General features: G+C 37.7%; 18 protein-coding genes and 1 long non-coding RNA gene across 45 annotated transcripts; 11 read left to right on the top strand and 8 right to left on the bottom strand.

Moving 5' to 3' along the window:
- The first annotated feature begins 7,656 nt into the window (after positions 1–7,656).
- Positions 7,657–10,680, top strand: LOC135679176 (nuclear pore complex protein NUP62-like). Of its 2 annotated transcripts, none has more exons than XM_065192650.1 (3): positions 7,657–9,217; positions 9,512–9,574; positions 9,651–10,680. In XM_065192650.1, exons 1-2 carry the CDS (start codon positions 7,975–7,977, stop codon positions 9,517–9,519), a joined length of 1,251 nt encoding a protein of 416 aa, XP_065048722.1. In that variant the 5' UTR covers positions 7,657–7,974; the 3' UTR covers positions 9,520–9,574; positions 9,651–10,680. The 2 variants fall into 2 exon arrangements, with proteins under 2 accessions (XP_065048722.1, XP_065048721.1); XM_065192649.1 differs by having other exon boundaries at positions 9,480–9,574.
- Positions 10,681–17,614: 6,934 nt separating this feature from the next.
- Positions 17,615–18,205, top strand: LOC135679719 (uncharacterized). The gene has a single exon (XM_065193699.1). It carries the CDS (start codon positions 17,615–17,617, stop codon positions 18,203–18,205), a length of 591 nt encoding a protein of 196 aa, XP_065049771.1.
- Positions 18,206–21,652: 3,447 nt separating this feature from the next.
- On the top strand, positions 21,653–33,267 carry LOC135679175 (ubiquitin carboxyl-terminal hydrolase 4-like). Its single transcript, XM_065192648.1, has 6 exons — positions 21,653–22,053; positions 23,388–23,504; positions 31,066–31,164; positions 31,854–32,042; positions 32,154–32,335; positions 32,737–33,267. The coding sequence occupies exons 1-6, from the start codon at positions 21,931–21,933 to the stop codon at positions 33,134–33,136; spliced, it is 1,110 nt and encodes a 369-aa protein (XP_065048720.1). The 5' UTR covers positions 21,653–21,930; the 3' UTR covers positions 33,137–33,267.
- Positions 33,268–37,275: 4,008 nt separating this feature from the next.
- Positions 37,276–40,911, top strand: LOC103992237 (uncharacterized). 5 transcript variants are annotated; one of them, XM_065192646.1, is made up of 9 exons: positions 37,276–37,539; positions 37,928–38,058; positions 38,139–38,187; positions 38,276–38,522; positions 38,935–39,072; positions 39,168–39,273; positions 39,362–39,476; positions 39,639–39,707; positions 40,586–40,911. In XM_065192646.1, exons 2-8 carry the CDS (start codon positions 37,994–37,996, stop codon positions 39,672–39,674), a joined length of 756 nt encoding a protein of 251 aa, XP_065048718.1. In that variant the 5' UTR covers positions 37,276–37,539; positions 37,928–37,993; the 3' UTR covers positions 39,675–39,707; positions 40,586–40,911. The 5 variants fall into 5 exon arrangements, with proteins under 5 accessions (XP_065048718.1, XP_065048717.1, XP_018684137.2 ...); XM_065192645.1 differs by lacking the exon at positions 40,586–40,911 and adding an exon at positions 39,800–39,992 and having other exon boundaries at positions 37,278–37,539; positions 38,935–39,087; XM_018828592.2 differs by having other exon boundaries at positions 37,279–37,539; positions 38,935–39,087.
- Positions 40,912–41,432: 521 nt separating this feature from the next.
- LOC135585558 (uncharacterized) lies at positions 41,433–47,752 on the bottom strand. 4 transcript variants are annotated; one of them, XM_065192642.1, is made up of 6 exons: positions 47,376–47,752; positions 46,373–47,218; positions 44,981–45,122; positions 44,781–44,906; positions 43,060–44,697; positions 41,433–42,090 (listed from the first exon to the last, which is right to left on the bottom strand). In XM_065192642.1, exons 2-6 carry the CDS (start codon positions 47,197–47,199, stop codon positions 41,725–41,727), a joined length of 3,099 nt encoding a protein of 1,032 aa, XP_065048714.1. In that variant the 5' UTR covers positions 47,200–47,218; positions 47,376–47,752; the 3' UTR covers positions 41,433–41,724. The 4 variants fall into 4 exon arrangements, with proteins under 4 accessions (XP_065048714.1, XP_065048713.1, XP_065048715.1 ...); XM_065192641.1 differs by lacking the exon at positions 47,376–47,752 and having other exon boundaries at positions 46,373–47,310; XM_065192643.1 differs by lacking the exon at positions 47,376–47,752 and having other exon boundaries at positions 41,433–42,087; positions 46,373–47,310.
- Positions 47,753–48,816: 1,064 nt separating this feature from the next.
- On the bottom strand, positions 48,817–69,595 carry LOC135679173 (multisite-specific tRNA:(cytosine-C(5))-methyltransferase-like). 3 transcript variants are annotated; one of them, XM_065192638.1, is made up of 16 exons: positions 69,332–69,595; positions 65,836–65,924; positions 63,925–63,991; positions 63,711–63,826; positions 61,266–61,332; positions 61,124–61,172; positions 60,417–60,502; positions 60,039–60,298; positions 59,908–59,963; positions 53,460–53,545; positions 52,254–52,346; positions 51,379–51,550; positions 51,109–51,303; positions 50,422–50,969; positions 49,455–49,686; positions 48,851–49,353 (listed from the first exon to the last, which is right to left on the bottom strand). In XM_065192638.1, the coding sequence occupies exons 1-16, from the start codon at positions 69,509–69,511 to the stop codon at positions 49,091–49,093; spliced, it is 2,559 nt and encodes an 852-aa protein (XP_065048710.1). In that variant the 5' UTR covers positions 69,512–69,595; the 3' UTR covers positions 48,851–49,090. The 3 variants fall into 3 exon arrangements, with proteins under 3 accessions (XP_065048709.1, XP_065048710.1, XP_065048712.1); XM_065192637.1 differs by having other exon boundaries at positions 48,817–49,353; positions 51,109–51,550; XM_065192640.1 differs by lacking the exon at positions 65,836–65,924 and having other exon boundaries at positions 51,109–51,550; positions 69,332–69,551.
- Positions 69,596–70,425: 830 nt separating this feature from the next.
- LOC135679172 (14-3-3-like protein 16R) lies at positions 70,426–73,475 on the top strand. The gene is made up of 4 exons (XM_065192636.1): positions 70,426–70,975; positions 71,161–71,283; positions 72,908–73,024; positions 73,130–73,475. Exons 1-4 carry the CDS (start codon positions 70,496–70,498, stop codon positions 73,187–73,189), a joined length of 780 nt encoding a protein of 259 aa, XP_065048708.1. The 5' UTR covers positions 70,426–70,495; the 3' UTR covers positions 73,190–73,475.
- A 1,689-nt stretch (positions 73,476–75,164) lies between these two features.
- LOC135680004 (uncharacterized) lies at positions 75,165–78,379 on the bottom strand. Its single transcript, XR_010515392.1, has 5 exons — positions 78,219–78,379; positions 76,070–76,141; positions 75,897–75,974; positions 75,704–75,794; positions 75,165–75,596 (listed from the first exon to the last, which is right to left on the bottom strand). It is a non-coding gene; the product is annotated as an uncharacterized LOC135680004 (long non-coding RNA).
- Positions 78,380–84,275: 5,896 nt separating this feature from the next.
- On the top strand, positions 84,276–85,649 carry LOC135679170 (RING-H2 finger protein ATL52-like). Its single transcript, XM_065192635.1, has one exon. It carries the CDS (start codon positions 84,310–84,312, stop codon positions 85,453–85,455), a length of 1,146 nt encoding a protein of 381 aa, XP_065048707.1. The 5' UTR covers positions 84,276–84,309; the 3' UTR covers positions 85,456–85,649.
- Positions 85,650–88,748: 3,099 nt separating this feature from the next.
- Positions 88,749–94,646, top strand: LOC135584434 (probable glucan 1,3-beta-glucosidase A). Of its 8 annotated transcripts, none has more exons than XM_065192634.1 (11): positions 88,749–88,954; positions 89,080–89,227; positions 89,309–89,415; positions 89,526–89,645; positions 90,556–90,738; positions 90,864–91,022; positions 91,209–91,378; positions 91,495–91,647; positions 93,093–93,190; positions 93,613–93,792; positions 94,290–94,646. In XM_065192634.1, exons 1-11 carry the CDS (start codon positions 88,868–88,870, stop codon positions 94,370–94,372), a joined length of 1,488 nt encoding a protein of 495 aa, XP_065048706.1. In that variant the 5' UTR covers positions 88,749–88,867; the 3' UTR covers positions 94,373–94,646. The 8 variants fall into 8 exon arrangements, with proteins under 8 accessions (XP_065048706.1, XP_065048699.1, XP_065048704.1 ...); XM_065192627.1 differs by having other exon boundaries at positions 92,838–93,190; XM_065192632.1 differs by having other exon boundaries at positions 88,749–89,038; positions 89,120–89,227; positions 92,838–93,190.
- A 3,599-nt stretch (positions 94,647–98,245) lies between these two features.
- LOC135679169 (phosphoribosylaminoimidazole-succinocarboxamide synthase, chloroplastic-like) lies at positions 98,246–105,867 on the bottom strand. Its single transcript, XM_065192626.1, has 12 exons — positions 105,566–105,867; positions 105,380–105,481; positions 103,339–103,468; positions 102,877–102,969; positions 102,715–102,803; positions 101,951–102,031; positions 101,489–101,578; positions 99,607–99,696; positions 99,377–99,427; positions 99,259–99,305; positions 98,604–98,661; positions 98,246–98,535 (listed from the first exon to the last, which is right to left on the bottom strand). The coding sequence occupies exons 1-12, from the start codon at positions 105,848–105,850 to the stop codon at positions 98,479–98,481; spliced, it is 1,173 nt and encodes a 390-aa protein (XP_065048698.1). The 5' UTR covers positions 105,851–105,867; the 3' UTR covers positions 98,246–98,478.
- An 8,913-nt stretch (positions 105,868–114,780) lies between these two features.
- LOC135680003 (zinc-finger homeodomain protein 2-like) lies at positions 114,781–116,077 on the top strand. The gene has a single exon (XM_065193985.1). The coding sequence runs from the start codon at positions 115,079–115,081 to the stop codon at positions 115,892–115,894; it is 816 nt and encodes a 271-aa protein (XP_065050057.1). The 5' UTR covers positions 114,781–115,078; the 3' UTR covers positions 115,895–116,077.
- A 4,975-nt stretch (positions 116,078–121,052) lies between these two features.
- Positions 121,053–122,792, bottom strand: LOC135680002 (serine/threonine-protein kinase-like protein At1g28390). The gene has a single exon (XM_065193984.1). The coding sequence runs from the start codon at positions 122,474–122,476 to the stop codon at positions 121,424–121,426; it is 1,053 nt and encodes a 350-aa protein (XP_065050056.1). The 5' UTR covers positions 122,477–122,792; the 3' UTR covers positions 121,053–121,423.
- Positions 122,793–123,873: 1,081 nt separating this feature from the next.
- LOC135679168 (cyclin-D3-1-like) lies at positions 123,874–126,555 on the bottom strand. The gene is made up of 6 exons (XM_065192625.1): positions 125,996–126,555; positions 125,374–125,460; positions 125,152–125,250; positions 124,866–125,067; positions 124,645–124,766; positions 123,874–124,486 (listed from the first exon to the last, which is right to left on the bottom strand). Exons 1-6 carry the CDS (start codon positions 126,296–126,298, stop codon positions 124,265–124,267), a joined length of 1,035 nt encoding a protein of 344 aa, XP_065048697.1. The 5' UTR covers positions 126,299–126,555; the 3' UTR covers positions 123,874–124,264.
- A 4,523-nt stretch (positions 126,556–131,078) lies between these two features.
- On the bottom strand, positions 131,079–135,744 carry LOC135679167 (uncharacterized). 3 transcript variants are annotated; one of them, XM_065192623.1, is made up of 7 exons: positions 135,310–135,744; positions 134,015–134,105; positions 133,697–133,872; positions 132,927–132,954; positions 132,679–132,787; positions 132,037–132,222; positions 131,377–131,935 (listed from the first exon to the last, which is right to left on the bottom strand). In XM_065192623.1, exons 1-6 carry the CDS (start codon positions 135,529–135,531, stop codon positions 132,045–132,047), a joined length of 804 nt encoding a protein of 267 aa, XP_065048695.1. In that variant the 5' UTR covers positions 135,532–135,744; the 3' UTR covers positions 131,377–131,935; positions 132,037–132,044. The 3 variants fall into 3 exon arrangements, with proteins under 3 accessions (XP_065048696.1, XP_065048695.1, XP_065048694.1); XM_065192624.1 differs by lacking the exon at positions 132,037–132,222 and having other exon boundaries at positions 131,079–131,441; positions 135,310–135,737; XM_065192622.1 differs by having other exon boundaries at positions 131,377–132,222.
- A 20,499-nt stretch (positions 135,745–156,243) lies between these two features.
- Positions 156,244–176,200, top strand: LOC135679166 (ubiquitin carboxyl-terminal hydrolase 17-like). Its single transcript, XM_065192621.1, has 11 exons — positions 156,244–156,859; positions 159,589–160,705; positions 160,847–160,935; positions 161,819–161,904; positions 161,988–162,150; positions 172,650–172,770; positions 172,893–173,050; positions 174,338–174,422; positions 174,582–174,791; positions 175,274–175,335; positions 175,410–176,200. Exons 1-11 carry the CDS (start codon positions 156,528–156,530, stop codon positions 176,107–176,109), a joined length of 3,123 nt encoding a protein of 1,040 aa, XP_065048693.1. The 5' UTR covers positions 156,244–156,527; the 3' UTR covers positions 176,110–176,200.
- A 4,259-nt stretch (positions 176,201–180,459) lies between these two features.
- LOC135679165 (AT-hook motif nuclear-localized protein 28-like) lies at positions 180,460–181,987 on the top strand. Its single transcript, XM_065192620.1, has one exon. It carries the CDS (start codon positions 180,789–180,791, stop codon positions 181,722–181,724), a length of 936 nt encoding a protein of 311 aa, XP_065048692.1. The 5' UTR covers positions 180,460–180,788; the 3' UTR covers positions 181,725–181,987.
- A 5,307-nt stretch (positions 181,988–187,294) lies between these two features.
- LOC135679164 (GPI ethanolamine phosphate transferase 2-like) lies at positions 187,295–200,618 on the bottom strand. 8 transcript variants are annotated; one of them, XM_065192612.1, is made up of 17 exons: positions 200,364–200,617; positions 200,161–200,254; positions 198,840–198,884; positions 198,561–198,728; positions 198,408–198,492; positions 198,211–198,317; positions 197,161–197,241; positions 195,152–195,204; positions 194,954–195,056; positions 194,462–194,605; positions 192,096–192,192; positions 190,662–190,887; positions 190,483–190,576; positions 189,231–190,370; positions 188,994–189,086; positions 188,613–188,893; positions 187,295–187,977 (listed from the first exon to the last, which is right to left on the bottom strand). In XM_065192612.1, the coding sequence occupies exons 1-17, from the start codon at positions 200,492–200,494 to the stop codon at positions 187,842–187,844; spliced, it is 3,078 nt and encodes a 1,025-aa protein (XP_065048684.1). In that variant the 5' UTR covers positions 200,495–200,617; the 3' UTR covers positions 187,295–187,841. The 8 variants fall into 8 exon arrangements, with proteins under 8 accessions (XP_065048684.1, XP_065048685.1, XP_065048687.1 ...); XM_065192613.1 differs by lacking the exon at positions 188,613–188,893 and having other exon boundaries at positions 188,931–189,086; positions 200,364–200,618; XM_065192615.1 differs by lacking the exon at positions 200,364–200,617 and having other exon boundaries at positions 198,561–198,733; positions 200,161–200,255.
- Positions 200,619–205,602: 4,984 nt separating this feature from the next.
- Positions 205,603–207,574, top strand: LOC135679163 (patatin-like protein 2). The gene is made up of 6 exons (XM_065192611.1): positions 205,603–205,934; positions 206,037–206,215; positions 206,298–206,487; positions 206,575–206,736; positions 206,824–207,126; positions 207,197–207,574. Exons 1-6 carry the CDS (start codon positions 205,764–205,766, stop codon positions 207,431–207,433), a joined length of 1,242 nt encoding a protein of 413 aa, XP_065048683.1. The 5' UTR covers positions 205,603–205,763; the 3' UTR covers positions 207,434–207,574.
- The last annotated feature ends 8,392 nt before the right edge of the window (positions 207,575–215,966 follow it).

The following is a 215,966-nucleotide window of genomic DNA, read 5'->3' as shown; positions in this document are numbered from 1 at the left end:
ACATAAAAAAAACTAGTTTTCTCTGAGAAGAACACAGATGCAATAATCTCTCACCAAAGAGATGTCAGAAAGTTCAGAACACAGAATAAGTGGAAGCTTCAACTCCCCACTTCAAAACTCTGTGTGTTCTACAAGAAAGATTAGACAATTTGTGTGCCAAATGATTCTTCTCACGAGAAAAATAGCTGCCACCTTTCATGCCTTCAGTTGGACTCAAGTGCTCATTGTAATCACTGGTAATAGCTACAACTTTAAGCCAAATAGAGGATGATTTTATCAGCTGGATGCGAAAAATGGAGTTGTTTCTATTGAGTCAAGAAACCACAAAGAATTAGTTATCTAGTCTCCAAGCATTCTTCCTGCTTTGAAGACTTTCCCCTCTTCTAAAATATGATCAAATGCCCAGCTAAGTTTACTTTGGATAAAATTTCAGTAATCCTTACCAAAGGAATACTCAAGAAAAAAAGAAAAAAACATGCTTGGCAGAATTGATGGAACTTGAGCGTACGGAGATCCAGCAAACCAAGAAGAAAAAGATAGTCATATTAATATTCAACTTTATTCGGAGAGCTTTCTTTTTCTTTAGACAATTTTACCGAATCATAAATATGATTCTCAAACAATCTCATCTTTTCTTATATAGAATCATTGTAAGGGAACTTGAGCATGTGGAGATCTAGCAAACTAAGAAGAAAAAGATTGCCTTATTAATACTCAACTTTATTCTTGAGAGCTTTCTTCCCCTTAGACAACTTTACCAAGTGTGGTTCTCAAGGAATGATCTCATCTTTTCTTGTATGGCTTTAACCCACTCATTCTTGTGCTCATGTAGAATAGTTTCTTAATAAGTTTCTAGCTCTCTCCCATCAGTAATATAAAATACTCATGTGAAGGATATCTTATAAATGGTCGTTGCTCTCTTGTATATCTTTTCAATGGAATCTCAACTAGTGGTAGAGGTTCTTGCTCAGATTTTTCAGTTAGTTCAACATCATCAATTGTAGGAGCATTATCACTGATATTCTCACTATAATCTTTTTGTTCATCTCCCCCATAATTATTATGGACTATAGGTGAAGGAACTGGACTCAAACTCCTAAAGATATAAATAGAGATTTTTAACTTCTCAACTTTGTTATTATCATCAAATAATTGGTCTTCAAGAAGCACAACATCTCTGTTTCTAATAATCTTCTTATTTACTAGATCTTATAATTTGTATCCAAACTCTTCATGACTATACCCTAAGAAAATGCATGTTTTTGACTCGTTATCAAAGACCTCTCATCTTTAGGAATATAAATAATTGTTTTACATCCAAAGACTCTCAAGTAATCATAAGATGCATCTTTCTCTTTCTATACTTTTTTTGAAATATCACCTTTCAGAAAAACTAATGGAGAAAGATTTATCAAATTAACTGTAGTTCTTATAATCTCCCCCAAAGTAACTTAGGTAACTTAGCATGGGAAAACATACACTTGATCCTTTTTTCAATGGTTCTATTCATCATTTCGGTCACACCGTTTGTTGAGGAGTTTTAGGAATTGTTTTCTCAAACTTGATACAATGGAACTTATAATAATTCTCAAAAGGACCCCTATACTTGTCACCATTGTCTGCTCGAAAACACTTTAGCTTTCTTCTAATTTTTCTTTCAACATTAATATGAAACTCTTTGAAAACATCAAGTATCTGGTCTTTAGATTTCAAAACAAAAGCCCAATTTTTTCTAGAATGGTCATTAATAAAAGTAATAAAATAAAGAGTACTTCCAAGAGTTCTAATTTACATAGTACAAACATCAGTGTGAACCAAATCAATAACATTTGCTTTTCTAGATGATAGATAAGTATAAAAGGTAACTCTATATATTTTTCTAACTAAGTAATAATTACAATATTTAAGGGATGTACATTGTATCTCCGGTAAGAACTGTTTTCTAGCAAAAGTTTGAAGTCATTTCTCATTTATATTACTAAGCCTCTTATGCCAAAGATCTATACTTTCATCCTTTTGAATTGCATTAATCTCTCCTTTATCTAGCTTAGCTTCGATGATATAGAAAGAGTTTAACTTCTTTTCTCTCATCACAATTAGAGAACCTTTGATAGGCTTCCATTTATTTTCACTAAAATAGTGTGTAAATCCTCATCATCAAGTATGCTCATAGATATTAAATTAAGACAAATATCTTAAACATGATTAACATATTTGAGAATTAATTTACTTCCGGTACTAGTCTCTAAGCAAATATCTCCAATACACAATCTTAGATGTACCATTGTTTCCCATTTTGATATTACCAAAATCACTAACAGTATAAGATATGAAGAAATCACAATAAAAAGTAACATGAAATAAAACACCAAAGTCAATTAATCAATTACTATCTTGAGCTGCAAGACTAACACATTCGTCATCACAAACAATAACGATATCACCTTCAGCAATAACTGTATTGGTCTCTTTTTTATTTTGCTTCCTTTTATTCTGTTCTCACTTCCAAAACCTACACTCTTTCTTCATGTAACCTGGCCTGTTGTAATGAAAATACTTGATATCTCTCTTAGACTTGGATCTTCCTCTATAACTATATGGATTTCTACTATAACTTCTTTCATATCTTTCTTATTTTTCAATAACAAGTGCACTAGAAGAAGATTCTTCTTGTTTTTTCCTTCTAGTATATTCATTTAACAAACTATCTTTAATCATGTCTATGGTTAGAATCCCCTCTAGCGTGAAGTTAAAAATTGTGACCATAATTGTTTCTCACTTTCAGGTAAATAGTTGAGAAATAACAATCCTTGCATCTCATTATGTATATTTATTTTCATAGCAATCAACTTATTTGTAAGATTTTTGAAACAAGCTTATGTACTGAACAATGTTATCATCATCTTTATACTTTAAATTAACAAGCCTTATCAGGAGAAAAATTATATTTCTCGCTATCTTTTTCGTAAATAGATTTGCTAATATTTGTTAAACAACATCAGCTTTGGTTTCATCATAAATATGCTCACACGAATTTATATCCATCTATCTTCTAATATAGGCAATAGCTTTTCTACGTCACATTCCTCATCTTTCGTAGTAGAAGGTTTTTTTTTTTTTTTTTTATGGGCTTATATAAATCTTTGCAATAAAATAAATCTTTCATCCGTCTTCAAGTGGAATAATTTGATGAATTTAATTTTATTATACTGATAGACTTTTTCATTTCAATCACATAAGGAAAAACTAGCACCAAACAACTTGATAATCTGATACCACTTTGTTGGGAAAAACTATTTCAGCAGAATAATTCTTTTCCCTCTTTGTATATCAAAATGAGTTCCTCACCAAAATACTAACTTGTTACCAAAAACAAATATTAACTAGAGTAGCATAAACAATAGAATAATAAATAAATTATAAAGTAAGACACTAAATTTTTATATGAAAAACCAAATACAGAAAAACCATGAGACCATAATAATAATAGGAGTACAATAAGTCTTCTTCTGAATAATTAGAGAATCATAATAATATCAAGAACACATATTTTAGATAAATTTGATCAAAAGAAGATTTAAGTCTTATCAAATGAGTATATCAAAAAAATATCTCACGAAGGATAAATCATACATAGACATCATTAAAATTATAAAACTTATTACAAAAATTCTTCACATAAAATTTAAGTTAAAATCAACGAAATTTAATCACTTAATCATCTAATAAAAAGTCTCAAAATCTTTTTTTTTTTTTAACTCTGACGCCGCACACGACTTCACTTTTTTTTTTAATAACTGATGATTTGGACTCAGTCTAAGCCTAATTATGGCTGAACCCAACAACGAATTTGTTGAAATCTGACAGCAACATGACGGAGTTAGATCAAGCTTTCATGAGCTTCAGCGGGGCTTAGCTTTTATGAGCTTTAGAAGCTGGAGTCATATCATGCTTTTATGAGCTTCAGTAGATCTGGCTTTTATGAGCTTTACAAGCTGGATTGACATCATGCTTCGAAGGCCATTAACATGCTTGTACCTTGTGCAATCCAAGGTCAATGATCTTTCTCTTCTTTTACTTTTGCATAGAGAAGCATGAATGCAATTGTAGGTTTGTAGGTAAAGAGAGTCTTTCCATTGTTCTAATAGTCATCGATTATGTCGTAAAGAAAGAATCTTGATAGCAAAGCATATTTAGTTGATCTACTATACTGTCGAAGAAGGAATTCTCTCTATTTGACATGGTCAGTTTCTTTCTATGCCTCCATGGATGCAGCCATGGAAAAGGCACTAATCACACGCCCAAATTGACACAAACCTATTCAAGGATTCTGAAGAGGAAACCTTCAGTTTTGAAGTCTTGTGATGACTCTTTCTGTTCTGAAGTTGACTATTACTTGATCAAAACTAATATATAGATGATCTTTGTGTCTTGGTCCAAATAACCATCTCATCAAAAGTAGATATGGATATGCAACTGTGAATTGAGTAGATTAAGATGAATAGACTGAAGTAAGCAATTCATTAAGCTCAGATAAGATGAGCTCTTACCTTGGTGCCAAAATCCCCTGTAAGGTTCTCATGACCAAGTTCCTTAAGAACTTTGGTTCATCTTGGATCTGTTAAGTGGCAAACTTAGGATAAGGTGAGCTGACATATTTTATGTACTTCATTAGACTATTATGTAGCACCAAAATGCTTAATACTTCTTGTATCAAGAATTTGTATTTGTTTAGTAGGCAAGCAGTACTTGCTGTCAATAGACTGCTGCCCCCTACTGAACAGTGATAACCTGAAGCAAACCAAAGTTAAGCTGCATCAACTGCTGATTTCTGCATACAGTTCATGAAGTTTCAACAAGTCATAGATTACATATATTTTGGAATTTATGGGGAGGAATTACCAGCCAGCTTTTTTCTACAAGGCATAATAATTACAAAAAAATTAAAAAAAGGAAAAAGCACAGGTGATCTGAAGAGTTGTAATGAGGAAAAGTTTTAGTTAACATAAGATCACCAAATTTTCCTTCTTAAATTGGATTTGCACCACCAGAGAGAGAGAGAGAGAGGCTGAAGACTCCAAAATATACAACAAGATTACTAGAATATAGGTACTGAAAACTTTGGTTGGAACTCTACAAGAAAAAAAAAATCAATTTAATTATCATCAATCATCATGAAAACCCTAATCTAAAACTTATTTCAGGATTAAAAACAAAATAAGACAAAGTCTAGGATGGGCTATCCAAAAATGTCCCGGCATCAGATCTGGTGGAACCATCAGTACTTACTAATAGTCTAGAAACCTATAATAAGCGCACTATAATTGAAGGTTAGTGGAGCTTCTATCATCCTAACTAGTAGTAGAGCACCACAATGCTCTTCCACTTGGCCTCTCACTCAACCTTGTCCGTCCCAGAACCAGTAAACACTACAAATGGAGTTGAAACCTACACAAAAAGCTATGTAATGACAAGGCCTATAGGAACATGGGATATCTTTATCATTCTCACATGTAGAAGCTCTGCAATCACTGATTGATCCTTTGTTACCTTCCCTCTTGGGAGAGAAGTTACATGCAGCTAGTCAAATGCCTTGAGACTGGGGCAATAGAGTTGGTTGTTACTTCTTCCTCAAGAAATTTCCATCTACCTATGAACAATTATGATGCATGCCTATCAATGTGACAATTCAAGCACTCCAAGCAATTAATCTTCAATCACTGACACTGACTTTGAGATTTTGATTCAATGAGGAGAACATGAGAATATGGGTTTTGTTTTTTTTTCTGTATATCAAGTGTGCCCTTCAGCTACTTGTACATAGAAACAGCTTATGTGGATATAATAAGATCAAGATTTTACTAGACTATATTAGGACATATGAGGAATAAGAAGTAAAATTAGAGTAGATATACTCGCGTCGACATGTATTCTATCAACCTAAGGTTTTAAGTTACAACGACGTTCAATTCTCACTATATGTGCACAAATCCAAAGGAAACAAAAGAATTGTAGTCAACAACATAAGGTAAGCATGTTTCAGAAGAAAGAGAAACATCATTTGCATACAAGTCCGCCGTCCGTTCCTCGAGCACCAATCGATCAACGTGATCAACGAATTGGGATTGTAATATTGGTGACAGTCATGGTCAGACCGATGCAGTGTACAAATCCAACTTCTCTTCCCATGCAAGTATGATGATGAGGTACGTGAGCTTCTACTTGCAAGCTGGTGTTTGTCCTTCCATTGTGAACCACATCATCCAGGCCCCACCAGGCCCCACCCCCCATGGCACCTACTTGTCACAAGCAACATAGCACAGTGTGGCGTGCATCACCACAGGGGGAATCCAATTCGTATGAAGGGATTTGGACGTGGACCTAACTTGAGATGGATGGAGGTGGGGTGGGCTACGTGACGTTGTGTTGATGGGGACTTGGATGATGAATTGATTGGGTCGAACGAACATCACTAGCGTTTTGGGAAGAGAAACTAATCGAGAGGCAGATTTCTTCTTCCTAATTTTGTGTTCGATGCTACATAGGTTTTGGGGTTTCTCTACTGACCAAGTGTGGAAGAATTAATTGTAATCCAAAATCTCATTCTCGAAGATTAACAGTGAAGATAATATAAATTACAGATCAACATACTAAACAAATCTATGGAGGGAAGCCCTTGTCCTGTATGATTATAAATCCAATAGTAGGATCAAATCACTAATTAATTGGATCATGGAATTAAATTATCATATCACACAGATACTAATCGGATTTGATTTTTTTTTTTTTTGACTTGGTCATTTTTTAATCCGTTTATAAGTCTATTCTATGATTTCCATTTTCAGAATAAAAAACTTCACCATATTTTTCTATTTAACTACTGTCATTATATAATATCTTAGTATTATATTGAGACATTCGAATTGATTAATATATTATTGCACAAGTGATAAGTCTTATTTTCAAATTCAATATCATATAATATTATATATCATTTAATGTAATATTTTTAATTGATATTGTAAATGATTCACTAAAAAAATATATTGTAACATCATATATATATATATATATATATATATTGTGATTTATGCTTTTTCCTATATATATATATATATATATATATATATATATATATTCTTTGTGATTCATGTTTTTTCCCTTTGGTTCTAAGGTTGTTGGATGATTAGCATGTGCATTATATGTTCAATAATTTCAATAGAGAAGAGAGATTAGCCAGCAATATTTGAATTTTTAAAGAGATATTTGGCAGAGGATGGAGACATGTAGTAGAAAAGGACATGCTAAGGGGTGATTTAGAAAAAAGAAGAATATATGTGGAGTGGCAATATGATGGATCTATCAAGTGGCACCTAAATCTTGTCCTTCGCCTTGGTCACCTCTCCACGTGTCCTCATACCTCATGGACTCGTACGATTACATACGTGATTGTGGGCGCAAGTTTTAGTTTATGATCCATTTATACATGTGTTTGAAGCATGTTCTCTCTCTTTCTCTCTCTCTCGATCCATTTATACATGTGTTTGAAGCATGCGCTCTCTCTCTCTCTCTCTCTCTCTTACTTTGACCGACCATAACGCAGCTCCTACTGGTTGCAATCCGTGGAGGATCTTTTTAAGTGGAAATGTGAGCTCAAGCCGCCCCCTCTTTTCCACACAGACAAGCTACAAAGAACCAACTCCACCTTTTCTTCCTCCTCCCTTCCACATTTCTCCTCTCCCTCTCTTCCTGCCTTTACTCTCTCTCTCTCTCTCTCTTTCTCTCTAACCGCTCCTCTCTTCCATCTCTTTCCCACTCCTTCCAGGAGTGGTTGCTTTTTGATCTGCTGAACTTTTCTTCCCAATTCCTAGAATGATCACCTTCGTCTTCCTCTCTCCTTGTTCCTCTTGAATCACTTGTTGTATCTCTCTTCCCTCCAACATATATAATATAGTCTCCTCCTCTCTTCCCTTAATGGACTCAGCCAACAGTAGCAGCCTTCACTCCTCCAGTGGTGGAGGCGGTGATGATGAGTTTGATTCCCGCACCGGCTCCTTTTCCGCCTTCTTCCACTCCTCCACTGCAACCTCCGCTAGCGCTGCATCCGCCCTTCGACCAGCACCGCCACCCTCTTCCTCCTACCCCCGCAGCCACCACTTCCTTGACTCCCTCTCCAGCATCGACTCCACCCCTCTCTTCCCCCCCTCCCCCGCCGCCATGGCCTCTCATGGTGTCGGCTTCGGTGTCAGAGTGGGTCCCTCGTCGGTGCAACCACTTGGTCAGTCAAACGTCGCCGCCGCCGCAACCGCACTGACGAGGGGCTCCAAGAAACGTTCCAGGGCATCGCGGCGAGCCCCGACGACGGTGCTCACAACCGACACCTCCAACTTCCGCGCCATGGTGCAAGAATTCACCGGCATCCCCTCCCCTCCCTTCGCCGCCTCCCCGTCCTCCTCCTTCGCCCGCGCTCGTCTCGACCTCTTCCACTCTGCCACTGCCTTCCGTTCCTGCTCTGACCCTCCGCCGCCAGTCTCGTCTTTCCTGTTCCCTCGCCCCTTCATGCAACAGGTTCTGTCCCCTTCTCTCGTTCCCATCTCTTCTGCTTCCTCTGCTAATGCTAGTGCTACTATCTCCAATGCTATTGCTGCAACTAGCAATACTATCTCCAATGCCCATTCTACTACTAGTAATAGCATCAATCCATCTAGTAGCAATAGCTACCAGCTACCTTCGTCTGTACTTGGCCTTGCTAGCCAAAACCAACATCTTCTCGACCCAAGCCTTTCAATCCAACCGCTCCTCCAACCTTCGTCTGCACTTGGCCTCGGTAGCCAAAGCCACCCTCTTTTGAACCCAAGCCTTACGTTCCAATCGCTCCTCCAACCTTCACTTCATGCAAAGAGCAACCTGCCTGCCATGCCAGCAGACTTGGACACCAGACCTCTAACTAGAGGGCACGCCGGTTATGCTTTGAACGAGCTCGGACTCCCAACGAGGCTTGCCGCATCCCAAGGCACGCACTCGGTCCATGCTGCTGTGTCAGGACAGGACGGCGGCAGGGATCGAGCATCACCAAGGCCGATCCTCATCGGTAACTACAGTTCTGGCTCACACCAAAGAGTGAGCAGTAATCACAAGGCGAACTACTCCCGATCGAGTTCGTCGGAGTTCAATGCGGAGAATGTGACAGACGGCGTTACGGCGATGAGGGGCGAAGGTATGGTGGATTCATGGATTTGTTCTTCCGATTAGGAGATAGAGAAGAGATGTGTCAAGTCAAAGGGGAGGAAGGAAATGAGCTCATGCCTGCTTATTCAGCACTATGACTAATAATAGTGGTTCCAACACATTTCTTCTTTCCTAATATCTGCATGTATGTAAATAGGGTTTCTCCTGTGTTTTCCGATTACCACCTCATTGAATGCTAGGGAGGACGTCTGTAGTAAATCTCATTTCTCGACCGGTTTTAATTGACGCAGTGATGCATGTACTTCTTTGATACTTGTCGTAGAACCCTAGGGAGGGAGATGGAGATGAGATGTAGATTACGGACTCGGTTGCAGCTCAAAATGAGGTAAGAAAGATCTCATGGGTTCCATATCATTATGTTACCTTGTTCTTGCTCTCACAACCCTCCGAAACTTCTCTAGGATCGGCGCACGGGATGGGCGCGTATTCCGGCGAGATTTAAGGAACCGGTAGCCGCTGAATTCTTTGAAATCCACAACAGGAACACCTCCAAGCCATTAAAGCCTACGAGGCAAATACTATATCCTCTTTAGAAGCTATTACTCCATATGAGGTTCCACTGATATGCCGTCCAAACCTAATAAACAACAGCGCTGACAACAAACGTGTTTGCAGTGTCAACTTAAAGAACAAGAATTGAAAGGCTCACTAGCTCGATGCCCTCTCTCACCCCAAAGGAATTTAATAAGGCCATAGAAAGGTCTGTGATTGCTATGTCGATGTCAAGTAATCAGCCAAAGTGGTTTCTGCCTACTTGCTTGTCTACTCATCTGTCGCCAAGGAAAAGTATCAATGGCTATAGTCATGCCTTCATGTAGAGAGCTGTGTGACACAGTTCTACGAGGAGATGAGAGGAGGAGGTTGTGGAAGACCCGGCACAGGGGGAAAAGGTGAGTAATATGATATTGAACACAGCTGATTGATTGACTAAAGTGGGAATGGTTAAAAAAGATGTGGTTTTGGGATATATTGGGTGGCCTTTTGAGGTGTGATGTGACATGCATTGAAATCATGAATGGCCCATGACAGGAAATAACCAGTTCCTTAGCAATGATGACTTCCCATTCCTCTGAAACTCATGTGAGGGAGGGCTGCACTGGGAGGGCCTCCCTCTTCCTCCCTTCTTCCCACTGGGGTTAGAATACCTACAATTCAGAGCCAACCAGAAAGAAATAAAGCTTTTCAGCATCTCGAAAGACTGGCAAGTGGCAACCACACTCCACTCACTGGTAGCATGTTGTGTCATATTCCAATGTTTGGTGGCACAGCAAATTAACAGTATATATTTTCTGTGCCAAGAAACCCTTGTTCTTCAGGCAAATATCATAGTGAGTCAAGAACTAGGATGCATGGAAATTAAACTTTGTGTTGCTGCGGGTATGTTATGTTATACATGGTATGAGCATGGATATGATTAAGATTTTTCAGAGATTTCATTGTATGTTCTGCTACATATAATGCAGTCCAGAAGAGCAGAAGCTCCAAAGGGCACATTGTAAGATCATATGGCTGGTGTCTCCCTTTGCCTGGTTGTGATGTTGTTCGGTTGTCATGCATTGCACAACACATTGGACTGCTGCAACAAAAGCATCTCACCAACTAAAGTCGAGTGGGGCATAATGACTGCTGCCTGACTGACTGACAAGTACATCAAGGGTGGTCTCTCTCTCTCTCTCTCTCTCTCTCTCTCTCTCTCTCCTTCCTTTTGCTTTTACTTTCTTTTAATTAATCTATTCATACATGAAATAAAAAAAATTTGAATTGGAATTCTTGAATTTACAAGAAAAATCTAACATAATTTGAATATAAATATGGAAATGAGGACTGATCATTGTGTAGCCCAACTTCACATCAAGGTCTTTATCAGCTCACCCTTTTATTGTTAGGATTTGGGTTTTGAGGTTTGGTAAAACCTATGAGAGATTGAGGGAAGTGGGGAAAGGAAAGAGAAAAAAAAGGGAGGGATAAAGAGAGGTGTTTGAGCAAGAATGTTATATATAATTGATATAACATACTCTTTTGCATCTAAATTAAGTAGCTAGATTTGATTTGATTGACCAGTGATCTAAAATGACCATACCAAAATGAATTAGAAGATATTAAAACCAAAAAATAACGTCAAATAAGAACCAAATGGACTAGTTTGATCATCCAAAAATTTTGATTTAGTTGCTCTGATTCATCATTATCTATTTCTCAATAGACTGAATATTTCCTTAAATGGTTCTATGGGCTATGACACATATTAGTAATTTATATATAGTAATTTATTTTCCTTAAAACATGACTTTGCAATTGTTCCTTATAATCAAATTTTTCGGCTCCAATATTACTTACAAAATTACAGCAGAAAAATAAACAAAATCAGTGTAATTATTTTTTTATAAAAATGTAACTGAAACTAAGAGAGAAGCATAATAATTATCAAATGTGTAATACTGGACATTCTTGGAAAGTAATTTGAAGTTAAAGATTACTAAAGGAAGTTGCAAACTAAATTCTTGAAAACTTTTAGACATTACTGCACATGAATGCAATTAGAAAATATATATACTATGTTTTTTGTTACATTTTTATAGTTACAATTTTAGTTCCTTTCTTAAAAAATATTAGAGAAACTTATAAATGACTCCATTAGGAGCAAAGTTTACCCTTTGCACATATGTATTCATTTATTAAGAGTGAAATCACAATAAGAATATCATGAACTTAGGTCTAGCTTTAGCTTATTGTAGTAATATGTTGATTGATTCCTTAATAGTTATTATTGTTACTCTCTGGTGCATATAATTGAGGATATGCTAAAACAAATTTCCATCATTCATAGGCATATTGAGAATCTTCCAAGCAGTGGACTACTAACCCCCTAAGATCTAGAAAAGTAATGCAATACTTTTCAAGCCTGTTTGTTTTGTCCAAAACGCATCATAATAAAGTGGACTTCTCGAAGGAAAAGGTCTTCATTCTTGTGTTTGGTTCATTGAAAATGGGCAACGATTGTTTAAAGATTCATAGAGAATAGATGTTGATAGAGAGAATTCTTAGGTTAAGTTCGACTTTAGAGGACAACAGTTTAACTACACATTTTTAGGAAAGCCAAATTGAAACAAAGGAGAGTTAGCTGTATGTTTTGACCCATGAAATGTAGCTCTAAGCGCATTATGACATGCTCATTTGCCATCAGTTGGACTTGATAAAGAATAATGCAAAACTCGTGTATGCCTACTTGTTATTATTTCTATATTATTTAAGTACTTATTATTGTTAGCACCATAAATAACACGTGGGTGAGTTAGTACTTAAAAGAAAACGATGATTTAAAATTTTTGACCGATGAAATCGTATGGGAATTATGTTTAAAATTAGAGACGAAGTAATGGTAATGAAAAGTAGATAGAAAATATACACCTAAGTTTATAGTGGTTCAATCGTCCCGACCCACGTTCACTCTCGATTCTTTTTCCGTCGAGATCATCGATTTTTACTAACGATTTTCTTTCAATGGATGAAGACCAACCATTTTCTTTACAATTCTTTTTTCTTTTCATAGGCTCAAGAGAACCTTTACACCTTTCTTTTATAATAGACCTTATTCCTCCCTAAAAAAACTTCTAACTCTACGAGGAAGAGACTCACTAACTCAATAGAAATTATAATTTTTTTTTTCTCATGTACTCTTTCACTTAATGTACTGGTAGTACCACTACCAAGTTTGGGCGTTACCACTGCATGACAATCTAGGAGACTGTGTCTAAGTGGTACCACCATCGATTTGGTCAATACTACCACCTAACACTAGCGATATCACCGTCGAGTCTTTCGAAACCGTGCACTTCATACGTTCTAGCTCATAGGTAGTTTCATCGTCTAACCCAACTTTGAGTTACTGAATGTGCCTCCCAATAAGCCTAAATCAATCTCGACTTAAGCCCAATGGGTCCCTAATTGAGTTAGTATTGTTACACCTAAAACCAACTCAATTACAATATAAACTACTTCAATCAAGACATGACCAATTACAAGACAAGAATACTGTGTTGTCCGGCATGTCATTGGTTTATCCGGTGCTTTGTCTGAACCTTCATGCTTCATCCTCTCTTTCGACGTATTGCTCAATCGACATGTTGACCTCCCGCAACATCCGATATCCTTGACGCGATGTTTGATCCTTCTGGCCCGATACCCGAACTTATGGCATGAAGTTCTTCTACCAGCACTTCGGTTGATCCTTCGGTCCAATGTCCAATCTTTTGACATAATCCATTCCAGTCCAATGTTTGATTCTCATACTTCAATCGATTTATCTTTTCATGATCAAAGTTAGTCTTATATTACTGAAAGATTAGATTATAACTTCATCAATTGATTTTATCATCAAAATTTGAGATTGAACACTCACTACATATTATTTTTTATATTTGATCCTATTAGAATTATGATCTACTTAAAAAATTCATATTAGGATATCTATAGTCATAAAAGTAAAATAAATAATCTTATTTACTTTAACAGTGTCAACTGCATCGATGGAAAACATAATATGTGACACCACACGTTGAATCGGAGCGAAAATAATAGATAAAAATATAATTTTAATATTTTTTTTTATTTTTAACACATGAAATATTGAAATTATCTTTTTATTACTAAAGTCATCAAAAATAAAAATAATATTAAAATTATCTTTTTACTCATCGTTTTCATATTGATCCGGCACGTAGTATCATATATTATATTTTTTGTTAATGCAATTGACATCGTTAGAATAAATGAGATTATTTATTTTATTTTTAAAGTAACAAGAATCCAAATATAATTTTTTGAAGTATAAGACTCATGATACTAATAAAATCCGAGAGTGATTTATAATTAGCCCTCATCAACGTGCAATAGTGGGCTTCTCATTTCTAAATATCATTTCTACTTTGATGGTTTACCATATTAAATAATTTTTACCAAACAATTTCTTGTACTTGCACTTGAGTTTAGTCATGTTTTAATCCATCTACCAAACAATTCCTCCCGTTGCTATAGCTTTGATTCATTAGGTTTATAATGTGCAAATCCTATGCGAATTAAATAAACTCAATTTAGGGAGAAAAAGACGAGGGAACAGAAGGGATTTTGACACATATCAATTTTTTTTAGGTGGAAGGTCCCCAAGCTACTGACCTAAAACCTCTCTCATAAATGCTCAAGAAACTTTGACATGCAGATGATGACAGCGGTAGGGGAGGTGGGGTTTCCGAATTCCACATATTTCCAAGTGGTAGCGAGAAGAACATGCTATGGAACTCATGGCTTGGTTTTATTTTGGATTGAGTGAATACTTTCAGCAGGCTATACTCGGTAAGCGACAATGAGATGCGGTTTGCTTTGTGTCACACTATTTGCATCTATAAAGCTTGCAATCTATTTATACAAAACGACATATTTTATAGGATAATCTTTTAAGAACAATATCTCTTTTTAGGTTTTCCTCAAAAAAGTTTCTTTTTTTTTTTTATAAACCTAGCAACTTATCCTCTTTACCTCTTTTTCTCTATGGACCGAACCGATTAATTATAATATTTTTTATTAATATTATAAAAAATATTTTAATTTAGTATAAAAACGTTGCAATTGGATCGATTCGAACTGGTTCATAAAAAAAATAAAATGAAAGGAAGAAAAAAGAAAAAGGCAGCTGATTGTCGAGTCCGATGTATTCTAAATATTAGGTAAAAAAAAGTTATTTAAAAAATTTACCATATATATATATATATAATTTTGGATGATGATTGAAATAATATCTCTTATATAATAAAGGTTTATTGGCATGAAGTAAAAGATGATGTGTTCATCCCATTTTGTCATAGTGATGGTATTAGTTTTCAAAAATTGACCAACTTACTTTTCAGAATAGTGAACAGTAGTTTGTCCATGAAAGAGGCATAAATCAGCTGTTCATCAGAAGGGTTTGATGGATTTGGTGGTAATTGATGGATGGATTTGATAGCACGATCTGCCAATCACTTATGAGGTCTGTCCCAACAACCATGGAAAAAGCTAAATGACTTTCTAACACAACTTGCACCAACAAAGGACAATAAACTGCTGTGCCAACAACTGAGGGACCTCCCTGTCTCTCCTCATTCTTTATGCAAGCCATGCACAGAGTTTGCTTGTTCTTGACCTTCATAATGAATGGCATGATGTCCATTGGTGATTAATGCTGTAAGATGATAATGATGACGTGAGTTATGTGGCCTAAAGCCCATAACAAAATGTGGTAGATCGAAAAGGAACGATCTTGCCTAGTCAAGAAGATTTTATCTTTAATGATATTTAGTCAATATTTGTACTGAAACATTTGAAAGTGGATCTTTCTTCATTGGAAACAAAGGCAGATATAAGCATATTAAATTGCAGATTGTGAATCTTGATGGTAAGACTGATGAAAGATCTGAGAAAGGCACCTCACATATTACAGAAAATTACCATTAGAAATCTCATCTACCTGAAATATCGAATGATCGTTTGCTGTCAAAAGATCTTGCTTCTGAATGTTGTTCAGAGTTTGTTGATCTTGATTTAATATCTCCATCTTGCTGTTGTTTTTACAAGGCCCAAAATGGGCTGTAATGAATTCTTTTTTCATGTTGTGATGACCCTGTTGAGCATTAAATTATTGGAGCAGCATGTTATGTTTGAATTGGATTTGGAGGGTTTATTTTCTGCTCTTTTCAGACATAGAATCTTTGTTATTATGCTCTCTTTCTCCCAAAAAAAATGGTCCTTGGTCCTCTAACAATCTGTTGATCACTATAAATATTATTTTTCCTTAGTTTATCATGTCAGCTTTATCAGCCTGTTTGGATTACCACATTCTCTTTCCTAGTTTTGATAACCTTGTGAAGCTGATGAACACTTTCCAACCTTTTTGCATATAATTCACATGGAGCTTTATCCATAATAGAGATATGGTCATCAGATTTGGTCTTTTCTGTAAGATGCATCTCTTTCTGATGCTACATCAGTTCCAAGTCAAGATTTATCCAAATCATGACTCAAGTTTGCCTTTTCATTCTCAAACTTTAAGGTCCAAGAACCACTAGGCAATCTGAGTTTCTTAATTGCAGGTTCTGAAATGATAGCACCAATCACATATAACCATGAGGTTAATGTATGTGGAGAGAGGCTGCTTCACTTTGCAAAGTGTAGGCCACATAATACTCTCACTGAGCAGCCACCTCTCCATGTCAACCCACTTCAGCATCCCATTTCTCATTAAAGTAATAGTCATATGGTCTGGGAAAACAGTTGGATCCACACATGATCCTGCAATGGCAGATGCTCCCACATTACATTGTTCATGTCAAAACCAGCCTTTTCTTCTTTTCCAAGGGACTGAAGAGTGGAAAGAAACAGTTTTGATGGTCCATGCAATTGATGTTGACTGCCAGAGAAGATAAGGATTGTGAACAGGGATATGTTCAGCACTAGTTATTCAAACAAGTTTGACTCTATATCATATACAAATGTATGTAGATGCATATGTTCATATTTATGGCTCTTTTTTATGTTAATTTTTGTTTGGTTGATCTCAAATATTTTCAAGCAAAACTTCAGAACCCTGCCACTTTTGAAGAGTCTGACTCACTTGCTGAATGATCTTATTTAGGTAGCATCTAAAACTCTGCAAAAAGAAAAAAGATGTGATGGTTGAACACAGAGCAAAAGTTGCAACCCAATTTTTTCCTCCTGCTCCATTTAAGATAGATATATCATCCATTTCCCTCACATCTAAATCCAACATGTTGAAAGCCTCAACTCTATACCTTAGTTTAGGGAACTGATATTTCCATGAGAGATCACAATCATTAGGATACTCAAATAAAAGATAATTTCAAGACAGCTATAAAAGTTGTAAGCAAATAAGGTTTCTGAAATGAGTGTCAACACAAGTGTTGCTGAGCCATCCAAGTCAATTGTGACGGCCAATGAGCTGCAGATGTTGCCATGCCGCACTTTGAGTTCAGTGGAGAAGCATTGTAAACGTTCGTATGTATCTCCTCGAGTCAGGATCTTTTGACCACTTACATGGAAGCGAGAAACCCACCACTCTGAACGTTATCTCTAAGAGAACAACACTTCCTTATGACCCCTTCTCATATGGCCTTTGGCTCTTTGTTCATCCAAAGAGTACTGCACTGTAATTGGCCATCTGCTGCAGTGTTCACAGGTTAGGATTCATAGGAAACAACCATTATCACACAAGCCTACCGCTATATAAGCAGCAGGCCTTGCTCAGAATTCCTATCTATACCCAGTTCAGGCTCTTCCTTGTTTCTTCTACCTTCCCTGTCGCTCCATTCACTTCATCATGTCTAAGTGCGGTGAGACCTCTCATCTCAGATGTGAGATAAGAGTCGGCAGACTCTCAAACTTCGACCTCGATCTTCCAGGCAACCCGTTCATCAGATACTACGTATTCGCGGGTCACGGGAGAAGAATTCGCATCGACACAAAGGAGGTCATTCCCACCGGCAACCCATGCTGGGATGAGCTCGCAACCATCGAGTGCCAGGGATCGTCAGACCCGGTAAGAGAGCTACTCGAGCCACACACAGTGGTGTTTGAGCTACGACGGAGGAGCAGGAGGATCCCACTTCTTGGAAGATTCACGGGGTCTAAGCTCCTGGGAATGGCCGAGGTCGCATGGAAGGAGGTGTTGGCCTCGCCGGACATGTCGTTGAAGAGATGCGTCAGGTTCGCCTCATTGAGTTCTGAGTTTTATGGGCTCAAACCACCCTGCTTATCGGTGGAGATGAAGGTCGAAGCTGTGAAATCACTGAGCAACAAGCAGAGGAGTGGCCGGAGGCCGGCCATGGAGGGGTGTGCTTGCAGGAGTAGCGAGCGTTTTGGGAGCGAGGAGGACATCCTCCTGGCTGCAGCAACACTAAATGTATGGTAGATAGATGCTTTCACACAAAACAGTGTATGGGTTTCAGGCCTTAAGCTGGCTTTCTTTGCTTTGTAAGTTCTCATATTCATACATCAAATGTTGACTCTCACATTAATGAATCAACATGGATGTATTGGCACTGGAAAAGAAGGTAGTGATGATTCAATAGCAAAAGTGCAAATTGAAGATCCTATGTGTTGTGACCTTTAATGGAACTCATCCAATCTCCATGTCAAAGTTGACCTCCATGAGCTATCACATCATCAGCAAAATAAGGAAAATGAGAATCTGTGTGTGTGTAGTGACTATATTGGAGCACATCAAATTTCTCAATCAAAGTTGACCTGTCATATCAATGGCAAAACATCAAAGTGAGTCTACTCTTTGTCGTGACTTTTGTTGGAATGTCCAATTTCCATGTGCAGTGCAGGCTCAAGAATTACTTTGCACCAACCATGAGCTGTAGCAAAATATGGACCAAAATATGGAGGGAAACCTTTATGGTTCACTTTTTAATTATGGTATAAAATAATCAGTTTTTTCTTTCAAATAAGAAGATAATTGAGTTATTAAAAAGAGAGTCTATTGAAACTAATATTGTCCATCTTTTTGTTTGTGTTCTCCCATTAATAATCAGATATGATCACAATTCTATTAATCTAGTTTTATTATTTTCTATCCAAGGATACATTGAAGAATCAAAATTATATTTAGTCAGACCAAACCTAAAATAGGATAATGTACTTACCTTAATTCATATTCTAATAGGGCTCGGATTAGAATATTCCTCATAAAAATAAAGATAATTGTCAAACATAAGAATATGATAGCCCTATAAGAAAAGTACTAATCTGTACATATCATATAAGGAAAATCTTTCTATCCTAGCGACTTAAATGCCTCTCGTACTATAAAACAAAAAGTGTGCTCTCATCTAAAAAAAAATTAAAGAAGTCTTCAATAAACTCATTAGTTATTCTCTTACAAAAGAGAAAATATGAAAAGAGAGAGAAGGAACTCTACAAGGTATAGCTAGTCCTCGTCTTCTTCCTCGATTTCTAACGGTCAAAGCTTCATATAAGCTACTAGTTATGAGAAGCTCCCAAAGCTTGATGTTTATTGTCTCAACCTGTGTAAAGTTTCAGTAATAAGAGAGAAGGAGAAAATAAATAATTAACAATGAAATATAATTTATCGAGAATACGCAAGTGTTGTCAAAAAATAACCTATACTTCACATTGGTTATTAGTATCTTTATAATTTTTTTTTTTATTTTCATTGCTTTTAGCCTTGCGTTTATCTTTATAAGCAATAAATATTGTTTTCGTTTAGTTTGGTGCCTATTTCTTTAGCGATAGCTCTTTTCTCTGTCCAAATTTTTCTTCGAAAGATGATATAAAATCGATGAATCATCGAAACTGAATCTCATATAGATTAGTTAAAAAAATTTCAAAAGAAAATAATAATATTAAATCTGAATGTAAAATTGTTTGTATAGTATGATTTTATTATTGGGAATTGAGAGAAGAGTCAAAACGAAATCTCAAACATTAACGATCAACAAAATATACTAGAAAGTAAAGATAATATTAATGTGGTTCGCTTATTGTTTGTATCTATGAAAATATTTTAATTTTTCATTATATAAAAAATAATACAAAAATATCTCTTTTAAGTTATTTCAAACCCAAAAAAACCTTTACACTCTCTCACATAAATCTAAAAAAAATCTTATTCTAACTCTCTCACTTTACTAAGAAATACCTAAAACACCCAAAGTATTTTTCTTTATACCTTTCTCTCAAAATCATTCATCATAAAAGACTCACAAAACTTAAAAAGACTCAAGTAAATTGGTCTCCCTCAAATCATTCATCATGGCATTTGAAATTGCCAAACTATTAATGTTTTTTATTATGATTGTTTTGCACACTATTGGCTGAACATGACACTAATTTCTAATAAATTACAAATAGTAATAAGATTAGATAATATTGTAGACCCATAACCACTAGTATAAGAAATCAAATGATGAAAATCTGAATCAAATTCAATTAATTTTTAGGCTGTAAATCAAATCTAATATACATAATTTAAATTTTTTAATATGTAAGACTATCATCTTAATTCATCTCTGTCATCTTATACACATAAATATTTCTAACAATTAATATAATAATCTTCCTCAATTTAAAATCTTTTATCTTTACATACTTAATCTTATCCAAAGCCCATCTAAGACCATAATGACAAAGGATGTGAAAATAAAAGAAAAAAACTCCAGTAATGAGTTCAATGTTGAGCACTTTATACACATTGTAACCTTTCCTGGCAAACTTTTACTTGTGAAATTACCAAAGATGCAAACTTTTACTTCTTTTTATCCTCATCCTTATTTCGATTATATTATCTTGATCCACTGAGGGTGCATCGAACCCTCCACTAAAGAAATGATAATATCATGCTTCATCTATCAAAGACATATTTATTACAGGTTCAACTCGGTGCATCAATTTCCAAGGATGCTTACTGAATTATCTGTCTGTGACTTCATCAATTTTGAACAAAAAGAAAGCAATCCAACCGAGAAGACAAAATTAACTATGACAAGTTCTATGTAGGACTTTTGTCTGTTCTTCATCGCTTCATCTATCTTCTTTTCTACAAACAATTGCGTTGTGGAATTCTCAAGCAACACCTCTCTCATCTTTTGGATTATTACATATAAAATAAAGAAAGATTATTTCTTGATCGTATCTTTCTATCTATATCAGACAAAGGAAGAAGGCGAGGGAGAGAGGTCAGCAACCATTTTCTTATCGCCGCCTCTCATTAAATACCTTAATATAACAGTCATTACGAAGTTTCAACGAGGATCATGAAAACAAATAATATAAATATATATTGATTTATAAAGCATATTAAATTGCATCGATTTTATTTGGTGTGATATTATCATGTTAATTTAACATGTCTATATTTATCCTTTGTCATGCTAACTAGAATGATTGGATTAGCGAAGAACCAGAAAACACGTCATCTCCTCTACGTTCTGGTAATAAGTTGACCGCGGGTCCCTCAGTGGTATCAATAAGAGAGCAGGTAGCCAAGTGGGTGAACTTTCGATAACTAATAAATTCCCCTCTTCTGGTACGACAACCAAGAAACAGAAGGGAAAAAAAAGGAAAAAAGATAAAAAAAGACGGAAAATAATTTTACGTATTTATCCTTGCAATTTATGATGGATATAAAAATATAAATTGGCTTGCTTAAGTTAAAGTAATATAAGAAAGATATATTATGGCATTAGGTCTTCTTATATTATAAACCTAAATTAATTAATTAACTTAACTAACAGAAATTAACTACAGTATTTAGATTTATAAAACATAACCAATATTAGAGGGATATATATGTAATTTTGTTTAAAAGGAAAAAGGAAAAGGAGAAAACCACGCAGATCAATAGCGGTTAACCTTCCGGTCTCTCTACTTCGATCATACCCTTCGCCAATCCCTCGCGAATTCGTGGAATTCGACTTACCCTTCGCCATCGGAATCCTGCCTCAAACCTTGGGAGCCCGATCCTTCCAGCTATCTATCACGGTGGAGACCCCTTCGGTGACGGAGGCCAGCGGAACGGCGGCCGAGAGAGGGCCGGAGAGGTCGCGCTCCGGTCTAGGGCTAGGGTTCCGATACCTCACCGGGGTCGCCGGCGGCTGGTGGGACAAGTGGATGGTCATGGGGGCCGCCGGCTCCAAGCTAGAGAAGGCCCTCGGCGACCAGTTCCCGGAAGGCGAGCATTATTTCGGTCTCGAGAATTTCGGCAACACCTGCTACTGCAATAGCGTCTTGCAGGTCATTTCCTCTCCGTTTCCGTTGTTAATTGGATGCAGGAGCTTGATTGGAATCTCGTAGCTCGTAGTCGTGTTAAATCAAAGGCGCGTTCTTCTTAAAATGAAGGGTTACTTCTTTTCTTGTTCCTAATTCATATACTCGTGACTATTAATTTGGTGGTTCTTATCTGAGACAAAATATTTATATTTTCATTTGTTAACATAGATTTAATGCGCTTCCATATCGGTATGTTAGTGCTCTCGGTTGTATTTGTTCTGTTCCTCTTCTTCTCTTTTCTTTTTTTGGTTATGCGGTAAAATGTTTAAAAAAAAATTGTTCTTGGCTGAAGTGAGCGACTTAAATATGCTCGTTTGAATTATTTGTAATACTCCTTTTGTGCTTATAAACCTATTACTCTCATTGAATTACCATTTTGTATGAACAACATTGATAAACAAGAAAGAAACTTATTGCATGAGAAACTCTTTTGCTTTTGAATTGTTAAACAGTTTCTGACAGGGAAAAGAAGTGTTAGCTAATGGCTTTTCATTAGTCTTCTGGCACAGTAAATCTGTCGATATGCAGGAGAAAGAAAAAGAGAACTCACTTCTCTTGAAAAACCATTGATGGGTTAATAAAATTGGTCCAATCATTGGATTTAACCAGTACCTAATTTAATTGTTAATTGAAATCAAGTTAAAGCCAATGGTAAGTTGAATATGACATACAGAATATGTTGGAAATATAATGAATAGTTTATGATATAGATCTCTTGACTTGTCTGCTAAGGATATCATCAAAGTTTTTGGAAAATATTATTCTATATTCCTCTAGTATATTTGTTGACAGTCTCATCTCTGTTGTATTAAATATTTGGACATCTAGCTTCAAGTCAGGGTTCTAGGTCGACCATAGTGAAAGTTGTCTGTCTCATCTTCAGTTTAGTTGCACTTGTGCTTTCGCACCAATGTCTCGAAGTCCTGTTTAACTATTTTCACATTTTGTATGTTCATAGATGACATGAATACAGATGAACGTTTCAGCCTAACATAATAGAAGATTGTTATGTTACCTTAAGTTGTAAATCATTTTTTTTATTATAAAATTTCTCCCTTAAGGTTTTCCTTATCAATTACATCAGAGTTAACTTGCAACATAGTTATTTTCACTATCATCCCATCATCCTTTAACATTTTGGTTTAAAATCATTGGGCATGTGTTATTGCTGAAAGGAACTTTGGATGGATATGTATGTCCTGTCTGATGCATTGTCTAAATGGGTGTTTTTTTTTTCAAATTTCTTTGTTTTGTAACAGATAAATCTGTATTTTAATTCTTTATTATGCCACATGCAGGCTCTTTATTTTTGCATTCCTTTTCGAGAGCAATTACTATATTATTATTCAAATAACAAGAATCTGGGAGATGTTGAGGAGAACCTTTTAACATGTTTGGCGGACCTTTTTACTCAGGTAAACAAAATTTTCATTACCAACTTGCAAAATATTATGCCAAATTTACAGAAGCCTTTGATGAGTTTTCTGTTGAATAAATCATGTTGCATTACAAAATTTGAATGCATATTCTTGGTCCATCTTTTTTGGTTTTAACAGAATACTATCAGTGATGGAAAACCATCTAGTTTTAGAAAGGATTTAAAAAAAGTTTATTTTAGGCAAATAAATCAACAAAAAGTCATCAATTAGTTAGTCTAGAAATTCTAAGAGTTGGTTTAAAAATTGAAAAGTTTTTTGGTCTTCCTAGGGACTCCTTTTGTATTAAGTACACTCTTGTATTATGTACACTTATTGACTATTTAGGTGTCCTAGAAGTCACATTGTCTTCCTTAATTGTACTAAGGCTCCTAAACCCCAATAAATAGTGGAGTTTGTCAATGGATCAAATACTTTAGATTTAAATGAAAAGAATTGCATCTTCTCTCTTTTAGTCTCTTTCTCTCCTCTCTAATCTCTAATCTGACTCCTCTTTTTCTCTCCTCTCTAATCTCTAATCTCACTCCTCTCCTTCTCTCCTCTTTAATCTCTAATCTCACTCCTCTTTTATTCTCTCTCTATTTCTCTACCTTGTTCTATATGGTATCAAAGCACATCAAGAAACCTGCCTTGTACCTCATTGGGCCCCAGCTAGCAGCTTCAAACAACAACGGCGTTTCTCACAGATCCTTACACCTTCAACGTCAACCCTTTGCGTGTGGAGTTGGACTTTGGGGTGACTATTCCTACGTAATTGGTGGACCATATAGCCCTTAGTGTCGGGTAAATTTTTGAGGACTTTACTTCTTTTTTTTTTTGTTGGAAAGAAAAAATCATATATTTTATTAGATCATGATTTTTGTTGCTTCTCCCTCCATTTTCTCTTTTTTTTATTTATCACCCTCTCTCTCCCCATTAGCTACAACTACAGTACCACTACAATTTTAACCTTTGAAAGTTGTAATAAAAAAACAAAAAATGAGAAAAAAAAGATTGAGAACTATTTGAAATATTGTATTTCTACTTTGTGCATTGCAACCATTAACAACCTTATTTCTAAAAGGTAATTTGTCGATAGAATTAGAATCATGACTTGATAAGGTGAAAACCAAACTACTCTTGATAAATCCCTAAACCAACAAAGTAAGGTAGATACCCTTAGGACCAAGTTAGCAGATTATGACATGATATTGAACCAGTTATGTGACCAAATGACCTAAGTCTTAAGAGCTCTCCAACACCTTGAAAAACGACCCATGAATGAGGAGGTTGATGAGTCGATTAGGTAAAATATCCATTCTCCAAAATCTATAGCTTCAAATCAAGGAATTTTGCCTACTCTGGAACCCTACTCAAGTGACGAAAACGAACTAGAAATTAAGGATGCTCATGTTAATGTTGTTTGCATTATTCTCTCTAGTGCTAGTGATTTCAATGAATGAAAGAGGACAAGTATCTTCCATACTTTTATCCGAAGCGGGGAAAGAACTTACAAATTGGTTATTGCATGGGGTAGCACTATGAACATAGTCTCAAACTCTACTATCAAGAGACTAAACTAAAGGTAGAGTCACATCCAACCCATTCAAAGTAGCCTAGGTTAACAAAACCACTCTACCCGTGTTCAAGAGATGCTTGGTACCAATCAAAATGGGCAATTACCTAGATGAGATTTACTGTGACGTCCTATCAATGGACGTTACCCACATTCTTTTAGGTCGGCCTTAGTTGTATGACCTTGATGTTACCAATCATAGGAGAGAATACGCGTATGCCTTTCGATACAAAAGCAAAAAACATTATTCAACGACTAGCAAAACTATTAGAAAAGGAAAAAACAAGAACTCCCAAGTCTCTTCCACAAACCCCAACTACCAAGGGACTCCATTTACTGAATCCTAAAGCTTTTAAAATAGGGAGTCTAGATAATAAATTTTGTGTGGCCATCATTACTAGAGAAATTCTTAGCTCTTGCACTATTCTTGACCTAACTCTTGAGGTTAAAACCTGATTAGATGAATTTTCTGATGTCATGCCCTTAGAATTACCTAATGAGCTGCCACCCTTGTGGGAAATCAAATATGTCATTGACTTTTTCTCATAATCGCAACTCCTTAATCTCTCACATTAATGAATCCTAAGAAGACAGTCGAGTTAAACAAACAAGTTAAGGAACTTTTAGCTAAAGGCTTTGTACGATATAGCTTCAGTCCTTATGCTGTCCTTGCCTTGTTAACCCCTAAGAAAGGTGGGACATGGAGGATGTGTGTGGATAGTCGAACAATCAACAAAATAACAATTAAATATTGCTTCCCGATTCTTTGACTAAAGGATGTGTTAGACTTTCTTGCTGGATCTGGTTGGTTTTTGAAACTTGACCTGAGAAGCGAATGCCACCAAATTTGTATTAGACTTGGTGACGAATGGAAAACAACATTCAAAACTCAAGATGGTCTATATGAGTGGCTAGTCATGCCTTTTGGTCTTTCTAATGCCCCATGCACTTTTGTATGCTTCATGAACCAAGTTTTACTAACATATATAGGCAAGTTTATTGTTGTATACTTTGATGGCATCTTGATCTTTAGTAAGACCAAGGACAATCATTTAGATTATCTTCAATAGGTTCTTGCAACCCTTTTTGTTGCTAAGTTATATGTCAATTTGAAAAAATGTTCGTTTATACAAACTCATGTCATATTCCTAGGCTTCATCATTTCTGCCCAAGGTGTTGCCACTGATCCAGAAAAGATTTGCATCATTTAAAATAGCTTGAGCCTAAAATCAATGTTTTAAAAAGAGCAAGGCGTGAAGATTCCAAAATGCCTGAGGTACTAAGCACTCGCCTAGGCACCCTTTTGAGCGAAGCGAGGCGTCTGAAATATTAAAATATAAAAAATATATAATACAATTGATAAATATGATTAATGGTGCTAATTATAGAGTATTATATGATAACAATAGTTAACATTTAACAATAATTTTAATATTAGTTAAGGATTAACAATCTACTATTAACATTAGTTAAAGGGGAAGAAAAGAGTCACTAACGGTGGAACATGAGGCCGGAGAGGGCGACGGTGACGGAGTAATTTTGGGGCAACGATGGTGATGACAAAGGAAGTTGCAGACGGTGGCAGTAATGATAGAGAAAGTTTCGGATAGCGACAGCGGCGACAGAGGGAACTATGCGCTGAAGCTAGACCTTCGGATCCATCCGTTGGCAACAAAGGAAGCGTTGGACCTGTGCATTAGTGGCGGAGGCAACGACTGCGCACAAAGGTAGCGACAGGAGCAGAGGTGAGTCAGAGTGGCAAAGTAGGGACTGTGGGTTGGGGTCACACAAGGTAGGGGTTGGGGTTTTACTATTTTATCATATGTTCGATTGTTTTGCTTCAATCGAACACTTTCTTGAGGCACCGGGCGCTTGGGTTTAGGTGAGCACCCAGGCATCGCTTCACTGAAGTGCATTGCTCGATTATTGTGCGAGGCGCTTGGGCCTCGCCTTACCTCACCCGAGTGCCTAGGTAAGTGCTCGAGAGCCTTTTTAAATCACTGCCTAAAACCCTTTTTAAGGTCCAAAATTTCCATGGATTAGTCTTTTTCGATAGAAGATTCATTAAGGGTTTAGTTCTATTATGGCACCAAACACTGACTGCCTAAAGAAAGATGAGGTTTTATGGATCCTGGCCGCCACCAAAGCCTTTGCTGACATCAAAATAAAAATGACCATCTCTCATGTTCTTAGGCACCCTAACTTTAGTAAACACTTTAAAATCACTTGCGATGCCTCCAATATAGGCATAGGAGGAATTCTTAGTAAAGAAGGTCAATATTGTCTTTTTCAGTGAAAAACTTAATGATGCAAAATAACATTATTCTGCCCATGACAATGAATTTTATGAGATTTTGTAATGTTTTAGGTATTGGTGATATTACCTTCTACTGTAAGAGTTTGTCTTGTTGTCTGACCACCAAGCCTTAAGGTACTTAAATACCCAAAAGAAGTTAAATGCTCGACATGCCAAGTGGGTTGAGTTTCTCGACGAATACTCTTTTGTAATTAAGCATTGTTTTGACACTCTAAAATAAAGCCACTGATGCCTTTAGTAGAATTTATGCAATTCTATCTACCATGAGTGTCAAGGTCATAGGATTCGAGCAATTAAAAAAAAAGTATACCCAATGTCCAGACTTTAGCCATATATCGAGAAGTTTAAGACAGAAATTGTTGTGAACATACAGACTTTATTTTTAGGGATGGTGACTTTTTTCGATCTACTAGATTATGTTTCCCCTGATCCTCCCTTCGAGACTTCCTTATTTGGGAAACGCACGTGGGTAGATTAGCAGGTCACATAGGCTGTGACAAGACCATTGTATTAGTGGAGGATAGATTTTACAAGTCTTCCTTAAAGCTAAATGTTGCTCTAGTGGTGTCCTAATGTCGCACCTATCAAATTTTCAAAACTCACAAACATAATACTTGTAGCACCCTGATGAGTCCTACATCGAAAGTGAGAAGACTAAGATTGACTTATAAGGGTTTGATGAATGTACTACTATCAACTTCAGCTTAAGCATTTTGATTAGTGGTTTAGGTCAAACGAAGTTGATGAGTCAGTTAGCTTATCAGGCTGGGTCCGTGACAAATATTAGCCTATACACCCCATTACCCTTTCCACATTCATCATTGCAAGATATGAGTTTAGATTTTGTCTATGGACTTCCCAAAATAGCCTGTGGCTATGACTCTATTTTGGTTTATGTTGATCGATTTTCAAAAATTACCCACTTTATCCCTTGTAACAAGACCAACGAGGTTCTTTTGAGAAGTGGTTAACTTACATAGCTTGCCCTTAACCATGATGTCTGATAGAGATGTGAAATTTGTTAGCTACTTTTGGAAAACTTTGTGGAAACTGTTTGGCACAACATTGAAATTCTCTTCAGCCTTTCACCCCAGACTGATGGTCAAACTGAGGTTGTTAACCATTCCTTTGGAAATCTTCTTACATGTTTACTTAGAGAGAAACTCGGAAATTGGGACCTAACCTTACCCATTGTAGAATTTGCATACAATAACTCGGTCAACCGCTCCACTGGAAAAAACCTATTTCAAACTATCCTCGACTATACCCCTCACATCCCCATTGACCTTGCACCCTTTCCACTTAACTATCGTGCCTCAGAACCAGCCCACACCTTCGCTCAACATATTCATAATTTATATGCTGAAATTCGACGTAAAATTACCCTAAGTAATGAAAATTACAAATTTGCTACTAATGCACATTATAAAAGTCAAAGAGTTTCAAGTTGGCGATTATGTCTTGGTTCGCGTTTGTCCTGAGAAATTCCTTAAAAACTCATCCAAAAAGGTGCATGCCCGAGCCATTAGTCCTTACTCCATTATCCAAAAATTGGGATCTAATGCATATATGCCCAATTTACCTTCCGACTTAAATATTAGTCTAGTTTTCAATGTGGAGGATTTAATTATATATCATGGTACTTTTGAGCCTCCTCTATTTATTGGTGTTCCTGCAAGTGACAATCCTCCCAAAGCATCAATTCTTCTACAACACAAGGATGACATAGAGGTCATTCTTCATGACCGCCTTATTACGCTTGCTACTAGCATTACTTAACACTTCTTATCAAGCTATGTGATCATCCAGCTTTTGATGCCACTTTGATTACTTTGGAGGAACTTCGTGATTTTATACCAGACTTATTGGACCAATACCTTGCCGATCACTCTCTGGGGTTGAGTTCTTTTCCACCAGGGAGAATGATGGTAAACCATCTAACTTTACAAAGGATTTCAGAAAGTTTAGTCTAGACAAAGAAATCAACAAAATATCGTCTATTAGTTAGTCTAGAAATCCTAAGAATTGTGTTGAAAATTGAAAAGTCTTTTGGTCTTTCTTGGGACCCCTTTTGTGTTAAGCACTGTTGTATTAAGTGCACTCATTTACTATTTAGGTGTTCTAGAAGTCATATTGTTTTCATTAATTGTACCAAGGCTCATAAACCCCGGAAACCCCGGAGCTTGTCAATGGATCAAAAATTTTAGATTTGAATAAAAAGAATTGCATCTTCTCTCTTATAGTCTCTTTCTCTCCTCTCTAATCTCATTCCTCTCTCTCTCCTCTTTAATCTCTAATCTCACTCTTTTACTCTCTCTCTATTTCTCTACCTTGTTCTACATCAATCAGTTTTATGGAGGGCCAGTCTAGGCGCTAAGTTAAGATTGCCACTTCACAATCTGGTTGACCAGCATTGGGCGACAAAAAGTCTTTCTACTTTGCAGATGTAAGACTGCTAACGTTGACTCTCCTTAGACATTGCATTGACAGTTCTTCAAGCATTGAGCCACCTTCTCTGTCACTATCAGTTGTATGAATGCTAATATTTTAGTTGAACAACACTGATTATACTAATGGATTTGTAGTTTGGAGAAGTGATTAAATGATGTAAATTATTTTATCAAACTATACTACAAAATATGTGAGAAATTGCATCAAGGAATCTCATTTGTCTGCAGATCTGGCATTTGTGATAAATTTTAGACTATTTACTTATTCAGGCTTCCATCTTCACTGCGATTGATTATGTTGTATTTCTTTACTGCATTTAAACCTGACTACTCTGGTTTTGAAGGAGTGTCATATGAAGGTAGCGCAATGTACAAGAGTAATTGTTGTTATCAACTTATGATGCAACGGCTTCTTATATCTATTAAGTCTTTTGGTCCATCTGGCATTTATCAGTCGAAGATGTTTGAAAGCTTATGCACAAGATCCAAGGGTTCATCATATTGGATTTCCACTTGAGCTTTTCTATGTTTATGAAAGACAACAGAAATTTTTAACCTTATTCCAAGTGGTGAATACATTCCATTCTGTGTTAGTCCAATCAGTAAGAGATCTGCTGCGAGAACATAGATAAGACTTATGAATTAAGTTTTAGCAGTATGATTCTCATGGCTTCTACAGCCTTGAATAACTTCACAGTTGTTAATTATTTCCCATATAGGGGTACACTGTAAAATATGCTTGAAATGAAAATTCAATTACTAGGTGATACATCTAACGGATGGAGTTATTGCCATGTTAAAATAAGAAAATTGCTTTCATGTTTAGGAGAATTTCGGCAGGTGCATCTTGACTCTAAACAGATGGTCTTACTCATCAATTGTCCGCTAGGTTTTAAAGAAAAACAAAGACCTTTTTTGCCTGATCTGGGAGTGTGTTAGTTTCGACACTAGCATTTTAGGCTTCAGCTCCACAACTTGTCATAAATTTCATCTATCTACTGTGCCACTTAATTTTTTCCTTGCCAAACAAAATTTGCATAAAGATGATCATGATGATAGTGTTTGTTGCCAAACAAATAGTATTAGCAACATAGGGACTCATAATAGTTATCGAAGAGCCTAATCTTGGTCATTTTGTCAGAGTATTACTGCTTTAGGTTTATTATATATATGTTATGTTTTATCAGGAACTTATGTCTCAGTTGGTGCTTTGTGCAGATTAGCTCCCAAAAGAAAAAAACTGGTGTTATTGCTCCGAAGCGCTTTGTGCAGAGAGTGAAGAAACAGAATGAGTACTTCCGCAGCTACATGCACCAGGTAATTTAATTTGACTTGATAATTTGTTAATATGGAAACAATAGTTGGATAGTTGGATATCGTAGTTGATTCAGGTCTATATATCCAATCAACAACCTTAGCATGGATGTTTTTTATTCTAGCATACAGAGCACAGATCGTGTTTGATTCTTTATTTTGTATTATCCTAGCCACAGTGAATACAGTTTCATTTGAAGTGAAATTCAAATTGAAGTAAACTAAAGTTGTCAAGATGAATTGCTAATCGTTGCCCTTTTTTTCCTTATCAATTTCATTGTCCAAATGCTCCACGACCAACCAATGCTAGCTATGAACTGTAACATTGTCATTATTGCATCTGTTACTTTAGTTCATTATACAAAATGTTTCTGTTGTTTATTTGATGTGTAGAACAAGCCATCTGTATTGTGTTATTTTTCTCCATGTTATGTCTTCTTTCAGTCAATGGGTCATAAGTTCTATCATCTGGATGGTGTTCGTAGGTAAAATACTCCTTTGAAATGCCATCTCATCCTCCCTATATGAAGTTCTTGAAAGATTTCCTACTATTGTGCTTTGAGTCACCAGTCACCACATTCATATTATATTAAGTTGAAGCACATGGCAGCTCTTATTCTACATCTTTTTGGCATTGTGATTTTGCTGGCTAATCTCATATGAAATGATCTATTGTCCTGTGGCTTTTGTAGGATGCTCATGAGTTTTTGAATTTCTTGCTGAATGAGCTTGCTGATATTCTTGAAAAAGAGTCTGATGCTGCAAAAGATTCCATCGAAACTTCATCACCATCTGAAAAACTTGCCAATGGACCAAACCATTCTTTGCCAAATGGGGTGCCCAAAGAGCCACTTTTGACCTGGGTTCACAAGAACTTTCAGGTGAATCAATTACCCTAACTTGTTACGCGTCTTTTATTAAATGTAACATGCATAATGCTAATTAAGTGATGCTTCTTGTTGCCAACGTAAACTTACATTTGTTGATGGCAGGGCATATTGACCAATGAAACAAGATGCTTACGCTGTGAAACTGTCACTGCAAGGGATGAGACGTTTCTCGATTTGAGCCTTGATATTGAGCAGAACAGTTCTATAACAAGCTGCCTCAAAAACTTCAGTTCAACAGAGACTCTAAATGCCGAGGACAAGTTCTTCTGTGATAAGTGCTGCAGGTGTCTCATCAGTTTATATTGTGGTTCTTAATCTTGTTGCCAGTAAAGTATTTTTTTTTCTGAGGAGAATCATATCACCATGTGCATATCTACACGCATCATAAATTGCATCTCTTTCCTAAACAAGTTTTAATTTTCAGCTAGTTATGATCATGTGTGTAATTCTTAATATGCTTCTTGAACAATTTGGGAAAATGTTAATTATTTCTGCAACTCAGAGGTGACAACTTAAGTCAGTAGTAAGTGCTGTGGTCACAGGCAGGTGGTTCAAATTTTCGAGATCATCGGCACGAATCATGAGCGATATTGTGTTTTACTTGAATAAGTTTCCTTGCTACCTTGTGATGGATCGTCTTTTGCTAACTGTTTCTCAAGTACAAGAGTTTTGTTTCTCTATGCAGTTTGCAGGAAGCACAGAAGAGAATGAAGATCAAGAAGCCACCACATATTCTTGTGATCCACCTCAAACGCTTCAAGTATGTCGAGCAGCTCGGCCGGTACAAGAAGCTATCGTACCGTGTTGTGTTCCCCATGGAGCTGAAACTTAATAACACGGTCGAAGACATAGACTCTGAGTACTCTCTCTTTGCGGTTGTGGTTCATGTGGGGAGCGGTCCCAACCATGGTCACTATGTTAGCCTTGTCAAAAGCCACAACCACTGGTTGTTATTTGATGATGAAAACGTGGAGATGATCGATGAATCGATGGTGCAGACATTCTTTGGTTCCTCTCAGGAGTATTCTGGCAACACAGATAACGGGTACATCTTATTCTATGAGAGTCTTGGTGGAAAGAGCTAAAAAAACCTTGCTCGTTACTTCTGGCCTTTATTCCTTCTTGTCACCTCTTCCAAATTCATACATACTCCATGTAACACGATCAGAAGCTCTTGGGCTTCTGTGAGACGAATGAGAAGATGTCATACTTTGGATGGGTGCAGTGTACAGTGGATGGTGGAAGCATACAGTCCTTTTGTTTAAGAATAAATTAAAATTTACGTGGCTGATAAGAACTTTGGGGATCATTTTATAAACAGAAAGTGCAATTCTCCCACTATATGCACTGAGTAGCGCCAGGATTTACATGGTGGAAGAATTTAATGATTTTTTTTCAGAGAGTTTCTATCTCCAGGGTAATTGCAGGGAGGCAAAGTCCATGTTGAAAGCTTGTAAAAGCGTTCATGATTCAGGAATGAGGGGGGTAAGGAATCTGTATATATAATGTTCGAGGCCTAGCTTCAACTAGCAAACTTTGCTGGGACGGAGCTGATAAGCAAATGATGACAACAAATTGTTTTAGATGTTGAATTATTATTTTTCCCTAAAACAAACTTCCTTTAGTATGTATTTCAATTGGCGTTGACCTCCTCGACCTAAATTAGAGAATTTAAGTGAATTTTTTGGTGAAACATTTTGCCTTGTTCTCAAATTATCCTTTCCTTTTCGTCTTTTCATGCCCCATAACGTCTTCTTTTTCACTCACATACAGTGTTTCTAAGCTGAGGCATCGAAACAGGAACATACGGTGTAGTTTATTCCAACTTCTTGGTTTTTTCTTAATGTGAAACATTAATTATATAACAGGAGACAATTCTTTGACCGAGATCTCTTCTTCTTCTTTTTGTTTTCTTAAGAAAAGAAGTCAGATGCTCTCAAAATTTCATGATTTATAATACCCTTACAATTTAATTGTCGTATATATACAAAGACAAAGACATAAAATCATTGGCAATTCCATTAAAGACCAAAAATATTCTGATTTCTCATCGATCGATGATACAATTTCTGGGTTGATGTGACAATTCCACGTTTGGTATCGTCAGTCATTGATACCAACATGTGAACTGGTTACGCATGATAAGGTACCTGATGGAGCCAGCTGGGTATGAGTAGGTAGCTTGTGGCCCTTTTTTTCCAGCTACAAATTTGTTGGTAGTTGAGAGAGAATGGAGACTTTTAATTATGTATTATTTTTTTTGTTGCATTTTTCAAAATGAATAATATGGATTTCCATTTTATTTGGCAATTCTGAAGTAAAGATATTTTGCATCTTCATTTGAGTTCATTTCTAGATTTATAATATACATAACTTTTATAGTTTGTCAGATAAAATAAGCAAAAGAAATGCAGCAAATAGGTTTGAGAAATGCATCAAATGCTACCTGATTGATATGTGCTGCATTTCATGCCCATCACATCTGGTCAATCATACATTGTCATGCTCATTGCATGACCTAATCTCTTACATAATAGTGTCCTTTTGTTTGCATCTAATCTCTCTCCTTAATGTATTTTTAACACCAACATCGAATCACGTGGGAACTGTCATTGCATACCATTGTTGACTTCTCTCAAATCAAAAGGTATCATCGTAATATCATTACAACATTTTCTTTATCTGTATTGTCATACCACATTACATTGAGCCAGGAAAACACATCATGCATAATCCAAGTCAACGAGTGCTTAAAGTCATTCCCAATGTCAATACGTGCCTGGGAATTGCCTTCTTCCCTCTCCCTTTGTGTTCTCATGTGCAAACGAGGTCTGCTTACCCACTGCAACCCACAACATACAAGACACTGGTGATGTCCACACACGGTTCCTTTGACGCACCACCAGCCTTGCTATTATCTTATACCAACGTGTTCCTCGTTCTCCCGTTCTGCTGCCCACCATATATGTACGTACTGTCTCCGAGGCCGTCGACATCACAGGACACGTCGAGCTGCTACGGCCGAAACCAGAGATGGCTTTGGGACCTCAACTCGTTCCGCAAGCCGCACGGCAGCAGGGAGAGGGAGAGGGAGAGGCGACGACGTTGATGTTGGTCCCGGGTGCCAGAGTAGGCCGGCCTATCGACCTGTCGGCTTGGAACGACGAGGAGAGGATGAAGAAGGAGCTGGTGGCTTGGGCGAAGGCGGTGGCCGCCATGGCGATCCGCTCGTTCCAGCATATGCACAGCGAGGACTGTGGGAGAACGTAGATCGATCGTATCACGAAGACACTCCTCCTTTTTTCCCTGTGTGGCGCTCGAGACTCCCACTGCTGCTTTCCCAGTGTTTTCGTCAGCGGCATGCATGGTTTCGGAGGAAGGAGACTGCAGATATCTGTTGCTTGTGTTGTAGATCCATTTTTTCGAGCTGCGTTTTGTATTGGAACGGAATGATATCTACAGAGATTACGATTTCGAGTCCAGACATGAAGTCTCAGTGCATAAATAGCCTCAACTGACCGATCTTTAATTTCTTTTCATCTTCACTTCGTAGAGTCGTTCATTTACATGCATCAGACAGACATCCAATGAGAAACACAGAGAAGAAAGCACAGCAATTATATTCGTCCGAACATAAACAATGGATGAAAGAACAATTTAATTTGGTATTATAGGTCAGAATGATCTTATACAAGTTTTCAGGTTGCTAGAATCTTGTGCCAGAATTGAACGACGACAAATGTTTCTTCTTTGTTTCTTCCAAGTGAAGAACAAGTATTGCTCTTTGTATTGCGGACAGATTCATCCTCAACAGGAATTTACCAAGTCTTTTCAATCCTAAATAAATGACTGTGGTTTCCTTCTAAGTCGATTCCCTTCGAAGGGAGAGAAGAATTTTAGAATCAAAAAATATTTAGAGATCAATAATCATTAGCATATCTATAATATTAAATCTTGCTTAGAAACTAAATCCTTTACGACGCGATCAATTATAATATTAAATTATCCCCACTCAAGCATAGATTTTTGTATTAATCCTGAAGAATTTATATTAATTTTTGATTTCTTCCAGAAATCATAAAGAATATCATCTCTAGAAACTTAGTGATTCCTTTTTCTAATTACTTTAGAGAAACCCAAAAGCATTAAAGGTATTCCTCACATTTTGTCTTCTCCCATCACCAAACATAAAGATATCTATAAAATAATTAAATCCTAATTGTTAGGATTTATTTTCTTCACAAGAATTTTTTCTTATATTTATATTCCTTATCCAATGAGACACTGAATTTAGAAATCTCAAAATACTTATCAATTTCAATAAATTATAATATATCAAGTCTTAAAAATTTTAAGATGATTTTCCTAGAAAAGATGCTCCTTTTGAGTTTCTTCCAAAACAGTAATTTAAAAAAGAAATCTAAAATACCTCTCATCAAATTTTCAATTAATAATATTTATAGTATCTTTATTGAGGTATTAAAAATATTAAAAATATCATGAAAAACATTATAAGTGAGATTCTTACATTGTCATTAGTCGTAGATTATTATGATATTATATTTATAGATTTATAGTTGGTTTGATTGAAGTTAGGTATCTATTTGAGGATGTTCAAATCATTATAACAAGCTAATTCTTTATTTTTATTTTGATAAAATTATTTCTAAACTATTATAAATATTTATTTAAAAAAATTTATAATATATTTTAATTTTATTTAATTTATTTACTATATTTTCAAGTAGGTTTTACAATTTTTATTTTTTGATGATCAAAATAGAAAACAATCATTACCCTTTTTTTTTTTAAGGAACCATTTGAGTATTTTTTGAATTAAAGTATACAGTGATCTTTTCTAAAGAAATCGTTTCAAATTTTATTACTGTACTAATTAAAGCACTCAAAAACATAAATTTACTGAATAAATATCTCCTTTTACTCATCTGGTTGAAGTTTTCGAGGGCAGGAAAGCACGTTATAAATCAAATAATGTTACATTTGATAGAGTCAATTGAATCCCACATCGATTGAGGAGTGGGGGAACCAAGAGCTCGTAAGACAGCCGTGGCTCCAAAAAGACAAAACCAAGTGATCCCTATCAACATTCATGCGTTGACTTTTGTGGAATATCCGTTGACTAAATGGAGTGGACTTGTTTGATCGTCGAAGTGCGGTAACCATTTCTGACCTTCTCAGATATCGTCGTCGAGAGATCCACAACGACGAGTTGGAGCCGTAGCTGTTGCCGCTGCTCTTCGTCTCCTCTCCTCCCTCTTTTTCTCCCACCTGTTTCGTGTTTGAATAAATTATAATTTAGGCATTAGGAAAAGAAAAAAAAAATCTTGAAATATAAATTAAGGCTCGCATTTAAACAAGAAATTAGGCACTCGAAAAAGAAAAAAGAAATCCTAAAATAGAAATTAGGGCTCGCGCTCTTCTCGCGTTCTGCCGCCGCCGCGTTGCTGCTTCTTCTTCTTCTTCCCAGGTATTCTTCTCCTCCTCTTCTTCTTTCTTCCTTCTTCCTTCTCCTCCTCTTTAGCTCCCCTCTCCTTCGTCCACCGCCCCTTCCTTTTCTCTCCCTTTTAGGCACTTTATGAGCCCTCTTGTGACTTCTAAAACAGTAAAAGCTTAAGATGCTTGATCTAAGGCATAGTTATAGTCTGTGATTTCACTTCGTGTTATTCATTAATGTTGGACTTGTGCTCTTTTCTTCTTTTCATCAAACCATGTGAATTGCCATTGCTATATTTCCATCCATGCATTTTTTCTGCTTGATTTCTTCTTTTGTTTTCCTATTTTTTTTCCATTTTAAGTAGAATTACGTGTTCCTGGTTCTAAATCCTTGTGTTTGTATAATTCCGATCCCGACATAGCGACGGCGGTTGAAAGACTGGTTAGATGAAATGAGTGCTTAACCATGTAACTATCAATCCAAGTTCATGAAAGCAAACAAGAGTGGAACAGTATACGCAGCCTTACCATTCCAAACAGAGAGGCTTTTTCTGTACTTTTAATTTATAGAAAAAAGAAAAGAAAATATTTTGGCTTTTTAGCTTCTTCTAAATCAATGTTTTTTTACTACAGGATGGCAACATACAATGAGGAATACTCACAGATTGGTGTGTCTCGAGAGGTACACGAGAGATCGCTCCTTTACGTACATGTTTCTTCCTTGTTCTAAGAGGCCTATGTCAAGCTACTGATAATGCATTTTGCGACAGGAAAAAGACAAGTTGGTTGGAGAAGTGATCCGCTTTGTACTTTTCAAGACTCACCAAAACTCTGGATGCCCTATAAAGAGGGAAGAATTGACACAACTAATAACAAAAAATTACCGTCAGCGCTCCCTTCCGGCCCTTGTCATAAACGAAGCCAGAGAAAAAATCTCAAACATTTTTGGGTATGAGATGAAAGAATTGCAGCGTTCCCGTCCTGCCTCGAACAAGCAGGGCCGTGCTCCTCAACAAAGTGTGTCTCCTTTTATGTTTCTAATATCTTCTGTTTTGTGTCCTGTTAGACTTCGTTTCATTTGTAGCCTTAAATGTGTCGAAGTATGCTATTATATCTGGCATGTTGCAAGTCTTGCTGAATGATGATATCATACAATACCAAATGTATTCAGATGTCTAGTCAAGAAATCCCTAGGTGGTCACCACCTTCACATAGACTAAACTATGGGAGAATTATTTAGGTCAAAATAACTGGACATCACCTTCACAAGGATTCTAATCAGGACTTCCCCAAGGTGAAAAATAAGCAACCATTTACCAAGCTAGGAATTCATTGGTTTTTTATATGAATAATTTTATATCCTTTAGACCTAATTCAGGAATGCTGTCTTTGTACTCTTTTAGACAGCTAACATATGCAATATTTATAGGTGCCGTTGAAGCAAAATCATATATTGTTTTGAGTCAGCTGCCAGCTGATATTTATAGTAAATATATTGAGGATAAAAAGACTTCACACATGACTGGCTTCACTTTTGTCGTCATCAGCATCGTACATCTCGCAGGAGGTAAAATCTCGGAAGGTATATTATGTTAAAATTCTATTCCAATGTGATTTTTTTTTCCGTATTCCTGTTAGCTGATATCTTCTAAACCGTCATAGAGAATCTCTGGCATCATTTGAGGAGGCTGGGTTTAAACGAGAGTGATGAAAACAATGCCGTCTTTGGTAACACTAAGCAAACACTTGAGATGCTTGTACATCAAAGGTAAAGGCATAAAATAATTCTATCCATTCCATACAACACTACACTTTTCATCCTTGCATTTCTATCTTTTGGTCATGCTTCCTTGTAGGTACCTGCAAAAGGAGAAAGTTAATGGTCCTGAAGGCAATATCATCATGTATGAACTTGCAGAAAGAGCTTTGGATGAATCTATTGCAGAAAAGTTAAAAGATTACATTGGCCAGGTACAGAAATTTGGAACCATAAATCCTTAGAGCTTATCATGAATAACTAATTTGGTGGTGTTTTGAAAGGCAACTATTGTAATATATAAACATTATTTTGGAATTAACAGTTTAAACAACATCTACTTACCAGTTTGTTTTTCGTAATTGTTGTCAATGCAGGTTGTTAGTAATGATACCGCTGCTGAGGCTGATTAATATGGCTGAATGATAATCGTCCAGCAAGCTCAGGTAGACACTTGATAATTTACTTTGCCAACCATTTTCCATGCATAATTTTGTTTAGTGTTTTGAATAAAACCATCATTTTGCTTTGCTGACAGCTGTCTCAAATATGTTACGAGCAAGCTCTTTGCAACAGAAGTCAAATCATTTACTTCAAGATGTTTTATTTAGGCCTTCGCTTTCCCTATTTAGATTGTTCGTGAGCATGTAATTTGCATATCCGGTAAAAGGATATTGCAAACTCTTTGATAAACATTTGCACCTCCTGCTATACATATTAGTTTTCTGGTACCCACTTTGCTCCATATTATTTTTTTCCTACATGGTGACATGCTCGGCGTTTGGCAATATTTGATTTATTTGAAAAGGAATCACATTTATATTGTTCATATAAATCTCAAGAAGTTCATGTTCCACTCTCTAGAAGTCTGAAGCTTATGGAGGATAATCTGTCGTGGGAGTCGATGGAGCACAGATATCTTAGACCTACAGGCGGTAAATTTTGATAAGGATATTCTAGTCTTCTCAGCATGCAGGGTATGATTCCATCAAATTGACACAGAATATATAAGCTATGTTATGGAAAACTATCCACAAATAGGATACATCAGGTCTTTCCACTTCTGTAAGCAATCTGCTGTCTTCATTGATTAAAATTTAGAGTTGTTTCTGATGGTGCCTGAGAAATACATAGGAGCATCTGCAATGCATCCAAAGATCACTTTTGTAATCTGACAGTGCAAGCACTCTTTTTTCGTTATTTGAAACTTGGAAGTAGTTTGATCTTTTGGCAACAAAAGAATTAACATATTAATCATGATTAGCAAGTTTCCAAGTAAACCTCTACTAACATTTCTCTCGCATTTTTTACTTGTGTGATGCAGGCCGACTGACAGGAACGATCTCAATGGCAAAGTTATTAGCCATTTTGATGATATAAACCTGAATCCTTGATCAAGCTTCTATGTTCCACCAGTTTGATGTCCAACATTTTGCACCTCCTTTTGCCAAATTCAGCCGGCAACTCCATTAATCCAAATTGCTGCAGCTGACTTGTGATTACTTCTGACCGTGGGAGGATGACTTTTCCGTTTGGGAAATCTGATGAAGCAGATGAAAACTGTAATTGTTGCACTCAGTGGTCTCCTTATAAGGAGAATGCTGCAACAACTAATGCCAACCCAGAAAGAGTTGGAAGGTTATCTGATTACACTCCTTTGTCCTTTCTGTAATCATTATTATTATTATTATTATTATTATTATTATTATTATTATTAAAGAATAAATGATGAAGATAGAATTTAAATTAAGATCTTATTATAAACTATCAAAATCTTTATAATTGACACCTACTTCTCAACCTTTGCATTTCTGATTCTGATTCGGCTCGTGGATAAGGCTGATCAAATCATCAACACCATGATAAATTCCTAGTATGAAGTTTGTGGAAATGTTGAAATGATGCAACACTATTTACCATTGGATTTGAGAGCACATCACCCATTCCAAATCCAAGTAAGAGTCGACGAGGATTCCCTCTGAGTTTGCTAGTCTGCTAACATGAGATATTGTAGTCCTATTTGATGAATAAATAATACATTACGATATGACAACAGTCACTCGATTCGATTATGCAGGCGTAGTATCTCCGCTGTCATAACCCCACGGGGCCCTTTATTACCATAGCAGACATCAAAACATTTCCATGTAAGCTGAAAAGCTCTTAAAACATACCACGGACATCAAGCTTCTATAACATATAACAGGACATATGGTGAACATATGAGCTTCTAATTCAACTGGCAAAATAGTGAACCAGATTTGAAAATATAATCTTTTCTTTTTTACCATTTCTGAAAAAATGACTAACACCGTAGATGTTCTTTTAAGGAACCTACCTAGATCAAGACATGGGGTACATTACAATAGATCACTTGTACTGGCTTTTTTATCATAGTCGGTGAAAAGAAGGACAGTAACTTTGCTTTGCTTTGCTCTGCTCTTCTGGTAAGGAAGTCGGTATTCAACTGTTGCTCAGAACACTGAGATGACCTGAAATTTTCGCTTTGCATGCAGGACAAATGAAGCCAAGCGTATCAGATTCTTCTTCGGCATTCGTAGCTACATGGCTGAATTCTCTGCTGCACCACACACAAACAGATGTCAGCTCGAATGCATTGCTCTGCAACGAAATATTCCACCCTAACTGAACACTGTCATTGTCGAGTTCGGTCACGTAACTCAATCCAATGGTTGGCTCACATACGGAGATAGAATCTTGACCATTCAATTGAACATACTCAGAAGATTCAACTGCGTCCAATGTCAGATGATCAAAACCAGACAGCTTATCCTTCTGGCTAACAGCGATGGCATTGTCTTCATACTGCTGCAAAAATGGCACGTCTCTATATAAATAGAACAATAGAAAAGCTATAGTTGACAGAGAAGTAAAGACAAGGAGGCAAGTGGAGAACATGATTTTTATAATTTTACTATTCTGTTTTGATTAAACACTTGTGCTTATGAAAGAGGACAGAACTTCTATTAACATCAGTCGCCGACCATTGAGAACAACATATACTAACATATCCAAGAAGTCGCATAGGTCACCTCAACTGTTAAAAAATCATCCTTAGGACAGATAATCAATTCGATCAGGTCGTGATGAGCCCCACAAATACCAAGACGTGATTCAACAGTTGAATATATTAAATTGGAAAATAATTACTATATGCAAATTATGGATAGCACTCCCCTTACCTTATTCTGAAAGACTAGCAGCAAACAAGAGAGGCGTGCATCATGTGATATATGCAGGATTCCAAGTTGAACACTGTGTCATAATGGCAATGCAACATAGGACAGAACATTGCATACAGAAGTGCATGATTAATGATTTCTAACATTTAATTCTCTGCTACTTATTGAATTTCTTAAAAACATGGTCAGAATGGGAAGGTAAGTAATCTCATGACTTTAGTTAAGAGAGCTTCTTCTATCTTGCTTCTGAGCCAACCTAAATCTTTCTCATTTTGTTCATAGCATTTGTGTTGGTGTTCTATTCTAGTGTTACAGAAATTTGTGGTGTATGTTTTGTCTTTTCCAAAATGTATCAAGTATGCCAATAATCTAACCTAAAGAATATATTGAATGATGGTAAAAGCCACAATCAACATTAAGTACAATGATGTGGTTTTGAAAGAACAGTACAAGGTTCCAGGATCTTGCAGATACATAATTAAATGTAAACTCTGGTAAATAGAGCACAGCAAGAGCCAAGTAACTTCCTTTCTTCTAAGGTTACTTATTCCACTCTAGGTAAGTACCATCACATAGACTTGGTAGCAATTTTTACCTGATCAGGGATCATACCAACAATAGGGATATCAGAAGAAGGTAGCCACGGAGAACCGAGATTGACATCAACCTCCAAAGAATTTCCTTTGGTACCCTGAGCAGCATCACATGTAACTACCCCTTCATCTCCATCACTTGAGCCATTAAAACACCTATGCAGCTCAACACCAGGTACATTCATCTTACCAAGCACAGATTCGTTCATGTCGATATCAAACATACAGTCTCTGTTTCTTTCAGCACCGCTAGTGTGTCCACCAACATATGGTAAATTGATACAATTGGCATTGAGTTGCATGGATAGAATGCTTTCAGAAACAATATCTTCACTACAAAATGAACCAGAACTGGCCAAGTCAATTTTTCTGTTAGATTTATCCATTTCGACAAGGACATTCTCTTCCATGTTGCTAGTAAAAGTATCATCAACACCAATTCCAATGACATAACTGGAATTATTACCTGACAGATTAATCAAATGGTTTTCTGGGTCTAACTTCTGCTCTATGTCATTATTTTCAATCTCTGAAATGGCCGCACAAGAAGATCCATCTAGCTCATTAGAATTTTCAAGGACAACATTATCCATATTGATGAAAGCTGTGGAGATTGACTTGATGGAATCATTGCCATGTATGCTCAGGCTGTTATTAGTCTCAACAATTTCATCTGGTTCATAGCCAGTCACATTACAATCACTAATGGTGCATTCAATGGACATGCTTTTGGGGAAAAATTGTTCCACTTCAGTACCCATTCCACAGGGTGTGTTAGTCATATCAAGAGGTGCAATAGATGTCATATCCAAGCATGGGCTACAATGGACGTCTTTGGCAGTATTACGAACTATTTCAGAGTTATAACCATTGGTACCATGATAATCAACCTGGACACTATTAGGCTCAATGTTCTTGGAATTCCTTGTATCGACATTCTTGAACTCAGTAGCTTCACCTTTCTTGGCATCACTGACTTTGATGTTTTTAACATTGCTAGCCTCAGTAGTTTCTTTAGGTTTGTGAAAACAATTATCAACCTGATCATCAGCAGATGTCGTAGAGGTTTCTTGAGCAATCTTCACATGAGTAACATTAACAACAGGTAGCACTACAGCATCCACACTGCTTGTGCATGAACTAAATTGTTCATCTGTGATATTGCTAGCATGAGCAGTCTCTTTAGGATTGGAATGATCAACACTGCGATGATTAACAGGGACATCAACAATTCTGCTTCTAAAGGGTATTTTAGTAGTTAAAGTTCCCATACAATCATGATCAGTTTCATGATTCGCCCTTGAATGCTGCAAACTTGTAGAAGCAAGATGAAGTTCAGCAACAGATTTTAGGGTAGAATTCTCCTCCTTTATTTCAGCCAGAGAGAGCTCATACGGTACTGCAGCTAATGGAGCTGGGTTGTAGAGTTCTCTTGAGCCAACCTCATCTGGTAGTGCTTCAGAAGTCGGACCTTGACACCTCGCATGAACTCCAACATGGCCATTGTAGCAATCTCTTTCAGTAAACATCTTGTGACAAAATTGGCATTCAAAGTTTCCATCTTTTACCATGACACTCTCATCAATTAATTTACCAAGTTTCCGTCGCTTTGCACTCCTTTGCTGGGACGACAACTGTTGCTGCATTTTAACATGCTTATCACCAGCAACATTTGATTTGTAACACAGTAACACTATAGAAGTTCAAGGATTTCAGCCAATACCTGGTTCTCAGAATTATACAACACAATTTGCTTCTCACAGTCAGCAGGTGAAGGGGAGAAAGATACAACTGTAGAGCAACTAGGTATGTCATTTGCATAATTATCTTGAACAGAAGGACCTGCAGCCTGTTCCATATCCTATTATCAAATACGAGTAGATGCACTAGCACAATTTAATTAGATGTCCATATCACACTTACATAGTCAGTTTTTAACTTTTCGATCCTTGGTGTACTTGCATTATTCTCAATAGGAGCTAGTAGCAGAGCATTTGGATCCCCAAGAAGAGCGAGTATATATGAAGATACATCTTTGCAGGAAACAAAATGTTTTCCACATGGGCTGGGAAACAGGGAAAAAAAGAAGTGCAAAACTATAAATACTGCATGAATGCTACGGAGCTAAAGCCAATAGGTTATGTGTTACCATTGTACCCAATCAACATCATAAACTTATTGGTAAATGACAAAACATACAGAACAAATATAATAAGCAAATGAACCCTGCAGGAGAGATATTCATCCATTTTCTACATGCGCAACCAATTGACAAAATGCTAGCAGAGTAAGCTAAAGTTCATATCTAATATGAAAAAGGTTATAACACAAGATTCTTTCGGTGTAGTCAAATGACTAAAAAAAGCTTGATAGGAAATTCAAGGCAAGTTTCTCTTTTTTTCTCACAACTGACATTAACAGTCCAGAAGCACAACAATTCTTATGCAGAAATAAAATAACTTGTTATGTAGATTTAGGCCATGATCCCCAATCTGTACTTTTATAAATGACTAGAAGAAATTTATGTTAATATTTATATATGTACCACAACATTAACCAGACTAGTTTATTACGTTAAGGCATCTTTGTAAACCACTAATGATGATGGCTATATGCTACTTGTTTTCTCTTGAATTCTTTGTGCTCTTCCTCAATTTTCTACCAATCTGTGCTAAATATACATAGTATATGGCAAAACAAGGGCCAAGAGGAGAAGGGGATAACATTTAGATGGCCTATCCAAGCTGATTTCTATGGTTGGCCAATGTAGACCAATGTGATTCTTCAAATGAGTTGAAGAAAATCAATTTAAGTTGCAGGAAAGGCAATTATAATCAACTGCTTTTCAAACCCCTATAAATAAGTTTCTTAGGGCCACTGCAAGAAATTTTCGTTGTGGATATAGAATCAAAAGTCATATAACTTTGTATAATCCCCAGTTCTTATCCCACTACCTTGACATTCATCATAAGTTATTAAAGTGCCTTTTGCATTCTTCATCCCCCCACCCCCACCATTAAAAAGATGTTCAAACACTTTCATCAAGTTTCATGTTTAGACAACCTCATACAAACATTGCAAAGCATTTTTGCATTACAAATTATCAAGTTAAAAATACATATGTATCTCACTCTGACACAGCAAATCTTTTTTTGCAAAATCTGATCCGCAAAGGCATCATCCAATGACATAATTTGGTTGCCATAAGCAAATGATACCCAACGATAAGTATATTTCACAAGTAATTACTTAAATCATTCATCTCCATGGTTTTCCACAGGGAACAAACAAAGAAGGTAAAGTGAGGAGGCAAACCTAATGTATCGCCGGCAATACACCCAAACATCACCGTCCTTCCTCTTGAGACCAAGCAGCAGCTTCCATCCTCTTGGCAAGTGATCCCCAAACCCCGAAGCATCCACGATCCTCCTCCTCCGCCTCCGGCTTGCCCACTGACCATCCAATCCACTCATGAAGCTCAGAAGCTGTTCCTCCGTCGTCAACCCTACCGTCCTCCGCCTAAGCTCCTCGGAAAATGGATCCACCTTCTGCCCTAATGCAATTAGATCAACAGTCTGACCATTTCTATTCAAGACCTCCCGATCCCCATCCTCAACCACAACCAATGCCAACTCCGCCCTCCCAGGCTCCTGCAGGCCGTTTCCATTTGTTTGATTAGGAATTGCCTGGGCTGGGGTGGAGTAAGATATGTTTAGGGTTTGGGAAGCGTTCTCCTCCCGAGCGAAGAGCTGGCGGAGGTAGAAAACGATCTGGAGGTTCTCGCGGCGACCAGGATCGTCATCGTTAGCGTTGCTAGCTTGGGGGAGAGATGAATCGATGGGGACGGCGGCGGAGGAGGAGGAAGGGGACGGGGAAAAGAGGCCTCGGGGGCGGCGGCTGGCGACGGTGGAGGGGGCGGCGGGGTCGGGCTTGTGGGGGCCGAGGCGGAGGCGTGAGTAGGTCTGCTTGCGGCTTCCGGCACTCTCATTGAAGACAGAGCGGTCGATTTTGGGGACGACGACGTCGTCGCAGCGGCGGAGGTCAAAGGCGTTGGGACATGAGAGGGAGAGGGAGTTGATCTCCACCTGGGAGAGTAGGCGGAGGTCCACCACCGGGATCACCTCCGACGCTGGCGCCGCCATGGGAGGGGAACGATCAAGCCTGTGCGAGAGAAATCAGTTGCATTTTTTGTTTCAAGAATATGTTCTAATAATGTCGCAATTGGCACCGAAAGGCCAAACGAAAAGATTAGCACACTATACCATATATATATATATATATATATATATATATATATGGCGATTTTGCTAAAAAATACCTGTGATTTTGAATATTGCCCAAACAGTATCCCCTCTTTTGAATTTTCTTAAAAGTATTCCTAATTCAAAAATTACACAAACCATCGCTTCTCCCTTACTGCCCCCTCCCCAACAGTTGTCGTCACCTCTGTCATATCGCAATCACCTACGTTGTTCATTATCGTTGCCTTTTGCTCCCACCATGAGGTCTTGCTGTCGATGGAGAGAGAGGAGGAGGGGAAGGAGAGGAGAGGGCAGACAGGGGGAAGAAAAAGGAGAGGAGGAGAGGGTGGGCGGTGGCACAAAAGGAGAAGAGAGGAGGAGAGGGAGAGCAGCAGGAAAGAAGAGGAAAGGAGGAGAAGGAGAGGACCAGCGACGGGGAAGGAAGGGAGAGGAGGAGAATGAGAGGGTGGGCGATAGGAAAGAAGCGGGGCGAGGGAGGAGAAGAGGGGAGGAGGAGAGAGGAGGCGGTGGTGGAATGGAGAAGGACAGGCTACTGTTTGGATAGTCTTTGAATTAGGAATACTATTGAATTGAATATATATATATATATATATATATATATATATATATATATATATATATATATATATATATATATATATATATATATATATATATATATTGCAGTACTTGACAACCGTTTAAATAACTGTAAATAACATTGACATCTTTAAAATATAAATATAATAGTATAAATATTAACTTATTTAAATATTTAATATTACAAGTTTCTAAACTGCCTTACCGTTTATCGTTCGTAAAAAAACAAAAACAAAAAATACAATCATTCATGAATGACGATGACTTACCCGGGAAGGCACAAGGAAAGTCTTCTCATGTTCTCGACTATTCCAAAGGGAGAATTCCTTTGCCCTTATGCTTCCCCGTTAGAATGAGTTCCTCGCGAATGCTATCTACGACAAGACATTTCTCCTCCAAGGTGGCATGACAACTTCGATGAGAGCTTTGAGGAGTTCAACGCCAACATTATCATCCTCTTCCAGATATCCATCAGGTACTGTTAGGATCATTTTATTTTATGTGCATTTATTAAATCTATTTAGTTCAGTTAAAATCGAAACTCTATAAATAAGGATATACTTGTTTCTTTTCAATTATCTATGAAAAATATTATATACTTGTTTCTTTTCAATTATCTATGAAAAATATTATTCAATTTTTAACAAATCTAAGGAGACCGATCCTCTCGAAGTGATCATCCTATTTTCTTTTATTTCCTTTATGATAAATCTTAGGGTCTTAAGGCTTCCCTAGATCATCTCCAATCGTGCCATTGACACATGCATGCTTATTTTCAAGACAAATGTTACTCAAGATCACCGAGTGACACAATAATCCCCAGTGACGCAATACCACAACGAGGACTGAATTGATGAACACTATCACAAAGCTATAGAACTCTGTCCCTGCAAAACCTTCATGGCTTGAACCATTCAATGTCACAAAAAATTCAGATTCAAGAACTAATTGATGGATGTTGCAATAGCAAATTTATATCTTTTAAGTTTAACAACATAATGGAATACATATCATAAAGCGCATTGAGTGCAAGTGGCAAAAGTCTCAAGGACTCTTGAAACTGTGTGGTTAATTGCAATAGCCTTGTTGTGCCTAAAACATGCAAAACTCAGCCATTAGTGGAACAGGAGTCAGTTTTGCTTAATCCACAGTAATCTGCTGCTTCAACGCTCCAGGCATCTCCATTATCCTATTAGGAAGCAATGTCTTCATCAACTGCATCATAATCCTTCATACTTCCAGTGCTCAAGTTCTCCACTTCATCAATTTCGATATCGGCAACCTCATGTTGTTCGGACAAAGTGCTTGGCCAGCTTCCAAAACGCACTGCGAGTCTTTCAAGAAGTTCTTGACCATCGGCCGGGGAGAGCAAGATGCTCAGGTTTGTCTTGCCTTTCCAGCAAATTGTAGCAATCGTCGAGGCATCTACCACAATGTCATCGGTAGTTTGATCGCCTGTAACCAGAGGATGCCATAGTAGTATAAGACTGGGGTGGGGGGGGGGGGGGGGGCATGTCCAGGAACAAGAATAGAAGATCAGTTCATTAAAGGATTACCTTCTTTCAGAATTATGACACAGCACCCTGATATCAAACTTGATACCTTGTCACCAAAACCAGCATCTACAAAATCTGCAAATTTTATGGTCCGGTACTGTAGAAGGTGCTGGAAGTCAGCTAAAGATGCACATAAGATCTGTTTGCTGATATATGGGAGCAGCAACGGCAATCCTTCTGATGACAACCGGAAAGAACAAGGTGATGATGCATCATTTAACTTTTGTCGCTCCTGTATTGGTGGGTAAGACAGAAAACCATGTAACATATGCTATAAGCATTACAAGGAACTTTAACATTAATACTTGATCAAACTAATGAAGCAAATATGTACATGTAGCAAATTTACTCGTGAGCTTATACTTTATTCTCAACACTAATGCGTTGCCCCTGTTGGACCTACTCTCTAGATAGAGGAACTAGACTAATTACTGGAGCTCAGATCAGGATTAAGTTGGATGGAACAAAGAGATCAGGATTAAGTTGGCTTCATAGCTTCTCTATCAGATAGCAGCTACATGTGCATGTTAACACAAACTAATGGTGATATAAGAATAGTCACAGACTAAACTGAACTCATACAAAGAAAGCCAAAACTCTTTCTAACCAAGAAACCAGTACCAGGGCAAACACACTGCACTATAACGTGGTACAAAAAAATCATAAACATGAAGAAAGAATCATCTTCAAAATGACACACTGTGGCAAATTTATGCAGGCTTGCAAGTGTGAGTGCCTATATGAACAGGCAAAATTCATAATTAAGTAATCTCAATATGTTAATGCAACATCTCATGCACACTAACACTGGTTTCTCTGGAGTATAAACAAAATAGACAATTCACAAAGGGAAAAGGATCAAATTAGAGATTTAGCGAATTAATCAGTATTTCTGAAATGTCATGAAGAATTTATTATATATGTAATTCTAAAAGGAACAAAAGCATCTAAAAAGAATAGCACTTACAAAAATCTTAAGACCAACAGATGTTATCTTTAGTCTCTCTCCAATTTGGATATTTAGCTGTAGAATATTGTGAACTGACTTTGATATATAGTATATCCTCTTCACATGATTAGAATCACTATTCCGAGTCACAAGATGACCTTCAAGTGGAAATGATTCTGAGATGCCATAGAATGATCTTATACTATTAATAATTGTTTGATTTTTGAAGAATACAACAGGATCAATTCCTCTCCATTTGCCTTGAGTTTGTAACTTTCCCTTTACCTCCTTTATTTCAGCTGGGGCAATCTCCTTATTGTTTGACACTCCTGCTTCAACGAAACCTTCATCTTTGGTACATGCAGCATCATTTACTGATATATCCGTAGATTGCTTGACTGCTATATCAACAGTAGAACCTGCTAAAGCAGCAGCATTGTTGTGCTCATCTTGAACATTAGATAAATTTATTTCTTGTTTAGGTTCATCATCGAGATTCTCACTGATCTTAGCTGAGGGATGGTGTCTACTTTCAGTTGATTGTCTTACAAGGTTAATCGGAAACACTGCAAGAAGAAACATTACTTCATTAAGCAATTTTTGAATAGCAATAAAGTGATAACAAAAAGAGGGAAGTACTAGTAATATTTTTTTGTACATAATGTGAAGCATAAGCAAATGCCAAAGCTTCAGATCCTTAGTTACCCTGCAATGGAGAAAGCTTCTGGAAAACAGCAATGAAAAAGGCTCCAGTATTTTGATCATGAGGCAGTATTCTCATGCAGTTTTCAAGTGGAAATCCAGAAATTTCCTCAGAATCACCATCAAGTTTTTCACTGGAGACGATTTTGCTGGAAACTTCCTCTGGTTTACTTTCAGCTTGGTAAGTGTCAGTTGGTGCTGCAATTTTTTCCAAATTTTCACACATGGTTTGGCACTGTGTACCTACATTTTCTGGATGACTCATTCTCTCACCTTTCTCTTCCCCAGGGTTACTTCCAACAATCTCTGTCTTCTTTTGAAGATCACCAGATATAACAGTCTCTCCATAACTTTGTCCAGAAGGAAACATACTTGGTAAAACCACATTCCTCCTGTACTTGGGTACATCTTTATAAGAAGCTAGCCAAAGACCTTTATCTTTTATCTGTAAACTTAGATGGAAAAAATGTCTAGTCTAAGAAGTTTTCAGCCAGCATAATAAAACAATTATTCAAAATCTTACAAAAAGCTTATCCAAAGCAAAAAAGGAACTTAAAATGACAAAATAATTGAGAAGAAAAAAATTTATAACAGGAATCATGAATTTAAAAAAAATCAAGTGGAGGCAATAAAAATATGAAATAGTCTGGTTTAGTAGGAATTACCATTCGGTAATTATGCCTATGAAAAATATATATGCACAATTGCTAGAAATACAAGACCATAGAAGATCGTAACAAGCAGGACTATTGACAACATTTTCCATCAGCTGAAAAAAAACCCAGTTTGTCCATTCAAATCATGGTGTTAAATACTCCCAACACAATTTTCCCATTCATATCTTCCTTAGATTTTCCATGTATATTTTATATGATTGTTTTGTCTCCAGTGTCAAGCACCATCACTATTAAATCGTTTTATAGGTTTCTGATTGCATATTTATGTCTATACAGCATCTACAAAGTAAAATTTTCTAAACATCACTCCAGAAGGTCGCATACATATCCTCATCCTTCCATATGTTCAAAATGTTTAGCCATTTTACTAATTTAACATGACCAATGCTAAGAACCTCCTTCACATTAACATAATCAAAATTCAATGACTCCATTTACAGAAATTTTCTAAATTTTCAGTGCAAAGCTAACCTTCCATGTTTTAAGACCAGGACGGCGGACCAACTCAGCTAGCTCATTGGAGACATTAAGAAGCTTAACTGATCCTCTACTCCTCCGAAGAACCTACATGAATATGAGAGGCAAATTTTCACATTTGGAATTTACAAGATGCAGTGCTAAATGAAACCAACATCATCAAAGCAATATCTAGACTTATTGGAATGAGATGCATGCAAATAAACAAGTATTGCAAGATATTGGAACTTGTTCATAAAGTACAGATACTTCTCACGAAATTATGATTCAGGCATTGAACAGATAGACTCCAGCCAGTTCCCACACCAACAAAGAAGGATGATAAAATAAGTGGTCACCATTATTAAGAGGCAAATCAAAAGGCATCATAGAGTACATCATGTGTTCTAAATACCCCTGCAATTGGTAACAGGAAAGGCAGGTGCAGCTATGCACAGGATTGTGCTCCATGGCCCCAGGGCTCTCACACATATTAGTACTCCTAAATCTTAGACTAGTCATGTATTAATTACCAAAAAGGTAGTATAGAATGCTCAAAAAAATTATTGAAGAAAATGATCTTAGAATAGGGTGTGAAAGATTTAATGCATAGAGGAAGAAAAAAAACTAAACCGGGTTCTGATCATGTCCCTTATCTAACCTCTCAATCATACATCAAAATGAAAGGAATTCCTTAGTTTTTTACAATAAGAAAAATTGTCGCTGTAATTAGTATTTCAGTTTCTACACATGAAAATTTCTGTAATGATCATTATGGTACATGTTATATCCAAGAATCACAGTTGCTTCAAAGATGTTAAATACCGGTCTAATGCTATCGTATCAGTATGGTACTGAGATATCATGTAGCATACCAACATGTAACACTTAGTATTGCTGAATAAAATAATAAAAACTTAAAAAGAATGGCAGACAAATTTCTGCCAAACTGGTTTGTTACCCATACTTGATCAGATCGATAGACACTAGTTGGTAAATATGGTCCAACTGGTAGTTCAAAGTTCAAACCATGATTGATTCTTTAATGATTGTAAATAAATAAAATTTAATGATTGCAAATAAATAAAACACCATCAACATACATGAGCAAAGATAAACACTACCTTCCTGTAAGTTAAAAAGCTGACTAATGAACATATACAACATGATAAGACACAAAGGTGGATAACTTAAAATCACTAATAATATATATCAAATAACCTCTGCTACAACAGCCTCATTTTCAACTGGATTCATTGAGCAGGTAGAATAAACCATTTTTCCACCCACTTTAAGTAAAGCTATGCCTGCAATGAAAAACAGAATAGTTCCAGAAGCCTATTAAATGACTTTGAGAAATCTCTAGTCTAGTGAAAGGCTGTCAATATTTGTAACAAATTATAGATCTCTTACAATGAATAACCATTGTATGTACAAAAGTATTACAAGAATGAAAAGCTCAAGATAATTGCAAATTCAAAGCATGATTGGACAGTAAGCTAAATGAGTTACAGAAAGTGGATTAAAGCAGAGAAATTCATATATATCATCTTAGGACTAGTGTATAATATGCTGAATAAGAAAAATCCAAGTTTGAAAGAAGTCACTAGTGTTGCTAGAAACCAAGGTTATAAATTTCAAATGATACCACTCATACCGGGCTGTCACGGACAAACTTCTAAATAAGGTGTTTGATGTAATGCTTATGTATGTTCGTGTTTTTTGGCATGTTCATGTCTTGTACAACATGTAGAGGGGCGACCGAAGGCTTAATAGTCCCATTTTAGTTGGGTTGGTGGCCTCTTTAGGCTTGTAAATAAAGGTTGTGTCATGTGGACACGTGCGAGAGATTCTCGGTCTATAATGGACCATTTTACCCTTTGTTGTACCACTGTTCAGAGCTTGTAAAGTCTGTTTGTAATTTGCATTGTCTATGAAGTGTTTTTCGGAGATGTTTGCTTGTGGATCCTGATTGAGGCGTTCTCTCTAACCCGTTCTCTCTTTTGTTGGTCCTAAGGGACAATGGGAGGCTTCGGGGAGGCTGATCTTTGCGGATGGACACGCAAGGGTGTCGCACGACTTAGGCAAAACCAGCTAAGTCCGTGACAGATGGTATCAGAGCGGGACAAGCACTCATAAAAACACTTGGCACGCAAACGTGGGGGACCTAGCGGGGCTGCATTGAGGGTAGTCAGCACACGCGCGACCATTTGAGGGAAAACGGGCATGGAGATGTAGGGAAAAAGAGTCGCTCAGAGGAGCGGGCATCTGAGAATGGCATTCAGAGGAATGGCCAACCCTTCGCGCAAGAGGCACCACGAGAACAGGCAAGCTTGGAAGAATGTGGAGCGCACAAAGGTTGGGATAGCTGAGTTTGAGCTACGGCTCAACGTTGACAACCATACTTGATGGTGCTCAAGACAAGCGAGGCGCTTGGTAAAGGATGAGACCATCCAAGGTGGAATGAGTTGCTCAACGACCAAAAGAGTTCTGCAAAGCTCACAAAGGTGAGGGGAATTGCTAACTCGAAGAATTTGGTACTCATGCATGGGCTTGTATGCGGACGATGGAATGTTCGTGGCCATCCCAAGGCGACCGAAACTCGGTGCCATAGAGCATTAAAACTTTCTCTTCGGCATGTGAAGGATACGTCCGTAGGAGACTGAAGTGTGCAACGAGTTCAGCATGTTGCTAGGCCTTGAGGGTGCAGCGGGGACTGTATTGATGGGGAGTCGCAATCTAGCAAGTGCGTTTGCAGGAGGCAGAACAATGCACAGTTTGTTCAGCAGATCGGAGTAGTCCAAGGGGATGGTGGTCTCTGAAATGAAGAGAGATGTTGCTCCAACGGGGTAGTTATCCAGGAGGGATAAGTCCTGGCTCTCCAGAGGGAGAATCATGTGGGACGGATCTCACATGTTGAGGAGGAGTACCTCAACAAACAATAACTCCACGAAGCTCAATGGACTGAGCAAGCGGCGAGGAGTCGTCGCATGATCTCGCTTGAGAGAATGCATTGGTGGATACATTGCGAGATCAAGTGGGGGAGCGACCCAAAGCAACTTAAATGAAGACACACTTGGAGTCGATGTGGAGATCGGACTCAAGGGAGGGCTGACCCGTGGAATGGTGGGCGTGAGGGCCACCATCAACTCAATGTGAAAACGAGGAGCGGAGCAACTTGGGTGTAACTTGGCGAAGTACTCAAGCCGCATGAAGGGAGCCAGCATAGAAGTTGGAACGTGGAGCAGAGGCACAGTGCTTTCCTTAGATAGAGGTCAAGGACATGAACTCTTGCAGAGGCAAGAGTAGGATAATGTTGTTCCATGGGTCCTTCATTCTGACGGAGCGGACTCATCTTGCATGGTGCCAAAGACGAAGGGAGCTTCGGGGCACATGCACCTTATCTCGGAGAAGCATTTGATGGAGGAACTAAGGCGACTCAATTTGCGGAGGCGAAGTTGGGTACAGAAGGCCTTAGCACGGGGCAAGAGGACGTAGAGGCGGGTACTCTTGAAGAATATGCCATAGTGTTGCCATTCGAGTTGCTATGAAGGAAGCGGTGCGCAGTGGAGATTGTGCTGGTAGGGGCAGAGGCCCAGGATCCAGACAATGGTGCACAAATTACAGTGAAGTCGGTGGACTTCGGGAGCTACTAGGCGACGGACTGTCCTAGAGCGGTGCTTCATCTATGTGTAACCCAAGAGTGGGTGGATGAAGGTCGATTGCCAAAGGAGCGAACAAAATCGAAGGTGGAGGAGACCCTGCGATGTATTGGCAAAGGCCACACATGGAGAGTTCACAATTCGAGTTTATTCCACAAGGATCAGAATGCAATGGAGATGTCACCAAGAGGCGACATGGTGTAGCGGATCGTGATGGAACAGTTCGTGGCAATGCGATACACACAACTTAGACCCGTGAGGGACTAGATCATACGGAGGTATGATCGGGAGCTACTGGAAGCTCCACTTCGGTGAACAACACGACGACAAGAAGGGCTATGGATTCAATGAGTGAAGGCCATGGTACCGCAGAGGCGGGTCTTCCGTACGTGCATCGAATTTTTGCATATGGGGGCTGTGTTCCACCAAGGGAAAAGTTCGAATGCAAGTACCAGTGAGTTCCATGGGAGGGACTTGATCATGCAGAGGTATGATCGAAGCAGCTGGAGAGTTGGACTGCTCCAAAGCTCATATTCGCTTAAGGGAGCCCGACAAGTCAGATGATAAGGTCGAGTAATCGAACGTTGCTACCAAGGAAGCTAGGGAGAGCAGAATCGGTGCAAACTTTATAATGCGTTGGCAGAGGCCATGCATGGGAGTTACAGTCTGTCTTTCCATCAACCAGGGGGAGCTGCTTGGAGAACACAGAGGTGTTGAAGCAGGGGGTCGAAAGGGGCGAGAAAGCGACGACGAGTCCAGAGGGACTTAGCTACCCAAAATCAAGCATCAGTTAGAATGAAGGTGGACTCAGAGGAGTGCCACTGAGACATATCTACTGATCGTGAAGAAAAGGGATGCAGATGCGAGGTGACGGATAGTAGGGCCATGGGCATGGCAGCGCAATGGTACCGTAAAGGCGGGACTTCCGTGAAAGTCATTGATCCCTTGCTCTCATGGAGGGAGAGCACTTGGTCGTGGAAGGGGCCGAGGAGGTGGAGCATGCAGAGGCAATCTTCAAGTACCGAGACAAGGCTGAAGGGTAGAGGCTGAAGAACTTCGTAAGACCGGTGTCAATGTGCTTCTCATCAAGATAGCCGAAAGTGAAGGACTTCAGGTCATGCAAGAGTGCATAACCAAGGAACGAAGCAGGCAGTATGCGGTGCTGTACCTTTGCTACTTAGCGGAGTAGGCGGCAGGGTTGATGGAGAAGACGGTACAATCCCAGAGGCGACCAAACCTATGAGAGAATTACTCGAAGTTGAGGTGAAAACTTCCTGCATTCCAGAAGTTCGATGGCATTGAGAAGGTGAATCACAGTAGCTAACTCAACGCAAGGAGTGCAAACACTTCAAGTGCTTCAGAAGTGTGAGCAAAGAGCAGGTGAAGTCCAGTAACCAGCTCGATGCATGAAGTACAACCTCGAGGAGGCGGGCGAAGTCAAGTAACCTTTGCCTTCTCAATTCTCAAGAGAATGGGCGAAATTGAGTACCCCAATTCTCTTATCTATCTAGTAAAGGAGCTCTGCATATGTTCAAAGACCCTTCGAAAATAATGGAAGACAATAGTTATCAAATCCTCACCAACGGTGATCAGTGTTACTGAGAGTAGATTGTCCGCTTCATTTCCCAACGAAATGCCAATCGAAAGCGGAAGTGATGCGAACCTACTTGGATATGACAACTAAGTGAAAGAAGAGTCAATGAGCAAATTTTGTGGATGAAGGACCCAAAACTTCAGAAGTTTGCGAGACGATGCTCGTTAAAGCTCCAACAAGCATCCACCCAGTTCAAGCAACATGAGGAATTTAAGAGACTGGCGCAGTAAGGATGGTCTTTTCCTTTATCTGGGAGATCCGCAGGAATCAACACAACTCAGCCAACCCCACACCAGAGTCAGAGTCATTGGTGAGTTGAAGTAGCATGGCAGATCAAAGGTTCGACTACTCAAAAACAGCAGCGGAGAGCAGCTAGGAGCCAAGAGGCGCATTGTAGCTGGAGCAGAAGATTGAAGACTCAGCAAAGGCGAGGAGTTGAAGTGTCGACAAAGGCTTCAACGAGGACGTCGAAGGAATAAGTGGGGGAGAATGTCACGGACAAACTTCTAAACAAGGTGTTTGATGTAATGCTTATGTATATCCGTGTCTTTTGGCATGTTCATGCCTTGTACAACATGTAGAGGGGTGGCCGAAGGCTTAATAGTCCCATTTTAGTTGGGTTGGTGGCCTCTTTAGGCTTGTAAATAAAGGTTGTGTCATGTGGACACGTGCGATAGATTCTCGGTCTGTAATGGACCATTTTACCCTTTGTTGTGTCATTGTTCAGAGCTTGTAAAGTCTGTTTGTAATTTGCATTGTCTATGAAGTGTTTTTCGGAGATGGTTGCTTGTGGATCCCGATTGAGGCGTTCTCTCTAACCCGTTCTCTCTTTTGTTGGTCCTAAAGGACAATGGGAGGCTTCGGAGAGGCTGACCTTTGCGGATGGACACGCAAGGGTGCCGCACGACTTAGGCAAAACCAACTAAGTCCGTGACAGGGCGGTACATACCGGTTCGCCACCAGACTAGAATGTGGATCGCCCATTACCAAGCGAAACGCTTGATATGGTCCCGTATCGAGCGGTAATGGTCGAAATTTCGACCGTTACAACCCGAAACATGTCGGTAACGATCGATTTCGACCGTGACCACCCACTACCGGACAGTATCAGCTTGGCTACGGTGAGGGAAGAAGAAACATCAAGGGAGAAGGAAAAAGAAAGAGAGAGTGTTCGAAGAAGAGGGAGATTCGGGAGAACCTCGACGCATCCTGATCCGACACCGCCCACCCTCAATGATTCCCGATCCAGGAGGTCACGGCCAGGCGACAGCTAGAGCAGCGGAAGAGGTGGTCTCCTTCGTCGCTTCGTCTGCGATTCTGCGGCTTCTTCGCCGCGTTCTTCGTTGAAGGCCGGAGACGTCGGCGGCCTTTGATGTCTTCGACGCCTTCTTCATCTAACGTTGTAGATGAGGACATAAAGGAGACCACATTCTTTTCCTCGTCTGAGGCAATGACGAGAAGAGGAGGCGATGTTGTCGAGGTAACATACACCTCCTTTTCAGATTTTTTATATTTTTTTATAAAAATATATTTTTATATTATATTATATTATATTATATTATATTATATTATATTATATTATATTATATTATATTATATTTTATATATATATATATATATATATATATATATATATATATATATATATATATATATATATATATATATTGTACCGAGCAAAGCTCGATACACCGGTACTCCCGTACCATACCGAGCAAAGCCCGATACTCCGGTATGATACGAAATTTCAATCCTTGCTAAAAACTATCTTACAACGAAAGTGGGTCTCCAATCACTTTTATAGAGCAGGGCAAAGAGGTTAAAAGCATTCATCCATCATGTTGCATGGTTGCTCTAATAGAAATGTTATCTCCTTTCTGAAAAAAATTTCATAATTGACTGAAAACATTTGATACATGCATAATAAAAGAACTCAATTACATGAACCAATCTCAAATTCGCAGCACACAACTCCAAAGGTTTGAAATCACTTCAAATATGCCTATGTTTTACATTTAAACTACAGAAATCAACAGGCATTGACACCCCCTCCTGATAGAAGCTATACAAGCAAAGGAAAAAGAACCAATCATCCTTGATCTGGGTATTCTAATCTCTCACTCAGAAGGTTACCTATCCTGACAAAAATGATATATTCCAACAATTGAAACTATTGATATTTGCATTTTATAAACACAGGCAGGCAGATGAATATAGAAATAAAGATTGAGAGTTCTAACACACATCAAGAACATGCTAATATCTAAAATAATAAATAATAATGTCTACATACAAAATAACAGTTGTAATTTATCACCAGTAAGTCAAAACCTAAAGAAAATCCACAACACAAAATTTTGAACGCTCACTAAGACAAATTGACACAATAAATTTATTGTTATAGGGTTGTTACCACGCATTGCAATCTCAACTTGAAGACGATGAAGCCCAGAACCCATTCCTGCATTCCTGTATGTACCCATGCCTAATAAAGAAACTGGAAGAAGAACAATCAAATACTGAGGAAAAAATTTCAGAGCTGACCATTTCCTCCAGATATCAGGAGCCTTCCGAAGCGTGCCATCGCCACTGCAAGGAACATCACACAAAACACGATCGAACTGCAAATTACTTTTACTAAGCTCTTCCTCTCCTTTAAAAATCTCCTCATGGTCCTTCATGAAAGAACAAGTAGGGAAATGTTGTGCTTCATGATTTGTTACTACCAAGTTGGCAGTGCACATCCTTTTTGTTTGATGGATAAGAAGATTGCATCTTTGAACATCAACATCATTAGCTATCACCTGTATTATCAAGCAAAGGTGATTCTGATCAGTATAGGTATCCTAACATCGAATTCAATATGGCTATTTATTAAAAAAATCAAGAAAAAATAAATAGGCAGGAGGTATTGGAAACTACCAGTCCATTTGGAAGTAGTCCAGGTTTGATTGATTGGTGTATCATTTCAAGTAACTGGAAAGTTTTAGATCCCGGAGCTGCACACACTGCACCATGCAAAAAGTAAAGAAAATGCTAAGCTGGCCGCATTAAGCAAGCTAAATTACAAGTACATAATATTTCAAAATAGAAACTTGATGATGACTACCATCAGACTGAAAAACATAATTTAAGTTCTGACAGAAAATTTTTCAAGCCCAAGATATCAAAGAGACAGACTGGATATATTTTCAGTCATGCCACATGTTGAAGTTTACTTGAGATCACTACCCTTCAGATGCCACTTCTTAGGGGTAAAAAGTTAATTCCATAAGAGGATTCAAGATGACAAATTAAAGGACTCAGTATAAGAGAAGAATAAACTTCATCAAGGCTTAATCTAGAAGTATAATGTAAATAAAAAAAGAAAGCTTACTTTCATATTGTTATACAAAATAATAAAATACAGTAAAAGAGTTACATGGTTTTTCATGAGGGTAATCAAGTATTTGTGGTTATGGCATGACCTTGAAATAATAATAACACAATCAGTACTTACATAAAAACTTGATATAAAATTTAAAGTTAAGAATTGTGCTTCCTAAGACAATGCATATAAGAACCCTGATGAATTTGCAAAATAATAATTAACAAGTACAAGCAGGGAAGTAAAAGAACAATTAACATACTGTCAAGGACATGGTGATCTGGATGCACATCCAAAAATAATGGAGGTACCTGTATTGATATTGTCTTTAATTATACTTCAGGAATTGCTAACATAACCACATATGCATCAAATGCAAAATACAAACAAGAAAAAGTAACCACCATGCTAACAGCTTCCTGCCTTGTTATGTTTCCAACCTCATTCTCCTGCTTTAGAAACTCATGGAACCTGGAATTCAACAAAGATTTATGATATGATAAAGGTAATCATAGAACCAAGAAACTAGCCAACTACCGCCAATTTATTTATTCAATGAAAAAAAAAAGCACAGGATTCATATGTTGTTAATAAATAAATCTTCTCTTACTTAGCAATCAAGGGTTATTTATCAGCAAAGACATTCAGAATTTTTCAAATAAATTGAACATTTTATAGTTTTATGGTATTATGGTTAGCATATACATTTAACATTCACTCAATCCATTCAAAGGAATTTATGTATGTAATACTGATGCATATCATTTAGTATGCACTATGTGATACATAAATAATAGGTACAAGCTGCTGACACAGGGTAATGCCAGAATCTTTTTTTTTCGTGCTTTTACTCACAAGTACAGGAAACAAAAAGAACCAGATTCTCAGATATAAAAATGACCTGCCAGTATGTAAGAAATAAAACACATTGCATAAGAAATTTTATGTGCAAGCTATGTCCTATTTCTTATTGTTATGCTGACTACAGCATATCTTAGTCCTTCTGGTGATACCGACAGCTATGATTGTGCAAACCATGAAGGTTCAAGCTTAACTTACCATGAATAAAATAATATGATCCGAGATTTAGAGGAGTCTTTTTTGCCTCCTAAATTCGTAAAAGAATCTGGTACTGATGGTCTTAGTTGAAACAGTTTGCAAATCAATTCAACTAAGACCTTAGCAGATTAGGTGCTTTTACATATGTTTCCACATTGTGATAACAGACAATGGCTCAGCCCAGAGGATTACAGTAAGTTATATATTATTTTTTTAATTAGTTAAAATATATTTTCTTCATTCTTTGTTATTAGATCCTTATTCCCCATAATGTTTCCTCAACATTTCAATTTATAACCTCGCATAAGTCACAATTCATGTTCAACATACTAAACCTTGTTTTATGTCAGAAGTAGTTGTCAAATCTGTTTATATGACAACTTACAACTAAAGATTTTCTTGGCCTTGCATAGGCCATGTAAGAAATAATTGCCATTGATGTGTTTGGCATTGCTCATTATGGGTCTCACTTCTTTCTACATGCTGACCATGCAGTATTAAGCCTTTGAGTGTTATTGTCAACTGATTTGCACCTTATATATGTCTTCATCCATCAGACCCAGGTTCCTTTACATTTTCAATATACAAGGAGATTCCCGAAAACCTTGAAGCATATCACTGACAGTCTTGCATATCACTTTGTAAGCAATAAGGTTTAATAGAAGCTAAATATTTTTCTCCTTCGTGTCAACCAACTTTGCTTGATAACACACCAATGAAATTATAAGTTGACACTATTGTGAATTTAACCATGTCATAACCCTGTTGTTATTTAGATTTCCTGCACAACTCGGAACTAATAGCCTTATAACCAACAGTTGGTCATATTTATCATAACCAGAACTGAAGACTAGTCTGCAGTAAAGCAGAAATGTGTTTTTCATCCAGCAGCTTCATCATTTCTTGGCACCAAAAATAGGAGTTTGATCACAAGAAACAAACTGTGACAAGTTAAAGGCTAATCTTTTAGTCTTAATTTCTTGATCCTCATCTAATGAGCATGCTCTAACACAAAGTTCTGTGATAATCCTCTGACCTTTACGAAGTTATATGGCTCCAGTACCTCACAATTTTTTTATTAAATATATACCACCAATCTCAAATTACTGTACCAAAGGGCTTGCAGCAGTGAGTTGCAAAACCAATATTGAGCCACAATTACTACAGCAGCATGTGACTTGTGAAATTCTATTCAAGATTTTAATTGTATGATGCAATCTACAGCTAGTATGGTCTTAGCATAATTGAGAGCTAATCAAGTTATAATGCAAGATATTGCGGTAAGTTGAAGACAGTCATCCACTTGGCTCGATTCATGCCAAAGAGAGATTAGTGATTCAAATGAAAAAGCTCAACTCTATCAAGTATATTTTGAACAAGACAGATCTATGGATTCATACATTGAAACCGTTTCCCTTTGTTCTAACTTGAAGAATCATTTGTGCTTCAAAAAAATATGCTTTTACAATCAGTCTGAAGTTATCATTCCTAAACAAAATGTTTTACTAATAAGCAAACGCCACTTCTCCTATTATTCAGAATCTACCAATTATCTATCATATGAACAGTTTGTTGTGCTGACAAAAAAGTTTGTAAAACAAAACAATAAAACATTAATGTGTACAGTGTACATTCAAGCCTCTCGTATGCATTATGAACATAAAGATCAAGTCATATAGATATTCATCCATGGAAATAACTTCTTGTTCATTTTGCCTCAAAAAAAGGATTCTTTTAGTGCTTATAGTTAACGTCTGTTCACCAAAACTCAAAAGATTTAGAAAGACGACCTCTCAAGTGTTTGGTTTTTCCTAAGTTGCATCCTCGAGAAATTCATGTGCCAGGCGAGTTTCCCTGGATACCAAGGCAAAGGTCTAATAGCTTCCATTTCACACACATCATTAACCTGTCAACAATAAGAAAGACAGAAAGAACCAAGAAAAATGAGATGTGAATGGATAAATTAGCATAAGTATTAAGCAATAAAAAAGACATTATGGATACCTCAGCTTTCAGAGATTGTATGAAGTCATTTTCCAACTGCAGCATGATATCCTTACAGAACTGGCCACTGTATAAAGTTAGTGCATTAGAATTCCAGTTAATAATCTTAGCAGTCAAAAGAACTAAATGTATAAGACATAATGTGGTCAACACGAAGAAAGAAATTGGGAACTTAAGGAGTAACCAGAAATAAATTCAAAATCACATGCAAATTTCTGGCCTGCAGAAGACTAAGCACATATCCAGTACAAGACGTACAAGATACAGGATACATCCACAACAAAGCCTATATCACCCAGTCCAGGACAAATTTTTTCGTTTTTTCTATGTTTTCAGACTTCTTTCTGAAAATCGTACCGGGATACCAATAATTCGTACACCGATATGGACCAGTATGGTACTGATCCGTGTACTAACCAACATGGTACCGATACATGAAATTGTAAATCTTGCTTTGGACAAATACTCAATGTTGGTTCAACAAAATCTTAATTGTGGGGAAAAAATTATCGGGGATAAGGGTCTAATGGCAAAAGAATGAAGAAAACATATTGTACATAAAGCAAAAAATAAGATATAGCAAACTATCTACAATGTGGTAGCACATGCTAAGCATGTGTTAGCAGACTCGTATATAATTAGGGTGCTAACTAGAGAGATATGGTAACCACGCATACTCAATATACTGAAAACAAAGAATATCACCAAAATCTTGGAATCAAGCTTTTAAAGAAATTGCAAACCACACTATTGCTAATGTGACACCAGTGATTGCAAAAGGCGCTCGGGCGCTCACCTAGGCGCTCGGGCGAGGCGAGGCGAGGCTCGAGCGCCTCGCTAATGTCCCAGGCGGCGTGCTTCAAACAGGGGCCGCCAGGGCGCTCGCCCGAGCCCAGGCGCAGGGCGCTTCGGGCGAGCGCTGGGTAAACCAAGGCGACCGAACCAGAATTTTAGGTCTGGTTCGGTCCTGGTTCGGTTGTTAGTTGGTTCAATCGAACCAACTAAACCGATATAACCCCAACCCTAATCCTAACCCTAACCCAACACTAACCTGCTGTCGCTGCCGCTCTCGATCCCGATCCCGATGGCGATCTCGTCGCTCGCTGCCGCTGCTCCTGCTGTCGCTGCTCGCGCCTCCCGCGAGTCCTCCCGCGAGCCTTCCCGTTGCTCGCGCCTCCCTCGAGCCCTCCCGCTGCTCACGCCTCCCGCGAGCCCTCCCGCTGCTCGTGCCTCCCGCAAGCCCTCTCGCGAGCCTTCCCGCTGCTCGCGCCTCCCTCGAGGCCTCCCGCTGCTCGCACCTTCCGCTCCCTTTCCCTTTCCCGCTCCCGCTGCCGCTGCTGCTGCCGCTGCCGCCGCTCACTGCTACTGCTGCCGCCGCCGCTTGCCGCTACTTCCTCGTTTCTCCATCAGGCACAGTATACTCTTAATATTAAGTTTATTTGAATTTTGAAATGATTAATTTTCTATTAATAGATTAATAATATATTATTTTTATTTTAATGTTGTTAATTTTTATTTATTTGAAATTATTGTTATAATTATATTATATATTTTTATAATTTAGATAATTTTAAATAATTATATTATATATTTTTATAATTTAGCGCCTCGCTTCGCTCGGGCGAGCGCCTAGGCGAGCGCCTAGCGCCTCGAGCGTTTGTGGACCTTGGCGCCTTTTGGCGCCTAGCGCTTTTTAAATCACTATGTGACACAATGACAAAACAAGCTTTTAATAACAATATCACAAATGACAAAACAAGACAATGGTGACCACAATGCTTCCACCACATATTTGGGTTTGGAACAGACCAATAAGACAGATAAAAGAAGCCAGCTTCTATTACCTAAGGATATTGCAGTTACACGTATAAATGTGCAACTGTGGTGTAAAAAATAACAATGAGAAAGTACCTCAGATTTATTCTAAATGCAGCTGGTAGTGGCTTCCGGAGGACACAAATGAATTCTTCCCACTCATCCTCCGGTACAATACCTTGCTCCTATAACAAATATAAAACTATGACAATTAATGTGGATTGGATGTAGATATCAACAAGAAGTTACACTTGTTTAATAAACAACTAACTGATCTATATGACTAGCAGCAAAACACTTATAACACAAATACAACATTTTGAAGTTTCATATTCAGCACTGCTAGTTGACATTACATATAACCAAGGTTTGCCGTACCGGACTGTACCGCCCGGTACGGGCGGTACGTACCGGTCCGACAGGCCAGCGGTGTACAGTAACACTGTAGCGCGTACAGTAACACTGTAGCGTGTACAGTGCTCGGTACACGTGAGTGTACCGCTCGGTACACCTGGGTGTACCGAGCGGTATACCGTACCGTACCGATACCGAGCCCGGGTCGAAACGCCGGTACGGTACGGTACGACGAACCTTGCATATAACCATGTCATACAAAAGCACAATTGTTTTAATTTAGTGTTACAATTTTGAGTACAAGGTCACAGTCATGTGATCAGGGTGTGATGATTCACTCTTACCAATATGAGTAACTTATTCCTATCAGCACATAAAATGCGTTATGCTGAACTGACCATTACATACTGGTCAACTTAAGAACTAGTCCAAGATTAAGACATGTATGAAACTATGTTTCAAGTACACAATTAAAATTAGATAAAATAATACACACTTGAAAGATTGCATATATGCATATTCATTATGTCCAGAGGTATATTTGAAATTCTAGACAATTTCAGTGGAATATGAAAGTTCAGAATTTGACAGAGCTATTTAAGCAATCCTACAATCTCCTCAACTTCAAACATGCAATCCCTTCAACTTCAAACATGATTTGGCTTTAAGTTATCTTGAAAACTCAAGTGGTATGACCAAATGACAATTTTTTTATTAAAAAAGAAGAATAACGAACATGGTTGGACATTCTTGATATTGTCATAGCAAAATATTCTGGAACCATCTTGAACTACACGTGAAGCTCAACTTGCAAGATCCATAGCAATTCCAGCATAAATTATCATTAAGGATCCCAACCTGAATAAAAGCACACTATAACAGAGTTTGTAAATGAATACTCTGTTGGCAAGAAATTAGACTCTGTAGCCATAATGTGAAAAATAAACACATAAATCATTATATTTCCTTGTTCAATAAAAACAAAGATCTAAGCTTTTAAGTTTTACGATCATAGATATATCAAGTATTATGATGGACAAATCACACTGTACCATGAGATTCAAACTGGTATCTTAATTCAGAAAGGAAAAACTTGGTGCATGAAAAAAAAAAAGAGCGATGTTTTAAAGTTAAGAGAAAATTATTCAAGCACTGTCATATGCCAAATCTTAAGGAAAATAGTTCTATTGTAGAATAGAAATACCACTGCAACCACTATATTTGATCAGCACTTTAGCTTCACCTTTTTAACATATGCACTTCCTCAATTTATCCTATGTGCTTTATCAAGTTCACAAAACCAAACAGAGATTAGGATTGGCCTGCAATACAATCGAGCTTAAGAGAATATGCCAAATGACAGTTGGGAAGATCAAAATCCAGCGGGAGAATATATTAAACATATATACTATATTATTCAACCGAATATAATTTGCCTATAAATTAAAAAAAAACTTGTAAAATCTTTTTTAAAGAAACTCTCAGAAGGTACATTTTTTTGGCATGTGCACACCTACTTTAGACCTACAAGATTTTGAAAATTCATTTTACAATCTACTTTAGTCTCACGAGAGTTTTAAAAAAAATCCCTAGTCCTCACTGAATTACAACATAAATCCTTATATTGAAAATTAGTGGTATATTTTACAAATACAGTAAGGTTTCCTTTAATTCTATCAATTTTTAATTACTAACTTTTTGAGCCATTAATAAAAACAAACTTGTACCATAAAACAAATGAACATTAAAAAATATAAATTAAATACATAAGGGTTTCATTAATCATTAAAAACCAAAGCCAAACAAAAATTATAAAAAAGTATACCTAGGATATCAAAATCCCAACCAACTGTTATTGATTAGGCTCTATCTGAATCACATAAGGATTATTTTTGTAGGAATCTTTTCTATGCGTCCATGGGAACTCTCTATCTTCATGCCTTATCTTCATATTCCCTCTTTCTTCTCATTTCTACCATAGTTTGGGAGGGAAAACCAATCCCATTGGACTAAATATGTCGATTGTCATGGGCTATGAAATTGACCCCACAATGCATGTGAAGAGGTTAAACTAGCAGATAAATTTACTATCTACTTTTTTTCTCTCTCAACTCTACCATAGTTCAAGACAATGGATCCCACTAGATTAGTGAGGTAAGATCATCATGGGCTCTGAGGTTGACTCCACAAAGCAGGTGAAAAGTTAAAGCTTGAAGGTAAATCCTGAATTACCTTTACAATTTTATAAGATGTATAATATATTAAAAGAAAAACAAACTATTTGTCAGATGGATTACAATGAAATAGTGATATTCATAAGAAAAGAAAGTTTGGGTGTGAATTTTTTCTCTGTTTCCCTGTTAATTAGGTTATGACTCCAGCAGTGGTTTTCTTTAAAACAGCAACTTTTTTCCTGTTTGGTTTTCTATATAGTTAATATTAAGCTATAATGGAAAAGGGTTTTAAGAAATTATAGAGATCTTAGAATAACGTTTGGTTTTATGTACAATAATTTTAAACTATAATAGAAAAGGGTTCTAAAAAACTATTGAGATACTAGAATAATTCTTCAAGAGGACATCCTAATTCTAAAATCAATTTTTTTATAGAAATTATGTTCATTTTAACTTGTCATAACTATATTTTTCTTTGACCGAATTTTCTTTTGAGACATATAATTTGGGCTTTTTCCCTTCGTGTGCATCATTGCATAGAATTTAGCTTGTATATAATTATGCATATACGATAAGCTATAATACGTCATAGCAATTAACAACCGGACTGCTGCTAAGGCTTAGGTATTAAAATATTTACCCCTCCATCATTATGATCATTCTGGTCGAATATTTTGTAAACAAAACAAATTCCATATAGCATTATCAAATATGCGCATGCAGAGAGGTTCAAAAGATAAATTGCAAATGTTTTCATCGTTACAGTAGTAGCACCGTCAAACCACAACATATAATAATGCATTCAAAAAATTTAACCAGAGGCTATCCCTTGCATTTTGTCACATATTGAGCATTCTTGAAGTGTAGGTTTGCTACAAATGCACAAAGAAATTGTATATGTTCTATGCCTTAGGAACAAAGTGATCTGCAAATGAACGTGATTAGAGAGAAACATATCTTCCGCAACTGAAAGCATATTAGAAGAACGAAGAATCTTGATTGGCAAAATCTGAAAGTACACAGAAAAACATCGTCAACAGGGGAGGACGGGGACGGGACGATACCTTGTAGTACTCCTCGAATCCGGGGTTCTGGGTGGCGAAAGGCTGCCAGGTGGGGTTGGACTCGCCCTCGGCCGAGGGGTCATCGGACCGGCTCTGCTTGGTCTCGTGCTTCCATACGTTCTCCCGGCTCTGCTTGAAGTGCCGCCGCTGCGTCCGGCCGCGCTTGCGCCCGCCGCCCATTGCCGCCGTGCACCGATCAGCCCGGTCGCTCCCAACCCCGGTGGCGGCGGATGTGGTGCAGTCCCTAGGGGCTTGTCGCTCGATGGACGTTTCCACTTCCCTATCCCCTCGTTTCGGGGTTTTAAGCCCTCACATCACGCGCCAGTCGAGCCGGTTTAGCCTGACCGGTCGAAACGTTGCGCACGGATTGGGTTCATCGGTGAGCCTAAATTAAATTAACCGAACCCGTATAATATAAAATTAGTCTCAAATTGAGTTCGGAGTTGGCTAAATTAATCGGTTTCGATTCGGATTAGCCTAAAAAAATCGATACCCATGTGATTCCTGCATGGTCACTGAAAACACTTAACCGCATAATGGCGTCATAATAGGAATAAAAACATAATATATTTCTTAGCAGAAAGGTCAGCATTTTTAAGTCAATATTCCTTTTTAATCTCGAGTGTTCTCCATGTTGTGCTTCGTGTTAATCACTTCGGCTGCTGAGCTATTTTAATAGGGGAATAAGTATTTTTTTCCCCTCGTAGACTTTATTAAGTACTAATCAAACAAAAACTTAAATCCCGGAAACCCGCGGCATCCACTCTGGAAGGATTATTCTGAGTAGATGTGGGTTCCGCAAGTGGGTCCCTGGTCATTCCCAATTGTCGGAGGGTAGCAAAGCGAGTATTGTAAGTGTACGCAAAGCATTTTGAAAAAGGAGGTCAATTGGTAGGACCCCGAACAAGCAGGTAAAGCATTATGTACCTTTTAAAGGTCGCCGTACCTCCAGAGGGAACTGTGGCGCGCCTCCACTGTCGTTCCATCTGGGTCCCGCAATATTCGCCAGTAACGTCACGGGTAAACGAATCGTTAAATTGTGAATTTAGACCAAAAAAGGTTCGTCTTCGCAAATAAAACCGCCCATTTTTCTCCGCTTCTTCCAGCTCTTCCATTTCCTCGAAAAAAGGTCTTTGAATTCTCTCCGGCGAGCGGGCGGCGGCGATGGCAGTGGGGAGGGAAGAGAGTGTGTACATGGCGAAGCTGGCAGAGCAGGCGGAGCGTTACGAGGAGATGGTGGAGTACATGGAGAAGGTCGCCGGTGCGGCGGGGGAGGGGGAGGAGCTCACGGTGGAGGAGCGCAACCTCCTCTCCGTCGCCTACAAGAACGTCATCGGCGCCCGCCGCGCGTCTTGGCGGATCGTCTCCTCCATCGAGCAGAAGGAGGAGGGCCGCGGAAACCACGACCACGTTGCCGCCATCCGCGGCTACCGCTCTCGGATCGAGTCCGAGCTCGACTCCATCTGTGGCGGCATCCTCCGCCTCCTCGATGCCCGCCTCATCCCCGTCGCCGCCGCCGCCGACTCCAAGGTCTTCTACCTGAAGATGAAGGGTGACTATTACCGCTACCTGGCCGAATTTAAGACCGGATCTGAGCGCAAGGACGCTGCCGAGAACACCTTCTCCGCCTACAAGGCTGCTCAGGTTCCGATCCCTCCACCCTAGATCTGCCTGAACCCACTCCATCTTTTTCTGGCGTCGGGGTTTTGGGTCGGACTAGTAGCTCGCCTCGTACTTGATCTTAACAAAGGCTATAATTTTTTGATCGCGATGTAGTGTGTCGTCGTCTTTAATGGGATTCTGATTTTGGAGTTGATTGGATCTGGCAGGACGTTGCGTTAGCAGAGTTGGCAGCTACGCATCCGATCCGGCTGGGTTTAGCGCTGAATTTTTCTGTGTTCTACTACGAGATCTTGAATTCACCGGACAAGGCTTGTGATCTCGCCAAGCAGGTAAGTCATCAGGAGCTACTTGCTATTTTCTCTACTCAATGGGAAACTTTGTGGTCAAGGTGTTCAATTTTCATCGTCCAAATTTTGATTTGTAGGCTCTTATTGGAACTCTTCCTTTGCCCCTGTATTGGGTTGGATTTGTAGTTGAAATTAGAACCGCTAGAAATTTCCCTGATAAGGTAGCTCATGCTGATTCCTGGAGTTGTTGACGAGCTTGATACAAGTTCCTCCTGCAAGTGCTTCACTCCATAGTTCCGAAACATTTAATTCTGTTATAGATCAGTGCTGACATATTAAAAGACTTATCAATAGCAGAGTTGAAGTTTGTGGATGTAGCTACATCACATGCAAGTCTCTGAGAGTAGTAGACACTCACCATCTTCTTCTATGGTTCTTGATATCTTAAACATTCAAAGATTTCTCTTGACACACCTCTCTATCTTCTAATGTTGGGTCTCATTGTTTCATTATTAGCCAAGGTATGAGTAGCATTAATTTACTAAACGTACACAAGTTGAGAAATGTTATATGTGTTCTCTGTGATTGATAAGTCTTGTTAGTAGATTCACCCTTTTATTACCTTTTTCTTTTTTGTCTTTTTCATCATCATTCCTTTTGGATTTATTTAGTCATTGTTACATGGGATCTCATATCCACATCCACAAATCTGCCTAATAAGTATGTCTGATATTTGCAATTTGATACATATCAGACTCTTTCGTTATTGTATTCCTATATAAATCATCTTAACAATACCAAAAATGGATCCTCGTATTCATAGCTTCTTATGAACTTAATTTCCAATGCTCATATTCTCATGTATCCTTCATGTGTATCATATTTTTTACTACTCCGGTGTGACATCATATCACCATATTTTCTCTTGCTGGGTTAGATATTTGGATACACATCCATATTGCATTTCCATGCTCTCTTGATGCAAGACTGGTTCAACAATAGAATAAATAGTTCTCTTATGTAACTTTGGAGGTTCTTTGCTAGTGGCTTGGTTTTCGCTCTAGTGCAGTCTTTGTTACTGGAAAATGCTTCAAAGGTAGCAACTTGTGTTCCGGACTTCATGTTCTAGATAATCGATCATTTGCAACAATCCGGAACCTGGAAACCAACACTTCAACAAGCCTAATATAATAGGAGACACATTGGGGAAAGGAAAAAGAGATGAAGTATACATGTATGACATTAAAAGGGAAAACAGATACACAACAGGATTAGTATAGACCGAAAAAAACTCTGTATACATGTATATCATTATTGGTGTTTGGTAGGGTGTTTTTGATGCTCTAGATAGTCAAAGAAGTCTACCTTTGCCATATGATATACTAAGATTAGAAATATCTCATGTTTCTGATTTCATTCCATATGTTAGAGTGATCCTGCTTTAGTAATCATTGGCGTAACTCTCTGATTCGAGTTCCATTGTATCTAAGGAGACATTGGCTTATTTTTGCCATTTCTCTATGCAGCACTCCGAGTTGATTATCTTTTATTCTTTTGTGATGTGTTTCTGTCCCAATTTGTTCTGAGGCAAATTTCCTCACTCGGACATTACTGGTGTTTCGAACAAATTATTCTTACAATGAATCTCTCCTTATTCAATCTTTAGGCTTTTGATGAAGCAATTTCTGAGTTGGATACTCTGGGAGAGGAATCATACAAGGATAGCACTCTAATCATGCAGCTTCTACGTGACAACCTTACCTTGTGGACTTCTGACATGCAGGTCTTGTATATGCTTTGATAGATTTTGTTACCCTTTCATTTAACTGTCATTACTCAAAAACGTTTTGCCTATATGACACCATACTTGTCGCTAAAATCTTTATAGGAGGACGGCCTAGATGAGATCAGAGAAGCAAGTAAACTCGAAGACGGTGATGAGCATTAGAATGTTTGGATGGGTATGTGCTCTGCTATTTTCAGGTTGCATGCAATGTCGGAGTGCGGGCATTGTTACTAATGTCGTTTATGATACTAAACATCCTTCGTCAAGTCGTCGTCTTCTTCAACTTGTTTTATTTTCTAGCATCTATATGTTTTTAGGCTTGCAGCAGTTGTGTTTGCATTTTGAAACGCTATCTCTGAATGCTTGGCATAAGTTGCTCCTCGTGGGATATGATCTAATGGCTGCATTTCACATTGTAATGATAAACTTCCTGTGGTCATCTGCTCCAGCTGTTGTTGCTTCAATTCCATGAAGCATGTTCATGTGGTTTATGACAGATTAGGATGCTGTGAAGGTTTGCATGTCTATGAACAGTCTTCTAAACTTGAATCGACCAATCCACAATATCAATTATAAACTCCTGTGTCGATTTGTTATGTTAGAATTACTTGTATGAATCAAAATACTCATCCTTTTCTTATGTTCATTCATATGAATCAAAATTTTTTACTTAAGACATTTTGTTTATGCATTATTGTACAATTAATGTACTGTCATTTTATGTAATAATTTTTTTATTTTAGCAAAAATCGGTGTCTTATTTCGTATTTTTCTTCTCTAAAATTCTTATATATCATTTTCATTTAGCAAGTATGTTGAGATTTCATAATTTAATCTTATAAATATTTACATATTCTACAAGCTGATTTTACATTTAAAATTTATAATAATCTAATGATAGTGTACCAAATTTAAAATATCGAAGATATGAACTTAATTATGGATGATAAAATTCTGGATCAAATCTCATCTTCACTCTGTATTATTGTTTACACTCTTTTCCTGGCGAGGACGAGAGAATCCATGTCGCGTTGGAATCGTGTGTCTGCCTCTTGCGAAACAAGAACAGAAAGATGAGCGGAGGAGGAGCTCATGCTCAGTGCATTGGTAGAACACGTAACCTGAGCGGGGCCCGTGCTCAGAAGCCGCAGAACTCGAAACGATTGGGCTGGCCGGGGAGGCCGCCCTCCCGGCAGCCGGCGTCGCAAGCACGGGCGCACTCCTCCTTGGTGGCCGTGCCGATCGTCATGCACTGATCCTGCATGCAGGGGCAGTAGCACAGTTGGGGATCGTCGCCGGTCGCCGTGGCACGCTCCGTCGACGCTGCGACCAGCAACGCCGCGATCAGCACAACCGCCACCGTCGCCGTTGCCCTGCTGACTGCCATCCCTATCTCCTCCTTGGCTTTCTTGATCTTTGCAGGTATGAGCAGCTCAAAATGTATGCATGAGATGGGAGAGATGATAAGAACCGCATGCATGTATATAGGTTTCTGAGGAGGACTCGCCTGATATGGAACTTTTGGCCGGGAGCGAAGACCGGTTGCTTTGCGATGTGGAAGCAACTAATTTGAGGTGGGTTGAATTGTTCTAAAGCGAGGATGGATGGAATTCCGGAGCTAATTACACACCTTCATCACCTTCCTACGGATGTACGATTGGCCTTTAACCCTTTCTTTTTCCCAAATAATAATAATATTATTATTATTATTAATATTATTATTATTATTATTCCCAAATAGTGACGCAAAAAGAGCTACCAAAATTAAAACTCTCACGAAGCCAAATCAATGTAATTCTTGAATGTCAATAATATGTAGTTCTGCAAATGGCTATATTCCTACTGGCCTAATTGCCATCCCACAAACCTCTGCACCAGCAACCAGCAAAGTGTCTAAAGACACTGCACCATTGAGCCCCACTCAGACTAAATAACGCTCACATCTAAAACATCAGATGTTATTACCACCATCTTCTCGGGCAAAAAATTAATCATACTGGAGATGAAAAGGATTAACTATAGCAGAAAATAATCATCAATTAAATGGAGCTACTAAAAGGAGAAACCAACAACAGTAACAAAGAAAAAGAAATGATTTGACATCTAGATATCATCCATAAAAACGAGAAAGAGTGCGTAAAAAAAAGTCATCAATCAGAATTATAGAATCAGTGTTGATAGAACGACAGTATCCAAAACCAACCTAGACATTGTACTGACGACAATTGAATAACAGGTTCGTATCCAGAATCAACCTAGACATTGTACTAATAACAGCTAGTCTTTGTTCCAAAGTGCAATAGACAAACTGGACATGTATATGCTCGACATCGTTCACTAATGACAGTTCCAAATCATGGATTTCGCAAAACATGTCTATTCTACATAAACAACCGTCTCAAGCCCTTTCACCACGGATCCTCTGTGCCAATTGAATGTCCTTGGGCATGATCGTCACATGCTTGGCATGGATGGCACACAAGTTGGCATCCTCGAAAAGACCCACGAGGTATGCTTCAGCAGCCTCTTGCAAAGCAAGAACAGCATGACTCTGGAATCGGAGATCAGTCTGCAGAATGCATTTCTTCATAAGACATCGTGTAAATGATACAACATTTATTCTGCATGCATTTATTAGTACAGGTTACTGTTAGCTAAGTGACTGCAAAACCTGACCTAGAAGTCCTGGGTAATTTCTCTGACAAGCCTCTGGAATGGCAACTTCCTTATCAGAACCTCTGTGCTTTTCTGGTACTTACGGATCTCACTGTCATAGTACAATGCCAAACAAATCAAAATATAACTTTAATGCCCATACAGTAATTGGGTTACAGTCAATTAAGTCATCCATGTGCATAGAATAACGCACCGAAGAGCAACAGTCCCAGGTCGGAATCGATGAGGTTTTTTAACTCCACCGGTAGTTCGGGGCAGACTTATGTGCAGCCTATGACAACATAGGATTGGACTCATACACATGGAATTAAAAGACAATGAAACAGGAGCATGACATTCTGCATGTATAAACATAATTAACTAAACCTTAGTGGCAAGCTGCTTCCTTGGAGCCTTCCCTCCAGTAGACTTGCGAGCAGTTTGGTTTGTACGAGACATCTAGTACATAAACAAGTCATTCGAACCAATTTGAACCATCATGAGCACATACACACATGTAACTTAATTGTATAAAGATGGGAAAAGGCGATATTATTATAACATCTCAGAGCATCCATCACCCAGAAAGCAGAATGAGTGAGGTGGAAGGAAAAAAGAAAGACAGAATCAACCTCCCATGTAACTTCAACATGTCAGATTCGATCTCAAATCAACACTCTCTTGGACAAATGTATTTTTCCCAAATAAGATACGCTAAATTCCAAAGTCCAAACATGCATATATCACAATTTTTTTGAACAAAAATTGTGGATAGCAGAGTTGCTACTACTTTTACAACTAATCATAAAAACAAAAAAAAGTAAACAACCATAAGCCATAAGAACATCTATTGGGGTAAGCTATTTGACCTTTTTTCCAGCCATTAAGCTATGTAGAGGAAATATAACTAGCCAAACTGAAAGCCATCAATCAATTCATTGTTTCCTAACATATTCTTTTTAAACATCTTCATATGTCTTGTTCATATGCCACTTACCTTAATTGAATCCTCATCTAACCAGAATACTTATGGGTAATCTTTAGACATGACATACAATATAAGGGAAGACCTAACTTGGTAATTGGTATTAAATCTAGCTGTTTACAAATGAACATATGTATGGTTAGCCTAATTATTTTAATAACCCCAAACATTTAAGACAACAGTCTGTTTCAAAAACATTATTGCTGATATTTCTTATTTGAAGCTCACCAGCTCAAAAAAAGTAGCTCAATTTTCTCTTTATGACAAGCAAGATAGGGCAGAATTGACTTCACAATGTACTATCATAACAACTATGCTTGCCAACACCATCAACAACTAGCCAGAGGTTTACTATCAACTTCACAAACTACAATGAACTAACCATAGAAGTATAGACTTTGAGTTCATAAGATACAATAAGTAATACCTAGATATGCCTACAAGAACTCAATTACCACACCATCTATTGCATCAACAATAAATCAACAGAATCTAGAAAATTTTTGCACTATAGTTCTTATAACATAATGCCTCTTTTGATTATATATATATGTGTGTGTGTGTGTGTGTGTGTGTAGAAGTTTCAAGAAACTATGGTTCCAAAATACCACATGAACACTGCAACAACAAACAAGAAAACTAAAAAACACATTTGAACAATCAGAATAAAGATGAAAGGGGGTGCCAAGAAATCAAAAAGAAAATAAAAAAACAAATGATTGTTCTGGTACAAATTCAGTGATTGTGGCAAAAAAAAGTACAATGTTCCAAGTAAACATTAGGCATCTAATGTTTAGATGATATATCCATGGTACAATTATTTACCTCAGTAAACACAATATACACAAACATGACCCTTCTTTAACTTTCGAGGTGCAATTTTTATTCTAAGCTTATAATCAAACTAAGAATTTAAGACTATAAGAAAATAATATGTGCTGAATCAAAAGACCATGATTATTTCACAATGGTTGCAACCAAGACCTCATATTTCAGATTCCCAATGAAGCATTTATTGGAGAATCATATATTTTAAAAGCAAAACACGAAAAATAAGATTTCTAAAACAGTCGGGGATTCGTACAATAAGGGGGTGAAATATTCTAGCTGCGGCATCTGAAACATATACCTCCACATATCTGGCCTCAATGCACCATTTTGCTTTACTGTTTCATAGATTCGTAAGAACGATTTCTAGATGAAACTTCCACGTAAATACATAAAGATGCTAAGATAAATAAAACGACTAGGGTGTCAGCTTGTTGATATCATACGGAATCAAGTGAATATCTAAGAAACATTCAACTAGCCGATGACATCCGCAAAATATTCATGATTGCAGTGTAAGACGTCCATCCATGGGCAAGAATCAGAGTATCCAATCTATACAAAGAATGGTTCCCTCAAACCCTAATCTTGGAAGAAATCCCCACACACTCAGAATAATGAACCAAATCCCTCCACGACGGGGAAACAAAGAAAAGATAACGCCGTTCACCGATCGAGAACAGTAAAACAAAGATTCAAAAGGAAAATTCTGAATAGCTTTACCTCTCTTGTCGCCTCGACGAACAAAGCTCGGACTCACCGAAAACCTAGCGATGTATCAGAACATTTGAAGTTGAAGGTGAAGGCCCTACTTGAAGCCCGCCCGCCCGCCCTCGCCGACTCCCGAGGCCGGGAGTCGGCGAGATCCAACGGACGATATGAATCTTGATTTCCTTGAGATTTGCGGTCCCGTTAGTGCTAGAGCCAGATCGTGATGCTGTCTTTCTATTGGCTGGCATCGTTCGTGCGCGGATAATGAAGGTACAAAACCGTGTCCCCGTATCAAATTAGATACGTATCACATTCCTTAGTGCACTTTCATGTTGTTGTTGTCGTCTTATGGTCCATATAACAGTCACGACAAGTGGTTAGAATTGGAGTGGGCACGATTGATGCGATCAGGAGGAGCTGATTGTACGGCCGAGATGAATTTCAGGCTTCACTGTGATCCTTGCACAAGCGATCAGCGTAAAATTTTTGATGATAAAATTAATATTGAAACAGGAATAATAGAAATTCTTTTTTTTCCTTCTTTTAGGCTTCGAGGGTTGGTTTATATACCTAAGCGATCGATGGAGAAAGGCTAATGACTGATCAGGGTGGATCCATGTATCCTTCAAGAGCTTATTCATGTTGACGACTGGTTGTTACAGTTTCATATGGTTGTTACGGTCAACAAAAAAAGATGACTGCAAGGGCACTGTTTGTTTGGGCTAGCGCCTGTGGGAGATAAGTGGATGACTTATATCAGGTGACCAAAAAGGGGAAGATGAGCTTTGCCGCTAGGGATTAACGCTTCTTGCAACCAGATGATCGGAAAAGTGGGAGATGGGCTTCCCCTCCGTGGATTAATGTTCCTTATGGTCGAAATGTCGCTTTCTCGTCGTTCATCGTAAAGGGAAGGGAGACGTGTGGGTTCTTCTACTCATATTATTCCCTATAGGGCAATGTGCTATTGGGTGAATTAATAGGACAATGCTTATGTCATTATTTTTTTTATCAAATATTATTGACGATTATATGATGACATGTAAAACTTTGAATCTCATGCTAAGAGCCGGCACGATCATAATTAAGAAAAAGTATGGACTCTAGAAAAATCGAGCGGCATTGGAAACAAGATGGTTGGCTTAGTCAAGAGTATGTTTTTGTCTAAATCACCGAGGATTTTGATCTAATTTCTTTTATTTGGGACTTTCATATTAGATTTGGGTTATCGGATTTTTACGATCTCAACTACCAATCCAAAGTATGACCTAAAAATTCCGATGGATCTGTATTCAAATTCATAATAGAGAACAGCAATTTGTTGGGTTTGAGGATAGCTCATTCGACCCGATAACAAAGATGAAAAAAAAATGATTTTGTTATAATCAATTTTGGAATGTTATCACATATTAATTTTGATTGTCTAACTAATTTGACATTGCCAATTTTTTGAATGTTATAACACATCAAAGAGGGGAAAAAAATTCATCCATATGAGAGTCATAATTAGTCAAAGAAATCTCAAGGAAAGAGAAATATCAATATCTCCTGTAGTTGTCGTTGCTTGATTTCATCCCAAAGGTACAATGTTGTCTTGATAACCCTTATGGAAATTAAGTGAGGTGGTTAGAGTCGAGAAAAGTCAGGTTGAAGCGATCCCAAGGTGGTGGATGAGCGCACGAGGTCACTTCCGAGTCGGATCGAGGTGGGCCCTAGTCTCCTCAGGGTTTCGGGGTGACCTAAGGCATGTCTTGATTTCGTCGATAATCCTACATAAGATGTCAGTCAGGGTGATTTATCGACTCAATCTCTCTAATAGTAAAATTAGTATTCATGGAGTGGGAATAATAGAGTTTTTTGAGTTCGACCTCTTGTTCAAGCTTTAGGGATCGACTTTTATAGTTGGGCAATCGGCGAAGGAAGACCGACAATTGATGATGACTGGATTGTAGATCCTCTTGTGGCTTGTTTATATAAATAATCGATCTATATAGTTCCTTATGACACATCATTAGTGAAGGATGCCTATAGGGGTGTTGCTTGCCAGTCCTGATGACTGCCAGGGATGGGCAAACGATGGTCGTCTATGAAAGTCGACTAAGGAGGGGGCAAACATGCTTTATTGCTTGGGGTTTACTACTCTTGGTGCCCTATCCATATCACCTTTCCTTGAATCGCGATCTACCGAGGGCAGCAGGTTGTCGCCTTGCTATTTACCATAGGGGAAGGGTGACACAGGCTTTTTCCTACCCATGTCAACATCTTTGTGATAGCCAGTTGGCAAGTCAAGGCTAATATCAGCATATTCTCTATCATTCGTCCATGCGTAAAGGAAGAATATAAAACGAAAATCCTAAATTTTCCAAAAATGTGTCCATTGTCGTATGAAGATTGGTGCACAAAAACCCACGAAACTGAGAACCAAATGTGAGATAGTTGTGTTACCTAAGAAAATCATATATCCATGAATTTCTACAGATCTGTGGGAGAGGATGAAAGAGGTCAAGCGTTCTCCTTTCTAGCTGTGATCCACACGATAGGGGCTATGAAGACGCTTCTTGAATCATTGCCTAAATCTCTATTTCTACTATGTAAGGAGGAGAGGGAGAGAGAGGAGAATAGGAGGTGGCAACCAAGAAGCCTAGCTTATGGCCCTTTGGTTCTCTCCTATTTTGTAAAGACCTCTTATCAACTTAGCCCTAATGGATACTATCATATTGGATATTGGATCTCCATCCAACTACCCAAACTTCTTAAATTAGTAGATCTCTATCTATTAATCTCTCATTAACTCTTATTAGATCTTATACATATGATACAATAATTTAGAGAGATACAATAATTCAAATGTTTATTGGATATCAAATAAGATAGGGATTTCGGCGGATATCTTATATCCGAACCTCTACTCATCACAACACGTATTATATGTGTATGAACCTCTAGGCCCAATATCGAGCTGGCACTGAATCATATCTATCAGAACTCCTTCTGATTCAGTAAATTATTATCTCTATAATAATTCACTAGACTCATCGACTACGGATGTACTAGGCCACTATGTCGTAGTCCTTAGATTATACAAGGAAATTCAATCCAGTTGACTTGTATGCCATTGGCCAAGGATTTGTTTGAGCAGGAATACATGAGATATTTCTCTTATGATACCGAGAGCAGATGATTCTCTATCAACACTCAATAGTACTCAAGGTTGGCTGCTACTTTCGATGATCGATTGTACTAGATTTGAAACTTTCAATCATATAAGTCTAGTATTAAATAGTAGAGTACGCATACAGGACATCATTAGTGTCTCAAGTGTAAGAACCAGGTACATCATTTGAATGATAGAATCACTATCTAACAATGAGGTATCATCAATCATCCAGCATTCCATGAGCAGATCAAACAAGTGAACTTATTCTCTAATTAACACATGTACTGTAGCCCTAGTGTCCCCACGCGAGCAGCTATGAGACAAGCTACCTCAATCATATGGACAAGTATACAATACACCAGTCTGTCCGATTATCTCAATGTCCCTCTCGAGTAACCTATGACCGAGATTATTTAGGGTTTATGTTTAAAAACGAATCGATCTTATTATCATAATTTCATTACGATCTGATTCTCATTGCACAAATTTATGATGTATATTCATGCAATAAGTAATATAAAATGATAAATTATCAAATAATATAATAAACAAAAAGATTATGTGTCATGTCACACGTGTCATCACTCATGTGATTGGCTTGCAAGACAACTATGATTAGCACACTATGCCTAATATACGGTCTATAAGATATTAGATAGATGATGGACTGTAGTTACACAATAATTGAGGATCGATAGATTCAATGGATTGGATCCCTTGTATCATCTAGGGACTATGGTGCAGTGGCATAGTATGTCCATAGTCGATGAGTCGAGTGAATTAATGTGAAGATAATAATTCACTGAATCAAAAGAAGTTCTGACAAATATGACTCGCGGCAAACTTGATATTGGACCTATAAGGTCACACATATGGTAGGTGTTGCAACAAGTAGAGGCTCAAATATGAGATATCCGTTGAAGCTCTTATCTTATTGGATATCCAATAAGCTCCTAAATTTTTAGACCTTTTGAGTGAGACCCAATAAGAGTAAATATAGATTATATATATATATATATATATATATATATATATATATATATATATATATATATATATATATATATATATATATATATATATATATATATATATATATATATATATATTAATCTTAGAGGCTTGGGTGATTGGATAGATATCCAGTACCTAATATGACATGATCCATTAGGGTTAAGTTGTAGAAACCTCTATAAATAGGAGGGCTCGAAAGGTGGCATAAGCTAGTCATCTCCTAGTTGCCCCTCCTATTCTCCTCCCTCTCCTTTCTCCCTTAGCCAAAGCCCTAGTTTAGGGTATGTGGATAGCAAGAAGGGTCGGCCCCTTCTTGATCATATGGTGCATGTAGAGAGAAAGATCATACAGCGATTTAAGGAGTGTCTTTGTCGTATCTACCATATCGATCACCGCTAAATAGGAGAACAGTTGACCTCTTTCATCCGCTTCTACAGATCTGAAATTTTTCAGGAATATACGATCTCCCTTTATACCTAGGCAATTGGCGAAGAAAGATCTATGGCTAATGGGGACTAGCTCGTACATCCCCTTATAGCTTATTTATGTGAACAGTCGATCAATAGAATTCTCGGTGGCACCTATAGGAGTATACCAAAAGTATTAAAAAGAAATTTGATTCTTCTTATATAATCTAGTCAGTTCTATACATAAAAATAATTTATATAATATTTGTTTTATAATCATGGTCATCAGATATAATATACTAAATATTTTCTTTACAGTATAGTTGGCACTTTGTTATATTCGAAGTTAATTAGAATGTATACGTTAAGTCTCAATTGGGTTTTCCTGGGTTTAGCTTATCCAAGTTGGAGTGTGATGTTCCCATCATCAAATCTTTGTTTGCTTAAAGAAAAGGTTTAGAGTGCTATTGATACATCTGTCTAAGATGAACGCATTGATACTTAAATCATAGGTGGGTGCATTGTAAGCATATGGATGCTTTGAACCATTTTGACGCATTAGCCACCTTGATGTCTATGTCTTAGATAAAAATATTATATCTAAGAAGATTTTTTATCCAATCAAGAAATATTATATACTTTGTGCTTGACGAATATATCATAGAGATGCCTTACTTGATTGTGATAAATGAGATATTTTGATAGTAATATCCTAAGTAAGCATATAATATGTAATGAGATGTCTTTGGAGCATTAAGTGTTTTAATTTTTTTTATTTTGGATGGACATATAGTGTATAAAGAGAGATACTTTGTGCCAAGTTGGATGCTCCATAATAATATATTGTATTCAGAGGTGATATAGGCACAAATATATTTTTTGAATATTAATTTTTATATAAGTGAAAGGATACTTTGGTAGTAAAGAGTTATGATAAGTATATAATTTTGCCATGTCCAATCAACTAACTTCTAATACGTATATATGTGTGTCTACACAAAATACGTAATCAAATAAAGCGTTTAATAACAATACATTGGTCCCATGTGGGCTCCATGCTTGTCTCCAATAACAAGAAAGGTAGGTCACTCAGGTGAGAATGATAAACCACGAATTGTCGAAAAGGAAAAATACAAAATGCTGACGTGGTAAATCGTATGTACCCATGAATTTACTCTGCGAATCGCTGCCTCCATTTTGTGTGTCCCACCTCAAACCCAAATCCCTACAGAATATGACCCACAGTTTTGGTGGCCGCCCACCTCATGTGACGTAGGCGAGATGTGGCCCATCTTTGTCAGCGGTTCGGTCAGGCGGGTTAGTGCGGAATGTTGACGAAACGTGGCCCACTTAGTCCACCGACGTCACCGAACGCCGGCAAATGCACGTAGAGGACGCCACGTGTCAGTAGTGGGTAATCTGACACTAACGTTGACTTTACCAAGCAAAAACAGACGACTTCCTGTGCAACCCCCCACCCTGTCTCTGTCTCTGTCTCTCACGGGACTGTACGGAAGCTCTCCTTCCGATGGCACTCTACCGTCGGATCCTATCCAAGGAGCCCCACAGGCACGACGACGACGAGGGCAGCGCCAGCATCGTCCGTCATCCCGCTACTCTTCCTCCTTGTTGTCCTCCGACACCTCCTCCCTCCCCTCTACCTCCTCTATACACCGATGACCAACACGACCGTCGGCTCGCCAACCTCCTAATGATCGGCGCCGCTGTTTTTGCCGCTGTTCTCCTCCTCTCTATCACATACTACGCCGTCCTCCGCCGTCGCCGCTGCCGCTTCCCCCTCCGCGTCGCCGCCACGGGCCCGGCGTCCATAGGTGACGACGACGATGACGGTTTTGTTGGCGACGGGGAGCCGTTCCACCATGTCTGGTACATTCGGACGGTGGGCCTCGACGAGTCCACCATCGGTTCCATCGCGGTGGAGGAATACCGGGCCAGTGATGGCATCCTCGACGGCGTCTCCGACTGCTCCGTGTGCCTCAGCGAGTTCCACGACGGTGAGCGCGTCCGCTTGCTCCCCAGGTGTGGCCACGCGTTCCACGTCTCCTGCATCGACACCTGGCTCCGTGCCCACGTTAATTGCCCCCTTTGTCGGGTTCGCATCGTCGACCCCAACGGTGAACCCTCGCCCCCCGCAGCCGCCGTCGCCCTCGCAGTTTCTATCACTGCCTCCGGTGGTTCGGTGGACTTGGACTCCGCCTTCCCTGCTGCTGACGAGACTGCCATTATAACGATCCAACCTCTGGAGGAGCAGCAAAACGGAGGAGGAACGGAGAGCACTGTTGCAATTAGGATTCCGATCTACCATACGGAAGCGTTCGATCTGCCGCCTGAAAGTTCCGGATCGCGAGGGCAAAGCGATGTTGGGGCGTTCGGATTGCAGCCGGTTCGGCGATCCTTTTCAATGGACACTCCATTGATGAATTCTATCCTCGGCAGAGTCAAACCGGAAGAGAGCATCATTGATGAGGAAGGGAAAGACGCGACCTTTGAGGAAGAGAGTTCTCCAAAGAACAGGGTAAAGCACTGGAATTCCTCCGAAGGGGCTATGGATAAGGGACATTCCGACATAGAAAGATCGCTATCTAGCAGCGGAAGAGGGTTCCTCTTCTCAAAATATGGGCAGATTGCCAGAATCCATAGCATGCCTATGTAGCATTTGATCTGTTGTGGGTTGAGTTGGTAGCATCTGCGGATCTTTTAATACCATGAGTGGTGTCAGGCAATTCTGGAGCTGCTGATTTCTGTTTGTATGATCAATGGATCATGAGGGAGCTCAAAAGTGAACTTCCTCACCTGAGGACTCAGATTTGCAGTAATGGAAATAAGTCCATCTTTGTTTTTGAATCAGTCAGATGCATCGATGCTTCTATATGATCATTGAAGGTGGTAGAGGAAACTTGGGTTTGCTTCTCTAGCCTACCTTTGCTTGCTTATTTGGTTTTCTCTTGTTATTCCTTTTCTAAATGCACATTGTGATTGTGATACAAATCTGATAGGTTTTGTAGGCAATTGAAACGAACACTTCGTGCGCATTGTGTCGCACCTCACGGAAACAAATGGTTTTACTTATCAACCATTTAGTGCTCAACAGTCTGAATATATATTAGCAAAAAATGAAGCTCACAAATTCTCTTTTTTGGGTGGATCAAAGTGGTGAAGGATTAATGGAATAACCCTTGGTTCTTTAACTTTCATTATTTTGAAAATTGGTGAATGAGACTACAATTTTCATTCTTTGTTGGGTTGGCACTGTCTTCGGCCCCCATTTCATCTACGTCGCCTCCTTAATCTTTGTTATAATGCTTCGACTTGAATTTCCATGAAAAAAACTTTTAATTCTTTTCTCGACAAGCATAATGGTTGATTTAGCTAATGTGGTGCCATTTGGTTTATGTTAGTTTAAACAACCTGATTAGGTGATGGAATTCAGTATGCACCACAAGCGAGCATTCTCGATGTGTTACATGAATACATCAGGTTCTACAACATGCTATGTGTTTCTCTTCGAATCGATTCTATTTAATTATTCAGTTGTACTTGTAGTTTACTTCTCATCTATCTGTGCCTAGTGATACATACTGAGTATCTATTAGATGCGTATTGGTTCCGTTTTTGCTGCTAAGTTGGATGTTGTAAAACATTATACTGCAAAATTGCATTGCCTATAAACTAGATTATATGAGGAAGTCTAAATCTATCCTGCCTTGACAGAATACCTGAAATGTTAGTTGGTTCTTCTATTTAAATGTGTGCATCGTTTCTCAAGGAACTCATTTTAATTCTTTCGATATGAACATGCCTCCAATTCCTACTTTTAGAGAGTATGTTTCTGTTCCAGATGATTCATTGCCGAATACAATCATATTTACAGTACTTCTTTGCAGTACCTGCAAACTTGAGTTACTCCACAGGCTTCAATTCAGTGTTCACAGATGTGTGATACCGAGTGCAGGTCGATACTAAAGAAGACAAAAAAAACATATAATGAGTTATATATATGATGCATAAATCACCTTTACTTGACATGTCGTCTCTGTGGTGATAAAAGCAGCCAGTGAAAGGTATATGCAGAGTTCATATTTATTTAAGAAAGGTAACTTCTTTATTCTTCTCAATTTGATGAGAACTCTTAGCAGTGCAAGATTGACATATGATTTTATTGTGTTCTTCAATGTCTTTTGTGTCTCCCCTTGCATGAATTGCTAGCTGAGACTCTGCATAATCTGCTTAGACTTTGATGGTTAGAGGCTCTTAAATGCCTTCTATGAGCATTCTGATATATGTTGCACATATGTAGGACACTTTTGGAAGCATTTGAAGACATAATGATACAAGCAAAACATTTATACTTACACTAATATATGTTTCACTCGTATAAAATATTAGTAATATATGTGTCCTTTGGTCTTCTTATTGGTTTGGCATGCATTTCAAGTGAATGACTGTTATTCTTGCAACCTATGTATATGATGATAGTAAATTGCTTAGATTGTACATATAATATCTTCATATGTTAAATGCCTATATTCTTATGTCTGTTTCCAAGCTTCATGGTGATTCAATTCAGATCATGTAGATGAGGTAAAAATCAATTTATTGCAGAAGATCATAGTATTTAAGATCATAGTATTCATAGTATCAAAAAAATACTTTCAAAATTGTGGAGAATCATTAGGAAGATAAGACATTGATTACATAATTAGTCGGATCAGGATAGAAATTCCTTCAGCATTCTCTTCGTCAAAATAAGATAATTTATATTCAATTTATTTTCTTATTTATGCTTTATATTTTTTTATAACATTATTTAGTTATATGTTAATTAATTAAAGCGGTCCACAAGGAATCCCAAGATGTTGATCCACAGCAACCTGCAGCCAAGCATTGCAATCCGTAGTGGGAAACACATTCTTATCAGCATCTCACATGACAACGTGATCATGTCCCCTCCTTGGGAATCTCTCTACCCCAACAGGGCAGTGTGGGTGAGCTCAAAGGTGAAGTGAAGTCAATGCGATGGATGGACACACTTGTTGATGCTTATTTCGAATCAATTCATGTTTGATTCCGATGAACTTTAGATAATATAATCTATCCGTGTTTTTACAGATTTATCCTTGCAAATTAGAGAAATAACACACATATATATTTCAAACATAATGATTCTTCAAGCATATATATGCTCTTTTGATCTTTCATTAATATTGACCCAAAAACTCAAATTACCATGGATAATCATGATTATAAAAAAAAATAATATTAATTTTAAAGAGTGAATTAAAAAAATATATATTTTTAAAAATTTCTCTAAAGCATCTCTAATTACATAAAAAAATATTTTAACCCTGCACCATCACTTTATGCCACCCCTACATCATCATTGTCACCTTGCATCGCGCTTGCACCAAGTCTGTTATCATCCTTGTGTCATATCTATCACATCATATCTACTCTTATTCGTCTTGCCCTCTTGCAAGAAAGGAGGGGGCACATAGCGACAGATTTCACCACTCTCGTCGCTCTCATGCAAGCAAGAAGGAGGCATAGCAATGGTGGAGGTTCTATCTCCGAAGGGAAGAGCAGTGAAAAAATTTGTGAAAACTTTGAAATTAAGAGTGTTATGTAGAAAACTTTTAAAGAGTTTTTTCTACAAATTTATCTAATTTTAAATATACAAAAATATAATAATAATAATAATAATAATAATAATAAAATTATAAGTCTTAATTAAATCGATTAAATATCATATTTATGAGATATGATGTAGTTTTATGCTAGCCATCAATGACCTAACGTAATTTTCTATCATTTTTACTCAGATTTGGGATCAACATTTACGATATTAAAATTTTAAATATATAAAATATAAATATCTAAAATATTTTTCATGACCTTATTATCATCGTCCCAATCAACCAAGGATATTAATAGTGATTGGAGTTCATTGGTAAAGATGATAAAACTGACGGAGATTAAGTACAAAGTTCTTCCTAAAAGACGATGTGCTTTCCAAAGATGATTCCTTCCATCGCTTTATTCACTGCCTCACGCCGCTCCGCACAAAGATGAGAAGAGATAGATGGAGGGGGGGAAGCGAGGAAACCACGAAAGGAAGCTCCTTTGACAGCTTTTGGTTGGTAATGGCCCGTCAGGTAGGGGTTCTGTGAAGCCATCAAGATAATGCCCTAAAAATTACATGCTTACAGAGCTCCGTTTGGCATAAACTTGAGCTCAAGGCAGGTATCCACAAAATTCCTCCACCTTCCTTCTCATCCAGGGGTCCAAGAAGTCTTCTTTAAGAGCTCTGTGGTCTCCAGTTGGGCCACGTCTTCTGATCACCACAATGGAGGTGATTCACTGTAGCGTGCTTGCATCTGGTTTCTTGATGGTCTTGCTTCTTCTGTTCCGATTGTCGCATTCATCAGGTAAAGGCCTTGCCTTTCTGCCATGTCTCGTGTGCCTGCCGCTTTGGTGCTCTGTTTCTTATGATTGTGCTTGGGTTTTAGTTGATGGTTTCTCGAAGGTGAGGGGTGTCAACTTGGGCGGGTGGCTGGTGGTGGAGGGATGGATCAAGCCTTCACTGTTTGATGGAATTCCCAACGGGGACATGCTTGTGGGTTTCTGTGCTATTAGCGCCTGCGGCGATTGGTTCTCTTAGTGGCTCTGTCGATGTCGTTGGTTTCATCTTTTTCTTTTGGTTTTGGTGGCGATGATTGTGTGCAGGATGGAACCCAAGTGCAACTGAAATCAGTGGCCCTGCAGAAGTACGTCAGTGCAGCCGACGGAGGAGGCGGAAATGTGACTATCGACAGAGACGTCGCATCATCATGGGAGACCTTCAAGGTGCTCTCTGTTCTCGAGTTAGTATAGAATTTCTCAGAATGGATGCCATGTCTTCCCTTTCTTTGTTGCCTTTTGGTGTCTGATCTGGCTAACTGGAAACTCATGGTGTTAACAAGATAAGTATCGCTAAAAGTTAAAACATACTTTATTTGTTAAAAATCTTTTGTAGCTAAGATTCCCTAAGAAGATAAATTTTGACACAATATTTGAATGAAAGCTCAACTTTACAGATAATAGTTATTGTTTGCTGATGGCGATGAGACAGATGTTTGAGGTTTTAACCTTGCATATCTATGGACGGTTAGCTTTTTAAACCAAGTGCTGAAGCTTTTTAAATATGCTATCCAAACATTATTTTAGACTATGCAAGGTTTGAGACATCAATGATTAAATCTATATGTCACTTACACCATGCAGCTCAGGCACACTATTTGCTGGTGGAAAAAGACATTAAGAATTGGCCTAGACATTGTACAAAATATCTAAGCAGTGGCTGTTCTATGCTGGTGCAAAATTCTATTCATGAAACTAGAGGATATAGTAATTGTACAAGTTGAATTATTTAGCATAAAATCTCAGGCAAGGACCACACAACTCGGTCTCAGCCACAAAGAGGCAAGCATTACTTGAACATAATGGGGCATGGATATGCAAATTGTGCCATCACAGAAGGGTTGACATCTTGTCAATTGGGCATATCTATTGTGGCACTTATTGCTAGTCAGTTAATGGTTTTTGTTTCTAATTTTCTTAATAAGAATATCAGTAAATTTAGTTTAGTATTTCTTAGATCTAAATTTTTTCACTGTTTGCAACTATCCTGTGATCTTAGTTTGCCAAATTGTTCATTAGTTAGAAAATTTTTGGTCCTAACATGATAGCTACTCTGACTGAAGATGCTTTCCACCAGCTATGGCGAGTATCTGAAGTAGAATTTCAATTTAGTTGCTTTGGAGGTCAATTTTTAACATCAAATAATGGAGGAAGTTCAATTTCCGCAACAGCAGATTCACCAGCCATGAATGAGACCTTTTACATCGAAAGAAATAATACAAAGATTCACATCAAGCTTTTAAATGGTAACTATGTACAGGTATTGTTTGTGGCTCTTAATCACAAATTGCATTAACATGCTGGTGTTGTCAATTATTTTTGGTGGAATATTTCAAAAAGAATAGAAAAAGGTTAAATATCTCGAATTTGTAAAATCTCTTTTAGGCAACAGTGAATAACCAGCTCAATGTGAATCATCAAGGTGATCTAGGATGGGATGATAATGAAGCAACATTTGAAATGACAGTTGTTGCCAACAACTTGCATGGAGATTTTCAGCTTGCTAATGGATTTGGACACGAAAAAGCTCAAGAGGTCCTGACGGTAAGAGTGAGACATTTTTTGCTCGATTGACCATATCAAAGTCTTTATTGTTATTCCTTATCTATGCGGTAGGCTTTCATATTGCCTCCTATAAGTGTTGTTCGAGATGTCTTTTTTTCATCCATATTGATTTGAAGTATTTACTTGCTGCTTCTTGCAAACAAACTATTGTAATCTGATGTCCAGAACCACAGAAACAACTTCATTACTGCTGAAGATTTTGCTTTCCTATCTCGGCATGGTATCAATACTGTTAGAATTCCTGTTGGATGGTGGATTGCAAAAGATCCTGAGCCACCAGCTCCTTTCATTGGAGGATCCTTAGCAGCTCTGGACAGAGCATTTTCATGGGCAAAGTACTACTGTTTTTTTGCTCTTCTTTGCGACAACTAAGTGATTATCTCATTAAAACTTCTGTGCTGCTCTACAATTTTCCAAAGTATGAAGATTATGATTGTTACTTTAAATGCAGGACTCATGACCTGAAATGCATCATTGATCTTCATGCTGCACCTGGTTCTCAGAATGGGATGGAACATAGTGCCAGTCGAGATGGTTCGGTAGATTGGCCAACACCAGATTACATCTCACAAACACTGGATGTGATCGACTTCCTGTCAGCAAGGTACATGGTTCTTTCTTGGTTGATAATTAATTGACATCTGAAACTGGAAAAATAAAGGTGCTATGGTTTCTTTAATGCCTTGGAAGTTCATGCATCCTGAAGCGAATATTACTAATTACTTATGTTGAGTAGTTGCTTAAGAGAATCTACACAAAGTCTAGAAGCTCACTGAAGTGAACACTCAGATAATGTATTTGTGAAATCTTTTGATATACACAACAGTTCTTTCCTTTTGATTATATGAAGTACCTAATATCCCCTACTATGCTCTCAATTGAAAAACAGCACTACCATGTTGATAAGCATCTCTAGAGACTCACTAACTATAAAATACTCATATCTAAAGCCACTAGAAGCCAAATTACGGGAATAATAAACTACAGATCGTCAGATATCAAAGAGTCCACTTCTAGTTCTATTGTACTGTTAATGTTTGACATCTCTAATTAAAGATATTTTGAAGTCTCCAACTTATGCATATATATTTAACACAGATGTGTATCCAACATTATTGATGATGACGGAAGCTAAATTCCGATGATAATGGTGGACATTTAAACTGAATAATGGATGTCACCATTGTCCATGTTGAGCTGGAAGTTCAAGAGACATGCCTAGAGAACAGGAATAAGTAATTTTTCTCCTTTTGGTCCAACTGTGATCATGTCATTCTACAGGCCAGTTACTAATATTATAAAGGAATTGTTCCATCAGTCAGGAGTTCTCAAGAAAGTTCTCCTCATTAAGATACAATTAATCCTTCAAAGGAACCTAAACCACTTCCTCAACATATATTTGTTGGTCTGAAAATGCTCTATCAAGAACGTTTTTACTATATAATAATCTACTTGGATATTTTCCATGACATACTCATGTCATGCCTGTGAAGCATAAGATTTTGTGTTGCTACCATTCTGCTTTTCTGATTGAAAAAAACTACATTTTATCCTTCTCATGAAGTTTAAAATTTCAAATTGAGATAACTGTTGATTCAAACTTCTTGTTTACGACATTTTGTTTCCTTGCATCAGTAATGTAAAGAAATCACTGAGCTAGTAAAAGATTTTCATTTTGAATAAGTTCGGGTGCCAAAGAAATATCAATTAAATTAGGAGACATTAACAAAATGCAGATTAGAAAACCAGTCCTATGGCTGATATCAATGTTACATTTGGTTCCGCCATTTCCAGGTATGCAAATCATCCTGCTCTGTTAGGGATTGAACTTTTAAATGAGCCTTCTGCAGCTGCAGTTCCATTTGATGTTTTAGTTTCTTATTACACAAGAGGGTATCATATTGTTCGGAACTACTCTTCAACAGTTTATGTTATAGTCTGTCAAAGAATAGGAAATGCAGATCCGATGGAGCTTTATCAGGCAAATATTGGAGTTTCAAATATTGTTGTTGACTTGCACTATTATAATCTCTTTGATCCATATTTTAGCAACATGGACGCAACAGAGAATATTCAATACATATATGACAAGAGAGTGCCACAATTGCAGTCGCTGAACAGTGCAAATGGACCTCTTGTCTACGTTGGTAAGCTTTTCTGGTTCATGCTTTTATATCTAAGACTGCAGTATAATATTCTATGGAAGATGTCAATTATACTTTTGAGTCAACTGAGTTTTAGGAAACTAAAAATCTTAACATTTATATAATCCTGAATGTATGTGCCTTCCTTTTATCTGAGCATTATCAATTACTAAAATTCTGCTTGATGCCTCACACCATGATTACATCTATATGCATTACCAGTTTGTTTTGCTCTCCAATGCCATAGTACTGTATGAATCTCCATTATTTGGTGCTTTACTATTGTACTCAGGACAATGCTCATGTTCTTATCTTTTTCTCCTCTGCTATGCAAAAAATTAATTCTTTGCAGAAATGACATCTTTTAGCCGGCTTGCGTTTTGAGAAGTTATACCTAATATACATACATGATGTGCATCATCCAGGTGAGTGGGTAAATGAATGGAATGTGACAAATGCCTCGCAGTCCCAATATCAGATGTTTGGTATGGCTCAATTAGATGCCTTTGATGATGCTTCTTTTGGTTGGTCTTACTGGACACTGAAGAATGACAGAATGCATTGGGATTTTGAGTGGAATATCAAAAACCATTATCTTCTTTTCGGTAGGTACACATCTCATTCTGATTGCTGTTTCAGCATTCATATATTTGTGTTTGTTCATTTGAAACATCCAGATCTTCTGGCATTCATATTCCGACTTTGTTATAAGAACATGTACCACATAAAACCTATTTGCTGTCTCATGAATACAAACCTCGGTTACACTAAAATGCTACCGAAACTAATTACAGTCAGAAATTTCTAAGAACAATTTTACTTTTTTAGATGTTTCATTTTGGAGCTTGAGAAGAAAGCTCATATTCTGCTTAGGAAGTCTTGCAGTAGTTTTCTATTTTCAGAATTCCACTAATACCTTCCTCCAGTTGTGAATGAACAAACAACATTGATGGAATAGCATATAAGAAAAATAATTTTCTACTTCAACTGTCCATATGCTTGTTTAATTAAGAAAGCTCGTTGAATAAAAATTATAAATGCTCACTTATACTTCCCCTGATACTAGTAGAACCAGTTCTAACATTATCAAATCATTTTGCAGGAAGTTCATCAATCAAAAAGCCAAATAGTCTTCTGTTCCTTTCATTGGTATGTGCAGTAACGTTATTGAACTATCTCGTATAGCAGATTAATTCTGTGAGCAAAGTTGGGAGACCCAACAGAAGATATGCCCCTTTGGGAGAATCTCTTGTAATTTTAGGATTATTATTATTATTATTATTATTATTATTATTAGTATTTCTTCTATCAACAACATTACTCCATTGCCCATTGAACATTCTTCAAATATTTTATTTTTTTTGAGTTTTCATTTTCAATATTTTTTTGGTTTTGCAAATGCAAAGTGCTGAAGATGGGATTCCATCCATTATCAAAGGTCAAAGTTTTAGTAGCTTAACTGACATCTTCAAATATTACTTACATGTTTGTCTCATTAGAACGGGAAACTTAGTCTCTTTTTAACGGGAAAAAAAAAAAGGCTTTTTGATTCAATGATAAGTGAGTCTTTCATACCAAACTCTCAACGTTTGATATGTAAATATGATATATTGCCATCAATTGTAAGATGAGATTTCAAATTTTCAATCTTTGAGAGGTAAATTTAGCACATGATTATCACACTAATATTAATGGTGTAACAAAAAAAAATTAATTAGAAATAAAAGTAAGTGCAAATAGGAAACATCCAAAGTGTGAAGTTAATTTTTGGTCAATTTCTTCGCGCAACACTAAACACTTATAGGATACGGCTAATCGTATATTATCTCATATAATTATTTATCTTTAGTATCTCTATTCTTATATTTTTTAAAATTATATTGAGATTTTTATATTTATAAAAATAAATTATTATTATTATTATTATTATTATTATTATTAGAAAGTAAACGTATGTAGTCAAGTCATTTTAGTAAAAGTCGAGATTGCTTTCGTCCGAATAAAAAAAAGCTTGCATGTAAAAATGAATAAGAGATTACTATTTATAAACTAAGAAAATAAATATTTTTTATATTTATTATCATAATTTAATATTTTTAGGACTATGTATATTTTACAATAACATAAAAGACATCATTTTCTAAGTCAATTATATTAACTCAGAAGATATTATATTTTGAGTTTTTACAAATTATCTAGTAAGATGTGTGAGTGATAGAGAGATCCGATGGCACTACGTGCATAGACAAAAGATATGGAAAAGGAAAAAAAAGAAAAGAAAAGATGAGAATAAAAATATACTTAAAGGGTAGAGAATAATAAACTAATATTTTAATTTTTTTTAAACGAATTATAAATAATAAAAGAATTGTAAATAGTAAGATTAAATTTTGAGTAAAAAAGATAATCCGGAAAAGTGGGAATAATCAATGACAGGTTATCGGAAAAAAAAAGCCTTTGCTTTTCTCCGTTGGTATCCTATATTTAGGTTTTATCAACGGATACTTTTTTTTTTTATTTTGATTCCAATAATATCTTTAAACTAGATTGTTTATGATTGATCTGTGAATCGATTTAGTTTATATCAGATAGATTTGAGTTAGATTACTTTATATGGATCCCTTGTATTCAAGTTACATTTAGGTTTTAATTGAGTTATACTCGTTTACCTAATATATAACAATATATTAATTTTTATATAAACTAATTTAAAATTTTATTATAAAATAAAATTAATAAATTTTTTTGTTAGCATCAAATTATAATAGAATTCTCACAGGTTTGATCATTAATTATCCTTAAAAAAAATATTACTATTAAAATAAGTTAATTAATCGAAGGTAACTTATTTCAATTTTTAGTGTAACTAAATTAATATATAAAAGAGAAATTATGAAATATAGGATTTTGTGATTAGTTTTATGTTGAATTTAAGATAAATTTATATAAAAATTAATATGTTTTAAACATGTGATGTGAATGAGTGGAACTTTGATTGTAAATCAATCGAGTTAATATAAAAATATATTTTTTGGATAATTATATATATTTAATATTTATAGGATAACTTGAGCTTTTTAGTTTTATGATAAATCTAGAAAAATTAATAAATTTTTTAATATGTTATGTGAAAGAGTATAACCTAAGTATGACGCGAGTATAATTTGAGTGTAATAATTTTTATAGATAATTTAATATAATTTTATATGAAAATTGATATATTTTAGGATAATTGATTTTTTTTAGTTTTATGATAAATTTAAGATATTTTTTATAAAAAAAAATAGATATTTTTTAATATATTTTGTAAATAAGTATAATCCAAATGTAATGACTTTTATAGATAAACTAGGAGTAGTGGAGGAGAATTAGAAGATTAAAAAGGAGGTGGAGGAGGGGTGAGAGAGGTGGACGAGGAAGGAGAAGTCGAAAGGCAAAAGAGGAAAAGGAAGCCTAAGAGAGAGGGGGAGACGACATAGTGAGAGAAGGAGCTGATGATAGAGTGGTGGGAGGATGCTAAGGGGGAGAATGAGGAGGAAGCTAATGCTTAGGGGAAGGAGTGGAGATATAGTTTGGGGTAATTTAGAAAAATCAAAGGATAATCTAAAACTTAATTAAATCAAATCGAATTGTTAAAAAATTTTATTTATTGAGGGACAATCATTATTTTTTTATTTTATTGAAGGTATTTTGGTCAAAATAAAAGCTTCAGTTTTTTTTGATAAATTGCCCAATAATCAATTTTATATATAGTTGTTAAAAAATATTAAAAAGTAAGTAAATTCAAAATGAAGTAGCAAGTTACATTAATGGATACATAAATAGCATTAATATAAATAAACACATAAATAGATTTTGAATCATACCCTAATCATAAGGACAAAAGAGTAATATTTGTTCGACCATGTAATTATAGTGGTCCAAATAATTCCGTCTCACTTTCCAATCAATTTACATATAAAAAATTCTCATAAAACAAGCATGATCACATGAAAAGATCATTGTACCTCTACATTGTCGTCGTCCACTACTCCCGTGTTATTGTCTTAGCTCTCCCTCGTCTTTTATGTCACGTCTGTCACCGTCTATCACCACCTCTCTCATTTTATGAGTCTAATAGAGGTAAAGGCGAAGGCCTCACTCTTATCGTTGTGCCCATCCGGAAGGTCTCATCCTCGATAAGAGAGGATCGTGAAATTATGACAACAACTCTTTCCATGATAAGTCCGATAGAACAAAGGGGAGGAAAGGAGGTATTAAAGACTGAGGTTCGTCAAATGAGAGACTAAGGGTAAAATAATAAAAAATATTCTATAATTTTTTTTAAGTTAAGACACTAAAAAATATTCTATATATTTTTTAAGAATATTCTTTTTAAAGTACTTTCTGCTCGGTCTACAGCCGCCACCGATTTATTGAGCATCGAAGCATGAGCTGATTTGGACAATCTATTCCTTCTCTGTCTGCCACAATTTAAATTATTTAAAGAATGATTTTTTTTTTCCACACTTTATTCCTTGCAACTTAGACAACCAGATTTTAATATTTCTGGATATAACACATGCGTATGACACCCAAGTCAACAAAACAATACAAGAAAAAGAATCAAGGAAATGACTTCAATGACTCCAACAATTGAGACTTAATTTGTATCAGAGAGAATAGTTAAGAGTGTATTAGCACCGAACCTGATAAATTTTAGAAGAAAATAGAGAAGAATGGCAAAGAGACTATAGCTCTGTAGATTTTTATCTGCAGTCTTTTGATGTCGCCTGGAAGGACCCAAGGTTTCTCCCTCAAATGTAATGCAGCTGATCCATTTGCAGCGTTCTTATTGACACCTATTTGAGAGATTTCATCATAAAAATAAGAAATGGAAAGTAAAAAAAAAATGTGCGTGGAAGGGCAACTTCACCATCGATCAATGAAAATAAGAAAAGAAGAAATAAATATATGGATGCGACTTTCGTTTTGTGTTCCAAGCAAAATAAACGACAGCCTTCAACTCTGCAACAATAGATGGTATATGCTCGTTCTGTTAAATAGAGAAGACCTCCAATCCAAGGGCATGAACTTATTCTATGTGAACAAGTTTGGAACTATACTGAGCAACGCATGGTTTACATGTTCTGCCATGTGGTTACTGATTGGTGTATGGGGAACACATGAAGGTTCAAGAAAAGAGATCCGGATCTTCCAGGAACTATTGTGATCCAAATGCAAGTATGATCTGCAGCATAAGCTGCAACTGCACTTACAGCAGTTGAAACTCCATAGGTGAAACACCACAATTATATGCTTGATAGTGCCCTGGAAACGTTCCTGGATATCCTATCATGTATTGGTTCCTGTACAAGGATTTAATAAGACACCGTCATCACTTAAATATATGAAGCCAAACTATGTCCTGGAATACCTCTGCAGCAGGCAGTTGGAAGTTCGAATTTGTGATGGTTTCAAAGAGGAAGATGTACCTGCATGCAAAATCCTAAATCAGCCATATGTGAAAACCAAATTTGTGAAATGATAGGCCATCAGTTACCAATGTTCAGAAGAAGATTGGCATCAACCAAACGTCAACTCCCATAACATGGCAAGCTTTAGCTTTTGAACATCACTCGAAAAGATGTTTACAAAATGCTGAACTAATTAAAGTGATCGCATAAAAGTTTAAATGACGAATGCTCCATAATGTTCCTCTTCTGAGAAACTTGTGAAGTTGTGCGTCTCAAGATGATATTAGATCTGCGATCCTTGTAACATACAATATATTATGTGTCAAGATACAACTTCTAGAATGTGGCTTTGTTGAAAGCCTTCGTGTGACTTCAAGACTGGGGGCACAAGCCAGTTGTGAGTGGAAGATGTTGTCCTGTTCTGTTGTATGGAATTTTGGAATGAATGACCGACAATTAGATTTATATGCTTTTTGTGGCGATATTATCCAGTTCGCTAGGAAAAAGAGTTAAATCCACCACTGCATCATGATGATGTGAACAAAGTATCCATTCTATTCTCTATTTCAAGAAAATATTAAGCTAATATCTTGATTTGAGTAAAAGAAAATATACCGCCATGCAAGCTCACAAACAAGATCCTCAGGAGCCTCAGGGAGAACCTAAAAGGTCAAAGTTAATGAGACAGACAACTCCAACAAATGCAAATTTTGGAAATTAGTACACAATATACCTCATCTTCGTATGGATTGCAATGTTCCTTAAACCACAACCTTAGGAATTCCTAAGAACATGCCAAATACCAAGGCATCAGCAACTTCCAAACTGAACCATTTTTTAAGATATATGAGAAATTCTACGATGTCTTTACAAGTAACATTTGTAAAATTGAAGATAAGGAAGTTGGAATACATAAGAAACGATAAAACCCAAATCTGTATATCAAACTCCTACATCACACACCTTGTCAACATTTTCAGGTTCACAGCCAGCATTAAACTGCTTCTCATAAGAATTGGCAATCCAATATCTGCTTGAATCAGGGGTATGCACCTAAATTATCAGATTCCATATCAATATTTTGCCAGCAGGAGAACAATATTAGAAGTTGCTCGGTATAAATAACAATATTAAAAAAAAGTTAATAAATGTATGTGTGGAGTACAATGCTTCAATTAATGGTTAATAATTTTACTGTGTCACATGGGAAAATTTGAGATTCCATACTCAAAGAATATTAGCTTTATGTGTAACAGAAAACTTTTTTGAAAGGAAAACCCAATTACTTCCCCATCCTCAAATGGAGTTTATTCAAATGAAAGTTCAGTAAGTTGGTCATGCAACTATAATTAGCAATTAACTTGGCATTGTGGAAAAGACACTACTGTAGAGAAACAGATCTGAAGCTACTCCATGAGAAACAGTTACTATTGTCCTTTTCAAATTAACAACTTTAAGAACTGTGAATGGGACTGACACATGTAACAAACAGTGCAAGACGGTCAATCAGATAAGGGGATTGAAACAATGATATTAGTACAAACAACAACAGGTAAGTTGATGCAAAAAGGGTTTCTAATGTTTGCAGCAACATATACGACCTTCATTTCACCAGATTCAAGACTGGCTGCAGAAAACATAAAAAAATTATGCATAGAAATCCAAGAAGGAAAAAAAAATGGGATGCAGGATTAATGACAGTAACAATTTTGGAGTTCTGGTCCTTTAAAAATGAATCTCACAACTAAATTGGGAATTGATGTTAGATGTAACGAGAATCCAACAAAGGATCTAACTCATGATCGTACAATCCTACAAAAGTAGATAATTAAGTGGGCATCTAAACTTAATTATTTCTAGTTTAGATGTTGGAACTTGGAAGATAAAAAAATTTGACATCACAACAGATCTATAGGCACAGAAAAGCCAACGGTTTGTAGTAGAAAAAAATATGCCTAGGAAAACCTGGATGAAAGATCAAAACAATTTTAACTGACTGATTGAATACAAGAACAAACTTTGTTGTTCCATCAGTCAAGTCCGTTTACATGAATCTTTCCCTGTCATTAAGTTATTTATACGATTATATCCCTATAGTTAAACTGAAAAAGAGTAAAATTTGTTATCATTTCTAATAAAGCTTTTTCAGACCATCCTCTACCTCCCATCCACAATTGCTCTTATTTGATTCATCTCCTACTCCAAACATTTTCACATCATGTAGGGTTTTTCATTGTTTTACCCTCCTCCATGGAGACTAAACCTAATTGTCTTCAAATAAAATTATTTTTTCTTCTATTATTTCTAGTAATCCTGCACATACATCTCAACATTTTCATCTCAATATTGTTAATTTTTTGTTTATGTTATTTCCAACTACCCAACATTCCAACCCATAAATTATAGTTGGTTTTATAATTGTCTCATGGAATGTACCTCTTAATCCAAATGGCACAAAGCAATCACATAAAACTTTTGACACACTTCTCAATTTAACTATTCCACTTTTATTTATAGGTAAATATGACCAATTGAGTAACCAATATTTAACTTGAAACTTGCAGAAGAGAAAAGATGATGGAGGATATGCTCCAGGTAAAGATGGAACGTTGAGAACTTCCATACCAATTGCTGAAGATCTTCTAATATTGTCGATCCTAATCAACAAGAAAAATAGCAAGGCAATGCATATTCTTGAAAAATGTTAATTAACAAGATAATTTGAAATTTTTCACTCCAAACAAAAAATATATATGAGATGTAGGTACAAAGATTACAAATACAGCATGCCAACCACATTGTGAAATAGCATAACGTTTCAGGAAGGCCATACAGCATAACCCACCTCATCAATCAACATTATCGTCCCATCAGCTCCCTTTCCAAATTCATACTTTGTGTCAACTAAAATCAGACCATTCTCCAATGCCACTTGCTGCAAGTAATAAATTTATCATCAACACTAACCACATAGATAAATGATTATTAGAATAACATAATAGTTTGATTTCCAAGATACAATTTGATTATGAATTTGTTAAAGCTCATCACAAGTTTCAACAAAAATCTTACATGTTAAAGCCTGCAGTTTAGCAGACTAATTACAAATCATCTGACACTTTAAACCTTCAATGTACATGCAGTAATGTAGTGCAGGATAAGCATCTATATGTCCTTTCTTTGGTAAGACAAAAGAACAAGCGACCAAAAGTTCACATTTCACTGAAGTTTGACAAAGTTTGTTGAACCAAGTGTATCTTGTGAAGAAGCATAAGAAAAGGTGATTAACAGGAGCAGAGGGACCTACCTGCCCATATGCAAATAACGCCAAGGCTTTACTGCTAACTTCATCCAATTCATTTTGTGTCATCAAACCCAGCTGAATAATCTGGACATAACCAGTAACACATAAATAGAAGCTAACCAACAAGACTTCCAAACCATCTCATTTAGCAATTCAAATCCAACTTGTAGCTTCATGATAAATTTTGTTCATTCATTGGTGCAAATTGACTAGAGGAGTAAATAGGAAGTGGAGGATTACAAGATTGACAAAATGACCCAACAAGGATGAGCAATCTGAAGGAACATGATAAGCCCAGGGTCATTTAAAACACAGACCGTAGTTGACAGTCCCAACAATTTTCCTGCAATCTCTGTGACACTCCGGAGGCCCAGATCAAGAATGAAAACTATGAATTTAGGAACAAAAGATCAGTGCATTTTAATTTAGTTATTTACATGACCATCATCAATTATTTGTTTCAAAAAAGGAGAACATTATTGAAATTAACAGCAATTTCAGTAAACTTCACAGATCCTGTAGTTCAAAGTATTTCAACAAGCTGGGAAGCAAAAAAGTTCACAAATTACATGATTATCAATGAGCAAATTCTGTAATAATTTAGCATGAGAGGAATTGCCAAGAAGAGGACGTCTTGGACAAATTTTGAAAACAAGGTTAGTTGGAGTTTCTGTGAAGCAATGGTATAATATGCAATTAACTTGGGATAGTACAATTGACGGATTCAGAACAGTGCTATCTATTAAGAACAATCAGTTGGGACAAACCTCATCAGGTGACACTGGAACATCATGATCCACAGCTTTTGTCGTAGGAGTAAGAATATTGGCAGGTAGCCTCTGATTCTTTACTATTCCTGCAATATGTGAAGAGAACAAAGATTACCTGAATGTAGCTACACACAAGTAGATACTGGCCAATAAATATACCTTCAGGAAGAACATTGCCACAATAGTTCCTCACACCCTTATTATAGACTGTCCACAGTGACGTATCAGTGCTTCCAGTCACAAAACCTCTTACTGCAAACATGCACCAGAAAATGAAGGAAAAAAATGCAAGTAAAGCAAGTTCATTGAGCATTATAAGCATGATGAAATGAATAATTGCACAAACTACTTTACAAAAAAGGTCTGTAGGACATGGATTGGTGCTTTGGTGTTAAAGATTTTATAGGCCAAAGTCAGCAGAAGAAGAATCTAACTAAGCTTCTAAGACTAGAAGCCAAAATGAGAATCACAAGATACTGCAACTGTGCTGATTGTTGTTCATTTTCACTTGGACAGAAAATAGCAATCCATCATATTGTGTCTACATTTGACCAATTAAATGAATTATTAAGAGAAAACATAGTGTCAATTAAATGAATTATAGAGCAGGTAATGTCTCACCAACAAATTCAACTGGGAACACTGAGCACCTTTTTGCAATTGTCACATTACTATCTGGAGCAGAAATCACAGCATTTGGAGTAATATGTTGAGTCTTATTGAACCACCATAAACTTGTCTCATTAAGGACCTGAAAATCAAAGTGCAATCCTTGCATCATGAGGAACATAATAATTATAAAAGAGAAAAAATATCATAATAATTGGAAGACAAAATTTTATTAACATCCCGTAGGATGAAGATTAAAAATATCATGCAACCAAGAAAGAATCCTGAAAAGGTCCCAGTGCTTGTAGTAAGTCTCGTTGGTGAGACCTCCAATGTTTAGACAGATATAATGTTTGCTGAGACTGGAAAATTTATCAAGAACATTATCTGGATGCAGTATCTTTTTTAAATCAATATTGTAGTTTGGATTCCTCCAACCTTTTAATGTTGCAGACAGCAGAGAAGAAAAACTTGTGTGTGGATTTTTGGTTTTTGCTATCTCCTTTAGTAATAAGGCACTCCAATTGGGATCATTAATTAGTATATGCACTTTTGGTTCCAGTGACACCGAAGCTCTTTTTATCTTAAATCTAATAATATTTTCTACATATTCAGTCAAAGTTGAGTTTTCTTTTTCAAGTATGATACGGAGAGAACAGCTTGTGTGAAGATTTTATATGACATGTTTAAGGATCCTGACTATCTCCTACAAAATACTAGGCAACTTTAACACAATGCATACCGACATGGCTTCCATAAAGCAAATAGTTAAACACAGTTATCTATCTTTTAATTCACCAACTCATAATAGAATTAATTGATGTGCTAATAATCTAGGTTTTTCTAGAGATTATGAATATTGATGTCAATTAAGTGTGACTAACCTAGGTTTTTTTAGAACATGATAAATAATTGGAATACTTCAAGCATCAGAAGTAGTTTGTGTATTGTAGAACGATGAATATGGAACTTCTGGCATAGTGAACGAATTATAGATCTGAACGTATAATGTCTGGTAAGGATTAATTGGAATTAGATCGAAGCACCAGTATTGTTTATGTGGTAAGCTTTATATTTATAATTCCATCGTTTTCTACAGTTATATGAATATTGTCAGATAATGATCACAGCTATAGCTGATGCTTAAAAAGAACATCGTTTTATATCCTAGCCAGAATTCCATCATGTAGAGTCAAAAGGCCTACACGCTAAGAAATATTAGAATAAATACAGGAGATATTAGTGCTATAAATATCCTCCAAACTCTTAGGTCCTTGCTTAGGAAAGTGTGAGAAAAGGTTTCCATCAATTCAAGGAAAATGCAATGACTAAAGTATTTTGATCCTCGGAGGTGTAAACTCCAATCATTCTTTGACCATATACAAACAGTAAGCATTTGGATATACTGAGCTCAAAAGGTGATCTGTCCAAGAATCTGATTGACAGCTTAGACATACATAGATAGACCTTAATTCAATCTATAAATAATTCCTAAATAGTACACCCATCACAGGAAAAGCATAAAACTTGCTTCAATAGTAGAAGACAGGACACCAGTAAGCAATAGTAAAGAACAGAATGCTAGTGAATAGTATTGACATACAAGTACACCAAAATAATTTTTTTCCAGTTTGAAGCCTTGTTTTAATATTGTACATGGATCAGTTTTTAGCCAATTTGTTGGATTATCAGATTGGGCAAGATCACCAATGATCCAATTCATTTATAGTCACATGTGAGAGAGGCTTTTCTTAAGTTCATTAAAAAGTTGTTAAAACATTCTAAACACTCATCGCTCGATAAGTTCCATATCACATCAAAAATAATGGAACGAGAGGAGCATTGTGCTTTTTCCTTAATTGAGACCACAATGAACAATGCCTAATTATTTTCTCCTGCTCCATGCCTAATTCAGCGTTAATTTAAGAGATAAAAAGTTCAGACGCAGAGTCATTCAATTATCAGCCATGGAATCGAGAACCAACGAAACAACAAAAAAGTGGTATTCACCATTATCTAACACATCAGAGTTAATGGAGACAAGAAGAAATACCTGGCCTTTGAAGGGGATGGAGGCAAGAACCCGATCGAAGGCACTCTGCCGGTCGGTGGTAACGAGAACGAGATGGTCCTCCGCATCATAAATATCCCTCACCTGCAGCAATCGGTCTATAATAGTGCAAGAAAAGAGAAAGAGAAGGAAGAGAAAGGGGGGAAGCACCGAAGCAGAACATCCCACCTTGCCTCGGGCCTTGGAGCTGAGTCCGGGGACGGTGCGATCGAGGTAGGTCTCGGAGAGGCAGTTCGAGAGCGCGGCGCGGGCCGCACGGAGGACGTCGTCGCGGTGGCGGGCGTCGGCGGAAAGTGGTGAGGCGGCGGCGGTGGAGGGGGACGAGGCGAGCGCGGAGATCGGCGGGGGCCTCGCAGGCGAGACGATGCGAAGGCGACAGGGGCGAGGAAAGGATGCATTTCTTAGGGTTTTGAGGGGGTTCTGAGCCGCTGGAGGAGCAGAGGAAGCCGCCATCAGCGTCCGTTTCAAGCTTTGCGTGTCTCTTCCGAGTCCTGGTTTATATGAAAGTGAAAAGGGGGTAATAAAAACTTTTCCTAACGTTTCGAACTCACCCATGTCCTTACCCGCTTGGTAATTGGACGTAAGAAACCAGCAAAGGGATCCACGGACAGAAATCCAATTAATAAAACTCTTTGTAGGGCAATTAAAAGCCCAACAAGATCAATACCGAGCCGCTGCTTTGGGCTCCATATAAACAATAATAGACTCATCAAATAACACACTCAGCTAATTCCTCAGCTTTCAACCGCTTCTCAGATAATAATCATTAAACAAACAAAGTGGAAGTAAAAAGGAAATGTAAATTTCATTGTCACCTCCAATTCATCCATAATTAAGATTGTATTTTAGTAAGTGATCAATCTCTTCTTGGATTATCATTTCCATAAGTTTTTTCGGAAAAAAAATTTTGTAACATTATTTATTATTTATAATCTTATTCTTTTAATATTTCAAGGATACCCGACATATAATTTTTTTTCTTTATTTTTTTGAGCAATTGAGCCTAATGTATATGATACAAACAGAGAGAAAGAATACTTCGTGAGATTGTCGAGGAAGAACGATAGAGAGAAAGAGAGAGTCTATCTTCATAAAAATAATAATAATAAAGATTGATAATTAAAAAAAATAAATTATAAATTATATTTTACCAATAGTAAAGAGATTGTTACTTAGTAGCAATCTTCTTCTTTGCTCCTCCTCTTATTTCCAAAGAGAACAGAACATATTACATATTATATACTTTTTGATTTTACTATTGCTTAATTTTTTTATAAAAGTAAAAAAAAAAAAAGTGTGTGTTTTTTTGTCCAAAATATCAAATTTTGGTATTACTTTTTTTTATGAAAAAAAGAAGATTAAGACATGATTTATTATCAAGTAAATGAAAAGAGAATTCCTCCAAAGTTGTATCACTAAATCTGGCACAAGTACTGCACCTCAGAGCGGAAACAGCCAAGCCATTGACGTGGGGCAGGACATGCAGAACCCACACGTCGCTCCACGCAACGTCCCTCGTGACGCACGTACAACCATGCAACACGAGCGGGTCACCCTACCACAGCGGGTTGGCCTCCGTCCCGGAGTTAACGTGGACGCACGCGACTCCTACGTGCGACGCTGCACACACAAAACCGGAGGTAGAAGACGGACTCCAAGACTGCAGCAGCACGCCCTTCGTCTTTTTGCAACCGAGTACACTCACAGTACGCGTCGAGTGTTAAGGTTCTCACGAGCCAGTGCGGTGGAGGCAGCCCCCTGTCCCTGATCCTACCACTAGCCTGGGCAGCTCTGCCAGAGTTCGCGAGTTACTGTCATGGCCACACTGTTCGCACTCACATGTGACACAGTCAAAAGTTGAAGAAGACATCAGTAACTTTAGAAATTTAGGGCAGCGCAGGCTCGCCTTTGGGACGTCTCCCACGTATTGTCTTAATCAAGTATTATTGTGTTTGTGATGGTAGGTTGTGGTGGCCTCAGAAACGTTACATCCATCCAGTCCGTTCCCAACACTGCGACTCATCTCGTTATTCTCGCCAGCAATCAAATGCCACCATCGAGTGCCCGAGCTCTCATGTCAATGCCTCGCAGATGGGTGTTAGGGTTTGTAAATGCTGCTCTCTAGCACGACAGTGTTCTTAGTGGGAGCTTGGCTGAGGAGGGGGGGAGGACGTGTGTGACTGGATCTGTTGGTGGGATGGGGAAAGGGGAAGATAACAACATGTCAAGCCAAACTTGGAAGTGACCAATCATGATACCAAAGAAAGCACACCAAAACACTCTGAAACCTAAAGTGACATGGGCCATTCCCCTTCCTCCAACATCGCTCGAAGGGATCCACTTTTCGGACGGAGTCCATGCTCTCTCCGATCTTTTGTTTCTTACGGAGGTGTATTGTGGTTGTGCGTGGAGCGGCGAAACATACTGGTGATCGTGATAGAGGAGTAGAGGGTCGAGGAACAAAGGCAATGATATGTAATGAGCGCTGGTGTTGGGAGACAAGAGAGCTGAAGCGACGTTTCGGCTCGTATAATTCCTTGCTCGGTCAAGACAGGAAAACTCCTTCCAGCAACAAAAGAAAGAAGATAGATAGCATAAAAGAGAGAGAGTACTTTTAATATTGGATTTATCCAAAAACATATAAAATAATTAAAAGGATAAAATATAAACTTTTAAATGAGAGAAAATATTATGATAATCTATCAACTCAACTCAATCGTAGCCTAACAAATCTCCTCGTTTTCATCCCCGCAGAGTACTCATCCCCATCTATTTGGATAGAACAACTCATATTTATCATCTACCAAATCTTTCACTTCTCCTCATCTATTTCAAACGGTTTCAAAATGGATGAAAAGTTCCAAAACTGATGAGTGGTTTTGGATTATATTTTCTCACACCCCCTTAATTTAAAATAATTATAACTTGAAGTTATTTTTGAAAAAAAAAATATTTTTTTAGGTAAAACTTTTATAAAAATATCGACAAGTTAGATCTTCAATGCTACAATAATCTATTTGAATAAAATGTGTTAGACTTTAATATGCTTGGTACACTTATGGAAGTAGGATTTTTCATCATTACCATGGCAAATTTGTTATTATAGTATATTTTAGTTGATCGATCATGCTTTTTAGCATGTCATACCTATAATCGTAACATACGCTACCTTAGAGCTTGCTCGAGAGGATAATATATTTTTATTTTTAATTATTCATGAAATTATTCTGAAGCTGAAATTGAGCACAAATCCTAAATTATTTTTCTATCTTTTATTTGCTCATAACAAATATCATAATTGAGAACTGCCTTGATGTATATAAGAATTTTTTTAGTTATTCCAAAATGATACTTGCTAGTGTTATGTATGAATCTAGATAGCAAACTAACTGTAAATATAATATCCGACTATGAATGTGTGAGATATATCAACCCTCCAATTAAACTTCTATATCATTTTTTATCTATTTTTTTAACTCTATCATTTAACATAAGCTTATTATTTATATTTATTAGAGTATTCACTAGTTTACAAGCTGTCATATGAAATATTTTTAACAAATCTTAGCACAGAAAATTTTATTTGCATCTTGAATAATTTTTATTCTCAGAAAATAATGTAAAAGCTCTAGATCAATCTTTTCAAATTCTAACATCATATTTTTCTTAAATTCAACAACTATATCTATTTTATTTCTAATATAAACCATATCATCTATATACAAATATACAATAAGAATTTTCATACTTTTGACTTTTATATATAAAGTTGACTCACTTGAACTTTTTTTGAAAATTATATTGAAGAAAATACTTATCAATTCTGTTATATTATGCTCTTGGTTCTTGTTTTAAATTATATAATGGTTTATCTAATTTGTGCACTTTATCTTCTTGCTCTTTAATTTCAAATCCTTTAGGTTCCTTTGCATAAATCCCCTCTTATAATTTTTCATTCAAGAAGATTGACTTAATATCAAATTGATAAACATGTCATTTTTTTAGGGCTGTGAATGCTAATATTATTCTAATTATATCAATTATAGCAATTAGAGAAAAAAAAAATTGAAAAATTGATACATGATATTTGAGCATACCCTTTAGCAATTAAATGAATTTTATGTTATTACAGTGAGCTATCAGCATTAAATTTGAACTTATATACTCACTTAAGTCCATTGCTTCTTTTCCTAGGGCAAATTTACTAGCTTCTAAGTTTTTTTTTTTTTAATAGCTTACAATTATCCATTTATATTTTTGAGCTGTAACTTCAAAACTAGTATATTTTAAAACAAAACATACAACCAAACTAATATATTTGTGAAGGATTATGAAATTTCCTTGGAAGTGTTTTAATATCTCTGGTATAATTTGAATAAGAATCATTTAAACTATAAAAATTTTAACTGCTTTAGAGTTTCAAACTTCTTCTTATTAAAGATAACATTATGATCATAAAGTATAAAACCTTTTATTTTATTACTATATCCCACAAATATGCATTTAATACTTTTATCATCAAGGTTTTTTTTTATAAGCATGAAAATAAACATCATAACAAAATATCTTTAAGTGGCTCATATCTAGCTTTCTATCCAACTATATTTCATAGGGTGTTTTTCCTTATACTACAAAGGTAGTTTCACAAATACACTATTACCCATAGCTTCCGTCCAAAACTCTTTTGGTCTTAATTTTTTTCTTTAAGCATAACACCTGGCAATCTCGATCACAACTCGATCCTTTTGCTTTGCTACTCCAATTTATGTAAATGCTTTCTAGGATATAGCTTACAATCAATTCTATGTAAATGATTGAATTCTTTTAAAAATTAAAAAAAAATGGAAATGAATTCACCCCCTCTATCTATACACTGAGTTTTAACTAAATAACCATATTATTTTTCTACATATACCCATATCATTCTTGTGTCATCTGTAAATAATAAAAAAAATATTTACTTCTATAATATAAGATAGTATATATATATATATATATATATATATATATATATATATATATATATATATATATATATATATATATATATATGTAGAAGTTTAAAGATGACTCTCCATCTAGCTAAAAAGAATTTTTGTATTGTTTTTTAAAAACATAATATTCACAAACATTATTTTTACTCTTAATTTTAGGCAAATCGACTATCATATTATTTTAATTTAATACAATTAGTTCATCATAATTTAGACAATCATATATTTTATATCATAATATTTATTCATCGATAACAATAATAATAAATGCATGTAAAGAGAAATCTAAAAATAATAAAAAAATCACCATACATATCTACATGTAAAGTTTCAACCATTGAAGATGACTCTCCAAGAACGACCTAGCTAAAACGAATTTTTGTATTGTTTTCCAAAAACATAATATTCACAAACATTATTTTTACTCTTAATTTTAGGCAAACCGACTATCATATTATTTTAGGCAAACATTATTATCATATTATTTTAATTTAATACTATTAGTTCATCATACTTTAGATAATCATATCTTTTATATCATAATGTTGATTCATCGATAACAATAATAATAAATGCATGTACAGAAAAATCTGAAAACAATAAAGAAAATACTTTATTATTATTATCCTTATAGTTGTTATCAATTTTTTTAAGTTTTTTTTATCATAGATCAAATATTTTTTATCATAAAAAATAGCATAATATTCTTTTTTGTCATTAGTATCCTATACTAATGAGATTTTATTTTAAATCAAGAATAAATATCATATTATTAATAAATATGTTAATCGATTTGGTCTTCGTAATAATTAATTTTTTCCCATCCACCTGAACCTAATTTTTTATCTACATTATGAATTTGATTGAACTATTAAACTTTTGATTACTATATTTTTTATAAGATATCATAAAGAAAACCAAATCGATCTAGAAGATTCTTTATCATGTCATAAAGAAAATATTTTTATCCTTTTTTTCACTATAATTTTCTTCATGATAATTTATTTGATTTTTGTTCCAAGAAAAATTTTCAAGATTGTCATATTTGTTTACCATCAGAGTAGAGGAGAACATTATAATTTTTTATTTTTATACAAGTAATTTTTTAATATATCTATATTTTTACAATGAAAACATCGATGAGTTTCTTTATTACCTTTATTAGAGTTCCTCTAACTCTCATTTGATCGGTCTTGTCTCTTACATCGAGCATCATAGTATATTTTAAAATTTTACTTGAAGATAGGTTGACATTTTATTCATAAACCAAAAGTGAGAGTATTAATTCATTAATATATAATATACCTGTATCTTTAGCTTATTCTATAGTAGTGATAGAAATCCTATCAAATTTTGAAGATAAACTATATAAAATTTGGTTTTATCTTTAAGGTTTTAACCATGAGATCTCATTCGGTTCATAATAGAAAGAACTTTAAAAAAATAAAAATAGATTTAAAATTTTTTATCATAGGAGTCTCGAATTCATATAAAAGAATATGAAGTTTTGAGGTTTTCACCTTATCTACCTCCAAACATACATTTTAATATTTTCAAGGTTTTTGTTGATATTGATGTGTACATGATTAAAAAAAATATAGACTGATCTATTGCATTTGTATATTTTTATTTATTTGATTCTTTTGATCTTTAGTGATATTAGGATTGAACATACTCAATAAAATTATTTTTTAAAATTTTATAATATTTATGGAATAAATAGAGATTCGATAGGAGGAAGTTGATTAAAAATATTTATTATTATTATTATTTCTTCTGATTCAACTGATTTTTTTTTCTTTTTTAATCAATGTATTTTTGTTAGTCCTCTTTCGAGCTGGCTCTAATATAGGTTATTGTAGAAAGAGAAAAGAAGATAATAGAAGAAATCGAGAGAAGAAGAACTTTCAATTTATAGTATATTTTATTCATCAAAGAAAGGATATATATATATATATATATATTTATATTTATAATAGCTAAAAGAATAAACTAGAAAATATTTAAATTAAAAAAATTCATCATAACCTAATAACCCAACTCATTGTTTAACTAATCTGGTGGTGCTTATCCACGCATAAAACTCATCCCTATGTATTTGGATAAGATAACCTATGTTTATCATCTATCCAAATCTTTTATTTCTCATCTGTTTCAAAGTATTTTAAATTAGTTAAATAATTTAAAATAGATAAATTATTTTATATTATTATTATTTTATTGAAAGGAATCGTCCAAACAAACAACTATTGCATGCTTTGTTTGAACGCACAATGTGTGAGGCATGTGCTAACTATCAGCGAACAGTTGATTGGTAAGAGTTGCATAGATGTGGAAGATGGAGGAGTCTGAAGGCAGGCAGGTTAAAGAAGAGAGAGAGAGAGAGAGAGAGAGAGAGAGAGGGTAATGGGAAAGTGGGAAAAGCCTGCGAAGAATAGAAATGGAAATCACGGTCAGACCGACCTTTTATCGTCATGTCGACATCCAACATCCTTTTCCCCACAACACCCTATTGCACACACACTCTTCTCTCTCCTTCGGCTCTCTTTCGTTCTTTTCCTTGTAACGATTCCAAATTAAAGGAACCCAAAACGGGATTCCGAGAACGCAAGGCACCGTTGATAGGTGGTACTCGGTTCGACCTCCCGTGGATGGGTTTCTTGCGGGATTAGCACAAGACGAAGCGTGAAACATGAAACATCACCTCCTGCTTTTGCTACAGCGCTTCTCTGCTACACTGAATCGATACAGTCTCGTGTACTCTCCTGTCGCCATTCTCTCCTCTCTATTTCTCCAACCTGAAGCCATTCTTTCGCTCAAATTATTTATTGCTCGTCAAACTCCCTCTCTCTCTCTCTCTCTCTCTCTCTCTGCCTCTCTTTCTCTTTCATGCATTCACACCCCTGCGGTGGTCTCCTGCCAGCTGACAAGCCTGAGGTACGGCGGCAGGGCATGGCGTCAGTGCAACCCCGGATGGTCTGCCCAAGCTCACATGACATGAACCCACCTTTTCCCACGCCTCACCGCCGTTCCTTATCACTCAGAACACCAACCAGCCTTCTCCCATGACAGTCATTCAAATCGGTAGACATCCCTCGTGCACTGTTCTTCTTCAATCAAACACTTGATGCATGTTATCTGATAAGCCTGCTACATGTTCGACGACAGACAGCCGACTCTAACCAGTCCATCCTCCGTTTTCTTCCCTTCTTGTGGCCAGTCTTTACCTCTCTCCTACTTAATATCCATCGACTACGTTGGTGCCTTTTGTTTGTATGCTCTTCTATCGTATGTATCAGGCCACCGCCGCTTTCACCAAGTATTCTCATCTCAATCCTTCAGCCTTACTAAGCATGAGGTGAGGTGAGCCATTCTGCAAGCTTAATAACAGCATAAATGTCAATCTGCTATCAGCATCTAAGATCACAAGGTAATGAATGATGATAACAAAGCCTCCTTCAGAACTGTGCGTACACGTACTTCCGAGCGAGCTCACTAGCAACACCTCTGACCTCAACAGTTCTCCGTTTTTAAGATTTGTACATGAGGAACAGAAAAGAGTACTTGTATTGTATGCTTCCATCGGCTGAAATGAGCAAGGAGGGAGGACCATGATGAATGAATTAAAATGGACCACATCGGACCAGGATGGATCAGAATTAATGTGATGGCAAACGTTCGTCGCAAAGATAAGGTTTGAACGTATCAAAGGCTTCCTTTGGACTTGTCATCGCATGACATAGGAATGGTCCAATATTTTTCGGACTCTTACATCCTTCCAACTTTACTTTATCAAGTGAAGCCCCACAGTTGATGCCATGCTACGACTATTATCTCATCGGCCATGTATATCCTTTTGATTAATTCAAGGAGCTCGAACAGCTAGCTCAATCATTCACACGTGGACCACCTGATTTAGTTCATTATTTGGTCGGTCAACTCCAAAACATCAGTCAACCAACGTTGAACTGGTCAAACCGGATAGAACGAGTCTGAAATAAGCCCTTGTTTATATATAGTCACACTATACGTGACACTGCCGCAGTATCATACGTGTTGGGTAACCTTGTAAGTATACATGGTTATCATTCAGGGACGCGAAACAATGATATATATATATATATATATATATATATATATATATATATATATATATATATATATAGAGAGAGAGAGAGAGAGAGAGAGAGAGAGATTATATTTTGTGGTGTTGCGTGTTGCACTTCTAATCGGGGAAGTCATTTCATGTTGACGCGACGCTTGTGCAGTTGAACAGGGGTGAAAGGGAAAACAGTAAAAAACAAAGGAGGAAGGAGGCTGTAAGCGTGGAGGGGTGGGTTTAAGTAGGGGTAGCGGGGTGGTTTAGGGATGGGCTTAAGGTACCGGGACCAGCCGGTGGAGGAGGCCGTCAGGCAACGGAAGAGAAGCATCCAGTGGCACTCTACTCCATCCCAGAGCGAGAAGTGAGCTTGGAGAACAGAAGCAAGAAGGGGAGGGGGGAGGGAGAGTGTGTGGGTGCGTGTTACCACAAATGTCTCACGTTACAGCAGAGCGTGGTGTAGAGAATTGATGGTATCCACACTCTCTCTTATCCTCTTCTACTCTTAAGGCTGAGCTGAACAGGAGGGGGAGAGAGAGAAGGCGGAGGAACCGATCCGGAGATCTGACGGAAGGAGAGCCGGTGGGCATGGATTTTGACGACCATGATGAGGGGGAGGAGGTGATAAGGATGCCGGTGGGTTCGAGTTACGATAGCCCCATGGAGAATTCGGGTCGAGGAGGAGGAGCGAAGATGGGCGGAGGGGAATCGGCGGCAACGATGGCGGCGGGGGGATCAGGCCACCGGAAGGCATACGGCTGCGGAGGCGGAGTTAGGTATAGGGAGTGCTTGAAGAATCACGCGGTAGGGATCGGGGGGCATGCGGTGGACGGGTGCGGGGAGTTCATGGCGGCGGGCGAGGAGGGGACGCTCGACGCACTCCGCTGCGCCGCCTGCGGTTGCCACCGCAACTTCCACAGGAAGGAACCCGAGGGAGGTGGCGCCGGGGCGGGAGGGGCCACCGGAGGTGGGGGTGCAATGGAGGTCGCCGGATACCACCCTCAGTTCTCGCCCTACTACCGGACGCCGGCGGGGTACCTCCACCACCACCACTACGCCGCGGCGGCATTCGCGTCGCAACAGCACAGGCCAGCCCCGCTGGCGCTGCCGTCGACGTCAGGCGGGCACAGCAGGGACGAGCAGGAGGACGTGTCGAACCCGATGATGGGGGACGGCGGAGGCGGCATGGTGGCGTCGGGGTCGGGGTCGAGGAAGAGGTTCCGGACCAAGTTTACCCCGGAGCAAAAGGACAAGATGCTGGCCTTCGCGGAGCGGCTGGGATGGCGGATTCAGAAGCACGACGAGGCCGCGGTACAGGAGTTCTGCGAGGAGACGTGCGTCAAGCGGCACGTCCTCAAGGTGTGGATGCACAACAACAAACACACCCTCGGTAAGAAGCCCTAAAGCTTCCTCCACTTCCTATTATCTTATGAAAGAGACGATGGGGATCGAGTTAGGGAGGTTTCTTCTTCTTCTTCCTCATTTCTTTGGTTAAGTTCTTCGGTCTGCTAGTTAGCTGTTCTTATTGTGATCCCCTGGATCTATTGTAGTTCTGTCGGATGCCATCGTAGCTTCTCCTTTGCTTCATGTTTTAGTTTTGGTTTCGGAACGAAGCTTGTGATGGATGATGATGATGATGATGATGAATGGGTTGGAGAGTGAAGGTTGTATGATGGTGGAGGAGAAAGCTCCATTGCTCGTCACCTTGGTGGTGATGTGCTGTAGAGTCCAGTGTTACCACATGGGACATGAGTGGGGCTTGGAATAGGAACACAGTGAAAGGTGATCATGTAGAGGAGGAATGATGTAGGAAATCTGATTTGCCATAATGCCAGTCATTTGGGATCCTCGATGATGACTCCATCAGCAACCAGCACGAAACTGCTGAGGAAATCTTAAAGATGGCAAAGAAACGAAGAAGAAGAAGAAGAAGAAGAAGAAGAAGAAGAAGAAGAAGAAGAAGAAGATATCATGAAAGTTAGAGAAATCAAATAATGATGTTCTATGCCTCTTCCAACGTACAAAAATAATCTTACCGTATGAGTTCATATAAATTGCTAAGGAGGATTAATCATGTTCCTCGTAGATGATCGAGTATAATCATAACATCGATATTTTATGAAACAAATAAAATAATATCATCCTAACACCAGAACTATTTTGAGATGTTCATCTTAAAGCCTACAAGGAGGAAAATTCATCTTACAACCAACAAGAAATAATCGGTGTGATGGTGGCAGTTCATGCACTTTGTAATTTGTTTCTTCGTCTCATGCATCAAAATGATGTGGCTACTTTGAATCATCTTAGAATATTTGATGTAACTCAACATGGTTTACACAATACTTGGAGTGCAAAAATCAATGGAAGGACTTTTAAAAGCTTTGAATAATGATTGTTATTATTCATATTTTCATATCCATCATGAAACTCTTGATAATAATACATATAATCGGAGTGGTCATAATGATCATGAGGAGAATTCAGCAAAGCATCAAATAACAAGTAACAAAGTTCTCCAAAATCTTAGTGTCACTACACAAACTACATAGCTCTTAGAAGACAGTCTCCGGATATTATTATCTCATCTTAGTTCTCATGCAAGACAAATCGAAGTATTATATTTAAGAAATATCATATCTATGCAACAACAATCGTAAGTTTCATTTTGTGGGATTAGCTTTATGGTTCTTTTGTCGCTATTAAGATATATAAGAAGTTAAATACTTAGTTAAGTTTAGAGTAATTCAATAATTATTTATAATTTATATTAAAGTTTTTTAGGTCTTTTATAATCTTTTCTCATACTATTAGTATTAACCATTTTATTTTTTTTTAACTATAGTATCCGAAAGTCTTCTAAGCATATGATCATACTATTTCAAACTATTAATACTCATTATCCTTTATTGAAATATTACATAGTTGTTCACGAATAAAAATATTTCTTTTCCTATCTGTCCTAATAGTTTCACACAATCATCTTAATATTATCATCTCGACAACACAATTTTTTTATACATTTTATTTCTTAATTACTTGATACTCATATTCATAATACATTATTAGTGTCATAATTATTTTGTATATATTTTTAATGTCCAATGATCATATATGACTCTTGATGTCTCTCGTCGTATAACTATTTTATTTTTACTCTATAAATAAGACATTGATTGGTCTTTTTGTCATATTAAATAATTGATCTAATATACCTAAGGATTTTTCTTAAAAATATTTCTTGTCTATCTAATTTAATTATATTTATTTATTTTTAGAATAATTAAAATTATATTTTATATATTAAGTTTTAGTTCAGTCAAACTTCTTTTTCATCATATTCTTAAAAATATTTATATTATCATTTTAAAAGTTCTATTAGTCCCAGTAATTTTTTTTTACTATCACTTTCTTCTTTTATTTTCTATAATAAATATCTAATATCATCAATGTATATTGATTCATCAAACTTTTATCATGTATAAACTTACAATTCTTACAAATAACTTTATCTATCTTTCTAGTAAAAAAAAAATATATTTGACTATAGTTATGATCACTCTTATAAGTAATCAAATATTTATCTCTCTTCTTAAAATGAGTATTTATAATCATAAGATCATATGAAGTTAAAAAATCTAAAATTATAGTATTATTTTCATTTCTCTCCATATAACAAAAGCCCCTATGCATCTCTCTATATTTACTATATATTTTTCCTATATAATCATTCAAATTTCTTTCAATTATAGACATTTATTGAATGATATCACCTAAGTTTTTTTCAAAAAAAATTTTGGTTTAATGATCCAGTCTGACTTAAGAGACATAATCACTAATGATATTCAAAATATATTGTCCTTCCACAAAATTTAAAATTATAATTCTATATTCAAATCTTTTTAATCTAAAATAGTATTCTTAAGATCCTAATCAATAATAATTCCTACACAATCTTTGTGTTTAACTTTTATAGTATATCAAACTTTATATTTAACACTATTAATCTCCCTAGATTTTTTTTTACTGACTTAGTCTTTTGTAAGAATATAATATTTATTTTTTTGATGTTTATCATTTTTATTTTTTTTAAGTTATATTTTAAATTGCTAATCAAACCATTATATTCCTCCAAAAATTTTACACAAATACACATATATCCCTTCAAAAAATTTATATTTTATTATATTAATAATTATTCAGAACAACATTTTAAGTACCTAATATACCTTTTACCACTTTCAAAAATAATTTGTCCCTACATGTTTGTTGATATTCTTGGAGGGTAATATTAATGTTAATTTGAGTATCAACTCATGGAGATTAATTGCAACAAAGTACTTATAATTTCAGAAGAATATGCATGCATAATATGGATTTAGAGAGGAAAAATAAATAAAAAATTAATTTTGATAGAATACATATATATATATATGGAGGTGTAAGAAGGAAAGTGGAGTGGGTGGTGCATTAGATGCCATGCACACAGATCTTATTTGGAGCATTGCACATTAAATTTGTTCCTCCCACCTGGTCCCACTTTATGGGCATAGGATATTTGGTGGGGACTTGATTGACCTTCTACTCTCTCTCTCTATCTATCTCTTGGGTTGAACGGTGAGCTGCTCTCTATCTCTCTCCTTCTATTCTCTTTCAACCAGTTCTGTTTCCTTTGGCTCTCTTTTGGCCCCTTTGTGGCGTGGGATTCACTCTATCTTCCAACTAGGCGTTGGCATGTGATAGAGACGCCGTTCGTGCTCATCGAGATCTTCACCTGTGTAGATCTTAAAGCACCGTCGTCGTCTTCCATCTCTCGGGCTATATATATATATATATATAATAAAGTCATCAAACCCTACTAAGCAATCTCTTCATCTTACTAATTTTTTTTACCTCAATAAATGATATATATTTTTTATTAAAGAGGTATACTTTAGAGTTAATAAGATCATTTAGTCTTATATTTGTTAATACGTATGGGAGTCAAAGACTTGTAAGTTCGTCAGAACTTCCTTATCTTTATATGTGCTTTTTAGAACTTACATGTTTTGAAAGTATAAAATCGTACGAGTACATCCATCGCATAAAGCGGACAATTGCTCGCGAGTCCGATCAACCAAATGATCCCTTATTAGATTCACGTTAGAAGGAAGGTCCGAGGTTTACACCTCGGTCGAGCAAACTCACTCCCGAACTGGCCGACCAAATGAGCTCTTTGTACCGTCTCCCACCATTGTTAGCTGTCCAAAGGTAAGCCTAACTCGCATACGATTGCTCGTTCCACCAAATCCAACTGTTTAGATTGGTGGATTCGAGTCAAAGATCTCCACACCTGATTAAGACATACAAGTGGAAGACCCAACTAGTTTGATCAAGTGGGTCCATAATCTTTGGACTTCTCAACCAAATAGTTGTCCTTGAATCTTGGTGTTGGAATCCTGATGTCGATAGCAAGCATAAACAATATCTTTGGTCAGACTTTAGCATCTTATCACTAGCAACATCGTCATCCGATCCGTCACTATTGCTGAATGTCCATATGGCATGCATGGACTTGAAGAATTCCAACCATATGATTGTCCAATCGAACAAGCAGATAGTGACAACACTGAAATGGTAAGACCAAGACAATGACTTTGTGATGATATTGATGGGCAAAAATCCATCTAATTTGAGAGGGATGTGACTAAAACAAATGCATGAGAGTTCCTCACATAAAATAAAGCCGAAAGTAAGAGAGAGAGAGAGAGAGATGATAATTAAGTTTTTATATTTAAATAATATTTTTTAGAATTCTAATAATGGGGAAGATAAGTAAGTAAAAAATTATTAATTAAGTTAAATCTCCGATCGATCGAATTAATTCATGAATAAATTCTTTAGGTACATATAAGATTAAAGGATGATTCCGACGCTTATAATAGTGACCCCTTTTTAGATGTAATATTTCTTTTAATTGAATCATATTCAATCAAATTAATTTTAAAATCTTATCTCTAGTTTTATGATCATAATATTATATGTAGCATTATCAAAATTATATAAAATTCTTTATATTTAAGGATCGAGATACTAAAGAGATCTAACTATAAGGATAATATGTAATTAGTCCTAAAATTTTATTTTATTTTTACATTGATATTACTCTCATCATCCCTATCTTGTTAATTATTTTATTAATAGGTGAATCAAAACATTCTTTATTAGAATAAATATAAGTGACTCAAATACTAGTTTGAGAAAATGACATCATTACATTTACAAGCAGTAGCAACTATTTTCCTTTTATATCCGTGTTGTACTTTTGATTTCAATTTGTCTTGTTATGGTTCATCGAATCTAATAATCATTTTGGTAATTTCTATCCTCATTGATTAGTATATCTTTTAATACAAAAAAGAAAAATTCGTATCTTGAGTTAACTCAAAATCCCTTTTACATTCTCTTTCATAAATCCTACATATTTATGTATCAATCTCCTTAAATCTTTTAGGGAGAGAAAAATCTTTACAGCATTCAAAGAACTTTTTACTTCATAGTCATCAGAATTTAAAATCACGTATTAATGCTCAATTTTTAATGATTTTTTTGGACAAAAATATTTACAATTCCTAATTCTTTGTAGAAAAAGCAAATTATATATATTATTAATTAAATGTTTTTTTAAGTACGTACATGCCAGTGAATGAATGACTTGCTCGCTGCCCTGTCGCAGACGTGGGAAGCATTATAATGCCAGTCCTCACGAGTCGTGACACTACTGAGGTGGCTGTTATTATCGAACCACGCGCCATCAAATCGACATCATTACACTCATCCCGTTCACAGCAGCGACGAATGCTCTTAGTGGTAAAGCGGGCATCTCGGTGTTTTCTGTTCGGAATAACACGGCCGATCGGAAGAGACGATAAGAAAACTAAAGGCCGCGCGACGTTACGAGCCCGCCACGTCGGACACGCTGTTGCGGCCATTCGGCGGGCGCGACCTCTTCCCCGGCCGTCGCAGAGCCCACCGCCACAACCGCCGCCTGTTGGCCGCCCGAAGCGCCGTCACCACCTCAGCCATCGACGGTCGATCCCCTGCGGCCGGCGCCAAGCACCTCCCTGCAACCTCTGCGACCGCCCTCGCTGCCTCCTCCTCACCCCTATCCTCCGGCGCCGCCCGCGGGTCCCATAGCTCCTCGAACCTCCCGTCCTCCAGCAACGGCGTCGCCCAGTCCACCAGCGACGGCGGGCTATACTCCACGTCGATGGCCTCCCGCCCGCTGAGTACCTCGAGGAGGAGGACGCCGAAGCTGTACACGTCGGTCCTGGTGCTGGCGTCCACAGGGCGGACGTAACCCGGGTCGAGGTAGCCCATGGTGCCTGCCGGAGGTGGAAGAGACCTGTCCTCATCGCCGCCCGGAAGCGGCAGCCGAATGGCCAGCCCGAAGTCTGCGAGGCGGGTCCGGCCCTTGGCGTCCAGGAGGAGATTGGCGGGCTTGACGTCGCGGTGGACGACGCGGAGGGAGTGGAGTTGCGCGAGAGCAGCTGCGGAGCGAAGGGCGAGGCGGATGCGGCGTGAGAAGGGCGGCGAGGGGTGGAGCGGGTCGTGCAGGAGATCGTAGAGAGAGCCATGCGGCATGAGGTCGACGACCGGGATGCGGGGGGACGGCCCAGAGGCCGGCGTAGCGCCGACGAGGTTCACGAAAAGCGGGCTGCGGGGGAGCGACGAGAGGAGGTCGATCTCGGCGTCGGTGGCCGAGGGGGAACCGGAGGAGGCAAAAGCCAAGGAAGGGAGCTTGGCGGCGGCGAGTAAGCGCCCTTGGTCGAGCGAGGCGCGATAGACCGAGCCATGGCTGCCGCGGCCGAGGAGGGCCGAGGCTGAGAAGCCAGAGGTGGCAGCGTGAATCTCCTCATACGTGAAGACCCGGTGCTTTTGGCCCCTCGTCTGCACTTCTTCATCTTCCTCTTGGTACGAACTCTTGCAGCAAGCCAAGGGTCTCATCTTGAGTTCGGAGACAGATTACCGAGGAACGAGGAGTTTGCGGCACGAAATTTGAGGCGCGAGGGAGAAGCGAAGAGATGGCGTGCCGGCGTTGAGGAAGGGATGTCTGTTTCGTGTTCTCCACTAATCCCTGCGTCCACAACACGGGATTGTGCCTCCAACTAAGCTTCTCAGTGCAGCAGGGGAACCACGGCCAACGCTTTGCTACACTTGGGCTTACTCTACCCGCATTGTCTACCATCCATTTAATTACTTCAACTCGGTAGGCCCATGATCCTTCGGTCACGTTATGTCTCGTGTGGGTGTCGCGGAGAGTCTCCTCCCTTGTTTGACGCTCGTCCAACTCCACCTATGCATTGGTTTGACCGTTGACAAATAAAAGTCGAGTACATGGAAAAGTCCACAAACTAATCTCCTTATACGGCATCCGACAAAATACTCGTCTCCTTTGGAATCTATTTTTGGACAAGATGGAAAAGTCTACCAGCGTTGACTTTTCTCAGCACAAAAATGTGGTATCCATGTTTGAAGGAAAGAAACAAACATACATTTGACTTGCTCATTTTGGCTGGCGAGAAGCTGATTTATTGGAGTCTTCTTCGAGACCCAATTTGGGGGTGAAGGTGTGATCGATGGGAGGGGAAGGGATGAAGATATCGCAAGAGCACTCAAGACCGATGGACGATGTTTCGTCACTCATCGCTCTGAACATAAACTTCATACCAAAATGATTACGGCTGTCAGAAAGCCTCATTTCTATTCTTCTGTAGCATCCAAACGGTGGCGAGGAGATGCTCACCTCTCTTCAATCAAGACGAGGCAGCGTTGAAGGAGGGTTCACTTAGGTATTCAGCATAGGCGAGAAGCTAAAAATAAGAGAGGCAGTGGAGGATCACAAGCTCACAGTGCTTCCATGTGATCACCTCCAAATGAAGTGGAGCTCATTTGGTGCTCATCCCATGCCACTGTCATCTCTTGATCCACACCTGGATTAAAAGTATCCACATGTATGGGCACTGTGAAGCCCAAATGCCATGCCACATTGCTAGATTGGATCTCAGGATGATGTACTTGATTATTAGGGCTAAGTAAAGATGCCTAAGGGAGGGAGGGAGCCAAAAAGAGAGAAGACAAGTCTGCAGGGAATAATTCCCTCCATCCTTTGAATACAACTGCTATGATCTTGGTTTAGAAGCTGAAACTTCCAAGAGTGGTCCACCTACAGTCCCACAGCCACCTAATAGACACTGTATCCTGCTCTGATCCTTGAAGGCCATATATGCTGCCTTCCCAAGATTTAGACTGACGAGGGGTGGGGGGGGGGGGGCTCTCTGTAAGCAAATTCCAGGAGTCTGAGCTGACAAGCAGTGAAATAGTAGGGTGACAGGCATTAGAAATACCATAAAACTATTTTTTAAGCAGATAATGACAAATGAACAATAATTCTCACAAGAAATCCACTCCCTGCTATTTTTTCTCTTCACTTTCCATTCAGCTTTCTTTTTCTCTGGTCTGTGTTCACCTTTGATCCTTGAAGGGATTTGTTTCCAGGTTTCCTCGTTTTGCAAAGAAAACCAATACATTATTCCCCGGAGAGGTGTCTCTCTCCTCTCAGATTTATATGTTTGGCATTTCTCATTCTGATTTGTTCTTTCCAATCTGAACAAGCTAGTGGCATTCTTTCTGAACACACCAAAATCCTGCCTAAACAAACCAAAACACTTTGTTTTTTCAAGGTGCTAAAACATCTTAAGAGATCAGGTACACACAAAAACTCCATGACATTGATCATCTGGTTGTTTTCCTCCTCTTGCTAGCTGGAGAGAGACCAAGACATGTTGCATGTGACACAACAGTTGCATCATCACTCTTGTAGCTCAGGCATGCAGCATGCAACACCCCAACAGGGCTTTGGGGCACACAGGATACCGAGGAGACTAGGTCTTTGGCTGACTGCTTCCTCATCAATACTTTGTCTTGAATCACTTCATAACATCCCAACACCCCCTCCTACAGCACCCAACAAAGACAGTAAAAATTCATCCAAGGAAAGAAAACACCTCTTGAGCAACACAATAAAATACATTAATGATCTTTAACTTGAGGTAGTAACACTAGAGAAAGATAGTCTTTTGATCGAAAAAGAAGTAATGTAGAGATCATTTTACCTTAGCTACATGACAGCAACAAGACAAGGCCTCCTCAACATCCACAATCTGGGTTTCTCCCAAAACCAACAGTGCAATGGCTGCAGAAATTACTGAGGGTCTGAATGCTAGGAAATCAATGCCTGCATCCAATTGTTGCATTGTTAAGCACACATCCCAACCCACCTATTCTTGTGTCACACCAAAATCCTGAAATTTACAGCTATGCGCAAGAGATGTACCTCTAATTGTGCTCAGGATGAGTTCGGCAGATCGAGAAAGTGACAACTTGCTAGGTGCACCACAACCATTGAACTTGTGGAGGAAGAAATCTATGAATGAGAAAGGAGTCACAGCTTGCATCCTCCATTTGAGGGTGCTCATCACCAGAAGCTCCATTCTCTGAATTGTCCTTCCTTCAAATATATATTTTGCCTCACCAACCTATACAAGGCAATCCAGGGATGTTTACAACTGCTAATTTTGTGAAGAATATATCAGAGAATTCTACTCCTGATGTCTTCTCACCTGTAAATCCAGGGACAGAGGAACTTCAGTTTCCTCCATCTTGGCAGCCAAAGATAGGCAGGCCACAGATAATAGTTGTGTCATCCAAGCCTTGCCTTGCTGCAATTACAGATAACAAAAGAAAAAGGAAAATAGGTCACATAAAGGCTATACTTGACATAAACAAAAAAGAGCAATGCATGTCTAATAGATCAGATTACAGGCACTGAGAGTGATTCTTACTGGGAGATCATAGGAAGAGAGGAACCTATCCAAGTAATTTACAGATAAATAGGCACTCAGTGGTCCAAAATTGTAATGAGCATGAACCTGTTCGACAAACCAGAAATGCCATCAATCCACAGCTGAGGAGAGGAAAAGAAGAATCAAAGCTTGAGACTAGAAAATAATTGTAAAAGCAAATACACAAGAAACCAAATACGCTTTCCCAAAACCACATTTCAGACAAACTATGCAGGATGGATTAAATAGAAACCATATTGTCTTAAATCATATACACAAAATTATAAGCATAGCACTCATTAAACTACTGGTATTTTAAGAGAAAGTAGTATGACTCTGGACATTACAAGATGCAGGAAAGGGCAGATAAATAGAGGATGAGATAAACAATGCACAAAAGATGGAATAAGTAGAAGAAAGCCTGGATGTAAGCATCAATATGAGATATCGGATACCAACCAAATCGAGTTTGTAACCCTGGTGGTCATCAATTTATAAGCAGTTTCTTTTTTTTGCCTTGTAAACGTATCAACATATACACATAGATTGATCATCAAAATCAAGAAAAAAGCGAAGAAAACAATGGAATAATTAAGAAAAAATAAGAGAAAGAAGAACCCGCCTTCCAAATCCAATCAATAGCATCTCTCCTGATGGAGGAGTCCAACGCCCCAGAACACAGCCTCTCGCGGTAGTCCTCCCTAGGCAGATGCTCCTGCTCTCTCTCGACCAACAAGCTCAACAACTCATCCGACTGCAGGGGAAAACCCGCGAGGATATCCCCATAAAAATCGCACCTTTTTGGTTCAGAAACCCATCCAGGCCTATGCCCGCCCTCCTCCTCACCATCGTCGAAGCCCAGGATGCTGTCGTTGTCCTCAGCGCACAGGAGGATAGAGGAGGCGCAGTCACAACTTGGACTCATTGCTCAGTGAGACAAAAGAAGACCGAGATGCAGACAAGGTAGTTGTGAAAAGTTCACTCTAGAGAAAGGGGTCCCTGTTGTTCCTCCTCCTCCCTCCACCTCTTCCTCTTCCTCCTTCAAAGTTGACTTTTTTTTGGCACAGAAGATGAGTTCAATGCCAGTACTATTCCAGTGTTGAAGGAGAGGCAGAGGAGAGGTGGAGGGGTGTCACTGTTGCATAGAGAGGAAAGTTGAGCTTTTTCTTGAGAGATGGAGAGAGAGAGAGAGAGAGAGAGAGAGAGAGAGTATTTAGGGGAGAGGGAGACAAATAGGGAGGAAATTATTTAAAAAAAATATTTTATTTATTTATTGCTCCATTAGAATGTGGGCTTTGTGGTGTGGGCTTCTGACTCTTTGGGGCTTGTGGGAGTGATGATGACTCACTAAAAAAAATGTGATGATGTGATAATTGATTGGTTGGAAATATTTTGGGTGATTAGATTGTGCATGATATGGTTGTAGAAACTATAAAGGCAAGATATAAGGAGAGGCTTTTGAGACAGAGCACATCAGGGACCAACACAAAAGCAAGAGACAGAGCTTTTATGGCTTGGGAGATGCAAACCTGTGAAATTACAAAGGAAGACACACTTGTTAATATATTACATATTGGTTAACATGAAAACTACTTAAACTACTTGCAATGCATTAGTATTAATCAATAGGCAAGATAAAATCAGTGAGGGATGCTAATTTTGGGGGTCAGTTTATTTTGAGATGGAGATTAGTTAATGGATTATTAAACTTTTATGAGTTTCCATGTAGCTAATTAAGTAAAAAAAAAAAAGTAGTAGTAATTTTTATTGGTTTATATCTTGTGGGATGAGATGCATTATCAAATAAATTCTCAAAAAATGTGCAACATCTTAATTACACCTTACATTTGGACAACCTTTGTAAGTTGTGATGGTGCAGCAACATAGGATAAGGACTGTTAGGTCATTTCAGGGGTTGGGAGGAGCACAGCTCATCTCCTTGGGCAGTCAACATGTTTATTTAGGGGGGAAGGGAACATATCTTTTGAAGGACCTTTCAAGTAAAGTTGAGGGCATTTGTGGAAAATGATATGGCAGGGGCTGACCAATAGGAGCAGGGCTCTGCTCTCTAGTCTTCTCTCTTTTTCTTGGAGATTTGATCTTTTTTATTAGGGTTTCACTCAGACCATCTAATTATCACCTTAATTTTCACACAGATAAATGAGAAATTTCTTTGCAATTGTTTGATGGATTTTTTTTTTCTTCTTCTTGGAAATGCATATGCATATGATGGGGAGCTCAAAATTCAGTGTTTCTGATTCAATTATGTGCAAACTCTTCCTTTATGGAGATTTTACAGCAAACATTTGACCATTGCCAATTTTGCTATGTGTAAATACTAAGGAAATTAAATTATCATATATTTTTTATATAATTAAGTTGTTCCCCAATCAATTGAGAATTTCTGATGCTCTGTAAAACATGAGATGAAGACTTTTTGGAAGAATTGGTCCATGGATTGATTGCATTCCCAAAATGTTAAGATTTGCTCTATCTCCATTGTCATCCCCTCAACAATTCAAATCTTTTTATACAGTCTACAAATCTTAGGTCAATTTGTTGGATTTGTTTTACCATGTAGTGCATGCTAAATATAGATTATATATATATATATATATATATATATATATATATATATATATATATATATATATATATATATATATATATATATAAAATTAACTATATTTAGCATCCCGATTTTTATATTTTTGAAAGTTACGTTGACTCTTTTGACGAAAATACTATAAATCTTACCATTGAGTAACTCTGTTTTATTTTGATTTATTATTGAGCACGTGCGATATTTCTATTAGTAGAGTTACAACGTGAGGAGAAGTAGAGTTCACTTTCATAAATATAACATCAATGTAATTTTTGAAAATATATCAACTAAAATACTAAAATAACTTATTACAAAGGTGATATGTAATTTGCCCTAGGTCATGATTGATTTGCCCGGTTAATAAGTTATATGCAAAGTCATACATCATTAATGTGTTTAGATGAGGTATTAAAAGACATATGAAACACTTTACATATGATTTGTCATTCATGCTGTTGGTTAATTAACCAAAATGAGAAATAAATGAAAATTTGTTTTAGGACAAATTCCTCAATGTTACCACATGAATTCTATTTTTCCAGCTACATCGACTCTGATTTAGCATTTAAAAGTCAGTAGTATCAATAGGGTTTCCGGTTCCTATGTCTCGTTTCAACCATCAATCAGGGAAGGAGTTCTTTCCATCGGTCGGTAGCGTGGGCCCGACGAGGGCAGAAGTCTTGTTTGGCCAATGAGATGGTAGCCTTCCCTGGTTGATGGTTTGATTGAGGCAGGTGAAGAAAAATTACAATTGACTGAGATGGTAATGTGAAAATTTCATTAGATTATTTTACTCTCGACTTCCTCTAGTCACATTGGAAACTTCATTCTTTTTAGAGACTTCAGACCCTCAAAGATCTAAATTCCCCAACCAAACACAAAAATACCACATCTTAGATTGGGATTTGGAGTTTGCAAGTTAGATTTTTTAATATAATCAAACACAAAAATGGTATTTCAATTGGAGTTTGAATCTCCAATTGAAGTTATCTATGTCCATTTTCCTCTGCGATTAAATCCTGCAGCTTAGTTTGCAGCAGTCAACTGTTCTTCAGATGTACTCAGTTCTGAGACCAAGAATTAATATCTGCAGCATCTTGAGCATGGTCCACCTGCAACCTGTTTCCATGCCATCAATGAATCATGGTGTTCTTGCAAGTAGGACGGGAAGAACAGCAATGAAAGGAGAACTCATTGAAGGAGACAAATCTTGCACCCCAATAGTAATGGCAGTGCTAATTGAGGGAAGATGTCACAGGCTGCAGAACTCAATCATATATACACTTTTCCCTGTGCAAGTTCATGAACTTGCAAGGGAAGTTGTTCCAGAGAGAAACAGCAAGGAAGCTACTCAAAGCTTTGCAGGGATGTATGCTTGAAAGCATCTTCTACTTTTTCAGATTTCGTCCAAATGCTCCTTCGTGTCTTGCATTCCTCCTTTCTCAATCCAACTCTCTTTATGACTCAGTTCCCATGGTGTCACATGTCCACCACAGATCTCCATGAGCACACCACCCGTTCTTTTGGTTGCAGTCATGGCCTTTGATCTTAGAACTAACTGGTAAGCACGAGTGTTCGTGGCCTTTTTCCCAAGAGGTGTAAAGGAATTATGAGATCCGAGCTCTTGGAACTGTCGCTAGACGATATATGATTCCTTTAACATATCATTGACCGAGCAGCGCATGATGCTGTACGCATGCTCGAATGATGTTAGCATCGGTCTTAGATCTCTATGAGCTCACGACAAGTGCAATGCAACTGCTTACAGCCAGAGACTATTGGAGGAACCTCTTTTCTTCAAAAAGGAAGAATTAAGCTTCGAGCATGAACAGATTGTAGTAAATCTTTTTGCATATCCATGTGATTACTCGCGATCAAACCTTTGAGATCTTTCATGAATATGGTCGAATTATCTATGCACGCAGGAAGTCAAGCAGCACACATGAGGGAGATGGTGGTGGTCAAAGTGGACACTGGCATGGTGATTAAAGAAGAGGGCCTCGGGCACAGGCATCCAAGGTGCTCATGTGCTTTCTATGAGCTCGCATCCAAGGTAACGGAGCAGTTTAGTGGCAGAACACATCAAGGACAAAGAGGTGTTGCTTTCATGGTGGGTGCATGCAGCTTGCTGCTGCAGAGCACACTGGAACGCGCAGCTACTCAGCTCATCGCATTGAATCCGCCCAAACTCCAACGAGAGGCGGAAAGTTCATCTTGCAGACATGTGGGATCGAGGAGTGAAGTATGTCTCCGAGGATGCAGTTGGGGAAGGTAGGCTGCATTGGTTGCTTGCTTGCTTCTGCAACTTAATGCAATAGCTTACCCAGTTGAGCTGTGGATTCTATTTGGACGGAAACAGCCAGAAGCTAACGTTTCGTAAGGTAGTCAATAGATTTTGTGCTCATCTTTGACATACTATAAATAAACAACTGGTTTGCTGGCTTCTTCCTCGCATTTTGTTCTTACGTTGACTTCACCTTCAAGCCTGATTAGTATCTTCATCTTCATATATTTTGATTTCAGAAATAGAATTGTGGAAATCAGAGCAGCAGTCAGCTCAGCTTTGGATGTAGAAAAAATGATTTGGAGACGCATGCAAAATTAAACTGAGTCAATGCCTCCTGCAATGACCCAAATTACTTTCTGAGTCTGATAAATATTATTAGTAATTTAAGTTTAAATATACATTAAACAATATATAAGGACTTGAATCTGAAACCCGTCAATTGTTGTATGTGTACTCGAACATGAGACTCATCAGACCCATTGATCAAAATCAACAGATCAATTAAAATGAGAAGGTTTGGACCAAATAGGTGGTAAAATCAGATGGTGCAAATCTTCTCTCTCTTTATTAGATTAAAATGAGAGGGTTGAGACCAATTATAGATGCATATAATTGCTCATTCATCAGGAACTAATTACGATTTAAAAAACTTAAACTTGAGGTACTAATTCCAATTTTATCAAACTGATTAAAAATGTGATACATACACTTTAATGAATACCAATCCAATCGGTGTTAATATATTAACCGACTATCGATACGATACATACGGAGCGCTATATTGAGTCATGCCAAATATATCGACACATGATATGTGAGAACGTACAAAGATATCACCCGTACTTACTGTCTATTATGAGCGATATATTATGGTACAATAAACCTTGCTTCAATTACAATGGTATCGAGGCTAAACACAAGTTAAAAAAATTTGGATGCTCAGGGAAGGTTTGAATAATTTGAGTCTCCATAATATTTTTGCTAACTGATGGTTTCGAAAGCTGTTATCTTCCAAAGAATTGGAAGCAGCACAACTGCTCCAAACACAAACAAAGATTTAGGCATTACATCTCATGGAGTTACAGGATTGATCTTCACAATAATTTGGATATTACGCGGCAAGAGGTCCAAAATGCTGCAGAGGCTGCTTTTAATAACACTGGATTTTGGTATATGCTGAAAGGAAAAAAAAAAGAGAGAGAAGCAGCAGTTAGTAGACTGCAAAGTGGCAGACAAATATTTTCCTGTGTAACAAAAAAGAAAAAGAGGCTTTTTGACCTTTAGATTTGACAAAATTCCAGTCTATAGAAGTAAAATCAGCAACATAATGAACAGCAAAACAAACCAACAGCACTATATAGGTTTCAATAATGCCTAATTTAAGGTGGCATAACAACTAAAAGCCCAGTTTTGTAGATAATCCAATGTGGGAAGGCATGATTGGGGACTCAGAAGCATATCAATATTCCACAGGCTTGGGTTAGTGTTGAGTCAAGTGCCAGCATCTGAGAATCTCTTTAAATAAAAGCAAACCTAGGGAACACTGCATGATTTTCGGTACATTAACCAAGATCCCAGCATAGTCACATCTTGATCATCCTTCTCTAAAATATTCTCATCTATTCACAACCATATCTTGATCATCCAACTTCTTGTTCATCTCTCATTCACTTGCAACAAAGAACACATCAAATATACAAAATTACAAATGAATGACTTAGTTAAAATCACTAATTAAAGAGCTATGATTCACAAGTGATAGATGATGAACTGAATTAATTAGAAAGCTAATTGGCAGTGAGAAGTTGAAGCAAGCCATAGAGGCTTCTGAAATAGAAGTATCTTTAAATAAGCTTCCCAACCAGCTGAAGAAGAGCAAAGTGATAATTTGAATTGAACAGGACATCGAAAGATCAAGCTGCAAGTTGCTACTGGAACATCAATGACAACAGCACATCTGATCACCAAAAAGCAAAGATGATCAGGGGATACTATAATGTGTCAGGGTTGAAACTTAAAACATAACCTATCTTGATTTTAGAGAGAATGTAAACAGGCCTAATGTTCAACTCTATTATTTGTTTCATAGCTGCTTCAACTGAAACCCTCTGTTTTCATATCTCAAAACTTGTAGAAACGAGTTCTTTTTCTCAATAATGGTGATAATTCATAATACTTGTATACAAAGCCATAGCCCATGAGCAATGTAACGTTAATCAGATCATGGTATTACAATATTACATAGTAGATATCAGCAGCATTCAAGGCACTGATACATAGGAAGCAGTCATATATTTAGTGCTTCAATGCCAAAATGTTTAGAACAGTGCAGCAGCCTATAGAAAATTAAGAACGTACAAGATTAGTTTGCATAGTGCATACATCTGGTTTATGAAAAATTAGGCAAACTCACCCAATAGCAGTTGCACTCCAGGATGCAACATTGTAAACAACTTTGCTTCCATCCCAGGCCTTACGAAGTTTACTTTTCTTCTTTTTGACAGAAAATGTTTTGCAAAGTGCTGAAGGAAGAAGCATGACAGTCAAAATTTGAAATTATATATATTTTTTATATACTTTTTAATAGCCAATGACTTATTAAGTAAAAGAATTGCCAGAAGCAAACTAGATAAACCATCATATTATAGTCAAAGATCTGACCTTTTTGAAGTTGATTAGGGGTTAGATCCTGCAAAATGGAACTGCAATATATGAAGTTCAACATACGCATAATTTGTGTTGAACACAAAAGAAGAACATGATAGTAATGAAAAAGCAATATGAAGTCCCATGCTTGGTTGTCGATACACATGTGCCAATCCAAGCAAGAATTGAACCAGTTGTAGTGACCATGGAATAGCAACTCAATTTGGCATAACCAGAGTAAAAACTGGTACAAAAATTCTTGGTAAGGAACAAATTGGACCAGCTGTTAGTACGTATCTTCCTTGCATTTATGGCAGGAACATCATTCAAAAGGAAAATTAGGCATGCATATGTTTTGATGCAGACATGCATATACATTCAACATCCATCTTATTGATAATAAACTTCAAATGGCCAATCTAAGATACATGTGCTCATTTCTTTTATCAATAGTGCACCAATTCTAATGATAAAGAAGTGAAACAATTGCATGTGCTCTACAAAGAAGTGAAGTAAAACCAGTTATGATTCATTGACACAGCTTAGTGCACCAATCCACATTGTAGTTGGGTAATAACAGTTTACATTTGCTGCAGTATTTGTTTATGCATGGGTGTTAGCATGTTGAACCAGTTATGCTTGTTTCTTTTTAACATGAGTCCTCATAAGGCATCCAACAAAGATAAGATACTAATTGGATGGTCTTTTGAAGCTTCAACCATCGGTTACAAGGATACTTGTGCAAAATCATTAAGAAAAAGACTGTTCCATAGAAGGCTACGTACCTTGGTTTGTTTTAGTGACAACAGGTAAGCAGCCATGAAGGATGCAATCCCATCTACTATGTCTTCTTGCCTAACAAGTACATAGTCATCTTGTTCTGATTCATTGTCACCGTTGACATGCTCATCTTCCCAAAATTCGAAAGCATTAACGAAATCCCAAGAAGCACTATCATCAGCTGCAACATATAAATTGAGTCCAATTCAACAATAAACTTATATTGTGATCCAGAAGACCATAACGTGATTGAATAAGAAAGCAGTTTTTTTATCATGGAATTTTACAGTAGCAATAGAAGGTATCTTGAGCCTAAGGCATACCAGAAATACGATGAGGAACTGAAATTTTGCTGTCCCCAAGCTTCTGAAGAAAGTCAGGTGATTCAAGTCTAGATTTGAGTAGATCACAGAGCTGCATAACAAGAGCAGTTACTCTGACTTTTCGATGAATGCTTTTGAAGGAAAATTTTGATCTACTACATGATATTTTAGCTGGATGATGGCATTTCAGTTCCAGATGTATCATTAGAACATGATTTGTAGTTCCCTTGCTTATAGGTTAAATAAGAAAGTTTAAGCAATTTATATAGATAAAAAGTTGTTAAGCTTCAAGTTTCCAGCATGCAAACAAAAAAAACAAGCTTAATATGCATAAATTAGTTATAAAATTTTGGTTACACTAATCGGATAATGCCATGAAAGCATCAACATTCAGTCATCTTTCAAGGATCAGAGACACCTATGCTACTGAAACTCTAGGACTACAGTTAGATATTATCATGCAGGTGCAATCCTGCAGAAACAGCTTCTTAGAGATAAAAAAACTCCATTAAGACATACACTGCTAACCTGCATACCATCTTTGTTGGAACATTTCACCAGGCCTCTTTGATTTGTATAAGATATGCATACACATACTGAATCAAATTGTTAACCTAGTAGTATGAATCTACTTTCCCACCTCAGAAATGAAAAAAGTATAGATTTATCACGTTATGCTCATGGTGCTCATCAACAAGCTGAAACATTCCAACTATTTGGGATTTTGGGGTTGGTTACATGGACTTCTCCAGCCCTTGTGCTTTGTACAAGGTTCATGGATGAGGATGTTACATGCAAATTTGGTGATCAAACTTCATCAAACACTGTAAGAATGTAGTAGTAAAGAGCACAGTCGCCAGTAACAATGACTGCTTCGGACAAGGTTGATTCAAAGTGCATGAAAGCATCAAGATCCTGCCCTATTTCAGCAAAACTCTTGCTTGCAGGAAATTGCCAATAAACTTATACTACTACGAGTGCAATTTAGGAAAAGTAATTGGTCTTTCAATATTCGCATAGAGATCCAATACACAATGGCAAATCGCATCAAGATGTCAAACAGAAGTAATTATGCAATTCTGACCTAGATTGGCATGCATCCCAGGGAAGGATAAATAACATTTACTAGATCTTTCCTCCCTTTTCCATTCTTTTTCTAAAATAGGTAAATAGAATTCTCATATAGCAGTCTTCGAACTGATTGCAAAAGCAGAAAGCAACAGAATCTAAAACCAAATGAAACAATAGAACCCACAAACCAAAGAAAGATCGGAAATTGGAAAGAAATCCCCAACCTCATAGGTCTCGTAGTCAGCTGCAGAGGGCGAGGCCGGATTGGAACGATCCCCGGCGTCATCCTCCTCCGGCACCTCCTCCACCTTCTCCATGTCTGCATCTCCGGTGGGATCTCGGCCGGGTTCGGCGTCCTGGAGCAGCTCGAGGGCTTCCCGGCACTGCTCAAGGACCGCCTGGACCGTCCTCCTCCTCACCCGCATCTGCTCCTCCTCCGCCTCCATGACGTCGGAAACCTAGGCAGGGATCTAAACGAGAGGTGAAGAAGAAATCACATATTTAGAAGTCGCCGAGGACAATCGAGGGACGAGAAGGAAGAAGGAAGAAGGTCGCAGGGGTAAAAACTGCTCCTTTATTTCGCGTTGCTTCTTTCCTTGCTTCCCCCGCACCTACTCGTCGCCCCGTCGCTTCCGACGTGTTTGCTTTTGGGTGCTGCGGAAGGATCGAATTAAAATATGAAGCCGTCACCACAAAGGCCAATTTGAGCAACGATCCTCTCCAACTATAACGTGGCTCAAATGGTTTAGAATGCGGCATCCAAACCGTCCACTCATCCAATTCTCGCAGGTTCTTTAATTTCAACTGCGCGATTATAATTGGGTGATATGGTAATTGGACAGGATCCTAAACCCATCGGACCATGCCATGCTCGTGCGTTAGTAATATTGACTGAGTGAGGATTTGCTGTTTTCCGTTTAACAGGGAACAGCCACGGCCTTTTTTTTTCTCCTTAAACCAAAACAATTATATATATTTTTCTCAGTGATTTTGGTATTTACTATTCTAAAAGATATGCTTACATAACTAAGAAGATAAAATATATGGTTATCATCATCAACTCACAATCTTGAAGCTTGAATTGTTGATATTAATACCCGTTCAAGATATATCAGGTATTTATATATTCTTCCTAAATTAATATTATGTGTTCTGTCCTTCTAAATTGAATTTTAGGAAATTAGGAAATAAATGATAGGCGACAAAATATGGTAAAATCATAAGAAGTACTTTAGGTATTTATGATTTTTTTTTTTCTAAAATTCATAGATAACTATGGATTATAGTAATTAATAATTAATTTTTGGACGGTATGATGGAAGTGGCATTTGAAGAATTTTAAATATATATATATATATATATATGTTATATTAAAATTTCCATTGTAATAATATATGTGTATGACTAATAGGATTATATGTAATATAAATATTAAAAGAGGATTAAGAGAATAGATCCAAAATTTTAAGTAATGATAGAGTCCAATGATATAAATTAGGCTTAACCCATAATTAAGAAAATTTAAATGTTTAGTTTAAGCAAAGTTAATTCTCTTATATAATCATACGTGGAGTGTATAATCTTTGAATAAAATAATTAACATAAAAAAATATATGTGAGCTATGCTTTTTATAGATTTTGTATTTATTATCCTCTCTCTCTCTCTCTCTCTCTATATATATATATATATATATATATATATATATATATATATTTGGGGTATGCATTTGATTTCTCTTCTGTTTCGTCTAAATGTTATTTCCAAACATCCAATCCAATCGTATAAATAGACTTGTAATTTCAATTTTACGAGCATTAACACATCATAATTCATCAAAAGACATCAAATCATTACTCCATTTAGCATTGGTTATAGATATTCCAAATCGCATAATGTTATTTTTATGAAAATTAGATTTAGGTATGATTTGGTTATGCAAGCAATGATCGGCTCAACTTGATCCGAACTTAACTTAAATTGCATTGGAAGAGTTGATGGGGCTCGAGATATGGAGGGGTCCTATTGTGATACTAAATTCGGAATAGCTTCTCTCGTGTATGATTCTTGTACCTTTAGATTATTAATATTGAGATAGGTGAGGAGATGATAGATGCGTTTCGAGAAAATCGAATGTACATTTTAAATATGAATTGATATTTGATTTTTGTTTTAAAATCATATATTTTCGGAATGTTACATCGGACATATTCATATTTAAAATACCATATGCCCTGAAGGTTACTTTATTAATATTTCAATATTCACATTATGCTAATATATTTTTTAAAATATCATATGACCTTATCTAAAATTATAAGATTATCAAAATGATACAGTGAGAAATCAAATCAATACAATATATATTTTCTATAAGATGAATTTTATTTATTTGTTTTTTAAATGTTATTTTATATGTATTTATATGATTATATATTTTTATTTGTTATATATTTGGACCATACAAAAATTCTTATAAAATTACATATATTTATTTATTTAAATAAAATATATATTGAAATAAAAAGATTTTAAAAAGTATTAGAAGGATAAATTTATCATAAAATACTTATCTTAATGCACATTTAAAATATAATTTTTATCCCGTTTTTCTACCAAACGCTCGAAGCATTTTACAACCGTACATTCGTTCGGATCTCTTTATCTAATTATATACTAAAAATACAAATATATTCCCAAACGTAATCGATATTTATAACTATATTTTATGATGTATGCCTTTAACCTTAATAGGTTACGAAGATATATTCCTCGGGAAAAATAAAATAAAATATATTTAAAGAATATTTTCTATTTTGATCGTTGACCGCTCGATCGAGTCTATGCGATGCATCCGTCGAAAGGGTTCTGAGTTCGGATCCCTCGCAGGCCTTTCGTGGGGATGAGGAAGATGGCCCAATGCCATAACCCACGAGGACGCATTTCTCTACTCGGGAAGAAGCTGCTTGCCGTCCCAGAAACGAAGAAGGAAGTGCAGGCAGGATGATCTACGGGGCATGCGAATTGGGAGGAGATGATTACTCACTGTCGAGTGAGAGAGCTACGGGGCTGGTGGATGATCTCTTCTTGGAATGCAAGACTCAGTGGCACAAAGGGGAGGAAGGGAAGCCCGAGCGCTCACTGGGAGTGCCTGTCCCTCTCTACGGGAGGCTCAGGGAGGAGGGAGGAGGGAGGAGGGAGGAGGGGGAACACAAGTCCAAGAAGCTCAGCAAGCGAAACAACAAGAGCTCTGCTCAGATTGCAGGATGCCATGGTGGTGATGTTCCCATGGATCAGAGCCAGCTTGTACTCTTAAGGAGAATTGTGATATGCTTTATCATTTAGTGTTTGCTTTGTTATGTTCCATCAGAGTATATGTTGTTCTTAAGTGACCTTAGTAGTTTAATTAGATAAGATATATTATTAATATGATTGAATTTTTATTATGAACAATGATAAATTCACTTATGATAGAAATTCAGAGAAAACATTGATGAAATATCCTATATCATTTTTTTTCTTATGGATCTATTAGAAACTTACGATAATACACGATAACATATATCTAGTTTTTTTTTTTTCTATCGCTCGTAATAGTTACGTGAAAATGAGAAGAGAATACGAGTCTAATTTTTTTTATAAATTAATATTATTATATTTTACATGTTGAATTATTGAATGATATTGAAAGATACACATATATGATTATTTGATTTTAGATTTTGATATTAAATTACGATTTTACGATTATAGTAATATACTAAATGCTATTATTTTAGTGTTCACAAATATATGGTCTTTAATGATCGATCAATTATAAATGAGTTTTGAACAGGTCAATTCCATTCCGGATTCAATACGTGAATAGCTTCGTGTTGCAATGGCAGAGGAAAAGTTCAATGGCAAATAGCGGAACTCATTTGTGCCGTCTCGAAGCTAACGTTAGTCTTGAAATACTTTCTTATCTTTGTTGGTGTTTTTACTTGAGCGATTGTTGCTGTTAAATTACTTGCAGATACTCTAAATGTTTTAACCTAAATATTATTATTATCAATATCTTTTTCTAAATGAACGAACCAAAATATTTTCCTCTCATCCTCATCCTCTTCTTCACCTTCTTCTTTTTCTCGTATATATTTTTTTCTTTCTCATCCTTTTATTCTTATTTCTCATAGCAGGATAATATTAATTAGTAAGAAGCACAAAAGAGAGAGCCGAGGACATCGAAGAGAGCACGAGATAACACGAGGGGATCGAAAAGAGCACGAGATAATAATAATTGATGACATCGATAAAGAACTCAGAGTAAGAAGAGTCAGATTACGAGGAACCAAAGTAAAAAGATAAAATTAATAATACTGTGATCATAAATAGTAAAATAATTCTTGATATTATAAATAATAAAATAATCTAAATAAGATAATATGTTAGATCAAGACGAATGTGACTATATTGACATAGACATAACTTGTTTTACCTAAGTTGTGCGACACCTTTGCGTGTCTATCATCAAATGTTAGTCTCCCCGAAACCTATCGTGATTCCTTAGGAGCTACAAAAGGGAAAACGAATTAGAGAAAACGTTTCACTCGGGATCCACAAGTAAACATTTCAGAAAATACTTCATAACCAATACAAATTACACACAGATTTTACAAGCTTTGAACGGTTGTACAACAAAAGGTTCAAAATTGTCCACTACAGATCGAGTATCTCTCACATGACACAACCTTTATTTACAAACCTAAAATGGTAATCAAATCTAACTAAAATAGGATTGTTAAGCATTTGATCGTCCTTTTATATATTGTGCAAAGCATGAACAAACCAAAAATACAAACATACATAAATATTATATGAAACATCTATTAAATTTCAAATATTATTCATGAATGCATGCAGTCATTTTGATGGCTAATGTCAAAGTCCATATATATATATATATATATATATATATATATATATATATATATATATAACAATTTGCCGATGTTTTCTAGTTTATTTGTTTCTAAATTATGTGAACTAAGTTCAAAACAATTTACAGTTAAAATAGTTGCTCATTAATGTGACTACAATGAGGCATTCCGAAGGTCGATAGCTAGATTTCGATTCCATATAGAACTGAATCGATTCACGTCGGATCAATTTCAAGTTCTTGGAACTGATTGTTTCAATTCAGTTTCAAACTAATCAGACAAAACAATCAAATATCCCTCCGAATGATACATTTAATTAAAGAAGCATTTGAGAAAATTTTAAAATAAAAAATAAAATACGTCGTACCAAATTAAATGAGTATTTTGAAAAAAAATGAAATAAAAAATAAAATAAATAGTTTTTGTTCTAAAGTAGAATAGGATTCATTTGGAACGGGTTTGGTACCATTGATAAAACTAAAGTTATCGATTAGAAGAATTGTGATATAATACCCATTTGATTGCTCGTAGAAGCATTTGGTATTTAGTGTTTGTTTTATTATATTCATTCAGTTTATGTTGTTATTAGGAAGTTACTTAGTAACTGTTAGATTATATAACTAATTATTATACATATAATTTGAATTCTTATTATAGTTTTGGGATCAATGAAAAAAAAATGGATAGTATTATTTAATAAGAGATCAAAATGGGAGGACTATTGTAATGACTTATTCTATACCCTTCCCGTTAACCTCTTACGGATTCACAATAATTTAATTTTTAGTGTTTGTTTTGTTATATTCAATCAGGTTTATGTTGTTAGAATGTTGCTTAGTAAATGCTAGTTTTGTTGAATATTATATTTTGATTGATGAAATCGAATTTGTGATCTAATCTATGTTTTGAGTGACGCAGGATTAGCTTCGATCAAGGAGAGACAAATTGATTGAAGTAGGAGGAATCAGACGTTGGGCCAGAGTTGAACATGTCAGGAGATTAGACGTTAGACCGGAGGATCGGTTGACGTGCCAGCAAAAAGACTTCGTACCGTGAGTTCGGGTATCGAGCCGAAGGATCGAACATTGCGGCAAGGAGATCGAAAGTTACGGGAGCCAACATACCGATTGGGCAATACGTCGAAGGAGAGAATGATGCACTGAAGGATCGAACGAAGCACCGAAAAAACCAATGATATGTCGAACAACATATGATTCATACTTTATAATAATTTATCTAGATTGAGTTAATTTATGTCTAATTGAGTCGGTATTGGGATGAAATAATGACAACTTAATTAGAGACCCATTGGGCTTGAGTCAGGATTGTTTTAAGCCAAGTAAGGTCCATGCAGTAACCCTCAACAGGCCCAGGCGGTGACACTGCTTGGGACTTGACCTCCCAAGTTGTTTGGGCGATGGTACCACCTAGTGTCAATGTCAGACTAAGTGATGGTACTGCCCAATATCAGATTGATAGACAATGATACCACTAGTTGTCAGTCTATCAAGTGATGGTACCACCCAATACTAGTGGTGGTACCGCCAGTACTTGAAAACCTGGGATGAAATCGTTTTGGCTCCAAATTTAAATCCATTTAAAGCCTATAAAAACTTCACTCATCCATGCTTAGTGAACACACAAATTGACAACAAAATTTGAAGAAAACGCTCTTGTAATCTTACGAGAATTTCTCTCCTCTAGCTCTAAGTGATGATTTTAGTTTAAGAGAGGGGTGAGTGGGTTGTAAAGGTTATCTCCTAAACTTGTAAAAAGGAAAAAGAGTTGTAAGTGGATAGTTGGTCTTCACCTATTGAAGAAAGATCGTTAATGGATGCCGGAAGCCTCAACGGAGGAGGAATCGGGAGTAGACGTAGATCATGACGACCGAACCACTATAAAATTATTTTCTACCTTAATTGCTTATCACTCTTATTCTAAGTCAAGCACACTTTCAATATTTTTTCTGATATATTTTTATTAAGTCAAAATTTTTAAATCAATTTAATTTTCTTAAGCAATAATTCACCCACCATTTTAGTACTGACTTGATCCTAACAAGATTATATAACTAATTATATAAGATGCATTATATATATGATTGAATTCTTATTATAGTTATCGATCAACGAAAAAAAAAATATTTATGATAGAATTCCTTAAAAAAAGATCTTATGGGAGTGACTCATCTAATGACTTATTTTATACTCTTTGCTCTTGTGAAACTCCTAATGACTCACGATAATATATGATAACATACATAAGATTATATATCTATCAATTAGTTTCAACCTGAAATAGCACTGTTCGAACCGAGTTTGGTACCGTTCAAAATTCGATATAACTAAAACTATCGATTAGGATTATCTATAATGATACATAATCAAATTTAATTATTATAATTTAATTTCTTGGACCAAGTTTTTGTTAGGAAATCTAGGGGCGACATCACAATGCACAGTGGAAGAACATAAAACAAAATCCTCAATTCCCAAAAATATGTTCGTCATTATGCGAAGATTGGTGTGTAAAATTCACGAAACTTAAAACTGTATATAGAATAGATTGTGTTACCTAGAGAGATCGTATATCCCTGAATCCTTACAAATCTCTAGGAGAAGGTGAAGGAGGTCACGCGCCCTCCTCTCTGTTGAATCTCGGATTTTGATGATGAAGTCAATTGTCATTTGTTATCTAATCTATTTATTGAGATAAGTGTGCAGGATTAACTACGATGAAAGTAAGATACACAGGAGTTGCGCCGGAGTCAAGACAATGATCACGTTGGGAGTTCGAGAGTTCGACGGAAGTTCGGACAGTCGTCGGAGGTTATGCGGGAACAAATCCGAGAAGTCCATGAGCTTGCCAAAGAAGCTCGTCAGAACTCGCCAAGTGGATCGTCGCAAGTCCGGGAGTTTGCCGGAAGTCCGCAGGAGCATCACCGAGGGTTCATCGGATGATCGACGGAAGTTCGTCGGAAGCTCGCCGGAAGAAGCGATTGACGCATCGGAGCAAGTTGTAGTAAATGTCTTAGGAAATATCGTAGTTAGCACAATGATTAAGTTGGAAATGAGAGGTGATCCCATTAACTTAATCTTGGGGCAATTAGGCCCCTGAAAAACCCAAATTGGGTCGAATGGATCAACCCATTCGGACCTTGATGTCTGCCAGGCGGTTGAACCGCCCCAGCCAGGCGGTGGCACCGCCTGGGCTCAGTCTCCGAGCGAGACTGGGCGGTGCAACCGCCCTTGACAGGAGGTGGCACCGCCTGAGCTCGGTCTTCGAGCTATGGCAGGAGGTGCAACTGCCTTAGTCAGGCGGTGGCACCGCTTGAGCTCGGTCTTCAAGCTCTGGCAGGAGGTGCAACCGCCTCAGTCAGGCGGTGGCACCGCCTGAGCTCAGTCTTTGAGCTATGGTAGGAGGTGCAACCGCCCTAACAGGAGGTGGCACCGCCCAGAGGCTCAGTCTTCGAGCTCTGCCAAGCGGTGCAACCGCTAGATCCCGGAGTTCCGGGAATTGACAGTTTTGAGCTCGGAATTCAAACTGGGTTGGGGCCTATAAATACCCCACCCCTTCAGCACTGAAGGGGCACTCAAAACACACCGAAATCCTGATCTTATTCTATGATTTTTAGAGCTCAAAATTATTGTAAAGGCCAAAAGTTCTTCTCCCTCTTTTCTTCCAAGTTGTGATTTTTAAAGAGAGGAGAGAAAATTATGTAAGGGTTGTCTCCTAAGCCCGTCAAAAGGAGTGAAACTATAAAAGGGTGGTTGGCCTTCGCCTATTAAAGGAAGACCTCTAGTGGACGTCGGTGACCTCGTCGGTGGAGGAAGCCAAAAGTGGATGTAGGTCAAGATTGACCGAACCACTCTAAATCTCGGTTTGCATTTACTTTGAGCATATTATCTTTACTGCAAACCTCCTCAAAAGCTTACTGCTTTCTGCGCATATACGATTGGGTTTCAAGCTTTGTACTTTCCGAATCGGCATTTAGACGTAAATTAGTTTTATCGTACGATCATCATATTTCAGTTTGTGTTTACGTTTTGATTTCTATCATAACTGCAAACTACCTTTATATCCTTGCTTTAACTGCATCTCGCTTAATCAAGTGATTTACGAATCAGCATTTAGACGTAAATCAGTTTTTGTCGTACGAATATCATATTTCAGTTTGCGCCTACTATCTGATTTGAACCATAACTGCAAACTGTATTTATATCTTTGTTGCATCTCGCTTAATCAAAAGTTAAAGTGATTTACGAATCGACTTTCTTACTGAAATCACTTTTATCGAACGAACACAGTTTTATTTTAATCGTAGAAGGTTTTCCGCTGCACTAATTCACCCCCCCCCCTCTTAGTGCTCTTAATCCTAACAATTGGTATCAGAGCCAGGTTAACTCTCAAACGGATTAAAACCCAAGAGAGATGTCATACGCCGGAAACCAAGAGGGTCATTCTATTACACGTCCACCCATGTTCAATGGGACGGACTACACCTATTGGAAGACCCGAATGAGGATCTTTCTTATTTCTATGGATTTTGAACTTTGGAATCTTGTTGAAAATGGATTTTCGAAGTCTTCTCTTCTAATGATCGATTGGAATGAATTGGAGAAGAAGGCTTTCGCTCTTAATGCAAAGGCTATGAATGCCTTATTTTGTGCACTTGATAAAAACGAGTTCAACCGTGTTTCGGTTTGTGAAACCGCATTTGATATTTGACACACACTCGAAGTGACTCACGAAGGCACAAGTAGAGTGAAAGAGTCAAAAAATAATCTTTTGATACATTCTTTTGAACTTTTTCGGATGAAACCGAGTGAGACTATTGGCGACATGTTTACCGTTTCATGGATGTCGTTAACAGTCTAAAAGGACTCGGAAAAAGTTTTTCGGATTTTGAGCTCGTAAATAAGATTCTAAGATCCCTTCCTAAAAGTTGGGATCCTAAAGTCACTACTATTTAAGAGGCAAAAGATCTAAATAACTTCCCTCTTGAAGAACTAATCGGGTCATTAATGACCTACGAGATGACTTGCAAAGCTCATGAAGAGCAAGAAGACATCCTTCCAAAGAACAGGAAGGATATGACACTCAGAACTTTAGAAGACCACTTGAGAGAAAACTCAAGTGATGAGGACTGTGACGATGACTTGGCACTTTTAACAAGAAAATTTAAAAAATTCATTAAAAGAAACAAGTTTAAGAATGACACAAAAAATAAACTTGAACTTAAGAAGGACCAAGTTATTTGCTACGAGTGAAAAAAGCCGGGACACTACAAAAGTGATTGTCCCCAAGTCAAAAAGAGAACATCAAAGAAGAAGGCGCTAAAAGCAACGTGGGATTACTCGAGCGCGTCCGAAGAAGAGGAGTCCAACACTGAGCAAGTTGCTTATTACGCCTTAATGACCATTGGAGAGGAGGTAACAAATTTAATAGATGCAGATTTATCATTTGATGAATTATTAAATGCCTTCCATGACTTATTTGATGAATGCAAGATTATTAATAGAAAATACAAATTGCTAAAAAAGGAGCATGATAGTCTTACTTATAATTTCGATAAGTTAAAAACTGAATATCATGATAGTTTAGGTTCATGCATAAAATGCAAACAAGGGTCACGTTCCCAAAAGAAGTGGAATCGGATTTGTGAGAAGTCCTCACCAAAATCCAACCACCTTCATAAAAGGCCCCATCTTACATGTTCGACACCAAAGCAAATGCAACTTTTGTTGCAAACTTGGACACAAAACGCATTATTGTCTATTCAAGAAAATTAGTCCGAACAAATTAATTTAGGTTCCTAAAGGAACCATGATAAATTCTATGCAACATGATAAAAAATGTAGATATATTTTTGAGGCACCCAAAAGCAAATGGGTACCTAAAGATCATCCTTTCTTGTAGAAACCTATACCATCGCAAGCTAAGAGCAAGAGATGGTACCTTGATAGTAGATGCTCAAGGCATATGACCGGAGATCCATCTCAATTCTCTAAGCTCAATAGCATAGACGAAGGCTATGTCACCTTCGGAGACAACAACAAGGGTAAAATCATTGGCAAAGGAACCATAGGTAACAAATCCAACTTCTTTATTGAAGATGTTTTGTTAGTTGATGGTTTAAAACATAACCTCTTGAGCATTAGTCAATTATGTGATAAAGGATATATTATCAGATTCGAATCTAATGCTTGCATCATTGAAAAATCACACAAAAACACGTCTATGATTGCATTAAAATAAAATAACATATACACTATTGGCATCAATGATTTGTGTAATGAAATATATTTTTCGGTTTTGAATGAGGATGCTTGGCTATGACATAGAAGATTAGGTCATGCTAGCATGAAACTAATCACTCAAATATCATCTAAAGAACTTGTAAGAGGAATTCCTCATATCAAGTTCATCAAAGATAATGTATGTGATGCTTGCCAATTAGGTAAACAAATTAAGGGTAGTTTCAAATCTAAGAATCAAATAAGCACCTCTACAATTGATCCATATGGACTTGTTCGGACCAATCTCTACATCAAGCCTAGGAGGTAGCAAATACGCCTTCGTCATTGTGGATGACTATAGCAGATACATATGGACTTACTTCTTAAAACAGAAAAATGAATGCTTTAGATATTTTACCAAGTTTTGTAAACTTGTTCAAAATGAGAAGGGTTCTATGATTTCATCAATTAGAACTGATCACGGTGGTGAATTTTAAAACCATGATTTCCAAGAATTTTGTGAACTCAATGGATACAACCATAATTTCTCTACTCCAAGAAATCCTCAACAAAATGGAGTAGTAGAAAGAAAAAATCAAAATTTATAAGAAATGACAAGAACCATGTTGAATGAACATAGCATACCCAAATATTTTTGGGCCGAAGCCATAAACACTACATGCTATATTTTGAATAGAGTTCTAGTAAGACCCTTACTTACCAAAACTCCATATGAATTATGGAACAACAAAAAACCCAATGTTTCATATTTTAAAGTCTTTGGGTGTAAGTGTTTTATCTTGAATGAAAAATATAACTTAGGAAAATTTGATGCTAAATCCGATGAAGGAATCTTTCTTGGTTATTCTTCGGTTTCTAAAGCTTTTCGTATCTTAAATAAAAAAACTTTAATTATTGAAGAATCCATTCATGTTGTTTTCAATGAGATTTCCGAAATTAGGAAAAATGATTTTGATGATGATGTTAATTTTGATTCCTTGAATTTAAATGAAACCCCGTCTCCAACTAGCAACTTGGATGAATCCACTTCTGAAACATCGTTACCCAAGGATTGAAAGTATGTAGATGCTCATCCTAAGGAGCTAATCTTAGGAGACACATCAAAGGGGGTTCAAACACGTTCTTCTCTTAAAATTTTTTGTACCAACGCCGCTTTTCTCTCCCAAATTGAACCCAAATATATTGACGAAGCCATGAAAGATGATTCATGGATTATCGCAATACAAGATGAATTAAATCAATTTGAGAGAAATGAGGTGTGAAAACTTGTTCCTAGGCCAAATGACCATTTAGTTATTGGTACTAAATGGGTTTTTAGAAACAAGCAAGATGAATATGGTATCGTGGTTAGAAACAAGGCTAGATTAGTGGCCAAAGGTTTCAACCAAGAAGAAGGTATCGATTACGAAGAAACCTTCGCTCATGTGGCTCGATTAGAAGTCATAAGGATGCTCCTTGTCTACGCTAGTAGTAATAATTTTAAGTTGTTTCAAATGGATGTTAAAAGCGCTTTTCTTAATGGCTTTATTTCCGAATAAGTCTATGTTAAACAACCTCCTAGATTTGAAAATAATAGACTCTATAATCATGTATTTAGATTAACTAAAGCTCTCTATGGTTCAAAACAAGCTCCGAGGGCTTCGTCTAAGAGACTTCGTTCTTTTCTTATTAAAAATAATTTCACAAAAGGCAAGGTTGATACTACATTGTTCATCAAGAATTTTGAAAATAATTTTCTCATTGTTCAGATTTATGTTGATGATATTATCTTTGGTTCTACGAATGAATCTCTTTATGAATCTTTTGCTAAAACTATGAGTCTTGAATTCAAAATGAGTTTAATGGGAGAATTAACATTCTTCTTAGGCTTACAAATCAAACAACTAAACAATGACATCTTTATTAGTCAAACTAAATATGCTATGAATTTGCTAAAAAAGTTTAATATGAATAACTCTAAAGCTATTAATACTCCTATGAGCACCTCCACTAAGTTAGAAATTGATGAAAGTGAAGAAAGCTTCGATCAAAAAACTTATAGGGGCATGATAGGAAGTTTACTTTACCTCACTGCAACTAGACCAGATATCATGTTCAGTGTAGGACTTTGTGCTAGATTTCAATCAAACCCTAAGATATCTCATCTCAAAGCAGTTAAAAGAATACTTAGATATCTTAATAGTACCACAAATCTAGGATTATGGTACCCAAAATCAGAGAATCTTGAGTTAATTGCTTATGCTGATGCGGACTTTGCTGGCTGTAGACTATATAGAAAAAGCACATCAGGAACATGTCAATTTTTAGGACATGCCCTTGTTTCCTGGTCATCTAAGAAACAAAACTTGGTTGCACTATCAACAACCGAAGCTGAATATATTGCAGCAAGTGCATGCTGTGCACAAGTTGTATGGATGAAAAACACTTTAGAAGATTATAAAGTTCATCTTAAAAATATTCCCATTAAATGTGATAACACAAGTGCAATATGTTTAACAAAGAATCCTATACAACACTCAAGAACAAAACATATTGATATTAAACATCACTTTATACGAGATCATGTTACTAATCATGATGTAATCATAGAGTTCATTGACACTAAACATCAACTAGCTGATATTTTTACAAAACCTCTAAGTGAAGAATAATTTGATTTCATAAGAAGAGAATTAGGAATGTATCAGTGTTCGAATACATAAACTAATTATTTTTCGAACTTTATTGAATGATCAAATCACTTGATTGTCATTACATGCCTAAATAACATGTTGGAAATTATGTGTTGAATACAAAAATTTCCATAATAATAAGCATGTTTTGTCTTCATGATTGTATTTGAAAATATATGGCATAGTCTTGTCCGACTGCATGAAAATGTTAATTTTATTTTCGGATTCGCTTAACAATTGGTATCATAACAATCGGATTTTCTCATACATTTATTATATGAAAAATATTTTTCTGAATGGATTTGATGAAATGATTCCTGCTTATAAATTCCATCTTGAAATATGGATGATAGTGTTTTTACTTGCAAAGATTTGTTTTACATACATATCTTGATCCTTGTAAAAATGAAGCATGATTTAATCTCTTATCGATTTTAACTTCATTTAAAGTAAACTCACAAATAGATGGTGGAGATGCGGGGTAAAAACAAAATTGATATCTCCATGTCATGTTTGCATAATTGACTTACTATTGAAAATGACATGAACCTAGTAAAGACATCACACTTATGCTCAAAATTCGCTTATATTGTTCTCCTGGTATCACAATTACCATGCTTTTTGTTGATGACAAAGGGGGAGAAGATGACAAAGGGGGAGAAATATATGAGTATTAATGTCATGCTTGCATCACCAAGAGATATATGAATTGATGTTATGATTGTTATAATTTGCATTATGCCTTGTTTGTATCATGTCAAGATATCAAACAAGAATCTTACTTCGCAGTTTTACATGTTGATATCTTACAATATGATGAATTGCTACTATTACCATCATTCAAACTTGTAATGTAAATTAAAAAATGAATGTCAAACCTTGACATCATCTTCAGATAGATACATCATGATGGGAATCATGATGGGAGTATTAATAAGTTTAAATGATTTTAACTTATTAATATGTCTCTTGAATTCAAAGGTTTTGAATTCAAGAATGATTTATCTCAAGTATGACATATAGACAGGGGGAGTTAAGGTTAACTCCATTATCAATTGATTGTCATCATCAAAAAGGGGGAGGTTGTTGAATCTCGGATTTTGATGATGAAGTCAATTGTCATTTGTTATCTAATCTATATGTTGAGATAAGTGTGCATGATTGACTACGATGAAAGTAAGATATGCAGCAGGAGTTGCGCCGGAGTCAAGACAATGATCACGTTGGGAGTTCGAGAGTTCGACGGAAGTTCGGACAATCGTCGGAGGTTCTGCGGGAACAAATCCGAGAAGTCCATGAGCTTGCCAAAGAAGCTCGTCGGAACTCGCCAAGTGGATCGTCGCAAGTCCAGGAGTTTGTCGGAAGTCCGCAGGAGCATCACCGAGGGTTCATCGGATGATCGACGGAAGTTCGTCGGAAGCTCGCCGGAAGAAGCAATTGACGCACTGGAGCAAGTTGCAGTAAATGTCTTAGGAAATATCATAGTTAGCACAATGATTAAGTTGGAAATGAGAGGTGATCCCATTAACTTAATCTTAGGGTAATTGGGCCCTTGAAAAACCCAAATTGAGCCGAATGGATCAACCCATTCGGACCCTAATTTCTGCTAGGCAGTTGAACCGCCCCAGCCAGGCGGTGGCATCGCCTTGGCTTAGTCTCCGAGCGAGACTGGGCGGTGCAACCGCCCCTGATAGGAGGTGGCACTGCCTGAGCTCAGTCTTCGAGCTCTGGTAGGAGGTGCAACCGCCTCAGTTAGGCGGTGGCACCGCCTGAGCTCGGTCTTCGAGCTCTGGCAGAAGGTGCAACCGCCTCAGTCAGGCGGTGGCACCGCCTGAGCTCAGTCTTCGAGCTCTGGCAAGAGATGCAACCGCCCCTAACAGGAGGTGGCACCGCCTAGAGGCTCAGTCTTCGAGCTCTGCCAGGCGATGCAACCGCCAGATCCCGAAATTCTGGGAATTGACAGTTTTGAGCTCGAAATTCAAACTAGGTTGGGGCCTATAAATACCCCACCATTTCAGCACTGAAGGGGCACTCAAAACACACCGAAATCCTGATCTTATTATGTGATTTTTAGAGCTCAAAATTGTTGTAAAGGCCAAAAGTTCTTCTCCCTCTTTTCTTCCAAGTTTTGATCTTTAAAGAGAGGAGAGAAAATTCTGTAAGGGTTGTCTCCTAAGCCTGTCAAAAGGAGTGAAACTGTAAAAGGGTGGTTGGCCTTCGCTTATTGAAGGAAGGCCTCTAGTGGATGTCGGTGACCTCGTCGGTGGAGGAAGCCAAAAGTGGATGTAGGTCAAGATTGACCGAACCACTCTAAATCTCAGTTTACATTTACTTTGAGCATATTATCTTTACTGCAAACATCCTCAAAAGCTTACTGCTTTCTGCGCATATACGATTGGGTTTCAAGCTTTGCACTTTCCGAATCGGCGTTTAGACGTAAATCAGTTTTATCGTACGATCATCATATTTCAGTTTGCGTTTACGTTTTGATTTCTATCATAACTGCAAACTGCCTTTATATCCTTGCTTTAACTGCATCTCGCTTAATCAAGTGATTTACGAATCAGCATTTAGACGTAAATCAGTTTTTTTTTCGTACGAATATCATATTTCAGTTTGCGCCTACTATCTGATTTGAACCATAACTGCAAACTGCATTTATATCTTTGCTGCATCTCGCTTAATCAAAAGTTAAAGTGATTTATGAATCGGCTTTCTTACTAAAATCACTTTTATCGAACGAACGCAGTTTTATTTTAATCGTAGAAGGTTTTCCGCTGCACTAATTCACCCTCCCCCCCCCCCCCCCCCCCTCTTAGTGCTCTTGATCCTAACACTCTCTAGCGATGATCCACATAGTAGGGTTGCGACGATGCTTCTCAAAACTCTAGGTCTGCTTTGAGGTGGAGAGGGGGAGGAGAATAGGAGAGGTAAGCAAAGGCTCTAGCTTATGAACCACTGAACCCCTCTTATTTATAGAGGTCCCCTGTCAACTTAACCCTAATGGATCCTCCCATATTGGGTACTGGATCTTCATCTAACTACCTAAACCTCTTAGATTAGTAGATCTCTATCCAATAATCTCTCATGGGCTTTTATTGGATCTCGTCCATGAGATCCAATAATTTAAGGGCTTATTGAATATCCTCCGGCGGATATCTCATATCCGAACATCTACTCATCGCAACGCCTACCATATGTGTGTGACTCTCTAGGCCTAATATCGAGCTGACCATGAGTTATACTTGTCAGTTTTTTGTTAGAGGAGGAAGGGTGGAATTAGTGCTAATGAAAATATTATGTCGAATCAAAACTTCGTTTTAATTTAAACCTATATCGAAAATGCATTAATCATAAAGAAGGTGTGAAGAGGAGTAAGCAGACAAGTGAATAAGGAAAAGCAGAATAGGAATGACAAAGTAGATATCACACCGGATTTATAGTGGTTCGATCATCGTGACCTATATCCACTATCAATTCCCCCTTGTTGAGGCCATCGGCGTCCACTAACGGTCTTCCTTCAATAAGCAAAGACTAACCACCTTTTTACAATACCTTTTTCTTTTTTTGGGTTTAGGAGACAACCCTTACAAACCTTACACATCTCTTAGGATAATCATAAATCTGTAGAAAGAGGAGGACACTTAGTACTTTTACAATACTTTACACCTCAACACTTCAAGGTTTTTATTCACAGTTTATTTTTTTTCTATGCAGAGTAGAGTATTTAAAGGCTCCAATGATTTAAAAAATGAAGCAAAAAAGTATCTCATCTCGGGTTTCCGGGGTATAGTGATACCATCGCTAGTACTAGGCGGTACCACCGCTTACAGACTGACATTGGGCTGTACTACCTCCTGACAAAGCCTCGGAGATTGGGCTCTGGCAATACCATCGCATGACAACATTAATTGTCGATGGTACCATCGCCCAAACCACCTGGAAGGTCGAGTATCAGGCAATGCCATCACTTGATGTGGCTTTGGGTCATTGAATGAGCCAAATAGCAGCCCAATTCAGTTCTAATTTGGGCCCATAATTAAGTTTATAGGATTTCTCCCAAACCTAACTCAAATTAAGACATAACTACACCAATTAAGGCTAAAATAATTACAATCAAGCAATCTTGTTGTCCGGCACGTCAATTGTGCATCCGAACTCCCGACGAAACTTCCGACACACATCCAGTGAACTCCCGGCGAGCTTTCGATGAATTTTCGGTACATCATTTAGTTATTTAACGTATCGCCCGATCCTCCGGCATGTTGACTCCTACAACATTTGTTCTCGGTGCATACTTCGATTTTTTCGACTCGATATCCGATCTTTGATTTCGGCCCAACGTCCGATTCTTCCATAATTGTTTTGTCTTTTTTCACGTAGTTAGTCCCGTATCACTTATCACTTATCACTTATTTCAAAAGTTTTTGTTATCTTACTACTCATCTATTTGGTACTTGAGGGATCGATATGGACTCACAAATCATGAATGATTATCCATTTGGTACCTAAAAGATGGGATATGGATCACAAATCATGGATGATTATCCATTTGGTACTTAAAGATCGAATAACTGTTACTTTCATGATATTAGCAACACATGTAGCATGAATAATTGTTACTTTGATATCAGAAATTCCTTCAATCTACCCTTATATCCTACCTGAGCAAAACCTTACAAAAGGGAGCTTTTAAAAGATGAAAAAGGTAACTCATATGTCAAGCCCTTAATTGCATTTGGAACTATCTTGATTTCAAATTCATGTCGATGTATGCTTTCGCAACAAGAGAACTTCCCCAATGCGTGAATCAGAACAGCAAGAACAAGACAAGCATCATCATCATCATCTAGTAAACCACTCCCCCTCATGCTGCATGCATCTTTTCCTTTGCCATTTGACACATAGAGAACATTGGTATGAGACAAAAGATGTGATTTGCTATTGGTCTCAAATAATTGACTTGTTTCTCCAAGTAGGAATGCCACCTTTTGACTCTACCCAATGCCCACAAGCACTCACCAAACCTTCATCCTGAGTCAATACCTTTTCTTTTGACACAGACGGGGAGATTGGAAACCTCACGTAAGTGGACAATCTGTGGGTATTTAGAAGAAACACCTAACACACCCAACTCCATCAATTGGCAACACCACATCGACACCATATGACAACATGGAAAAGCCTCGCTTTTCCTCCACACGGTTTGTGGTGTTCTTTTCTCCTCCGGAAGATTCTCCATGAGACTTTGGGTGCAATTGCAGCTCAAATGGCAAGCTTGCAATGGGGTTTGACAGGATTTTTCAGACTTTAGCCTGATGTGGGGTTGACATGTAAGCCTTGGAAGTGTTGTGACCATGACACCAAGAGTTGGAGTGTCTTCTTTTCCATGGATTGATTTGTGGTAATGGCTTTAGATGACTTTTGAGAGAAGATGGAAATGAACCCATCATGGGCCAGACATGAAATTAAGAGCGACGATTTGTGGTCAGCAAATTCTTGCTATACAATAACTCCAATAGAGAGATGCATTAATTATATCACATGAATTTTACATCATATTCATAGGCTAGTGGCTAAAGATTCATGTTCTTATTTGAGTTGACTTATCTCATGAAAATATCGCACGTGTTCAGTGATAAACTCTATAGTATTTCCGTCAACAAATTCGATGATACGAGAAGAAATAAAATTAAATATTTATAAAAATTTTAATATAATTTAAAAAAAAATATAAATAAAATATTAAAAATAATTAATTGTGAGAATAATATATAGGAGAATAATTTATATTTCCACACCAAACGATCAGGAAAGGGCAGCTTTATGGCATGCGCCACCTAATTCTTAAATGTTAGGTACGAATTCAGCGTATCAAAAATAGAAAAAGCTCATCAAATAAAGTAAAATCATCTTAATGGCAATAGGATTGATTGCTCCTCTCCTCCTTGCAGCGCAGTAATGACCCTTTTTAATGCCAATCGTTCTTCCGTTAATTGGTGCGATAAATGACACCCACCACCGTCGGAAATGCGTCCTCCGGAAGCCAAAATTGCTTCGAGAGAACGCTTGGGAAACGGTGCGAAATCATCGCCGTCAGATTTCCAGCAGATCCACTGCGGCGAATTGGGTGGGCCCCGGCCTTCGTGCCACCGTCATAGGAGGAATGTCGTGTTCCCTGTGGTAGGTGACACAGGCAAGCTTATTCTGTGGGGGGAACCACACCATTCGCTGTCGGCACGTGCCACGTCGAAAGTCACGCGTCCGACGTGGATCCACGCGACGCTGGGAATGGTTCTGATGCCGACCGGAGAATAAAATCGGACCGATCAAACTTTCGGCCCCCGCACGTCTTCCGACGGTCGAGATTACAACGTTCTATGCGGACGAGGAGCAACCGAGGTCGATGTCGTGTCAAAGGTCAATGATCTCGGGTCATCGGACGGCCGTGATCGACCACGGTCCAAGGCGACGGTCACCCCCCGAGCATTGCGTTCCGTACCCGTTCGCCTGTCTTCCACCTGTCCTACCATCTCTCTCTGTCATCAACATCGAATCCAATTACAAGGCAAGTGGGCCGCCGGGTAGACTTCAGCAGCGTGGAAATACACCTTTCCGGAATTCTTTTCGGGCCGAGGGAAGATTTTTACTTGTTCGAGGACTAATACGTAAAATGAGAGACAAATACTGCTCTGACCACTCCCGCATTGCTCCTCCAGAACACCTTATTCTTCTCCTTCCCCCCGTACCCGGAAAACATTTCAACAGCCTTATTAATTAATGTTTTTGCTTTTGTCGTTGTTAATACAATTCATTTGTCAACCATAAATAAATGATTAAGTAATTAAAAAATTCACGTGTGAGGTTAATTAAGATGCGCGCATGGCACATCAAACAGCTCGGTCGTAGTCAACCGCGGAGATGGCCCAAATCCGCCTTCCGCTTTTCCTATTAATTATCTATATCTAATGTTAGTTTCTCCTTTTTCTGTAGTCTAAATCACACCTATAAATATAAATAAAACAAGCTTTTTAGTCCTTTATTGAAAGTTAATACACATCGCGCATGATCTAAGGAGACATACTATTTATGCTTTTTGTGCATTTGCGTTTGTCACACACAAAGCATCTTTGTGTGTAAAATTATACATGCTTACATATAGTATTTTATTGGGGATTAACCAATTAATGAGTGCACAAAATGAATTGATTTTAGTTTTTATTTATAGAAAGAAATAGATTCTGGATTTTATTTTCTTAGGACAAGGATTACTATAATAAGTTGCCAAGAACACCGCAACTTCTGTTCTGTTATATTTGCCCTTAATTAAAATCGAAAACGCTTCTACCCTCTCTTGGCTCTTCCATTGCCTTTGTTTCCTCCCTCACGCGCCCACCATTTGGCGAAATCGGCGAAGGGTAGTACCGTACGGCGGCGGTTGGGCGAATAGGGATTGCCGTCAGAGGATCCGGCAGGTGAAATCGCGGTCGTCGGTTGCGGAGTGGCAGCCGGCGGCGGATCTATGAGCGGCGTCCGGCTCTACGGAGGGGATTGGAGATCGAGAGCCTCTTGCCGGCGAACGGTGGCGGATAGATGCCCCTCCACGGCGATCTAGGCCTCTCTGGACCGGCGGTGCTGGTTCTCCTCCTCTTGGGCCCCGCGTTCGCCCTCGTGGTACGGAGGAGATGGCGGCTGGCCGCGGCGAGGCAGGCGGAGGTCCGGCGGCTGGTGCGGCTCGCGGCGGAGGAGACCGCGCGGGCTGAGATGGAGGCGATGGTCGCCTACTCGGCCGCGTCGGCTGCGGCTGCGACTGCGACTGCTTCTGTTGCTACGATTGCCAAAGACACCTCGGCGTGGCCGGAGTGTCCCGTGTGCTTTAGCCCGGCCACCGCGAGATGCGCCCGGTGCAAAGCTGTCAGATACTGGTTGGTAGACCCCACTGCTCTCTTTCTTGCAATTCTGTTAATTTCGTTCAATTATAGGTATTCTGTGAATAATTTGATTTGTGGCGTAAAATTGTTCTGTCGGATTTTGGTTTCTCTGATGATTTTGCGACAATGCGGCTTGGACCTCCAGATTTTAGATCTGAAGGATCTTTACTTTTTTTCTTCTAATTTTGTTACTAGTTGCGGTCTGTATAGCTAGATTGGTGATGATTGGAATTGATATTCCTATTCCTTATTTGGGGAAATTGGAACTTTTTTTGAACCTGTGATGGAAGGTGAATTTCTGAAGCTGTTAACTTGGGGTTTAGGAAGCTGTTAACTTGTGATAGAAAAGATATTTAGTTCATGGTTGGTAGCCTAAACTAAACCAATTAGTCTGTTGGAATTTTGGTCAAATACAGCACAGCTTATTTCTCTGAGCACAGAATAATTTTTTTTTTCCTACCCGAAATCTCATGTACTTGTTTACTGTGAGAAGTATTGTCTTGTGTGCTATAAGCGGTTGGACAAGGTCAGGTGTTGGGCTCCTCATTTTTGTGGATGATGTTAGTTGTTAGAACAACTACCTCTTTTAATTTACGAGTGTCAATTTTGTAGTGGTGTATATGCTAGTGATACCAAAGGAATATATCTTAGCTTCTTCAACCTTTTTTAGTTCTTGTGCTGCATCCAAGGTTAATGCTCTCCATGTCACAGTGTGCTTCGCACCTCTGATCTACTTGGGTTTTCTGGCTTTACACTTCTAGACATAACCACTCATGTTATTGTTGACTTTGTTGAATCGAGATATTTGTTTTAAAAGTGAAAGCTCTTATAATTTGTCTAAGTACATTTCTATTTATAGATGTTCTGCCACTTTTCCCCTTGAAGAATTCATACCTTTCTAGACTATCTCCTCGTGATATATTTATGTGATGCCATGTCATCCACCTCTATCCAGTTAATGGAGTGTAACCATCTAGAGTTGTTAGATGTGATCAAGAAACGTCCTCTCATGTCATATTGATAAAGATGGTAAAGAAACCTGACTAATTTTACTTGATTGTATTTAGATAGGTGAACTACTTGCTCAGTGATTAACAAGTGAAAAAGTTGTACTATCAGTCAGTGAACCCATAAGGCCTAACTTCAAAAACCCAAATTATTTCATTGTTTACATTTAACCTACCTCTTTCTCATGATGATTGTGTGATCTGTTTTCATTTCAAGTAAATGTCGACGCAAAGTTGTCGTTGTTGGTGTCTAAATAACTCAGTAATTAATGAAAAAGACACAAGAAAAATGAAATAGGAGACTTTGAATTTCCGTCAGGCATTGCCTTTTTCAAACCAAAAATTGGTTTTTCATGTAAAAGAAGAAATCAGTGGTTGGGATAAAAACCTGATGGGAGTGCAAAAATATTATCACTTCGGACAGTTCATGATGTGGTGGAAGTAAAAGACACCTTTTGTCTTTAATTTAACTTGTTTTGATCTTGAATAATTTTGCATGACTTTTGTCTTTTTCTTGCTTATTGATGGTTGAAAAGAAATATATTATTCACACTGAAGAAATCTAGCAAAATTCTTGCATCGTGTTCAAAACACTCGTTGATTGCAAAAAAAAAAAGTAGACTGCTCTGTTTTTTTTTTGTCATACTTCTACTTGGGGTTCTAGTACTGAGTCCTGGGAAAATACAAATTCCTTTTCCCTTTTGAGATTTACAATTACTCGGTAGCTTTTCATCCTCGGTTTGAGCAAGTATCTTTCTATACCGTTTCACGATTGTTAGTTTCCAAAATTCATTAATATCTGTTATAGTATTTTTAGGTTCCAGGGTTCAGCTTTTGCTCTCTTTTGCCTCTGTATATTTCTTATGCCTCATATCTGTTTGATGTGGTCCAACTTCGCCAGATACATTTTTTCCTTTTATCTTTTCATCATATTTTGTTCTGGTTGAATTATCTTTACTTCATTCCATTCGATTTATGCAAAGTCTATGTTCCTGGATGTTTGGTTGTGGATTTGGATTTTCCTTACAAGAGTGAGTTGGGTTTCAGCAGTTCGAGGATTGAGGTAGATTACTCAAATTCTGCTGATGCTGATTTACAAACAGTTTAACAAATAATCATCATCAAGGATGATGATAATATCTGTAAAAATGCAAATTTAGCATGACATTTTTAAGATTTGTCTCATTGTTTTTTGAAGAATGATATTCTATGATAATACAAAATCAGCTGGATATTATCTTCCATTATGTTAAACAGCGGACAAGACTGGCACATGGACTCAAACCTGAGACCAATAAATTATGAAACTGTTAGAATGTCTCAACAGAGACATCAAGATATTATCTTTTTAAATAAGCATTAGGAATCATAGTCCACTGCCAAACCAGAAACTGAAGCATAGATATTTGACATGGTCATAACATAATGTTTAGCTGCTAAAATTTGTAAATCTGCTGATTTGCAATGGACAAACTGATTGATTGCCTCACAAGTTTATTAAGTTCACCCATTTAAATCTAAAGTTTGTTTACTGAATATACTCATTGGTGCTTTCTGCTTGTTTCTTGATGCAGATATAGTAATATAAAAATTAAACATATGTACTGTATTGCAAATGACTATCCTGCAATATTGTGCCATTCTTGGACTTTTTGAAAAGATTGCAGATTGATGATCATGCTTAAAGTCAACAATTTGTTTCCTTGTTTATTGCAGCTCTGGCAAATGCCAGATTATTCATTGGAGACAAGGCCACAAGGATGAATGCCATCCACCACCTGTAAGTGATCACCATGGTGGTGAATCAAATATTTCTGGTCTCGAGGGAGAGCAAGCTGACTGCTCTGGTTTACCCAAGAGGGATCTGGAGCACAAAGAGGAACTAAGCACCAAAGCAGCTGAGGCATTTTCCAAGAGGCCTGCTGCATCTGATCCCACATTTTCTTCTAGTGGTTTTAACAGAGAAGACAAACATGAAGAAAGCAATTCTATGAATGTTTCTGGAAAGGAAAGCACTTCTGGTTCACTGGAACATAGTCTGGGAAGCACTTCTGGTTCCTTGGTACCTGGTCACTCAACATTTTCTCATAGTGTTGGGACTCCTGACGAGGCTTTGTCCAGTGACAAGCTACTTCCAATACATGATGATAGGGTAGGAGAATCTTCATCTTTTGATATTCCTACCAATAGCCTCAGAACAGCGGTCAATACTAGTTATGAAAATCCAACAAATCCTGCAACTCCTGAGCTTGCTATATCAAATTCTCCGACAAATAATGCATGTTGCTCCAGTGATATAAAGAAGGCATCAGCATCTGAAACGGAGGCAGATGAATCAAGGTTGAGGGGCTTATCTGGCTCAAAAGCAACCTCATCTCTTGATCATACAAATACTGAGCATTCTGAGGTTGCCAGTGAAGGTGAGGTCACTCCTCTGAGAGTTAGCAATGGGATTCATCTGCGCACATCCTCAAAGTCTGAAAATTCTTATGCATCTGCTTCATTGGAGGCAAAATCTCAATCAGAGCACAAGGAGGCACTTACTTCAAACATGAAAACATCAGGACCTGTTGCTAATGGGACGAACACTCAATTACAGTCCTTGAAGTCCAGAACTTTGGGATCTTTGGCATCTGTTTCTGATCAATTATTATCAAATGGTGGTGCTCACCCTGTTGTACTTTACAAATACTCAAAGGTTGGTAATGCACCTAAAAAACCGAATGGAGCACCTGCTACTTTTGATTCTTTACAAAATGGGATGTCGACATCTGACACAAGAGTTGTTAAGGAGGTCACATCTAAAATTTCAAGGCATTACTCTTCCGAATTGGTAAGAGAACTTGTTGGTTATCAACATAATGGTATAGACTGACATGCATTTGTTTGAGGGCATGTCAGTCTATTGTCGTTAAGTTGCTTACACTTATCCTAGGTTCTGTTTGGCTTACTCTAATTCATATTAATTTTGCAGATGCTTTTTCCTTATGACCGTTTCATCAAACTTTACAACTCTGACAAGATCGAATTGCGTCCCTGTGGTCTAATTAACTGTGGAAACAGGTATCAAACAAGTGCTGCTCCACATGCATTGTTACTTTTTGCTGATTCTTATATGTTCCAGTTCTTTTAAGATTATTGCCACTGCTTCTTATTCTTTTTACCTCATATCTAGTCTAGTGAAATAGGATGATTGATGAGTTTGCATGTCAGCCATGTGTGTGAATATGGTTAGCAATGAACGTATCATCCATGCTCTGCTTATGCCTGGCCATGGTGGTTACATGAGCAGGTATGTGCCAGGGGCCAGGTAAATTGAAATGCAACTATATGCATTTTCTGTATCTTGCCTGCTCAGGGATTTTTTTGTCAAAGATACTGGTCACGAGCTAGCTGAAGTTATAATGTTAGTTTTTCTAGTTAAAGATTTTTACTTGTTAGTGGTCACAAGCTAGCTGAAGTTATCATGTTAGTTTCTCTAGTTAAAAAAAATTACCTGTTACTTTAGTTATTTTCTACTTACAATAATCATTCTGCCCTTTGTTATTCACTCATTAAAACTCGAGTCTCAACTTGTGCAACATCAACTATTGGTTTGAAGCCCTTTGGAGCTCCTACTTTTTGCTGATGTATTGTTTACTGATCAACTTGCCTAATTCACCTTATCTATACACAATATCTCAAAATGGGGATATGAAGAATTTCTGCATGTTCCATGTAGAGCTCTATGTTCTCATAGGTTTCTGAACTGTTAAGACGATAGAAATTGTTTGGTTATATGATGAGCTATGTGGATATTGTATACTTGGTAAACATTATAAGGACTATTATACTTCATGATTTCATGATATAATAATGGTGGCATATAACTACCTACAAGTTGAAACCATCATTGTGATCAATCGACTGACTTTCCTCCTCAAACTTGTTTATTTGTGGATTGCAGCTGTTATGCTAATGTTGTTCTCCAGTGCTTGACATTTACTCGGCCATTGACTGCATATCTTCTTGAAGGTCTTCACTCCAGAATATGTATGCGTATTCTCCATTTTGCTTCGTTGTTTTTCTGTTACTTTAGAATGCAGTTCTTTTAACTTTTTTCCCATTATTACTAGGTCCAAAGAAAGAGTGGTGCTTTACATGTGAATTTCAAAGTCTTGTGATGTTAGTAAAAAACGGGAGATCTCCTTTGTCGCCCATTGGCATACTCTCTCATTTACACAATATTGGAAGTAATTTTGGCCATGGACAAGAAGAAGATGCCCATGAGTTTTTAAGGTGAGTTTGGAAAATCATATGTTACATATAAATTTGCAATTTCCTTATCATTAGTTTTATCTGGGCATCATCAATAGGAAGCAGGTTGACATAGCCCCTTATATGCTAAAATGTTTTATGTGATAGTTTATTTTCTTGCTCGTTATCTATTATTATTTATCATGCCTGCATAAAGGTTCTGTTTGCTTGTGTCAAATCAGGATGATCAAGGTTGTGGTGATCACAAGTGTGCTTGGTTTCATGTGTCTTATGCTTCTTGGGTGCAGAATGCAAATATGGATTTTTTGCCCCTTTTTTTATTCTTTCTAACAAGGATTACAATACTGAATGATACCGCTTGTACCGGGCGATACGTACCTGTCTGCTGGCAAACTGGTACGCAGACCGCCCAACGTTGATCCCTGCATCGCCCAATATAGGGTTGTATCGGGCGGTAAGGGTTGATATTTTGACCGTTACCGCTCAAAACAGGTTGGTAACAGTCGATTTCGATCGTCGCCGCTCGCTACCGGGTGGTATTAGCCTCGCTGCGGCGAGGGAAGGAGAAGCGTCGAGGGAGAAGAGGGAGAAGGTGCTCGAAGAAGAGGGAGAATTGGGAGAACCTCGACGCTTCTCAATTCGACGTTGCCCTCCCTTGATGATCTCAATCTAGGAGGTAACAGAGAGGCGGTGGCTCGGCTTCTTTTTCGTCGCGTTCTTTGTAGAATACCAGAGACGCCTACGGCCTTTGCCGCATTCTTCGCCGAAGGTCGGAAACGTCTGTGGCCTTCAACGTCTTCGTCGAAGGCCGATCGCAGATAAGGAGAAACCGCGTCTTCTCCTCATCTGACGTGACGAGGAGAAGAAAAGGAGACGACATTGTCGAGGCAGCGTACGCCTCCTATTATTATTATATATATACACACACACACACACACACACACCGAGTGGTACACCTTAGTGTACCACTCAGTACGCCCATATCATACCGTATCGAGCAAAGCTTGAAATGTCGATACAGTACGAAATTACGAATCTTGCTTTTTAACTTATCCGTTGTTGTTCATGAACAAAAAACGATGAAGATGAGACAAAATGCAGTCTAGAGTTAGCTTGAATTAGTCTTATTAGGTCGGTCAAGTATTTAGGTATTGTAAATTTTGCTTGCACCAATTAGCTATTTGCATAGGGACATGTATCATGCTGTGTTGCTGCACTGTACATGTGGGGGCATGAAGCAAATTCTACTTGCATACATGGGAACAACGAATGATGTTCAGCATGGACCAGTACGTGGATCACCCCTGTTTTGGGCGGTTCGGTCTTCTAATATAAAAAGGAAATAAACAATGGTCTAGGGTGTAGGGTTTCTCGCACAGTCTGCCCTGTTTCTCACACATGTTGTGACCTTGCCACACACCACTATCATGCACCCCCTTTTTCCTGCCATTGTTCTAATTGCCCGTAGGATACCACGCTATGCATTGCCTTTCACACAATCACCTACTAGGTATGCCCCTTCTCTTCCTCTTCCTCTTCCTCCTTCCTCCACCATCTCTTCTTGTTCCTCTTACTCCATCTCTTCCTGTTCCTCCTCTTCCTCAACCATCTCTTGTTTTTCCTCTTCATTCTCTTCCTCTTTTCTTTCTCTCCGAAACATTGATACGTACTAGTGACACATTGTCATGAACGGTCATTGTGCACCCGTAATATCTTTGCTCAACGAACCGTTCGTTGCTTTTCCATGCTTGTACAGATGCTTGGCAACATGTTTTGCTTTAGGTTGTAAATTGGCTAACCCTTTGCGGATGCATATCGCAAGAGTGCGTCATGACTTAGGCGATCCCAACTAAGTCCGAGAAGTTGACGCAAGGGTGCACCACGACTTAGGCAACTCCAGCTAAGTTCGTGACTTTGCCACAAGGATGCCTCATGTCTTAGGCAATTTCAGCTAAGTTCGTGACATTGTGGTATCAGAGCGGACAAGCAATTCGAGCAAACAGCGAAGAAACTTCGTAATCTTGCCATGACGAAGCATTGTGGTGAATCAAGCAAGATGGGGAAAGCTAGACCATTGCCCCAAGCAAGCACAAGTGGGCTACAAGTGTAAACTTGCTCTCATGTTGGGGCCACTCAGGAGGAGCGCAACGGTGAACATGACGAGCGAGAAGTTGGCTAATCTCTGTGAGTGGGGGAAGCACAATCTGGAGTGCCAACCGGGAAAAAGAGCCACAAGGAGATACTCACAACGGCAGAAACTCGCCTGGATGTTTTTGAAACGAGTTTAGATGAACTCTACTATGCCCAATGAAGGCTTCTTGGGGTAGAGAGCTCGCAAGAAGAAGTTAAAATCTCGAATCGACAAGGTTGAGTCCCTAGTCGATCGACTGATAGAAAACACCGAAGACTTCGTGCAACATCTGCACTAAGTCATGGTAGATTTCGTGCAACATCTGCACTAAGTGGTGGTGAAACTCACTTCTAGAGTGAAATTGTTCATAAGGGCACTAAATGCGGGAGGGAGCAACACCCGCGTTGTGTTGCCACACAACTTGAGGGCACTTGAGCCTCATTGCTAAGGCAGTGCCAGGAATGCAAAATAGCTCAAGAATTTCTTGTTCGAAATGGAGCAGTACTTTCGAGCTAGAAGACCTGATTATGAAGATACCAAAGTTTCGATAGTAACTATATATCTGAATGAGGGTGCAAAACTTTAGTGACAAACCCATTGGGAGGAGATCCAATAAAGTTGATGTCGAGTGGACGCATGGGAGAACTTGAAGCGAGAGTTGAGAACTCATTTCCTACTCGAGAACATAGAGTTCGTTGCAAAGAGGAAGTTGAGACAACTCCGCCAAAGTACTTCCATTCAAGACTATATGAAACAATTTTTCGTATTGATATTGGACATATAGGACATGTCTGAAAAGATAAGTTATTTAGCTTCCTTGATGGCTTGAAGCTGTTGACACAACAGGAATTGCATCGAAGGAATGTCACCGATGTAATCAGGGCAATTGCGGCCGTGAAAAGGCTCACTAACTTTGTTTCCTCGAATGACCCATGGAAAAAAGAAACAATGTTCAGGAGATCGCTCACTGAATTATGTTGGGAAACCTGGGGCGACATCACATGCGTAGTGGATGAATAGAAAACAAACATCTTAGATTTCCACAGAAAATAGTTTCTTATCGTCGTGCGAAGATTGGTGTGCAAAAACCCTTAAAACCGAAAACTCACGTGTGTTAAGGGATGTGTGTTACCTAGGGAGATCGTATATCCCTGAAAACCTGCAGATACAATTGTGGGAGAAGATGAAGGAGGTCAATTGTCCTCTCTAGCGGTGATTCACATGGCAAGGGTTGTGAAGATGCTCCTCAAATCGTGGCTCAAATTTTCTCGTTGCACGCACCACGCAATCAAGAAGGGGCCGACTCTTCTTACTGTCCACACGCCCTAAACAGGGGCTGTTGGCTGAGGAGAGTGGGAGAAGAGAATATGAGGTGGCAGCCAAAAGGGGGTTTAGCTTATGGCCTTTTGGTTCTCTCCTATTTATAGAGGTCCACTGTCAACTTAACCTTAATGAATTCTGCACTATTGGGTACTGGATCTCCTTCCGACTATCCAAGCCTCTTATATTAGTGGGTCTCTATCCAATAATCTCTCATTGGCTCTTATTGGATCTCATCCATAAGATCCAATAATTCAGGGGCTTATTGAATATCCAATAAAATAGGGGTTCCGACAGATATCTTATATCTGAACCTCTACTTGTCGTAATACCTATCATATGTGTGTGACCTTCTAGGCCCAATATCAAGCTGGCCGTAAGTCATATCTATCAGAACTCATTCTAACTCAGTGAATTATTATCTCCATAATAATTCACTCGACTCATCGACTGCAGACGTACTAGGCCACTACGCCGCAGTCCCCTAATGATACAAGGGAATCCAACCTATTAGACCTGTCTGTCCTCAGTTACCGTGTATCTATAGTCCTTATCTATCTAATATCCCAGAGATTGTATACCGGGCATGGTGCTGTCAGGCCCATACGGTTTGTACTCGAGTTTCGCTCTAATCGGATTCTCCCGAAGAATTCTTTCCCTCTCAATCTGAATAACCCTAGCCAGGGATTTGCTTGAGTAAGAACACATGTGATATTCCTCTCATGACACCGAGAGTTGATGATCCTCTATCGATATTCAATAGCCCTTGTAAGGTGGCTGCTACTCCCGATGATTGGTTGTGCTAGATCTGGAACTACCAGGCTAATAAGTCCGGTATCAAAGAGTGCAGTACTCATACTGGACATTCTTGGTGTTTCAAGTCTAAGGACCAGATACACCACTGGGATGACATAATCGCTATCTGACAATGAGGTATCATCAATCATCCAACATTTCGTGAGCGGATCAATCAGTGAACTCATTCTCCAATGAGCACCAGCGTGGTATCCCTAGTGTCCTCACAGAGCAGCTATGAGACCAACTACCTCTATCATATGGACGAGTATACCACACACCAGTCTATCTGGTCATCTCGATGTCCCTCTTGAGTGACCTATGATCGAAATTATTTAGGGTTTTGTATTTAAAGGCGAAGCAGTCTCATTATCGTGATCTCATCACGATCCGATTTTCATTGTATAGATTCATGAACATCATAATACATGTAATATGCAATATAAAGTGAGAAAAATGTCAAATAAATAATAAGCAAAAAGAGTACGTATCATGTTATACGTGTCATCACTTACGTGATTGGCTTGCAGGGCACATATGACTAGCAAAATATTCTCGAGTAAAGGAGTTCAAGGGTGAACAAAGGAAGAAGAGTTCCCATAAAGGGTCAAGCTTAAAAGGAAAGTCCTCAAAATATAGCGGATGCTTCTTGTGCGGAGGACTGTACATGGTGAGGGACTGTCCATAGAAACAAGCACCCAATGCTTTAACCCCCCACCACCACCACCACCCCACCCCCCTCGGCCCAAAATGGGCAAAGCCGTCGCTCCTAGTTCAAGTAGTTCAGAATCCGGCAACAGCGGTGAGGAGTCGCAAGGACCTCGGATGGGAGCAATGTGTTTGTTAAATGCGTTACGGGGTCAAGTGGGGGAGAACTTGAAGATGAAGCCACAAAAAACAGGGAGCAGCGAGCTGATGTGCGTGGACATCAAACTCAATGGCCAAACAACCCGTGCGATGGCTGACACAAGCACCACCCACAATTTCATTGCCGATAGAGAAGTAAGGCGACTTGGGCTAAACTTGGAGAAGAACCCAAGTCGGATGAAGGCAGTGAACTCGGAGGCTATGCGGATCTCCGGACTAGCAAAGGCAGTACCCATCAAGATTGGGACATGAAGCGGAAGCACAAATATGATGGTGGTGCCACTAGACGATTTCCAAGTGATTCTCAGAATGAAGTTCATGTATGCGGCGAAGTTGGTGCCAATGTCGTTCCTAAACTCCTTATGTCTAATGGGAGGTGAAGACCCCTGCATGTTTTCTGTTTCTCGAGTAGTCAAGGACCGACTACTAATATTAGCATTACAACTGAAGAAAGGGGTGCAAAAAAGAGATTTAACCTTCGTGGTTGTTGTAAAGCTGGAGCCACTTGATGAGGAGGTCATTCATGAACCTGCTGTGGTGGCAAGCATTTTAAAAGAGTTCATAGATGCTATGTTGCCCGAGTTGTCAAAAACTCTGCCACCATGCAAAGGCGTGGATCATCATATCGAGCTGGAGTCAAGAGTGAAGCCTCCAACGAGACCACCACATCGCATGGCCCTTCTAGAGTTGGCAGAGCGCAAGAAGCAATTAGATGAACTGCTAAGCGTGGTCTCATCCTCAGTTCAAAAGCACCATTCGGAGCTCCATTCCTCTTCCAAAAGAAACAAGATGGCAGCATTTGATTATGCTTCGACTATCAGGCCCTAAATAAGGTGACGATGAAGAAAAGTATCCCATCTTACTCATCACGGACTTGTTTGATCAATTGGGCAAAGCAAAGTATTTCTTAAAACTCGATCTTCGGTCGAGGTACTGGCAGGTGCACATTGCTGAAGGCAACAAAGTGAAGACTACCTATGTAACTAGGTATGGAGTATTCAAATTCTTAGTGATGCCTTTTGGCTTAACCAATGCTTTAGCCACATTCTGTACTCTTATGAACCAACTATCCAAGCAGTATTTGGACAAGTTTGTGGTCATCTACTTAGATGACATCGTCGTCCACAACCAAACGCTCGAGGTGCATGTCGAGCACCTTTGAACAATTTTCAAGGTCCTTAGGGAGAAAACATTATTCGTGAAAAGGGAGAAGTACTACTTTGCTCAAACGGAGATTTTGTTCTTGGGGCATTGAATCGGATGACGATTCCATTCAGATAAATAAATCAAAGGTGCATGCTATGGCGGAATGGTGAACACCAAAGATGGCGGAGCTGAGATCCTTCCTTGGTTTCATCAACTACTATCGGTGCTTTATACCTGGGTATTTGAAGCGCGCAACTCCACTGACGGAGTTGCTGAAAATGGAGCAGCCTTAGCGATGGTCCAACAAATGTGAAGCGGCATTCCAAGATCTAAAGGCTGCTGTGTTGGAAGAATCGATACTCAAATTATTGGACTATGGGAAACCCTTTGAAGTCCATACAGATGCTTCATACTTCGCTACTGGGAGAGTACTTATGCAGGAGGGTCACCGGGTGGCCTACGAGAACCCTAAGCTCAACGAGACCAAGCGGCGGTATTTGATGCACGAGAAAGAGATGATAGCGGTGGTTCACTATCTACGAGTTTGGCGACACTACCTTCTCGAATCGTGATTTGTGTTGAGGACGAATAATATCGCGTTGAGTTACTTGCAAATTCAAAAGATGGAGCAAATGTGGCAATGAAGTATAAGCTTGGAAGAGCAAATGTCGTGGCCGTTGCATTGAGTTAGAAAGTGGAGCAGGTGAATGCCATGCAGCTGGAGGGTGGAGGCCAAGCAAGTAAGTTGCACTTCAACTTCCTTTCTAGGATCTGGGATGGACTGCACAGTGATCCCCATGCAGTAACCCTGATGCAATCAAAGAAGGCAAGGCACGATGATTTTGGGGCCAATAGGGACTTGTCTACACAAAAGGGAATAGAGTTTATGTTCCTTGAGCAAACAATTTGAGGCGTGAACTCTTAAGAGAGTGTCACAATTCCCTTTGGGCTAGACATCCGGATATTCACCGAACATTAGCTCTCGTGGAGAGGGCCTTCTAATTGGCCAAAGATGGAGACTAATGTGGAGGAATATGTTCGAACGTGTCTTACTTGCCAATAAGATAAGGTAGAGCAGTGGAAGTCGGTGGGAATTTTGAAGTCGTTGCCCGTATCGGAAAGGTCGTGGGAGAGCATTTCCTTAGACTTCATGTCAAGCTTGCTGGCAGTGGGGGGACTCGAGTCGATACTCGTGGTGGTTAATCGGTTTGCGAAGTATGCAACATTCATTGTTGCACCCCTACACTATTTAGTAGAGGAGGCAGCCAAGTTGATGATGAAGAATGTGGTGAAGTATTGGGGAGTCCCGCATAATATCATTAGTGATCGAGATGCTCGGTTCTTGGGACGATTTTGGACCAAGCTATTCAAATTGCTAAGGTCCAAGTTATACTTCTCCATAGGCCTCCACCCCTAGATGGATGACCAAACTGAAAGAATAAATTCGCTCATTGAGCAATATCTTCGGCACTATGTGAGTGCCAACCAACGGGATTAGGTTAAGCTGTTGGACATTGCCTAATGCTTCTACAACTTGTAGCGGAGCTCTGAGTTCAACAAGAGCCCCTTCAAGGTCATTAAGGGACAACAATCGTTGACTCCTCACACCTTGGCGATCGGGTATACCGAGAGTAGGCGTCAGCATATCACTTGGCGAAGGAATGACACTAACATGCAAATATTGCGTGAGTTTACTTGGAGAAGATGACCAAAAAGATGAACAAGTGGGTAGACTTGGGAAGACGACCATAAGAGTTTAAAGTGGGCGACTTGGTGTTGGTAAAGCTTCAACCAACATCACTCTAGTTCTCCAGGCAAAAAGTACACAAGGGATTGGTGCACAAGTACGAAGGACCCTTCTCAATCATCAGCAAGGTAGACAACATCTCCTATAAGTTGCAACTGTCGGTGTGGCTCAAAATTCAAAATGTCTTTCACGCAAGCAACTTGAAAACCTACCACTTTAGATTCGCAAGATGTTTCTTGAAGCATTCCAACTCGACTACCCCCCATTAGAGCCTCCTACGAGAAACGAGTTGAAATAATTTTAGCGGAGCGCAAGACAAAACTACCTGACGAAGTGGAGCAAACTGAATACCTGATGAAGTGACGAAAACTTTCTCGAACAGAAGCCAGTTGGGAGCCTGAAGATGCCCTACAACACGAAGTAGTCATCAAATCCTACCAACAAGTGTCGACGACGGCATCGACAATTTAAGTGGGGGAGAATGTCACGAATAGTCATTGCACATTTGCAACATCTTCGCTCAATGAACCGTTTATCGCTTTTGCATGCTTGTTCAGATGCTTAGCAGCATGTTTTTCCTTGGTTTTGTATGTTTTTGCTTGAAAAATGTAAGCAACTATAGTTCTCAATGTTGTAGTGTAATTGCTTACCGTGTCAGGCAAAACTGCCCCAAAATGGCTTCGTTTTCACGTGCCATGGCTTGTTTTTTGCCGCCGTAGCCGCACGCGAAATGTTAGTCATCTCAGCACCATAGAACCCCTCGCGTGGCACCAGGAGGGATGGGGCTTCGAGATAATGTTGCACCTTGATCGGTGAACACAAGTTCGCACGTTAACTTGACGGGAACTTGCCATCGCGCCCGACACCCAGTGATCAATCTTTTGTGGACTTGCGACTGTTCGTTTTGCCTTCTAAAGTCCTTGTTTTCTATTTTCTCTCTTTTCTCTCTTGCACTCAAAGTGCTTGTAAAGCTTCTCTCTTTCGAACTAATCAACTTTCTCTTTTTACAGGTCCTACGGGACCTAAGCGAGGTTGTAAATTGGCTGATCCTTTGCGGACGCATATCACAAGGGTGCATCATGTCTTAGACAATCCCAACTAAGTCCGAGAAGTTGGTGCAAGGGTCACGATTTAGGCAACTCTTGTTAAGTCCGTGACTTTGTCGTAAAGGTGCCTCATGACTTAGGCAATTTCAGCTAAGTTCGTGACAACACGGTACCAGTATTGACTAGTATGTACTGGCCTGACTCGATTACCAAAACACGTCTAGTAATCGAAATGACGATCCTTGCTTGGAAATACACATTTTTAGGTTAATTTTTCTTCCCACCTTTTTTCTTCTTTTTGGGACTATAATGAAAGCTCATAATCAATCTATGATCACCTAGATTTGGGGTTGTTCACATCAAGTTATATTTTGTTTTATCTTTATTTGGAGCACTAGATTTAGGTGAGATTCTTTTATAGATACTTCATGATTTAAGGATTGTTGGATGGTTTGATTTAAGTATTTTGCAATGATCAAATAAGATTAGATTGGATTTGACTCCTTTTCCACTTGATCATCATAAGTTTAAATTTGTTGGTTTTCAACTAATCAAATAAGATTGGATTTATTAGGACTCTGTTTCATTATTGGCAAAGCACTTAAAAGGGGATGACAACTGGCCTAACGGGTGCAGAAAATAAATTTGTTCAGATTTTTTGTCTTTTTAAGAGTGACTTTATCCCCTCTTTTGCAGTTTAGTTCATTCTACTTCTAATCGTTTCCTTAGTTCCTTGTCTTCCACCACTCCCTTCCTTCTTGCTTACATCTACTGTTGATTTGCTGCCCTTACTATTAGAGACCTACACATTGAGAAATCGCACCCTTCATGGAGAAAGTCTTTTGTAGATACAGTGAAACTGTTGTAATTCTTTTCCTGGTGAGACCTAAGCTTGTACTTGTACTGCCAATTAATCATTAATACCTCTTATCGTAGCGCACAGCATAGATCCTTGTTCTCCTAATCATTTTGATTTAAATTTTTTTTCTTATTTTTCAATTTCTTGTAAAATCCTTTGTTGCTGTTAATCATAGTTGTTTGGGTTGAGTAGTCTCATTGGGACTGTTTCTTTTTCTCTGTGCTGAATCTTAGTTATATTTTGCTTACTAACTACCTGAGTTCTGCTCGACTTTGAATTTGTTTCTGTTCTCCATGCATCTACATAATAGGTCTGCATTAGTTGGCATCAAAGACATTGTGCATACATAATATTGAAATTCCTGTGTTAACTTTGTCTAGTTCACTTTGTTTTCAAACCTCTAGTTATCAACAGTAGTTCATGTTGTCTGATTATTTTAAAGTAGGTTTAATTACAAGGTTATTCTATGTATCACATACTAATAACTGAATTGATCATGCTTATTAGAAATTACTTGATCATGAGAATATGTTGTGGTGATTACATATGCTTGCTTTTCCAATGTTGCTAACATTTAGGAGAATTCACTTTATTCATATATTTTGGCAGGTATGCTATCGATTGCATGCAATCCGCTTGCTTAAAGGAAGCTAGAAAAAAACCAGATGGTTTATTGGCAGACGAAACAACACTTATACAACAAATTTTTGGTGGTTACTTGCGATCTAAGGTAATCTAATTTGTAAAATTTTCTTGTCTATGTTATTAAAACTGTTCCTTAGAAATATTTATTCATGACATTGTAGCTAGCTAACAACTAACTGGTTAGTGGTTGATGGTTAACTAATGCAGATAAGGTGCAGCAGATGTAAGGGCAAGTCTGAGCGATGTGAAAGAATGATGGATGTTACTGTTGAGATCGATGGCAACATTGCTACTCTTGATGAAGCACTTCTCCGTTTTACATCTATAGAAATTTTGGATGGGGAGAACAAGTATGAGTGTGACAGGTTGGTTTCTTTTTATGTTTTAGAATTGATCAAATTGGACATGCTCCATTTTTAATTTTTATCATCAGTCTTTGAATCAGCAATACTGCATGATACAGTATGGATGAGTGATATTTACTGCATTGACAGGTTACAGGTACACAGATCTGTGAAAACTGGGTGGTACATTTTGGTACTGATGTGGTACAGACTACAGACCCTGTACTGCCTGGTACCTTTGGTACATGGTCGGTACCACTTCGTACATGGACAGCACTATCTGGTACAGGGCTATGCAGGCTCTGTACCACTTTGTTTTCTCTAGTCTTTTTAGTGTTCTTTTTTAAATCAATACAGACAGGCGTTCTGACATTCATACACCTGGTACGAATTGGTACCGGGCTTGATACAGTACCAATACACAAAATTAGGAGCCTTGCTTTGAATTACATCTTTAGCGGATGAAAAAGAAACTTTGATTATTATTACGACAGTTTCTTCCCTATGAGCATATTCAACTCATAAGTATAGCTTTAAATATTTCAATACTATTGCTAGCTGGTATTTGAGTATATGGCATAATGGGATAGAGAAATAGCCCGAGCAAGGGAAATATGTAAAGTCTACAATGAGGATTTTCAAGGGTCAGTTACATTGCTACATTGACAATGATTTCTGTTGGCCAACTTAACATGCCTTGATGATATTTCAGATCCTGAAGTCTTGACAAATACTACTGGTCATTAGGGCTCTATAAAGAAACTTGTATCCCCCCTCACGAGTCAGCAAAGAAATCAGAATTACAAAAAAGATACCGGATGGTACATCACAACTGTGTTTAATTTATTACCATAATGAAGTATCTTCAAATTGAGTTTCAAGGTCTCTCCTGTTAAGGTTGGTCTGCAACCTGGGTGCTTAAGTCAGTCGGAGTGGCTTACATTTAACATGAAGTTCATAAGAAAATGATTAGTTAAGACTAATTCTTTTTCCCCTAAATATAAGCTTTGCCATGCAAATCAGATATGACCATGACCACTGTATTAGATCCTGATTGGTTATGTTCTTCTGACCATAATGATAGTGACCAAGGTGAATGCCAGCTCAATTTTTTTATGTGAAACTTGTTCTGACATAGCCCATCCTGACCTAGAGGGGACACAAATTTTTACATCATGGTGAATTCTGCATTCTAATGCGAGTATTTTGATATTCTTTTACATGTTCTGCTGCAATGATAGCATTAACTATAAACTAAGAGACATTTTTTTTGGTTATCTTATACTGCATATTTTCTATTCTTATAAGATGCAAGTCTTACGAGCGAGCAAAAAAGAGATTGACAATACTGGAGGCTCCCAATGTTTTGACCATCGTGTTGAAACGATTTCAGGTAATTTCTCATAAGCAAAACCTTTCACTTCTTATAGATGTATTCAGCTTTTAAATTAGTAAAAGTGATTCTGCCAATTTGCTCATTGTTTTATTTGGAATCAGTATCTTTCTCTATCGTCAATTTTGTTACTTAGATTGTCTTTTATTCTTTATGCAGTCTGGTAAATTTGGCAAACTCAATAAAGATGTTCGGTTCCCCGAGTACCTTAATTTAGCTCCTTACATGAGCGGAGATGACAAGTCCCCTGTTTACCGTCTGTATGCAGTAATTGTTCACATAGATGTCATGAATGCTTCCTTTTCTGGTCACTATGTCTGCTATGTGAAGGATACGCAAGGCAAGTGGTACGAGACCAATGATAGTGAGGTATTCTTCTTGTTAAATTCTTGCCCTGATTGAAGGGCCGGTTTTTACAAACTTATTAAGGTACTTAATAGAGAATGCATTAAATCTTGTTAGAATCATCTAAATTATTCTAAGCAAATTGTCATATTTGATTTGGAACAGAGCTACAATATGTTTTTAGTTCTATGTTTTAGTTGGCAACTATAACTTCACGTAAAATGATGAAGATAGTGCTTATTACACAATATAAGAGTGATTTATGCAATAGAAAGTTACCTCTTATATCTTCAAAGCCTATGTTTCGTAGTTGCTCATCGTAGTATAATGACAGGGTTCAAATTGCATATTCTTTATCTTTGCTTCATTTGATCTTCCTAATGATCATGTGACCTTTCATAAACTTTTGATACAATCCGTAAAATAAAACAAAGCTATGGATGTCATCATGGTGTATATGTTTATCTAACAATGAAGTACCTTGATTATTTTTATTTTTTGCTCAGGTAAAACCCATGGAGCTTGATAAGGTCTTATCGAAAGGTGCATACATGCTTCTTTATGCCAGGTAGAGTCAAATGTGCTTTGCATTCTTTGATTCGATTGGGTTTCTTAAATTCTCAGTGAAACATTTAAAATTAGGTGTTCGCCACGTGCTCCAAGCTCCGTCAGAAAAGCAATGGCCCAGGATCTTCCACATGCAAAGAAGCCCAGAAGCAAGGAAATCAAGGGAAAGCCTGGCGGTTCATCGGTTGCACATTACCTTTACCCACCTCGGATAATTGGTGACCAGTCCAGTTCTCACTCATCAGATATGTTGAGTGAGAGACTCCGTCTTCCCTTGATTGATTCTTCCAGCGACAGTTCCTCTCTTTTCGATGAAGGTTCCTCCTGTAGCACAGAGAGCACAAGGGACTCGACAAGTTTTGAAGAGTACTGGGAGCACATGTCGGGAGAATCGGACAGTATCAACCTGAATAGCCCCCTAAGAATCTTTGAAGATTCTGATGGATTCGCTCATTCTCCTCGGGGATCGGTGCGTTCCTCAAAAGCAGTCTTAAATGGATCACTGCCTGATCTCCCCAGCAGCAACGATTCTGGGTCGAATGCTAGTTGTTCCGGCAGGGAAACCGATCAAGTGGAGGCTGAGCGGTACGACCGCATCAAGCATGACAGCAATGGGAACCCATCCTCACTGTATTCTGATGAAAGAGAACATTGTATAAACTCGACAGAACACACTAGGACGTTAGTGACCGACTGGATTAGCCCAAATAATGTGAAGTCTGGTATATTATTGAGAAGACCGACTAGCGAAAGAACTGCCCAAACATTTTATTGATCTGTTTGGGTTGTAGAGAAAATTAATTAGGTTGTATTATGGGCATTTTAAAGGAAATGGAAAAAGGGAAGATAGTAGGTTTTTTTTGGTCTCTTTCTACGTTAATTATTGTGCACAGCTCTTGTTTTCTCTGAATCTACAAAAGATTATATCCATTACATGTTCAACAATACCCTTTCAAAAGTCTTGTTACTTAGTTTTAATTTTCTTATTATGAACAAAAGGTACTCATAAATGATTTAAAAAAGAAGATGTAGTTGAAGAGACTGTTTTATATAATGTCAATTGTTTAGTTATCGATTTAGGTACTATACTGATGCAGCATATTTAGTGTACTCCCTTGTCTTGTCGTGCTCGGAAGCTAGCGTGACAGTAACTGCATGTCACGTGTTGAATTTAGATTAATACAAATAATAATAACCATATCTTGTGATAAACAACTTGACTTGATTGATAGATAATAGTTGGATAGATTCTTCCATATAACGTCATTTGACTTGATAGATAGAGAGTTCCATATTGCTGGGCGTGCATTTATTACAAGAACCGTGTACCGTTGGGTGGTTTCCGGTTGAATTGGCTCGTTGACCTCGCGCCTCGCAGCTCGGTCAAGGCCTTGCCATCCCATCCGCCAGAGGATCTAGAAATCATCCGACACAGCTCGTGGTGCACCGACGACGATAACTTGGCAGGTGAGCCTGATTAGATTGACTTGACTTGCTGACCTAACAACTCGAGTCAACGTCGATGCTCCACAACCCATCGGTCGATCGGATCAGGTACAACGACGCCTCCATGCGTTCGATTCGACCTTTTAGCCTTGTATCGATCGTCATACTAATCCGATTCCAAGTCGCGTGCCTATTCACGAGAACAACGGCGTGATGCACCCAAATTGGAACGTGACAAAGGGATTCGCTCCGGCTCGAGTCAAAGCTGGATGGACGGGCCCCACCCGGAGTGCATTGTCCAGGTCAACGAACCCCACGTCCACGTCAAGCTTGGACGTGGCAGCGTACCAATTCCTCGTTCCCTGCCCACCTTCCGATCCACGGTTTTCGGTCCATCACTTCCGCCATCAATTTCGAGTGTGGCGAGTTAATGATTTCTGGAATTTTCTTTTGATTTATTCGGGGGGGTCTTTTTCGTCTTCTCGATAAATATACAGTAGCATATCACATCAAATTTAAGAGATCCAAACATGGGCCGTGGTCGTGGGACCCCCACGTGTTTTGAGCTAACCAAGTGTTTTGCCCATAGTTAGTTCATCGTGTCTGCGTGGAGACAGCAAGAGGGGAGTCGTTGGTGGTTTCGACAGGTCACACTAAAGGCGGGGGAGGGGTGGGTCCCCGCTGACCCCACCGTGGCTCGGTCCAATGAACGTGCCCAAGCTTCTTTCATCAGCTGTCCTTTCATGATATGTCCACTTGCCAAATAACGCCATTTTTGACCTTGTGCACCGACTTACCTCTCAATCAATTTGTGTGTGTGAGAGAGAGAGAGAGAGGGAGAGGATGTAATTTGGGATGCAAATTGGTGATCTGCATTGAAAGAAAGAGACATTTTAGACATCGATCTCCATAGTAATTCTTAAAATCTTCAATGTAAGTAAGTCACTTTTTGTAAGAATAAATGAAAGGTATATATTAACAAAATCTTATATGTATTTTTGAAAGGAAATTTGGGTTATCTGCAAGTCTATTACAGTAAGTGCTTTATTCATATGTATTTAATTACTTATAGGTGCCTCCAAAATAAATAAATTATATATATATATATATATATATATATATATATATATATATATATCCATTTATGATTGTAAGGTTGACTTGGTCTTCCATTTATGATTGCTATCTGAAACTAATTGATGCCATTCACCATTGATTCATGGGTCAACATAATTCACCATCTAAGTCAAAAATATTTGTTCTATTTATGGCAGTTTCATCCACCATGATCTAGATTTAGTGGTAACATTCTGTGCATCTATAATATACATACATACATACATACATACATATATATATATATATATATATATATATATATATATATATATATATATATATATATATATATTTATAATAGATGATTAGATGATGCAATCCACATACATGAAAAGATTTACTAAGCCAAGGGCTACATGTTCTAACATTTTGGGTTCCCATAAATGTTCCTAGAAATGTTGTTGATTTGAAGAAAACTAGTGAGGCATTATCCTCAAAGCACTTTGTTTGGGGTATTTTTTGGAGGATAATGAGTTGCTTATTTTCACATAATTGAAGATGAGAGAATAGTTTATGGATGTCATCGTAGGATGTTTAGAGAAAATCATATGTGAAGAGAAGTCAAAGAGATGAGATTTTGGTTGTTTAAGCTTCTCTATTTGATTTATACTCAAAATAATAAAAGAAAAATACGTTGACGTACTCAGATAATTATTCTAATGTGTATGTAACGATGATGAAGCTGGGCATCAGTCCCTGTAGCTGCCTTTGTTGACGACAAATCTTAGTGGTAATGGAGATAGGAGACAAAGATTGGCCGATGCATAGTATCCAATTTGTCTTTGTTAGCCCACTTATTCGATGGAATTGTGTGCATGCAACCTCATCAGTTCAAGTGAGAACAGTGCACCTGCAGTAGCCCTTCCAATCCATTGGTTTCTGACATGCATGGATCCAACTCTCTCTCTCTCTCTCCCCCCCCCCCCCCATTCTTCCCCCTTCTCCATGCATCTAACCATTTCCTGACATGGAACTTTGAAGTCTCCTCCTCCTCCTCCTCCTCTCTCTCTCTCTCTCTCTCTCTCTCTCTCTTTCTCTCTGGCTGGTAATTGTTGTGGAATCTCATCAGATGAACAAGTGAATCAGTTGTTTCATTTGGGTACGATGAAGACATGATACATGAATCGGACAAGCTCGACATAGATTTATCAGTCATGTTAAAGGAGTAAAATTCTGCTAGAAATATGAGCTTGACTTGAGCATGTTTACTGTACAAAATGGAGTACTGAGCACTTAAACAGTTGCATTTAATCCACTGATCGGATCACCTCAGGCAAACCTCAGTATCCAACACAAAGCTGATCTTATCATACACAAACCTTAGTAGATTTGGTCTGCCAACTTTGAAGACACATATCACTTGGATTCTACAGATACTTTGTTCCAAATATCATTTGTCATACAAGTTGAAAGCACATATCAGTAGACAAGTTTTGATAGATTATTGGTAAGTGCTTCTTCTCTTGATTTGTAGGTTGCAATGTTTGCTATTTGTCCTTTTGAGTCAGTGCTCAGAAGAAGTTTGGATTAATTAGGGATTTCTCTAAGTATGGTTTAGAAGAGAAATTTCTATATACATATATTATGTTGGGGAGAAAGAAATTATTGATCTAAGATTTATATGATTTGATACTTTTTTTTTTATTTATGTCAATGCAAAATAATATGAGATATATATATCTTGAGTTAATCCCAACACAAATAGAATTCTCCTTATACATCATCTTCGACCAACTAAGAAAATCTTAGAGTACTCCAAGTATTTTCTAATATTATCAATTCATTTATTCCTAATAATATATGGAAACAATAAATTTTAAGATTTTTCTCTCAATTTTTTTTTATATTTAGATTCTTTATCCTTCGAACGAACTCGTTTTAGGATTCTAAAAATACTCATAAAACCTATAATTTCTCAAGTCAACCACACAAAAAGACAAAGATGGTGTAGAACTCCAAATCTAACTTCTCAAAAAGTTCAATTTTATACAAATATACTTTATTATTTTAGGAAATATATTAATAGTCTCAAGAAAATAAACGAAAACAAAATCTTACTTTGTTTTCGTATTTGCATAAAAACAATTGGACTTATTTGCATTAAAAGGAGGCTTCTTTTTTTACCAAGAAATAGCATTAGTAATTTGCAGAAGTGCAATTTGTTATACAACCAATTAGATCTCAAACTACCAAAATTAGTTAATTTCTATAATAACAAACATTTAATGAAAATAAATCCAATTTCACATTTGTTTGTGGAAAATATATAATTAGCTAATAGTTGGTGATTTTGAATATGATGGATGTATTTTTGTTAGCTTCTTCTAAGATACAAATCCTGTATTCTTATCCACCACAAAATACAAAATAGGACAATAGAGTGGCTCATGTGGAGACAAAACATAAGGGAAAACCCCCCATCTCTCTCTCTCTCTCTCTCTCTCTCTCTCTCTCTCTCTCTGAAATGTCAAAAGGTCCACAAGCAAAGAAGGGAAGGCAGTGAGAAAGAAAGCTCAAAATATAGAGAGAGTTCACCAACTACCAGCCTCTGCCCTCTTCTCTCGTATCATCTCCTCTCTCTGCTCACCCTTCCTTTTAAGTTTTCCTTGCATCCTTCTTTAAGGCTCCTCTCCTCCATCCCATTCAACCCTGAAGGACCCACCCCTCCCCACTATTCTAACCATCAATCAAACACCTCTCTCTCTCTCTCTCTCTCTCTCTCTCTAATTGCTCTCAAAGTGCAACCGCAAACAAACATCCCCTCACTACCATTTCCTCCTTTTTCTTCTCCATCCGTATACTGTTCTACATAAAAAAAAGAGGCCCTCTGAAGTCTTCCGCTACAGTTTCTTTGAACTGTTTTATGTTCTTAGGTTTCTCACCGGCAACATGAAGGACAAGCTCTTCCAGCACCATTATCTTCAGCAGCAGCAGCAGCAGCAGCAGCAACGGCAGCCGCAGCAGCAGAAGAGCCTGTCTGATGAAGTCGACAGCGGCAGGAGCAGCGGGGAGAGCAAGAAGCCAAAGCTCGATGAGCAGAAGGAGCAAACAAGGGGAGATGGATCGACAATCGAGGTGGTCAAGAGACCGCGGGGGCGGCCGCCGGGGTCCAAGAATAAGCCGAAGCTGCCGGTGGTGATCACCAGGGAAGCGGAGCCCTCGACGGCGATGCGGCCGCACGTGCTGGAGATCCCCGCGGGGCACGACGTGGTCGACTCCCTCGCGGGGTTCTCCCGCCGCCGGAACCTCGGAATCTGCGTTCTCTCTGGCACCGGCGCCGTCGCGAACGTCACGCTCCGCCAGCCGCACTTCGGAGGGGCGCCGCTGTCGGCGGGGGCTCCGGCCACGATCGTGTTTCGAGGGCGGTTCGAGATCCTGTCCATCTCGGCCACGTTCCTGCCCCCGGCGATGGAGGCGCTGTGCCCCGCCGCGGCCGGCGGGCTCTCGATATCGCTGGCGGGGCCGCAGGGACAGATCGTGGGGGGCACGGTGGCAGGGCCACTGGTGGCCGCGGGGATGGTGGTCGTGGTGGCGGCGGCGTTCTCGAACCCCACCTTCCACCGGCTCCCGGTGGAGGACGACGTATCGGTCTCCGTCTCGGTCTCCGGCGGAGGCGGTGGCGACATGGAGAAGCACGATCAGCACATGTACACCCAACAACAACCTCAGCGGCAGCAGCAGCAGCATGATCATAGCCAGCGGCGCCACCAAGGGCCGTCGCCAACGGCTGCAGTGTCGAGCGGCATGTCTCTCTACAGCAGCCACCTCCCATCGGACGTCATTTGGGCGCCCACCGCCCGTCCCCCACCCCCGCCGCCATACTGAAGCTTCCCTCCATTCCACCCCTCTTTGTTTTCCCTACTCCAAGACTCTTCTCTCTCTCTCTCTGTCTCTCTTTCTCTCTCTCTGGTCACGATCTTAATAGTCTTTAGACAAGATTTGATGCTCTCTTAGCTTTCTTTGGTCGGGTGTCATAGTTACGGCATTGCGGTAAACAATATTGAAACTTAGTTCTCAGGTCGAATTTATGTATCTGTAGTTGTCATCCTGCTTCTCTTGTATTAAATCTGTACTGTCCTTTTGGTTCAGCATATGGTTCCCTCCTTGAGTTGGTGATGGCTCCGCACCAGAGAGAATTCTCATGCGATAGAGCCGGTTGCATGCGTGGATGCGAGTAAGATCGCCTTGCCACCTTTCTGTAGGTGTTTTAGGGGACAATGTTGTGGTGCTCTTCTTGTGTTATCTTTCTTTAATCTTTGGGGTTATAATAAAAGGGAAAAAAAGAGAGAGAGAGAGAGAGAGAGTTAAATGGCTAGGGTTTCTTCTTCCGAGTGGGGTCGGAGAGCCGGAGTGCCGGAGTGCACCAGGGGAGATACGCACGCGATCTGCTGCTTGCTCGATCTCCTCTCCCTCGCCTTTTTCGTCTCTCTCGCTGCATTCTTCCCTGCGTCTTCTTGCTTCTGCGCCGAGCGGTACGCATCGCTGAGGCATCGTTGGCAGAGACGAGAGAGAGAGAGAGAGAGCAAGTGCGTACTTTTTGACTTGAATGGCTTGGGGGATAGGCTTTAACCTCGGGGAAGAAAGGTGGGAGGAGTGCCTTAAAAGCAGCAAACCATCAAAGCGGAGAGGAAGACAAAACAAAACCTACTTTCTTCTTAAGCGGTAGAAGGTTGTACTTTGCCCTTCTGAACATATCTACGAGGAAAGCAAAAGCCTTGAACCGAAATCATGCACAACCCTTCCTCTCTCTCTCTCTCTCTCTCTCTCTCTCTCTTTTCCTTTTGGCGAGATCACTGCGGGCGGTAGAGTGGATTCATTGCTTGTTTCATGTGTCAGCTAGCCGGGTTCAAAAGAAGCCTCTTCTGCAAGCAAACCTGTGGCAGAGGCATGACTGGCTTAGCTTCCAAGTTCCATCTCATGCAGCAACAGCTAACCTTGCCTTCTCTTCGGAAAGGGAGGAGGAGGAGGAGGAGGAGGAGGAGGAACATCAGATGACTGCTGGATCCCACATGTTTGCCTTCCTTTCCATCAACACTGGATGACTTCAGTAGCGAAGTGTGTGTGTGAGAGATGATTGTGATGATAGCGTTTCTCAAGTAGTTTATGTGCTTTTGGGGTTTGAGGACGATCATGTCGACTTTTGTTCAGGAGCCGATCGATCCACACACGACTCCTCCACTCTTTCTTCCTCTTCTTACTCGAGCTCTCAAGCAACACAATGCGAACTTACAGTCGAACAAGCCATGATCTTCACCTGTATCTCCTAAATCATAGAAGACATGTTCGTCGACTGCCTTTTCCTCAAAAGCTTAGTGGTAAATGGTCACTCCAAAACATGCCATAAAGCTGTATAAGTGATCTTGGTATAATATGTGTTAGCAACCTCTCTAGGAGATGATGGAATGATAGCTCCACGTAAAAGTTCTCTTATTATATATGTATATAGGTGGGAATATGACTGATTAGGAGTTGAAGGAATAAAGAATTCAATCGAGCACAAAAACAAATGCAAGTGACCAACAAGTTAGCATCCCTAAAGCTATATTCTACTAGAAAACAACACTAAATATAAGCTCTAACAGTAACTAAAAGCTTTGAACTCAAAGCTCTAACATTAAGTTGGTGGAGAAATGATTTGTTGAGTCTCTAAGAACTATGAAATTTACTTTCATTCATTCTTCTCTTTTTTGTGTGCAAAAACTTATTATGCAATGCATTTAAAACACCTATACGATATTTGCATGATAATGAAAACAAATGAATCATGTTCATTATTTTTTTCCCTTTTGTTAGAGAATAGCAAACATATGATAGGCTCAAAATCCAACAAAAAACAAAAAAGAACTTTGAACCTATTAAATTGAAGTGGATAAACTGTGGTTTCACAAACCAAATGGGCAAATGGTTATAAGCAACCCTAATCAACTTCAAGACATTATTCATATTTCATGTGTATCAAATGACATAAATGTACTTGCAATTTTGATCCATTTATGTTAATTAAGATACTAAGAAATTGGCATTCCTGTCCCTCTAAGACTGACCTATTTCATGTGTCAAACATAACCAGTACTTAAGACTTTGATGAAGAGATCATTAGTTTAATTTGTGTTTGAATCACTGCCCCCTTCTATATAAAACCTAAAACTGTCCAATAATCATCTTTTTTATTTTTTATTACAAAGGTAAGTAGTGAAGGTAAAATTTCTATCAAAGTCTTTCTTAGTCAACCTTCAAAATATATTTGGTACATTATCATTAAATAAATGTTTAAGGTATAGTAATTTTATAATTAGAAGAGACTATGCTTCTTGTTGTAGTATTGTGGAAATGAATGGTAGAGACCTAAAGAAACAAACTGTTTTTCATCTCTGTATTAAGATAAAATTCATGTTACATATTGAAATATTAAATCAAAATTCATCTTAGTAAAATTAGGTTAACATATTGTTCTTATATGACTGACTTATGATTTTGTATATAAGAGAGAAAATGATAATGAAAAAAAATTATTTTAATGCCACTCTCTGATCTATAAATAATGAAGCCTGCTGGTATCTTTGAATTCCACCACTATATAAGATGAAGAAATCTTGGCAAACATACAGTGATGATTTATACATTCCCATTGATGTGACTATTTGCACTGATTCCTCACCTTTTAGTCAGAATAATCAAATATTTCTTTCTCTTTTCTAATAAGAAAAAGAAAACCTTTAGCTGTTGTGTGATGGACAAAGAATCTCTTTTTGACACCTTTCGATTGTTTGATTTCATGGAGAATATTTACCCCTCGAATTAACCTTTCAAGTGTCATGTTTCCTCTTATTTCTTATTGTAAGAAAAGAGAACTTTGAGCATTCCATGCGTTCGATAAATTGCCAAGTGTGCTTTGTCTTTTTTCTTTTTTTTCTTCGGAGATTAATAGTAGGAAAATTTCACTTAGGCAAAAGGTAGACGGCATCAAAACTAAAATTTATGATTATATACTTATGAGATCCTTATGAGTTAATTTTATGTTTATCTATTTCTACTAATCTTAATCTATGAATAATTATTTTGTATTCGAGCCCTCTCACTATATTCGGTTCTAATACTAAATCTCATGATCCGATAAGATAATTGATCTATTAACTTTATTTAGTCTAAATTATTTATCAAAATATCTAGATTAAAATTTATAATAGTACACTCACTCATTATTTCTTTATAAGTTAATCTTATTTAATCGAGATGTTACACGTGTTTTTATTAACAAACATGTAAGAAATTTACTATTCACATAAAGTATATAAGAAATTTAATATTCATTTAGTGAGTTTGGAGTTAAGACATATTTTATATAAAAAAAATAGTTTTGTAATTACTGATTTAATAACAAAATATTTTCTAAAATTATTTCACTAATGTCCAATAAATTCCATCATATTGAAAAGATGATGTAAAAAAAAAGACCATATTATAATTATTAGGTAAGTTGTAAAATATTCTATCAAAACTATTTATTTCATTCTTTTTTTAATCCCAGTCGTGAATTTATTTTTTAAGAAAAATCTTTTTTTTCCTCGATTAAAATGAATGGAATACATATTCCACCTCCTCCTGTATCTTGTAATCTGAGGAGTTTGATGTGATCAATTGTGGATGACAAAAATGATAGAGCAAAAAGTGAGCAAAAATTAAATATAACTTTAATAATTATTTGGGATCAATTACAATTACATTGATCTTTTATCGTCACATATATAAATAATTATATATTTAGTTAAATTTAAAATATTTAAATTCTTATTTTTTATTTTTTTATTTTTTTATTTTTTTTGCATCTAACTTTTCTTTTTTATCACTAACATTAATTATTTTATTTATTTAAAAATATTATATTTAAAAAAAAAATTAATTAAAATTTATGTTTATGAGATCCGATACAATTTTATGTTGATTATTAGTGATCTAACGAAACCCTTCGTCTTTTTTCATTTCATAAATTCTAAAATTTTAGAATAATTTTTTGCTTGACTCTAAAATGGATAGTTTATTAATAAAATAATCCATTCGTATTTTTTTAATTCCTCCTAAAATTTTCTAAAAAGTAAATATACTTTTTTAATTAAGAATTATAGGAAGGACGGTCAATCGTAGCCGTAAAGACCGTGAACTTCCCGACGTCCACTGTGCTATCGTTGCACGAATCTTAAGCGAGTTGACCCCCAAAAAGGTTGACGACGACTCTTCTGCAGTGGGTGTGTGTGGCCTCGCGCGCCGCCGTGTTGTGTTGGCTTCGTTCTCTCGTCGTCGCGTGGGCGGTGCGTGGTGGATGGAGTTGGACCGACACGTACGGCACCACGAGAGGACCGGCCCGGGGTGGCCATCACGTCCCTCCGTTAACCTAATCCACCACGGACAGCGTGAGCGGCCGAATCCAATGCCTCCATCCCTTCGCCCGTCCCCTCAACCCCACCCCTTTCTCCACCCCCACATCATGTCGGGTGCTTTGAACTTGGCGGTCTCTCTCTCATATGCGAAGAGTCAAATAGAGGACATGAATTGAATGCTTGCATATGGCATGAGGAGCGATTTGTGTCAGAGGTATCACGTCTTACAGTGTTTGCCTGAGGAGACCATCTCGCTGGATCTGAGAGATCCGCACCAAGTTTTGGGTAACGCAAGGTCGTTCTCGGGACCCCTTGTGGATCAATCTGCAGTCTGCATCACTGCAACAGTTCCGTATTACACAAGATCTCTCTCTCTCTCTCTCTCTCTCTCTCTTTGCTTCTCTTGCAAGTTGGGAGCTCCGCAGGCCCACCACGCCTGGGACGACCACTGCAGGTCATCATCGTGCCGACCACCACCACAAAGGAGGACTCGGCCACTTGGTAGGGGCCATTGCATGGATCGGCATGTATTCTGACCTCACAGTTTTAACTAGATGACCCGTCTTCATGGTGTCAGCTGCCCATCGTCTACAGACCTTTGCCTTCACTACCATTTGCTTCTTCTTGTCCTCAATTGGTTGGGGAGTAAAAGATTTTGTTTTAAGAATAATCTTGTGACCATCCAACTATTCTTTGCTACCATTCCAAAACATTTTGTATTAATATTTTATTAATTTTGTATTTGTTCCTTTACATTTTAGTTTCTAGCATAAAAAATTTGAATATACCACCATATTACATTTATTTATATATCCAAATTTTAATTTGAATATACATAAAAAAATTGAGTGGCAGATGATAAAAGATACTTTGGATGATCGATAGTGGTCAATTTGAACATGAACATATATCTCAGGTTCGAATTCAAACATGAACATAAATAATATATTTCCGATCACTTTTAATTAATAAATTACAATATGAACATAGAGATCATACGGGTTTAATGGAACATGGAAGTGAAGCAGGTATATCATGATTAGATATTAAGAACTCATCAAGAATTCGATTAGTACTGTACAAATGCATGCCAAAGGTACTAACTCAGCTGCCATGACAATTGTTTTCTTAACCAGAAAGGCTAAGTAAGAACTATGGATTACTTGCCATATCGAATACAAACATTGCCCAACAGATCAGAGTGATATTTGTTGAACATGAAAACCTGAAAGCTTATGTTAATTCAGAATGTAAAGAATAACAAAACTCGTGATAACTTGCAATGGTCAGTTAATTGCTCAAGTAGAGGTAGTAGTGATATACCGAAAATGAAATCAAACGGGAAGTTTCACCTGTCTCAACTTTGTAGATCCGAAAACAACATTGCGTCTCATTTCATTTATAATGAATATTTTCTTCAGCAGATGACCTCAGTCTCATTCAAAAATTGTGAACCTCCCATTGAGAATTTCTTTGTTCTCAAGAAGAAAATGAACTGAAATGGGAAGTTGCATTTGCATCATAGACATATTTCTGTAAAGAAAATTGATCTTGGTTTAACTATGTCTCATCCAAAATTTTGAAGCTTCGAGTTGAAATTTTTTGTCCTCACAAATAGTACGACGCCAGTGTAAACTACAGTGGCAGCTATTATAAGTACCCCAATGTAGACACACATAGTTGCAGCACAAAGATAAAGGTACCTGTTGGCATTTTCAGAAACCAAAACAAAATTGAGTTGCATGATCGGCAATGGCTTGGAATACAGATGAGAAAAAAGTGTATCGGACACAGCTTACTTACTAAATAACACTAAAAAGAAAATACAATTCAAAAGTTATGTCCCACATAAAACAAAACACAAATATGTAATGCAGGAAAATTGAAAGGTTTAATTAGTCAATTTTCTTTCTCCAAATAGGACTACCATCTCTGCAACATCTATGTGCAGATTCAGCATGATTTGAATCCTAAAGCTGATCATAAACCAAATGATTGATCCTCTGAAACAGATTTACTAGTGAACCGAAAATAATATGGAGTTTGACTCAGATTAGACTCGTGGACTCAGATTTACTAGTGAACCAAAAATTTTAGACTCTTGGACTGGACCAAACCTAAAACTGATTCGCTTCATACCTATTAAGTTCGTACTACATCACATGATTTTCATGTTAATTTCAGAACCCTTTATCTACATGTGACTCATCCTCTATACCTATTTGCTAAGAAATAACAAGCAGTTGAAGGAAGAAATGCACAATGGATGATGCATTCATCATCAGTTGCAAAAAAAATTTAAAGAAAAAATCACATGGTATATTGGAATAAAACTTACTTTGGTGAGAAGACACTCCAAACAAACAAGTGGTTTCTCATAAGCAGCAATGTGATGGTGAAAGCAACCAATACAACTGAGTTTAAGACCAGTGGAAGCAAACAAGGAAATCCAATCAATAGTTGTAATATACTGCTCCACCTTAAATTACTTGGAAATAGGCCATTCATATCCTTTAGAGAAATGTATATCAGCATGCTCAGAAAAGACAACAGAGGTGATGCATGGGTAATAATGAACATCAGAATCCCGGAAAGAACAGTTGAATGGCTTGAGATGCCCTACAGTTAAATTAACAGCAGTTAGAAGGAGGACTACCAAAGGATAAAGAGACTGTGCGATGATCTTTGAAATTTTAACTGCACGGTGTAGAGAAATTACTATAAATGCCCCAGCAACATCAATAGTAGCCAGGCTGTTACTGTTGCCCAGACCAAAATGACCTGCCATTCCCAAAAAGAGCATTGCAACAACCTGCGGACAACAATAAAATATCTTACTAATGCTACTGAGCCATGTAGATGGATCCATCATTAATTATGATCTCTAGTTCTCTACTTCCAAATGCAGTACTAAACTAATTTTGGGGGCGGGAAAAAAAAGCTTATGAAAACTGACCTCAATCCATTGCTTGTGAAGTGATCCGTATGATGAAAAATAGATAATGCTGGCTGTTTCTTGTAAAAAAATCACCAACAGAGGAATAGCATTTACTGGCTGCTGTAGTAGCAGCTGTAAAAGACACCAAAATACCATGCATGTGGTTCCAATCAGGTATGTGCAATGTCCAATTCCCCATTGAAAATAAAAACTTATCATTTCTTTGGTAAGAGAGCTGGTGCTAGATTCAGCTATGCTACTTGTGTCTTTAGCATGAGAGCTCAAATTAAATTTACCTATGTTACTGCTTGCCTCATGATTAACAGGATAAATCCATGGTGATACCAGTACAGTTAGTAATACTGCACTCCCAGAACATATGTAGAAGAGCTGAGCTACCGAAGTGGCACTAGAATCTGTTGGTCCAATATTATGAGTCTGACTGTTGATTATATGCAATAATACCAGACATCCAGACATAAAATAGCTCGTGCGAACTATGTGAACAAAGTGTGTCGTTGATCTTACTAGAGAGAAGGCAAATGAACCCACAAGCATGAAATTAAGTAGCGAGAATATCTGAAGAGCTTTTATACTAAAGGAACCAGCTTGCATCAGCAACTTTGAGATATCAGGGAGATGAACCCAATTGATACCACCTTGATGCCAGCCTCTCAGTATTCTTCCAAAGATGAGAACAACAAGGACAGGATATATTTGATGATTTTTCTGCAATTTTGTCCCGGGCAATGATCTGTTATTGGTAGTGTAACTGCTTTCATCATTTGATACAGCCAGGTGGAGAGTAAGATTTTCTTCAGGCTTCTTCATTTTCATCAAATCTGATGCAGCTGTCTTAAAAAGTGATCTGATTGTTGTTAAGAGAAATAACAAATAGAGTGTGGAAGTCAAAAAATGCCAAGTATATTGCTCTTCTTCCACCATGGAACTTGCACCAAGACTAAGAGCATGAATTACTAGCCCAATAAGAACAAAGGCTTCATCAACTTGCCACACTTGACTGATTTCTTTTGGCTGAGAACAGTACTTCCCCTGTGTAATGTAGACTTCTTTGAACAATTTAAATACAGTGTTAAGTAGTAGAACACATGAGATAAGCATTATGACAATACCAGACAGAAGCAAGTTGATAGGTTTCTGCAAAACCACAAGATTTCTAGATTAGTGAATTTCATCCTTCTAGTATAAAAAACACTAACCAACCATCTCAAAGTAATGGATCCCACTGAGAAAAGGAAATGTAAATTACATCAGTGGCTCTGTGAGACAACCACTCACTCGCATTTCCTAAGAAGTCATAATAAGAATTAACGGCATATCCAAGATCATCAGCATCATTTGATCTGCACAATGAGACAAATATAAAATAGCACAAATGCATACAAGATATCATTCAGAAAAACAGTCTAGGTGAAAGCTTTGAATTACGTCAAGCCTGAAATCTGATGGAGTAGCCATGCATTATGAGCAGATATAGCTCTTGAATATAAATAACATAGATTTTCCTTCATGCTAGAAATAGATTGATCAGTTTGCAGATTGTCTTCACCACTAATACAAGTCACATCCCCACAAAGAAAGTTGGGTAAATGTGCTTGCAATAGTCTTAATAACTGCCAGGAATTTAGCTGTAGGGTTCGTAGCCTTTGCTCATCTGCAAACCAAAAACTATAATTACCATCATAGGCTCATGGTGCATGTGCCAAGAAATACAAGCAGAACACTAATAATATTATAATATTTATAAATTCGAAAAACATGCAAAATTATTTGCACCATATTTCTGCTAAATCATTTTCATACAGTAACACAATCATTGCTAGCATTCTCACTTTACCATTCCAATTCTTGAATCCATGATAGTGATGTGCATAGGTGGCCTAGTGAATAGAGCTCCCGCCAATGCAATAGAGAGAATTGTACTTGCCCAATCCAATTTTGTTCGGATGTAAATCATAATTATTAAGCAAAATATCACAACATAATTGCCGTCATAGTATAATTCAGATTACATATAATTTATTTAGCATCAATTAATTTTCATGAATGTTGGCTGATGGGTCAGGTTCAATAGAATCATGGGTTAGGCTGGATGAGGTCAAGATTGTTAAAGCCCTAATCAAGTGGGTTTTGTCTAGAAAAGTTACAGCACTGAACCAATCCTCCACCACCATTGGTAGCAGTGGCACATCTGAGATCGCTACAATCTGCAGCTGAAGTTCACATTTTTTGAGACAAAAGGCTGTTTTGGCCTAGAATTGTTAGCTTTTCTTGTGCTACGTGCTTTCTTGTTGGAATAGTGTATGTAGGGATTATATTCTGAACAGGAAAAGTTTTGTTGTTAGTTCTACTAAGTACTAACCCACAAACACAAACAATGATCATGAATAAGCTAGTAACCCACAAAAGCCAATGATTGTATATAGGATTGCCATTCCATCACAGAGTTAAGCGCCAATACCCATCTGACACTACATGCAATATCCAGTGCTGGCCAGAACAAGCCAGAAATTATTATACTCATGTGTCAAAACAAATTGGCACAATTCAGCATGTTCGACATATGACAACCAATTCCATGTTCACTTCTCTATGAAGGCCTCTTTATGTTTACAATCTTCTTCCTTTTCATTTAGTTGCTTGAGTTTATTTAACTTATCCATGACTTACTTTGTTGCATCCTACATCTAATGTACCTTTGTGAGCCCAAAGACTAATGTCTTTGAGAATCTGTTTAAATATAAATATACATCAGTTGTGCATTCATATGAGATTGAAACGAGAAATATCTTTTGTTTTCATCCTTATCCTATAACTTCCTTATATTTAAAATTTATAGATTCAGTATTGGAATCAACAGACCTGTCAATGTATCAAACATTCCCCTCAGCAGGACTCCTATGTTGTTCTTCGGAATCGGCACCCCAAAAAGAAGAGCTAAAGTTGGAGCAATGTCCACCTGCAGTAATAAGAGTTTTATCAGATTTCTAAATACAAAAAAATTCTTTCAGAATTTTGGAGTAAAATATATTAAAACTTTCCAAAAAGATCGCAGTTATGTGTCGACATGGATATGGATTATAAGCTGCTTTTGGTTGTAGTAGTCGGTACACACAGTTATTTACCAGTTAATAATATATTTTCCAGTTATACATTGTGGTATGGATCGACATACTGCCCAGTTGTTGGTAGGGCACCAGTCCATCAGATTATTAAAATCTGTATTATACCAATATTTGAACTCCTGAGTTTTATCAATTTAGCTTTAAATAATTATATTTTTATATAAAAATATACATCTCAATTCGAAATTTCCTTGCCTAAATGGATCAACAATGAAGCATGGATGAAGCTAGACAAGAAAGCAACAATGGCAAAAATCAACTTTGTCCAATGAATCAACTTTGCTAAGAGAGGAAAAGGGCTCTCTTTATTTCTCCGGAATTTGATTGATTATTGATCCAAGTCACTGTATGTTTTTAAAAAGCCTATTGAAATATATAATATATAGTCTAGAAAGTTTGCCTTATTGATATCCAGTGTGTATTGCAGAATAATACTCTTACAACAACTTTCAACATACAAAGGACTTACAAAGTGACTGGTCAGATCCTTCATCAATGTAACAAGCCTAGGAAGTGGATCCAAACCCAACATGACCTAATATTGCCAACCAGTCAAGGCTACTTGACTAGTATTAGACCCCTGAGACATACAGGTCAAGGAAAAGGGATGTCTCAAATTAAGTGACACCATCTAGGATGTCTCAAATGAAGTGGATACAATAATTATGAATTTCTGATTAGTTGACTAGTGGTTCAAGTTCTGCTTGAGGGGGGAAAGGGGTGTCCCAAATTAAGTGACACCATCTAGGAAATTGAGCTACATTGGATATTCCCAAATTCTGTGTTGGCAGGAGCCTTATGTATGGATTCACCCTTCTTTATCTAGGAAACTGAACCAACCATGATCGTGCAAGCACTGGCCAGCCAGTGCAACAATTTATAGCGATATGAAGCCAACTCATTCATCCTATGCTGGACTAGGTGCAAGTCCTTAAGAATTCTAATTTTAAAGTAATAAAAAAGTCACACTTATGAAATTCTTTTTTGCGAATAAGAGAAAAATCTTATTAAGCTTCTTTCTTAATGAAATACTAAATTATTATAATGATGAAATGGTTAGAGGGCAGGCCTTGGTACAATGGTAAGAGTTCTCCTTTGCAACTTAGGAGATCAGGATTCGAGTCATAGAAACAGTCTTTTTAAATATTTAAAGGTAAGACTATGTACATTGGCGCTACCCAAACCCCATCGCATTGGCGGAAGCCTTGTATACTGAGTGCGCCTTTTTTCTTATAATAGTGAAATGGTTGATTGATCTTATATTCAATGTTTTTTATGTTGCTATATAGGTTATTGAAAAATTCGTGGTACACTGAACCATGGTTTTCTTAAATTGAGTTTCTACAGTTCCCTTTTATGAGATCATCAGAGTTTTCCAAGTCAAAACAAGATTCCATCGTTTTGAATAAATTAATGTTATAGTAAAAAAATAATAATATTAGTTCTTATAAATTTGTAACTCACCTTATTATAGTTCTCCAAATTTCGTTATATTATGGCTTACCAAATTACCTTCTTGTAGATGAGCTTCATGGCACAAAGTAATATTTACAAGCTTTTCCATAGTGGAAAGAAAGTGGTAATTCTTGACCTTACACCCAAAGCATACACTTGAACTGGACGACCAAAAACACAGATATCTAAACTGCAAACTAATCATTCCCTTTTCCATGGTAGGCCTCCTACAAAGATGCCTTTGAGAGTAGACTTAAATAAAATGCTCATGCCATTCTGCGTGACATATTTAGAGTTCTGAACTTAGATAGATTACATGATAAACCTTAGTAACATCCCATCTAGATGGAGCAAGGCCTTTTTAGTTAGTGAAACTTTAGTTCTAGATAAGGCAAGGACTTCTTAATTAATGACAGTTAAATTTCAAGTTTCAATAGGTTATTCATACTTATTTAATATTTTATGGCATGACCAATGGTGGGGACCTCACCTCATGAGTTACCAATGGATGGTAACATGAAGCTTTATAATCAGTACATTTATCTTGTTAAATGCAACAGACAAATCAAATGTAAAAGGAAATACAAGGATTCATGAACTTAACAGATGTTACTGGAAGATTAGATAAAAACAGCAATTCGATGTTACCTGGTGAACAGCCTTATGAGCATTCATAGAAAACTCCAAGCTCTCAACTCCAGAGCCAATAAAAAGAGCTAATGAATCAGTTTCTTCATATGAGGATCCTCCATGGTTTCCACCGTTAGTCATCCCATGGTCACTAACAACTACCTAAAAACAAAGGAAAAATAACAACAAAGGATATTAGTTATCAATACTGGAAAAAAGAGGAAGATTCGCATTGTTCCGACAGTTACAACTACTGATGAATAACCAAATATGTGATTGAACAAATTGGTAGGCAGATGGCTGTCAAAAAGTCTCTAGAACATAGTCCACTGATGACAAAGATGTGGTTGAAATTTTTTTATCAATAAGATTGCATTACACTGTAATATATATTCTGAAGGACTTTGGAAGGACAGTTTTAATTGGGGAAAACCCTCAAATGTGAAGCAACTACGTTATCTATGTTTCTTATCACTAAACAACAAAACTAAAAGACAGAGAATAACAAACCAATAATGTGCTAGCATCAGGATTTTGGTGGTGCACAGTAGAGCCCATATGAATCATCTTAATGACATCATCCATCTCCTTCAGCTTTGCAGGCATCAAGGTACTGAAATTTTAAGCTTACAATAAGGCAAATCATCTACATAATGCAACATTCTCCAAAAGTAATGATACCAACAAGAAAATTTCTAAAAAACATACCTATGGCGTCCACCAATATGACCCACATGGTCCAAGCCAAGATAGTGTAGTATCTAGAACAAGAACTTCAGTTAGGACTTGTACCAATGACTATAAAGAAACTTGTACAGACAGCACAATAAATATCCATAGAAGCTGACAATGTGCCTTTCAGTAATTCATCTAAGCATTCATCAATTCTTCAACGAATTTTGAAATATCATTTTAGATAAATTGGCATTATTTATTCTTTTACACAAGAAAAATAACACATGCTTATCAACAAATAAAACCAATTTTATCACAGCAGCTTATGACCCACTTTTGTAGGCCTCTTTTGGCTGAAACTAACATTTACAGAAAAGTGGAGACAACTTCTTGTTGATATATTAAATTTCCATTTCAAACATATCTAGTTGCTTGAAATATTCATAATATAATATAGAAATAAATGCAATTAACTAATTAATCTATTAATGAAACTATAATAATCATACTTCAATAAATGTATAATGTTAATATTTGAATAAATAACATATATGTATAGATAAAACTACATACAATAAAATTTATTGTTGATGCAAAAACATTAAAACCAACCATAATAAAAAATTATCAACATAAATAACAAGAGATAGTTATATTCACAAAAGAAATAAAAAGTAAAACCAAAATCAATTAATACAAGAGAAAACTTTATTTGGAATTGTTGACAACTCACTTTTAGCAGAACAGATTAACTATAGATCTGGTTCGTAATTTCGTACCGTACCGAAGTATCGAGATCAGCTCGATATGGTACAGTATGAGTATACCGAGCGGTACGCTCTGGTGTACCGCTCTGTCACGGACAAAGTTCTAAAAAGGATGTTTAATGTAATACTTATGTATGTCCGTGTCTTTCGGTTTGTTCATGCTTTGCACAACATATAGAGGGACAGTCGAAGGCTTAACAGCGCCATTTTAGTTGAGTTTGGTGGCCTTCTTAGGCTTGTAAATAAATGTTGTGTCATGTGGACACTTGTGAGAGATATTCGGTCTGTAGTGGATCATTTTGACCCTCTGTTGTGCAATCGTTCAGAACTTGTAAAGTCTGTTTGTAATTTGCATTGTCTATAAAATGTTTTTGAAAATGTTTGCTTGTGGATCCCGAGTGAGACGTTTTCTCTAACCCGTTTTCTCTTTTGTAGGTCCTAAGGGACCATGGAAGGCTTTGGGGAGGCTGACCTTTGCGGATAGACCCGGTGTGCAAAGCATGAACAAACCGAAAGACAAACTAAGGCAAAACCAACTAAGTCTGTGACAGCTCGGTGTATATATATATATATACATATATATATATACATACATATATATATATACATATATAACGTTGCTGAGGCTTCTTCTCCCCACACGGATGAGAAGTCGCTGACGATGCCGAGGCCTCGTCACCTCAGACAAGGAGAAGGCACATCTCATCTGCAGCCCGACGAGGGAAAGCGACGAAGGATTGAGATCATCGAGGGAGAGCGACGTCGGATCTCTAGGTTCTCCCTTTTCTTCTCCCTCTTCTTCCTTCTCCCTCGGCTAATACCGCCCCGTAGCGGGCGACGACGATGGAAATCGATCGTCACCGACCGATTTCACATGGTAATAGGGTGGAAACAGCCCCAATCGACAGTATCACCCGGTAGCGAGCGGTCCGCGTACCGGTCTGCTGGCAGACCGGTACCGAGTAGTACCATTTGAAATTAAAAACCCTGACTAATTTAACACAAACAAAGACCAAAGCCCCAAAGAATCATGAGTTAAGTAACAATAATGACAGGAAATTTCATGTGCCAAAGATGAGATGTAAAGTTACAAAACAATCAATGAACGCCTCCAAGAGGAAATCAGACATCATTGAGAAACATATTTGAGAGAAGGATAATAGAATAATCAGTATAAATAAATGTTATGCCTCCATTAATTTGATCATTTTATTCTTACCAAGTTGCAGTTATAAATAATATACCAGAAATATCTTGAGAAGAACCATGTTATACCAGAAGATTCCAATCCTCAGCAGCAAGTTCAACATCTAGATGACGGGAAACATTAAAATCAACTTCAACTGTGTCTTTCACCTAAACCAGAAAATAATCATGAGTTACAGGCACCAGACTGGAATATAATCTAGGTTACTGATAACATGTCATAAGATAAGACCAAAAATATATTATAAAATAAAATTTCACGACGTCTGCAGCCTCTTAAACCTCTTGTATTTTTCTGTCACATTCATCAGTTAAATCTCAGCCCAAATTACATATCTTTCATCTTCCTACAGGTTGAGACTTATTCAATATCCAAGCAACATATATTCATCATCTGAATCTAAGCAATGCATAGTCTATATGCCACTTTCTTGTTCCTGAAAAAAAATTGTTGAGATATATTGTTCCACTAAAGTGCATTAGTACCAGATTATATCACAATCCAAAACCAGAAATAGGTGTGTTTAACCCCCAAGAAAAGATGCTCTCCAGATGGTCTATATGGTGATTTCTATTTCTATAACTTAAACAGTCTCAAGTTATGGCCCACATCGGGCACAACTAATTTTGGATATAACAGAAGAAAAATCATTGTAACAAAACAGAGGTCTTTGGGGATTTCAATAAAATATACACAATCCCAAGTTATGGCCCATATCCAGCCCAAAACTATTTTTGGTATGACAGAAAAAGATATCCGTAAGTCATAACAAACACCTTTACACAAGAGACGACCAACTGACATAAACCCCGTGCCATCCATGGAGCCTAATAAACTGAAATACAAAAAAATCCCCAAAATTTGGGTATGGATCCTAGGTCTCTATGCGATAACACATATAGATTTATAAGTTCAGTGGATTTGTATCCACATTTAGTTGCATTGATATTATACCAGATTAAAAATACAAAATCTTAGATGGATAGAACCTGATAGCAGACATAAAGCTAGCCAGCTTGGCATGGATCATGCTAAGAATTTAATGGTGACCTTTATGCTATGAGATTTTAAAGCTTTCTCATAATAAAATGCTATTCAAAAATGATTGTTGGACTTACATAAAAGCTGCTCACTCCATCTTGCCTGGTAAATATTCTAGGAAAAAGTTTAATCCAAGTCTCATCCCCATGCATCACCAACTCCCAACCAATGCGTTTGAATTGGTCTGCAAAAAATGTGAATCAATTAATAATCATAGACATGTAAATCTTATCATTTTCTGTCAAAGTATACTGGAAAATCCATCTAAACTAACCAAGAAGATTATCGTCTAATAGAACTTGCGTGTTAAAGTTAAATGCCACATCCAAAAAACCACCAATTGCACCAGAGACCATAGCCTGTAAGTAATTATTAAATGAAGTACATCACATAAGAAATTATGTTTTATTTGAAAGGTAAGATATACCTTTAACCTAGGCATGGTAACTGTAGGAGGTGCAGCTTTTGCATAATAACCCCTTGCCTTTCCACTGGACAGTAAAGATTGAGTATAGGGCATCGCCTCCATCATGGCCTTAGTTGGAGGCTTGTCACCTCTTCCCAGCACAAATTCAGCAGGCAGCCCATCAATAACCTACACTAAAAGATGCACAAAATAGCAAGAAAAAGAACTCTATCCTCCATATAATTCAAAGTGGTTAACCAGTTATCATAAGAAAGAATATTGTTGTGGCAAAGTACATACCATCAGTACTAATCGGCCATATGATGGAGGCACCTTAGACAGTTCCTGTGCAAAATTGCAAGATAAGAATATAAGTGAACATCAAGTGCTTGAGGATCCCTGCAATCTAAAGATGATATGATTAATATTCCTTGATACGACATGGAAAGGCTACAAAATTCAACTAGCCTTCTCTACTTAAAAACAAATAACATGGCTTATAAATAACAAAAGCAACTTGTATTGTTTAGATTCAGAAAATGTGTAAGAACTTTTATTTTGGCAACAACGCCAAAGACCAAATCAGAATGTCATGACTCATAAGCAGTAAACTTAAAAAGAGGGAAACAAGGACCGTTACAAGGTAAAAGACAGTGGTCATAAAAGGAAGGAAACCTGGATCAGTGTGATCCTGACCATATTAATCAGTAAATATTGGTTGAACCAGTATTTAAATATTTGCATAATGTTGCATATGTATGGCTAAGCCAAATGGGCAACACGGGCTGTGCATATGACAGCCGACAGAACAACATTAGATCTGATCTAAGCCGACTGCAGCACAAAAATGCTTGTTTCCGAGCAAAGAGTTCGGGCAATAAAATATGGCTTCATGTGATACATATACCAAAATAACCATTTTGCTACTAAAGCCAAAGTTATTCTAGCAATAATGATCCACGTTTATCCCACACCATATTGCGACACTTGCTAGTAGTATTTTGATTTAATCTAATACAATGAAAATTTAAGATTCTCAAGACGAGATTAGAAGAAATCTAATTAACAAAATTCAGACAGAAGGTGAGAAACAAAATCTTGTAAAGTATACCAAACATAATGTTTGTGTTAGCTAATATCAGCAATGAGCCAGGCTTCACAGGAAATGTTAGTCAAAACAAGTACATAGAGCTCACTGCAAAATTAAACTTAAATAAAATAAGAATATTGGAATAAGTGCGCAAGCCTCTTAGCAGTGTGCAAAGAATATAGAGTATTCAATGAAATCAACTATGCAGAAAATAGTCACTTAAAGTAGCATAGTATTTTTCCAATTTGGGCAACTTTGTAAGTCGAATTTTGTTCAAAGGCAAATTACATGAAAGACAACAACATTCTCTTCAAGAAGAAGAAATTACTGGAATTAAATTTTGCAGCACATTGATCACACACACTTAAATAAGTATTCCAAAAAAAATTCTGGAGTTATTAATTCATATTCTAAAATATAAATAAATAACAATACATCCTATTGGACCATATCCACAGGTACTTCCATCATAAAAAGTTGTATTACCAATCCCATGAGATCAACCAGAAAAATGAAAAATCAAATGCCAACCTTATACAATGTTCTCAGCTTCTCCGAGGGCAGATCCCGCTCTTCAGCATCCAGTACAGGATCACATGTCGGCGCTCGATAACTCTCCGGACCGCTAAAATAGCAACGTGACCACCCAAAAATAAGATTTTTTTTTCTTTTTTGCAGATCAGGTGGTTCTTGGTCCGTAAAACACGAAAAAAAAAACGAGTTAAAAGCCTCACCTAAAGCCGGGGAGAGTGGGTTTGACGGGAAAGAAACCTATGACGAAAAGGGAAAGACCGAGGATCTGAAGCAGGACGGCCGCGATTGTCCAAGATGCGAGCTTGCCGCAGGTTAAAGAAGACGAAGACATGATCTGAGGCACGGATCGAAGCCCCAACTGGGTTCCTAGGGCCCGGAGACGTAATCGAGACCAAAGATGGGCGAGGGGCGGGGACGAGTGATCGATCTCCCCAGAACGCAACGGCAGGAGGGTGTTTTTGGTCATTTTGCTATGTGAGAATACGCCAAAGATCTCCCAAGACGCAATGGCATAAGGGTGTTTTGGTCATTTTGCTATGTGAGATTACTATTTTCATCCTTTATTTTATTATTTATAATCTTATTTTATTTTTTAAACTATTTTTAATAGATAGAATAAATCCTCTTTAATAGATATAAATAATGAGAACGAATAGACGATGAGCGAGAGATTACGATAATAAAGAATTATAATAAAACAAAATAAAATCGATGATACTAAGATTATAAATAATAAAATAATTTTTTTTTTTAAGATTGGAAAAAAAAAGAAAAATATAACAATAATGACTTATTAAGGACATGCTACATATCCTCTCCTTCTCATCAAGTTTAAAATAATATCGTTCTCAATTTTCTTAAATCTAAATAATTTTTTTACCAAATGCCAATTTTTTCGAATTATTATTATGTAAATAGTTCTAAAATTAAATTTCAATCCCAACAGCTATTACCTATTCAGTATTCTTACTCTGCAAGGCAACAGAGGAATTGCTGCTGCAGATAGGAAAAGAAAACACTGAAGGAGGACCCAACTCATGTGTTCTTCAGAAAGGTAACAGATGTTTTATGATGATCTCTCTTGTCTTCAGAAGAAATGCTTTAAATTTGAACTCACAGGAGTTTGCAAGTGAAGAATTAATTTCTCATGATAATAAAAATTGTTAGGAAGGACCTACAGATTCATTTTTGTAGCTTTATCTTTAGAAAGGACCTACAGATTTTTCATCCACATTCAGGTCTCTTGTCTATTGTGATGAGAGTTTGATAAGGTACCAAAAAGGAAGACCAAAACACAAAAATGCAATTACAAACTGAGTCTGATAAAATGATGGAAGGTTGTGAGTCATGTCTCAGTGTGTGCGAGGAATTTAATTAAGCAACATTTCTTACTACAAACTATCCAATTTGATGTTATCATCTCATAAAATTCTTATTCTGGAGGCAAAATGTTTGATCCATTTCTTTGCTACTTCTCTGTGCAGAGCTAGCAACCATGGCATCCTTTGGTTTGTGGAGATGCAGGCACTGAACATGCCCAACATTGGGAAACAGGTGATGCCTGAAACTGAGGAGAAGAAGTGCAGTATTTTGAGTGACTCACTAATGTTGCAGAGTTTAAGTCAGAACTGAACTAAATGCCAAGGAGGCAAGTTTAAGTCTACACGATATAAATGCCTTTGAAGCAGCATCATGATCGGATGCTCCATCTGATACCAAGTTGCCTCATCTCAATCTTATTAGGGGTACGAGAGAGATGACTTCGAATAAGAACCAAGAAAGGGTGACCATGATTTAGTTCAGACTAGAATAAAAAAGATTCGGAATCAAAATCGAATCGAATCAATGGTTCGATAGTTTTGAAAATTAAAATTGATACTGCTGATTCTGGTTTAAATCGGAAGTTTCGAAATTAAATCCACATAGAATTAGTTCAGTTCTGATTTCAAAATCGATGATTCCAAAATCATGATGATCCCTAGAACCAACTTATACCAATTTTATGATTGAGAATTTTTCTGAACCGTTACATATCAATTGACTATAAACAAAACTTGTATTTAGTGCTATCAGTCGATCCGATTGATTGATTCACTGTCGACGGCATCACATCTTGTATGAGTATTATATTTTTTTATACTAGACTTACAGACATAAAAGTTTCAAATCTAACACAACCGGTCATCGGGAGTGGTAACCAACCTTACGAGAGCTATTGAGTGTCGATAGAGAATCATCCGCTCTCAGTATTATGAGAGAAATATCTCATGTGTTCTTGCTCAGACAAATCCCTAGCAAGAGTCATTTGGATTGAGAGAGAAAGAGTTCTTCGGGAGAATCCAATTATAGCGAAACTTGAGTAGAAACCATATGGGTCTGACAGCACCATGCTCGGTATATGATCTCTGAGTATTAGATAAACGAGGGACTATAGATATATGATAATCGAGAATAGATAGGTTCAACGGATTGGATTCCCCTGTATCATTTGGGGACTACGACGTAGTGGCTTAGTACATCCGTAGTCGATAAATTGAGTAAATTATTATAGAGATAATAATTCTCTAAGTCAAAATGAATTCTAACAACTCATTAGCTAGGATTATTTTGGGTCAAGTGAGCCTGAGTTAGGATTATTTTAGGTCAAGTGGAAGGCTTATTCGGTCACCCAAGGTTAAGTGGAACCACCTATGAGCTGGAAAAGTCAATAACACATTTTTTCAAGCTATCAAGTGGTGGTACTACCTAGACATAGTCTCCCAGATTGTGTCAATTGGTAGTATCGCCAGTCTAAGCGATAGTATCGTCCAATGTCAATGCTACATGCGGTAGTACCGTCAAACTCAGGAAACCTAGGATGAAACCTTTTTAGCTCCATTTTTGAAGTCATTTAGGGTCTATAAATATCCCAATTATTTCTACTTGGAAGAACAAGAAACTAAGTAGAAAGGGGGAAAGAATTCTTATGAAAAAAGTTATAAATCTCTCTTAGTGTAATTACCTCTTTTTAGTATATAGAAGTTTTTATAAAGGAAGAAGTGAGGTCAGTGTAAAAGATAGATGTGTAAAAGTTTTCTCTTGAGCATGTGAAAAGGAGAAAGAGTTGTAAGAATAATTGATCTTCGCCCGTTGGAAAGAAGATTGATAGTGAAAGTCGGGACGTCGGTCACAACGACCGAACCACTATAAATCTAATTTATATTTACTTTATTTTTTTTATAAATATTATAAACTGATTTACTTATTCACTACGCTTACGAACACTTTCAAGTTAAACTAGTCTTTCCGATACGGGATTTATCAAATGACACTTTTGAATCGATGTAATTTTTATGAAAGCTCTAATTCACACCTCCTCCCCCATGCCAATTTCAATCCTAACACTAGTCACATCTCGGGATGGCACCGAGGGTCGTGCACAACTAGCCTGTGCTAGGGCATCTCGGATTAACCGCTTCGATGCTTAGGTCAGCGGAAAAACGGAGAGGGAGGAAAAGAATAGTATAAGCAGTGTAAATGAAAGAAAAAAAAGTTTTTGCCTGACCCCTTAACGTCTGGGCTTGGCTATTATACATGGGCACCAAGTGATTTGGATGTGCGTTAGCAAGGGCCCCTCTTACCGTGTATGGTGGAGGCAATAATGACGATGGATTGCTGACTTGTGTCCTTTAGCGTCTTGGGTAAATCGTTAGGACACCTCTAGGCTAACTCCCTTATCGATTTTAGGTAGACAGAGAGTGATTCTTCCATCGATTGTTCGGAAAGGAAGATTGGTAAAGCCGAGAGTCATGCTATTAGTCATTAATAAGAAAACATGATTTAGCTGAGATGTCAACTAGGAGATAACTAGAAATGCTAGGGCATGCTATCAGTCACTAATACGATGTATTATTTTTTCAATTATGGTACCACTAAAGAGTGGATCTTATGTGCCTACTTTGAAAAGCTAAGACAAGCAGGGTAGATCCCTTCTGATGATTGGGGTAAGCTGACAGGGCTAAGCTTTTCCCTATCATCTACAAAACTGTACTTGGTACATTATTGCATCATTCTTTACCTAAACTCAGCCAAGAAGAATCAAAACACGATTTGTCTTCCAACAAGCGGACGACGTTCCACTCCACATGATTCATATGAAGGGAAGAACGAGGCAAATGCATGCACCCCACGTTTTGGTTGGTGAAGGAAATTAAATTAGGTAGTCAAATCACATAATTCTCTTTTATTTGTAGGCTTCCACACGGCTACATGATTCTCATGTGTCTCTCGAAACAATTAGAGGATTATTTTTTGGAAAAAATAAAAATGGTGGAAATTAGAAGAGTGCTTTTTTTTAGAATTTTATAGGAGAAAAACTGAAATAAACAAAAAAACATCACTGTGTAAAGGATATAATCAATTACTGATATCGACATCATAATAATTTTTTTCCTCTTCGCTTGTAATATCGACATAATCAAGATTACTAAAAAGCCTAATAAATTAATTTTAGTGTTATTTTTAGAAAACAAAAAAAAGAGACTTGTTTTTCTATGATTTTATAATAAAACTATTTTTAAACAATCTAAAGTTGTCCGATTATCATTTTTATTTTTCTTTCAATTATCTCATATTATTAATTTATATATATTTTTTAATTATCTCACTTAGCTAGTTTTCAAGATCTAAAACTAGTATAAATAAATGCTTCCTCCAAATATATGAAATCATAAAAAAATAATATTTTTAAATATTATAAAAAAAAATTACTATAAGAAGTTGATTTCTCTCGTCTTCCTCCTCCGTTATAAAATCAGTTTGTTAAAATCCTTTCTAGTAATATTTTTTTAATTTTATTTTCATTCTACATCATTTTACGGGGCAAAGAGGCCCCTAATTTTTTAGTGATAACATAATTAATTATACTTCAAATTTTGTCATGATGTACAACTTGATGAAGTCTACAGCCTTTCGAGTTCCGACAAATCATGGCTCAATAAGATTCTCAACCATGCATATGCCGTAAAGTCAATTATGTTTTATCCCTCTCGATATAAATTTCCAATGATAACTGTGATAAAGACACCTATCTAATGCATATTAATACGCTTAGGTTGGGTGATAATAAAACATCAAGTTGCAAATTACAACATAGGATCTCATTCCTTTCTCATGATTTGTAGCACTGTTCGATGATCATTGATATAAGCACCATGATAAATCAATTGGTACCAACTTCGTACATGTTGTAATAGATTTCACTCGAGGGAGGAGACATGACATGTGGCTTCAATAGTTTGGACCCATTGGAAATGGGCCGATGTATATTTGTTTATTATTTTTGATAGGGTCAATAATTAAGTGAGAAGATAAAGGCTAAGTGGAATCGAGACGAATTTAATGTGTGTATAGGATATAAGGACATGTTTTCGTGCAATTCGGGTGAGATGAGTTCGAAGAATTCCAACTCGTGTGAAACATGTGTCGTATTCGGAAGCGCATCGATAGATCTCCATCTATATAACAAGCCCCATACTCCGGTGGGAGCTCGTAGATCAGTGAAGACCGAATTCTGCTGCTTCTGCTCGCCTTCACCACCTTGGAAGCTTTGAGATCCGGCCATGGCGGAGACGACCAAATCGAGCTCCCATCACAGCCACCGTCATCGCAGGCATCCGCACACGCCGCCGCCCTCCAAGGGGAAGCTGATCACGGTGCTGAGCATCGATGGAGGAGGCGTTCGAGGCCTCATTCCGGGGACCATTATTTCCTTTCTCGAATCCAAGCTTCAGGTCTGACACCATCGTCTTCTTCCTTCCTGCGTGCATGCCCCATGAACCAGTTGCTATAAATCTGTCCATGCAGTGAAACGTATTTATGTCGTGTGGGTTCAGGAACTGGATGGACCGGACGCCAGGATCGCGGACTACTTTGATGTGATTACGGGAACGAGCACAGGAGGATTGCTCACGGCCATGATCACTGCTCCGAACGAGAACAACCGCCCGATGTTCTCTGCAAAGGAAGTGATCGACTTCTACCTCGAGAACAGCCCCAAGATTTTTCCTCAAGGGTAAGTTAAGGAGTTCATGCACAAGCTCACGTGCGTGTGCGCACAAGACAGCTACTGTTAACGCATCTGAATTCCATCGCAGAAAAGGATTTCTCAGCTCGGTGACGAAGTTAGCCGGTGCGATCATGGGGCCGAAATATGATGGGAAATTTCTGCACACCAAAGTAAAGGATTTGCTCACCGAAACAAAGCTAAGTCAGACGTTAACCAACGTGATAATCCCAACTTTCGACATCAAGCTTCTGCAGCCAGTCATCTTCTCATCCTTCGAGGTACTGATCTTGGTCGTCTCGTAAGCTTCGACGCTGAGATTCGGAGTCGAGGCAAACTTGTGCTCATCTGATTGACCTACTGTTCAGGCAAGACTTGCGGCTCTCAAGGATGCTCATCTTGCTGACATCTGTATCAGTACGTCGGCCGCCCCAACCTACCTCCCGGCACATTACTTTGAAACTAAAGACTCCGACGGAAACACTCGTAGTTACGACCTCATCGACGGCGGCATCGCAGCAAACAACCCGGTGAGCATGATTTTGCTGACTTGCGACCGCGTTATACGTCCTTGTTTTCAGATCGATGACTATCTTGTCACTGTTTGGTTGATTTAGACTTTGGTTGCCATGAGCCAAATCAAGAAGGAAATCGCTTTGATGAACAAGGATTTTGCCAACTTTAAGTCGATAGACTACCACAACTTCATCATCATCTCGATCGGGACTGGCTCGGCTAAGATAGAGCAGAAGTTTAGTGCAGATCTAGCGTCCAAATGGGGAGTTCTGCAGTGGCTGTATCATGGTGGTTCGACCCCCTTGATCGACAGCTTCTTTCAAGGAAGCGCCGATGTGGTTGACATCCACATGTCGTCTCTGTTCCAGTCACTTAATTGTGAGAAGAACTACCTCAGGATTCAGGTAACTTGGGCATTAAAATTAGTCGCTGCTGTTCTTATCTTCGCGTTCAATGAATGATGTGAATGTGCAGGATGACACCTTGGTAGGTGAGAGGTCATCTGTCGATGTGTCCACGAAGGAGAACCTACAGGAGCTGGTGCAGATCGGGAAGAACCTTCTAAAGAAGCCAGTTTCGAGAGTCAACCTGGAGACAGGCATCTTTGAGGAGCTCGACGGAGAGGGAACCAACGCAGACGCGCTCACCCACCTCGCGCAGCGACTTTCCCAAGAACGGCGCCTCAGGAAAGCAAACGCCAATGGCCACTGAGAAAGATGGCAACGCAGCTAGCGGCGTCTCCCTTACAGTCTACTACAAGAATGCATTTGCTTCTTCCTCGTTGTTTCTGAGCGTGTCATGATGTGTGTCAGTTCAGTGTGTAATTAAAGGAGCCGTTCTTTCTCCTTTGCACATTAACTGCAATAAGCATGCTTTCCTCGCAACCGTTCGAATTAAACTCGTTCAAATGTCGTAAAGAGGTTCATTACATTAAGAGGGAGATTCATGAAGAAGAAAAAATGGATTAAAAATCTATAGAAGAATAAATCAAATTGGTTATTGGTTCTTGAAAGGATTTCTTGAAAGAGAATGATTCATCTTGAATATAATTATTATAATGTATCTTTAGGAACTATATAAACCCCATATGTTGGGTCATGAGGGTAATAGAGTTTCTGAAATTTGTAAAGAGTTTTTCTTGAGAGAAATATAGAAGATTGAAAGCTTGTCATACTCTTCCTTTATTTGATATCTCTATCTTCTCTTCCTATCAACATCAACATTTGATATCAGAGCATAGGTTAAGCTATGTCTTCTTCCTCAAGTGCCATCCAACTCCAGATCCCCAGATTGACAAAAGAAAATTATGATATATGGTGCATCCAAATGAAGGTTCTTCTAGGCTCCCAAGATGTATGGGAGTTTGTAGAAGATAGATTTGTTGAACCAAGTCCAGCAGAAGAAGGAGCAATGAATGTAGAAGGAAGAAAACAACTCAAAGAAAGAAGGAAGAAGGAGAAAAATGCTTTGTTCACAATCTACCAAGGCCTTGATGATACAATGTTCGAGATCATCGCTCCAGCAAATACTTCAAAGGAGGCTTGGGAAATGCTTCAAAGAGCATTCGATGGTGTTGATAAGGTAAAGAAACTTCGTCTACAACTTTTACGAGCCGAGTTTGAGAAATTACAACAAGGTACTTCTGAAACTATTTCTGATTACTTCTCAAAAATCATTTCTATTGTTCATCAAATGAGACGAAATGGTGAACAAGTAAATGATCAGAGAGTAATAGAAAAAATATTGAGATCTCTAGATCCGAAATTTGATTTTATTGCTGTTGCGATTGAAGAATCTAAAGATTTGGAAAAAATGTCTTTAGAAGAACTTATGGGTTCCCTTCAAGTTCATGAACAAAGAATTACAAAAAGAGGAGAAGAGAAAACTATGGAGCAAGCACTACAAGCTAAGTTTGCTCTTGAAAATAAAAGAGAATCAAATTCTCACAGAGGAAGAGGACGAGGACAAAGAGGAAGAGGAGGCAGAAATCAGACCAATCAAGAATCTCCAAACAGTGAAGATGTTAGAGAAAATTATAGCCAAAGAGGCCGAGGTTATGGTCGAGGACGTGGCCGAGGTCGTGGACATGGCAGAAACTCTAAAAGGTCTGAAATACAATGCTATGTTTGCAAAAGGTATGGACATTACTCTTATGAATGTTATTATAATCCTAATAATCAAGGTGATAAGGCAAATTTTGTTGAGGAAGAAAAGAAGGAAAATCAAGTTTTGCTAATGAGTTATGAAAATTTGAAAAATGATCAGTCTATGACATGGTATCTAGATATAGGAGCCTCAAATCACATGTGTGGCATCAAAGAGCTATTTTCAGAAATGGATACAAGTTATTCCGGGAATATTACATTTGGTGATTTGTCTCAAAGACCAGTAAGAGGCAAAGGTAAAATTCTCCTTGAACTTAATAATGGCAAGGAAGTATGCATTTCAGATATTTATTATGTTCTTGATATGAAAAATAATATTTTAAGCTTGGGACAATTACTTGAAAAAGGTTATGAAATTGAGATGAAAGATATGGCTCTCTCAATTCGTGATAAGAATAAAACACTGATATCACATGTGAAAATGACAAAGAATAGAATGTTTCCTCTGCATTTAACTATTTTTGATCAATCAAATTGTTTTAAAGCTGATATTGAGGACATTTCTACACTTTGGCATCTTAGATATTCTCACTTAAATTTTGAGGCTTTGAAACTTCTAGAGAAGTATAATATGGTGACAGGAATGCCAAAAATTGATCGCCCAGCAAAATTATGTGAAGTATGTGTCATGGGTAAGCAAGAAAGAAAGCCTTTCAAAGTGAGAATGACAAAAAGAGCATGGAATCGACTTGATCTGGTACACTCAGATGTTTGTGGCCCTATCAATCCAATATCACTTGGAGGAAGCAGGTATTTTCTTACATTTACTGATGATCATAGTGGAAAAACTTGGGTTTACATGTTAAAAGAAAAGAAAGATGTTTTAAGCAAATTCAAAGAATTTAAGGATTTGGTTGAAAGACAAAGTTGTTGTAAGATTAAATGTTTAAGAACAGATAGAGGTGATGAATATATATCAAATGAATTTGAAAGTTTTTGTAGAAATAATGGAATTCTACATCAATTCACCATGTCATACACACCTCAACAAAATGGTGTCTCGGAAAGAAAAAATAGGACTATCCTTAATATGGTCCGATGCATGTTAAAGGAAAGAAAAATTCCGAAAGAATTTTGGGGTGATGCTGTTGCTTGTGCAGTTTATTTGCTTAACAGGTTTCCGACAAAGCAAATTGGTAATGTTACACCAGAAGAAGCATGGAGCTTACAAAAACCAAGAGTTGATCATTTGAGGATTTTTGGAAGTGTTGCATTTGCTAAGATACCAGAAGAGAAGAGAACAAAATTAGAGGATAAAAGTCAAAAATGCATTTTGCTAGGTTATCCAGAAAATTTCAGTGGTTACAAACTCTACAATCCTATCACAAATAAAGTTGTGATGTCAAGAGATGTTGAGTTTGATGAACAATAGATTTGGAACTGGAAAAGTGATGAGCAACATAAGAAAGTTGTAGCTTCAGAAGAAGATGATATAATACAAGCAAGCACCGAAGTGGCTGTGCCAGAATCATCACCTAGATCAGCTAGGTTACATGATTCAAGAAGTCCAATTATAAGAAGGACAAGACCGATTCAGGACCTATATGATGTGACTCGAAGGATTGATACTAACAATGATGAACTTTCTTTATTTCGTCTTTTTGCAGGATATGATCCATTAACCTTTGAAGAAGCTTATAGAGATGAAAAATGGCGACAAGCTATGAATGAAGAGATTCATGCAATTAACAAAAATAATACATGGGAGCTTACTACACTTCCAGAAGACCACCAAGTTATCAGTGTTAAGTGGATCTTCAAAACAAAAAGAAATGCAAAAGGAGAGGTGGAGAAATATAAGGCCAGATTGGTCGCGAAGGGATATAAACAACAATATGCGATTGATTATGAAGAAGTATTTGCGCCAGTTGCTCGATTAGAGACAGTAAGATTACTTATCTCTCTAGCAGCTCAAATGAAATGAAAGATTTTACAAATGGATGTCAAATCAGCATTTCTTAATGGAGTTCTTGAAGAAGAGGTATATATTCAACAACCCCCTGGTTTTATTATTCAAGAACAAGAAGACAAAGTATACAAGTTAAAGAGAGCTCTTTATGGGTTTAAACAAGCCCCACGGGCATGGAATTCTCGAATAGATACTTATTTTATTCAAAATGGTTTTTCTAAATGTCCACATGAACATGCTCTCTATACGAAATCTAACTCTAATGGAGATATCTTGTTTGTATGCCTGTACGTAGATGATTTAATATTTACAAGCAATAGTAGCTCCATGATTATAGATTTTAAGCACTCTATGAAAAAGGAGTTTGAGATGACCGACTTGGGCTTAATGACTTATTTTCTTGGTATCGAAGTTATACAAGATGATGGAGGAATTTTTATCTCATAAGAAAATTATGCAAAGGAGGTTTTAAAGAAGTTTTCTATGGAAGATTGTCATCCTACAGATACACCTGTTGAATATGGCACCAAGTTGACCAAGGAAGGTGAAGGCACATACATTAATCCTGTTGAATCTCGGATTTTGATGATGAAGTCAATTGTCATTTGTTATCTAATCTATGTGTTGAGATAAGTGTGCAGGATTAACTACGATGAGAGTAAGACAAGCAGCAGGTGTTGCGCCGGAGTCAAGATCATGATCACGTTGGGAGTTCGAGAGTTCGACGGAAGTTCGGACGGTCGTCGGAGGTTCAGCGAGAACAGATCCGAGAAGTCCAGAAGCTTGCCAAGCGAAGCTCGTCGGAACTCGCCAAGTGGATCGTCGCAAAGTCCAGGAGTATGCCGGATGTCCGCAGAAGGATCACCGAGGGTTTATCGGATGATCGACGGAAGTTGGCCGGAAACTCGTCGGAAGAAGCGATTGACGTATCGGAGCAAAGCTGCAGAAGTTGTCTTAGAGTTAATCGTGGTTAGCACGATGATTAAGCTTGAAAATGGGAGGTGATCCCATTAGCTTAATCTTGGGGCAATTGGGCCCCTGAAAAGATTCAAATTGGGCCGAATGGAGCGAACCATTCGGACCCTGATTGCACCAGGAGGTGCAACCGCCAGGGCTGCGAGGCTGGGAGGTGCAACCGCCCCAGCCAGGAGGTGCAACCGCCAGGGCTGCGAGGCTGGGAGGTGCAACCGCCCCAGCCAAGAGGTGCAACCGCCCAGAGCTCAGTCTTCGAGCTAGACTGGGCGGTGCAACCTCCTCTGTCAAGAGGTAGCACCGCCAGAGCTCAAGTTTCGAGCTCTGCCAGGCGGTGCAACCACCGAGCTCAGTCTTCGAGCTCTGGCAGAGAGGTGCATCAGCCTGAGCTCAGTCTCGAGCTCTGCCAGGTGATGCAACCACCGAGCTCAGTCTTCGAGCTCTGGCAGAGAGGTGCATCAGCCTGAGCTCAGTTTCGAGCTCTGCCAGGTGATGCAACCACCGAGCTCAGTCTTCGAGCTCTGCTAGGTGATGCAACCATCGAGCTCAGTCTTCGAGCTCTGGCAGAGAGGAGCAATCGCCTGAGCTCAGTCTTCGAGCTCTGCCAGGCGGTGCCACCTCTCCAGTCAAGAGGTGCAACCGCCTGATCCCAGAATTCTGGGATTTGATCGATTTGATCGTTTTGAGCTCCAAATTTGAACTGGGTTGGGGCCTATAAATACCCCACCCATTCAGCACTGAAAAGATATAGATCTACACCGAATTCTTGATCTTTTCAGTGATTCTAAGAGCTCAAATTTGTGTAAAGTCCTAAAGTTCTCCTCCTTCTGTTCTTCAAGTTTTGAGTTGTAAAGAGAGGAGAGAAAGGATCTGTAAAGGTTGTCTCCTGAGCCTGTCAAAAGGAGAGAAACTGTAAAAGGGCAGTTAGCCTTCGCCCATTGAAGGAAGGCAGCTAGTTGACGTCGGTGACCTCGTCGGAGGAGGAAGCCAAAAGTGGAGTAGGTCAAGACTGACCGAACCACTCTAAATCTCTGGTTTGCTTTTACCTTGAGCACTTTATCATTACTGCAAACCTCCTACATTGCTACTGCCCTCTGCGCCTTTACGAACGAGTTTCTAAGCTCTGATCTTTCAGAATCTGCATTCAAACGTAAATCGTGTTTTCGTACGATCTTCACACTGCGGTTTACGCTTACATTCGGATTCCATTTATAACTGCAAATTGCTTTCTACGTAAAACGCTTTTCAAGGTTCAAAACTGCTTTTAGAGGCAAAACTACATTTAGACATAAAATTACGTTTAGACGTAAAACTGCGTTTAGACGCAAAATTGCGTTTAGACGTAAAACTACGTTTAGACGCAAAACTGCGTTTAGACGTAAAACTGCGTTTGGACGTAAAACTGCGTTTGGACGTAAAACTGAGTTTAGACGCAAACTGCGCTTAGACGCAAACTGCACTGTGATTCTGCTTTTATATCGAAATCGTTTTTTATCGGACGAACGCAGCTTTCGTTTTTAAATCGCTGAAAGATTTTCGCTGCACTAATTCACCCCCCCCTCTTAGTGCTCTCGATCCTAACAAATCCAACTTATTATAAAAGTCTAGTTGGATGTTTAAGGTATTTGACATGCACTCGACCTGATATACTATTTGGAGTTGGTTTAATAAGTAGATTTATGGAAGTTCCAAAGACATCTCATTTAAATGTCGCTAAAAGAATTTTGCGATATATCAAAGGAACAATTGAGTATGGAGTGTTCTATTCATCATCTAAAAAGTTGGAGCTCATTGGATATAGTGACAGTGATTGGGCCGGAAGCTACGATGATCGGAAGAGTACAACTGGATTTGTATTTTATTTTGGTGAAGCTACATTCACTTGGTCTTCAAAAAAGCAACGAATCGTTGCTCTATCAAGTTGTGAAGCAGAATATATAGCAGCTTCTTCTAGTGTTTGTCATGCAATATGGCTAAGAAGATTACTCCAAGAGCTTCATATGCCACGGGAGAAGTCAACCAAGATTTATGTTGATAACAAATCAACTATTGCCTTAGCTAAGAATCCAGTATATCATGAAAGATCAAAGCATATCGATACAAGATTTCATTTCATAAGAGATCATATCAAAAATAAAGAAGTGGAGATACACCATGTCAAGACAAGTGAACAAGTGGCTGATATACTCACAAAGCCTCTTAAATTTGAAATATTTCAACAACTTCGAAGAAAACTTGGCATGCTGGATGGAACAAGTTTAAGAGGGGAGAATGTTGGAATTAAACTTGTTCAAATGTCATAAAGAGGTTCATTGCATCAAGAGGGAGATTCATTACATGAAGAAGAAAAAAATGGATTAAAAGTCTATTAAAAAAATAAGTCAAATTGGTTATTGGTTCTTGAAAGGGTTTCTTGAAAGAGAATGATTCATCTTGAATACAATTATTATAATGTATCTTTGGGGACTATATAAACCTCATATGTTGGGTCATGAGGGTAATAGAGTTTCTGAAATTTGTAAAGAGTTTTTCTTGATAGAAATATAGAAGATTGAAAGCTTATCATACTCTTACTCCATTTGATATCTCTATCTTCTCTTCCTATCAACATCAACGGCAACAAGCAACAGTGGTGCCCGATGCACGCTATGACCACTGATTCCTGTTACATGCGGCAGCTTTCCTCGTGCTTGGCAGTTCCTTTCACGCACTTCTCAAGTCTCATCAAAAGCGTGCTTATGGACCATAACAAGGACTGCACACCGAGAACCGTGGTCATCAAATCTCCACTGGGAAGAACCAAAGCATCTTTTGAAGTGTATGGAAGAAACAGGATGAGCCAGCTGCCCTGAACAGTGATTGTTTTCCGGTGGAGAATCTCGTACGCATTTGAGGGATGTCAAGTCATGCTCAGTTAAAGGTGAGTTGGATCTCCGTGATGATCCACTAACAGAAAAAGAAAAATACATTAATGGGAGACAATAAGAGATTGATAAGTCCATGAAAAGTAAATGGATAAATTAGACTGGGATTATATTGAATCCTGATTCAATCATTTGGTAAAGCACAAGACAAACCTAACTTTGGGCCCCCCTTCTTTGACTTTTTGCACTGATCTGTCATTTTCCACTTTTGTGTAAAGTTTTTTAAGTTATCTTTGGGAGATTTGAAAAGTGATAGAATTTTAGTTAATTAAATAAAAAATATTCTCTTGATGTGATTAGAGTTACTATTATACTCCCATAATAAGTAAATATAAAATCCAGATGCATATATTCATTCAAGTTTTAAGAGTATATATATATATATATAATATTTCGTTTCTTCGTATGGTATCAAAGTCATAAGGGTAGTAATCTATACTTACAAAATCTCCTTGTTAGAGGGAGAGAAAAGAATCAAAAAACTTAAAATCAAACTCAAACGTAAGAAAACTAAATTCTTCATTATCAGAGATTTATTATAAGATTATTGAATTATCTCACTCAAGTATAATTTTCGTATATGTCCTCTCATATAAAATTTAAAGAATTTATATATTTTCTCTCTCTAAAAACTCTAAAAAATGTTATATAGATAAGCAAGAGAGAGAACTTAGTAGCACCAAAAGTTTATAATAACTTTTTCTTCTTCTTATTAAAATCTAAAGATGCATTAGATATTTATAAAAAAACTAATCTCTAATTATATATGTATTCTTTCTCTATAAAAATACTCCTTTTCGTACCAAGATTTTTTATCCTCTTAGGATATTGGTTTCAAAAATCATAAAATATTTATCAATCCCAATAATTTCTCCTTTAGTGTGTATTTTATTCACTTTTATATATCCCGAAGAGAAAAAAATTTGTTTTATGCTCCTTCCAATATTCAATGCTCATTCTTGTTGAATCAGTGATATTTGGGCTCTGATACTGTTTTGTTGGGAAGGGAAAGAAGAACCAAAAAACTTAAAATCATAAGAAAAAACTTAGAGATTAATATATAAGAAATATAATAAAAAATCGACGTAAGGTTTATAATATGGTTGAGTAACTCTCATCTACAATAAATTTTTTATAATATAAAATCAATTACAAGACTCTTAGGTTATCCACACTTAAAATCATAATTTCTTTATATTCCTCTCACATAAATTATGAAAAAATTATATATTTTTTTTCTAGAAACTATAGAAAGTTTTATATCTAGACACCCT

Source organism: Musa acuminata, chromosome BXJ1-7 (assembly GCF_036884655.1).
Source record: "Musa acuminata AAA Group cultivar baxijiao chromosome BXJ1-7, Cavendish_Baxijiao_AAA, whole genome shotgun sequence".
In the NCBI taxonomy this organism is placed as follows: Eukaryota; Viridiplantae; Streptophyta; class Magnoliopsida; order Zingiberales; family Musaceae; genus Musa; species Musa acuminata.
This window is presented reverse-complemented; position numbering and strand designations above follow the sequence as displayed.

What these genes read in the sequence shown, in the direction of transcription:
- LOC135679170 (XM_065192635.1), top strand. Translation starts at nt 84,310, where the DNA reads ATGGCACTCTACCGTCGGATCCTATCCAAGGAGCCCCACAGGCACGAC.
- LOC135679169 (XM_065192626.1), bottom strand. Translation starts at nt 105,850, where the DNA reads ATGGCGGCTTCCTCTGCTCCTCCAGCGGCTCAGAACCCCCTCAAAACC. An exon ending in TGGCAATGTTCTTCCTGAAG is followed by an intron (nt 102,804 to 102,876) that starts GTATATTTATTG and finishes CACATATTGCAG; the next exon opens with GAATAGTAAAGAATCAGAGG. An exon ending in GTTTGTGAGCTTGCATGGCG is followed by an intron (nt 98,662 to 99,258) that starts GTATATTTTCTT and finishes TTTTGCATGCAG; the next exon opens with GTACATCTTCCTCTTTGAAA.
- LOC135679175 (XM_065192648.1), top strand. Translation starts at nt 21,931, where the DNA reads ATGGTCATGGGGGCCGCCGGCTCCAAGCTAGAGAAGGCCCTCGGCGAC. An exon ending in TGGCGGACCTTTTTACTCAG is followed by an intron (nt 23,505 to 31,065) that starts GTAAACAAAATT and finishes TGCTTTGTGCAG; the next exon opens with ATTAGCTCCCAAAAGAAAAA. An exon ending in TCCGCAGCTACATGCACCAG is followed by an intron (nt 31,165 to 31,853) that starts GTAATTTAATTT and finishes TGGCTTTTGTAG; the next exon opens with GATGCTCATGAGTTTTTGAA.
- LOC135679173 (XM_065192637.1), bottom strand. Translation starts at nt 69,511, where the DNA reads ATGGGCGGCGGGCGCAAGCGCGGCCGGACGCAGCGGCGGCACTTCAAG. An exon ending in TACAATCTCTGAAAGCTGAG is followed by an intron (nt 63,827 to 63,924) that starts GTATCCATAATG and finishes TATTGTTGACAG; the next exon opens with GTTAATGATGTGTGTGAAAT. An exon ending in GGCAGGAAGCTGTTAGCATG is followed by an intron (nt 61,173 to 61,265) that starts GTGGTTACTTTT and finishes ATATCAATACAG; the next exon opens with GTACCTCCATTATTTTTGGA.
- LOC135679164 (XM_065192612.1), bottom strand. Translation starts at nt 200,494, where the DNA reads ATGTCTTCGTCTTCTTTAACCTGCGGCAAGCTCGCATCTTGGACAATC. An exon ending in CTGATGCTAGCACATTATTG is followed by an intron (nt 194,606 to 194,953) that starts GTTTGTTATTCT and finishes CTTTGTTTTTAG; the next exon opens with GTAGTTGTTAGTGACCATGG. An exon ending in TGGAGTGTCTTCTCACCAAA is followed by an intron (nt 187,978 to 188,612) that starts GTAAGTTTTATT and finishes AAATGCCAACAG; the next exon opens with GTACCTTTATCTTTGTGCTG.
- LOC135680003 (XM_065193985.1), top strand. Translation starts at nt 115,079, where the DNA reads ATGGATTTTGACGACCATGATGAGGGGGAGGAGGTGATAAGGATGCCG.
- LOC135680002 (XM_065193984.1), bottom strand. Translation starts at nt 122,476, where the DNA reads ATGAGACCCTTGGCTTGCTGCAAGAGTTCGTACCAAGAGGAAGATGAA.
- LOC135585558 (XM_065192642.1), bottom strand. Translation starts at nt 47,199, where the DNA reads ATGGCGGCGCCAGCGTCGGAGGTGATCCCGGTGGTGGACCTCCGCCTA. An exon ending in TGTATAATTCTGAGAACCAG is followed by an intron (nt 44,698 to 44,780) that starts GTATTGGCTGAA and finishes GTTAAAATGCAG; the next exon opens with CAACAGTTGTCGTCCCAGCA. An exon ending in TTGGTATGATCCCTGATCAG is followed by an intron (nt 42,091 to 43,059) that starts GTAAAAATTGCT and finishes CCATTTTTGCAG; the next exon opens with CAGTATGAAGACAATGCCAT.
- LOC135679165 (XM_065192620.1), top strand. Translation starts at nt 180,789, where the DNA reads ATGAAGGACAAGCTCTTCCAGCACCATTATCTTCAGCAGCAGCAGCAG.
- LOC135679166 (XM_065192621.1), top strand. Translation starts at nt 156,528, where the DNA reads ATGCCCCTCCACGGCGATCTAGGCCTCTCTGGACCGGCGGTGCTGGTT. An exon ending in TCGTGTTGAAACGATTTCAG is followed by an intron (nt 174,423 to 174,581) that starts GTAATTTCTCAT and finishes TTCTTTATGCAG; the next exon opens with TCTGGTAAATTTGGCAAACT. An exon ending in TACATGCTTCTTTATGCCAG is followed by an intron (nt 175,336 to 175,409) that starts GTAGAGTCAAAT and finishes ATTTAAAATTAG; the next exon opens with GTGTTCGCCACGTGCTCCAA.
- LOC135584434 (XM_065192627.1), top strand. Translation starts at nt 88,868, where the DNA reads ATGAGAAGAGATAGATGGAGGGGGGGAAGCGAGGAAACCACGAAAGGA. An exon ending in GGTTGGTAATGGCCCGTCAG is followed by an intron (nt 88,955 to 89,079) that starts GTAGGGGTTCTG and finishes CTTCTCATCCAG; the next exon opens with GGGTCCAAGAAGTCTTCTTT. An exon ending in TAAATGGTAACTATGTACAG is followed by an intron (nt 90,739 to 90,863) that starts GTATTGTTTGTG and finishes AATCTCTTTTAG; the next exon opens with GCAACAGTGAATAACCAGCT.
- LOC135679719 (XM_065193699.1), top strand. Translation starts at nt 17,615, where the DNA reads ATGTCTAAGTGCGGTGAGACCTCTCATCTCAGATGTGAGATAAGAGTC.
- LOC103992237 (XM_018828592.2), top strand. Translation starts at nt 37,994, where the DNA reads ATGAAAGCAAACAAGAGTGGAACAGTATACGCAGCCTTACCATTCCAA. An exon ending in CAAACAGAGAGGCTTTTTCT is followed by an intron (nt 38,059 to 38,138) that starts GTACTTTTAATT and finishes TTTTTACTACAG; the next exon opens with GATGGCAACATACAATGAGG. An exon ending in AGATTGGTGTGTCTCGAGAG is followed by an intron (nt 38,188 to 38,275) that starts GTACACGAGAGA and finishes ATTTTGCGACAG; the next exon opens with GAAAAAGACAAGTTGGTTGG.
- LOC135679167 (XM_065192622.1), bottom strand. Translation starts at nt 135,531, where the DNA reads ATGGAGGCGGAGGAGGAGCAGATGCGGGTGAGGAGGAGGACGGTCCAG. An exon ending in AGTTCCTCATCGTATTTCTG is followed by an intron (nt 133,873 to 134,014) that starts GTATGCCTTAGG and finishes TATATGTTGCAG; the next exon opens with CTGATGATAGTGCTTCTTGG. An exon ending in TGGAGTGCAACTGCTATTGG is followed by an intron (nt 132,223 to 132,678) that starts GTGAGTTTGCCT and finishes TTTGGTGATCAG; the next exon opens with ATGTGCTGTTGTCATTGATG.
- LOC135679168 (XM_065192625.1), bottom strand. Translation starts at nt 126,298, where the DNA reads ATGAGTCCAAGTTGTGACTGCGCCTCCTCTATCCTCCTGTGCGCTGAG. An exon ending in CTATTGATTGGATTTGGAAG is followed by an intron (nt 125,461 to 125,995) that starts GCGGGTTCTTCT and finishes TTTGTCGAACAG; the next exon opens with GTTCATGCTCATTACAATTT. An exon ending in TCTCTTCCTATGATCTCCCA is followed by an intron (nt 125,251 to 125,373) that starts GTAAGAATCACT and finishes CTGTAATTGCAG; the next exon opens with CAAGGCAAGGCTTGGATGAC.
- LOC135679176 (XM_065192649.1), top strand. Translation starts at nt 7,975, where the DNA reads ATGGACTCAGCCAACAGTAGCAGCCTTCACTCCTCCAGTGGTGGAGGC. An exon ending in TACGGCGATGAGGGGCGAAG is followed by an intron (nt 9,218 to 9,479) that starts GTATGGTGGATT and finishes TAATTGACGCAG; the next exon opens with TGATGCATGTACTTCTTTGA.
- LOC135679163 (XM_065192611.1), top strand. Translation starts at nt 205,764, where the DNA reads ATGGCGGAGACGACCAAATCGAGCTCCCATCACAGCCACCGTCATCGC. An exon ending in TTCTCGAATCCAAGCTTCAG is followed by an intron (nt 205,935 to 206,036) that starts GTCTGACACCAT and finishes GTGTGGGTTCAG; the next exon opens with GAACTGGATGGACCGGACGC. An exon ending in CCCAAGATTTTTCCTCAAGG is followed by an intron (nt 206,216 to 206,297) that starts GTAAGTTAAGGA and finishes ATTCCATCGCAG; the next exon opens with AAAAGGATTTCTCAGCTCGG.
- LOC135679172 (XM_065192636.1), top strand. Translation starts at nt 70,496, where the DNA reads ATGGCAGTGGGGAGGGAAGAGAGTGTGTACATGGCGAAGCTGGCAGAG. An exon ending in CCGCCTACAAGGCTGCTCAG is followed by an intron (nt 70,976 to 71,160) that starts GTTCCGATCCCT and finishes TGGATCTGGCAG; the next exon opens with GACGTTGCGTTAGCAGAGTT. An exon ending in CTTGTGATCTCGCCAAGCAG is followed by an intron (nt 71,284 to 72,907) that starts GTAAGTCATCAG and finishes TTCAATCTTTAG; the next exon opens with GCTTTTGATGAAGCAATTTC.